General features: G+C 44.1%; 7 protein-coding genes across 8 annotated transcripts in view; 2 read left to right on the forward strand and 5 right to left on the reverse strand.

The window, feature by feature from the left end:
* Nucleotides 1-20,668: 20,668 nt before the first annotated feature.
* cd59b (CD59 molecule (CD59 blood group) b) lies at nt 20,669-26,791 on the forward strand. Its single transcript, XM_080001840.1, has 3 exons — nt 20,669-20,763; nt 22,220-22,321; nt 26,528-26,791. Exons 1-3 carry the CDS (start codon nt 20,715-20,717, stop codon nt 26,728-26,730), a joined length of 354 nt encoding a protein of 117 aa, XP_079857966.1. The 5' UTR covers nt 20,669-20,714; the 3' UTR covers nt 26,731-26,791.
* Nucleotides 26,792-26,977: 186 nt separating this feature from the next.
* On the reverse strand, nt 26,978-31,573 carry kcnj11l (potassium inwardly rectifying channel subfamily J member 11, like). The gene is made up of 6 exons (XM_080001839.1): nt 31,450-31,573; nt 30,346-30,511; nt 30,030-30,263; nt 29,617-29,886; nt 28,716-28,923; nt 26,978-27,557 (listed from the first exon to the last, which is right to left on the reverse strand). Exons 2-6 carry the CDS (start codon nt 30,502-30,504, stop codon nt 27,133-27,135), a joined length of 1,296 nt encoding a protein of 431 aa, XP_079857965.1. The 5' UTR covers nt 30,505-30,511; nt 31,450-31,573; the 3' UTR covers nt 26,978-27,132.
* Nucleotides 31,574-37,638: 6,065 nt separating this feature from the next.
* Nucleotides 37,639-65,460, reverse strand: prdm11 (PR domain containing 11). Of its 2 annotated transcripts, none has more exons than XM_080001837.1 (8): nt 63,209-65,460; nt 61,952-63,101; nt 48,066-48,148; nt 47,694-47,953; nt 45,750-45,817; nt 45,372-45,559; nt 42,783-43,217; nt 37,639-42,520 (listed from the first exon to the last, which is right to left on the reverse strand). In XM_080001837.1, exons 3-8 carry the CDS (start codon nt 48,139-48,141, stop codon nt 40,365-40,367), a joined length of 3,183 nt encoding a protein of 1,060 aa, XP_079857963.1. In that variant the 5' UTR covers nt 48,142-48,148; nt 61,952-63,101; nt 63,209-65,460; the 3' UTR covers nt 37,639-40,364. The 2 variants fall into 2 exon arrangements, with proteins under 2 accessions (XP_079857963.1, XP_079857964.1); XM_080001838.1 differs by having other exon boundaries at nt 61,952-63,384; nt 63,555-63,574.
* phf21ab (PHD finger protein 21Ab) lies at nt 49,057-114,757 on the reverse strand (the record flags this gene model as incomplete). Its single annotated transcript, XM_080002996.1, has 19 exons — nt 114,739-114,757; nt 111,463-111,561; nt 110,661-110,693; nt 110,429-110,494; nt 107,182-107,331; nt 105,221-105,433; nt 103,998-104,093; nt 88,480-88,800; nt 87,791-87,895; nt 82,787-82,838; nt 82,631-82,710; nt 82,157-82,217; nt 76,056-76,159; nt 75,497-75,652; nt 75,163-75,238; nt 67,416-67,519; nt 65,631-66,725; nt 61,798-62,023; nt 49,057-49,784 (listed from the first exon to the last, which is right to left on the reverse strand). The coding sequence occupies exons 2-19, from the start codon at nt 111,517-111,519 to the stop codon at nt 49,057-49,059; spliced, it is 3,723 nt and encodes a 1,240-aa protein (XP_079859122.1). The 5' UTR covers nt 111,520-111,561; nt 114,739-114,757.
* A 1,393-nt stretch (nt 114,758-116,150) lies between these two features.
* Nucleotides 116,151-201,277, forward strand: dgkzb (diacylglycerol kinase, zeta b; the record flags this gene model as incomplete). The annotated part of the gene is made up of 28 exons (XM_080002997.1): nt 116,151-116,156; nt 116,528-116,688; nt 138,354-138,444; nt 140,958-141,053; nt 141,427-141,504; nt 142,351-142,407; nt 146,507-146,575; nt 146,652-146,723; nt 147,533-147,649; nt 147,793-147,855; nt 148,336-148,437; nt 148,520-148,602; nt 155,662-155,722; nt 166,342-166,455; nt 166,526-166,666; nt 166,991-167,069; nt 168,484-168,539; nt 170,384-170,446; nt 188,929-189,002; nt 189,119-189,230; nt 189,472-189,671; nt 189,773-189,873; nt 190,358-190,449; nt 190,688-190,754; nt 190,893-190,933; nt 191,053-191,204; nt 192,962-193,031; nt 201,170-201,277. The coding sequence occupies 28 exons, from the start codon at nt 116,151-116,153 to the stop codon at nt 201,275-201,277; spliced, it is 2,526 nt and encodes an 841-aa protein (XP_079859123.1).
* A 9,995-nt stretch (nt 201,278-211,272) lies between these two features.
* Nucleotides 211,273-212,250, reverse strand: chrm4b (cholinergic receptor, muscarinic 4b; the record flags this gene model as incomplete). The annotated part of the gene is made up of 1 exon (XM_080002998.1): nt 211,273-212,250. One exon carries the CDS (start codon nt 212,248-212,250, stop codon nt 211,273-211,275), a length of 978 nt encoding a protein of 325 aa, XP_079859124.1.
* Nucleotides 212,251-215,417: 3,167 nt separating this feature from the next.
* ambra1b (autophagy/beclin-1 regulator 1b) overlaps nt 215,418-270,000 on the reverse strand; it is a 54,994-nt gene continuing 411 nt past the window's right edge. The window contains exons 2-19 of the mRNA XM_080001836.1: nt 267,963-268,141; nt 260,553-260,611; nt 260,135-260,318; nt 255,653-255,825; nt 255,162-255,228; nt 253,586-255,081; nt 247,927-248,013; nt 246,995-247,177; nt 245,307-245,387; nt 241,733-241,833; nt 241,453-241,563; nt 236,968-237,156; nt 236,154-236,308; nt 230,413-230,552; nt 219,484-219,585; nt 219,142-219,335; nt 216,454-216,645; nt 215,418-216,365 (exon numbers count right to left, since the gene is read on the reverse strand). Coding sequence (XP_079857962.1) covers nt 216,130-216,365; nt 216,454-216,645; nt 219,142-219,335; nt 219,484-219,585; nt 230,413-230,552; nt 236,154-236,308; nt 236,968-237,156; nt 241,453-241,563; nt 241,733-241,833; nt 245,307-245,387; nt 246,995-247,177; nt 247,927-248,013; nt 253,586-255,081; nt 255,162-255,228; nt 255,653-255,825; nt 260,135-260,318; nt 260,553-260,611; nt 267,963-268,094 — 3,882 coding nt within the window. The 5' untranslated portion in view covers nt 268,095-268,141 and the 3' untranslated portion in view covers nt 215,418-216,129. The remainder of the gene's footprint in view (nt 216,366-216,453; nt 216,646-219,141; nt 219,336-219,483; nt 219,586-230,412; nt 230,553-236,153; nt 236,309-236,967; nt 237,157-241,452; nt 241,564-241,732; nt 241,834-245,306; nt 245,388-246,994; nt 247,178-247,926; nt 248,014-253,585; nt 255,082-255,161; nt 255,229-255,652; nt 255,826-260,134; nt 260,319-260,552; nt 260,612-267,962; nt 268,142-270,000) is intronic.

Below are 270,000 nucleotides of genomic sequence, written 5' to 3' on the forward strand. Positions count from 1 at the left end.
TAAGAATAACATAACTATACTACCGCTGTACTTTACCTATACAACCACTAAAGTATAACTATCCGTAGTGTCTTGGCGTCGGCTCCCCATGTTGTACCAGCGAGTCGACAGATGAGCGCTGCCCGTGATGTTACCTTGGCCTTGACTTCTTCTAGGTGTTGTTTGAAGCCCAGCGTACTGTCCATTTTCACACCTAGGTACTTAAGAGCTTGCTGGAATGTTAGTCGCTTGTTGTCAGCAAACACGTCCGGTTCTCTTTATGACTCCTTTCTTTTAAGGTGGAAGGCTGTCGATACTGTCTTGCCTATACTGAGCTGAAGTCGTCACTTTCTCAGGTATGTGGCCAGGATGCCCATGTCTCGGTTGAGCCCGTCCTCAGTCATAGTCCATAACGGTGTTCGGAGCAAGATAGCCAGGTCGTCCGTGTAGCCGTACTTCCTTGACTCAGTCACTGGAAGGTCGTAGATGTAGATGTTAAATAGCATCGGTGCAAGGACTGACCCCTGCGGCATACCGTTGTTTAATCTTCGCAACCTGTTCTGCTGGCCATCGCTGGACTTGAGGATGAAGCTGCGATTCGCCAGAAGCTCCATGATGAAGCACACCATGTGCTTGTCAGGGATCATCTGCGGAAGCTTCAGGTGGAGACCATGAGGCCAAACTGTGTCGTAGGCGGCAGTTAGGTCTAGGAGCACCACTCTAGCTTTCTCGTTGGCTTGGAAGCTGTCCTCGATGTCTTGGGCGGGTAGTACTACCTGGTCTACCCCCTGATTTTCCTTGGCGGAAGCTGCTATGGCTCATCCATAGCAGGATCCACCACCAGGTTGATCCTGCTATGGATGAGCCTTTCCATGACCTTGAATGGTACGCAGAGGAGCGAGATTGGTCTGTATGACTTTGGGTCGTCAGCGAGCTGGTTCGGCTTTGGGAGGGCAATGATGTTAGCGTGACGCCAGGTCCTTGGGATCTTGCACCTGCAGAGGCATGAGGAGAAGAAGGAGCACAGCTACCTGGAAGATGACTGTACTATACCTATACTACCACTAAAGTATTACTATGACATAACTATACTACCACTGTACTATACCTATACTACCACTAAAGTATACATATAAAAAAACAATACTACCACAAAGTATGACTATCACATAACTATACAACCACTATAGTATAACTACGACATAACTATACAACCACCACAGTATGACTGTACTATACTACCACTATGCTATAACTATACTCCTAATATACTATAACTCTACAACCACTATAGTATAACTATACAATCACTATGGTATAATTATAACATTACTATTCAACCTCTATATTATAACTATACAATCACTAGAGTATGACTATAGCATAACTATACAACCACTATATTATAACAATACAACTACTGTAGTATAACTATAACATAACTATACTACCACTATATGATAACTATACAACCACTATAGTATAACTATACCATAACTATACTACAACGATATTATAACTATACAACCACTATAGTATAACTATAACATCACTGTACTACCACTATAACTATACAACCACTATAGTATAACTATAAAATAACTTTACAACAACTATAGTGCAACTATACTATAACTATACAACCATTATACTACCACTATACTATAACTACACTACCACAATACTATAACTATACAACCACTATGCTATAACTATAACATCACTATACTACCACTATGCTATAACTGAACTACCACTATAACTATACAACCACTATAGTATAACTATAAAACAACATTACAACAACTAGAGTGCAACTATACTATAATTATACTACAAATTATACTACCACTATACTAAATCTACACTACCACAATACTATAGCTATACTATATCACTATTGTACCACTATACTACCACTTAAGTATAACTATACTACCAGTATACTATAACCAAACTACCATTATAGTACTGCTATATAATAACTATAATACCGCAAAAGTACAACTATGCTATAACTATACTACTACTATACCATAACTAAACTACCACTATAGTACAACTATACTCTAACTATAGTATAGCTATACCACCACTATAGTACAACTAGACTAACACGATAGTACAATTAAACTATAAGTATACTATAACAATACTACCACTATAGTTTACCTATACTACCACTATAGTACAACTATACTATAACTATACTACCATTATACCACCACTATACTATAACTATATGACCACTAGAGTACAACTATATTATAACTATGCTATCACTAGAGTACTACTAAACTAAAAGTATACTACCACTATACTATAAGTATACCACCACTATACTATCACTATACCATAAGTATACTACCACTATACTATAGTAACTATACTATCACTATAGTAGCACTAACCCTACATCAATGTAGGGGTCAAGCAGCAGCAGGACTGGTACAGGGTTGTTTATAGCCCTGCCTCCACCCTCTGTGCGGTACAGTGTGCTGCTAGCGCCTCCTGGTGGAGACACCAGGCATTGAGGACAAACTGGACAAGAGACAAGTCCTCTGCGTGTTGTTATTATTATTATGGTGTGGAATATTGTACATTATTTTCTGTATTGATCTGTGGCCTCGTTCTGTCTCTTCCTCCTATGAATCCCTTTCACTTCACAGTGGTTTGAATCAGCGAACCAGGATCCAACATGTGGCTTTGCTGCCCTTTAGTGGGAAGAGCTGGGAATGGCATGAGATATAATGTATATTATATTATACAGTAGTACTACTATAGTACCACTATACTACCGCTACACTACCACTATACTACCACTATAGTACTACTATAGTGTCACTACACTATCACTATACTACCACTATACTACCACTATAGTACTACTATACTATCACTACACTATCACTATACTACCACTATACTATCACTATAGTCATACTTCACTACCACGATATTCCCACTATACAACCCCATACTACCACTATTCTACCACTAGAGTACTACTATACTACCACTATACTACTACTATAGTGCCACTATACTACCACTATACTACCACTATCCTACTACTATAGTGCTACTATAGTGCTACTATAGTACCACTATACTACCATGATACACTAACTAATAAAAACAGTAGAAGGTGGAGGAATAGAACACAGAAGAGTAAAAGGTGGAGGTATGGAATGCAGAAGAGAAGAAGGTGGAGGAAAAGAATGCAGAAGAGTAGAAGGTGGAGGCATGGAACGCAGAAGAGTAGAAGGTGGACATGGAATGTAGAAGAGTAGAAGGTGGAGGCATGAAACACAGAAGAGTAGAAGGTGGAGGCATGAAACACAGAAGAGTAGAAGGTGGAGGCCTGGAACACAGAAGAGTAGAAGATGGAGGCATGGAACGCCGAAGAGTTGAAGGTGGAGGCATGGAACGCAGAAGAGTGCAAGGTGGAGGCATGGAACGCAAAGGAGTAGAAGGTGGAGGCATGGAATATAGAATAGTAGAAGGTGGAGGCATGGAACACAGAAGAGTAGAAGGTGGAGGCCTGGAACATAGAAGAGTAGAAGGTGGAGGAATAGAACACAGAACAGTAGAAGGTGGAGGCATGGAAGGCAACAGAGTAGAAGGTGAGGAATAGAACGCACAAGAGTAGAAGGTGGAGGAATGGAACACGGAAAAGTAAAAGGTGGAGGCATGGAACACTGAAGAGTAGAGGGTGGAGGCATGGAACGCAGAAGAGTGGAAGGTGGAGGCATGGAACACAGAAGAGTAGAAGGTGGAGGCATGGAACACAAAAGAGTGAAAGGTGGTGGCATGGAATGCAGAAGAGAAGAAGGTGGAGGAAAAGAATGCAGAAGAGTAGAAGGTGGAGGCATGGAACACAAAAGAGTGAAAGGTGGCGGCATGGAATGTAGAAGTGTAGAAGGTGGAGGAATAGAACACACAACAGTAGAAGGTGGAGGTATGGAACGCAGAAGAGTAGAAGGTGGAGCCATGGAACACAGAAGAGTAGAAGGTGGAGGCATGGAATGTAGAAGAGAAGAAGATGGAGGCATGAAACACAGAAGAGTAGAAGGTGGAGGCATGGAATGTAGAAGAGTAGAAGGTGGAGGCATGAAACACAGAAGAGTAGAAGGTGGAGGCCTGGAACATAGAAGAGTAGAAGGTGGAGCAATAGAACGCAGAACAGTAGAAGGTGGAGGCATGGAACGCAGAAGAGTAGAAGGTGGAGGCATCGAACGCAGAAGAGTAGAAGGTAGAAGAATGGAACGCAGAAGAGTAGAAGGTGGAGGAATAGAACACAGAACAGTAGAAGGTGGAGGCACGGAATGCAGAAGAGTAGAAGGTGGAGGAATAGAACGCAGAAGAGTAGAAGGTGGAGGAATGGAACACGGAAGAGTAGAAGGTGGAGGCATGGAATGTAGAAGAGAAGAAGATGGAGGCATGAAACACAGAAGAGTAGAAGGTGGAAGCATGGAATACAGAAGAGGAGAAGGTGGAGGCATGGAACACAGAAGAGTGGAAGGTGGAGGAATAGAACGCAGAATAGTAGAAGGTGGAGGAATGGAAGGCAGAAGAGTAGAAGGTGGAAGCATGGAACACAGCTGAGTAGAAGGTGGAGGCATGGAATGCAGAAGAGTAGAAGGTGCATGAATAGAACACAGAAGAGTAGAAGGTGGAGACATTGAACACAGAAGTGTAGAAGGTGGCGGCATGGAAAGCAAAATAGTAGAAGGTGGAGAAATAGAACTAGGCAGAGGAGAAGGTGGAGAAATTTAATGCAGAAGAGTGGAAGGTGGAAGAATATAACATAGAACAGTAAAAGGTGGAGGAATAGAATGCAGAAGAGTAGAAGGTGGAAGTATGGAACACAGAAGAGTAAAAGGTGGAGGCAGTGAACACAGAATAGTAGAAGGTGGAGGAATAGAACGCAGGTTCACTGTTTGTGTGGACTGACTTGGCGTCTGAATTTTTGTGTCTTCATGGATGATACTTTAGGTCATTTTGCTATCACTCTAGGATTTTTGGATGATCCATTTTGATCAGTCAGTAAGTCAGTAAGTCAGCTCCATGTATTTCTGTGTATATATGATGTTTGTCCTGTGCGGCCCTGACCTAATGGAACTGAAGGGGCAAAGCAGTGTGGATGGACTCACTTTGTTACTACACAGACAACCCCCCCAACCTCAACATTAACTCTCAGTCAGTCAGCCACATCATCAGCTGAAGACTTAGCACTCACAAGAGCAAGTGGAGAGGCTTCAACGGCTTCAGAAACTGATGCTGTAAAAGGACTATTTCACCATCTCAGATGATTCGCTTCTGTAGTTTGTAGATTACAGAAATTCTGACACTTCATTGACTGGAAAACTAAAACTGCCATGTACAGTATGCTCATAGTTTTACTGACGCTGTCTGGAAATGTTCAGCCTAATCGAGGGCCTCCCACCTCAATGCATTGTTTCTCAACTCCATCAGATCTTAACAGTAAAGCAGGTCTTGGTTTTATACATTTAAATGTTAGAAGTCTTGTCCCCAAGATGGATATGATCAGAATTTTGGCAAATACAACAAATGCTGACATAATGGTTCTATCAGAAACTTGGCTTAAGAAATCTATAACTGATGACTCAATTTCTATTGATGGTTACAAAATGTAAAGAACTGACAGGGCAGGTAAAGGAGGAGGCGTCGCCATGTCTGTCAAATCAAAGATCATTAGCTCAGTTTCTTTGTCAGTTACTAAAACTAAGGAGTTTGAGATCCTGACTGTTATAGTGGGTGTGTCAAAGGACAGCAACAGCGTCAGCGTAGACAACAAGACTGGTATATGTTCATTGACTACTCGTAGACAGCAAGACTGGTATATGTTCATTAACTACTCGTAGACAGCAACACTGGTTTGGTAAGCCTGTCCTGAGCAGTACAGCTCCCAAACCAGGCAGTGATGTTGCCTGTCAGGATGCTCTCCACTGCTCCAGAGTAGAAGGACTTAAGGATCCTCACCGAGACCCGGAATTTCCTCAGCTGCCTGAGGTGGTAGAGACGCTGCCTCGCCTTTCTCACCCGAGTGTCTGTGTGAACAGTCCATGTTAAGTCCTCTGTGATGTGGACTCCCAGGTATTTGAAGCTGCTCACCCTGTCAACAGAAGTCCCATTAATCACCAAGGGCGCGCGTGTCCTCGATTGTGATTCTCGCCTAAAGTCCACAATCAGCTCCTTGGTTTTGCTGACGTTCAGGTGGAGGCTGTTGTCCTGGCACCAGAGTGACAGGTCAGCCACCTCCTCGCGGTAGGCCTTCTCGTTGCAGTCGGTGATCAGGCCCATGACAACGGTGTCGTCAGCAAACTTTATGATGGTGTTGGAGCTGGACCTGGCCACACAGTCATGTGTGTACAGGGAGTACAGTAGGGGGCTGAGGACGCAACCCTGGGGGGATCCTGTATTCAGGGTGAGGGAGCTTGACATGTGCTTCCCCACCCTGACCACCTGGGGGCGGGCTGTGAGGAAGTCCAGGATCCAGGCACACAGCGGAGCATTCAGTCCGAGCTCCTTCAGCTTGTAGACAGCGACACTGGTATATGTTCATTAACTACTCGTAGACAGCGACACTGGTATATGTTCATTAACTACTCGTAAACAGAGACACTGGTATATGTTCATTGACTACTCGTAGACGGCAATACTGGTATATGTTCATTAACTACTCGTAGACAGCAACACTGTTATATGTTTATTAACTACTCGTAGACAGCGACACTGGTATATGTTCATTAACTACTCGTAAACAGAGACACTGGTATATGTTCATTGACTACTCGTAGACGGCAATACTGGTATATGTTCATTAACTACTCGTAGACAGCAAGACTGGTATATGTCAGGAGAAGGTTAAGTGGAGGCCAGAAGAATGTCAGGTGGAGGTCAAGAGATGGTTAAGTGGCAGAGAGAAGGAGAGAGGAGGAGGAGAGAAGAGGAGGAGCAGCAGGCAGAGGAGCAGCTGGAGGAGGAGGATGGGAGAGGGGGAGGAGGAGAGAGGAGGAGCAGGAGGAGGAAGAGAGAAGAGGAGCAGGAGGAGGAACAGGCCGAGAATTAATAATCGGACACACACAAAATAAGTCCCCCGTATTGCATCGCATTTATTCATAGCGACTTACAATTATTCAAACAGCGGCAGATTCAGCCATCAGGAGCTAGGTGTCTTGCTCTAGGACACTACAGCATGCTAGCTAGAGGAGCCTGGGATCGAATCAGTAACCTTTAGATTACTAGACCACCAGCTCTACCTCCTGAGCTACCATCACCACACAACCCCCCTGTATGTTTAATGCCTGTCTCTGTCTGTCTGCCTGTCTGTGTGTGTCTGTCTCTCTCTCTGTCAGCCTGTCTGCCTGTCTCTCTGCCCATCTGCCTCGCTGCTTGTCTCTCGAAATAAATAAACATAAGATGAATTTTTGTTCATAATATGAACAATAAACTGATAAACAGTGACAAAATACAAATGTATAAAACACACACACAGTACATTCTGAATAGATCATTATGAAGACATTATTATGAATACATTGTTATGGATGCATTATTATGAATGGATTATTATATATATATATGGATTATTATTGCAGAACGATCTTCTACTGGCTCCTTTTATCACTTCACTTCTCCAATATTCTGCTATATTTCTATAATTCATTGTTTATTGGTCTATATCTAAATGTTTAATTATCAAATAAATGATCATGGATCATAGTAAATGGAGAGTAGAGTCATTAAATAAAAATAATTCATTTAATTCATAATGCGCGTTTTGTTGGGGGCCAATCTCAGGGTGCTACAGGAAAAAAAGATAAAAGAAGAAGAAAACAGAAGAAAAAACACAATAAATAAATAAAGGATAAAGGCAGAGCAGACAGCTACACAGAGCAGGTTTCATCCAGAAAGACCTCAGGAGGAGCTCAGGAGTTCCACTGAAGGTCACCAGCTCAGTCGGGGGGTGTGGAAGAGGAAGCTGGACACTGCTTCACTTGAGGTGATGGAGTGGTGGCCGGGTGTGAGCAGTTCTTTGAGGTCAGCGAGGGCGTTTAGGGAGTAGCATTTGAAGGTCATTAGAAGGACCCTGATTCTGATCCTGTAGGAGACAGGGAGCCGATGGTGGGATGTGCTGGTGCTTCATGTTCCTGAGGTGGTGGAGTGAGGTCTTGCACAGGTTCTCGTAGGCGAGGGAGGGGTGGAGCTTGCAGACTGAGGATGAGAGAGGGATTTCTTAACCAGCAATGGTGAGGTGGTTTATGGAGGAGTGCTGGATCTGGTGAGGGGGGCCAACCACAAGGCTCTCGGTCTTGCTGCTGTTGGTTAGCTGCTTATCGCCTCAAGACAGGTGGTGGTGCAGAGGTCAAATATAGCGATGAAAGAAGAGGGATGATAATAAATGGAGGGTAGGGTCACAGTAAACGGAGAGTCATGGAGGGTAGGGTCAGGGATAATTGAGAGTAAATAGAGAGTAGTCACACTGAAGGAGAGTAGAGTCATGGTAAATTGAGAGTAGGGTCATAGAAAATGGAGGGTAGAGTCATAATATATGGAGAGTAGAGTCATAGTAAATGAAGAGTCATGGAGAGTAGGGTCATAGTAAATGGAGAGAAGGGTCAGTAACCGGAGAGTAGGGTCATAGAAAATGGAGAGTAGTGCCCTAGTAAATGGAGAGTAGGGTCAGTAAATGGAGGTAGGGTCAAGGTAAATTGAGAGTAGAGTCATAGTCAATGGAGAGTAGAGTCATAATACATGGAGAGTAGAGTCATGGTAAATTGAGAGTAGTCACGGTGACGGGAGAGTAGAGTCATGGTTAACTGCGAGTAGAGTCAGAGTAGATGGAGAGTAGGGTCATAGTAAATGGAGAGTAGTCATAGTGAATGGAGAGTTGAGTCATAGTAAATGAAGAGTCATGGAGAGTAGGGTCATAGTAAATGGAGAGTAGGGTCATAGTAAACGGAGAGAAGGGTCAGTAAATGGAGAGTAGGGTCAATGTAAATTGAGAGTAGAGTCATAGTCAATGGAGAGTAGAGTCATAATAAATGGAGAGTTGGGACAGTAAATGGAGAGTAGAGTCATCGTAAATGGAGCGGAGAGTCATAGTAAATGGAGAGTAGGCTTAATGAATGGAGAGTAGAGTCATGGTAAATTGACAGAAGAGTCACAGGAAATGGAGAGTAGGGTCAGAGTAAATGGAGAGTAGAGTCATAGTAAATGGAGAGTAGACAGTAAATTCAGACTAGAGTCATGGTAAATTGAGAGTAGAGTCATAGTAACTGGAGAGTAGAGTCATAGGAAATGGAGAGTTGAGTCAGTAAATGGAGAGTAGGGTCATGCTAAATGGAGGTGAGAGTCATCGTAAATGGAGAGTAGGGTCATAGAAAATGGAGAGTAGGGTCATAGTAAACTGAGAGTCGAGTCATCGTAAATAGAGAGTTGGGTCAGAAAATGGAGAGTGGGGTCAAAGTAAATGGAGGGGAGAGTCATAGTAAATGGAGAGTAGTCAGTAAATGGAGAGTAGTCACCATGAATAGAGAGTAGAGTCGTGGTAAATTGAGAGAAGAGTCATAGTAAATGGAGAGTAGGGTCAAAATAAATGGAGGGTAGAGTCATGGTTTATGGAGAGTAGAGTCATGGTATATTGAGAGTAGAGTCATGGTAAATTAAGAGTAGGGTCATAGTAAATGGAGAGTAGGGTCATAGTAAATGGAGAGTAGTCATAGTGAATGGAGAGTCGAGTCAGTAAATTAAGAGTAGGGTCAGAGTAAATGGAGAGTAGAGTCATAGTAAATGGAGAGTAGGGTCATAGTGTATGGAGGGAAGGGTCATAGAAAATGGAGAGTAGGGTCAGTAAATGGAGAGTAGGGTCAAGGTAAATTGAGAGTAGAGTCATAGTAAATGGAGAGTAGAGTCATAGTAAATGAAGAGTTGGGTCAGTAAATGGAGCGTAGGGTCATAGAAAATTTAGAGTTCAGTCATAGTAAATGTCCCCATTTACTAGTAGGGTCATAGTAAATGGAGGGTAGGGTCATAGTAAATGGAGAGAAGTCATAATAAATTGAGAGTAGAGTCATGGTAAAAGCAGAGGGGAATCAGTAAATGGAGAGAAGGGTCAGTAATTGGAGAGTGGGGGCAGAGTAAATGGAGAATAGAGTCATAGTAAATTCAGAGTAGAGTCATAGTCAATGGAGAGTTGAGTCATAGTGAATGGAGAGTAGAGATAAGATAAACCTTTATTAGTCGCACAACGGGGAAATTTACAATATATAGATATATAGAGGAAGACTTTAAGTTTTTGGAAAATAACATAAACAACATATAGCAATTCAAGATGTTTATTTGTCACATACATATACATTCATAGATACAGAGAGAGTCAAAAGGATCTCCCTCCCGAGGTCTGAATGAATACTTGACCCATAATTTAGGGACGCTAATTAAAAGACCGTGACTGGATTAAGATGAGATGGTGCACACAGTTGAAATTTCCATTTCCGGTGAGAGCCACCACTTCCGGTTTCGGTGACGTCTTCGCTTGTGCGCTGTTGCTGCTGCTGTTGTTACTGCTGTGTTGCTGTTTTTTTGCTGCTGCTGTTGCTGTTGTTGCCACTGTGGTTGGAGCCGCTTTGATTGTTGTTTTTGTTGTCTTTGTTGTCGCTGTTGCTCTTGTTGTTGCTGTTGTTTCAGGGGCATTCTTTTGTAATGACCAGCTGACAACTAAGTTCTCTCTTTCTTTTTTGTATTCCTTTGTACAGCGCATTGTGTTGCCCTGGAATGAAATGTGCTTTATAAATAAAGTGTGACTTGACTTGAATTGACTAAAACGCAATTCCGTTTGAAAATAGAATGCAATATGAGGAAAAAAGGGTCATATACGAAGTCAGAATACAAAATAGAAATAAGTCGAATAGACTCAAAGTAGATATTCTTACTACCTTGCTAATAATTACCAGTGAAATTAGAACATTAAAAGATTTAAAATATTTAAATGATTTAAAAGATTACAAATATTGCAATGATTTAAAATATTTTAACATATTTAAATAATTTAAAAATTCAGGTGATTTCAATGATTCTCCAAACCTTTGCAAATGGGGAAGTGATAATAATTATTTGTGAATGAACGTCACCTCATTTCTAACGTTTCTAAAACTACATTTATATCATAAACTACTGTACAAAATGTCCTACAGACATATACACGTATATATGCATACATACGTGTATACAGTATATACAGTATATATATTTATATACATCACTCATCAGAAAAGTCATAGTTTTTCTGTGAACTTCTCCCACAGCAGCACGAGTCTCCACCTCCTCTCCACCTCCTCGTCCTCTGGGGACAGCGGCGCCCCCTGACAGCTCGCCATGGCTCCACCCTTCTCCATCCGCAGCTCCTCCTGCTCATCCGCCCTGCCGGCCCGGGCCCCGCTGCTCGTCTAGCAGGGACAGGACCCGCTCCGTCCCTGCCCGGCGGCCGCTCGCTGCCCGCTCCATCATCAGGAACCAGCGCCACGAGTTGGATCTGCAGCTCTGCTCCATCCCATACTGAGGGTTTTTCAGGATCTGCAAACCGGGCAGAGATACTGTTCCACATGTTCGATGCGGTTACTTTTAGAACCTTCCGCTATTTCAAATTATCTCAAGCGGCTTTATTCTATTTTCATTTAATTATTTATTATTTAAAAAGCTTCACCGCTTTATTTATATAAGCTTGATGTCAATAAAGTTTGTCCCTAGGATGATTAAGTTTCGTTATTTCTCCTTTTTTCTGTCACATTCGGTCGTACATGAGGACAAACGAAAAATAACTCAAATCTCAAATACAGTATATATCCTACCCTGGTTCTAAATACACCATATATGCCCTGATTAACCCTAACCCTAACCCTAACCCTGACATTACGCCCTGGTTCTTTATTTTGTACTTTTCTTTACAGTTCTCCCACTTCTTCTTTAACTGTCCAGTGGTGACTTTTCCCTGGAGTCCCAGCTCCTTCCAATTGGCTCTGAAGAATAATAACAATGAGAATCTAACAAACAAAGCAAGGAATCTTTACGCCAATCTCTCTCGCTCTCTCTCTCTCTCCATGTCTGTCTGTCTGTCTGTCTGTCTGTCTGTCTGTCTGTCTGTCCTTTCACTATCTCCACAACCGTTCATCTGATCGACTTCACACTTGGTGGGTGTATTGCAGGGAACCCAAACATGTGCAGTGTCCGATTTGGGATGCAATTAGGGCTGATCGATAAAATCTTGAAAATCTTCAATGATAAATTTATGAGATTTATTTTTAATAGTTTTTTGAGTCAGTTTTCCTCAACCTGCAAAGATATGACACCAACAGCCAATCATACATTACATTGCATTTACCAGACGCTTTTATCCAAAGCGACTTACAATTATTCAAACACTGACGGACGGAGCCATCAGGAGCAATGAGGGGTTAAGTGTCTTGCTCAAGGACAGTACAGCATGCTAGCAGGAGGAGCCTGGGATCAAACCAGCAACCTTTAGATGACTAGACCACCAGCTCCACCTCCTGAGCTACCATCCCATTTATCCCATTTATTCCATACAACAGAAAAACAACCATGTGACACCAAAAGCCAATCATTTGACCAGTGTTGGGGTCCAGGTGAGCCAATTTGGTCACGCAACACAACACAACAGAGAAACAACCATATGACACCAACAGCCAATCGTACAACAGAGAAACAACCATGTGACACCAACAGCCAATCGTACAACAGAGAAACAACCATGTGACACCAACAGCCAATCGCACAACAGAGAAACAACCATGTGACACCAACAGTCTAACTTGGCTATATTGTAATAATAATACATTTTGAATAAACAAGTGAACAGCGAGCCGCTCAGCTCTGTGCAGCAGCAGGGCGTGGCTTCCAGAACAATAATGTAATAACAATAATATTCATAATACAAATGATAATAATAACATAATAATAATAATAATAATAATAATAATAATAACAACAATAATAATCATAATAATAACATTATAACAATAATGGTAATAATAACAACGTAATGATAATAATAGTAGAAGAAGAAGAAGAAGAATCTTTATTCATCGCACGACACACCACACTACAACACATGCATATACAGTGGGGCACAAAAGTATTTAGTCAGCCACCAATTGTGCAAGTTCTCCCACTTAAAAAGATGAGAGAGGCCTGTTATTTTTATCATAGCTCAACTATGAGAGACAAAATGAGAAAAAAAAATCCAGAAAATCACATTGTCTGACTTTTAAAGAATTTATTTGCAAATTATGGTGGAAAATAAGTATTTGGTCAATAACAAAAGTTAATCTCAATACTTTGTTATATACCCTTTGTTTGCAATGACAGAGGTCAAACGTTTTCTGTAAGTCTTCACAAGGTTTTCACACACTGTTGCTGGTATTTTGGCCCATTCCTCCATGCAGATCTCCTCTAGAGCAGTGATGTTTTGGGGCTGTCGCTGGGCAACACGGACTTTCAACTCCCTCCAAAGATTTTCTATGGGGTTGAGATCTGGAGACTGGCTAGGCCACTCCAGGACCTTGAAATGCTTCTTACGAAGCCACTCCTTCGTTGCCTGGGCGGTGTATTTGGGATCATTGTCATGCTGAAAGACCCAGCCACGTTTCATCTTCAATGCCCTTGCTGATGGAAGGAGGTTTTCACTCAAAATCTCACGATACATGGCCCCATTCATTCTTTCCTTTACACGGATCAGTCGTCCTGGTCCCTTTGCAGAAAAACAGCCCCAAAGCATGATGTTTCCACCCCCATGCTTCACAGTAGGTATGGTGTTCTTTGGATGCAACTCAGCTTTCTTTCTCCTCCAAACACGACAAGTTGAGTTTTTACCAAAAGGTTCTATTTTGGTTTCATCTGACCATATGACATTCTCCCAATCCTCTTCTGGATCATCCAAATGCTCTCTAGCAAACTTCAGACGGGCCTGGACATGTACTGGCTTAAGCAGGGGGACACGTCTGGCACTGCAGGATTTGAGTCCCTGGCGGCGTAGTGTGTTACTGATGGTAGCCTTTGTTACTTTGGTCCCAGCTCTCTGCAGGATATTCACTAGGTCCCCCCGTGTGGTTCTGGGATGTTTGCTCACCCTTCTTGTGATCATTTTGACCCCACGGGGTGAGATCTTGCGTGGAGCCCCAGATCGAGGGCGATTATCAGTGGTCTTGTATGTCTTCCATTTTCTAATAATTGCTCCCACAGTTGATTTCTTCACAACAAGCTGCTTACCTATTGCAGATTCAGCCTTCCCAGCCTGGTGCAGGTCTACAATTTTGTTTCTGGTGTCCTTTGACAGCTCTTTGGTCTTGGCCACAGTGGAGTTTGGAGTGTGACTGTTTGAGGTTGTGTACAGGTGTCTTTTATACTGATACCGAGTTCAAACAGGTGCCATTAATACAGGTAACGAGTGGAGGACAGAGGAGCCTCTTAAAGAAAAAGTTACAGGTCTGTGAAAGCCAGAAATCTTGCTTGTTTGTAAGTGACCAAATACTTATTTTACCGAGGAATTTACCAATTAATTCATTAAAAATCCTACAATGTGATTTCCTGGATTCTTTCCCCCCATTCTGTCTCTCATAGTTGAAGTGTACCTATGATGAAAATTACAGGCCTCTCTCATCTTTTTAAGTGGGAGAACTTGCACAATTGGTGGCTGACTAAATACTTTTTTGCCCCACTGTATACACACACACACACGCACATGCTTTTTGGATGGTAGCCGGTGAAATGTTGCCTCTGCATTTCACCCATCCTGGCTTGTCCTATCTCCAGGGGGGGCATCCAGGAGCAGTGGGCGGCATTCGTCGACGCGCCAGACGATGGTGATGTGTGCATGTTTTTTTTTGGGGGTGGTCCTTACTGACAATAGATGGAGGAAACCCAACATGAGCACGGGGAGAACATGCAAACTCCACACAGAAAGGCTCCTGTTTGGGAGATAACCCGCCGGAGCACGGTGCCATCAGCGCTCCAGGCGGGAATCGAACCCAGGACCTTCTTGCTGTGAGGCAGCAGTGCAATGCTGCCTCACAGCGATAATAATAATAGTAATAATAACAACACTATAATGATGATAATAATAATAATAATAACATTATAATAACAATAATGGCAATAATAACAACGTTTTAATGATAATGAAGGTGTTGTGCTCACTCCCAAACTCTGGTGAACAGAGGCTCATTAGTGGCCCGGAGTCGAATCATCCTTCTCCGTTCGTCACCTGAACAAACACAATATATTCTTATGTGTTCCATTCAAAAGTATTTTTAAATATATATATATATACACACACACACACACATATACATATATGTATACATCAAGAATTAATTTATGTTTGATAAAACGTACTTTTAAAACTAGAAGTCCCCTCCATGTTTCAGACAGACAGACAGAGAGGCAGACAGACAGAGAGGCAGACAGACAGACAGTTTACTCCATTTGACGCAGAAGTTCAGTCATTTGAAACCGTTTGTTAATGTCCATGCACAGCGCACCGCCATGTCACGTGACCCGGAAGTTATTATGGTGTTTTGATGGCGTTTGGTAAATCACTGCCACCTGCTGCACTGGAGAGTGGGAAAACAAGTAGAATAAGCTATTAGTACTTCTACTGCTACTACTACTTCTACTACTATACTACGACTACTACTACTACTACTATACTACTACTATGCTACTATACTACTACTGCTACTAATACTAATATACTACCGCTACTACTACTGCAACTACTACCACCACCACTACTACTACTACTACTACTACCACTACTACTTCTACTACTACTACTACTAATAATAATAATAATAATAAATATAATAATAATAATAATAAAAACGATTAAAACCAATTTATGTAGTGGTATAAATACATATACACAAAAGCAAAAAAGAAATATAAATAAATGTATGTTCTGTCCTTTGTTACGGAAGAGTAAAGGGGCCACTCAAAAAACTAACCCTGTGTTTCAAGAATGATCTTGAAATTCAGATTTCTGTTTTTTGATCATTTCTGATAATAAAGTCGCAATCGATTAAAGTTAAAATACATTGGAGGCTGTGGCCCGCCTCCTGCATGAGTGGCGTTGTGGTGGTGTTCTTCAATGTGGAGCACTATGTGGCCCAACTGGTGGAGAGCGGCCTCTTGGTGGACGGGTTTTTCTATATTGATCAATAAAAGTATCCCATATCATAATAAAACCACAATATCAGACACAGAAGGGTGTTACATAATGATTAACGGAATTTAAGGAAACATCAAATGAACCATAGCTGATATGGTACAATAATACAATAATATTTATGGCCCAATGAAGACAACCTCAATTTCTTTGACAATATATTTTCCAAACTCTTCGAATTCTCTGACTCAATTATTATACTGGGAGGAGACTTCAACACAGTACTGGATCCAAGTTTAGAGCGTTGACAAACCAGAGATAATCACAAGCCCTGGCATTCGTCAGACACTATAAAACAATATATGAGTGATCTTGCCCTTGGCGATTGTTGGCGATCAAATAATCCACATAATAGAGAATAAACACCACCACACCAAAGTTTCTCTAGAATCAACCCGTTTTTTGGCAAGTAACTCTGTAATGTGCAAAATCACTAATCCTGAAATCCAACCTATTGAAATCTCAGATCACGGGCCGATTAGTTTCAACCTCATAAATGTAACCAACCCTAACCTCCCAGCAGGTGGTGGTTTAACACTTAAAATTCTTTTGACACTAATTATATATTCCATTCATAATTCACTCAGACCAAACAGGCTTCATCAAAGGCAGACACTCATCCAGAAACATGCACCGTCAGTCTGATCAGAATATCTCAAAGGATCACCTTAACTACTGTTATTATACTTCTGTCATCACCAATGGTTACACTTCACATCGTTTCACTCTCGATCTCTTTATGTACGTCGCTACATCCTTTACTATTGACCATCTTTATTGGATCCTTCGTGGTGGCCATCCATCAAAACAGTAATATCGTAGGCATACAAACAGGAAACTCTGTTCACAAAATCAGTTTGTATGCAGAGGATATTTCGTTGTTTTTATGGAACCCAATTTCATCCCTACCTGACGTGTTCCATCTTACATCTAAATTCTCAGCCATCTCAATCTATTTAATAAATTGGACTTAAACCACAGTCTTACCACTCAGTGGGGAGGACAGGAATGGTGTGACCCAGAAACTTCCCTTCACCATCACAACGGGCAATATTAGATAACTTGGTATTGATCTCTCCACCAATCTGTCACATTTGTTTACCCTTAACTTTACTCCATTGCTCAAATCCATTGAAGAAGACGATGGAACAACCTCCCTATCTCACTAATGGGTAGGAGAGCAGCAGTGAAAATTTATATACTTCCAAAAGTAAACTATATATTTCAATGACCCCAGTCCACGCAACAGTACATTGTTTTAATACTCTTGACTCAGTAATCAATAAATTCTATTCGAAATACAAGAAACAAAGAATTCAACTAGCAACACTACAGAAAAACAAGACTGTGGAGGCCTAGCAGCCCCAAACTTCAGATACTACTATTTATAGGGAGGATGGGGAGACATAAAACAAACAGAATGTCAGGAGTTATCAATATCTGATCTCCCATTTCCTACTGAATCAATAAGGAAACATAATTGCTTCAAAAACCCATTCATCCCAATCACTCTGTCAGCCTGGTGGAAATTCCTCAAACTCAGTGGTCACACTTTATCTCCAAAGAAATTCACCCCATTCTGGCACAACCCGGATTTTCAGGTTAAAAACAGACCAATAATCTTCAGGTCTTGGAATAGACAAGGTGTGGTGTGAGGATGGTCTGGTTGAGCAGCCACACCTGACCTAGATCTAGGTGATTGGGTCAGAGGGGCTGCATACCTGTTGCTCGTTGGTTGGTCTAACAAGCAGCAGGTAAAACCCCCATCCCGACACACACTCAGGAGAGGAGCAGTGTCATGACATGTCCATCTGCTCCAGGGCTTGTTCCATCAAGCCCCCTCTCCACAATAAACTTCTGTGTTTTCTACAACTCCATCTTTCGTGTCTCTGTGATGGAGGTCCCTGAGACGCCACCTAGGTGGCGCGTGGTAGGTGAAACTGCCACACTGGCATCTGAAAAGGGACTCTCCGACACAGGGAAGGGACACAGAAGGGCCGTCCGAAGACGTCCTGGAGCCACCGGCGGGTCAGTGGGCGGCCCTAGCACCAACCCTCTCCCAACTGGCAGCAGCAGCACCAAGTGTGTCCAGCGGAGGACCGGGGGAGAAGCAGCCGCAGCAACCACCATAGGTGTGGTGGTCTGCAGCTAGCTCCTCTGCCCAGCAGCCACCGCCGGGACCATCCAGCAGCCCAGCAGCCAGGCCATCCCTCCAAGCAGCCACCGCAACAGCCAACCAGTCTGGTCTACGCCTTTACCAGCCAGCGCAGCAGCCTGAGACCCCTCCACCACACCATGTTTATGTTTTTCCATGTACATGTTGTTGTTTGTTTCTGTTTCTGTTTTTCCAAGTACAGTGGGGCAAAAAAGTATTTAGTCAGCCACCAATTGTGCAAGTTCTCCCACTTAAAAGGATGAGAGAGGCCTGTAATTTTCATCATAGGTACACTTCGACTATGAGAGACAGAATGGGGGGAAAGAATCCAAGAAATCACATTGTAGGATTTTTAATGAATTAATTGGTAAATTCGTCGGTAAAATAAATATTTGGTCACCTACAAACAAGCAAGATTTCTGGCTTTCACAGACCTGTAACTTTTTCTTGAAGAGGCTCCTCTGTCCTCCACTCGTTACCTGTATTAATGGCACCTGTTTGAACTCGTTATCAATATAAAAGACACCTGTCCACAACCTCAAACAGTCACACTCCAAACTCCACTATGGCCAAGACCAAAGAGCTGTCAAAGGACACCAGAAACAAAATTGTGGACCTGCACCAGGCTGGGAAGACTGAATCTGCAATAGGTAAGCAGCTTGTTGTGAAGAAATCAACTGTGGAGCGAGTTGAAAGTCCGTGTTGCCCAGCGACAAAACATCACTGCTCTAGAGGAGATCTGCATGGAGGAATGGGCCAAAATACCAGCAACAGTGTGTGAAAACCTTGTGAAGACTTACAGAAAACGTTTGACCTCTGTCAATGCAAACAAAGGGTATATAACAAAGTATTGAGATGGACTTTTGTTATTGACCAAATACTTATTTTCCACCATAATTTGCAAATAAATTATTTAAAAATCAAACAATGCGATTTTCTGGATTTTTTTTTCTCATTTTGTCTCTCATAGTTGAGGTGAACCTATGATGAAAATAACAGGCCTCTCTCATCTTTTTAAGTGGGAGAACTTGCACAATTGGTGGCTGACTAAATACTTTTTTGCCCTACTGCACATGTTTGTTTCATTGTTCATGTTTTTCCGTGTAAATCTTGTTCCGTGTTCCATGTTGCTGCGTCTTCATCCATCGTCAATGCCATGAATGTGCAAAACCTGTGCGCAGGGATTAGTAATCTGTGTGTAAAGTTTAGTAATCCATGGTTACAGTTTAGTAATCTGTGCCTACGGTTTACTCTGTGTAGTAAAGTGATGGCGGGAACAAATTTATATATATTATGTAATAATAATGTAATGGTAATTGAATGTAGTGTAATCTATTGTAATAATAATGAAACAATGTAATGTAATGTAAAATATTATATTAAATTATATTGCTATGAATGACCCCAATGAAGAAAAACAATTATAAACCTTATTTTGATATCAGCAAAATGTAACCTCTTTCCTTCTTTCTTTTCTATTTTACACTCCTTATATTTGTCTTCCTTGACAATGCCATCTGTTGCTTTGCTTTGTCCTAAAATTATATTTAATAAATATATTGATTTAAAAGAAGAGAGAAAATTTTAGTTATTTTTTGGTTTTACTTTGAAAACACACACATACAATTTGTTATCATTAATAAACATAAATGACATGGAGAAAAACAACACATAATGGTTGTAATAAAACAGTAAATGGTTCATTCATTGAATTCATTGTTGATTTACTGAACAGAACAAGACGCTGCAGCTGCAGGACACAGAAACTCTGTGTCCTGCAGCTGCAGCCGCTCCAAGCACTGACAACCACTGACAACCACTGACCACCACGCTGCCAGCCAAACATACACTTCCTGGACTGTAGTTCGTTAATAATGTTCATATTAGGAATTTGAACATTATTCATTATTATATACATATTATTCACATGTATTAATATGAATATTATTAACATTATGAGCAGTGCAAGGTGCAGCAGAAGTCATGGTATGGTTTTCACACAAGTTAAAATGAGATGAGATGGTGATTAGGTGTTATAGTATAAACAGCACAGTGAAGACAGAGGGTCCTTGTGGTTCTGCTCCAGAGTTGGTTCCAGATGTTCCAGGGAGGGAGTCTGGCCTGGACAGGGAGGCTTTGTGGTCCCGGACAAAGATACTTTCTGTCCAACTGGGTGTGAAGATGCCAGGGCGTGTTGGTCCAGTCACAGATTCATCCAGCAAGGGACAGAGCGACGTTGGTGCACATCGCTCCTTCTCGAACCACAACGCTCAGTGTTTGGATTGAAAAAGAGCCTCAGAAGGAGACGACATGAAGGTTGGACTCTGCGCGTTGCTTTTCTTTGGGATGTTTGCGTTCGGTGAGTGGATAAACACACTGATGCCTTCACACTTCATGAAGACACTGCAGCAGATATGATCCTTTTGGAACACTCTGGGGTGCCATGCCATTGTTCCAACGGCACATAATTCCGAAACTTCAAAGCTCAGAAAAATGTATTGGACATGGATGACAACCTAACCCTAACCCTTACCCGAAAAATGTATTTGACATGGATGACACAATTACCCTAACCCGAAAAATATATTGGACATGGACAACATCCTAACCCTAACCCAAAAAATGTTTAGACATGGACGACACCCTAATCGAATCCATCTGTAACCCAATATTTTTTGGCTTATTCGGCCGTCTGAAGGGCGGGAAGTCCCCCCTCTGGAATGTTCCATATTGTCCCAGGACATCCTAGAATGTTCCAGGATGTTCCAGGACATTCATATTCCAGAATGTTCCAGGACATTCACATTCTAGAATGTTCCAGGACATTCCAGGACGTTCTAGGATGTTCCAGGACATTCCAGGACATTGCAGGGCATTCATATTCCAGAATGTTCCAGGACCTTCACAGTCCAGAATGTTCCAGAACATTCCAGGACGTGCCAGGATGTTTCAGGACATTCCAGGACATTCCAGGATATTCCAGGGCGTTCCAGCATGATCCAGAACAATCTTGGGCTTTCCAGGACGTTCCAGGATGCGCCAGGACGTTCCAGGACATTCCAGCAAGTTGCAGAAAGTTCCAGGACATTCTAGGATGTTCCAGGGCTTTCCAGGGAATTCTAAGATGTTCAACAACATTCAAGGACCTTCCAGGACATCCCAGGATGTTCCAGGATGTCCCAGAACGTTTCAGAATGTTCCAGGACATTTCAGGACATTCCAGAATGTTCCAGGATGTTCCAGAAGGTTAACGTTCCGGAAAAGTGAAAGTCCAGGAAGTTCCCGGACATTCCAGGATGTTCAGGTTCCATAATGTTCCAAGACATTCCAGGACATTCCAGGAATTTTGAGAATGTTCCAGGATGTTCCTGGACATTCCAGGAAGTTCAGGAACATTCCAGGATGTTCCAGGACGTTCACGTTCAAGGACGTTCCAGGAGATTCCAGGAAGATGCAGAATGTTCCAGGACATTCAAGGACGTTCCGGAACCTTCTAGGACATTCCGAGACATTCTAGGATTCTGTAGGACATTCCAGGATGTTCTGGGACGTTCCAGGACATTCCAGGATGTTGCAGAATGTTCCAGGACGTTCCAGGACATTCCAGGACGTTCCACAGTGTTCCAGGACATTCCAAGATGTTCAGGAACATGCTGGGACAATAAAATATTTTCCAGAACATTCCAGGACATTCAGGAACATTCCTGGACGTTCCGGGACGTTCCGGGACATTCAAGGATGTTCCAGGACGTTCTAAGACATTCCAGGACATTCCCGGACTTTCCAGTTCACTGAGAACCTCTTCCTTCTCCCAGGCTCCGGGCTGCGCTGCTACAAGTGCTCGGACTACACCGGACGCTGCCAAAACGTGCAGGAGTGCACCTTCGAGGACTCCTGCATCTCCCTGAGTGAACGAGGTGATGATAGATGGATTATGAATAGATTACGGATAGATTACGAATAAATTGCGGGTAGATTATAGATAAATTATGGATAGATTAAGACCTTCAAGGACTCCTGCACCTCCCTGGGTGAAAAAGGTGATGATAGATAGATTATGGATAGATCACGTATATATTACAAATAGATAACAGATAGATTATGAATAGATTATGGATAGATTAAGAACTTCAAGGACTCCTGCATCTCCCTGAGTGAACGAGGTGATGATACATGGATTATGAATAGAATATGGATAGATAATGGATAGATTATGGATGGATTACAGATAGATTATGAATAGATTAAGACCTTCGAGGACCCCTGCATCTCCCTGACTGAAGGAAGTGATGATAGATGTAGTATGAATAGCATATGTATAGATTATGGATAGATTATAGATAGATGAAGACCTTCTGCATCGCCTTGAGTGAACAAGATGATGATAGATGGATTATGGATAGATTATGAATAGATTACGGATAGTTAATGGATAGATTATGAATAGATTATGGATGGATTACGGATATATTACAGATAAATTATGGAAAGATTATGGATAGATTACAGATAGAATATGGATAGATTAAGACCTCCAAGGACTCCTGCGTGAACAAGGTGATGATAGATGGATAATGAATAGATTATGGATACATTTTGGATAGATTATGGACAGATTGAGAACTTGGAGGACTCCTGGGGTTATGGATAGATTAATTGTAGATTAATGATATGGTACGGATAGATTAAGAATGTTGAGGACTCCTTCATCTACCTGAGTGAACAAGGTGATGATAGATGGATTATGACTTGATTATGGATAGATTATGGATAGATTAAGACCTTCAAGGACTCCTGCATCTCCCTGAGTGAATGAGGTGATGATAGATGGATAATGAATAGATAATGGCTAGATAATGGATAGTTTATGGATAGATTAAGAAAATGGAAGGATTTTCAACAGATTATAATTATACTATGCACAGATCTTGCATGGAATGGATGTATTATGAACAGATTATGTGTAGATTATGGACAAATTATGGATAATGGCCAGATGTATTATGAAAATATTATGGATAAATTAAGGACAGATTGTTGATGGATTATGGACAGATTATGTTTAGATTATTGACAGATTACCAACAGATTATGATAGATTATGGACATATTATTGACAGATAGATTATGGATGGATTTCGGCCAGAATATGAACAGATTATGGATGAATTATTGACAAATTATAGATTTATTAAGGACGTATTAGGAACGGATTATGGATGGATTTTGGATCGATTCTGCACAGATTATGGACATATTATGGACAAATGATGAATGTATTATGGACAGATTGTGGACAGAATATGGACATATTATAGGCATATTATGGATTATTGACATAATATGGACAGATTATGGATGGATTAGGAACAGATTTTCGATGGATTATTTACAGATTATCGATAGTTTATTGACAGATTACCAACATATTATGATAGATTATGAACATATTATTGACAGATATATTATGGATGGATAAAGGACAGATTTTGGACATATGACGAATTATGGATGGATTATGGGCAGAATATGAACAGATTATGGATGGATTATTGACAAATTATAGATTTATTATGGACGTATTAGGAACGGATTATGGATTATAGATTCTGCACAGATTATGGACATATTATGGACAGATTATGAATGGATTATGGACAGATTGTGGTCAGAATATGGACATATTATAGGCATATTATGGATTATTGACATATTATGGACAGATTATGGATGGATTAAGAACAGATTTTCGATGGATTATTTACAGATTATGGATAGTTTATGGACATTATATGGACAAATTATTGAGAGATTATGGACAGATAGATTATGGACAGATTATGGATCGATTAGTGACAGATTATTGATATATTATGGATAGATTATGGACATACTATGGACAGATTATGGCTCGATTATAGACAAATAAATATTGGATTAAGTACAGATTATGGACGGATTATGGATTATGACAGATACATCATTGATGAATTATGGATGGATTATGGATATATTATGAACATAAAATTGACGGATAATGGATGGATTATGGACTGATTATTGATAGATTATGAACATATTAGTGACATATTATGGATGGGTTCTGGGCAGATTATGGATTGAATATGGACAGATTATGGACAAATTATGCATAGATTATAGACGGACCATGGACGGATTATGGATGGATTTTGGACAGATTATGGATGATAATGGACAGATAATGGATGGATTATGGATGATGAAAAGATTATGGAGTTTAGACAGATCAATTATGGACGGATTCTGGACCGATTATGAACGTATTATGGACAGATGGAAAAATTATGGACATTATGGACATATTATGGTTGGATTAAGGGCCGATTATGGACAGGTTATGGATGGATTATGGCCAGATCATGAACATATTATGGATGGATTATGAGCAGATTATGGACAGAATATGGACAGATGATGAATGGATTATGGACAGATTGTGGACAAAATATGGACAGATTATAGACATATTATGGATTATTGACATATTATGGACAGATTATGGATGGATTAGGAAAAGATTTTCGATGGATTATTTACAGATTATCGATAGTTTATTGACAGATTACCAACATATTATGATAGATTATGAACATATTATTGACGGATAGATTATGGATGGATAAAGGACAGATTTTGGATGGAATATGGATGGATTATGAATATGGTATATGGACATATGACAGATTATGGATGAATTATGGGCAGAATATGAACAGATTATGGATGGATTATGGACAGATTATGGACGGATTATTGACAAATTATAGATTTATTATGGACGTATTAGGAACAGATTATGGATGGATTTTGGATAGATTCTGCACAGATTATGGACATATTATGGACAGATGATGAATGGATTATGGACACGTTGTGGACAGAATATGGACAGATTATAGGCATATTATGGATTATTGACATATTTTGGACAGATTATGGATGGACTAAGAACAGATTTTCGATGGATTATTTACAGATTATGGATAGTTTATGGACATTATATGGACATATTATTGAGCGATTATGGACAGATAGATTGACAGATTATGATTGATTAGTGACAGTTTATTGATATATTATGGATGGATTATGGACATACTATGGGCAGATTATGGCTCGATTATGGACAGATAAATATTGGATTATGGACAGATTATGGGTGGATTATGGACAGATTATGGACGGATTATGGATTATGACAGATATATTATTGATGGATAATGGATGGATTATGGACTGATTATTGATAAATTATGAACATATTAGTGACAGATTATGGATGGGATCTGGGCATATTATGGACTGAATATGGACAAATTATGGATGATAATGGACAGATAATGGATGGATTATGGATGATGAAAACATTTACATTTAGTCATTTAGCAGACACTTTTATCCAAAGCGATTTACAAGGGAGAATAACATTCAAGCTACATTGCGACAGAGATTAGTGTAACAACATCACTGAAGAGCTGGGTCTTCAGGTGCTTCTTAAAGACAGAGGGAGGTCCCTGCTCTGGTCATTTTTGGCAGCTCGTTCCACCAACGTGGAACTACAAATGAGAATAGCCTGGATTGCCGTGGCTGTATGGCCGGCAGAGCCAGGCCACGCTCATTTGACGAGCGCAGCATCCGGGGGGCAACATGTGCTCTTACAAGAGCATTTAAGTAGGCGGGAGCATTCCCAGCAATCACTCTGTAGGCCAGCATAAGAGACTTGAACTTGATGCGGGCGGCTACAAGATTATGAAAAGATTATGGATTTTAGACAGATCAATTATGGACGGATTAAGGATGGATTATGGACCGATTATGGACGTATTATGGACAGATGGAAAAATTATGGACATTATGGATATATTATGGACAGATTATGGCTGGATTAAGGGCCAATTATGGGCAGATTATGGATGAATTATGGACAGATTATGGACAGATTATGGATGATTATGAACAGATTACAGATGGAATAAGAACAGATTTTGGATGGATTATGGACAGATTATGAATAGATTTTGGACAGATTATGCATGGATCACAGTTAGATTGAGATCCTAACTGGCACTCTCTGGTTGCAGGAGGGAAAACCATCCGTCAGTGCCTCAGGTACACAGACTGTGACAACTCCCGTCTGTCGCAGATGTTTCCCGCTCTGTCCGGCTTCACCTACCGCTGCTGCAGCAGCAACCTGTGCAACGCCGCCGTCAGCTGCACACCCATCGCCGGCCTGCTGGGCGCACTGCTGCTGACCACGCTGCAGCTCAGCCAAACACTACAATGAAGTCACTGTTTCCTGTTTGTTCAAGAGGTTCTCTCTGGTAAACGACTTGAAACATAGAACTATGAGTCCTGGAATAATTCACTTAATGTATATTTACATTTAAATACAATAAAAAGGGAAAATCTGAGTCACATGATGAAGCAAGTGTATACTGTAGTGTGTGTGTGTGTGTGTCAGTAGCGCCATAATGTTGTGAAAATGATGAATTATCTGAGAAACAGGAAGTGGAATAGGAGTACTTCTGCGTAGAAAAAATAGATTTAATAGACAGATATATGAAAACATCAGCTTCATTTAGAACCAGAATATTAATAATATATTCTGAATAAATGTGGAATAAATGTAGAATAAATAAAGAAAAAATAGACATAGAACACAGAATAGGTTAAAAACAGAAACTCCTCAGTGCCTCGTCTCTCTAAATTCTGCCTCCTCTGCCTGGCATCCAATCACCTCCAGCAGGACCTCCTTTTTCTGTCCTGTCTGCTCTGCCTCCTTCTCCAATTGGGCGTACCAGGGATGGGAGGCGGGGGCGTCACAAGCCCTGCCCCCTCTCCGGAAGCCTCCCCTCCCTGCCCGGACGAGCCCCCACCCCTGTGGCTGGCCCTCAGGCGGGTGCGGGTTCTGGATGCCCCGGGTCTGGTCCAAATCCTTAGCGCTGAGAGACGCCATGCGCACGGGGACCGTGTTCCCGAACTTGGAGTAGTCCACACAGTAGCGCCCGTCCTCCTCCGTCAGAATGGAGACGAAGCGCCGTCCCCACAGGATCTCCTCTGGGGTGTAGGAGCTGCGGGCCTGCATGGTGATCCCTGTGGTCTCCACCACACCTGGCAACCCAGCAACGACCAATCAGGAGAAAGAGAGAGTTAGTGAAGTTGTGGAGGTAAGAACCTGACCAAAAAGTTATATGGACCTGGACTAGAACAGCTTCCTGTAGGTCAGTGGTTAGGAACAGTACTTTGTTGGACACAGTTCTGCTAAGTACACCGATATTCTTGGAATTTCAGTATAAAGTGACTAAATCTGACAAAATAGTTGAAATTAATTAGCACTACGTAACTTTTGAGATTTGGGATTTGACAGTTTGAGTGTAATTGCACTTTCACACCACTGTCATAAAACATGGTCCGGTGTCCGAAAAATAATTTATTTTACCACACAAATTTGAAACTTATCGGCGGAGATAACGGAGATAAAATGTACACCGAGGTTAGAGGTGTGGGGAACAGTCCCCTGCTACCAGATGTAGGTACCAAATGAAGGTACCAGGTCCAGGTACCAGATGAAGGTACCAGATATTGTTACCAGGCCCAGGTACCGGATGTAGGTACCCGATATAGGTACCAGGTCCAGGTACCAGATGCAGGTACCAGATGTAGGTACTAGGTCCAGGTACCAGATGTAGGTACAAGGTCCAGGTACCAGATGTAGGTACCAGGTCCAGGTACCAGATGTAGGTACCAGGTCCAGGTACCAGATGTAGGTACCAGATGTAGGTACCAGGTGTAGGTACCAGGTTGTAGGCACTATATGTAGGTACCAGGTTGTAGGTACTATATGTAGGTACCAGGTTGTAGGTACTATATGTAGGTACCAGGTCAGGGTACCAGATGTAGGTACCTGGTCCAGGTACCAGATGTAGGTACCAGGTACAGGTATCAGATGTAGGTACCAGGTACAGTTACCAGATGTAGGTACTAGGTGTTTGTACCAGATGTAGGTACCAGATGTAGGTACCAGGTCCAGGTACCAGATGTAGGTACCAAATGCAGGTACCAGGTCTAGGTACCAAGTCTAGGTATGAGATGTAGGTAGCAGATGTAGGTACCAGGTGTAGGTACCAAGTGTAGGTACCAGGTGTAGGTACCAGGTGTAAACAGTCCGTCATGTATGCATCTAATATGTATCAGTCGATCTGATAACAGTCTGATAACTGACTGAGAACTGATATGGGTATTGATTGTATTGAAGTGTCCTTCCAGGACCTTCCAGGATGACGATTAGCTCCAGGTCCTCTCCAGGCAGTGAGTGAGCAGAGACTGTGTAGAGGGGGCTGGACCTGTCGATGGTGTGGCTGACTATGAGTGGAGACACCAGGAAGATGCCATTGCTCCTCAGGGGGTTTTCCACCTGGACGTCCAGCTGGGACACGGGGATCACCTCGCCCTCCGCCGTCACCGTCCTGCGGATCACCTGCACAGCCCAACACAACTAGCCTGGGTGAACCAGCCCGAGTTAACTAGCCCGAGTTAACCAGTCTGGGTTAACTTGTCTTAATTAACCAGCCTGGGTTAACTAGCTTGGGTTAGCTAGCCTGGGTTTACCAGCCTGGGTTGACTAACCCGGTCTAACTAATCCAGTCTACCTATCCTTGTTTAACCAACTGGAACTACTTATCCTGGTTTAACTAACCCAAACTAAATTAAACGGTCTAACTAACCTGGTCTAACTAGTCTGGTTGAACCAACCCGGTCTACCTATCCTGGTTTAACTAACCTAAACTAAATTGCCCGGTCTAACTAACCTGGTCTAATTGGTCTGGTTGAGCTAACCCGGTCTACCTATCCTGGTTTAACTAACCCAGTCTAAATAGCCGGGTCTAACTAACCTGGTCTAATTGGTCTGGTTGAACTAACCTGGTATACCAATCCTGGTTTAACTAACTGGGACTACCTATCCTGGTTTAACTAAGCCAGCCTAAGTAGCCTGGTCTCACTAACCTGGTCTAATTGGTCTGTTTGAACTAACCCGGTCAACCTATCCTGGTTTAACTAACTGGAACTACCTATCCTGGTTGAACTAACCCGGTCTATATGGTCGGTCTAACTAACCTGGTCTAATTGGTCTGGTTGAGGTAACCCAGTCTACCTATCCTGGTGAGATCACCTGCAGCTGCACGGTGGCAGAGATGATCATGCTCTTCCTTAGATCTCCGACTCTGAACATGACGGTCGGTCTCCCGTTGCGCGGTGCGATGACAGCGTTCCTGGAGAAGATCAGGGTCTCGGCGCGGCGGTTGGCCTGTGCCGTCTTCATGAAGACACAGCCGAGCATTACTGCATTGATGATCAGACCCAGGATGTTCTGCACGATCAGCACGGTAATGGCCAGAGGACACTCCTCCGTCACCATCCTGCCCCCGAAGCCGATGGTCACCTGAAGGCCAAAGCCAGAAGCTTATATGTGTGGAGCAGAACTGGAGCAGAACTGGAGCAGAACTGGAGCAGCACTGGAGCAGAACTGGAGCAGAACCGGAGAAGAACCAGAACAGAACCAGCGGCGGAACCCAGAACCCTCACCTGGACCTCGATGGAGAAGAGGAAGGCGGACGTGAAGGAGTGGATAGCCGTCACGCAGGGAACGCGGTCGCCGTCGGGGTCGCGGGGCTCCAGGTCTCCGTGAGCGAAAGCCAGGAGCCACCAGACCATCGCAAAGAGCATCCAGGAGCAGAGGAAGGCGGAGGTGAAGATCAGCAGGGAGTGCTGCCACTTGAGGTCGACCATTGTGGTGAAGACATCCTGCAGGAAGCGACCCTACGGAAACAAGAAGACATGCTTCAGAGCACCCGGATAAGCCATCACCATGCACCACGCCTCCTACACGCCATGTGCTTGCCTGTTCTCTGATGTTCTTGTGGGCCACGTTACAGGAACCGCTCTTGGTGATGAAGCGAGCCCGTTGCGATTTGGACCTGAAGCGGTTCGGCTGTTCAGCATTCTCCGCCAGCCGCGTGAGGAGGAAGCCATCGGGCAGGAGACCCTTCCTGGCCAACATGCTGGACCTACAAACAACTGCTCTTTCACATTAAAAGCCTTATGGATCCAAATAATAAGTCCATCGAGATGGCTTGATAACGATTGAGCTTATTTTACGTTGTTCTGATAAGATGATGAATGATAAAAGGTGATAAATGATTTAAAAAAAAGATAAATAATAAAAGATGCTAAACAATGGGAAATTAAACATAAAACCAACGAGCCAACGTTGTTTTCTGGGCAGAACAGGAAACATAACTTGAATTTGTCTTGTCACTGACGGTGAAATTACTTTAATTCCCCTAAGGATAAATAAAGTCTTATCTCTTGCTCTCATCCCTGCAACCTCCATCCCTGTACCCCTGCACCCCGAGTCCCTGCAGCCTCCATGCAACCTGACATCCTGCGTCCCTGCAGCCTCCATGCAACCTGACATCCTGCGTCCCTGCAGCCTCCATGCAACCTGACATCCTGCGTCCCTGCAGCCTCCATGCAACCTGACTTCCTGCGTCCCTGCAGCCTCCATGCAACCTGACATCCTGCGTCCCTGCAGCCTCCATGCAACCTGACATCCTGCGTCCCTGCAGCCTCCATGCAACCTGACTTCCTGCGTCCCTGCAGCCTCCATGCAACCTGACTTCCTGCGTCCCTGCAGCCTCCATGCAACCTGACATCCTGCGTCCCTGCAGCCCGACATGCAACCTGACATCCTGCGTCCCTGCACCCCGACATGCAACCTGACATCCTGCGTCCCTGCAGCCTCCATGCAACCTGACATCCTGCGTCCCTGCACCCCGACATGCAACCTGACTTCCTGCGTCCCTGCAGCCCGACATGCACCATCACATATTTATCAATATTAAAACTAACCGCCGGATTTTGCATATTGATCAAATAAACGTCAACGACACGACGCCGTCGGCTCGTGCTTTAGAAATACCGACAGAAGAACCATTTAACTTACTGCTCTGATCTGGATTCGTTCGCAGCGTCAACGTGTTGAACCAAATCAAATGAAATTCTCCAAAACGACGCAGAAAACCAGAAACAACCTTCAAAGCGGAGGAACAAGGAGGTTGCGGCTGCGGTTCCGGTTTGCACCATCGAGGGACTGCACAGCAACATCGAGCCGTAAACCACATTTATTCAACTTCAACTCACATATTTGCGTCCTTTTGGGAAATTTCTCAATTAAACCAAAAGAAGCGTTGCCATTTCAACGTGATTCCTGACATTTTAATTTCTGAAACACACGTAAAATTGTCAACAAAACTAAATATTGATATGTAGAAGGCATAAAGCTGTAAATCACAACTGATGTGGACTTTATTTCTATTACGTCACCATATTGTTACGTTATTATTTAATATGATTTTAGGATATATTATAATAATAACTATAATAAGGTTTAATGGTGTCTGCTGCCCCCTGTTGGTCTGACCGAACGTCGCAGCGCAATGGAAAGGCCGGAAGCGGAAATGTATTCTGGTCACGTGAACCCCTTGAAGTGGTGACAGACCGACTTTCAAAGTAAAGGTGCGATTATGTTGACGTCACAGATAAACGTGTTTTCACCAAAGACAGAAAATAAAATTCGCTTTATGATAAACAAGCTGTGTGTGTGTAACTGTTACATACAAGACAACTTGTATATAGTGTCTATCAGCTTTTGTTACACTAATGTTGTTGTTACACTAATCTCTGTCGCAATGTAGCTGAATGTTATTCTCCCTTGTAAGTCGCTTTGGATAAAAGCGTCTGATAAATGACTAAATGTAAATGTAAATGTAAATGTTGTATGTAGTGTCTAACAGAGCTGTTAGACACTACATTCAAAATATATAATACAGTTCAATACTATATAACTTGTATATAGTGTAACAATTCGAGACGATATAACTTGTATATACGGTCTAATAGTTAGATACTATCTAACTTGTATATAGTGTCAAACAGTTAGATACTATACAAGTTGTATATAGTGTCGAACAATTAGATACTATCTAACTTGTATATAGTGTCTAACAATTAGATACTATCTAACTTGTATATAGTGTCTAACAATTAGATACTATCTAACTTGTATATAGTGTCTAACAGTTAGATACTGTACAACTTGTATATAGTATTGACCTGTATTATACACAACTCACAAAAAGGTAGGGATATTTGGCTTTAGGGTGAAATTTATGGAAAATGTAAAAAGTTCACGCTTCAGTGATATTATATCATGAAAGTAGGGCATTTAAGTAGAAGATGCAATGGTGATTTCCTCATCTCAAACAATTTATTGAAACAAAAGCCAACAACAGCAGTGGGTTTACCACAACAAAAAATGTCAATGTCTCAATAACTTTTCATGTGGCCTTGAGCATCAATTGCAGCTTGACAACGACGTCTCATGCTGTTCACAAGTCGACTTATTGTCTGCTGAGGCCTGGCCCCCAACTCTTCTTGAAGGGGGCCCTCAGGTCATTGAGGTTGTGGGGTACAGAGTTAGGAGCCTCTACACGGCCACTCAGCTCATCCCATAGGTTTTCTATGGGATTCAGGTCTGGAGAAAGTGCAGGCCACTCCATTTGAGGTGCCCCAGTCTCCAGCAGCCGTTCCCTAATGATGCCACCTCCATGAGCTGGAGCGTTGTCATCCATGAAGATGAAATTAGGCCTGTGTTGTTCATGCAGGGGCACAATGACTGGATGAATGATGTCATTCAGGTAGAAAGAAGAAGAAGAAAGAAGAAACAGTCTTTATTAGTCACGCAACACACCACACTACAACACATGCACATGCTTTGATGGTGGCCGGTGAAATGGATTCTCTGCTTTTGACCCATCCTGGCTTGTCCTTCCTCCAGGGGCACAGCCAGGAGCAGTGGGCAGCATATTGTCCATTGCTGGTCAGACCATGATGGGTGCATGTTTTTGGTGGGGGTCCTTACTGACGTGAGGTGGAGGAAACCCCATGTGAGCACGGGGAGAACATGCAAACTCCACACAGAAAGGCTCCTGTTTGGGGAGACAACCCGCTGGAGCACGGCCAACAGCGCCCCAGGCGGGAATCGAACCCAGGACCTTCTTGCTGTGAGTCAGCAGTGCAATGCACTGCGCCACCGTGCCACCGTAGTAGTATGGGTAGTATGGGCTTGTCACTGAACCATTCACAAAGTTTAGGGCAGTTCTGTATTGACTAGACACACCTGCCCACACTGTAACACCACTACCAGCAAAGGCTTGTCTGGTGACAACAGTGGCTGATGCCTAGCGCTCTCCTTGACGTCTCCAACATTGTTGCTCAACGTGAATCGACTTTCATCAGAGAACAGCAGTGAGGCCCACTGGTCCCTCGTCCAGTGTAAATTCTCCCTGGCCCATGCAAGACGATGATGCCTGTGCCTGGTGGTGTGGTCAGGTACCCTTGCAGGTCGTCTAGCACGCAGACCATACTGATGTAAACGGTTTCGAATGGTCTGACGTGACACTTGGGTGCCTCTCACCTCCCTTAAATGTGCCTGGAGCTGAGTGGCATTTATCATCCGGTTCCGCAGGGCACTGTTCAAAATCAAGCGGTCATCAGTGTGGGATGTGGCCAAAGGACGTCCACTTCTATGCCTTTCTGTGACTCTTCCAGTGTCTCTGTAGCTCTGTTGCAACCTGCTGATGACACTCTGTGACACTCTAAGCTCAGTGGCCACTTCCCTCTGACAACATCCTGTTTGAAGCCTCGCAAGGCGAGGTGCTGTTGATCAGTTGTTAGGTGTTGTCTTAGTCTCATGATGTCAACATGTGAACAGCATGATGAAGAGGACTGTTTAAATACCAATTCTAATTGAACCAGGAAATGTATTGGTCGATTCATGGATCAAACAACTGTTGTTAATTTTTCCGTTCAGCTCCTTGTTAGAGAACAGCAAGTTGTGCAAAAAGTACTGAAACATTGAACAGTTGGACATGTGCATTGAAAAGTTTAGAGAAGGTCAAATTAAGTTCACCTGTAAAGGTTATAGTGCATTTTAGGTTCATCCTGAAATTTCACCTGAAAGCCGAATATCCCTAACTTTTTCTGAGTAGTATATATTTTGAATATAGTGTCTAACAGCTCTTGTGTATAGTATCTAACTGTTAGACACTATATACCTTGTATATAGTGTCTAACAGTACCTTGTATATAGTGTCTAACAGTTAAGATACTATATAACTTGTATATAGTGTCTAACAGTTAGAGACTAACTTGTATATAGTGTCTAACAGTTAGAGACTAACTTGTATATCGTGTCTAACAGATACTATATACCTTGCATATAGTGTCTAACCGTTAGATACTATATAACTTGTATATACTGTCTAACAAATAGATACTATATAACTTGTATATACTTTCTAACAGTTATATACTATATACCTTGCATATAGTGTCTAATAGTTAGATACGATATACCTTGCATATAGTGTCTAACCGTGAGATACTATATAACTTGTATATATTGTCTATCAGCTCTTGTATATGGTGTCTAACAATTAGATACTATATATCTTGTATATAGTGTCTAACGATTAGATACTATCTAACTTGTATATAGTATCTAACAGTTAGATACTATATAACTTGTATATAGTATTGAACTGTATTATTTATTTTGAATATAGTGTCTAACAGCTCTTGTTTATAGTATCTAACTGTTAGACACTATATACCTTGTATATAGTGTCTAACAGTACCTTGTATATAGTGTCTAACAGTTAAGATACGATAAAACTTTTCTATAGTGTCTAACAATTAGATACTATATAACTTTTATATATTGTCTAATAGTTAGATACTATATAACTTTTATATATTGTCTAATAGTTAGATACTATATACCTTGCATATAGTGTCTAATAGTTAGATACTACCTAACTTGTATATTGTGTCGAACAATTAGATACTATATAACTTGTATATACTGTCTAACAATTAGATACTATATAACTTGTATATACTGTCTTACAGTTAAGACAGTATACAACTTGTATATAGTGTCTATCAGCTCTTGTATATAGTGTCAAACAGTTATATACTATATACCTTGTATATAGTGTCTAACAGATACTATATAACTTGTATATAGTGTCTGTTAGATACTATATACCTTGTACAGTATATAGTGTCTAACAGTTAGATACTATATACCTTGTACATAGTGTCTAACAGTTAGATACTATAGAACTTGTATATAGTGTCTATCAGCTCTTGTATAGTGTCTAACAGTTAGATACAATATAACTTGTATATAGTGTCTAACAATTAGATACTATCTAACTTGTATATAGTGTCTAACAGTTAGATACTATAAAACTTGTATATAGTGCCTATCAGCTCTTGTATATAGAGTCTAACAGTTAGACACTATATTCAAAATATGTAATACAGTTCAATACTATATACAAGTTATATAGTTTCTAACAGCTCTTGTGTATAACTGTTAGACACTATATACCTTGTATATTGAGTCTAACAGTACCTTGTATATAGTGTCTAACAGTTAAGATACTATATAACTTGTCTATAGTGTCTAACAATTAGATACTATATAACTTTTATATAGTGTCTAATAGTTAGATACTATCTAACTTGCATATAGTGCCTAATAGTTAGATACTATATATCTTGTACATAGTGTCTTACAGTTAAGATACTATATAACTTGTATATAGTGTCTATAAGCTCTTGTATATAGTGTCTAACAGTTAGATACAATATAACTTGTATATAGTGTCTAACAGTTAGATACTATATACCTTGCATATAGTGTCTAATAGTTAGATATGATATACCTCATATATAGTGTCTAACAGTTAGATACTACTTAACGATCGAGTTCCATTTCTATAACCAGGTAGTTTAGCGAATTGGTCAATGAGCGAGGACCGCTGTTATTTCACAGTAAGGGGCCGTGGCTGGTATATAGTGTACAGTGTTATTTCACAGTAAGGGGCCGTGGCTGGTATATAGTGTACATAGCGTTATTCCATGGTAAGGGGCCATGGCTGGTATATAGTGTACAGTGTTATTTCACGGTAAGGGGGCGTGGGCCATTGCGAACGCTAGTGTAGTGAATACTGACAGACTGCGGGACCTAGACTGAGAACGGTGATGAGGTGAGTTGTATCTACTATATATAGTGTATATAGTTAGTGTATATAGTGTATATAATATTCTTCACTGTCTTGGCCCGCCTGGTCCAAATATCAAAACCACCACTAAGAACCTGGGTGTTATTTTCCATTCTCAATTGAAGTTTGACCAACACTTTACTGAAGTAGTTCAGACATGTTTCTTGCAACTGAGAAACATTGCAAAAATCAAATCCTTATTGTCTTCAAAAGATATGGAGGGCATTATTCATGCTTTTGTGGCATCACACCTTGATTGTTGTAATGTGCTGTTCTCGTGCCTCAGTAAATAGACAATGACTCCAAATGCAGATGCGAGGCTCCAGACTCAGACCAGACGCAGGGCCCACATAACTCCTATCTTGGCTTCCCTGCACTGGCTGCCGGTGCCCTATAGGATTGATTTTAAGATCCTTGTGACCGCATACACAAGGCACTGCATGGATTAGCACCATTGCTGAACTGTTGAGCCCAGTGAGACCTCTCAGGTCATCTAATAGAGATTTTTAACTGTTAACTTGCCTTGACGAGCAAGCAGAGGTGACCATGGTTTTGCGGTTCGGGCCCTGACACTATGGAACTCTCCCATTAATCATCAGACCGAAAACATCTGTTGAATGTTATTATAAGCTCACTTTTACAAGTTGGCTTTTCTATAATGTGTAGCTACAGTATGTATATGCATGTTTTGTATGTGCATCTTTTATATTTGTGTTCATTCATATTTGTTTGCATGTTTTTATATATGTGTGCTTTTATTTTTTATTATGTGAAGTACTTTGTAACTTCATGTTTTAACCGGTATATGTGCACATTCATACATATATCATATGATAATTAATACAAAAAACACTTTATATATCCTAACATAAAGTGAAGACTAGATTAACCTGTAAAGTAGATTGAATATAAAATATGACTTATGAACCTTGAATAAAATATAGCAGCAGCATTTGTATAGTAATAATTGCAATAGTTTAATTGTAAACCAACAGGGATGTGATGATGAAACATTTCAAACAGAAGCAACGTGTGGTTTGGTTCATTAGTGTAAATAACTGTCTGACCCTAAAAAGCAGCTAACTCTTCACCAAATAGGTTTGGTTGTCATTGCATCGCTAAAAATGTAAAAATTATATTATATTACACACACACACACACACACACACACACACACACACACACACACACACACACAAATTTGTTGGTACCCTTACAGCTCATTGAAACAATGCTTCATTCCTCCTGAAAAGTGATGAAACTAAAAGCAATTTTCTCATGTATACCTGCATGCCTTTGGTAAGTCAGAGAGTAAAGCAAAGAAACTGTGAAAAGAGATTAAGTTTTGCTTAAAGTTTAGTAGTAGTAAGAAAAATTATATTATAAAATGGCCTGGACAGATTTGTTGGTACCCCGTTAGAAAAGATTATAAATAATTGGATTATAGTGATATTTCCAACTAACTGTTTTCTTTAATTGGTATCACACATGTCTTCAATCTTATAATCAGTCATTCATTCTATTTAAATGGAGAAAAGTAGTCACTTTGCTGTTTGGTATCATGGTGTGCACCACACTGAACATGACCCAGAGGAAGCAAAGGAGAGAGTTGTCTGAGGAGATAGAAAGAAAATGATAGACAAGCATGTTAAAGGTAAAGGCTATAAGAGCATCTCCAAGCAGCTTGATGTTCCTGGAACTACAGTTGAAATATTAAGAAGTTTAAGGTCCATGGGACTGTAGCCAACCTCCCTGGACGCGTTCGCAAGAGGAAAATCGACCCCAGATTGAACAGAAGGATAGTGCGAATGGTAGAAAGAGAGCCAAGGATAATTCCAAAGTGGTACAAGTTGAACTCCAAGGTCAAGGTACATCAGTGTCTGATCGCACCATCCGTTGCTTTTTGGGTGACAGTGGGCTCCATGGAAGAAGACCCAGGAGGACTCCACTTTTGAAAGAAAAACATTAAATAGCCAGACTGGAATTTGCTAAAATGCATATTGACAAGCCACAATGCTTCTGGGAAAATGTCCTTTGGAAAGATGAGTCAAAACTGGAGCTTTTTGGCAAGTCACATCAGCTCTATGTTCACGGACGGAAAAAATTAATCTTTCAAAGAAACACCACACCTACTGTGAAACATGGAGGAGGCTCGGTTATGTTTTGGGGCTGCTTTGTTGTGTCTGGTACGGGATGCCTTGAATCTGTGCAGGGCACAATAAAATCTCAAAACTATCAAGGCATTCTGGAGCCAAACGTACTGCCCAGTGTCAGAAAGCTCTGTCTCAGTCGCAGGTCATGGGTCCTCCAACAGGATAATGACCCAAAACCCACAGCTAAAAGCACCAAGAATGGAGAAGAACAATATATTGCACAATTCTGAAGTGGCCTTCTACGAGCCCTGATCTGAATCCTATGGGACATCTATGGAAAGAGCTGAAACATGCAGTCTGGAGAAGGCACAATCCAAACCTGAGACGACAGCTGGAACAGTTTGCTCAGGAAGAATGGGCCAAACTACCTGTTGACAGGTGCACAAGTCTCATTGAGAGCTACACAAATCACTTAATTGCAGTGATGGCCTCTAAATGTCGTGCAACAAAATATTAGGTTAAGGGTTCCATCATTTTCATCCATGCCATTTTCATTTTTTTTTATGTAAAATATTCTGTTGAATCAAAAATAAAAGCAAAGTCTGATTTAAATTTAATATTGAATAAACAATGATGGATGCCAATTACATTTGTGAGTTTCAAGTTATTTCAGAGAAAATTGTGGTTTCTTTTTCATCGAAGGCTACCAACAAATTTGTCCACACACACACACACACACACACACACACACACACACACACACACACACACACACACACACACACACACACACACACACACACACACACACACACACACGTACGTAATGACAGTCGGCCGTCAACAAATATCAAGGTTACTTTTGTCATAAAGCAGTTTGGTCTTTCACCATCATCACATGCACATAACATGCACAATGAGCCTTCAGTTCCGTAAAATGAAGGCATTAATTCAGTAATTATTTTTACAACGCATTATTCCTTGCTATGATAAAAATGTAAAAAAAAAAAAGGTCCTTTGGTCGCCAAGGCAACCAGAGGAGAGAACGCTATCACCAAAAGCATTGATAGTATATTTGACAACAACCTTTTAATTCAAATGGGGAATGTTTCACTCAGTAGCAGGAATGCCTGGTTGCATTCTCAACATTTGAAGAGCTTAACATGTAATCATTATACATATTTATGATTTTTTAATTATATCCACGTTTGTAGGAAACCTGACCAGCTTAATGTTCATCACGAGGCCAAAGCATCGGCAGAAGGCAGCACAAATCTCCAGCCTTATTTGCAACAATCATCTAAAGAGGGAACATGGAACATTCCCCTAATCATTGAGCATGTTGGCAACATGATAAGATTGCACTGAGCTTTTTCAGCTTTTTGACATTTTGGCACAATCATCACATTCGAGATTCAGGATACAGTGCAGTATTCTACTGTAGATTTCTGACTGGAATACATGTGTCTTGTATTCTGTGCAACACACAGAGCTGAAATCCTATGACGTTAACACATGAATGTTTGTCAGAACACCAGGCTGAAGGTCTGCCATCACTGTCTTTGTTCAGGACCCGGATCAGGATCTGGGGCAATTTGACTGGTTGATACCTAGAGGCCCAGAGCAACTGGTCAGACATCCTGGAAGAGTTCTGTCGTGACGTCAACACTGTGCAGAACAGGTTTCTGCTCAGCTGATGACATCCTGTTCAACAGGTCAGCTGACAGTGAGTAGCTCCTCCCAGACTTCTCCTCAAACCAGCTGTCAAGTGCACGTTTGCCATCAAAGTTAGAGATGGGTGGCCCATTAACCGCCAATGTCAGTAGGTCATTCATCTGATCCACGGACAGCCTGGATCGGTTGTTCTTGCACATCTTGTGCAGTGAGCCTCTACCTTTGTCGCAGCAGGCGGTGGAACTGGGCAACACGCTGACAACCTGAAGAAGCCGATTGAGTAGTGGAAAGCGCTGCTTGTGCCTGCAGACATGAGCCAAGAGCTCTTTAAAGCCGTTCATGTTATAGTATTCCGCCTTCAGGTCCATCCACTCAGCCAGCAGGCAGGCCTGAGCTTCAGTCCTGCTTTGAACACCTTCACAACTAGCTGATGGAATAGACTGAAGATGCTCATGCATCAGTACAATCTCCTTCTCACCATAGGCCTGCAGCTCCTCTCGGTTCCTGGGCCAGGCAGAGAGATCCAGCACTCTGCAGGCTTTTGTCACAGAGCGACTCTGTGAATCTAGTCTCTGGGAAAGGATTCCCTGACTCTTGCGGCAGATTTTCTCTCGGATAGACTGAAACTTTGACTCTGCAACACGCAGGTTTTTAAGAGCAACACCATTGAAACTTTCACGGAAGTTTTCCTCAAACTCCTGCAGATACTCTCCAGGGCAGTCAACCAGCTGACCAATCTCCATTATGGCCTCCTCAATTCTGGCATCGACCTGAGAGACCAAGAGGTAGCCTCCCTGGAAAATAAAGGCCAAGCGTGAGAGAACAGCAATGATGTCCAGGAGAAAATAAATGAGCTTTACTGACTGATAGTCGAGGAGAAACTGCAGGAGCGTGAGTGCAATGGCTGCAGCATCAGCCCTCTGCATCTGGCTACTGATGTCTTTTAGATGCGTGACCACTTCCAGATAATCTTTGATAAGTGCATTAAGGACGTTTGGTTCCCCTATGATCCACCGCACTCCCCTGATATCTCCGAGGAACTCTGTCTCCTCGGAGAGTGTTGGGGCGGTAGACCGGAGCTCTGCCATCATGCGAGGAGAGTATCGGTAGAAGCTCAGAAGCTGCTTAAGGTTGTTCTCCAAATCCTCCAAGCAGGACAGCTCCTTCCCACTGATGGCATCCAGCACCTCCAGATGGGGCCGGTGGATCATGATAGGAAGGCAGAGGATCCAGGGCAAAGCCTTCTGCACGGTGATGAATAGGTTGTCTCTGACACCAGCGGTCATGTTAGTGCCATCTAACGCCAGACCGACAACCATCAGCTCCTGAAACCTGAGGCCCAACATACTAAAGGAACGATCGATTGCTTGGAGATAGCCATCCACACTGGCCTGGCTCAGTTTCTGCAGGGACAGGAACTCTGTATTGGGTGTCCCCTCGCTTGTGGTGAACTGGACGTAGAGAGTCACTGTGTCAGAGAACAGGTCTTCGTTCTGGGCATCAATGATGACACTAAGAAAAGGAGACAAACGGATCTTCTCAGCCAGGTCTTCTTTCAACGTGCGGGCAATATGGTGAATGATGATCTGACAGTCCCCTTCGTTCATGTACTGGTCAACCACTTTAAGCTCACACTTCTTCAGCAGTTCTGCCAGAGGACGCAGGTCAGAATATGGCCGCCCCTCCACTGCCAGGTGGTATGCTGCATTGAACAGCAGCATCATGTTCCTGCACATCTCCTCTGTCTTCTCCGGATGCATGCGGAGTTTGTACAGCTGCAGACACTTTTTGTGCAGGTTGCTTTGGCTGTGGAGCTTTATGGTGTGGATCTTAAACTGCTTGGAGCCCATGATGAAGGCTGAGGTACGAGATGACTGCACAGTGTACTGGCGGCAGACGTGGCACCACATTTCATTGAGGGTCGGCGAATAGCGAAGAAACCAGAATTTTTTCAGCCACTCCTGCTTGAAACGGCGAATTCGCCGGCCAGGACCAGGAGGAAGTTTAGTCGCATCATCGGCAGAAGTCATGAGGTCGGCGGCGATCGACTCGTCAGCAGAATCCAAATCCTGATCATCTTCCTCCATCTGGGGCGGGGTTAGGGGCTCCGTCCCTGGAGGAGGAAACCAGCTCTAAATATGGACTAACAACCAAAAACACCGAACACACCCAAAATACTTCAAATATTCTGGAAAAAAAGCCCTCTGCCCAACTATTTAATTTTATATAAGTATGGATTTGACGATTTTAAAAGCTCTAAAGATGGATGAAAGACTTTCAACATTCAAAATTGTCAGTTTACCATTTAATGAATGTTTAATTAATTTCATGTCATCATCCTCGTTGCTCCTGACACTGCTTTTCCAGGCTCCTACCTTGGAAATCTTCAATGGGCCCCTGTTCAGGGTGTGGGGGGGACAGTTCAGGGCACATCGGAGCCACAGTCTCCATTTTCTCTCCTTTAAAGACGATTAATTCTGCCTCCAGTTCCCGGATTCTTTGTTTCAGTTTGACACAGTTGGGACAGAAGGAGGTGGAGGCCCCATCAGCAGGCAGGTCCTCGTCAGACTCCTCCAACTTCACAGGTGGAGCACTACAGGGACCTGCAGCCCAAACTTTACACTCCTGAGGACTGAAGACTGGGGGCTTGCTAGAAGGTGCGCTGGTCGGACTGGAAGCCTCCAGAGAAGCTTCTACAACATTTTTGAAGAGGAGATCGATCTTCTTCTTCTTGGCAGGAGGTTGGCTGTCCGAATCTCCTCCCCTGGTCTTCCTGAGGCTCAGCTCCTTCTGCTCCTTCAGCTCCTTACCTGAAACGGCAGTAGTTCATCAGTTGTAACCTTCTTACTTTGTGCAGAAAAGCTGGATACGCAAAATCAGGACAGATTCGAGACGGGAACATAGCAGACATTTATTAAAGACCTTTATCACAGTTACAGTCTAAAGACCTTGGGTTCTAGGGCACCGGGGTCTGGGGTTTGGGTTCAAGGCCTCAGGGGCTGGGCCCAAGGTCTGGGCCTTGGGGTAATGCCATCGGGGTCTCAAGGCCAATTTATACTTTCTGCGTCCGTGTGATGTAAATGACATCACCTGTCCATGTCCTCACACCTCCCAGATTTTGTGGCCGTGCTGACTGCACATGTGCTCATGATGTGCTTTGACAGGACTGTTAAACAATATGTGACCTACCGCAGCAAAACCCGCATTGTCGCGCATTTCTAAAATCGCCGCGAGACACCAAATGAGTTGATAAACCTTTCTAGAAGGAAACTTCGATTTTTCCAGATTCGTGTTCCTTTGTATATTTTTTTTTATCTCAACGTATTTTCAAAATACGTTGAGAGATAAAGAGTTTGATTTATAAATACTAGAAAATGTTAAACCGTCAGGTTAAATATTCCCGTTAGATTACATGGGGAAACTCACTCACAGTTCACTTACCGAGATGCTGAACTACTCCTTTAAAGCAACTGGCCAGTTGAAGATCATTCCTTCATATTCCATGTGATGTGAAGTCACAATGTGAAATCGTATTGATAGCGTTCAACCTATAAATAGTGCTACTTTTACACACGGAGACATTACTGTGGAGGGGGCGTGTACCAACGAAGAAGTCACGCTGACGTCACTTCCGTAAACAAGCCGAGGATCTGGTTTCACTTGTCTGTGAAAACTTTAGTCTCTGTGTTGTTATGGATTACGAGACGGTGAAAAGTGGTCGTCTAGTGATCCAAAGGTTGCTGGTTCGATCCCAGGCTCCTCCTGCTAGCATGCTGTAGTGTCCTTGAGCAAGACACTTAACCCCCTGCTAGCATGCTGTAGTGTCCTTGAGCAAGACACTTAACCCCTAATTGCTCCTGATGGCTGCGTCCGTCGGTGTTTGAATAATTGTAAGTCGCTTCAGATAAAAGCGTCTGCTAAATGTAATGTAATGTAATTTTTTAAGAACCACCAGAGGAGACCAACGACATTTCAGTTGTTGTTACAACGAATGAAGTTGACAACTTGATGAAGTCCGTTGAAGTTGGTTATGCAGATTATGAACAAGAAGTAATGCACAAGATTCTCAAGTTTACCCGCAAATGCAGCCAGGGGCGAAAAGAAAATGAAAAGAGGCCCCAAACAGGCTCTCAGGGGGTAGCTGGGGTAGGGTTGGGGTTAGCCCACATAACTGCAACAACTTTGAAGATATTTGGCATACGCACATTTATATATTAAATGACACACCAAGGTTGATATACAGAGACTCATAATATTGACAGACTGTACATTTTGTTGTGTTGTCTGCACATTTAAACTCCTAAATAATTCCACTTTTATCACACATGTATATTCTTACTGTTGAATAAAAGTTTTCTTAAAAACAAAGATGTTGATGACGCTGTTCAACATTCCCTATAAACACAAGAACAATGCAGAGATTGCCCCAATCAGCAGGGTGTCAAGTGGCCATGTGGCAAGTAGCCATGTGGCTTTGTTGGTCCTCCAACCATTTGCATTCTGGGAGCTGGCTGAATGAAGCCAAGTGTTGAGAAAACTTTAAGGGTGATTATCTCAGAAACAGTTTGCCACACCCTCGTGATTAACAAGCCATAGCTTTAAAAATATTTGCTTGATTCGTACCAGTGACATCTTGTTTTGAAGCTCTGATTCTTCGCTTTCAAATGATGCAAAAAAGTGAGATGGCACCAAATGTACCTAAAATCTGCGGTGGATCACATATACAAACAGAACAGAAAAAAAAGAGTTGGCCAGAAAATAAGTTCACAACAGGACCCATACCTGTCAACATTGGAATATAAAATAAGGGAAATTTGAGGGGAGGCTGAGAAAGAGGTAAATAAATACATTTACAATAAAAACACACCGTTATTATTGGTCTTGTTTGGACTAAGGCGGGAGAGAAGGGTAAAATAAGGGAGGGTTGTCAGATACGGTAAGACCTTGGGGTCTGGGGATCTGACCTGTGTCCAGGTCCTGGTGGAGGCTCTCCTGGGAGAGGCTTTGCAGGCGACTAATGTAGTCGTCGCTGTACCAGACGCGCAGCTTCTCTCCAGGCAGCAGGGGGCGACACACTCTGAAATAAATGTGTTTCCCGTGCTGGAAGGCGCTCAGGTTCCTCTCGTTGGACTCTGACGAGGTCCGGACGTACCTGAGGGGACGGACTTTATCAGAAGGACTACGCTGCACTCCCTGCTTTATATCATATTGATTCCAACAAAGTAGAGCGACACATTTAGAATCAAAAGAATCAAATTAATTTCCTCTTCAGGTGTTTGCAGTTGATGCCAAGTGTCACCAAAAGGAAAAACTGAATTCTACAACTTTACAACATTTCAAACCTCATCCAGTTCGCTTTGCTCTCATCACTGCCATCGATGGATTGGAATGAGTTGTTGATGTCAACGATCTGGAGAGAGACACAGCAGAGAGACAATGCAATAACAATCATTTTAATCCACAGTGTTTAGTTTAGTTGAAGTTTGACTCTTGACGCAGTGTCTCCAGACCCATTTGACAGATTTGTGAGTCTTGTATCGCTACTAGTACCATAATAATAATAATAATAATAATAATAATAATAATAATAATAATAAGTATAGCTGGAGGCAGCAGTACACGGGGTCCAGTTTAGTTGTGTTGGGTGCCTTTTACAGTTTCTGGGTTCTCTGAAACGCAAAGAAAGTTTACTTGAACGCAGCATGGGCTACCCCCAGTCGTCGTCTCCTGGTTGCTCGTCTCGCAGAGCAACCACTATGCAGTCTATACAGTGGAATCCTCCTGTCTCTAAAACAACTGTCCATGTTTGCCTGTAAAGCAGAACTTCTCATTGTTAGAACTCACTGTGTTGTCTGTGGAAATAGAGCTGCACTCTCAGTGACGGGTGGTCGTTCGGTGCTGTGTCAGGCAATGATGACAGAATCATGTCATGACACGGTGACGACTTAATGTGATTACTTATTGTTTTCCGATGAGTCCATGAAACTCATCATGGGCTAGAATTGCGTCGATTTCCGGTCTTGCCAGTCCGGTCCTGTGTACTAGCCTAAACCGATTTGATTTCATGCAAAACGACTGATCTGGCATTTGACATTATGAGACGTTCTGGCAAATGAAAAAGTAGGGATGGGTGAGAGTAATCAATCAATCGATTACTCGCCGTGACATGCCTCCTCAATCTTTTTTTTTCGATCTATTTTTTCCCCTAACAAAGGCTATGCATGTCACAACTGTGTTGGCTCCATTTATTAAACGTATGTAAAGAAGCAAAATAAATACATATTTATATAGCCTACACATTGGATTTGATGTGTTTCCGTTAGAACAAATTGGTGCCGGTCCACGTGTCCTGGGAGACTTCAATGTCCGGGACAAATGGGAGAGATTCCGGTCAAATATTATCTGTGTTTATTGAGCTTAAAAACAATGGATGGGCAGGTTATATAAAGAATTAAATCATGAAGGCATATAGATATATATATTATATTTTATTGACTATTCAAAATAAAATAAGTCCCATCAGTAAACGCCGTTTATTACTAATATTACGAGTGCAGCTGCTTTACTTAACATTTCACTTCAATAAGATTTTGATAAAATCAAAAACAAAATAAATATGGCAAGTAGGTCTAAATAACTAATAGTTATTGGTGTTGATGTTTAGTTAACATATTTTAGACAATATTTACTGTTTGGGTCGGAACTAAAATATTCCAAAAAAGGCAAATTATGGATGTATGTGTCCCTGTTGTCAACAATACATCATCTTTCTGCTTCTCCAAGTTTGATGCTCCACTCAACATGTCCACGAGGGAGCGGGTGGGGCTCATGACTATATCAACAAAAGTGACTGGTTAGAGGTAAAAGGTCAGCTTTAGATCGTCTAAAATGATTGGCTTTCCATTGCCCCTTGACAAACGTGGAAAAAGCATTTTAACCAGTGGTGCCGCATGGCCAAGATCCGTTTTTTCGGTATTTCAGTTTGGTTCGGTGTTTGGCTTCCATATCAAACCCGGCGTGAACATTTTTACACCAGCCCAACCCTATCATGGACTCCTACAGTTTGTATGCCACGACTTCCTCAAATTCCGCAAAGTAAGTAAGTAACAACACATGGTTAGATGCAAAATAAAGACCTTCATTTACAAAAAGAGGTTAGGGTTAGCTAACCTCTTAGGGTTAGCTAAATACGAACAATTACTATAGGGTTTCAGCCCCCTAATAACAATGAGCACAGTTCTACATGTTTCTAGTGTTGAGTATGTCATGTAGTGTGTAGTACTTACTAGCCAGGAGAACACACTAGCTTGCTTGTCCTTGGTGACCAGCTCCCCCTCATAGGGTCCAAACAGCGCCCCCTTGGGGATTTTAATGTTATTACAGCGTACGTCCACTTCTTCCCCCTCTGTGAAAAGCTCCAGCCCTGCTGGGACAGACAGTGCCGCCCTGCAGGCAGTGCCTGAAACTACAGGCGTATCGGGAACAAAGAGGGGGGGTCCGTGCGCAGGGCACTCTGTTTGGAAGTACTGTGGGCACTGCGCACACACTGGGGCACAACCAGAAACTTCAATGTGTAGAAGATTCAAAAACAATGAATTCAATTCCAATAAGAATTTCCAGTTGAACCAGTTGAAATAAATGAATCAATTCACACTCACGCCACAGGTCTGCTGCCTCCTCGCTCATCATTGATCCATCTTGTTTAGGAGCTCCGTCCATCCAGGCTGCTAGCATCCACGCTCTAGGGGCCAGAGCACAACACTTAAGAATAATCTTTATTCGTCACATGGCACACACACCACAACACATGCACTCATGTAGTGACGGCGACCAACACACAAAACGCCACCTCAACAGTGTTCGTAGCTTATGCGTAAATATGTGGTCCAGATAGTTTTAGCCGGGTTGGACATATTTCAGCGTGAAATGCATTGGCTCATCTCTGGAATATCGATCAAATTTGGTCGGTTTTTTCACTAATATCTGCTCTGTATGCGGATCGATTAGAATGAAACTTCAACCACAAGGTGTTTGTGACAATACGGTTCAAACAAGATGTAAATCCTGTTTATGTGTCATCCTGAAGTTGGTTTTCCAGATAGTTTTAGACTTCAAAAAAGAGAATTTTCGCCGAACAATCACAATCAGGCTCCAGCTCTAGGGGCTGGACCCCTAATCATCATCATAGGAATAACAATCATAAATAGGCAGCAATACACGGGGTCCATTATTGACACCAATCACAAATTTTCGAGTTCCCATGGAACGTAGCATCAGTTTGTGCTGTCCTCTTTTCGCTCCGTCGCATTACGTCTAAAACGAGTTACAATTTTACGAGTTTCCATTGAACGCAGCATCGGCTGACGTAATGATCCGGTGATGCAAGTTTTCTGAGTTGTGGTGAATTATCAATACAGGGATACACTTGTGTGTTGTGACTTAATCCTAAAAATGAGAAGGTGTCTACTTCCTATAGTCCACAGAGTTCTCCATCACAGTGTCTCTCTCTCTCTCTCTCTCTCTCTCTCTCTCTCTCGGTCGTCCTCAGACAAGCTTCCAAGGGAGTCTCCAATCCTTCCGGTTCTCCATACACCCGGCCAGCTCCGAAGAGCTTTCAGCTCCCGGATCCTTCTACGTTAGCGCTGAACGTCATCGCGATTGATGGCCGTGCGTTGGTTCCCATAGGACCAGGCTGCTGGCCGGGAGCTCCCGATGTCTGTGGCAGTGGCCGGTCAGCCTCATCCTCCTAGATGCTACCTTCTTGCTGAGCCTTGGCAGTTGCCCGTACAGGTCCTTGTTGGTAATGTGGATGTTCTGGTCCACATTCAGAACAGCTCGTAGCATTCTGGTGTAGCACCCATCCAGGGACTTCTGCAGGGTGGGTGTCAGCGTCCAGCTTTCGCAGCCATACAGGAGGACAGACTCCACAGTGGCGTGGAATAGGCTAAGCTTTATGTGTCGAGGGAGATTCGAGCACCACACTCTTGACATACCGTTCAGGGCCCTCCACACTAGTGCCTTCCTGACCTTAAGGTCCTGTTCTGTGGAGTTCACCCAGGAACCCAAGTATTTGAAGTCATTGACCCCTCGCAGAGCGTTGCCATCTGATGTTGTAATCGGCGGATGGTCCATGTGGAAGTTATAGGTGATTACCTCAGTCTTCTTTGCATTCAGTCTGAGGCCAACCTTAGCACATTCCACCTCCACTCTGTTCAGGAGTTCCTGTGCCTGCTCTACGCGGTCAGACACCAGGCAGATGTCATCTGCGTAGTCTAGGTCTGCCGAGGCTACCGCAGAGCTTCTTCTAGACTTCCTTGGTGTAATTGTGAAGCCAAGCTCCTGCCCGCTGATGGCTTTCCTGAGGACGTAGTCCAGAGCTATGATAAAGAGGAAGGGGGCAAGAGTGTCTCCCTGCTAGGATTCAGACAGAGACAGAGTCCTGCGTCACAGTGTCTCAGGGGAAGGAAATCACTCCGTACGGAAGTTCCCAAGTCCAAGGTGAGACACACACACACACACACACACACACTAATTAGGGATGTAAAGGTATGAGATTTAAAAGTACAGTGCCTACCAAAATACCACGGTATACGGTATTTCCCGGTTTTAATGTTTCCCCTTTGTTTCCTGTACAGGTACTCCTGACTTAACGACCAAGTTCCGTTCCTAGGACCAGGTCATTAAGTGAATTGGTCAATAAGTGAGAGCCTGTGTTATTTCACGGTAAGGGGGTGTGGCTGGTATATATAATGAATATAGTATATATTTTATATATAATGTATATCTATATTGTGTAGTGTATATAGTGTATAAAGTGTATCTAGTATATATAGTGTATATCCTATAGTGTATATAATATATAGTGTATATAGTGTATATAGTATATATAGTATATAAAGTGTATAAAGTGTATAAAGTATATATATAGTGTATATAGTGTATAAAGGGAGATAATCTATCTAATCTAATACACTACTCACCACAAGGGAAGGGATTAGGGATATTTGCTTTCGGGTGAAATTTATGGAAAATTTAAAAAGTTCACGCTACAGTGATATTATATCATGAAAGTAGAGCATTTAAGTAGAAGCATGAAATGGTGATTTCCTCATCTCAAACAATTTATAGAAACAAAAGCCAAAACAGTGGTGCGTATACCACAACAAAAAATGTCAATGTCTCAATAACTTGTCATGTGCCCTTGAGCATCAATTACAGCTTGACAACGACATCTCATGCTGTTCACAAGTTGACTTAATGTCTGCTGAGGCATGGCACCCCACTCTTCTTGAAGGGGGCCCTCAGGTCATTGAGGTTGTGGGGTACAGAGTTACGAGCCTCTACACAGCGACTCAGCTGATCCCATAGGTTTTCTATGGGATTCAGGTCTGGAGAAAGTGCAGGCCACTCCATTTGAGGTGCCCCAGTCTCCAGCAGTCGTTCCCTAATGATGCGACCTCGTTGAGCTGGAGCATTGTCGTCCATGAAGATGAATTTAGGCCTGTGTTGTTCATGCAGGGGCACAATGACTGAATTAATTATGTTTTTCAGGTAGTATGGGCTTGTCACTGTACCATTCACAAAGTGTAGGGCAGTTCTGTATTGACTAGACACACCTGCCCACACTGTAACACCACCACCACCAAAGGCTCGTCTGGTGACAACAGTGGCTGATGCCTAGCGCTCTCCTTCATGTCTCCAACATCGTTGGCCGCCATCATTTCTGCTCAACGTGAATCAACTTTCATCAGAGAACAGCACTGAGCCCCACTGGTCCCTCGTCCAGCGTAAATGCTCCCTGGCCCATGCAAGACGATGATGCCTGTGCCTGGTGGTGTGGTCAGGTACACTTGCAGGTCGTCTAGTACGCAGACCACGCTGATGTAAACGGTTTCGAATGGTCTGACGTGACACTTGGGTGCCTCTCACCTCCCTTAAATGTGCCTGGAGTTGAGTGGCATTCATCACCCGGTTCCGCAAGGCACTGTTCACAATGAAGCGCTCATCAGTGTGGGATGTGGCCAAAGGACGTCCACTTCTATGCCTTTCTGTGACTCTTCCAGTCTCTCTGTATCTCTGTTGCAACCTGCTGATGACACTCTAAGCTCAGTGGCCACTTCCCTCTGACAACATCCTGTTTGAAGTCTCACAATGGCGAGGTACTGTTGATCAGTTGTTAGCCATCGTCTTGGTCTCATGATGTCAACATGTGAACAGCATGATGAAGAGGACTGTTTAAATACCAATTCTAATTGAACCAGGAAATGTATTGGTCGATTCATGGATCAAACACCTGTTGTGAATTTTGCCGTTCAGCTCCTTGTTGGAGAACAGCAAGTTGTGCAAAGAGTACTGAAACATTGAACAGTTGGACATGTGCATTGAAAAGTTTAGAGAAGGTCAAATTAAGTTCACCTGTAAAGGTTATGTTGCATTTTAGGGTTCATCCTGAAATTTCACCCGAAAGCCGAATATCCCTAACTTTTTCTGAGTAGTATATATTTTGAATATAGTGTCTAACAGCCCTTGTGTATAGTATCTAACTGTTAGACACTATGTACCTTGTATATAGTGTCTAACAGTTAAGATACTAATATATCCGAATATCCCTAACTTTTTGTGAGTAGTGTATCTTAATCTAGCCATTGGGGGTGCACAAACCAGTGTATCATCAGTGCCAGTCCCAAGCCCAGATGAATAGGGAGGGAAGGTGTCAGGAAGGGCATCCGGCGTAAAAACCTTGCCAAATCAAATATGCGGACAACAAATCTGATTTCCATACCGGATCGGTCGAGGCAGAAGGGGGGGGAAGGTGTGTCCAGAGACAGCAGGGGAGGAAGAAGGGTAGGAGAGTAGAGTTGAGAGTAGAAACTTTGAATGTTGGCACTATGAAGAGTAAAGAGAGAGAGCTGGCTGACATGATGGAGAGAAGGAATGTAGATGTACTATGTGTACAAGAGACCAGGTGGAAGGGGAGTAAGGCCAGGAGTATCGGAGCCGGGTACAAACTGTTCTACCATGGAGTGGATGGCAGGAGAAATTGGGTAGGGATAGTCTTGAAGGAAGAATATGTCTGTTGTGTGTGTTTGAGGTGACGAGTGTCGGACAGAGTGATGAGCATGAAGCTGGAAATTGATGGGGTGATAATGAATGTGGTCAGTGCATATGCTCCCCAAGTTGCGTGTGAGATGGAAGAGAAAGAAGAATTCTTTAGTGAGTTGGATGTACTGGTGGAGAGCGTTCCCGAGGGAGAGACAGTGGTCGTTGGAGCAGATCTCAATGGGCATGTTGGCCAAGGGATCAGAGACACAGGTGACGAGAAGGTGATGCGTAGGTATGGTGTCAAGGAGAGGAATGTGGAAGGACAGATGGTGGTGGATTTCGCCAAAAGGATGGAATTGGCTGTTGTGAATATGTATTTCAAGAGGAGGGAGGAACACAGGGTGACATACAAGAGTGGAGGAAGGTGCACACAGGTGGACTACATTTTATGCAAGAGGTGCAAGCTGAAAGAGATTAGTGACGGCAAAGTGGTGGTAGGGAAGTGTGTTGCGAGGCAGCATCGGATGGGGGTGTGTAGGATGACTCTTGAGGCCAAGAAGAGGAAGAGAGGGAAAGAAGAGCCAAAGATAAAATGATGGAAGTTGAAAAGGAAGGAGTGTTGCATGAAATTAAGGGAAGAGGTAAGGCAGGCGCAGCCCTTAATAGGTGGAAATGAATGGTTACCAGATGACTGGAAAACAACTGCAGGAGTGGTGAGGGAGACGGCCAAGAAGGTACTCGGTGTATCACGCGGGAAGAGGAAGTAAGGCAACGACTCTTGGTGGTGGAATGAGGATGTACAGGAGAGCAAAGAGTAGAAGAGGTTGGCGAAGAAGAAATGGGATGGGCAGAGAGATTAAGAAAGTAGACAGGAGTACAAGCTGATGCGGCGCAAGGCAAAGAGAGAAGTAACAAAGGCAAAGGAAAAGGCATACAATGAGTTGTATGAGAGGTTGGACAGTAAGGAAGGAGAAAAGGACTTGTACCAATTGGCAAGACAAAAGGACCAAGCTGGGAAGGATGTACAGCAGGTTAAGGTGATGAAGGATAATGATGGAAATGTGCTGACTAGAGAGGAGAGCGTGTTGAGAAGGTGGAACTATGAGGAGGTACTTTGAGGAGTTGATGAATGAAGAAAATGAGAGGGAGAGAAGAGTGGATGATATGGGGATAGTGGATCAAGAAGTGCAGCAAATGAGCAAGGAGGAGGTGAGAACAGCATTAAAGAAGATAAAGAGTGGAAAGGCAGTTGGCCCAGATGACATACCTGGGGAAGCATGGAAATGTTTAGATGAGATGGCAGTGGCGTTCCTAACAAGGCTGTTGTACTGGTACTCATCTTTAAGAATAAGGGAGACGTGCAAAGCTGTAGTAACTACAAGGGAATAAAGTTGATCAGCCACAGCATGAAGCTATGGGAAAGGCTAGTAGAGGCTAGGTTAAGAGGAGAGGTGGGGATCAGCGAGTAGCAGTATGGTTTCATGCCAGGAAAGAGTACTACTGATGCAATGTTTGCTTTAAGAATGCTGATGGAAAAGTAGAGGGAAGGCCAGAGGGAGTTGCACTGTGTCTTTAGATTTTGAGAAAGCATATGATGGGGTGCAGAGAGAGGAAGTGTGGTATTGCATGAGGAAGTCGGGGGTGGCAGAGAAGTATGTAAGAGTGGTACAGGATATGTATGAGGGCAGTCAGACAGTAGTTAGGTGTGCAGTAGGCGTGATGAAGGCATTCAAAGTAGAGGTGGGATTGCATCAAGGATCAGCTCTGAGCCCCTTCTTGTTTGCAATGGTGATGGACAAGTTAACAGATGAAATCAGGCAGGAGTCTGTGGACTATGATGTTTGCGGATGACATTGTGATCTGTAACGAAAGTAGGGAGCAGGTTGAGGAGAGCCTGGAGAAGTGGAGGCATGCATTAGAGAGAAGAGGAATGAAAGTCAGCAGGAGTAAGACACAATGAGACCTGAATGGGAGGGAGGGCGGCGAAAAGCTGAGAATGCAAGGAGTGGAGGTGGAGAATGCGGAGGAGTTCAAGTACTTGGGGTCAACCATCCAAAGCAGCAGAGATTGAGGGAGAGGGGTGAAGAAGAGAGTACAGGCAGGGTGTAGTGGGTGGAGAAGAGTGTCCGGAGTGATCTATGACAGAAGTGTTCCAGCAAGAGTGAAGGGGAAGGTGTACAGGACGGTAGTGAGACCAGCTATGTTGTACGGTTTAGAGGCAGTGGCACTGGCACTGACAAAAAGACAGGTGGCTAAACTGGAGGTGGCAGAGTTGAGGATGTTGAGATTTTCATTGGGAGTGACAAGGATGGACAGGATTAAGAATGAGTACATTGGAGGGACAGCTCAGGTTGAACCGTTTGGTGGAAAAGTCAGAGAGGCCAGATTGAGATGGTTTGGACACGAGCTGCCAGGCAAGAGGAAAAAAAGGAAGGCCAAAGAGAACGTTTATGGATATGGTGAGGGAGGACATGCAGGCGGTTGGTGTAAGGGAGGAAGATGCGCAGAACAGAAGGTATTGGAGGCAGATGATCCACTGTGGTGACCACTAACAGGAGCAGCCAAAAGAAGAAGTAGTGTATAAAGGGAGATGAGATGCTTGGTATTGTACACAGTGTATAATACAGACTGGTCAGGGAGCGGGTCCTGAGTCGAAACCCTGGTTAAACAGGTCGTTAAGTAAGGAATACCTGTATATTCAATTAGCAAATATTAAATATTTCAAAAGAACGACACAAGGTAAAGCCTCTGCGGCGCAGCACGGGACGGGGCTTGTCAAGGCTCTCAAGTAACAGGAGAGGCAAAACAAGGACATATTTCAAAATCCCACTTATTTGTAAGATTGAAGATGTAAACTTTAATCCACCTCATGTTGGAGCTGAGGGCTAACAGATGAATGCTGTAATAATCCATTCATTGAGTCATTTCCCCAAGCGCCACATTCCACCATCTTTGTTTACACTTGCTTCCATGTGCCGAAAGTAACCTAAGACCCATGTCCTAAAATATTGGCGTAAAACAGTTCTGCACCATCTAAACAAAGATAGCGGAATGCGGTGCTTAAGGAACACAGGGTTATATGGGAATACAATGTCTTCATTTTCAAAAAGAGCAAAGAGATAAAATATCAATGGAACATCCCACAGACATCAACCAGGTAAGAAGGTACATAACCATACACATGCCTCGTTTGTAACCTCTAAGCACTACAGAGCGATGGACTACACCACGCAGCGCACACGACGCCAATGGACTTTCAGAACCATAACCTACACATCTAAAGCCAACTGGGTAACGACAGATCCCATTTTATTCCCTGATTGAAAGTTTTCCATGTTTTTGTCGGATGAAACTTGAACCTCGAGATGTCTGAGACATCCCTGTTCTAACGACACCTGAACCGTGTCGGCAGCTTCAGGGGTCATTCTGTTCCGGACACTTTTAGCCTGAAAAATTCAAGAGAATAATAAAAATCATTAATAAATAAAGCTGCATTCAGCAACACATGGGGGTCCAGTTCAGTCATGTGAGCTGTGTATTACAGGTTTCATGACAGTGTATTACAGGTTTCATTACTGTGCGAGTGCGCGCTCATCCACAGCGGTGTAACTCCAATTAGCTGGCGAGCTAGCGGTGCTGTGGCCAGATTCAAACCGAGCATAAAGGAGTTCAGTTGGTTGGCAAGGGAGGCGTCCACACTCTTGTAGTTCATAATAGTCTGCAGCCCCTGCCACAAGCGTCTGGTGTCCAGTTGCTCCATCTGTAGCTCCACTCTGTCCCTGTACCTCCGTTTAGTGTCCTTCACAGCCCTCCGCAGATTGTACGACACTGCTTTGTAATTGTCCATATTTCAAGATACAAGACCGTTGTTGTAAGCGACCGTGCAAGCATTCAGAGCGCGGCGGATGGATTTATCGACCGTAGTTATGAAGCTCACAGATACTTCCGTAAACTCGTCAACGTCACTGGAACATGTCCCAGTTGACGTGAGTGTCCTGAAGCGCGGCCTCTGATTGGTCCATCCACCGCTTTACGTCCCTTGTCACTACTGGTTCATGCGCGATGCACAGCTTGTAAACAGGAACCAGCGAGATCACGTAGTTATATCATTTCCTGAAAGCAGGGAGCAAGACAGTCTTGTATTCGTTCTTGTACAGTGTGTTACAGTGGTCCAAAGTTCTATCTCCCCTGGTGGCACATGTGATGTTTTGATAGAAATTAGGCAGAACTATTTTAAGGCTCGCCCTGTTGAAGTCCCCAGCCACCACCACAGCGGCGTCGGGCTGTTCGGCTTGTGGTGAAATATATAAACAGCTGTGATGATGACCGTGCTGAATTCCCGGGGGAGATAGAATAGACGGCATGAGAGAGTCTTGGTGTTGTTCGGGTTATACCAGCAGCTGTTTATCAGGAGGCAGACGCCTCCACCCTTGGATATCTCCGACTCCTCCGATCTGTCGGCGCAGAACACGGAGAAGGACTCAGCTGGACGTATGGCTTGGTCCGGCATAAGCAGGTTCAACCATGTCTCCGTCAGGCAGAGGACGCAACAGTCTCATGTATCCTGTTGGAATTTTACCCTCACTCTTTAAACAGTCTTTAAAAAGTCTTTAATCTTTAATCGTCACACGACACTCCACAACACATGCTTGCACACACACACACACATGCTTTGATGGTGCCGGTGAAATGGATCCTCTGCATTGAACCATCCTGGCTTGTCCTTCCTCCGGGGGCACAGCCAGGAGCAGTGGGCAGCGTACGTGGACGCGCCCGGGGACCAGGTGATAAGTGTCCATCGCTGGTCAGACGATGATGGGTGCATGTTTTTGGTGGGGGTTCTTACTGACGTGAGGTGGAGGAAACCCCATGTGAACACGGGGAGAACATGCAAACTCCACACAGAAAGGCTCCTGTTTTTTGGAAGATAACCCGCCGGAGCACGGTGCCAACAGCGCCCCAGGCGGGAATCGAACCCAGGACCTTCTTGCTGTGAGGCAGCAGTGCAATGCACTGCGCCACCGTGCGCACTAAGGTCATCGAAGGTCATCCATCTTGTTCCCCAGGCACTGGACATAGGCAAGAAGGATGCTTGGCAGAGGTGGACGTAAGGTTGCATCCTCATTCAGACCCGCAGATGCCACCGCGTTTACCACAGTGTTTCCTCGGTGGACCCACCCGTGAAACAGGGGCTCCATTGTTGTTGTTGTTGTTGCTGTTGAGCGCGTTGGCACGTAAAATCTCCGGCGGCTAATCTGGATTCGCGGATCCCAAAGTTGTTATTTCAGGGAAATATTTATATCTTTGAGTGCATCCTGACCGTAGAAATCACTGCCGATGAGTTTTTGGCGGACATGATAAAAAAAATGGAAAAAAATACTGAAATGTCCGTAGTCAACACGTAGCGCCTGCGCCATGATCGCACAAACCTGTTCACAACCTGTGAAACCTGTGTCACAGGTTTCGTTACTGTGCGTAACAGGTTCCATTACTGTGCGTTACAGGTTCCATTACTGTGCGTTACAGGTTCCATTACTGTGTGTTACAGGTTCCATTACTGTGCGTTACAGGTTTCTGGGGTCCTGTTGCACTGCAGAAATCCTTCTCCGCCTTCATTCCATCTGAGTCTGCTGTGTCTATGTCGAGGGCGTGCGGAGGGACACAGATTTTTATTTTTTTTAATGTGGATTTAATGTTTTGGAAATGTGTATAAATAAAGGCGTGTTTACTTTAAATTAAGCATCTTACTTTTGATGGTTATTGTGTTGTTAACGTTCTAAACATATTTTTAAGTATGTCAGTTACCGGTCATTCATTGGTAAATTAAGTTAAATGGATTAAATAAAAACCGTGCATCGATATAAAAACTGTTTTTCTATGTATTCATTGCATGGAGGCTATTGTGGTCTCACTGTTGAAGTGCAGTATTTATTATTTACAAGTATTTACATAAAAACATCCAGTTTTTACAAAACGTCCCATAGCAACGGAACGCAACGGGAAGATGTGTTGTGGGGACACGGAACGGGACGGGACGGGAAGGGACGGGAAGGGACAGTCCCTCAACTCAGTTGTGTTTAAATATTTTGTTTCATACAAGTTGGAAACAAACAAAAATAAATACTGTAGATCAACCATATCTCTGCTTACTGTGGTTGTCGTGTTTCAGATACTTTTAACTCGGCAAACGCCAAGGAGATTAAAAATAATAAAATCCGAACAAATACAATAAGCTTCCAACCCGAAAATACATCATCAACCATCATCATGAGGTTATTATTATAATGAGTCCAGCCTGCCTAATAACCCCTAATAATAGCATTTTTCTATACTTGGAGCGGGAATTAGTGGAAAAAACGGAAGTAGCAGAACGCTACTTCGCGGGATGAGTTGGTGGAGCAGGGTGCTTTGTGACATCATCCAATTTGTTATATACGTATGTGCAGGATGTGGCGGTTGCTTTTGCGCAGGATTTGCGCCAGGTTGAGACTAACAGAAAACGTATTTGAACTGATGCTGCATTCCATGGTAACTCTGAAAATTGTGATTTGTGACCAATGCAACTAAACTGGGCCCTGTGTATTGCTGCCTACAGCTATTATCATCATTATCATGGTGCTAGTAGTGAGACTCGTAACCCATTCATTTATATCGAACAAAATCTGTAAAGTGAGACTGCGTCAAGAGTCAAACTCAACTAAACGAAACACTGGGGATTAAAATTGTTGTTATTGTTGTCTGTCTCTGGGCCGTCTGTCTGTCTCTGTGCCATCATTACTAACCTGGTTTCTAAAATGGTTACTAACCTGGTTAACCTTGTTATTGTTAGGATCTTAATTTATGTAATTCACCTTGGCATTTTTCAGGCTAAAAGTGTCTGGCCCACAACAACTGCTGGACCCACAAACACGGTTGAGGTCTCATTAGAACGAGGGTATTTCAGACATCTCGTGGTTCAAATTTGATCCATAATCGATCTACATTTGGAGCAGGAACAAGTGAAAATCTGATGAAAATTAACCGGAAGTAGCTGAACGTTTAAAAAAAACTTGCAGTCGGGTGGTGCAGCGAGATGAGTTTGTGAAGTAAGACACTTTCTGACATCATCATCCAAATCATTATAAATGTACAGGTTGTAGCTCTGGACGCCCATTCGCGTCACAAGGTGTGTGGTGTAGACTCCATCACTGTAGTGGTTACACACTGAGTGTGTGTTATCTTACCTGCTAGACATGGGCGGGGCTTTTCGTTTGATATTTTATCCCTTTTGCTCTTTTTGTAAATAAAGACATTTTGTTCGTTGTGTTCCTCCTTACTTTGAGGAAGTCATAAGATACAAACTGAAGGAGTCCATGATGCGTTTCAGGGAATCAGAACGTATCAGAAAACTAGGACCAGGAAAATTCTAAATAACCACAGAAAGTCATCACCGCGTCATTACGTCGTTGTCATGGCACCGAACACCACAGTCACAGAGAGCAGCTCTACTTCCACAGACAACACCATGAGTTCGAACAACGACAAGTTCAGCTTCACAGGCAAACATGGACTGTTGTTTTAGAGACAGGAGGGTTGCGCTGTGTAGACAGCGTAGTGGTTGCTCTGCGAGACAAGCAACCAGGAGACCACAGACTGGGGGGAGCGCATGCTGCGTTCAAGTAAACTCTGAAAACCGTGCCGCATAGCAGAGAACTCGGGAAAGTGTAAAATGCACCCAAGACGACTAAACTGGATTCCCGTGTACTGTTGCCTGCAGCAATATACATATTTTATTATGATTATTATTATTATTAATTCTCCTACTTCCGGCTGAGGTGGAAGTCTTAGGGGGCTGGCCCTACTACTAGTACCCCTTCTACCAGTACCACCACCACCACCGACCACTACTGCCACCAGTACCACCACTGCCCACTACTACTGCCACCAATACTACCACTGACCACTAGTACTTCTACTACCAGTAGCACCACTGACCACTACTAGTACTTCGACTGTACTGAGGGGACGGTAGCTCAGGAGGTAGAGCTGGTTGTCTCATAATCTGCTGGTTGGATCCCAGGCTCCTCCTGCTAGCATGTTGTAGTGTCCTTGAGCAAGACACTTAACCCCTAATTGCTCCTGATGGCGGCGTCCGTCGGTGTTTGAATAATTGTAAGTGGCTTTGGATAAAAGCGTCTGATCAATGACTAAATGTAAATGTAATGACTACCAGTTCCACCACTGACCACTACTAGTACTTCTACTACCACTACCACCACCGACCACTACTAATACCAGTACCACCACTGATCACTACTAGTACTTCTACTACCAGTAACACCCCTGACCACTACTAGTACTTCTATTACCAGTACCGCCTCTGACCACTACTAATACTTCTACTACCAGTACCACCATTGACCACTACCACTGACCCCTACTAGTACCACAACTGACCCCTACTAGTACTTCGACTACCAGTACCACCACTGACCCCTTCTAGTACTTCTACTACCAGTAGCACCACTGACTACTACCAATTAAGTGGCACGGTGGCACAAGAAGGTCCTGGGTTCGATTCCTGCCTGGGGCGCTGTTGGCACCGTGCTCCGGTGGGTTATCTCCCAAATAGGAGCCTTTCTGTGTGGAGTTTGCATGTTCTCCCCGTGCTCACATGGGGTTTCCTCCACCTCACGTCAGTAAGGACCTCCACCAAAAACATGCACCCATCATGGTCTGACCAGCGATGGACACTTATCACCTGGTCCCCGGGCGCGTCCACGTACGCTGCCCACTGCTCCTGGCTGTGCCCCTGGAGGAAGGACAAGCCAGGATGGTTCAAAAGCAGAGGATCCATTTCACCGGCACCATCAAAGCATGTGCATGTGTGTGTGACCACTGACCCCTACTAGTACTTCGACTACCAGTACCACCACTGACCACTAGCAGTACCACTACTACCAGTACCACCACTGACCACTACTTGTACTTCTACTACCAGTACCACCCCTGACCACTACAAGTACTTCTACTACCAGTACCACCACTGACCACTACTAGTACTTCTACTACCAGTATCACCACTGACCAATACTTCTACTACCAGTACCATCACTGACCACTACTACCAGTAGCACCATTGATCACTACCACTGACCCCTACTAGTACTTCTACTACCAGTACCACCACTGACCACTACTTGTACTTCTACTACCAGTACCTCTGACCACTACTAGTACTTCTACTACCAGTACCACCACTGACCAATTCCAGTAGCACTACACAGTGTTGCGCAGCAACTAACCGCTCCAAATCAAATAAAAACTTGCTTTGAAACAGTGAAACCAGAACCGAAACAGGATCAGAACCTGGATAGAACCAGAGACAGGTCCAGAAGCGGTCTGGTTGAATCCTGCTCTGGACCCCGATCTGCGCCACACGGAGCTGGCGTCCAGCCGCAGTCCTGCCGGAGTCCGGAGCTATTTGCCGCCTCACGGAGCCCGCGGAGCCGGGCAGACCCACCTGGAATCCCGCAGCAGAGACCTCCGGAGCTCCAGGATCCTCCGGGACCCCTCTCTGTTCCAGCTCCAGTCGCTGGAAAGTTCCCAAATCCGCAGCGAGGTCCCTCAGCGCGGAGCCGCGGCCGCCATGTTGACCAGGAAGTGACGACAGCGGAGGAAGTAGTTCCGCAAAATTAAAGTTCCTTTTGCTTTAACAGCGAGAAACAAATGGAAAGCAGCCGCAGAAAAGCTTTTCACAATTTATTAACAAAATGGTAAAATAAATAAATACAAATTGATCAAATGCTCCTAATATCAACTCGTCGTGTTCCTACAGTATTTCCCAAACACTGCATACAAAGAATTCATCACAGAAGAGGCTCAATACAGAGGTAAGAATCCCAGAAGACCAGTCACAATGTCAGGCCAACAGAAGACACATCTGGAACAGAAGAAAGTCAAAAAAATAAACACATTCCTTTCCAAAATTATTATGAAAAAAATACAAACAATTATACAAATATTCAGATTGTGTAATTAACAATTTACACATTATTCAGCACAGCAGGTGAACTGTATTCATATCGCTACAATGCATCTCACCAAATGGAAGATTAAAAAGAAAAACCAAAGAGACTTTTTTTTTTTTTTTTTTTTTTTTTGCACTGGACCAGCGATGGATGAGGTAAACACTTGGGTCGGGTTCCTTCGGGTTCGGGTTCTGTCATGTCTCAACAATAGTAGAAGGCCACCATCATGACTTGAATCGTTTCTGCTAAATGTGTAGACTGGTCAGTGAAGTACTGTACAAGATTTCTCCAACAATCCAAGGTGGAAGGAAGTGGAGATGAAGGTTTTTATGCATAAAAGACTTCCTCTATTCCAATAAAAAGACCATCTGCTCGGCTTGGGCTCGCTCAGCGCTTACAATGCACAGAAAACTCATTTTTTTCTTTCCAACCGATATGTATCGACTACATAAAGTCTCTAAACAGAAATGCATGTTTGCAGTATTCTTTGGATATATCAGATTTAATTCTTGTCAGTCGAAACTCGGACTTCCCTTCCAGAACAAACACAAGACGACTTGGAGCTTCTGCTGGAAAATGCTCGGTTCCTCTACATTTTCAGCGTTTCCTTCTGTTCTATCACTGTCACACAGAAAGTTGACACTGTTAAAAAAAAACGTGAGCTGAATTCCACATTAAAACTTGCAAACAAACACAAAGCAATGCATATTAAAAAGGTTTGATAAATGTATAAAACTTGCATAAGAGACCATGCTTTCTACCGGACAGATGTTCCAAATCCATCGTGCACAGGGTCAAGCCAACTCCATCCACCGAGCACAACCGTGCACTCGGAGAGTCAGTCATTTTAGAATCAGGGAAATAATACTGGGCATCGCACAACACTAATTACATCTGATCCATGTCCTCAGCATCAGACGAGTGGCTTCCGAAACAACATGTGCAGGAAATGGAGAAAAGTCAACGTCAGAACTGAAAAGACACGTAAGGCAACAGCAACACGATGTGGGGAGGGCGGGTCTACGAGTCACAGTGCAAGTCAAGAAAATATTAAATATTATCTGCTGTTTGAAGAAAGGCACTCGAGGTACCTACGTGGTTTACAGAGGGAAGCAGCCCAACATGGTACGGCTGATATTGTTGGAATGAGCTAAATGCGGCCAAATACATGGTCGTGGATCAAGCCGAGAAATACCTGGAATGTACAAACTGAAAGAACAAGACATGGAACAGAGACACCAGCAAGACATTTCAGAGGCCGTTTCTTTAAGAATCACATCCCTAATTTGTTCACTGTTGAAATGGCAAAAGTCTTAATTATGGACAAAACTAGTCAACTTAATGTACAATGGTCTGATATGTGGAATTGATAAAGGTTTCCTGTAATTGAACACTGAGGGAACTAATTGGAGGCAGTTTGGACATTTAAGGTCAGATATGTTGATCACATCCACGATATGAAGGAGAAAACATCACTTCTCTCCACATTTTGCAAGTGACCTGAACTACAATTTAATTTAAGTTGAATTCAAGTCGCAATGTCTATTCCAAGAAGCAGAAAATTACTCAAATCTATAATACTCAAATTATTGAAATGTCTTGTTTGTAAAACCCTCGTTATTTGTTAGAGTTTCTGTTGAAGAAATCCCCCTAAAAAGTGTTTCTAGTCATTTTGATCAAAACAGAAATGGTGAAGGTGATTAATACTTATTTATGTGCTGAAATGGGGCAAATGTGTCAAACTAGGATGAAAATAAAAGGTATTTCCCAGAGTGCAGTGCGACCGAAGGCACCTTAAACAGAACGCAATGCTCCGCCGCTCAGACCGCCAGCTTCATGCGACTCTGTTTCTGGACAGAAAGATGAAGAATATGAACCAGACAGATCTCATCCTACAAAAATATTGGCAATGTGTGGGGAAGTCACATCACAACAAAAAAAAAAATGCATATTAACATACAAAAGGCTCTTCAGCGCTTGTTATGCAGCAAGCTTGTGCTTTAATCTCAGGATTTGTGGTATTAATCTGTTTTACTACACATCCTCCCATTTTTAAGAAAAATGTTCCTTTCGTGTTATTGTTGAACAAGGTCTCCGGTGCTATCTAGGTTCTCGATATTCCACAATGTCAACAAGTTGATCTTTCTAAACATCAAGTCCACTTTTCCCTGCTAGATTTGGATATATAGGATTTTGGCAGTTCAGAATTTAACAAAAATCTACGCAAGGCCAAGAGGATTCCTTTGTCTTAACAACACCAGTCCATTGGGTTCAGGAACAAAAAGCACTTATTCTGAGACTAGGAAGACCTGAATATCTTTTCCCATAAAAAGAATGACAGCCCAGATATAGTTTTGTGTGTTGTCATTGCAATATTGCAATTTCACATTTAGTGCTCACAGTAGACACTTGACTCACAAATGAAACTCAATCACTACACTTGACCAACACCACTGAAAACATCAAAACTACCTCATCCTCCATTTCTTGAGCCTCTATCTCACTAAGCGCTTCATGACGGATCAGGAAATATTGGTCACATTATTCTAGGATGTGGAAAGATGTCTGGCATCTTCCAGGCAGACCAAACCTGCTCTACACCAAAGGCCTTGCAGAAGGTGAGACCATCTGCCCTCGACTCCACTGAGGAGAACCGGTTGAGCCTTCAGAAGCTCCATTCCTCATTGGACCATGACCTGCCACAGTTCGTCAGCAGTCGCTATAGCAGGCACACACTGGTGGGATGACAGACTCACTTTGACTCTTTCCACTGACTCCGACAGCTAATTGGCATGGCGACTCTGGTAGAACAAGTTACCTTTTGACTTTTAGACTGGAATCGCTCCATCTTCCCAGGGCTGTTTCACTACCATTGACACAGTCTGACAATACAATGCAAACAAACAACATTTATACAGATTGGCAACTTCAGGGCACCATAAGGTGCAAGCAAAAAGTCCTCTTTAATATATATGTCTAAATTCCCACAACTGAAGTTACAAAGCATTACTTTTTATTGTCCAGGTTACTAACGAGAGCTGGCAAAGAATGCTGGGAGGGCTGTGAGGTTTTGCTGTTGTTGGTGCCATCTTCTTTTCTCATTGCCTCTGTACTGTTAGTGGCAGCCATCTTGTTCTCTGAGTTGGTAGGGTGGACATGGCAGCTTCCTACTGAGCTGCCATCATGGGCAGCCTGCTCAGTAGTACCATTGGTGGTGGCTGCTACAGACAAACTCTCAACATTAGCCGTTGAAGCTGCTCCAGTCTCTACAACGCCCACTTCCTCTGCATGGAACCCAACATCAGCCCCAAGACCCTCTTCCCCGTCAGTCCCATGACCCTCCTTCCCATCAGCCCCATGACCCTCCTTCCCATCAGCCCCAAATCCCTCTTCCCTGTCAGCCCCAAGACCCTCCTTCCCGTCAGCCCCAAGACCCTCCTTCCCGTCAGCCCCAAGACCCTCCTCCCCACCAGGCACAGGACTTTTGTCCCCATTAGGTCCAAGGCTGTCCTCCCCCCCAGATCCAAGAGCCGTCTCCCCCTCGGTTCCAGGACCCGCCTCGCCCTCGGTTCCAGGACCCGCCTCGCCCTCGGTTCCAGGACCCGCCTCGCCCTCGGTTCCAGGACCCGCCTCGCCCTCGGTTCCAGGACCCGCCTCGCCCTCGGTTCCAGGACCCGCCTCGCCCTCGGGTCCCCGACCCGCCTCGCCCTCGGGTCCCCGACCCGCCTCGCCCTCGGGTCCCCGACCCGCCTCGCCCTCGGGTCCCCGACCCGCCTCGCCCTCGGGTCCCCGACCCGCCTCGCCCTTAGGCCCAGCACTCGCCTCCCGGCCAGCCCAAAAAGCCCGTCCCCCATTGGGTCCAGGAACAGCCTCCCCATCGGGCCGTGGACTCGCCTGCTTGTCAGACGCTAGCCCGGCTCCTACACCAGTCCCACGACCAGCTGGGTTGATAGCTGCCATCAGAGCAGGTTTGGTCTCTTGGCGTCCAGGTTCAACCTTGAGGCTACCTCCTGGTGACACCTGGCTTTCAGTAGCTTGCAGATCTTCACGTCTCCTGGTTGCTGCAGCATCAGGCTTTACCTTCACAACAGGAAGAGCCTCTCCTCTAGCTTCAGAGTTGGACAGACCTACAATACTGTCCTCAGAGGGAACTTCCTGGTTGAAGTTGAAGGCTTGGATTAAACGGATCAGGTGTTTGACCTTTTCCAGGGACAGATGCATCTCTTTCTGACGAGCCAAGATGCTGTTTTTGGTCTCCATGCATTTCTGTTGGAAGGAGAAAGGGGGTTTGGATGTTATCTATAATATTGTGAACAGTTTTTGTATATTCTTTTTAAATATAAATTACTGAAGAGATAACAGAGGTTGCATCAACAGTGTTACAGAATGGTTGAGATGTTTCTGTTTGGCTGAGAATGACTCACGTCAACATTTGCACTACAAAGAATTAGCATTTGCACTGAGGAAATGATGGTTAATCAATGCCACAAGAAGGCAATGCCAGAAGCATAGGGTTACGGATCCATCACAGAGCTCAAAATCAGTCATCAGTATCAGGAAAGTTTGAGCTTGAGCTTTGTAAAACTCTAGATATAAAAAAAAGTAATTCTGATCAGCAATCTGGATGTACTGCCTGTCTCCGTCAATATCAATTGTTGCATTTAAAATCCCTCACTGCTACCCTACATTTCCTCACCGTTCTCCAACGTATGGGAGTATAAACAATGGTAGCTTATCGTCATCAAGCCACCCAACTTCCTTTCAAGTCTTTGCAGGTTGATGATGACACAACAGAGTGTGTCAACTTTTCAGTGTCGTCTTGCCCTTAAAATGCATTGTGGGATACACGTTGACATTTGACGTATACTATGGTGTGGGTGGCTGTTGTCACATACTATTTTTTGACTATTTTTGGTTAAAAAATAAAAGTTGCTGAGCTGTTTGACTGTTTCTTACCGTTATAGAGTTGCTGAGCTGTTTGACTCTGAGCTCAAGCTGTTCTCGTTCCAGCTTCAGTTCAGAACTCCACTTCATCAGCTTCTGTTTCTCTTCTTCTTTAGCTGCAGGACCAAACATTTACCTGTATGAGCTTCAGTACTTTAGCACTTTACTCAAATTTAGCAAAGTTAAGCAGAGTTCCAACAGATTTAGGCCAAGTTTAGCAGTTTCACAAAGTTAAGCAGAGTTTAGTACAGTTAGGCAGAGTTTTGCAAAGTTAAGCAGAGTAGAGTTTAGCAGGGTTAAGGAAAGTTAAGCAGAGCTTAGCAAAGTTAAGCACTGTGTATCAAAACTAAGCAGGGTTTAATACAGTTAAGCAGAGTTTAGCAAAGTTAAGCAGAGTTTAGTACAAGCAAGCAGAGTTTAGCACAGTTAAGCAGAGCTCAACAGTGTTTAGTGCTGTTCAACAGCGTTTAGTGGCGTTGACCACAGTTTAGTAGCGTTGACCACAGTTTATAAGAGTTCAACAGCATTTAGTAGCGTTCAACACAGTTTTGTAGCGTTCAGCGGAATTTGTAGCATTCAACACAGTTTTGTAGCGTTCAACAGCGTTTAGTAGAGTTCAACACAGTTTAGTAGCATTCAACAGTTTTGTAGCGTTCAGCGGAATTTCGTAGCGTTCAACACAGTTTTTGAGCGTTAAACACCGTTTTGGAGCGTTAAACAGCATTTGGTTAAGTTCAAAAGCGTTTAGTAGTGTTCGACACAGTTTAGTAGCGTTCAACACAGTTTAGTAGCGTTCAACAGCGTTGAGTAGCGTTCAGCGGAATTTAGTAACGTTCAACACAGTTAAGTAGCGTTCAACAGCGTTTAGTAGCGTTCAACAGCATTTGGTTAAATTCAAAAGCGTTCAACAGTGTTCAACACAGTTTAGTAGCGTTCAACAGCGTTGAGTAGTGTTCAGTGGAGTTTAGTAGCGTTAAACAGAGTTCAACAGTGTTTTGTAGTGTTCAACAGCGTTTGGTAGCATTCAACACAGGTTAGTGGCGTTCAACACAGGTAAGTGGCGTTTAAGAATCAAGATGTTTATTTGTCACATACATATACATATTTTCATACATATATGCAGTGAAATGTCTTTGCAACGCACCCAGAGATTATGCACAATAGTTACTAAACCGAACATAATAGCTAACCTAAATCCTACCTAGCTAACTAACTGAAACAAACTGATCCTAAAATGTAATGCAGTTAGTGAACAGAATATACAGTAAACAAAATAAAACAAACATAAAATAAGACTCAGAAGATAATACAACGTGGGGGTACAAAATACAAGGGAATAGAGTGATATGTATGGGATAGGCTATTTGTATATACAGATGTGTAGTAAAGTGCATGTGAATAAAGTATGTAGATAACCAGTACAGTATACAACAGTACAACACAGCAATACAGTAACATCGAACAGAACAGCAATACAGTGCAGTATGCAGTAACCAGAACAATGATACAGTATGCAGTACAGTATGCTACATACAGTACAGTAAGGCAGTGGGGCCTGTGTGAGTGTCTCAGTGCTTTTTGTTGGACCCCTGGTGAGTTCAGCATTGACAATCCTTATGGCTTGCGGGAAAAAACTCCGCCTCAGTCTCTCTGTCCTCGCTGTGACTGTGGAGGCGCTTGCCCGACCGCAGCAGCTAGAACAGTCCGTTGTTGGGGTGATGAGGATCCTTCATGATCCTGTGGGCTCTGCTACTACACCTCCTAGGGTTAAAGTTCTGCATGGTGGGGAGGGTAGTTCCAGTGGTACGTTCGGCTGAACGCACCACCCTCTGCAGGGCCCGCTTGTCCTGAGCAGTACAGTTCCCAAACCAGGCAGTGGTGTTGCCTGTCAGGATGCTCTCCACCATTCCAGAGTAGAAGGACTTGAAGATCCTCATGAGAACCTGAATTTCTTTAGCGCCCTGAGGTGGTAAAGATGCTCCCTCGCCTCTCACCAGTGTCTGTATGTAAAGTCCATTTTAAATCCTTTGTGATGTGGACTCCCAGGTACTTGAAGCTGTGCACCCTGTCGACAGAAGTCCCATTAATCACCGATGGCGCGTGCGTCCTCAGTTGTAATCCCCTCCTGAAGTCCACAATCAGCCCCTTTGTTTACAGACATTCAGGGGTGGGCTGTTGTCCTGGCACAAGAGTGACAGGTCAGCCACCTCCTCACAGTAGATCTTCTCATCGTCGTCGGTGATCAGGCCCACCACAACAGTGTTGTCAGCAAACTTGATGATGGTGTTGGAGTTGGACGTGGCGACACAGTTGTGTGCACAGGGAGTACAGCAGGGGGCTGAGGACACAGCCCTGGGGGGATTCTGTGTTCAGGTTGAGGGAGCTGTGTCTCCCCACCCTAACCACCTGCTCAGTTCTAGCTCCTGCTGCTTGACAGCCAGTCTCGTGGGGACTATGGTATTGAAAGCTGAATTATAGTCTATGAACAGCAATCTCACATAGGCCCCCTTCCAGCCATCCAGGTGCGTGAGCGTGGTGTGCAGTACCTGGGAGACCGCGTCGTCCGTTTGTTATGCCGGTACGCAAACTGTTGCAGTGCGGCGAAGGGAGGCGCAGATGTAACCCTTAAGGGCCACCGGGAGTGATGGTGGACCTCTTGAAGCAGGATGGGACCACCGACTCGGCCAGTGAGGCATTGAATATCCTAGTGAACACCTGGGCTAACTGGTTAGCCCAGGTCTTCAGTACTCTCCCAGATATGCCATCTAGGGCCACAGCTTTCCTGGTGTTCACACGCATCAGAGCCCTCCTGGCGTCACGCGCGCTCATCCCCAGCGCAGTAACTCCAATTAGCTGGCAAGCTAGGGGTGTTGTTGCCAAACTCAAACCGCGCAAAAAAGGAGTTCAGTTCGTTGGCTAGGGAGGCGTCCACACTCGTGTAGAGGAGTTGCTGTTGTAGTTCTTAATAGTCTGCAGCCCCTGCCACAAGCATCTGATGTCCCCCACTCTGTCCCTATACATCCTTTTACCGTCCTTCACCGCCCTCAGCAGATTGTACGACGGCGCTTTGTAACTGTCCATATTTCGGCCGTGCAAGCATTCAGAGCACAGCGGATGGATTTATCGACCCACTGTTTCTGGTTCAGAAATATCCAAACTTTTACCGTGGGAACGATGCTATCCGCTAACTTAGCTATAAAGCAGGTAACTTCTTCCGTAAACTCGCTGATGTAATTTCACTGCATATATGTATGAAAGGATGTATACAGTGGGGCAAAAAAGTATTTAGTCAGCCACCAATTGTGCAAGTTCTCCCACTTAAAAAGATGAGAGAGGCTTGTAATTTTCATCATAGGTACACTTCGACTATGAGAGACAGAATGGGGGGAAAGAATCCAGGAAATCACATTGTAGGATTTTTAATGAATTAATTGGTAAATTCCTCAGTAAAATAAGTATTTGGTCACCTACAAACAAGCAAGATTTCTGGCTTTCACAGACCTGTAACTTTTTCTTTAAGAGGCTCCTCTGTCCTCCACTCGTTACCTGTATTAATGGCACCTGTTTGAACTCGTTATCAGTATAAAAGACACCTGTCCACAACCTCAAACAGTCACACTCCAAACTCCACTGTGGCCAAGACCAAAGATCTGTCAAAGGACACCAGAAACAAAATTGTAGACCTGCACCAGGCTGGGAAGACTGAATCTGCAATAGGTAAGCAGCTTGTTGTGAAGAAATCAACTGTGGGAGCAATTATTAGAAAATGGAAGACATACAGGACCACTGATAATCTCCCTCGATCTGGGGCTCCACGCAAGATCTCACCCGTGGGGTCAAAATGATCACAAGAACGGTGAGCAAACATCCCAGAACCACACGGGGGGACCTAGTGAATGACCTGCAGAGAGCTGGGACCAAAGTAACAAAGGCTACCATCAGTAACACACTACGCCGCCAGGGACTCAAATCCTGCAGTGCCAGACGTGTCCCCCTGCTTAAGCCTGTACATGTCCAGACCCGTCTGAAGTTTGCTAGAGAGCATTTGGATGATCCAGAAGAGGATTGGGAGAATGTCATATGGTCAGATGAAACCAAAATAGAACTTTTTGGTAAAAACTCAACTTGTCGTGTTTGGAGGAGAAAGAAAGCTGAGCTGCATCCAAAGAACACCATACCTACTGTGAAGCATGGGGGTGGAAACATGCTTTGGGGCTGTTTTTCTGCAAAGGGACCAGGACGACTGATGCGTGTAAAGGAAAGAATGAATGGGGCCATGTATCGTGAGATTTTGAGTGAAAACCTCCTTCCATCAGCAAGGGCATTGAAGATGAAACGTGGCTGGGTCTTTCAGCATGACAATGATCCCAAACACACCTCCCGGGCAACGAAGGAGTGACTTCGTAAGAAGCATTTCAAGGTCCTGGAGTGGCCTAGCCAGTCTGCAGATCTCAACCCCATAGAAAATCTTTGGAGGGAGTTGAAAGTCCGTGTTGCCCAGCGACAGCCCCAAAACATCACTGCTCTAGAGGAGATCTGCATGGAGGAATGGGCCAAAATACCAGCAACAGTGTGTGAAAACCTTGTGAAGACTTACAGAAAACGTTTGACATCTGTCATTGCAAACAAAGGGAATATAACAAAGTATTGAGATGAACTTTTGTTATTGACCAAATACTTATTTTCCACCATAATTTGCACATAAATTCTTAAAAAATCAGACAATGTGATTTTCTGGATTTTTTTTTCTCATTTTGTCTCTCATAGTTGAGGTATACCTATGATGAAAATAACAGGCCTCTCATCTTTTTAAGTGGGAGAACTTGCACAATTGGTGGCTGACTAAATACTTTTTTGCCCCACTGTATGTATGTGACGAATAAACCTCTTGAATCTTGAATTATTGGAACTTGATTGGAACATGTCCCAGTCTGTCAGTAAGAGCGCCCTGAAGCATGGCGTCTGACCACGGCTTTATGTCCATCATCACTACCGTTCCACGTGCGATGCACAGCTTGTAAACAGGAAGTAACGAAATAGCGTAATGATCTGACTTCCCGAAAGCAGGGAGTCAGACGATCTTGTATCTGTTCTTGTATGGTTTGTGGCAGTAGTCAAAAGTTCTATCTCCCTTGGTGGCACACATAATGTGTTGATGGAAATTAGGCCGAACTTTTTTAAGGTTCGCCTCGTTAAAGTCCCCAGTCACCACCACAGCCGCATCGGAATGATTGTTCTAAAGTCTGCACAACACATCATACAGGTCCAATAGTGTTGTGTCGGTGTCCGCTTGCGGTGGAATATAAACCGCTGTAATAATGACCATGCTGAATTCCCGGGGGAGGTAGAATAGACTGCATGAGAGGTCGAGCGACGAGCAGGAGCGGGAGAGAGTCTTAATGTTGTCTGAGTTACACCAGTGGCTGTTTAACATGGGGCAGACACCTCCACCCTTTGATTTCCCGACTCCTATGATCTGTCAGCACGGAACAGGGTTAGGGTTAGAGAAGGACTGAGCTGGACATATGGCTTTATATAGCACCAGTGGGTTCAGCCATGTCTCCATCAGGTAGAAGACGCAACAGTTTCTCGTATCCCATTGGAATGTAATCTTTGCTCGAAGGTCATCCATCTTGTTCTCCAGGGACTGGACATTAGCAAGAATTATGCTTGGCAGAGGTGGACAGTAAGGTTGCGCCCTCATTCTGACCCAAATGGCGCCACCTTTACCGCGGTTCCCTTGAACAGCGTCTCCATTGTTGTTGCTGTTATTGTTATTGTTGTTCAAAGAGTTGGGGCATAAAATCTCTGAGGGCCAGTCTGGATCCGCAGATAAAAGGTCCCAAAGTTGATCTTCCAGGGAAATTCTAATATCCATGAGTGCATCGCGGCTGTAGAAGATCACTGCCGATGAGTTTTTGGCAGACGTAGTGATAATAAATGGTATAAATACAAAAATGTAAATAAATAAATACATCTGTATGGGCTGCCGCTAACGGGCGGCGCCACGTCACAAATGTGAATAGCTTTGAACAGCATTTAGTAGCGTTCAACAGCGTTTAGTAGCGTTCAACAGCGTTTAGTAGCGTTCAACACAGTTTAGTAGAGTTTAGTAGTGTTCAACAGCGTTTGGTAGTGTTCAACACAGGTTAGTGGCGTTCAACACAGGTTAGTGGCGTTCAACACAGGTTAGTGGCGTTCAACAGCGTTGAGTAGCGTTCAACAGCGTTGAGTAGCATTCAACAGCGTTGAGTAGCATTCAACAGCGTTGAGTAGCATTCAACAGCGTTGAGTAGCATTCAACAGCGTCTGGTATTATTCAACAGCGTTTGGTAGCGTTCAACACAGTATAGCAGCATTCAACACAGTTAAGTAGAGTTTAATAGAGTTAAGTAGCGTTCAACAGAGTTTGGTAGCGTTCAGCAGCGTTTTGTGGCATTCAGAGTTTGGTAGCGCTCAATAGTGTTCAGCACAGTTTTGTAGTGTTCAACAGCGTTTGGTGACATTCAACAGCGTTTGGTGGCGTTCGGCACAGTTTAGTGGCGTTCAACAGCACTGAGTAGCATTCAACAGCACTGAGTAGCATTCAACAGCGTTTAGTAGCGTTCAACAGCGTTTAGTAGCATTTAACACAGTATAGTAGAGTTTAGTAGCGTTCAACAGAGTTTAGTAATGTTCAACAGCGTTGAGTAGCGTTCAACAGTGTTTTGTGGCGCTCAACAGAGTTTGGTAGCGCTCAATAGAGTTCAGCCCAGTTTGGTAGTGTTCAGCCCGGTTTAGTGGCGCTAAACAGCGCATAGTAGCGTTCAGTCGACTTTACTAGCGTTCAGTCGACTTTACTAGCGTTCAGTCGACTTTACTAGCGTTCAGACTTTACTAGCGTTCAGACTTTAGTAGCGTTCAGACGACTTTAGTAGCGTTCAGACGACTTTAGTAGCGTTCAGACGACTTTAGTAGCGTTCAGACGACTTTAGTAGCGTTCAGACGACTTTAGTAGCGTTCAGACTTTAGTAGCGTTCAGACTTTAGTAGCGTTCAGACGACTTTAGTAGCGTTCAGACGACTTTAGTAGCGTTCAGACGACTTTAGTAGCGTTCAGACGACTTTAGTAGCGTTCAGACGACTTTAGTAGCGTTCAGACGACTTTAGTAGCGTTCAGACTTTAGTAGCGTTCAGACTTTAGTAGCGTTCAGACTTTAGTAGCGTTCAGACTTTAGTAGCGTTCAGACGACTTTAGTAGCGTTCAGACGACTTTAGTAGCGTTCAGACGACTTTAGTAGCGTTCAGACGACTTTAGTAGCGTTCAGACGACTTTAGTAGCGTTCAGACTTTAGTAGCGTTCAGACTTTAGTAGCGTTCAGACTTTAGTAGCGTTCAGACGACTTTAGTAGCGTTCAGACGACTTTAGTAGCGTTCAGACGACTTTAGTAGCGTTCAGACGACTTTAGTAGCGTTCAGACGACTTTAGTAGCGTTCAGACTTTAGTAGCGTTCAGACTTTAGTAGCGTTCAGACTTTAGTAGCGTTCAGACTTTAGTAGCGTTCAGACTTTAGTAGCGTTCAGACTTTAGCAGAGTTAAGTACAGTTCAGAAGAGTTCAATTAAGCACAGTTAAGCAGAGTTAAGTAGAGTTCAGAGTTTAGCAGAGTAAAGCAAAGTTAAGTAGAGTTAAGTAGAATTCAGCAGAGTTAAGTACAGAGTATAGTAGAGTTCCGAGTTCTGTAGAGCTCTTGAGAGTTTGACATGAGGAAACAACGTTACCTTCTTTGTAAGCAATGTAGGAGTGAACTATGGCCAAGGTCCCAGGCCAGGGAATGGCTTCCTCTTTCTTGAGGATCTGCAGAGAGAAGATCTGGGACATGAGAGCTTGGAGACACTCCGCCACCCGGGGGCAACATCAGCAGACAGGAAATGGAGTAAATGGATGTGAAATGTCAATCATTACAGAATGAATGGGATAGATGCACAGAAAACAATACTGCATCATGTGTACGCTTACAAAGGATTGAACAGTCCTATAAGTCCTATTATCTTATCAGGTCACTCTGCTGGTCTCAAACTGAGGACAGGCAGGAAGGTGGACTGCAGCAGTTACCTGGTCTTGACATTTTGGACAGATCCACATGCCTTTAGGAATGGTTTTCAGAGGTGGATCCAGGCAGTCCAGGTGATAAACACGCGAACACGTATCACACATGAGCAACTGGCCACTGCGTCTGCACACAGTGCAGAAATCCTCATGGATGTCTCCCTGCGAGGAAGAATTGGACCAATCAGTTTCCCTGCCCTGGCTGACTCCACCAATCATCTGTAGAGAGGCAAGGCATGGGGAGGAACCTCGGATCGAGGACGACCATTTTTTGGAATCTGTTTTCATTCATACTCCAATCAATAAGCTGTCTTCTTCAACTATACATTTAGCTCAATATTACTGAGGAAACTGTTCACTTTGTAAGGTTGAACCAAGCTGTAAATCAAATGATGATTGATGAGGATCCAATGGAACAACAGATCAGATGGAAGTGGTTTGTGGAGGTCTTGGGTGCAACATGATTGAGTTACTGGGCCAATAGGGTGTGTCTTATTGGTGGTAGTAAGTAGAGAAAGGGACTTTTGGTCCAGTTTGTGGCCGTCCCCCCCCAGCTGTTACTTACATCCCCAGAGCTGGGGCTGGGCAGGGGGAAGCTGTGGGCTGGGGGGAGATTCGGACTGGAGGGGGAGATCAGCTCCGGGACGCTGCTGTATTTAGGTGGACGACCTGGGTGAAATGAGACAGACGACAAAGACGGAAAACAAAAGAAAAAAGACAGATGGAGAGGGGGGAAAAAACAGTCTATATGACATACCTTAGAAAGGGAGTCTTCGTTGGCTAGCGTGAGAGGGGGAGCGATAAGAGGAGTAGAGGTACAGAGGAGTGTTAGTGCAGCAGACATTAGCAGACCTCAGAGCGTTATACAAGAGGGATGGGAGGTAAAAACCACTCGCCCTTCTGATAAGTACTACCGATCAATACTTTTATTTACACGCAAGTCATTCCAGAGATGGATCAATCCCATTCAGACTACATTATATTGAACCGGATTAGATCACCTCTACTCATTTTAAAGGAAAACTCTGGTATTGTTTAATCTGGTTTAACCCGTTTTTTTGATCATTGCAAGTCAATCTGAATGATTGGCTTCAGAATATTTTCAACTGATCCAGTATTGAGTTTTGAACCTCAGTCGCTGGCCGCATATCGGATCAATGACACCGCATTCAGCTGAACCTGTTCCCTTAATATTGAATCAATTTAAAATATTTGGATGCTGATAACTTGGATTGACTCTCAACGATCAAGAAGGTTGTTCTCTATAATGTCACCCTATAATGATACAGTAGACTTAAACTGTAAACAGGAAACATATTGTTTGACATATAATCAATGTTTCTCCATTAGAGGGAGAGTGAATTTAGTAGTAGTACTCACAATGTGTGTATTAACTAAACAGTTGTGCTCATGATTTGTGGAACAACTGTTTTCCATATTCTAACAACATTTTAAATTAATTTGCTAAAGAATCTCGATGAATCTGCATCCTAAGATGATGGTCTTATCGAATTAGTTCCCATGGATCCCGCCTCAATTATATAACGGAACGAGTCACAGCTGGTTTAGTGAGTCAGTACGCAAACCTCTAGAAGAAGGGAGCAGCTTCAGCACATGCAGGCTAGTAGGTTCTAGTAGATCTACACCTGTACCAGTTAGAGATGGGATCGATCTGATCCAATATCAGTATCAGGTGCCGATAAGGAGGTATTTCACTCATCAGATATCGGACTGACGTAGCCGATCCACGTGCCGATCTGAATTCCATTGCATATCTTGCGCTGAACCATGAACCTGCTGTTTTATTTTGCTAATTTAAATGGTCTGCCTCCTCAAGATTTCTACTCAGCAAAATATGAAGCGCAATGCGCAAATTGGAACTGGCAGTTGGAGTTAGGGTTAGGGTTAATTAATCGTCACCGATTGAAGCAGCCATTCAGCTATGTTGGTCCTCAAAATAAGACGTCATGACTCCAACGTAGATAATTTGCACCGGCGCTGCCATAGAGCCACTGGGAGTTGGATTTCTATTCGTGAAGCAGTGAAACCAATCACCGGATGAGGATTAAAAACTACACAGTTACGTCCTTTGGCTTGCCGGTTGCATTCGGTTTAAAACCAAAATAATCCTATGTCAATGTCGCCGCCATGGGGTAATGGGTAAGACTAGTCTGTAAACAAATACAAATAAACGGGGGAGCTGTTTTTTTTTTTTGGATGAAAAGTACCACATTGTTTACATTTCTCAACCGATTTCAATGACTTGTTTTATATTCAAGGGTTTATGATCTACACAGTGTAGAAAAAAGGTTTTTGAGGGGGAAAAAAAAAAAAAAAAAAAAAGTCATACTCCACGACCGTTCCAATATGGCGGCGAAGTTGACGTAAGATCCAAAGGTCGAGGTCCAGATCCAGTTTTTGATGTTCTTCGTTTTTTTTTTCAAATATTCATTTTGAAAACCTACACCTGTTTGTATGTGAAGGTAATGTGAAGTATGGGAAGCTTAATTAACATACAGTTCAAAAAAATTGCTTTGGAATACATTTAAATCCAAGTGATTTTTGTATATTTTTTTGCTCTTACAACAAGAAGTGCTGTGTAGTTTACTACAGCGTGATGTAACCTTACACATAATACGAACAACAACAATAATAATAAATATAGCTGCAGGCAGCACTGCACCAGTTTAGTTGTGTTTGGTAGGTAATACAGTTTTCCGGGTTCTCTGAAACGCGGCACGATTTTCCAAGTTTAAATGGAACGCAGCATAGGCTCCCCCCGATCTGTCGTCTCCTGGTTGCTCGTCTCTTGGAACAACTAGTATGCGGTCTACACAGCACAACCTTCCTGTCTTTAAAACAACTGTCCATGTTAGCCAGAACTTGTCATTGTTAGAACTCACCCTGTTGTCTGTGGAAATAGAGCTGCACTCTCAATGACGGACAGGTGACTGTAACCGTGCCAGGCAATGATGACGTTGTGACTGAAGCGTTACCATTTGATGCCATGTGAGGCCTCAAATGATGACGGAGTGCAAAATGACGCAGTGACGCCTTTCTGTGATACTTTATACTTTTCTGGGTCCCATTTTTTCCGATACGTTTCGAGCCCATGAAACGCATCATGGACTCCTACAACTTGTATTGTACAACTTCCTTGAATCCCACAATGTAAGGAGGGACACATCTAACATGAGGTTAGATGCGAACAGAATGTATTCATTTACAAAAGGAGCAAACTAGATAACATTTCAATTGAACAGCCCTGCAGACATCAAGCAGTTAAGACGGTACACAGACACCTACAATAGCGCAGTTTGTAACCTATAGAATGATGGAGTCTACACTACGCAGCCACAACCTGTACACATATAAGGAATTGGATGGTAATGTCACAAAGCGTCTTACTCAACAAACTCATCTCGCTCCACCACCCAACCACAAGTTTTAGAACCTTGGCGCATGGGCGATGCATGTTCTGCTAAATCCGGTCAAATTAAATCAGATTTTCACAATTTCTTCTCCGAATGTAGATCCAAACTTGATCAAACAAACTAGAACCACGAGATGTCTGAGGCGTCCCCTTTCCAACGACACCTCAACCCTGTCCGTGGGTTCAGCGGTTGTTGTGTTGCTGACACTTTTGGCCCCAAAAAATGGCAAGGAGAATATTAATAATAAAAATATGAACAATAACAAATACTTCTGGTATCGGCACTTGTGTATCTGAATCAGATTGGAACTGATAAACAGTGGATCAGTCCATCTCTAGTACCAGTCTACTGTATCTAGTGGGTCTAAACCTGTATCATTCTACTGTATCGAATAGGTCTAAACTTGTACCAGTCTACTGTATCTAGTAGGTCTAAACCTGTACCAGTCTACTGTATCTAGTAGGTCTAAATCTACTGTATTTTGTACATTACATTAGGCAGACGTTTTATCCAAAGCAACTTACAATTGTTCAAACACCGACGGACGCAGCCATCAGGAGCAATTAGGGGTTAAGTGTCTTGCTCAAGGACACTCAGCATGCTAGCAGGAGGAGCCTGGCAACCTTTAGATTACTAGACTACCAGCTCTACCTCCTGAGCTACCATCCCTTAATAGGTCTAAACATGTACCATTCCACTGTATCTAGTTAGTTCTAGTCGGTCTACACCTGTAACAGTCTGCTGTACCTAGTAGGTTCTAGTCGGTCTACACCTGTAACAGTCTGCTGTACCTAGTAGGTTCTAGTCGGTCTACACCTGTATCAGCCTACTCTATTTAGTAGTTTTACACATTTTCCAGTCTACTGCATCTAGTAGGTCTACACCTGTACCAGTCTGCTGTACATAGTAAGTTCTAGCTGGTCTACACATGTACCAGGCCACTATATCTAGTAGGTCTATACCTGTACCAGTCTACTGTATCTAGTAGGTCTACCCCAGTATCAGTCGACTGTATCTAGTAGGTCTAAACCTGTATCATTCTACTGTGTCTAATAGGTTCTAGTAGGTCTAAACCTGTACCAGCCTACTGTATCTAGTAGGTCTAAACCTTTACCAGTATACTGTATCTAGTCATTCTAAACCTGTACCAGTCTACTGTATCTAGTAGATCTAAACCTGTAGCATTCTACTGTATCGAATAGGTTCTAGTAGGTCTAAACCTGTACCAATCTACTGTGTCTAATAGGTCTAAACCTGTACCAGTCTACTGTGTCTAATAGGTCTAAACCTGTACCAGTCTACTGTGTCTAATAGGTCTAACCTTTACCAGTCTACTGTGTCTAATAGGTCTAAACGTGTACCAGTCTACTGTATCTAGTAGATCTAAACCTGTATCATTCTACTGTATCGAAAAGTTTCTAGTAGGTCTAAACCTGTACCAATCTACTGTATCTAGTAGGTCTAAACCTGTACCAGTCTACTGTATCTAATAGGTTCTAGTAGGTCTAAACCTGTACCAGTCTACTGTATCTTGTAGGTCTAAACCTTTACCAGTATACTGTATCTAGTCGTTCTAAACCTGTACCAGTCTACTGTGTCTAATAGGTCTAAACCTTTACCAGTCTACTGTGTCTAATAGGTCTAACCTTGTACCATTCTACTGTATCTAGTAGGTATAAATCTGTACCAGTCTACTGTATCTAGTAGGTCCAAACATGTACTCGTCTGCTGTATCTAACAGGTTCAAGTAAAACTATACCTTTACCAGTCTACTCCATCCAACCGGTTCTAGTAGGTCTAAACATGTACCATTCCACTGTATCTAGTTAGTTCTAGTCGGTCTACACCTGTACCAGTCTGCTGTACCTAGTAGGTTCTAGTCGCTCTACACCTGTATCAGTCTACTGTATTTAGTAGTTTTACACCCGTACCAGTCTACTGCATCTAGTAGGTCTACACCTGTACCAGTCTGCTGTACCAAGTCGGTTCTAGTCGGTCTACACCTGTACCAGGCCACTATATGTAGTAGGTCTCTACCTGTACCAGTCAACTATATCTAGTAGGCCAATGCCTGTACCAGTTTACTATGGTATGTAGGTTCTAGTAAGTCTACACCTCTACCAGTCTACTGTATCTAGGAGTTATACTAGGTCTACACCTGAACAAGTCAACTGTAACTGGTAGGTTCAAGTAGGTCTAAACCTGTACCAATGTACTGTACCTAGTAAGTGCTAGTGGTTTAAGTGATTTAGTAGAAGAAGTAGTCTAGTGGTAGTGGTCTAGTGGCATGATGGCTAGCAGGTTTAACTACATCTAGCAGAGGCTCTAGTACTCCAGTAGTAGTCTATTAGTAGTTTGTATGCAAGTAGACTAGTAGGTTTAGCAGGGATTAATACATCCTGCAGTGGCTCTAGTACTCTAGTAGTAGTAGCAGTTCCTGAGCATGCAGGCTTGCGAGTTTAGCAGGTTGTAGTACACCTAGCAGTGGCTCTAGTAGTAGTACTCTAGTAGCAGTTCCTGAGCATGCAGACTAGTAGGCTGAGTAGATTGTAAAATATTTAGCAGTGGCTCTAGTACTCAAGTAGTAGTAGTAGTAGTAGTACTTCATGAGCAAGGAGTATTGTATGTTTAGCAGGTTGCAGTACATCTAGCTGTCGCTCTAACCCTAACCCTCTATGAAATTTCACAGAATTGTATGGTATCTACAAAAATACCATGGCACACGGTATTTCACTGTATTAACCCCCCTTTGATTTCTGTTTATTCAATAAAGACTTTATATTAAAAAAGAAAGACACATGGTAAAGCCTCTGACGCGGCACAGCGTGGAAAGGCACTTTTCAATTTACCTCACCTTATGTTGCCGTTACGCGGTAGCAGATGGCGAAATGTTGAAATAATCCATCCGTAAAAACGTTCTGCCGCTGATCTGTGACATAGCGACACTGCTTAACACCAATATTTTATGACATGGTGCACTTCAATACTTGCCCACAACATGGGAGTGAGTGCAAACAAAGATGCATAACGCAGCGCTTGGGGAAATTACTCATTGGATGGATTATTACAACAAGTACTCTATTGTTGTATTTATATTAGTTATATGTATGTATATTATATGTATATTAGTAATGTTGTAGTAGTAGTAGTCCCTGGGCATGCAGGCTACTAGGTTTAGTAGGTTGTAGTACTGCTCGCAGATTGTAGTAGTACATGCAGTATTTGTACTGACCTCTCTTTCTGGTTCCTTGATGAAGAGGGCTGTTCAGGTAACTCACTGCACTCTTCTTCCTCTGAAACACAAAGTGCAAAACTGTGATCCACTAGTGCATGCTAGGTAAAACCCACAACCACTCAACCTTCCTGGGGATTGCGTTTAGCTTTCTTTCTTCCTTCTGGACCACCATCTCCACTTTCTACTTTTTAGAAAGTTTTTTTGATTTAGTGACTTGTTAATTATCTGGTGTCTGATTGGCTGTTAGGGTTAAACAGCACAGAATGCTATCTGGTCTCCGATTGCCTGTAAAGCTTAAACAGCATAGATTGTCATCTGTTCTCTGATTGGCTGTTAGGGTGAAACAGCACAAAATGTTATCTGGCCATTGATTGGCTGCAAGTGTTAAACGGCACATAAGGTTATCAGGTCTCTGATTAGCTGTTAGGGGTAAACAGCACAGAATGGTATCTGGTCTCTGATTGGCTGTACCTCAGGCTCAAACACAGCTCCACTGTACACCGGGTTCGCTGTTGTTCTTCGTTTGCGCTCTTGTCTTTTGTTCTGGATTTCTGAAATCAGATAAACAGCGTCAAAATCAGAATGGAGGACGGGCCGTGGGAGGAGCAGCTTCAGAGAGCATCTTACCCTCCAGGTGGTCGTGGGTAACCAGGCCTAACGACACCATGAAGGCAAGTTTCTGAAGGAGAATAACAGATTTCATTAAACAACTTCCAGATCAAACATTTAGCTGGACACACACACACACACACACACACACACACACACACACACACACACACACACACACACACACACACACACACACACACACACACACACACACACACACAACTTAATTAAGAACACTATACTATTATATAATATTTGACATTGTACTCTATGTTGACATGATTGCATCACACAGTTCCTACAGATTTGTCAACTGCACATTGATGCTGTGGATCTCCCGTTCTATCACATCCCAGAGGTGTTCAGATCCGGTGACTGGGAAGGAAACTGAAAAACATTGAACTCATGTTCATGTTACCAGTTTGAGACAAATGTATCCTGCTGAAAGTAGCAGGGCTCGACAGTGCGAGCATTTCACTTGCAGTTGAGACTAAAAATAGATGTGTGCAAACTGAAAATGTATTTAGGAGCACGTGTGCGAATAAAAAGTAAAATTCAGCCAAAGTGGCCTTTTTAACAAAAAAGTGTACGATACAACTTTATTGGTCAGTAGGGCACTGAAATTCATTTTGCGTCCCTGGGAAATGCCCTAACAACATTTACGCCGTACAGGTAAACAATCACTGGAGTGACAGGAAAGGACACATGTGTCATAGGCACAAAGTACAAATTGCACCTGGCATGACAGCACAACGATACACAAGCAACACAGATGACAGATTAGACAAGCACAGGTGTTGACAGGATAAACACAAGTACAGACACATGACATGGCACAGCCCACAGATACACAAAAAACAGCACAAATGACAGGTAAGACAATTTACAAAGACATAAGAAGACTAATACCCATGAAATCATAAAAGGCTCTAGAATCATTTGTTTGTTTAGTAGTAGAATGGACTGATGTACAAAGGAGTTTTCAAGCCTATTTCGATTGATGGAAGGGACTCTGAAGCGCCTATTTGAAGGCAGGGGCTGATATTCATTGTGCAAAACATGTGTGGAGTCAGAGGAAATCTTTATGGGCAGCCTAACCAAGCTATTGCTATGGGCCTCTTGAAAGGCTTGAGCTACAGGGAGTCCAATGATTTTGGAGCAAAGTTTTAACTGATATTGAAGTTTACTTTTATTTTACACTGTGAGGTTGCTCCACCAGGTACCGTAGAGCATGATGCTCTGAATTACAGAAGTAACAAATAAATATATAATTTAGCTGCTGGCCCTAAATTATTTTAATCTACGAAGAAAATAAATGCGCTGCGGCAGCAAGCGCAGCCTTGCCACTCGGTGGCACATACACCGCGCACAACAGTACTGATCCGAATTCTCGCGGAAGATAGAAAGGTCTTAAAGTCAGACAGAGCAGCTCTACATTGGAATCGCAGACAGTCTCTTTAACGGTGAACTGACGGCACCAGAGGTCACTGATATAAATACAGATTCCTCGGCCCTTACATTTCTCCGAGTTCTCATCTCTGTCCAGCCGGGTCAGGGTGAACCTGTTTATCCCGAACAGAGAGTCTGGCATGTTGGATTGAAGCCATCTCGGTAAAATATAGAATCGATGCTTCACGAAATTCGGCACAGTACCTTGTGTAGGTTCGGACTTCATCAATCCTATTGTTCAAGGAGCGAAGATTGGAGAGAATGATGGAGGGTAACGGCGGTCTAGTAGATCTACGCCGCAGCCTGTTACGAACTCCACCTCTCCTTCCTCGTTTCCGCCTAGTAGGCCTTCGTAGCTCCGGGGGAATAAAATCCAAGATCTTCGGGAGCAGAGGCGATGGTTTATGGCGCAAGGCAATCAGAACATCCCGACTGTAGTGCAAGCTGTGTCGAGGTACTATCCCGGTTACTATTCGCTCCTTCGTGTCCATGATTCGGCCGTGTTGTACAATGCCCTCCTTGGCCGTGGCAACAAGCCACAGAGACAGTATAATCCACAGGTGGCTTGTCTTCCCATTTACACCCATCCACAAACGACGATCGACATGATTAGACGGACACGGTAGACTCGGACCCGATTAACACATATTACACACAAAGTTAAAAACTTTAACGGGCTCAAAGCCAGGACGCGGTTCGCAGCCCTGCAGCGCACCTGAAGTAGGTGTCGTGTATTGAGAGATGCAGACTTCTCTACAAAATTAACTGTAACTCGCTTAATCCGAATGTGAATTTTTCATGAAATTTGGTTTGCTATAAACATGAGAAATTGAACATGATAATGGTTACTTATTGGAATTAAATTCAGTTACTGGGGGTGAATCTAATCACCTCTATGCCAACACATTAACACGAGACAACAAGTCTCAATTATTTAGAATTTCATCTTTTGTAAGGTTCCCCAAAAATGTAGATTTCTTTATCTATTATATTGTTATAAAGCCACCGGGTTGTTTGATATTGTATTAAGAATTAAATTAAATCATTGATAAAATATAAAATACTATTTTTGTGAAATTCTTTGTGTCTAAACAGATTGAGAATTTTTTTTTGGTGTTTAGACCTAAGAACTACTTTATCATAGAGGTGTTTATACAGTTTAAAGTATAAATATTACATAATTATTAAATAAAGTTTGAAGCAGAGATTATTTAAAACCTAGTGTTTTGTATTGAAATACATAGTGAATGTCCCCTTGTGTCCCTTCATCAAGGAAAAACATTATTATTACAATAAACATTATTAACATTTTTTCTTTTGATTTTTCCTTGTTCATCTCCTGCTTGTGTACAAACCTCTCGTGCTCAGGCAACCAGTTGTAACCCGCACAGTGAAAAGGTGGTCTAAAGAAACTGAAGACGGTCTCACTGACCCTATAACAGATTACATCAACTTCTGTGTGGAAAACACTGTACCCACCAGGACTGTACAGTGTTTTCCCAACAGCAAACCCTGGATTACTCCGGATATAAAGGCTCTCATCAAGGAGAAGAAAAGGGCCTTTAAATGAGGTGACAAGGAGGAGCTGAAGGTGATACAGAAGCAGCTGAGGAGGAAGATCAGAGAGGGGAAGGACAATTACAGAAGAAAGATGGAGGAACAGTTGCAGCAAAAGAACACCAGAGGGGGGCCTCAAAACCATCTCGGGCCACGATGAACCTGACTCCCAGGCTGTGGGGGATCAGAGGTGGGTGAATGATCTTAACTTGTTTTTCTATAGATTTGATCAGTCATCTAGCCCTCCCCCGGCCTATTCACCTCTGCTGCATTACATTTCACTGCATATATGTATGAAAGTATGTATATGTATGTGACAAATAAACCTCTTGAATCTTGCTACCTCCGTCGTCTGCACCCCAGGTGTTCTGCCCCACCCCCCTTCCTTTAACACTCAGCTTACAGCCACCCCCTACTGCTTCTCCTACCAGAGACAACCCCCCCCTCCCCCCATTCACACCCTCCACTCAGCCCCCCTGCTACAATCTGTCCCTCACTACCATCCAGGTGAGGAACGAGCTCAAGAAGATGAAGGAGAGAAAGGCTGCAGGTCCGGACGGCATCAGCGCCAGGCTCCTGAGGACATGGGCAGACCAGCTCTGTGGGATAGTGGAGCACATGTTCAACATGAGCCTGAAGCTGGGGAGAGTGCCACAGCAGGAAGACATCCTGCGTGGTGCTGGTGCCGAAAATCCCGCACTCCAAGGACGCCAGCAGCTACAGGTCGGTGGCACTGACGTCTCACCACATGAAGACCCTGGAGAGGCTGGTCCTTGGGCATCTCCACCCCCTGGTGAGATCATCAATGGACCCGCTCCAGTTTGCCAACCAGCCTGGCATCAAGGCGGACGACGCTGTCATCTTCCTGCTACATCGAGCTCTCTCTCACCTGGAGAAGCCTGAGAGCACTGTGAGGATCATATTCTTTGATTTCTCAAGTGCTTTCAACACCATTCAGCCTTTGCTTCTGAGGGACAAGCTGCAGCACACAGGAGTGGACCATCACCTGCCTTCCTGGATCCTGGACTACCTCACGGACTGGCCACCGTACATGAGGTCTCAGAACTGCGAGTCTAACATGGTCAGCTGCAGCATGGGGGCCCCGCAAAGAACGGTCTTGGCAGCTTTCCTCTTCATCCTCTACACTGCAAACTTCATGTACAACTCAACCAGCTGTCACCTGCAGACGTTCTCTGACGACTCTGCAATCGTTGGCCTCATCACAGATGAGGACGACAGGAAATACAGAGAACTCACCATGGACTTTGTGAACTGGTGCCAGCGGAACCGCCTTCAGATCAACGCAGGGAAAACCAAAGAGCTGGCGGTGGATTTCTGCAGGCGCAGACACCCCCCCCCCGAAATCGGTGAAGATCCAGGGAATGGATATTGACATAGTGGGATCTTACAAGTACCTAGGTGTTCACCTGAACAATAAACTGGACTGGACTAATCACATACATGCACTTTATAAGAAGGGTCAGAGCAGACTCTATCTGCTTAGAAGACTTAGGTCCTTTGGAGTGCAGGGGGCTCTTCTGAGGACCTTCTGCGACACCATGGTGGCATCAGCCATCTTTTATGGAGTGGTCTGCTGGGGCAACAGCCTCACCACAGCTGACAGGAAGAGACTTGATAAACTGATCAAGAAGGCCAGCTCTGTCCTGTGGGGCCCCCTTGGACACAGTGCAGGTGTTCGGAGAAAGGAGGATGATGGCTAAGCTGTCATCCATGATGGAGAACGAACCCCACTCCATGCATAAGACTCTGATCGCACCGGAGATCTCCTTCAGCGATAGGCTGCTTCACCCAAAGTGTGTGAGACGACTGTCAGACTGTATAACCAACAGCCCAGCCAGTAGGCCGCCACACACACACACACACACACACACACACACACACACACACACACACACACACACACACACACACACACACACACACACACACACACACACACACACACACACACACACACACACACACACACACACACACACACACACTCCTTACCTGGGGATTGTCCTCCTTCCTGGCTCTGGGAGCGGGGGAGATGGGAGGGGAGGGAGAAAGGGGGAGGCTGGCCTTCTGTTCTCCTCCCCCCACAGCTTTAATAATCTGTTAAGATGAAAGGACTGATTAAAATTCAATTCAAAAGTCCCCAACTGAAAGCAAACCCTCCACCTGAAGTTTCATAAAGCTGAGATTAGAATTTCATTTCATTCAAACAATATGACAAAGTAATGTAAGTGTTTGGCTTTCCCTCTTTCCCCTTTTAAAGACAAGAAGATGGAATATGATGCAGGATGTTTGCACATTCAGACAAGATCCTTCCACCCTTACGCTAAACTCCAGCTTTAGTGAGAAGCTCACGCAGCTTCTAAGATTCTTTCTAAAGAACTCATCTGAGATCTTAGTTCAGTGGTTCATGGATCAGGATGGTGATCGGCCTCCACCTCACCTCCACCTAACTGATTCTTTAGCATTCTATTTAAATGCTTTACATTCACCTGGTAAATGAATAACATCCTCTTGTCAACTAAAACCATATCATATACTACAGATCTGTCAGTGTTTTCATGCTCATGTCATGTCAACTGCATGACCAAATCCTGAATATTAATTATGGGTATATAATGTTAATCAACTGTTATAATGCCTGTGTTGCTGCATTGGTTTCCCATTGTCCCCGGTGTACTCACCTTGGCTTCAGGGGCCAAGCTGCTGATCTGGATGGTTTGGTTGGAGCTGAGTGCTGCGCTGGGGGCATGGGCAGGGCTGGCGAGGCGGCTGGCCGCGATGGGTGTGGTGATGACAATGCCGGTCAGGGATGCTTGCGTCTTGGCGCAGGGCTGACCGTTAACGATGCGGACTTGGTGAATCGGGGCTCCAGAGGCCAGAGAGGACGCCGCTAGCTTCGCAGTCACCATGACCGGCCTCTGGAGCAGCTGGGGGGCAGCCATCATGGGAGGAGGGGCAGGAGCAATGGGTACGTTGGAGGAAGTGGCTGGTTTGGGTCTGACCTGATGGTGACAGCAGACACCACATATCAGAAAACAGGATGTAGAAAAAAGATGAACACCAAGAAACCAGAGTGCTGTAGGGCACATCAACAGTCTAGATGAACAGAGCCAGTCATGTTTGGGGATGAGAATCAGTAATAATGTGAACTTCATTCACCAAATTAACACTGGCAGTTTATCAGTGAAGGCAGAAAAACAAAATTACTTAAATCACAGTCAGGAGTTCTGACTGGATAGTTTATATGTTTAGTCAGTCATTGAATTTCCGTAAAAAGAATGAATGAAAAGCAAAACTGATTAATTAAACTCCTTGTAGCCAGCTGGTCTTGGGGAAGAAAAAAATTAAATGCACTTTGACATGATTTACCACAGCATTTTTATTGATAGTGGTATTGGGTGGGTGTCGCCGGTAAGAATTGAATTTGTTTTCAATTTAGAAGGTTTTGTGTCTCGGTCATGAAGCATGTCTCATCACCACAAGGGTCAATTCTAGGTGCAATATTAATATGCATGATTTCCCTCGGCCACATCAGACATGGCATCTCTTTTCATGACACCCAGCTGTACCTTCCTGCTAATTCCACTGACCTGGGTATGCTGTATTCACTACAGGACTGCCTGTCTGAGGTAAAACTAGACGAAGAGCTTAACTCTGATAAAACAAAGTCCTTGTCATTGGGTCTTATCAAACCACTATTCAAATATGCCATTTATTGGCATTATCTCACAAAAGAGAACACCACGTTAAGTGCTCGACTTAAAACTCTATGCATCATAGGCCCATTTTGTTCTCATCATGCTAGATCTACTTCAAAAGAATAGTTTGAATAAAAGACCGGTTCTGAAGGCAGAGATAGACGTGCTTTTATCTCACCTAGACTGCAAAAGCCTTATAAGGCAGTTTCACCGCAAAATGTTTCATGGGGACTTTATCGGAAAATGAGTTGTACAGCTATACTAATTTGAAAATAAAGTACATTTTACCCCTACCACCATCATCACGGACATAAATGCCTGCTATGTCATGGCCACCGGCATACTCTATCAGAAGACAGTCTTTTTAGCATCTGTTTATGCCCCCAACTGGGATGACCATAGCTGTATGAAATTGCTGCTGTCCTCTATTCCAAACTTGGATTCACACCAATTATACTGGGAGGATATATGCATTGTGTTATAGACCCAACACTTGAAAGATTTAGCCCAAGACATCACACCCTCCATAACGTCTGACTCCCTCTGCCTTTATGGAGCATTACGGTTACGTTGACGTGTGGAGATTCCTAAACCCCTCTAATAGAAATACAGATTAAGGGAGAGAGGAACAAAAACAAAACAAAGGAATATCCAAACAAAACTAATTAATGGGGAAAGGCCATGGTGAAAAGGTGGGTCTTGAGGTTTGTTTTGAAAGTGTCCAGGGTCGGGGCGTTACGGATTATGGGAGGGAGAGAGTTCCAGAGATTGGGGGCGGCCACGCTGAAAGCTCTGTCCCAGAAAGTTCGTAATCTGGTACGGGGGATGGACATCAGACCCATGTTTGAGGACCGCAAGTTCCGGGATATAGTGTGCTGGTGGAGGAGGTCGGACAGGTATTGGGGGTCGAGTGCGTGAAGGGATTTGTATGTGAGGAGGAGGAGTTTGTAGGAGATGCGGAACTTGACCGTGAGCCAGTGGAGGTGGATGAGGGTGATGTGCTGCCAGGGCTTGGTGTGGGTGAACCCTGGCAGCGGAGTTCTGCACATCCTGGAGTCTGTCCAGGGCTTTGTTGTAAACCCTGGACAGGACTCTGTTACAGTAGTCCAACCGGGAGGTGATGAAAGCGTGGATGAGGATTTCATCCACGGAGTCTTGAGAGTGAGGGATGGAGACGGGAGATGTTTTTGAGGTGATAGAAGGCGGACTTGGTGATGGATCTGATGTGTGACTGAAAGGAGAGGGTGGAGTCCAGGGTAACACCCAGGTTGCAGACCTTGGGAGATGTTTTGATGGAACAGCCGCCAGATCTCCAACCTTCCGGAGGAGTGGCTTTGGGGCCACAACCATGAGCTCTGACCTTTTGCTGTTGAGTTGGAGAAGATTAGTTGTCATCCAGATTTTTAATGGCATGAAGGCAGTTGACCAGAGACTGTGGGGGGAGCAGAGTGGATGATGAGGTGCTGAGATAAAGCTGTGTATCATCAACGTAGGAGTGGAAGTTGAGAGTAGGTAGATGGTGAAATGTGTTGGAACAAGCACAGAGCCTTGAGGGACACCATTGATGACTGGGCATGGGGGGAGGAGGAGCCATTGATTATGACAAATTTAGTTCTGTTTTATAGATATGAGTGAAACCATGACAGAGCTGTTCCAGTGATGCCAAGGAGGTCGGAAAGGCGTTTGAGGAGGATTGTGTGGGAAACCGTGTCGAAAGCAGCAGAAAGGTCCAGGAGGATGAGGATACTGAGGTTAGTGGAGTCTGCAGCGAGGATGAGGTCGTTGGTGATTTTGATTAGGGCTGTCTCTGTGCTGTGGTGTGCTCTGTAGGCTGACTGCAGGGGTTCGTAGAGCTCATGGTTGGACAGATGTTGGGCTGGGCGGCCACTGCTCTCTCCAGGACCTTACTGAGGAATGGAAGGTTGGAGATCGGCCGATAGTTGTTAAGATCGTCAGGGTCCAGACCAGGCTTCTTGAGGATGGGAGGAATGGAAGCGATTTTGAGACTGGGGGGAACTGTACCAGATGCTAGGGGGAGTTTATTATGTCTGTGATGGAGGGGCAGAGGGTAGGAAGGCAGGCTTTCACCAAGCAGGTGGAGGCTTTGGTCACCAACCTCGAGACTAGTGAAACATCCACTAGGGAGAAGGAAGAAAGAGAGGATTGGGGGCGGAGGGGGGCAGCTGAGGGCACACTACCCAGTGTCTGGGACACATTGGGAGGAGTTGTTGGTGAATGGTGTCCACTTTAGCCTGGAAAAAGTCCAGGTACTTGGTGCAGAGGTCAGGGGCATCGCCAGTGTGGGAGGGAGCAAGGGGGCGGAGCAGACAGTTTATGGTGGTGAACAGTGTTCTGGGGTGGATTTGCTGAGAGCCAATAAGGGTGGAGTAGTAATTGATCTTGGTCTTCAAAGGCCAGAGGGTGGACGGTGAGGCCAGTTCGCTTGTAGAGCCGCTCCAACCGGTGACTGGTGGCCTTCATGATGCGGAGGTCGGCGGTGAACTAAGTGGCGGGGCGGGTATAGCAGGTCAGATAGAGCTGGTGCACCAACTGACCTAATATTCCTGGAGGTGATCGACCAGGGCGCTGCATGGGCAGGGGGACAGGGACGGTGAAGAGGATGGCGTGATGGTTCGATACTGCCAGGTCCAGGCACTGCAGATGGGGGGGGGGGGGGGGGGTGCTGGTAGAGCGGACTAGGTCCAAAGTGTGATCTTTAACGTGGGTGGGGCCTTGGACATGCATGATGTTAAAACAGTCCAACAGTGACAGGAATTCAGCAGCAAAGCTGCAACTGGAGGAGTCGACATGGATATTGAAGTCTCCCAGCAGGAGGGTAGATGGACACTTGGAGCAGACAGAGGACAATAGCTTTGTGGTGGAGGCCTTGGGGGGGGCGGTATATGAGGACAATCTGGAGTTGAGGAGACCCAGAGAGTGAAAATCGAAAACATTCAAAAGATGGTAGATTCGGTGTGGGGATTTCCTTGACCCGGATGTCAGCTTGGTGGATGACAGCCAGCCCACCGCCACGGCCTATGGAGCGGGGTTTCTGAAGATACACACATCCTGGGGGAGTGGCTTGGTTGAGTGTTATAAAGTCCTGCTGATTTTGCCATGTCTCAGTTAGACATAGCAAATCAAGTTCTCTGTCAGGGATAATGTCATGGATAAGTAGTGCTTTATCATTTAAGGAGCGGGTGATGAGCAGCATGAAGGAAGCAGTAGAAGAGTCAGTCAGGATGGGAGGAGTGATACTGTCAGCACAGAGCAAGGTGCGCATGTGATGTTTGTTGTGATGACGTCAACGTACAACAGGGAAGTGTTCAGAGGATATTTCAGGAATAGCGCAAGAGCCAGTGGAATCCGAGCGAATAAACTTGTGTCGGTATAAAACTGCATATAACGGGGGCGTTATAGTCCGAGTGATTTAATAACGTCCAGACAGATGGGCGCAGCTGAACATGAAAATGTCAGAAGATCGAGAGAGGAGTATTTGAGCACCATTGAGCAGCAGATAGCCAGCAAGCTACGAGCCGAAAACGAGAAGCCGAGCCTTGGACAGCCGCAGCCTGCCGTGTAATGACAGGAGTAGGAGAGAAATCACAGACAGTCCAGGTAGCGTAACAAAAAATCAATCCAGTGGGGGATAATCCAAGTATAGAGGAAGGAGGAAATCCGAGCTGAAGACCCAGGAGATGAAGGAATCCTGCTAGCTAGCATGGACAGCTGGCTGCGGATGCTAACAGCTAATCGGCAGCTAACATTACGTCCTGACAGCTTATCGGCAGAGAGGGTAAGTACCAAAAGTAAAAACAGAAATCCACAATCTTCAAGCTGATGTAAGAGGATGTAGTAGTGAACTTGGGTAAGCAAAGAAAGAACTTTGGGAAAGCAGCAAAAAAACAAATTAAGCTTAAATGACCGTCTGAGAAGCGGCGACATAAACGCCAGTGTCCTCTCAGACCGGAGGCAAACTTCTGCAAATATGTCTGAGTCAATTACATTCTTTTGTGAGACTTACTTGAAACGTTTAATCAGTCTCATCTCCAGGGTTCGCTGCAGCCCAGTTGTACGCAAGCCTCTACCTCTTTGATCTTCAAGAAGGGCAAGGATTGGTTGGACTGCGCGCCGTATGGTCCAATCTTACTTTTATCTGTATACGTGACAATAAGAGCAAAGGTCTTTGCTCGCCACATGGAATTGGTTAAGCCCTCAATCATATCAGAGGATCAGACGGGACTCAAAAGGGGGGCACTATTTCACCAACGTATTCCCACCCTCTCCCCCCTACGGAACCAGAGATGATCATATCTCTTGACACTGAGAAAGCCTTCGACAGGGTGGAGTGAACCAATTTGTTCTCTTCGCTGTGACAGTTGGGCTTTAGTGAAGGCCTTGTTTTGTGGATTCAGTTACTTCAATCTTCTCCTCACAGTTAGGGGGTACAGAGCATAAAGTCTCGCTATATGCAGACAACCTGCTTTCTATACATACAGTATACATCCAAAAAAGCTTATTTTTCCTATCAACCGATTGGCCGCAGACTTACCAATGTCATCGATACCTTTCAAACTATCTTACTCAGGATTTAAGTACTTTGGCATCGCTGTCACTAGATCCACCCATGAATATAGACAGCCTTTTTCCAGCTTCGGTCAACTGCGCACAGCTTTCAATGTCGGCAACTGATATCTATATATATATATATCTATACACACACACACACACACACACACACACACACACACACACACACACACACACACAGGCCACTTTATTAGGTACACCTGTTGCTTGTTAACACAATCAGCCAATCATATGGCAGCAACTCATTGCATTTAGGCACGTAGACATGGTGGGGATAACTTCATGGGATGAAGTTCAAACCGAGCATCAGAATGGGTAAGGGGATTTAAGTGACTTTGTATGTGGCATGGTTGTTGGGCTGGTCTGAGTATTTCAGAAACTGCTGACCTACTGGGATTTTCACGGACAACCATCTCTAGGGTTTACAGAGAATGGTCCGAAAAAGAGAAAAAGGCAACAGTAACTCAAATAACCCCTCGTTACAACCAAGGTATGCAGAATACCATCTCTGGATGCACAACACGTCGAACCTACAGCCGCAGAAGACCACACCAGGTGCCACTCCTGTCAGCTAAGAACAGGAAACTGAGGCTACAATTCACACAGGCTCACCAAACATGAACATAAGAAGATTGGAAAAACGTTGCCTGGTCTGATGAGTCTCGATTTCAGCTGCGACATTCAGATGGCAGGCTCAGAATTTGGCGTAAACAACATCAAAGCATGGATCCATCCTGCCTTGTGTCAACGGTTCAGGCTGGTGGTGGTATAATGGTGTGGAGGATATTTCCTGGCACACTTTGGGCCCCTTAGTACCAACTGAGCATGGTTTAAACACCACAGAATACCTGAGTATTGTTGCTGAGCATGTCCATCCTTTATGAGCACAGTGTACCCAGCTTCTGATGGCTACTTCCAGCAGGATAATGCACCATGTCACAAAGCTCAAATAATCTCAAACTGGTTTCTTGAACATGACAATGAGTTCACTGTACTCCAATGGCCTCCATAGTCACCAGATCTCAATCCAATAAAGCACCTTTGGGATGTGGTGGAACGGGAGATTCGCATCATGGATGTGCAGCCAACAAATCTGCAGCAACTGCGTGATGCTGTCATGTCAATATGGACCAAAATCTCTGAGGAATGTTTCCAACACGTTGTTGAATCTATGCCACGAAGAATTAAGGCAATTCGGAAGGATATATATATATATATATATAGTCCATCATTAACAAGAGGTGTTTTTGCACGACAGTTCTTGGGACTCCCTGAGGGGAACTAGGAACTCGGGAGGTCCTCCAAGATGTACCTTTAAGGGCTTTTTTTCTGGTTGCATTCACACTGCACTGACACTCTGAAGTGATGCTGAAGTGACGTCCGCCAATGAGGATTCAGCACGAGTTCCACTTTACCTGTTGTAATAACTCCGTCACTTTAACTGATTTCACCTTATCAGTCCAATAAAATCTGTTTCTGAACAAAATTTAAGCGAAAAATAAAGCAATCCAGTTTCAGAATCTTCACTCATATTAGATCTACATCTGCTGAGTGTACGTGCGCTGGTCCAGACCCAGAGGGATGTGACTCCACCGGGTAAGAATGTCCTTAGTACGATGGAGGCGAGGGACCGCGGACTTACGTCCGGACCAATCACTGTGCACTTACGTCACTGAAAGTTCCTCTTGTGCCAGTTAATCCCTGTCCTGGAGTAGGAGCTAAAAATGTTCCTCAAAACTGAGTTCTAAGAACATTCCTAGTTCCTGCAGTCTGGACACACAATAAAGGGATGGTTCCTCCAAAAGTTCTTAGAACGATGAAAAGGTTCCTGCAGTGCGAAAACACCTAATATCAGACTTCTATTCAACTCCTTGATTGCCCGTAGGAAAATTCTCCTTCTATGGAAGTCCACCCTGTGAGGTGTGAATTATCTCACACTTATAGGAGCCTGGGCTTGAGGGAAAGTGGCTCTGGGATTGTGTTAAAAAAAATTATTGTGTATTAAAGGTATTAAGGAAATACCCGTGATTCTCAAATTATTCAATTACCCATTATTATGTAGCTTATTAGGTTATCAATTCATTCATTTGTCTTAATTACTCAGATTGTAGGTATCTACAGTATTTGAATAAATACATAAATTGGTGAATTAGTTGATGTCATTATTACCTTCACGGTTTTGCCACTTCAATTCTTCTTGTACCATCCTTACATATTAGTAGTCTGGTGTTCAGGGCTCGACATAAAAGTTTTTACGCTTGGACAAGTTAGAAGACATAAATAAACCAAAAAAATACTGTGTATTAAGTGCTGGGCGATAAAAATGAAAATGATCAGGATACTGTTACGAGGTTGAAATAAAATAAGCTTGATCGTTTCGATAAAGTCTTCCACAGATTTGTTCATTTTTAGACATGTTAGGAAAGTGTCTGCGAAAAGCCAAACAATTTGGACGATATGGAGCTGATCTTTAACTTCTAGCCAACCACGTTTGTCACACGTAAGAAGTTGGGTAGTTTGCACTTGCGAACACGCCACAGTGGAGACAGACCGGACAACCTCTCTAGTGTCAGTGTTTGGTTTGTCCATTCTGGGCTACTGTAGAAGAAACATGGCGGTGCAACATGGCAACTGTGAAGGTTTGGCTATTTACAAATGGCAGGTTTGTGCAGGATGTCCCGTGTCACGCAATGATGACAGTGATGCAATGACGATTCTCTGTGACCAATCAGTAGTCTGCAGTGTTTTCACATAACCTTTTGGAATTGCCTCAGCTCGCTTGGAACCTCATTGGAGGTGACACCAAAAATTTACCAGTTACTATCCACAACTTTTGCAAGATGGAAAACCATAAAAAGGCGAGTAGAGTCGTGTCGAGCCGGTACCATGCGGTGGAAAAGCACCTTAAGGTAATGCCAACACAAGGATTCTTATTTTCATGGGATTAAACACACGGGGTAAGTCAGCACCCAGTCCGGTCCTCCAGGTTGGGGGTTGGGCGTGGGGTTAACAACCTCAACCTGGAAAAAAAAGCATGTTACGGAAACGACGAGAAGAAGCCATTCTGATAAGGAGCAAATAGTGGGGGCTCGTCGGCCAATGTTCCAGAAGGAACGGGAGGAACTAACTAACTAACTAACTAACTAAACACAAATTAAAACACACTTATGAGTACTCAGTTCATACACCACACAATAGACCGAGGGCTTACGGGATGGGCAGGGTGCAAGCTATGTGGGTGGGGATGTGGCGGGCAGCTGCCATCTTGCCTGTCACGCTCCTACCCAAGCGTGCTTCTTGTCCGTCCCGAAATTGAATTGTTGTCCATTTTATCTCCCCCGGGAATTCAGCACGGTCATCATTACAGCCGTTTATATCCCACCACAAGCGGACACGACACAGCACTGTCGGACCTGTATGATGTGTTGTGCGGATTTCAAAACAAACATCCCGACGCGGCTGTGGTGGTGACTTTAACAGGGACAACCTTAAAAAAGTTCTGCCTAATTTCCACCAACACATCACATGTGCCACCAGGTGAGCTAGAACTTTGGACCACTGCTACACACCTTACAAGAACGGATACAAGCTCATCTCGCTCCCTGCTTTCGGGAAATCTGACCAGGCCACGATCTCGCTGGTTCCCGTTTACAGGCGTCTGATCGTGCGAGAACTGGTGGTGACGAGGGAAGTGAAGTGGTGGACGGACCAATCAGAGGCTGCGCTTCAGGACACACTCGCTGATGTAGACTGGGACATGTTCCAATCAAGTTCAATTGACGTCAGCGAGTTTGGAGGTAGCAGTGAGTTTTGTGGCTATGTTAGCAGATAGCATCATTCCCACTGTGAAAGTTCGGATATTTCCAAACCAGAAACCGTGGGTTGCTAAATCCATCCGCTGCGCTTTAAATGCTCGCACGGCCGCTTACAACGAGTCTTGTATCTTGAAATATGGACAATTACAAAGCATCATCATCATCAGGTCTCTTGCTTGGCGACAGGGCGACACCATGCGTAGAGCCAATCAGTTTCACCAATCTTCTCCATTTGGGTCGGTCCAGTGCTAGGGACTCGGCTTCAACAAGCGACAGGTCCATTTGGTGTAGGTCCCTAGTGACGGCATCAAACCATCGGGTGCGGGGGGCACCGCGGGGGCGTTTCCAGCCAGCAGCTTTAGGTTGGAAGTGGAGGATAGTGTGAGTAGGGTGATCCGAGGGGAGCCTTTTGACATGGCTATGCCAGCGCATCCGACGCTGTGCTGCCAGGTGGGTCGCAGGGGGCTGTTGGGTGCGTTCCCGCAGCATGTTGGAAACCCTATCTTGCCATTTAAATCCCTCTATTAAGCGCAGTGCTCTGGTGTCAAAGCCATCGATTCTGGCAGCCAGGGTCTTGTTGAGAGGCCAGGTTTCTGCTCCGTAGAGGAGGATGGAGAGGACTGAGGTTTTATAAATGCTTAGTTTGGTCGCTCTTGATATGGAGTGGTGTCTCCACAGCGGCTTCCAAAGTGCTTTCATGGCACTGGCTGCCAGGGCACGTCTCCGGTTTATTTCTGGTGAAATGTTGCCATCGTTGGTGATGATGGACCCGAGGTAGGGACACCTCTCCACTGATATGCAGCGGAGGGGGGGGCAGCACCTCCAATGTGCATTAATTTTGTTTTGGGCCAGCTGACCTTCAGACCCAGTTTGTTGGCTTCCTTTTGGTAGGTTTCCAGGGCTTCTTTTAGCTGGTCAAGAGTGGAGCAGAATAGTGTGGTGTTGTCCGCGTATTCCAGATCTGTGAGGGTGTAACTGCCTAGTTTAACCCCAGGAATACGTGCACATATCCGTTCCATCAGGTGGTCGATGATGCAGTTAAAAAGGTCTGGTGCAGCTATGCATCCCTGCCTCACTCCGCTGTTGATTGGGAACCAGGTAGTTTGTGCCATTGACACGCACACAGCTTTCAGCATCGCTGTAGAGCTTTTGGAAGAGAGAGGTAATCTTTCTTGGAGCTCCAAGGATGGTGAGGATCTTCCAGAGGGAGGAGTGGTCCACGGTGTCAAAAGCTGCCTTAAGATCAAGAAAGGCAATGTAGAGGTGTCTGTTTTGGTGTACCTTCTCAATGATGAGGTGGAGGGCAGAGATCTGGTCCATTGTGGAGCGGTTTGGCATGAAGCCCGCCTGTTGGGGGCGTCTTTCGCTTCTAATGGCCGGAAGGGCCCGGGTGAGAAGTATACGGGTGAAGTTCTTGCCTGGGATAGACAGGAGTGTGATGCCTCTAGGGTTGCTGCAGACCATTTTATCACCCTTATGCTATAACGCTCAGAGGCGGGTGAACACCAGGAAAACTGCGGGCCCAGACGGCATATCTGGGCGAGTACTGAAAACCTGTGCTAACCAGCTAGCTCCGGTGTTCACTACAATATTCAACATCTCCCTGGCTGAATCAGTGGTCCAGTCCTGCTTCAAGAGGTCCACCGTCGTTCCTGTCCCGAAGATCGCCTCTCCTGCCTGCGTGAATGATTACCGTCCGGTGGCCCTCACCTCAGTGGTCATGAAGTGTTTCGAGAGGCTGATTAAGGATTATATCTGTGCCTCCCTCCCCCGCACCTTGGACCCGTTGCAGTTCGCGTACTGGCAGAACAGATCCACGGAAGACGCGGTCTCCCAGGTACTGCACGCTCACACACCTGGATGGCCAGAAGGGGGCCTATGTGAGATTGCTGTTCATCGATTACAGTTCAGCTTTCAACACCATAGTCCCGACCAGATTGGCTGTCAAGCTGAAGGAGCTCGGACTGAATACTCCACTGTGTGCCTGGATCCTGGACTTCCTCACAGCCCGGCCCCAGGTGGTTAGGGTGATGAAGCACATGTCCAGCTCCCTCACCCTGAATACAGGATCCCCCCAGGGTTGAGTCCTCGGCCCCCTACTGTACTCCCTGTACACACATGAATGTGTGGCCAGGTCCTGCTCAGGTCCATCATCAAGTTTGCTGACAACACTGTTGTCGTGGGCCTGATCACTGACTGGACGAGAAGGCCTACCGCGAGGAGGTGGCTGACCTGTCACTCTGGTGCCAGGACAACAGTCTACACCTGAACGTCAGCAAAACTAAGGAGCTGATTGTGGACTTTAGGCGTGGATCACAATCGAGGACGCACACGCCCTTGGTGATTAATGGGACTTCTGTTGATAGGGTGAGCAGCTTCAAGTACCTGGGAGTCCACATCACAGAGGACTTAACATGGACTGTACAAACAGACACTCTAGTGAGAAAGGCGAGGCAGCCTCTCTACCACCTCAGGCAGCTGAGGAAATTCCGGGTCTCGGTGAGGATCCTCAAGTCCTTCTACTGTAGAGCGGTGGAGATCCTGGAGCATCCTGACAGGCAACATCACTGCCTGGTTTGGGAATTGTATTGCTCAGGACAGGCGGGCCCTGCAGAGGGTGGTGCGTTCAGCTGAACGTACCACTGGAACTACCCTCCCCTCCCTGCAGGACTCATAGCAGAGCCCGCAGGATAGCAGAGCCCGCAGGATCATGAAGGATCCTTATCACCCCAACAACGGATTGTTCCAGCTGCTGCGGTCAGGCAAGAGCCTCCGCAGTCACACAGCAAGAACAGAGAGACTGAGGCAGAGTTTTTTCCCGCACGCCATAAGAACTGTCAATGCTGACGTCACCAGGGGTCCTCACTGAGCCACACACTACCTTACTGTACTGTATGTAGCATACTGTACCACATACTGTGTCACTGTTCAGGGTTGTTCAGTGATGCCGTATTGCTGCGCCTTACTGTTGTATACTGTGCTGTATTATCCCACAAACACTACCTCACCTCATTCACATGCCACTTTAATGCACATATCTGTATATACATAATTGCCTATTCCATATACATAAGCATATTCCCTTCATCTATTCCATTTTATGTCATTTTATCGTATTTTATTCTATATATTTTTATTTTATTCTATAAGTATTCGACTTACTGTATTACGTTTTAGGAATCAGTTAGTTGGTCTATTAGAAATAAATTTTTCCCTAGGACATATTGTGTGTTATCACCGGGTGCGTTGCATTACATTTCACTGCATATATGTATGAAAGTATGTATATGTATGTGACGAATAAACCTCTTGAACCTTGAAATTTTAATCTCACTCATATTAGCACACCAATCTTACTCCGAACATCACTCCACCGGACCAGGGTCTGCAGGGCAGGGGGGTGCGAGTGATTCGGGTTCGACTTGCCTGAAGGACTCGCAACCCCTACCCCACAATTTAAACTGCAATAGCCAACAGAACACATTGAGCACTGGGGTTTTCCGGGGTGCCCGGTCGCTGGCGGGTCGGTGTGGGGGCGTGGTTGGCCGGGGGCGGTCTGGTAGGCCCCCCTGCCGGCTGGGCTGGAGTCCTGACGGCTTGGGCCTGGTGGCTTAGGATGTGCTGCGACCTGGTGGGGCTACAGAGAATGCCGCTGGGTGCCTTCTGGGGCCCCTGGGGGGACTTTTAGCCGTTGTGGGTGTGGGGTAGGGTGTGGGTTGGGGTCTGGGGGGCGGCTGTTGGCCTTTTGCTGCGCAGCTTCTCGGCGGCGGGCGCCCCGGGTGCTGGGGGGCCTGTATATCTGCCGGCCTGCGGTAACATCAAGGTGCCCTGCGCTGAGCATATGCTGCTATGTGTATGGGCACTTGGCGCTCATGCTGGGTGGGGTGTTTGGTCGGCTGCACTGAGGGGGCCTCCCGCTTGTGTGGGCCGTGGGTGGGCATGGGAGTCCTGCCGGCTTGCCCGCGGGCAGGCGGCTTGGACAGGGTGTCGGTCTGTTGCCGTGGGGCCGGATTTGGGCCTGCGGTCCGTGCCTTGTGCCCGCGACCCAGGCTCTGTGCCTGCGGCTGTGTCTTGGGCTGGCACCTGGGGGATAGGTATATGTGTGTGCCCCTGGGGTGCAGGTCTCCTCGTGCTCCCTGGGACTGGGTTATGCTCCTTGGGGCTGGGCGTGGGGGTTGCTCCACGGCCCGAGAGTCTTCTGTGGCCACAGGGCGGGGTACTTGGGTCTTTCCTGCAGCCATAGGGTGTCTACAAGGCTGCAGAGTTTGGGGGGCTTCAGGGCCCTTTCCGCTGCTTGAAGGCGCCGTGACATAATACCGACCTAATACGACCTACCGACCAGTCATACCCACCTTGCACTCCAAGAGATGACCAACAAACTCCATAAGCACGGGGAAAAGGTCGGCCTACAGATAAGCCAAGAAAAGACCAAGGCCATGACCGTCGGACATGACCAACACCCTCCACCTCTCACTGTAGGGGAACATGACGTAGAGTACGTTGAGAACTTCACATACCTTGGAAGTAACATCTCAAATACAGGAGATGTGGAGAAAGATGTACGAACTAGAATCGGCAAAGCTGTAGGAGTATTCCAACGGCTCTGCAACATCTGGTCGTCCAAAGCCATCAATATGGACACCAAGCTACGCCTCTACATGTCAGTGGTCATCCCAACAGCGACCTACGCCTGTGAGACGTGGATGAAGACAGCCAGCATCACCAACAAGTTGGATGTCTTCCATTGACGATGCCTCAGATCCATCTTGAGGATCTCATGGAGAGATCACCTCACCAACGAGGAGGTGATGAAAAGGGCAGGGGTGGCAGCCCTGTCCGATACTGTCTCTGCCAGGAGAAAGAGAATGGCTGGGCTCATACTCCGACTGCCAAGAGAGAGACCAGCAAGTGTGGCAATGGACTGGATGCTAGAGGGTGGAAAGAGGAAGAGAGGGAGGCCAAAGAAGACATGGAGACAGACAGCCAAGGAAGACCTAAATGAAATGGGTGTCAGCCGACATGGAGCAAGAAGGGTCGCCAGGGACCAGAGCAAATGGAGAGAACTCGTCGCCCAATGTTCCAGAAGGAACGGGAGGAACTAAGTCTAAGTAAGCAAGTGTCGTCCAATGTTGTTGTATGTTTTTGTGTAAATGTTGTTTGGTTCCATGATTAATTGTCCCACCCGTGGTGAATCTCCCTCTTGGAGTAGTGATCAGTTGTTTATAGACCCAAACATGATAAATAGTTCTCCAAAGAGGGGGGTTGGTGGTGGTTCTCTATAACCAAAACTGTGCTCTTGTCATTCTACAGTTCGTCCACAGCAGTTCTTGATGATTTAAGAATTATTAAAGAGTTGCATTGCAGGTTGAGAAATTGAACTCCACTTGCAGACTAACTCTGTCCTAACATCACAAACTATATTATTTATTAATATTTAGGTTGCCTTGCCAATTTTTTTATTTTTCATTTATTTTTTACTTTCAACTGTTTTTTCCTCTGAATTCTGCATGAGCAAAATTAATGAAAAAAATGGTTAAGTATTATCATTTATACCCAGAAGAGTCACTTTCGTGCCTGGACAAGTGAAAGGTAAATGTAGCTCAAAAAGCCAATGTTGAACGGTTGTGTGTGTGTGTGTGTGTGTGTGTGTGTGTGTGAAATCAGAAACTCTCGTCAGGCCATCAGCACTCACTGACTAGATTACAGAACTAAACACTAAATTCATCATCCCCAAAGGCTGGACGGCTTTTACATGTAGATCTGGAAGATTAGCACAAATTAATTGGTACACAAATCGAAACAAAAGACTGTTAAGGACTCTGAGCTGTGGATTGACTCTGATGTGCCCACTGACTGTGAGTTAGAGGGATTAAAACACCAACAGCCAACAGAAAACAGCCAAAAAGCTGCAGGAAAACACAGACACCAGGAAAGTCAAACAAAAACCAATAAGCAAAAACGGGAAAAGAGATGAGCAGAGGCAGCGCATATGCAGAAGCATTTGTCTTAGTGGAGTGCGGCCCTCTACTGGCCAGCATTTTGCCTCACACCGATTGGTGGGATTGAGGTTTGGGGGCGGGGCTTACAGTGACGCACCTGTGGCTGAGCGGTGTGCCGAGGCATCAATCTAGGAGGAGGGACAAACTGAGGAACTTTGATTGGCTGGGCAGAGGAGGTGGAGGTGGCCTGAACCTGAGACAGAACCACAGCAGATAGTATATCTGACTGCTGGTAGGGCGACATGTTTACTGGACTTCTACTGGGCCAAGTTAAACACGTCTTCTGGCCGAGTTAAACACGTCTTCTGGCCGAGTTAAACACATCTTCTGGCCGAGTTAAACACATCTTCTGGCCGAGTAAAACATCTACTGGTCCGAGTTAAACACATCTACTGGACAGAGTTAAATGTCTACTGGGCCAAGTTAAACAAGTCTACTGGAATGAGTTAAACATGTCTACTGGGCCATGTTGAACAAGTCTACTGGGCTGTCTATTGGTCAAAACTAAACATGTCTACTGGGCCGAGTTTAACATGGCTACTGAACCGAGTAAAACATGGCTACTGAACCGAGTAAAACATGGCTACTGAACCGAGTAAAACATGGCTACTGAACCGAGTAAAACATGTCAACTGGGCCGAGCTAAAAATGTCAACTTGGCCGAGCTACACACCTCTACTGGAATGAGTTGAACACGGCTACCGGACCCAGTTGAACACGGCTACCGGACCCAGTTGAACACGGCTACCGGACCTAGTTGAACACGGCTACCGGACCCAGTTGAACACGGCTACCGGACCCAGTTGAACACGGCTACCGGACCCAGTTGAACACGGCTACCGGACCCAGTTGAACACGGCTACCGGACCCAGTTGAACACGGCTACCGGACCCAGTTGAACACGGCTACCGGACCCAGTTGAACACGGCTACCGGACCCAGTTGAACACGGCTACCGGACCCAGTTGAACACGGCTACTGGACTGAGCCAATAGATGTTTAACTCCATCCCAATGGAGATGTTTAACTGAAGCTAACCAGTGTACTCTACTGTGTACACTATACAGTACAGTGTATAGTACACTGTAACACTACTAGGCCACCACTCCCACCACTGCCATCTAGTACTTTCTATAGAAACAGTTAAAGAGTAGTTTGAGTATGGACAAAAGTTTAATTCTTGAAATACACTTTTACATCATGATGTACATCGTTTTTAAACTAACTACGATGCAAAACGTTTCCAAAGGGCTCAATAATGTTCACCAATTCAGGTTGGTTGATTGACTTGAAGTTATTGAGGAATGGAACAGCTTCTTACCACCATGGCATTCTTGGACACCAGCCGCACCGGTTCTGAGCTTTGATTGGTTACTTTGCAAGCCATTTGCAGGTTAATTGGTGCATTCTGGGAGTCTTGTTTTGTAATGGCGGTGGTAACCATTGTGAGGGTAGGGGCTCGTTCTGGTATGGCTGCAGCTTTCAACACCAGGGGTAAAGACTTAGTGGCGAGGACAGGAGCTACTGCAATAGTCTGCTGGGACAGAGACAGAGAGAGAGAGAGAGAGAGAGAGAGAGAGAGAGAGAGAGAGAGAGAGAGAGAGAGAGAGAGAGAGAGAGAGAGAGAGAGAGAGAGAGAGAGAGAGAGAGAGAGAGAGAGAGAGAGAGAGAGAGAGTTACTAGTGCATTGGGATTGCAGGTTCAAGGTAAGGTTCTTAAGTTAGACTTTTTAGGGACCCACAAATGCCTTGCTTTAAGAGGACACCCTGCTCTGAAGGCCATTGATGGCCGCACATCAAAACATTTAACGTCTGCTTGGCTTGGGCAGATATTCATTAACATTGAATATGGCAATATTTGCCACCACATGCAATATTTTCACAGTATCTAAATATCCATGCTGGGTGGGACTGCATTGCAATTTCAAATTTTGAATATTGTCCAAGCCTAGTGGCCAGTCGTATGTGCCAGATCAAAGAAGACATGAACTTGCAGATCATCTGGTTCCCAGGCTGGGGCGACACAGCACCATAAGGGCTCTTGCTTTGGGCCCCGTACATAGTTCCGCCACATAAATGTAAGAGTAGCAACAAACTCTTAGAAGAAGCTTCATGTTCAGAGGGTTAAATAAAGTCAAATTGAGAAACTCTTTTAACCGAGTGGGTGGACAAGAACCAGGTCTAAGAAAAGAGCCGAACCTTTCATACCTAGTGGAAAAGGTGGTGGAAAGTTTATATATTTTTTTGTTCGTTTTAACAAAAACTCCCCTTTACCCCAAACGCGTGCAGTGGATTTCTGTTCGTCCCAAATACATGTTTTGTTACCCACCAAGGACGACAGGATGCTGTCTGTCTAGAGCAATCGCAGCAACACAGCGTCAAACTGACAATATTTGATGTTTTTGTTTTGTTATTTCATCACAAGACTGATGATAATTTTGTCAATAACACATGATTTCAGTGACCAACCCTCGTGTTGTCAATTCCTGTCATAGTTGTAATTCTACATTGTGTGAGTGTTCCAGGCCAGGTGTGTGCCTAAAGTTATATTCAAAATGCTCTATGTACAACTCATGGCCCTCTAATGGCTATGGAATTGAATTATTGACATCAATACAGATAAGGGGTCCTGTGTCCGGATAGCCCAAGGCATTGTCTTGATATAAATCTGTGGAATTCCAGGCTCTCCAGAGCTTTATGGAGACACCCTGCTATCTTTGGGCAATTGGACGACTATATAGGCAACCCACGATTGGCCATCTGGGTTTTTTATTTGTTGTTGTTTTGGTCGATATTTATCCTTTTATTTTGCTAATTGAATGACCTGTAAAGCGCAATTCAAAGTGTGCGCAAATATGAACTGGTATTCCGCGTCGATACTTTAACCGTGCCTGGTGCTTTTCTCCCCATCTGAAGAAACAGACAAAAAGAGGAAATAAATCACCTTAAAACCCATTTCCAGGTCATTCTGAAACGGGCTCTCTCTTTCTTTCTTCCTTCCTATGGTTTGGTTCAGTTTAGTTCAGATATTGGAGGAACAACGCACCGAGCGCACTCAGACACACACCTCTTACCAGGGAGTGGGCAGCCAGTCCCAGGGGAGCTGCAGCCGCCGCCACCTTCTCCTCCGGGGAGTAGAGACGGAGATGGGCTTTCTCCGGGATAATTACACAATTTCATCCTTTTATTCTTCTATCCTATTGGTGTATCGGGGGCCCGCGAGGAATCTGATCTAGTAACATCATCACACTGAATGATTCTGTGGTTGTGTGTGTGTTGTGACCTGTTGCAGTACTGCGCCCAGCTGGCCGGTGGGGCTGTTCAACAGGTTGGCCTGCTTATCGCCTCCTGCTGGTGGACTCTGTAGCTGCAGCTTGTTCTCTGGTTCCTGTTTGACTAGTAGCTCTTTTCTCAGCTGTTCCACAACCTTTTTCTGTAACAGGAGAAAGAAAGGTTGATCTACTGTTCACTATTCATTTGAGTGTTCACGATTCACCCTACTATTCACTATTCACCCTACTGTTTACTATTCATCCCATTGTTCACGCAGCTGTTTACTATTCACCCTACTGTTTACTATTCACCCTACTGTTTACTATTCACCCGACTGGTCACTATTTACCCTACTGTTTACAATTCACCCCATTGTTCACTCGCTGTTTTCGATTCATCCTACTGTTTACTGTTCATCCCATTGTTCACTCAGCTGTTTACTATTCACCCTACTGTTTACTATTCACCCTACTGGTCACCCTACTGTTTACTATTCACCCTACTGTTTACTATTCACCCTACTGGTCACCCTACTGTTCACTATTCACCCTACTGTTTACTATTCACCCTACTGGTCACCCTACTGTTTACTATTCACCCTACTGTTTACTATTCACCCTACTGGTCACCCTACTGTTCACTATTCACCCTACTGTTTACAATTCACCCCATTGTTCACTCGCTGTTTTTGATTCATCCGACTGTTTTCGATTCATCCTTCTGTTTACTATTCATCCTTCTGTCCACTATTCATCCTTCTGTCCACTATTCATCCTTCTGTCCACTATTCATCCTTCTGTCCACTATTCAACCTTCTGTTAACTCTGCTGGTCACTATTCAACCTACTATTCACTCTGAACAGTAGGAGGTGTTTGACTGTAGGGGGCTGAGACTTGTTTTGGACCACCTCACACTTCCTTCACACACCATTTTCTGGATATTAATTCACAAGAGTTAATGGGTCGGTTGAAAGTAAATTGACATGAACAAGTTGGAACAGGATGAAGGAGCGAACAATTTCCAAACTCAAAGAAGTGGATTGGTAAATAAACTACGATACTGTAGTAATTTTGGCTTAAGAAATGGTGAAGGATATTTTCCCCCCAAAAAAGTTTTGAATTTGTGATGTTGAGAGCCACCAAAATTACCAACACTAGTACTACAACTAATCTCAGTCAGCATTCTCTGTGCACACTGGATTTCAACCAGTAGATTGTAGTCAGCCACACTTACCATCTGTAATGGCGATGTGATCACATTTGTAAACAAAGGTTAATATGATCACCAGGATGAATGTGTCATTAGTGTTAACAGTCATATTTCAATTAACAGATAACTCTTCATGACACTTCCTGTTTGTATAGCAGCTAGCGTGGTGCTAGCGCGCTTCAGCCTCCATCTTGAGACTTTTACAGACATTGTCTGCAATTTGTTATTTGTCCTCATCATTGAAGACCTCTAATTCAGAGTGGCTGCAGTCGTGTCAATTCTAAAGATGTGAGTGGATTATGATGTGTTACAGTTAAAGTTCAATCTTTACAGCATGATGCTTGGCTGTGTGACATTTATCCATACGTGAAGATAAGACTTCAGGACAGTTTAAATGCAGGGTTGTCAACAATTTACAAGTTTTATGCAAGGAAAATAAACTGGTGCATTCCCCTTAATAAAGTCTGCAGAATCATTCTGAAATGTTTTTTTCTGAGGGGAAAAAAGAGATAGTATTACATCTGACACACAACTTAAGTTGCTACTAAATTACTCTTTAGGCTACTTGTCAGAAGGACGTTATTTTTATGATATTATGTATGTTTATAGTATGCATTGTTACATTATGTTTTATAATAACTAATTTCACTCATATTTAAAGTTATTATTGCATTATTATATTAAACTTGTTTGATTTAAAGTTATATTACACATATTTGATAATAGAGATGGGACTGATCCAATATCGGTATCGGGTGGTTAGGGTTAGATCGTCATCACTCAACGGATATCAGACTCAAGTCACAGATCCACGTGCCGATCTGAATTCCATTCCATGGCTTGTGCCGGACCATGAACTCCTGTTTTATTTCGCTAATTTAATGGTCCTCGAGAATAACAGTGAAACACAGTAAAACAAATCACCGGATGAAGATTAAAAATGACACAGTTTGCCGGTTGCATCCGGTTTAAAACCAAAATCATCGCCATATTGCATATACAGTGGCCGCTAAATCGGCCACTGTATATGCTAAATCAACAACAGAAAAAGCGAGCACCTAATTCACAAAGCACCAGCAAATGCTGAAATGCACCACTAACTGCACTGTCACGCAAATAGCGTCTCGATGTGCCGGGGCTATTTGCGCGTATTTAAATTATGCATGCATTTGGTGCAAAATTGGCCCCTTTCTATGCAAATGAGCCTCGTTGCAAATAGTGTCCAATTCACAAACACCAGCGCTAATAGACAACACGCAGTTAGAGTGAAGCTATTATCGTCTGCAGAGACCAAAGAAAAGAAGGCAAAAAAGGCAGTGCTGCGTGATCGTCTTCAGAGAGCTGGTGCAACTGAAGTGCGTTTATAAGGGGTGTCATGCCCAGTTTTTCCAGTGATCTGTAAATTATATTTTGACATTATTATTACTGTCACGGCATCTGTCGATAGGGGAATGTGCAGCAGTCTGTGGTTTTCAAAAGGCACTCCAAAAGCAACTTGAATAATTTATTGTACAAAAAAGACAAACACTGACAAAAACAGTTCTATAATTCCTATTAACCTCAAAAGATAGCGAAAAAAAAACAACTAAAAGTTATAGGGAATAGCGATAAACCTCAGAACCATGGACAGCTCCGCAGGTCGTTCCCTTTTACATACAATGACCCAGATCTTTGTAGACCAAAATATATAAAAAAATCAATCATCATCAATAAGTCATCATTTATACATTGTAATATTAAGATTCAGTGAGAACTAGAATTTCTTAAATAATGTGTGTATAGATAGATTAGATAAATATAATCATACTAGTTAAATGTTTTATAGTCACTGCACATGAAGCTAAAAATGCTAAGTAAAACCCAGGGTCCCCACCCCGCTGCACATCTCCACATAACAGGGTCTTTCCCCGGGGGTGTGGGGGATACCAGGGTTAACAGGTGACCCCGTCAAATAAATACATAAACCAAAAATGTATATTTAGGGTTAGGGTTTTTATTATATATATATATATATATAACGATGAAAAATCATATTAAAAGGTGGTACCTGCTTCTCGCTGAGTGCTGTAATTTTGGCCTGAAGCTCATGGAGCTGCTTCTTCAACTCAGCGTTCTGCAAGAAAAAAAACATTCCACTGGCTGAGCAGACAGACAGGAAGAGAAAGAGCAGCAAACAGACAGAGATACAGCGAAGCAGACAGACAGGCAGGAAGACAGACAAACAGGGACAGACAGAGTCAAACAGACAGGCAAAGAGAATGCCAGGCAGAGTGACAGACCTGTGGGTCCTGTTTCATCTGAGCAACCAATTTCTGTGGACAGAGATCAGAGATGGGATGTCAGAGAATGTGTGAAAAGGTGTCTATGGTCAGGTCAGTGGGTGTAGTCAGTAGGTCAGGTCAGTGGGTATGGTCAGTGGGTGTAGTCAGTGTGGTCAGTGTGTGTGGTCAGGAGGTCAGGTCAGTGGGCATCGTCAGTGTGTGTTGTCAAGCTCCCGAGAGACTAAACACCAAAACACACAAAATAAAAATCAATGTAGGAAGGAAAAGGGAGAAAACAAAGTGAGAATCTTCTATCAACAGGAGCAGGTGAAGATGAAGACAACCTCCAAACATTCCTACGCTGTGGGAGGAGTTAGGCTCGCAGCGCGCACATATTTGTAAAAGTGTGTAGACCACCGAGCCCTGGGACGCTCAGGATACTTTTTATGATAAAACCTTTGTCGTTGGTATCAATCGTTTTACAAAAACCATGGTTGTGGAGCAGAAAGATACCTCGTAGCATTTTAACCAGAACCAATCTGTTTCTGTGGACGACAAGTTCAAACAAACAATATTAAAGTGGATCATGACATTTGTGGACCTTCCATGCGGTGATGATGATGTCATGATGACTTGCTTCTACACCAGAGAGAAGGCTCAACTTGAAGAAACTTCTTCAGCTCCTTCATTCTCAACTATTTCAGTAAACGATGCATCTAATGCACAGGAGCTCAGGTTTGGATCTAGCGACATGGTGTAAAGATAAAATCATTTCATAATATTTATGCTATCAAAGCGTCAAGAGGTGGGCTAGACTCACCTGGTGGATCTGGATCTCAACCTTCAGGGCCTCTTGTAAAGTCTGCAACTCCATCATGGATCCAGTCAGTCTGACTGCTGCACCAGGGCAACTCTCAGCCTACACACACACACAAATTCTTTGGATACGTTGAAACCTTTAAATATCTGTGTCCTGCTGACAACTACTACTAACCTATTTTTTTTTATAAAAGGTACTTCATTTTACAGAACAGAGCTCTGTATCAGCTAGTACTTAAAAGTTGATGATATGCCCCGATACTAATGTGTATACTGGGTTAGCATCCAGACTGTCATAGTAAACACAGAGACTACATTGCATTCAGTTTTCTAATTATTTGAGGAAAATTAGGTTTATATGGAGTGGCTGTTTAAGGGTTAAGCAGAGTTTATGCTTCTGCAAAGGTAAATGGAAACAGAAAATAAAATGTGACAGATAGACGAGGGACTTGCGGATGAGGTTTCAAAAACTGATTTCTATTTACATATCCATATTATTTAGCTGTGAAGTTTTATGTATATGTATGTGACAAATAATCTCTTGAACTTGAACTTGAAATAAAGTTAGGAAAAAACAAATACAACTGATTTCTACTGTTTTCTGTACATTATGGGTTACTAAATGCGACACTGCCCCCCAGAGGACATGTAACGTTCTACACAAAAATCTGTACCAATTTAAAAGCAAATAGCCACGACAACGTCTCCAAACGACACCGTTGCGTTCACGACATGCAGACAGTGAAGCAGGATCCAGCCTTCACACCTCCTTGAAAGCTGCACATCTGTCTGACGTTAAAGTCCCTGTAAAATGATTTGTTTCTCAACACATAATATATGTTGGAAGGTAATTGCTTAAAACATGTGAAAAAACTGGACGGTGTGGAACTGAATTGTGGAGTTGTTTTCGTTGTTTCTCACCATTTTTTGTGGTCCGGATCTTTAGGGCGGGCCAAAATCATAGGCTTCGTTCACACTGCAAGCCTTAGAGCTCAACTCCCATTTATTGTTCAGATCTCATTTTTTTGTTTGTTTTTGTGTTTTTTGGGGGGTTTTTTTATGTGGTCAATATCAGCTTCCAGTGTGAACGGGTCACGGTCCTGAACTGACCGACAGGAGTAACAAAGACGTCACATGTAGCATGCTGTTGTACCAAAGTAAACATGACAGGCAAATGCCTTCCAGAGGCTGTCAGGTGGGAGAGTGCTTATTTGTTTTGTTCAATTAGGACATTTAGTCAAATAAAATACATCCAAAATAAAAACACAATGTGCGCCCTGATCGCTCCCTCAGAGGACACACACAGACACACACACACACACTTAGATCCGGTGCTATTGATAAAACCTGGTAAGCGTGGTCGGTCTATTGATCTATTCTTTTTTTATACGCTGCTAACAGTGGAGGTGCCACGCTGTGCCTCCCTCTGCTCACCAGTCCCTAAGTCGGAGGCGGAATTCCGAGTTTATTCTGAAAACACAGGAGTTTGGGGAATGCGTGACCTTAATACTCCTTTATCGTAGATATAGTTCATATATCTATCCAACCCCTCCCCGGGTCCGTGATAATAATTAACATCACATCCATCCATATTCAATATTTTCACAGTATCAAAATATCCCCATCACCCCCTTCCCCCCCGACCATACTTTGGACCACAGAGATGGTCCGACGGAGCTCATTCACTGCGTGCACAGAGGATCTACAGTATGTACACGTATGCGTGCAACAGCGAGAAGGCAGATGGAGGATTTGGACATGGTTGTGCGTTTGGCGTGGATGGTGATTAAGTTGCAACTTCAACGGTACCGACAATGCACACGGCTGTGATGGGTTACCCGCAATCGGGGCGCCAAAACAGTGTGTTTTTAATTCAGGTGTAGGTTATTAAAATGTACATCTGCTTATGGAAGGAAAGCATGCATAATAGGGACACTTTCTCCGGGACTATCTCCCAGATCAACCCCCTCTCCATGCTTTATGCACAGAAAATAATCTTAAAATAATCTTAAGGAGTCTACGAGTCGTGCCCCGTTCCTTCGTGCCCCGTCTCCACACTGATCCTAATTATTTTATTTGAAGGAACGGGGCACAGTGATCGGGGCGCACAGAGAGTCCATGTCCAGACGTGGACGATTCACACCTATAAAAAAAAGATTTCTCTTATTTATAATTCCTCATTGAAAAGTTATTCCTGTGCATTTTGTAAGCTTCTGTTTTATCCTGTTATTGTAATGCACAATAACTGACTGGTGAACGGGAGATCCTTTCCGCACGCATGTTTCGTTAACATCCACACGCAACTTGTGATCCGTTCTCTGTGATCCAGCATTAAAGGTTCACCTTTTCTCCAAAGAAAACAAATACAGAGTGCTTTTATTGTAGATGAATTCATTGTAATGAATGAAACCAAAAGAAACGCGGTGGGCAACTGTGCGCAATGGGAACACTTTCAATAACTGCATCATTGATATAAAATTTTGGATACCACTCCAGCCAACCTGTATCTGATTTAGGACCACATATGAAAGTGGCCCAAAGATTCCATGTGATTTGTGCTGTTCACACTGTCATGAACAAAAAAAATCAGAGTAACATATGAGCAAAATAAATAATCGAATTTGGGTCACTTTTTCCTGCAGTGTGAACATAGCCATTCTTGGCATTGCCCCACCTCTAATACTATACAAACACCAGGTCCGACCGTCAGAAACTGAGCATTAGTGGTGAAAAAGTCTAGGCTAACAACCCAGAGTTTGGGATAAAATTCTTTTTTATGAATAAACACCTGGAGTAAACCTGTCTTCAGGGAGACTGAACTCATGCCACGGACACCCAGAATAAAAGAGAACCGTCCCATTGGCTATGCAGCGTTTGGTTTCGTTAGAGTTAGCTGCATGCTAGGAGGCCGTAGCACCCCTACCTGGGGAGGAGCGAGTAGGGTGCACCAGAGAGCAGGGAGTCCTGCAGCCAGACAGCGGCGCTTAGAGGTGATCAACTACAGACACAGGACTGGGTTCATCAGGTCAGGTTCATGGAATTTACTTACTCCAATTTAAACATTTAACACGATTGGATGTGGTTTTACCATCTTCAGTGAACACGCCCCCAGTTTTAGAACAGAGGGAACTGCTTTTCTTCACAACTTTTGAAACATATTTTTAAATACTTGATTTTTTTTAATCATTAAAATTTGGCTGGCTGGTTAAAGACACATTCATTAGTGTGACAAACTCAAAACACATTTATTTTTGTTTTAAATGAAAGATGTGTTTACCTTTCCACCCTCTCCAGTTGGAAGACCATCCAACTGAAGCATTAAAGAGCCGCTGGAAGAAACACAGGACAACCATTAGGAACTTTAGATGGAAAGGGAGCTAAGAGTGAAGGTGCTTAAAGGGACATTCCACTGCAGACCTATAGTAAACTTCTGTAACAGAGGAAGGTGTAAATGTTTAAGTGTCACTTTGTGGCCAAAGAGAAGAAGAAACAGCAGGGGGCACTCTGCTTGGAAGAATTACAGCAGGCCAGAGAAATATCACTAGTTTAGGGCCTTTATACCATTGGACTGTCTCCTAGCTCCTAAACAGTCTTCCAAACTGTCCCCTAGGTCCTGGGCAATGTCCTAAACCATAACCTTACCCCCTAATCTGCCTCATAAATCCTAGACTGTCTGTGGACTCACTGCAAGCTAATTTAATGATGTAGAGCAGAAACCTTTCTAATGATAGAGAAGGGATGTAGAGTGGAATGTCCCTTTACTGGGAGTTCTGAGGGTTATGGGACTCACCACCTGACTGAGCAACGCGTCTCCAGCCCTTTGTACGTCCCTGCAATACAGACCAACACATACCATCAAAGACCCAACATGGATCCATCAAAGACCCAACATGGACCCACCGCGGACTCAGCACGGACACACCGCGGGCCCAGCACGGACCCACCGCGGGCCCAGCACGGACCCACCGCGGACCCACCGCAGACCCAACACGGACCCACCTCAGACCCAACACGGGCCCAACAGGGACCCACCGCGGGCCTAACAGGGACCCACCGCGGGCCTAACAGGGACCCACCGCGGGCCCAACATGGATCCACCGCGGGCCCAACATGGATCCACCGCGGGCCCAACATGGATCCACCGCGGGCCCAACATGGATCCATTACAGAACCAACATGGACAACATTACAGACCCAACATGGACAACATTACAGACCCAACATGGACAACATTACAGACCCAACATGGACAACATTACAGACCCAACATGGACAACATTACAGACCCAACATGGACAACATTACAGACCCAACATGGACAACATTACAGACCCAACATGGACAACATTACAGACAGGCGGATAAGGCGGGTCCATCAGTCAGAAAGGTCAGAGAAGGCCAGACCCAGACAGTCCCACATCAGTAGTTCTGTCCAGAGTTCTGAACAAGCTGGTAACAGACGAGAAGAAGGAACCACATCTCACATCACCAAATATCCAACTGGAACTAACTTTTCCTGCTGTAACAGTATTATTTGATGCATTAATCCCAGAAGCATTCTCCTGCTTTCGGAACAGACTGATGCTCTGAGAAGAAAGTCAACCCGTGGCCCGTGTCTTGATACTTCCAGGAGCGGTCCGCGGCTCTGTCACGTTCTATGGTTTTACACAAGGTTCATCAGAAAGCCCAATGGAGGTAAAATGGAGCTTCGTCCAAGTTTTATCGGATTAAACAGATGTTGTCCAGTCTTCATGCAGCTCCATTTTGAGCTGAGAAGCTTCACACAAACACAAAAAGTTTAGCTCAGAAATCCTGGAAATATCTGTTCCATCTCCGGGAAAAAGCAGCTAGTTAGCACCTAGCACCAGCACCTAGACTTAGCTCCAAGGCTACTGCTCCGTCCCGTTAGCCCGACAACATCACATTTAATAAGATGCTGTTTAATACGGTAACATTTAATAAGATGCTGTTGAATACGGCCATATGTATAAAGAGACCATTTAATACGGGCATATTAGATAATAGAGCGCTATCCCGCTGAGCTCACCCGGTCCCCACCGCGGCAGAAAGAAGCGGCGGAGGCCCCGCACGGAGCTGGATCCAAGTTAGAACGGGCCTCCCCGGTTCCTCCACCCAGAGAACAGAGCTACACCCTCCCTACACGCAGGCTACACCCAGAGCAGCCTTCAACGCCCTCCGTGTTGCTGGCCGCGGCTCGGTGCAGAAGGTGAAAGTTAAAACACTTTACTCACGGAGCTGTTTCGGTGTTAAACCCGGAGGGAGCAGCCCGAGCCCCGCTGCGCTGCCATGCAGAGCCCGGTCCGGAGCGGAGCGGAGCGGGACGGGACGGGTCGGGTCGGAGCCGCGGGACGGAGCCGCGGGACGGAGCCGCAGGACAGAGCCGCAGGACAGAGCCGCGGGACAGAGCCGCGAAGCGTCGATCAAACTGGCTCAATGTTTGATTTGATTAAACAGTTTGATCACAATTCTGCTAAAAGACAAACTGAGAAACAAGAACTCACAGCCGCAGCACCGCGGATCACTGCGCCGCACGGAGCGACGAGAAGGGGCCGGAACTGCCCTGAGACAGGCTCCAGAGCCGCTTTGGTGCTTTAATCTTTTGATTAAAGTTTTGATTCCGAGTAAAGTTACTTCGCTGCCGCTAATCGGCACTGGAAGTCCTGCGGAAACGGGTTCGAAAAACGGAACTACTTTCTGTGTCACTGCGGCGAATTAATTTCACTTTGCCTAAGGAACAGCGGTGCTGCGGCTCCATTGCCTAGGGAAAAAACCCGGATGGAGAGAAGCACTCCTCCATCCATCCGCCCGTCCATCCACTCCTCCATCCATCCACCCATCCACTCCCCCATCCATCCATTCACTCTTCCATCCATCCATTCACTCCTCCATCCCTCCATCCCTCCCTCCATCCATCCATCTATCCATCCATCCACCTCTCCATAATCCATCCACTCCTCCATCCATCCATTTCTCCATCCATCCACCTCCCCATAATCCATCCACTCCTCCATCACCCCATCCATCTCTTATCCATCCACTCTTCCATCTCTCCACCCATCCACTCCTCCATCCATCCATCCATCCATACCTCCAGCAGATTCTTTATCACAATTATATTATAGAGCCTTTCATTTCATCCATCCATCCACCTCTCCATCCATCCACTTCACCATCCATCCATACCTCCATCCCTCCCTCCATCCATCCATCCATCCATTCCTCCTTCCATCCATCCATCCATCCATCCATCTCTCCATCCATCCCTCCCTCCATCCATCCACTCCTCCATTTCATCCCTCCATCCAGCCACCTCTCCATCCATCCATCCCTCTCTCCTCCTGCTCCTCCTTTATCTTATCCTAGATTATTATTATTATTATTATTATTATTATTTTCTTCTTCTTCTTTCGGCTGCTCCCGTTAGTGGTCGACACAGCGGATCATCTCCTTCCAATACCTTCTGTTCTCTGCATCTTCCTCCCTGACACCACCCGCCTGCATATCCTCCCTCAGCACCTCCATCAAGCTTCTCTTTGGCTTCCTCTTTTCCTCTTGCCTGGCAGCTCCACCCTCAGCCTCCTTCTCCCAATGTAACTCTTATGTCTCCTCCACACGTGTCCAAACCATCTCAATCTGGCCTCTCTCACTTTTCCACCAAACTGTTCAACCTGAGCTGTCCCTCTAATGTCCCCATTCTTAATCCTGTCCATCCTTGTCCCTCCCAATGAAAACCTCCACATCCTCAACTCTGCCACCTCCACCTCATCCACCTGCCTTTTTGTCAGTGCCACCGCCTCTAAACCGTACAACATGGCTGCTCTCACTACCGTCCTGTACACCTTCCCCTTCTATAATAATAATAATAATAATAATATATATATTATTTTATTATTATTTTTTTTAATAACTCTGCACTCCAACATCTTAGAGCAGATTCTTTATCATGATTATATTATAGAGCGTTTCATTTCATCCATCCATCCACCTCTCCATCCATCCACCTGACCATCCATCCATTCCTCAATCCATCATCCATCCATCTCTCCATCATCCATCCATTCCTACATCCATCCTTTCCTCCATCCATCCATCTCTCCATCCACCCATTCCCCCTTTCATCCATCTCTCCATCCATCCATTCCTCCATCCATCTATCCATCCATCCATTCCTCCATCCATCTATCCATCCATCCTTTATTGCAGGCCCGTTGGCATTGCACTCCAATGCCTCCCCCCCCCACACACACACACACACACACACACACACACACCTGTAACCAATGCGTAACGGAGAGGGGGCAATCCAAGTAAAAAAAGTGTGTTTACACCACTGCTCTACACTTTCCTGATTTACGAGTCCTCAGTCTAAAATGAATATTACATTGAAAATAACTGTCGGAGAGTATTTATTTTGATTTAAAGTGTTTCATGTTTAACCCTGGGGGTTAAACATGAAACACCAGCGGAAGCTGCTATGCCGCAAGTCACCACCAGGGAAGCAGTCGAGCTGCAGCAGAGCTGAGGCCGGAAGTGTATGCGCGCTGTTTCCTGTGCTCGGTGGGCGGGGTCCAACGTCACATGACGTCAAATAGTTCCACTGACCCGTATTTGTTAACGTATTATTCACACTTTGTAAATGTATATGTGCATTTCTGTCAATTAAATCCTATTATTATTATTATTGTTACTACTATAATTATTGCTGTCTCTTGCATATTTTTGTTAAGGCTGGGGTTAAGTTATTTGTGAAATTTGTGAAATGAAATTTAATTGTTATCAATGTATTACATTATTGAAAGTAATTGAATGATTAATTAAAATTATATATATTCACCACACACACACACACACACACACACACACTACATAATTACATTTATTTAATTGATCAACGGTAACTGCCAATTCTTAGTCAAAGCTTTTCAATACCCCTGTTTTGCCAGTAGATGTCATGATGATCCTGAGTATTCTCAATTCTTCTCGAAGGATATTATAGAAGTCTTTTGGCCTCTTTATTTCAATGGAAATACATTTTGCATTTGGTAACTCAATGTGCAATGTGGCAACGCAATAATCTATTCCGTTTGAATTATTTTGATGAGTGGATCATGTCACTCCAGGTCTCACATCTTTAAACTGGCTTCCTGTTGTCAAAGTGTTGATTTCAAAATATTACTGTTGGTTTATAAAGGACTGAATGGTTTAGAGCCAAAATAGATTTCTGATCTTCTGCTGCGTTATGAACCATCCAGACCTCTCAGGTCGTTTCTGTCTAAACTAAACATGGAGAAGGTTCACTTTTTATACACCACATTTCTGGAACCAGGTCCCAGAAAACTGCAGCTCTACTGCAACTCTCACCTCTTTAAAATCAAGGCTGAAGACTGTTCTGTTTGTCGCCCTTCTTCTTATCCAAATCTGCAGCTTTTGATTCATTTCTTGCTCTGCACTGTAACTTTTAATTTATTTTATTTCTTAACTTTATAATGTGTTCTTCCTTTTACAACGTGTTTCTTTTGCACTGCGCATTCTATGTATTGTATTTTCGTTTTACTTTATGCATTCTATGTCCTCTAATAATGTTTTCCTTGGCACTTTGTCTTAATGCTTTTTATGTTTTATGTGAAGCACTTTGCATTGCCTTGTTGAAATGTGCATGACAAATAAACTTAGAAGAAGATTCGATTATTTTATTCATCACACACACACACACACACACACACACACACATACTTTCATACATACTGTATATGCAGTGAATGTCTTTACAACACGTCTCTTTATTCAAATGAAAACGCGTTTCGCTGCTGACGCTTCAACGTGCCAGCGAAGCAGCGCCGCCAGTCACGTGTCACAACCTGTCAGTCCTCTCATCAAGGCAGGTCCCCACGCGCATTCCGGAAAACCCGCCCCCTACTCTCCCTGTGATTGGCTAACTCTGACCCAAAGCGCGTCAACGGAAGTTCAAAATGCCTGATCGTCACGTGACTCCGACTTCATATTTCTAGGAATCGTTTTTCCAGCATCCCAGCAATTTGAACGCGTAAATAAAGAGAGGGAATTGCGATTATTTGTGTAATTAGTTGTCAATAAATGCATTGATTTACAATATTTTGAGTAATATTTATAGAGCACACCGACATGCCAATGTAGTTGCCTCAACATGTCAGTATATAAGTGTTACCTGCCTTGTTTTAATTGGTTAAAGAGCGTGTTACTCTTGTTTATTGTTTTGAATATTGTTTGAATAATATTCTTAAACTTAAGACATTCTGCGTTGGATCGGGACAGTGGATTGTGTAATGGACAGAGAGTGATCTCTGGTCCACTGTGCGTCCCGTAAACAAAACAATAACTGTCACTTATACTGCAGATATACTTATGTTATTTAGAGGGGCATGGCACCCAGGCGGCAGTTAGATTCAAATGTCAAATAGAGACTTTTGGTTTGGTTTTAGAAATAATAGCCTGGTTCTCTCTGCAGGTGTCATGATCCTTCCCCTGCCCTGTTCCTGTCTGTCTCCCTCTAGCGCCCCTATATATCCATAGGGCTCTCTGTCTCCCTCTAGCGCCCCCCTTTCTCTCTGTCCCTCTCTGGCTCCCCCTGTCTGTGTTTCATGTCACCTCAGTTCCCGGTCTCCACACACCTGTCCCCAGTCTGTATCACACCACCTGCCTCCACTTCCCTCGTCACTCCATTTGTACTTAACCTGGTGCTCTTCACTCTGTCTGTGTCAGTTGTGCTTGTTGCCTGTCTCTTCTGACTAGGTTGCTGCCTGCACGGTCCACGTTCCTGCCTGCAATGCGATAGTGGCGCCGCCCCTTGCGGTCGTCTGCGCAGGCGCTCCGGTCGACTTCGCACATTTTAGTATTTTTCGCTTTTTATCATAATGTCCGCAAACAAAGCATTGGCAGTTATCTCTTACGGCCGGGATGCACTCGTGGATATAAAAACCTCCCTAAAAGAACAACTTTGGGACTTTTTATCCGTGGAACTAGAGTGGCCGACTGAAATTTTACGCGTGAACACTCTCCTCAACAACAACAACAACAACAACAACAACAAAAATAGAGCGGCTGTTCCACGAGCGGGCCCACGGAGAAAGCACTGTGGTAAACGAGACAGCATTCAGGTCAGAATGAGGACACAACCTTACCGTCCACCTCTGCCAAGCATCCTTCTTGCCAACGTTCAGTCTCTGGAGAACAAGATGGATGAACTCGAGCGAGGATTAAATTCCAACAGGACACCAGAAGCTGTTGCGTCCTCTGCCTGACGGAGACATGGCTGAACCCACAGGTGCCGGATGAAGCCAATAGCCAAGCCGGGTCCTTCTCCGTGTTCTGCGGCAACAGATCGGGGGAGTCGGGGAAATCCAAAGGTGGAGGCGTCTGGCTCATGGTAAACAACCGCTGTTGTAACCCCAACAACACCAAGTCTCTCTCTCGCTACTGCTCGCCGAACCTGGAACAGCTGACAATCTTATGCCGTCCAGTTTATCTTCCCCAGGAATTCAGCAAAGTCATCATTACAGCCGTTTATATTCCACCGCAAGCGGACACCGACACAGCACTATCGGACCTGTATGATATGTTATGCAGATTTCAAAACAAACATCCCGACGCGCTTGTGCTGGCGAGTGGGGACTTTAATAGGGCAAACCTTCAAAAAGTTCTGCCTAATTTCCACCAACACATCTCGGGTGCCACCAGGGGAGATAGAACTTTGGACTTATGCTACACACCTTACAAGAACGGATGCTTTCGGGAAATGAGATCACACCACGATTTCGCTGGTTCCCATTTACAGGCCTCTGATCGTGTGAGAATTGGTGGTGACGAGGGAAGTGAAGCGGCGGACGGACCAATCAGAGGTTGCACTTCAGGATGCTCTGACTGACGTAGACTGGGACATGTTCCAATCAAGTTAACATTACATTTTTTTTTTACATTTAGTCATTTTAGCAGACGCTTTTATCCAAAGCGACTTACAATTGTTCAAACACCGACGGACGCAGCCATCAGGAGCAATTAGGGGTTAATTGTCTTGCTCAAGGACACTACAGCATGCTAGCAGGAGGAGCCTGGGATCCAACCAGCAACCTTTAGATCACTAGACCACCAGCTCTACCGCCTGAGCCACCATCCCAGTTAAAGTGATGTCAGTGAGTTTACGGACGTACCGGTGAGCTTCGTGGCTAGGTTAGCGGACAGCATCGTTCCCACGGTGAAAGTTCGGATATTTCCAAACCAGAAGCCATGGGTTGATAAATCCATCCGCTGCGCTCTGAATGCTCGCACGGCCGCTTACGACGATCCTGTATCCGGAAATATAGACAATTACAAAATCGCATCATACAGTCTGCGGAGGGCGGTGAAGGACGCAAAACAAAGACTGTGGAGCTACAGATGGAGCAATGGGACCCCAGACACTTGTGGCAGGGGCTGCTGACGATAACAAACAACAAGAGCAGCTCCTCCCCAGCCACAAGTGTGGACACCTCCCTCGCCAACGAACTGAACTCCTTTCATGCACGGTTTGAGTCTGGCAACAGCACCGCAAGCTCACCAGCTAATTGGAGTTACACCGCTTGGGATGAGCGCGCATTCTGTGTCAGAGCATGACGTCAGGAGGGCTCTGATGCGGGTGAACACCAGGAAGCTGCGGGCCCAGATGACATATCTGGATGAGTACTGAAGACCTGTGCTAACCAGCTAGCCCCGGTGTTCACTACAATATTCAACATCTTCCTGGCTGAATCACTGGTCCCGTCCTGCTTCAAGAGGTCCACTATCATTCCTGTCCCGAAGATCGCCTCTCCTGCCTGTGTGAATGACTACCGTCCGGTGGCCCTCGCCTCAGTGGTCATGAAGCGTTTTGAGAGGCTGATTTAAGGATTATATCTACACCTCCCTATCCCGCACCTTGGACCCATTGCAGTTCGCGTGCCAGCCGAACAGATCCACGGATGACGCGGTCTCCCAGGTACTGCACATCATGCTTACGCACCTGGATGGCCGGAAGGGGGCCTATGTGAGAATGCTGTTCATCGATTATAGTTCAGCTTTCAATGCCATAGTCCCCACCAGACTGGCTGTCAAGCTGAAGGAGCTCGGACTGAATGCTCCACTGTGTGCCTGGATCCTGGACTTCCTCTCAGCCAGGCCCCAGGTGGTTAGGGTGGGGAAGCACACGTCCAGCTCCCTCACTCTGAACAAAGGATCCCCCCAGGGCTGTGTCCTCAGCCCCCTACTGTACTCCCTGTACACACATGACTGTGTGGCCAGGTCCAACTCCAACACAATCATCAAGTTTGCTGACGACACTGTTGTCATGGGCCTGGTCACCGACGGCGATGAGAAGGCCTACCGTGAGGAGGTGACTGACCGACACTCTGGTGCCAGGACGACAGCCTCCACCTGAACGTCAGCAAATCTAAGAAGCTGATTGTGGACTTTAGGTGTGGAGTACAACCGAGGATGCACGCGCCCTTTGTGATTAATGGGACTTCTGGCGACAGGGTGAGCAGCTTCAAGTACCTGGGAGTCCACATCACAGAGGATTTAACATGGGCTTTACAAACAGACACTCTGGTGAGAAAGGCGAGGCAGCGTCTTTACCACCTCAGGCAGGTGAGGAAATTCCAGGTCTTGGTGAGGATCCTCAAGACCTTCTACTGTGGAGCAGTGGAGAGCATCCTGACAGGCAACATCACTGCCTGGTTTGGGAACTGTACTGCTCAGGACAGGCGGGCCCTGCAGAGGGTGGTACGTTCAGCTGAACAGGAACTACCCTCCCCTCCCTGCAGGACTTATACACGAGGAGGTGTAGTCGCAGAGTCCACAGGATCATGAAGGATCCTCACCACCCCAACAACGGACTGTTCCAGCTGCTACGGTCAGGCAAGCGCCTCCGCAGTCACACAGAGAGAAAAGAAACTGAGATGGAGTTTTTTCCCGCAAGCCATAAGAACTGTCAATGCTGACCTCACCAGGGGTCCTCACTGAGCCACACACATAGGCTCCACTACCTTACTGTACTGTATGTAGCATACTGTACCGCATACTGTGTCACTGTTCAGCGTTGTTCGGTGTTACCGTATTGCTGCGCCGTACTGTTGTATACTGTATATCTCATGAACACTACCTCACTTTATTCACATGCCACCTTAATGCACATATCTGTATATACATAATTAGCCTATCCTATATACATAAGTCTATCCCATATACATAAGCCTATTCCCTTTATCTATTCCATTTTATTTTGTTTTATTCTATATATTTTGATTTTATTCTATTGTATTCGACTTATGCATTCATTTTTAGGAATCAGTTAGTTGGTCAAGTAGAAATTCTTAGGTAGCTACTGTGTTCAGTCTAGGACATGTGTGTAATCACCGGGTGCGTTGCATTGACATTTCACTGCATATATGTATGAAAGTATGTATATGTATGTGATGAATAAACCTCTTGAATCTTGAGGATCAGCTCTGAGCCCTTTCTTGTTTGCAATGGAGATGGACAGGTTAACAGATGAAATCAGGCAGGAGTCTCAGTGGACTATGATGTTCGCGGATGACATTATGATCTGTAGCGAGAGTAGGGAGCAGGTTGAGGAGAGCCTGGAGAAGTGGAGGCATGCATTAGAGAGAAGAGGAATGAAAGTCAGCAGGAGTAAGACACAATACATGGGCCTGAATGGGAGGGAGGGCGGAGAAAAGCTGAGAATGCAGGGAGTGGAGGTGGAGAAGGCGGATGAGTTCAAGTACTTGGGGTCGACCATCCAAAGCAGTGGAGAGTGTGGGAGAGAGGTGAAGAAGAGAGTACAGGCAGGGTGGAGTGGGTGGAGAAGAGAGTACAGGCAGGGTGGAGTGGGTAGAGAAGAATGTCCGGAGTGATGTGTGACAATAGTTCCAGCAAGAGTGAAGGGGAAGGTGTACAGGACGGTCGTGAGAGCAGCCATGTTGTAGGGTTTAGAGGCGGTGGCACTGACAAAAAGGCAGGTGGATGAAGTGGAGGTGGCAGAGTTGAGGATGTGGAGGTTTTCATTGGGAGGGACAAGGATGGACAGGATTAAGAATGAGGACATTAGAGGGACAGCTCAGGTTGGACAGTTTGGTGGAAAAGTGAGAGAGGCCAGATTGAGATGGTTTGGACACGTGTGGAGGAGAGATGAGAGTTACATTGGGAGGAGGAGGCTGAGGGTGGAGCTGCCAGGCAAGAGGAAAAGAGGAAGCCAAAGAGAAGCTTGATGGAGGTGCTGAGGGAGGACATGCAGGCGGGTGGTGTCAGGGAGGAAGATGCGCAGAACAGAAGGAATTGGAGGCAGATGATCCGCTGTGGCCACCACTAACGGGGGCAGCTGAAAGCAAAAGAAGAAAAGGAAAAGAAGATCGATGTTGATAATTATCACGATATATATATCAAATAATAATAATAATTATAATTTCAATGCTCAATTTACAGTTAAGTGTATTCTCATGGATTTACCTTAAACACTGAATAAATGAAATAAAATATATGTAAACTAAAATAAATAAATAATAAATAATATATAAATATATCAGGGCTGCACTTATTCCTCTATTATCCCATTCGAAATTGTATGCTTTTAATTTTTAATATTCAAACTTTTAAAAATGTTTATGCTTAGATTTAGTGGGGAGGGGGCTTACACACGGTTCGGCAGCTCCGATCAGAGCAAACTTTTCTCTAAAAAAGGCAAATAAAAACTCTAGATGAATTTAATTGACTCCGTTTGGTGCTGATTGCAGATCGCTCCCGAAAAAACCCACCCGCCTTCTCACGGCCTGGTGGCAAATATCGTGCGGGTGAGGGCTTTCCGTCGGCGATGGTCGGGGTTATTTCCCACTTTCATCACCACATCGATGGAATTACTGGACATTGTGGGCAAAGGCACACTTTCCCTTGGACACTGAAACAGGAGGAGAGAGAGACGCTCGGTGCGTTGTGCGTCTCCGCCACATGGACTTTGCACAGTGACTGGATTATTTCTCTCTTCTGTGCGTTCACTGTGCAACAATCTGGATCAACTGACCGGTGAGTGGAGGAAGTACCGGCACACCTGCTGTACGATTGGCTGTTCGTGTCACATGGTTGTTTCTCTTCTTTACGATTGGCTGTTTGTGTCACGTGGTTGTTTCTCTTCTGTATGATTGGTTGTTGGTGTCGCATGGTTGTTTCTCTGCTGTAGGATTGGCTGTTTGTGTCACATAGTTGTTTCTCTTCTTTACGATTGGCTGTTCGTGTCACATGGTTGTTTCTCTTCTGTATGATTGGTTGTTGGTGTCGCATGATTGCTTCTCTGCTGTACGATTGGCTGTTTGTGTTGTGTCTTTGTAGGTAGATGAAAACAGACTCTGTATCGAAATGTATCAAAAAAGTCTCATAAGATTTTATCGTAAAAATAATCTAGGTCGTTTGATCAACCAGCCCTACCATGAAATACGAAGAATGTTGTGGTATTTCTGTGATTAATTACCATTTCACGGCTTCTATTTTTCAGACGCCTCGCTGGATCATGAACACATCAGTTACAAATTTCAAAACTCATGTCATGAGTTTTGGTGGATTAATGTTTTTTCATATTTTTCATGAATCCGGCAAAGTAATGGGGACTACGGAGATAAAAAAAATCAATCTAACAGAAAGTAAGAAAGTACATAAATACAGTATATACACAGACGCCGAGTTTGTCTCTAACCACTACAGAGCAACGGAGTCGACACCGCACACTGGACACGGTGCCAATGTACATTCTGAATCAGAACATTTACAGTAAATAATATAATAACGTCATAAAGCATCTTCCTGTGAATATAATTTATAGTAAACAATATGATGACATCATCAAGCGTCTTACTGTAAATACCATTTACAGTTAATAATATGATGACGTTGTAAAGCGTCTTACTCTGAATCTAATTTATAGTTAATAATGATGACGTCAAAGCATCTTACTGTAAATATTATTTATAGTAAATAATGATGACATCAAGCGTCTTACTGTAAATATCATTTATAGTAAATAATATGATGATGTCATAAAGCATCTTACTGTAAATCCCATCTTGTTTATTTTGTTTATGAACAGTGACATGTCAGTCAAGCAGGACTAGCTGAATATTTTGGGTCAAAGGTTTTTCTCTAATATCTGCTCCATTTCTGGATCGATTTGGATGAAATTTAAACCACAAGATCATTGTGACATACTGGTTTCTACGACACTTCAACTGTGTTCATAGTTTGTGTCGTTGTTGTGTTCCAGATTCCTTTAGCCTGGTTGGACATATTTTGGTGTGAAATACATTCGATGGTCTCTGTGATACTGATAAAAATGTTATTGGTTTTTCACTCATTTCTGCACCGTATGTGGATCGATTTAGATGAAACTTCAACCAAAAGGTGTTTGGACATACCAGTTCAAACAAGACAACCATGTTTGTAGCTTCTCTAGTTTGATATTTCAAAATTCAGAGAATATTCCCGGAATAATAACATCGGGATGGAGCCCTAATTAAGCAGGAAGCAGAGGAGTTTTCAGGTTCCTTGAGTTTAATAAATGATTAAAAAGCTCTCTTTGTCGACTGCAAGGTGGTGCTGCAGCCAACACAACACATCTGAAGGGTGGGAATTCAATATTATCAATATCAGTCATTAGACATCTTGGTTTTGGTGTCAAGTCCTGGTTCTAAGGTTCCTGCTTCACTATTCTATAATTTTGACTCTTTATCACCATATTTCATTATTACTCATTATTACTTTCTAATGAGTTTTGAAAGAGCATCAAAACCAATGTCGCCATGTTGGAACGCCTGCAGTAGGACGCAGTAGAGGTTTTCATTTCATTTATTTGACCTGTATTTTAGTGGGTGGAGCAGAAAGCAACACGTGACTGAAAAGATAAAAACAAACAGACTGTAAAACAAAATGACATTTAGAGGTCAAACTCTCTCTCTAAAACCATTCAGAGAGACGCGCTCCTGGAGTGTCAGGGTATTCTGCAGCTCATTCCAGAGGACTCAAACTATTTGTAACTTTCGACTTTTTTGTTTTTTGCACAGACACATGCGTCTCCATTCGAGGCTCATGGAGTGATCAGAACACGTTGCCGGTCAGGCTGCAGCAGAAGAGCACATCACTTCACTTCCTTTCTGATGAATCACATCCCTCTCTCAACCAATCAGAGCTCACATCCCTCTCTCAGCCAATCAGCGCTCAAATCCCCCTCTCAGCCATTCAGAGAGCTCAAATCCCTCTCTCAGCCAATCAGAAAGCTCACATCCCTTTCTCAGCCAAACATAGTTCGCGTCCCACTTTCAGCCAATCAGAGAGCTTGCATCACTCTCTCAGCCAATCAGCGCTCACATCCCTCTCTCAGCCATTCAGAGAGCTCAAATCCCTCTCTCAGCCAGTCAGAGAGCTCACATCCCTTTCTCAGCCAAACATAGTTCCCGTCCCACTTTCAGCCAATCAGAGAGCTTGTATCCCTCTCTCAGCCAACCAGAGCTTACATCCCTTTCTCAGCCAACCAGAGATCACATCCCTCTTTCAGCCAATCAAAGACCTCACATCCCTCTCTCAGCCAACCAGGAGTTAGGATATTTGATGGAGGGCTGGGCAGAGAAAAAGAAGGGAGAGCCACAGAGATGAGTGGAGACATAAAAGCGTGAGGAGAGAGAAATTAAAAGAAGAGTAAAGAAGCAGAGAAGAGGGAAGGAAGGAGAAGATCAGCACTTCCTGTTTGACTTCACCTGGTGGGGCGCCAGCTGCATGACAACCAACGAAGAAGAGAAGTTGTGCCATGCAGCGGAGCCACGATGAAGATAAGGCCTCCTCCTCTTCCTCGTCCACAAGGCGGTTCTCTGCTCTGAGGATGTTTTGCAGCAGGTCAGTTGGTTCTTCTTCTGCAGTATGTGTTCACCACTTCCTGAGGGCATGTGAGAATAACGTGAAGATGAACCCAGCGCTGGATGATGTCACAGCACACACATGACCTCACAGAAAGTTTCCATTTACTTCAATGTGATAATTGAGAAAACCTCAGCAGATGTGAAATATATTGTGTAAAATGATCTGATCATATTTTTTTAGGATTTATTATTTATTGTTATGAATTCTTCCTAAAAGTTCAAAGCATGTTGATCAGGTGACTCAGAGCGCTGGGTCGTCTCATTTTAGAAACTTGCAGCTGATCTGACGTTCATTTTTAGGCTCCGTCGGGGAAATGTCCCTCTAGAGAGGAACATGAATCTGCAGATTGAAACAGTGGAGGGAGGGTGGATGGAGGGAGAGAAGGAGAGGAGGAGCGAGGAGACAAGGAGAGAGGAGGAGGGAGGAGAGAGGTAGAAGGATGAGAGGAGTGAGGGAGGAGGGGGTGATGAGGGGAGGAGGAGAGAGGGAGGGGGGGGAGAAGGAGGTAAAGAGGAGAAGGGGAAAGGGAGGAGAGAGGGAGGGGGAGGAGAGGTGGAGGTGAAGAGGAGGAGGAGAAAGGGAGGAGAGGAGGAGAGAGGGAGGGGAGGAGAGGTGGAGGTAAAATAGAGAAGGATAAAGGGAGGAGAGAGGGAGGAGAGGATGAGAGAGGGAGGGGAGGAGAGGTGGAGGTGAAGGAAAAAGGAAGGAGAGGAGGAGAAAGGGAGGAGAGGACGAGAGAGGGAGAGGATGAGAGAGGGAGGGGGAGGAGAGGTGGAGGTGAAGAGGTGAAGGAAGAAGGGAGGAGAGGAGGAGAAAGGGAGGAGAGGAGGAGAGGGAGGGGAGGAGAGGTGGAGGTGAAGAGGTGAAGGAAGAAGGGAGGAGAGGAGGAGAAAGGGAGGAGAGGAGGAGAGGGAGGGGAGGAGAGGTGGAGGTGAAGAGGTGAAGGAAGAAGGGAGGAGAGGAGGAGAAAGGGAGGAGAGGAGGAGAGGGAGGGGAGGAGAGGTGGAGGTGAAGAGGTGAAGGAAGAAGGGAGGAGAGGAGGAGAGGGAGGGGAGGAGGAGAGGGAGGGGAGGAGAGAGTTATTCTTCCTCAACAAATTTCTATTGTGATGTTTGATACTGACCAAACCCAAACACAGATTGGATATGATGTACGACATATATGCTACATATTAAATACCAGAGAATATATACTATATACTACATATATACTACATATTAAGTACTATATAATACATACTACATACCATATACTATATATTTAATACCACATAATACATACTACATACATATTACATATTAAATACTATATAAGACATACTACATACTATATGCTACATATTAAATACTATATAATACATACTACATGCTACATACATACTACACATTAAATACTACATACAATATGTTACGTACATACTACATATTAAATACTACATAATACATACTACATACTATATACACTACATACATACTACATATTAAATACTACATAATACATACTACATACTACATATTAAATACTATATAATACATACTACATACTATATACTACTACATACTACATATCATACTACATACTAAATACTACATATATACTAGATATGAAATACAATATAATGCATACTACGTATATACTTCATATTAAATAACATAATACAGACTACATACAATGTACTACATATATACTACATATTAAATACTATATAATACATACTACATACGATGTACTGCATAATATACATACAAATTATATATATTTAATAGTAGTATATAATATATACGTATATGTAGTATGTATGTAGTACATATTATATAGTATGTAATATGTATGTATGTATGTATGTAGTATATAGTATGTAGTATGTATTATATAGTATGTATGTAGTATGTATTATATAGTATTAAATATGTAGTATATCGTATGTTATTTGTATTATATAGAGCCACAGTGATCCTGAGCCCAATTACCTAGACCCAGTGCTGAGTGTGAGCTGAGTGTCATAGTATGTGTTCTATAGCATTTTATATGTAGTATGTATGTCGTACATCGTATGTAGTATGTATTATTTACATTTACATTTTACATTTTGTCATTAAGCAGACGCTTTTATCCAAAGAAACTTACAAGGGAGAATAACATTCAAGCTACATTGCGACAGAGACATTAGTGTAACAATAAATACTGCTAAGTAGTGCTAAGTAATTGTAGGTTAGGACAGGAGGTACTCACTGAACAGCTGGGTCTTGAAGTGCTTCTTAAAGACAAAGAGGGAGGTCCCTTCTCTGCTCATTTTTGGCAGCTCGTTACACCAACGTGGAACTACAAATGAGAATAGCCTGGATTGCCGTGGCTGTATGGCCGGCAGAGCCAGGCGACGCACATTTGACGAGCGCAGCATCTTGGGGGCAACATGTGCTCTTACAAGAGCATTTAAGTAGGCGGGAGCATTCCCAGCCATCACTCTGTAGGCCAGCATAAGAGACTTGAACTTGATGCGAGCGGCTACAGGTAACCAGTGGAGCTCGATGAGCAGCGGAGTGACACGTCCCCTCTTTGGCTGGTTGAACACCAGTCGCGCCACCGCATTCTGTATCATCTGTAGTGGCTTCACCGCACAGGCCGGCAAGCCTGTTATGAGGGCGTTGCAGTAGTCGAGACGGGACATCACCAAGGTTTGTAACAGCAGTTGAGTGGCATGTTGGGTCAGGTACGGCCTGACTTTTCGGATGTTGAGTAGTGCGAAGCGGCAGGACCGGGAGATGGCGGCAACATGGTCCGAGAATGTCAGTTGGTCATCAATAATGACACCAAGATTCCTTGCAGCCTTGGAAGGAACAAGAGATAGAGAGTCTATTTTAATATCAATGTTGTGATAAATACCTTGTTTGGCCAGGAAGACCAGCAGTTCCCTTTTGCCAGATTTAGTTGAAGATGATAATCCTTCATCTATGTGGTTATGTCAGCGAGACAATCCGAGATCCGCGTCGAGACAGTAGGGTCGTCGGGCGGGAAGGACAGATAGAGTTGAGTATCATCCGCATAGCAGTGATATGAAAAGCCATGTGAGCGGATGATCGGGCCCAGTGAGGTGGTGTATATGGCAAAGAGGAGGGGTCCTAGCACCGAGCCTTGGGGCACCCCTGTGGTGAGGTTGTGAGGCACAGACAGCTGGCCTCGCCATGTCACACTGAACGAGCGCCCAGTAAGGTAAGATTCGAACCAGGAAAGTGCACTGCCCGTTATGCCCATACTTGAGGGTATGGACAGGAGTATGCTGTGATTGACAGTGTCAAAAGCAGCTGATAAGTCTAGCAGAATGAAAACCGAGGATTTGGCAGCAGCTCTAGCAGTTTTTAAGGCCTCTGTCACAGACAACAGGGCTGTTTCGGTGGAGTGACCACTTTTGAAGCCAGATTGAAGTGTATCGAGAAGGTTGTTTCTTGACAGGTATTCTGTAACCTGTCTAGAGACCGCCCTCTCTAAGGTTTTGGAAAGGAATGGGAGGAGAGAGACCGGCCGATAGTTTTCTACTTGATTGGGATCGAGTGAGGGTTTTTTGAGCAGTGGTGCGACCCGAGCCGCTTTGAAAGCAGAAGGGAAAGTGCCGGAAGTTAGGGAAGAATTAATCATATGTGTGATTGCCGGGGTGATAGTCGGTGATATGGCTTGAAGGAGGTTAGATGGGATCGGATCTAGCAGACAGGTAGTAGGACGGCTACATGTTAGTAGTTTAGATACGTCACTTTCAGCGAGGGGGGTGAAACCAGGGAACGATGAGCCTAGGGCTGGAGAAGACAGGTTGTGAGTAAGTTGTTTAGTGAATTGGCTGCTGATGGCTGCCACTTTGTTAGTAAAAAAGGAGGCAAGGCAGTCAGCAGTGAGGTTAGTAGCTGGGGGAGGTGGTGGAGGGTAAAGCAGAGACTCGAAGGTGGCAAATAACTTATGTGTGTCTCTGGCACCGTTGATCCTATCGTTGAAGAAGGCCTTCTTAGCAGCAGTGATGCTGGAAGGGGGACACATGGGGACAGTAGCGGTAGAGCTGGTGGTCTAGTGATCTAAAGGTTGCTGGTTCGATCCCAGGCTCCTCCTGCTAGCATGCTGTAGTGTCCTTGAGCAAGACACTTAACCCCTAATTGCTCCTGATGGCTGCGTCCGTCGGTGTTTGAATAATTGTAAGTCGCTTTGGATAAAAGCGTCTGCTAAATGACTAAATGTAATGTAATGTAATGGAAGAGAAGGAGGACAGCAGTGTCTGGTAGCTTGTAAGATCTTCAATTGTTTTGGATTTGTGCCATTTCCTCTCGGCTGCTCTGAGGTCAGTGCGCGTTGTCCGGAGGGTCTCACTCAGCCAAGGGTGCAACTGGGTTGATCGAGCAGGTCTGGTGGATAGTTGACACAGGCTATTCAGACATGAGCTCAAGGTGGAGCAGAGGGAGTCAGTGGCATCATTAACCTGCAGAGAGGAGAAAGTGCCGTGGGGCGGAAGAGAAGAGGAGAGAACAGAGGAGAAGTGGGTGGGAGACAGGTTGCGGAGATTGCGGCGGAAAGTAACCATGGGTGGGGAGGTGGAGGGTTGTTTTGGTAGCTGGACATTGAAGTGGATGAAGAAGTGGTCAGAGAGATGAAGAGGAGTGACCCATAGGTTGTCCGTGGTGCAGCTCCGAGCAAGAATGAGATCAAGCTCTTTGCCAGCCTTGTGAGTCGGTGGAGTCGGGACCTGTCTTAGGTCGAATGAGCGAACCAAAGACAGGAAGTCAGCCGAGCTCGCACCGTCCAAGTGGATGTTCATGTCTCCGAGGACGAGCATGGGACACTCATGCTCAGGAATTGAGGACAGCAGGGTGTCAAGAAGAAACAGAAAGAAACAGTCTTTAATCGTCACACGACACTCCACAACACATGCTTGCACACACACACGCTTGATGGTGGCCGGTGAAATGGCTCCTCGGCTTTTAACCATCCTGGCTTGTCCTTCCTCTGGGGGCACAGCCAGGAGCAGTGGGCAGCGTACGTGGACGCGCCCGGGGACCAGGTGATAAGTGTCCATCGCTGGTCAGACGATGATGGGTGCATGTTTTTGGTGGGGGTCCTTACTGACGTGAGGTGGAGGAAACCCCATGCGAACACGGGGAGAACATGCAAACTCCACACAGAAAGGCTCCTGTTTTTTGGAAGATAACCCGCCGGAGCACGGTGCCAACAGCGCCCCAGGCGGGAATCGAACCCAGGACCTTCACACGAGAGCGACTACAAATGGGCCAACGCTTGAAGCTAACGCTTCAAGGGCAGGACCATAAATAGGTGATAGAATACAGCTGCTCATGTGATTAGGTTGCACCTGGCTAAGAGCACGGCCACATAAGAGAGGACTTACCTGAATAGAGGGTGTGTCTGGAACACAAGCTTGTTGGCAGATCAGCAAATAGCAGTGAAATGTGCAGAGTCAAACCAGTAGTCCAAGTTGCAATACTACAATACTAGATAACATAAGCAGAGAAGTAATACACTACACGGCAACCTCAGCACTGTATATAGTACAACACATTATATAGTATTTAATATGTAGTATATATTATATACATATTAAATACAATATAATACATACTTAAATACTAATGTAGTATATATGTAATATATACTACATATTAGTATTTAATATGTAGTATATAATATATACTACATCTAGGTCTAGGTAATTGGGCTCAGGATCACTGTGGCTGTACGACTGTTGCTCTTCAGAGAAATCAATGAGCAACAGGAAAATCACCCATCCCCCCCCCCCCCCCCACACACACACACACACACACACACACTCACACACACACACACACACACACACACACACACACACACACACACACACACACAGGGAGAGCCTCTGTCATTACATGTGTCCACCTGCTTCCGGCCTGTTCCAGCTTGTCCACTCTCTACAATAAACTGGTGTGTTTGCAACATCTCTGCCTGTATCTCTGTGTTGGAGGGCCCTGAAAACACCACTCGGGTGAGGTGTGGCAGGTGAAACTACCACAAACATCTTTTGGACAATGATTTGCAGCTTGGAACTGATAATGATCAATAAATATGATGTCATGTCATGCCCGTCACACTCCTGCCCCGACGTGCTTCTCGTCTGTCTCGAACTCGCACACCAATCCTACTGCGAACAACACTCCACCAGACCAGGGTCTGCGGGCAGGAGGCGCACGAGTAATTTGGGCTCGACATGCTTGGAGGACTCACACCCCCACACCACGCAATTTTAACTGCAATTGCCAACAGCAAGCATTGAGCACTGGCGTTTTCCGGGGTGGTGGGTCACTGGTGTGTCGGTGTGGGGGCGTGGTTGGCCGGGAGGTGGCCGGATGGGCCCCATGCTGGCTGGGCCCCATGCTGGTGGGGCTGCGAAGAGCACCATCCGGAACCTAGACTGAACTAAACAACCTAGACTGAACAAAACAACTTAGACTCAACAAAACAACCGAGACTCAACAAAACATCCTAGACTCAACAAAACAACCTAGACTGGACTGAACAACCTAGACTGGACTGAACAACTTAGACTGAATAAAACAATCAAGACTGAACAAAACAACCTAGACTGGACTGAACAACTTAGACTGAACAAAACAACCTAGACTGAACAAAATAATCGAGACTGTGGGGGTGGTAGCTCAGGCGGTAGAGCTGGTGCTCTAGTGATCTAAAGGTTGCTGGTTCGATCCCAGGCTCCTCCTGCTAGCACGCTGTAGTGTCCTTGAGCAAGACACGCGGTGGCGCAGTGCATTGCACTGCTGCCTCACAGCAAGAAGGTCCTGGGTTCGATTCCCGCCTGGGGCGCTGTTGGCACCGTGCTCCGGCGGGTTATCTCCCGAATAGGAGCCTTTCTGTGTGGAGTTTGCATGTTCTCCCCGTGTTCACATGGGGTTTCCTCCACCTCACGTCAGTAAGGACCCCCACCAAGAACATGCACCCATCATGGTCTGACCAGCGATGGACACTTATCACCTGGTCCCCGGGCGCGTCCACGTACACTGCCCACTGCTCCTGGCTGTGCCCCCGGAGGAAGGACAAGCCAGGATGGGTCAAAAGCAGAGAATCCATTTCACCGGCCACCATCAAAAAGAATGTGTGTGCAAGCATGTGTTATAGTGTGGTGTGTTGCGTGATAAATAAAGACTGTTTCTTCTTCTGTTTTCTTTTTTAACCCCTAATGGCTCCTGATGGCTGCCTCCGTCGGTCTTTGAACAATTGTAAGTCGCTTTGGATAAAAGCGTCTGCTAAATGAAATGTAATGAGACTGAACAAAACAATCGAGACTAGACTGAACAACCTAGACTGAACAAAACAATCGAGACTTAACTACACAACCTAGACTGAACAAAACAGCCGAGACTCAACAAAACAACCTAGACTGGACTCAACCGAGACTGAACTAAACAATCTAGACTGAATTGAAGACCTAGACTGAAGTAAACACTCTAGACTGAACTAATCAATTTAGACTGAACTGAAGACCTAGTCCTTTAGACATTATATAAAGTCTGATTCGCCTTTTGTTACTGTGTAACAATGTCTCACACATGATGCATCAGGTCTTGTGGCACTGGACCTAGGGGATAAAAATTGGGTAGATACACTAATCACAAAAAGTTAGGGATATCCAGCTTTTGGGTGAAATTTCAGGATGAACCTAAAATGCACTATAACCTTTACAGGTGAACTTAATTTGACATTCTCTAAACTTTTGAAAGCACATGTCCAACTGTTCAATGTTTCAGCACTTTTTGCACAACTTGTTCTCTAACAAGGAGCTGAACGACAACATTCACAACAGGTGTTTGATCCATGGATCGACCAATACATTTCCTGGTTCAATTAGAATTGGTATTTAAACAGTCCTCTTCATCATGCTGTTCACATTTTGACATCATGAGACCAAGACAACACCTAACAATTGATCAACAGTACCTCGCCATTGTGAGGCTTCAAACAGGATGCTCTCAGAGGGAAGTGGCCACTGAGCTTAGAGTGTCACAGAGTATCATCAGCAGGTTGCAACAGAGATACAGAGAGACTGGAAGAGTCACAGAAAGGCATAGAAGTGGACCTCCTTTGGCCACATCCCACACTGATGAGCGCTTCATTGTGAACAGTGCCCTGCAGAACCGGATGATGATGCCACTCAACTCCAGACACCTTTAAGGGAGATGAGAGGCACGCAAGTGTCACGTCAGACCATTCAAAACCGTTTCCATCTGCGTGGTCTGCGTGCTAGACGACCTGCAAGGGTACCTGACCACACCACCAAGCACAGGCATCATCGTCTTGCATGGGCCAGGGAGCATTTACGCTGGACGAGGGACCAGTGGGCCTCACTGCTGTTCTCTGATGAAAGTCGATTCACGTTGAGCAGAAATGATGGCCGCCAATGATGTTGGAGAAGTCAAGGAGAGCGCTATGCATCAGCCACTGTTGTCACCAGACCCACACTTTGCAGGTTTCCTTTGACACAGAAGTTCACTCTTGAGTGGTGAATAAAACCTTAATATTAATAATGAAAAATATAAAAATAAAACCTTATTATTAATTGGCAGATACTCCCAGAGGTAAGGGTTTAGGGAGGGAGACGGATTCGTTCTGGCCATGGTGCGGCAACATGAAAAAGTTTTTACTGTCACCTTAAAAAATTAGGTACGCTGGCCACAAGTATCAATATCAAATAATAATGATGAATGATGATTATTGTAATGATTGATGATCATCATAATCTCTGGCGCAGGAGGAACATTAAGAAAACTCCCTGCCTCGGCAGCTTGGCTGCCGCGGGAAAGGGAACTGTGCTGTCGTCCGCAGCCGGTGCTTGACCACGCCCTTTGTCCGCCACAAGGTACTAAACTGAATATTTTCCATTGAATTGTTTGGTTCCAGGAAAGCCACCTCCAAGTCCAGCCTGCAGCCACCGTCGGCTCCAGCGAGGAACCCTGAGAGCCCAGAGCTCAGCAGCTCCGTTGACTGGAGTGTAAGTTCATCATCTCAGGAGCTGACTCAGATACTGTTCTGTAAAATGATGTCATATTTTGAAGAGAATCCAACTCTGGCAGAAAGCACTGAATTGATGTGACTGTGAAAGTCGATATGAAAAAGGGCTTTCATTGGGTGTTTTTTGAAACTGAATGTGTATTGTTTTTGTCGAGTTATTATTATTTTTTTTTTACTTTCAATGCCTGCCTAAACTCAACGCGGCACAGAAACGAACAGAGGATACTGGACAACTCCACACTTTGGTGTGTTAGGTTGATAAAAATAAAAGAAACAAAAGAGAACATTGTTTTCTGTCAGTAAGTCAACATGCAATGGTCACCATATTCTTTCCTTCCGTCACTTAAAATAATGTAAATTAAATCAGGTTGGAAGGGCATTATTTTGAATATATTCATCCTGTCACTGTAAATCTTCTCCAAATGTACTTTTATCATTGAATACTTATTATCACTACTATTTTTTAAATTATTAATATTAGATTATTTATTTTAAGAACATTTAAACTGTTTAGCATGTTCCTCTTTATGCGTCTTTTAAATACTATTTATCTAAACTTTAAACAACATGAACAATGTTTTAAATCGGAAAAAAAATTAACCTGACCTTTTGACCCCGTTAAACAAATAAAATCAAACAGTATTCAGTTAAACTGGTCACATGACTCCCATGGATCCAACATAAATCATAATATCTACTCACAGATCAAACGCATTATCAAATACAAACAAGTGTACATACCAATAGCGTCTCTGCGGTTGCCTAGGCATTGAGTAGCTCTTCAATGGGCTTGTTTCTCCCTTCAGGAGCACCCTACTGAGCAAACAAAAGGAATCCACAACTGCCCAGCCCTCCTAATCAAAGCTGCTGTTTCTCTCCCTACCTGCACGCCAGGAGCCTGAGCTGACAAGGTGTCTCCATGCCGCCCTCTTGCACTGCTTCAATATTATTATCATTATCATTAATATTATTAATTGATTACTTAGGTCTAGACTACCTAAATATGAGAGATAAGTGGGAGATAAATAATTAAACAAAACCAGTTATAACTTAACAGTTTAATTGGTCCAGGGACCACTAGAGTTAACCCTTACCACACCCTAATCCTGGCCCAAACTCGCCTAGAGCCAACTCTCTTTTCACAAGGTGCTTGTTTTCAAAACATCATAGCAAACGTAGCAGTGAAGCAGAAAAGAGTTACAACAACAGGATAAACAATGACACACAGAAAAGGTGGTGCAGCTTCACCCCAAGAGGAAACCTGCAGGTGGAGGTCCAACCAAGAAAGGGCGACAATGAGAGCAAAGGGTGCAGTAAATACAGCTTGTCAGATATGGGGGGATTTTCGGATGTCTTTAGATTTTACAAGTTGATCTAAGACACAGTGAGTGGACATCTACTAATAAACCAAAAGAGCTTTCAGGGCTAGGGCGGGAGAATATGGTCGAATCCAAGCTACAATTTCAGCTTTCTGCGATGATGGTGTATAAATGACGACCTATTATCTACCCATTATACCAAGATATTTGGAGGTGGATAGATTTTCAATTTGAAATTGTGATGAAAAGTTTGACCCTTTTTAGAGATTCGCCTGATGGCGAGTGACTCGATTTTCTGACTCTCAATTAGTTCAATTCAGTTGGTGTAACGCCTGGTGAATGAGAGACGGAAAAGTTGGAAATGGAATTCTCTCTCAGCAGATGCGGATGTGTGACTCCTGGCTCACGGATGTCGGCCAGGATCCGGTTGGGAGTCATTGTCTCTGCTTGGAGTGTGTGACTTGCAACTTGAGGCTCTCGGGTCGAGTCTCAGTTCATCCTGTGACTCACGACAGTTACAGAGTCACAAACAACTCTTTTGAGTGACTCACGACTCCTGGGTCATTTAAAGGATTTGTTCGGCCTCAAGAAATCCTTTGCGAGTCTTGCGTCAGTCATTTCAAACCCATCCTTTGGGTTAGGGTTAGTCCCAGTCGTTGTTTTAGACCAGTGCATGACATTGAGCAGGTTCACCTGGGGTGAAGGTTGATATTAAAGACAACTATCCCAGAGGTAAGCCCTGCCGACCCCCCTTAGGGTCACTTAGTCCTCTCCTGGGTGGGTTTTAACTATGGAATTTGAGGAATTTAATGTATAACATTTTCTGTTTTCCGAACCTTGGGATTTGTACCGGTTATATGTATGTCCTTCAGTAGGAAGGGGGAGAATATACGTATATATATATATATATATATATATATATATATATATATATATATATATATATATATAGTATATATACTGTGTATATATATTTATATATACACATACATACATATACATACATATATATTTACATCTATTTGTTTTATTAAGAGTCATTGCCCAGTATTATTATTGTCCTTAAATATTATTGTTTATTGGAAATATTATTATTTCATGAAGCCAGATTTGTAAATTATCTATAATTTTTATTTAAGTGATACCATTGATGGTGGAATCTTTTGTGTCTCAGGAAACTGCCCAGTTTGGAGAGCACATCTGGTTTGAAACCAGTGGATCTGGAGACTTGTGTTACGTTGGGGAGCAGAACTGCATCGCTAAGACCCAGGTTAGCCACAGTACAGTGTTCCAGCAGGCCAGCAGGCCCAGCTCTGCAGTCCTGGCTCTGCAGGCCCAGCTCTGCAGGCCTGCCCTGCAGGCCCAGCTTTGCAGGCTTGCCCTGCAGGCCCAGCTCTGCAGGCCCGGCTCTGCAGGCCCGGCCTGCATCGCGGTAAAACACATCCAAACTACACTGACTATTAAGAATTAGGAATTAAGAATCTTTATTTGTCACATGACACACAACACATATATACAAAAGAATTCCGAGCTAGCCAGGAGTTAAACCTAGAATTTTCTGATCCGTAGTCAAACACATTATCCATTGCGCCACTAGCCCTATAACAAATAAATAAATGACTATACAACCTTTCCTCCAAAAGCAAAAATCACTGGAGAGACGAAAATGTGCTGGATGCAACATCTCCATCCACACCATGTGCATGGAGCAGCTAGAGAGGGTAAGCTGCTCCACCATCACCTTGCCCTGCCTTTAAGCTGTTCCACCTTTACCCTGCTCCACCTTTAGGATGCTCCACCATCAACCTGCTCCACCTTCAAGCTGCTGCACCTTCACCCTGCTCCACCTTTATGTTGCTCCACCATCAACCTGCTCCACCTTCAAGCTTCTTTACCATAAACCTGCTCCATCATCAACCTGTTCCACCTTGAAGATGCTCCATCTTCATCCGGCTCCACCCTTAAGCTGCTCCACCATCAACCTGTTCCACCTTCCAACTTCTTCACCATCAACCTCCTCCACCTTGAAGATGCTCCATCTTCACCTGGCTCAACTCTAAAGCTGCTCCACCATCAACCTGCTCAACCTTCCAACTTCTTCACCATCAACCTCCACCACCTTGCCGATGCTCCATCTTTACCTGGCTCCACCCTAAAGCTGCTCCACCATCAACCTGCTCCAACTTCAAGCCTCTCCACCATCAACCTGCTCCGCCTTCAACTGCTGCACCTTCACTCTGCTCCCCGTTTAACCTGTTCCACCATCAACCTGCTTCACCTTCAAGCTTCTTCACCATCAACCTGCTCCAACATCAACCTGCTCCACCTTGAAGATGCTCCATCTTCATCTGGCTCCACCCTTAAGCTGCTCCACCATCAACCTGCTCCACCTTCCAACTTCTTCACCATCAACCTCCTCCACCTTGAAGATGCTGCATCTTCACCTGGCTCAACTCTAAAGCTGCTCCACCATCAACCTGCTCCACCTTCAAGCTTCTTCACCATCTACCAGTTCCACCTTGAAGGTGTTCCACCTTTAACCTGCTCCACCCTCCTTCTCTGTTCAGATTAATTTCAGATGTAAACCATCGTTCCGGGAGACAGGTTCTCGATCAGTGCGAGAGGTCAGTCTCTCTCTCTCTCTCTCTCTCTCCATGCTGGAGTTGTGTGCCTGAGTGAGTGCAGTTGGTAAGAGCGACTTTGGTCTTTGATAATTGGTCTTTGAAAAAGTGAATCTACTTTCATCCTTTCTTTGTGTATTTTGTTCTGTAGATTGTTGTTGTTTATTTATGTTTTAATTTGTAGTTCAATTGATTGTTTTATTTATTTATTTATTTATTGTGAGTTTTTGTTTGTTGTGTAGGGTTAGGGTTAGGGTTAGTTTCATGGCAGCTGTTCTCAGCCATGAACTAATTTCAGTGCAGGGACAGCAATCCTCTTTTCAAAAAGGGTCACACATCAGGGTTCTAACCAGCACTGAGATAGAAGCAGGTAAAGCTCAGATGGTCAGGGCGGGGCAGGAAGTTCTACCTTCTGTTTTATTTATGTATATGCTCCCAATCTAGGTTCAAAGAGGGTGGAGCTTTTTTAAAAAGCTAAAGGAAAAGTTTCAGTGGGGGGATCAGAGTGACTACATTGTGATGGGAGGGGACTGGAACTGTACATTGGACTAAAGTCTGGATAGGACCGGTAAGGAACCCCACAGCGTTTCTTCCACCTATCTGTCTGAACTTACAGCTCAGCATGACCTCAAGGACACATGGAGAACAGAACCTACGACAGACAGACAGTACACATGGGTGAAGGTTTTAGACAGTTGGGTCAGTGCAGCTCGACTGGACGGGCTTAACATATCACACGCACTCAGTTCCAGGTTACTAGACAGTTCCATTCACCCTGTAGGTTTCACAGATCATCACCTTGTCACTCTGGAGCTATGCACTTTACATAGCACCAAGCACTTTTCTTATTGGCATTTTAATGTAAAGTGGTTGCAAGACGGCACTTTTAGCAGTAGTTTTAAATGATTCTGGGAAACCTGGAGGAGCAGAAAGGGAGACTTTAGCTCCTTGAGTCAGTGGTGGGAGGTAGGTAAAGCACAAATCCTTGTCTTCTGCCAACGACACTGAGCTCACTCCACCAGCAGGGTTAAGGAAGCCATAAAAACACTGAAGCAGGAGATAAGAGATATTGAGGGAAGCCACCTCAGTGGAAACGCCCCTGCTGGTGGGAGGCTGCAGGAGAAGAGGCAGAAGGTGAACACTTTCCTCCAGGAGAGAGTAAAGTGTGCCATGGTCAGGTCTCGCTACCTCAGCACGCCCCCTGCTCCTACTTCTTCAACCTGGAGAAGGCTATTCAGCAGTCCAGACAGATGGCCTGTCTCCATCTTCCGGATGGCAGGGTGACCATCACCAGCCCGGCAGAGATGAGGAAGCATGCCTTCTACACCACCCTCTACAGGGCGGAGGACTGTGATGGAGAGTGTGCTGCCAAGCTTCTTCAGGGGCTGCCTCGGCTGGAGGTCAAGCAGCAGGATGCCTTGGACGCTGCCATCGGAATGGAGGAGCTCCCCTCTGCTGTGGGCCAGCTGGAGTCTGGGCGTGGTCTTGGAATAGAGGGTCCAGAGTTCTTTAAGCATTTCCAGACCCTAATAGGAGAAGATCTCCACCAGGTGCTACTGGAATCTGTGTTGACTGGTGTACTACCAGTCTCCTCCGGGCGAGGAGCCTTCTCTCTCATACCCAAGAAAGAGAGAGAGAGACCCATTGCACAGAATATAAACATTTATCTAAAGTCCTGGACAATAGGCTGAAGAGTTTTAGAGTCGTTGATTTTTAAAGACCAGTCTTATTACGCAATAAGACTGGTCTTTAAAAATCAACGACTCTAAAACTCTCTAAAACTCTCTCTAAAACCAGGCAGATCTATCAAAGACCAATTTGTTTTTAATGGGAGATTTGTTTGACCAGTGTAATATTAATAACATGGATGTTGGTATTTTATCCCTTGATCAGAAGAAAGCTTTTGACCGTGTGGACCATGGCTTTTTATTTTCAACCTTAAAGGCATTTGGATTTGGGAAAGTTTTTCTTAAATATGTGGAGCTCCTTTTCAAAGGAGCATCCTGCATGATCAAGGTGGGTGGGGGTTGAGTCGTCCACTCCCTGTACAGAGAGGGATCAGACATGGCTGTCCCATCTCTGGAAAACTCTGCTCCCTTGCTATAGAACCTTTTTTAAACATTTTAAGAGATGAGTCGACTCTCCCTACCGGAGCTCCCACAGAGCCCGCTTACGCAGATGATGTCAATGTTTTTCATTAACAACCAGGGTGATGTCCAGAGCTTAGAAGTTTGCTTAGGGTTGTAACAGAAGGCCTCATCTGCTAAGGTAAACTGGGAAAAAAGTGAGGCCTTGCAGATGGGAAAGCGGGAGGGGAAAACAACTCCCAGTTTACCAGGGGGCCTGAGGTGGGAAAAGAGAGGAATAATGTATTAGGGTTGTTTTTAGGCTTGGAGCAGTATCAGGTGATGAACTGGGAGGGTGTGGTGGAGAAGATGTGTGCCAAAATGTCCAGCTGGAAATGGCTGCTACCCCAGTTGTCATACAGGGGGAGGGTACTGGTTGCTAATAACTTGGTTGCCTCGACCTTATGGCACAGTGTATCAGTTCTACATCCACCCAGAGGCCTGCTAGAAGAGATCCAGAAGGCCATTGTGAACCTCTTCTAGTCTGGTCAGATCTGGATCAGAGCAGCAGCCCTGTATCTACCAGTCCAGGAGGCGGGGGGCAAGGCCTTATTGATATTACATCCAGGGTCACAGCATTCCTCCTCCAGACGGCGCAGAGGCTGCTGTACAGTTTTGGGTGTAATAGAGTTGGCTGATCACAGTGAAGGTGCTGCTGAGGCGGTCAAGGTGCCTTTCTTATGACAAGCAACTGTTTCTGCTGCGAACCGAGGAGATAGACTTATCAGGGCTGACTCCCTTCTATCAGTCAGTGCTGCAGTCATGGCAGGTTTTTAAGATCCACCGTGATATCACAATTACACCTGGGATGAGGGGCTGTGTGAGGGGCCTTTGTTTGGGAACCTTCTGCTGGATTCTGGGCTCCTCTCCTCCTCCAGCCTGCGCTCCAGCTTGCACAGGGCTGGGTATGTCAAGTTGGGTCATCTGCTGAAGAGATCGGTGGAGCAGCTCATGGAGACAACGGGCATTAGATCCTCCAGACGTTGGTGGATGAAGTCTGTGCTTCCCTGCCAGTGCCCTCTAGAGCATTTATGGAGACCTGTACTCTGTTTGACTCATGGGATGATGAGTGTGAGTATGTGTGTCCTTCATTAACGGTCTATCCTGCTGTGCAGTGGGAGGAGGAGCAGGACAGCCTCCTGTCTTTTGGACCCCCAAGCTGGGGAAGTTTGAGGCAGTGAGCAAGAAAGCTGCCTACTACACCTGCATCAAAGCGACACACCTAAGTTTAAACTCCTTATCTTCGGTCCTGTTTACACTGTGTCAAACAAATCTGTCCATGTCCTGGTGAACACTGTTTCAGGGGTTTGGAAAAGCAGGAAGAACGCTGTGAGGGGTCAGGGGTCAGTGGATCCAGCCCAGATGATAATTGGTCTACCCTCAGCCGACCTCAGGGTGGAGTTTGAGTTTTACAAACTGACTGGAAAATTGAACACTTTTAAATATGTTTGTGGTGTTGGGGAGGTGCTGTGCTCTGTCTAGTATGATCCCCTCATTATTAACTTGTGATTTTCCTGTGGTATGTCTCAATTTTTTTGTTTTTTGTTTCCTACATAATCAAGCTTCTGCTGTTGTGACATGACCTAGTGCAAATAAAGAAACCTTAAAAGTCAGTCTCTCCCTCTCTCCCTCTCCCTCCCTCTATCCCTTTCTTCTTCCTTCTTTCTCTCCCTCCCTCTCTCTTTCTCTCTCTCTCCCTCTATCCCTTTCTTCTTCCTTCACTCTCTCTCTCTCTATCCCTCCCTCTCTCCCTTTCTTCTTCCTTCTTTCTCTCCCTCCCTCTCTCTCTCTATCCCTCCCTCTCTCCCTTTCTTCTTTCTTCTCTCTCTTTCTCTCCTCCCTCTCTCCCTCCCTCTATCCCTTTCATCTTCCTTCTCTCCTCTCTCTCCACCTGCCTTTCTTCTTCCCTCTCTCCCTGCTCCAAACTCTATCAGCTGAGTCCAAGTAAAACACGTCATAACCCGGTTTGTCCTCAGGGGGGCAGGGTCCGACATCACTGGGTTCACCGCAGACGTCAAACTGGAAAATGTGGAGAATGTGGGAAGGTTGGTACCTGGTTTCACATGTTGTGCCCTGCTGCTGGACCACGCCTTCTACTCATTCATCTTCTCTGACCAACAGGGGTTTCAACACACGTTTTCATTCTATAGCAAAGAGATCGTGGCCATCAGCTGCTCATGGTGCAAACAGGCAGTAAGTCTCTCTGCTCTTCTCTGATGTTATCTCATACCATACTGCTCCCCCTCTGCTACTGGAGAAACCAATCCTTCCCTCCCACCCTACACCCTTGACCTCCGCTTCAACTCCGGAGAATTCCTCCTTGAGGAGTTCTCTGACGACTCCTCCAACATGGATTGCATCATAGAGGACAACGAGGAGGAGGACAGAGGTCCGATAGAGAGCATCATCAGATTGTGCAACAATAACCATCTGTAGCACAACATAGGGAAGACGAAGGGGCTGGTGGTGGACTTCTGACGGAGCAGGAAGCCCCTGACCCCTGTGTCCATTCAGAGGGAACAGGTAGAAATGGTGGGCTACTGCAGGTTCACGGGAGGAGGTAGAGAGGGTGGGCTCCTGCAGGTTCAGGGGAGAGGGAGAGATGGTGGGCTCCCGCAGGTTCAGGGGAAGAGGGAGAGATGGTGGGCTCCTGCAGGTTCAGGGGAGGTAGAGATGGCCTCCCCTCTGAGACCTGCAGCCTTCCATAAGAAAGAACACAGCAGGCTGTTCTTCCTCGGGAGGCTGAGGTGCAGATGCTCTGCAGGTGTTGATAGCTGACATCTGCAGGTGGTGGCCAGTGTACTCTTTTTTGACATTGTGTGCTTGGGACATGGCATCAAGGCTCATGAGGAAGGCCAGCTCTGCCAGCTTGAACTGAACCGTTGGTCGTGGCAGAGGAGGATGAGGATGAACATCAAGGCCATCCTGGAGATGGTTTGTGATTGTGTTGGAAAAAGCAGAACATCTCAATGTTTGAGTGTGAACGTCCCTCTGTGTTCCAGTACCACAACAAGGTGAGCTGCTTCCTGCTGCAGCACATCGAGGAGTGCTGCTTGCTGGGGGTCCATGCCACCGTGATTGTCCCCCCGACCTGGATAGTGAGGGTCCGCAGACCTCAGGTACACACTGTGTACTAATACAGTGATACACAGTAATACCCATGAATTCACACTAATACAAATTAATAGTGTTTAATTTTTAGTTAAAAATGTAAAGTTATTCCGATGTTGAGCTGCACATCTGTCTGTCCTTCCTTTTGCAGTCATCATTAAAGTCCAGTAAGAAGAAAAAAAGAACATCATTAAAAAGCAGCAAGAGAGCTGAGGTCAGAACTCCAAATTAATACATACTGATCAAACCCCCAAATCTCTTCACAACTCTCACTATGCTAAAATACAGACCAGTGGCAAAAAACAGTGTGGCAATTTGGCCACCACATGCCACCCAAGTGACGTGTTCAGGGCCCTCCGGCACAGACTACGATGGGTTGTTAACACCAGTTTATTGTAGAGATGAGGCTAGGTGGAATTAGCCAAGAGCAGATGGAATATGTCATGACAGGGCTGCTATCCTGAATGAGTGTGTGGATGGGGTTTTTAAACCTGATGATCGTTAGCCTAACCAACGAGCATCAGGTGTGGCTGCTCAAGCCATCCCATCCACCATATACCCCCAACACCAAACTGAGGCCAGGAACAATGGCTTGGGTTGAAGAATACCAAACATATACTTTGAATATGAGAATAGCTGTCTGGCCTTGAGTAGATTTGATTTATTTCTATTTCTGCTGTGTTTCTACTGTCAGCTTCAAGATGGCTGCTGGAAGACATTTCTGGTCAAGCCGCTGTCCTCCCAGATCATGAAGCCTGTCCTGGTGTTTGTTAACCCTAAAAGTGGTGGAAATCAGGTAGCTTGTACTACATCTCCACTCCGGAGCTTTCAGTGCTGCAGAATATAGAGGCATTAAATGGCTTTATGTCTTCTGGCAGGGGGCCAAGATGATCCAATCCTTTATGTGGTACCTCAACCCTCGGCAGGTGTTTGACCTAACCCAAGGTGGACCCAGAAATGGGTATGAACCAAACTCCTTCCCTACTGGGGAAGTTATCAATCTCATCCTTACCCAATCTAATCCAGAGAGAGGTACGAACCGAACGGGGGAAGTGTTGCTGTCCCATCTGACCAAATTCTAGAGCAGGGTTCCTGATGACAGTGTTCCTGATGACAGTGTCCCGAATGCAATATACTGACTTGCTGATCCTAACCTATACCATATCAATACCTAACCCATATCTAACTCTAACAGCTGCATAAAATATCAGAATATCTACAGAACTTAGTAGGGATTTTATATATATATATATATATATATATATATATATATATATATATATACACTGTATGTCTATATATATTACACTACTATTAGTACTACTGCTGGCACAACTATTAATATGTGTTCAGAACTTTTAATAAGACAGATTCCCCTAGGATGGAGTTGATGTGGTGGCCCTCGCACATACTGTGCTGTAGTAAGGCCTGCCTTCAAGAAGAATCGGTGCATGTGGAATATCTACTGTCTTTGGGAATTCTTTAACCAAAACGAAACGTTATCAAAATGGAGCTTCAAAATGTTTATTTCATGGATATGTGTTTCCTTGCGTATTACTATCAAATGACTGCGTTTGCTGTAACGTTACTGTGCGATACTCACATGAAGTTGCAGGACTGTTTTCCCTTCAGCCAATGATAATCCTGAATCTGTGATCAGCATTGCTTGCTTCATTTTTGACATCTACCATAACAATTAAAACATCTAATAATTGTTATAATTGTTGTGCTGACATTATCAGGTAAGTGCAAAGTTTCTCCTTTATATGCTTTTACTCACAAGTGTGTGAATTGTATGAAGCGTCCATAGTGCAACATAATATAACGTTCGTTTCTGAAGAGAAAAGACAGAGCCCTCTCCTTTCCTCCTCTCCTCAAAAAAAAAAAGCACTTATTAGCGTACCACCACTGACAGGTGCATATAGGGAAAACACTGCTATACTCTACACCAGGGCTATTCAATTCAAAGAGGTTCGGTGAGAGAAAATGTCCTCAAGCAAAGGTCCGGAACATGATAATGTCTAAGTTGCTTTATGATTCAGTGCCATATTGAAGTAGCCTGGTAGTTGTATCAACATCTGTATTTAGTGAACAACTGACTGTCAATCAAATAAACTACAATTCAATAATATTTCAACAATTTTTATTATCAGTTTTCAAATTGAACTGGAGGGATTATAAATAATAAGTACTCTAATAATAAATAAATATTCTTCTCAATTCAAATTAAATAAGGGCTGCATTTAAAAATAAAATACATAACAGAGCTTTTTAAAGATGTGCATCTTAAAATAAAGTGTTTCATTAAAAAGTGCAGCTTGAGTTTACCTTTCCCTTCTTTTTTGTATTCTCCATTTCACATCTTAACTAATGTAACTAACTTATCTAAATGTTTAAAATAAATAATCCTAACAATTGAACAGCTTTAAAACTTTTCTCTTTCTTTTCCTCATATATCACACTTTCTCTTGTTCAGTGAGAAAGGTGAGCTTAAGCTTGTTCTGCCAGGATTTTAAATCTGGGCTGGAATGGTATCAGGGCCGTTCTCATGCACATGTGTAGGTGCTCATTGAGCCTGAGCTTTAGCTTGTCCTGCCAGGATTTTAAATCTGGGCTGGAATAGTGTCAGAGACATTCTCATGTACATATGTAGGTGCTCATTGAGCACCTACATATGTACATGAAAATATGTTATGATATGTACATGAGAATATGTTATGATATTTGGTTTTAATAATGTTCATTGTGGAGAAAGCTGAACATGGTGGATATGTATAGGGCTGTTTTCCTCAGACCTGGGAAAGCTGTCTCTAGTCTCTAGTCTAACTATTTGGAGTCAAAAAGTGGCAGGGTCAGTTTCTCCATAATGCTCTTTCAGGTCCACATTTTATTGGAGATCCACCAGTTGCATTTGGAGAGGCCCATCATTTGCCCGCTTGAAGTGCTGCGTAAGTTCCTTTGAGAACCCCCTGAGGTTTTTGATAAGGAATGGCTTCTGAATGAACAGGGTGAGCCGCTGTCCAAGGCTGAAGCTGTCAAAATGTTTGCTGAAGTTTACAATCAGCTTGTCAACAAAGTCTACAAAAGAAGATCCAGCTCTCTCAGCCTGAACCCGTTTCTGCACTGTTGGGAAGTGTGCACAGTCTCCCTGCAGGTCTTCCTTCAACACCTCAAGTTTCCCCTGGAAGGAGCGAAGCACTGTCATCAGGTCACAAACTGAATTGTCCTTGCCGTGTAGCTTTAAATTCAGTTAATTCAGGTGTGAAGTGACATCAACCAAAAAAGCCACAATATCTATCTTCTTCTCATCTTCTAAGAATAGAGAAAATGGTGTTGACTTTTGGCTCTTCACCTGTGCTAAGAAAGCTGTGATTTCCCTACGGATGGACCGATGGATGAATAATGCAATGATAAGAGATCCTCTTCATCCTCTTCATGTCCTCTTTCATTCTTGCCACAGCTCCTTTCTCTCTCCCTACCACGGCAGGGGCTCCATCTGTGGTCATTGAAACCACCTGTTTGGGCTCTATCCCCCAGTTGGCTAGCATTTCCTTTATGGCCATGTAGCTCACCTCTCCTCTTGTACTGGTATGAAGGGGTGTAACACCTAACAGGTCTTTACAGATCTCCTTCTTCTCCTGGTTGAACATCCTTCCATGAACGAACAGCTGAGCATTGTCAGACACATAAGTGGACTCATCTACAGCCTAGCCTACACATGGAGCCTGATGAATCGTTTCATCCAGTTGTGCGAGCACATCCTGGGTTAAAATTTCAGCTTTCTTTGTAGCTGATGATGCAGACCTAGGTATTTGCTTTATTTGTTCACAAAATTCTTCTTTTTTTTCCCTCTCAAATATGGTTTCAGCTCCTGCACTCATGCATTCCTTGACAACCTCTCTGTCAGTAAATGCTTTTTTATGTTGACCCAAAATCCAAGCAACTTGAAGGGAACATTTGTGAGCATATTGTTGGGCAGTGAATGAATGTGTTAGGATTCTGGTGGATCCATCATATTGGGCTTTTACATCCTTTATTTTCTGTGCTCTCAGTTGAGATTTGAGCAGGTGTGTTTGTTCCAAAGATCTGTGCTTGGTCTCATAGTGACGCTTTACGTTGCTCCATGGTCTCAGAACACATGAGCCGTAGTGGTTTTGAACTGCCCGTGGGAAGAATGAACATGTAGGAATGTGTCTCTGTGCTCTCTCTTTTTAGTTAATGGCTGGTTGTAATTGCTAGACGACTGGGTCAAAGCATCTCCAAAACGTCAGGTCTTGTGGGCCATTCCCAGTATGCATTGGTTAGTACCTACCAAAAGTGGTCCAAGGAAGGATAACCGGTGAAACGGCGACAGGGACATGAGGCCCAAGGCTCATTGATGCACATGGGGAGCCAAGTCTAGCCCATCTGATCCCACAGAAGAACTACTGTAGCACAAATGGGTGAAAAAGTGAACGTCTTGGTGTCAGATACCACAGGACACCTTCAGAGGTTTTGTGGAGTTGTTTTGGTGGCCTGAGGGGGAGCGAGACAATATTCATGGATATTTGTCCTGCTTTTAATGTTATGGCTGATTGGTATACACACACACGCACGCACGCATGCACACACGCACACAGGCATACACGCATATATATATATATATACAGATATATATATGTTGTAACAAACCGAGTGACATGTTAGTGTTATGTTATGAGTGTGACTGTGTTAAGAGATAGGAGTTCAGCTAAGGTAAATAAAGGATTGTTTAATGTAGTAATCATATAGATTGTGAAGCCTATCAGTCATGCTCAGCTACGGTACCTATGACAGTGATTGGCGGAGAGCGAAGGAGAGGGTAAGTGGAGACACGGGGAGCGAAATGTGAGGAGAGACACTGTTAAACAGACAGGTGTTCTTGTTTTGGCATTGGCCTAACCCTGGCCTACAGTAACCTGTGTGCTGCATTAATAAAGTGTTCGTGAAATCAGCTCAAGTCTGGTAGCCCTCTAACTGAGGGATGCTACATTTGGTGTCAGAAGTAAAAAGCTATACCTACAGGGTTTTCTTGTGCCACTAGCCTACTCTCCACAAGGTGCTAACTTTGGACTGCTGTGACTATACCGTGGTGAAAGATGCTGCCGGGGGATGGTTCCAAGATCAAACCGGCCACGCTTGAGGACCTGCTGGGGATGTGGAGAGTCTGGCTACCTGGTCCGGCATTTCTCTCATACACCTGCGGTTAAGAGAAACGGGATGGGGACCACATAATCGGGACTACCCAGACCCCTGGCACTGTGTCCAGACCATGTCCAAGTGAGGAAGCAGCACAGTGCAGCCAAGGGGAGGCGTGGCGACCGGCAGGTGATCTAAACGGCCAGCTGGAGCAACATGTGGTTCTTGGCCGAATCTGTATAGGAGACGGCTGATACGCCACAGTGACTATTGAGGGGACATGCTGCTCTGCGCTGGTCAACACAGGTTCTTCAGCAACCCTGGTGAAACCTGACATGGTGAAAAATAGAACAATTGTTTTCCCCACCATGGTGAAACTTCAGACAGTCACCAGAGAGGGGGCTCCCATGGTGGGGGAGGCATTTGTGACTCTGGGGGTGGGAAAGTTGGTTTGCTGCCCAGTGTGGGTCGTGACCCTGCAGGACTATATACTGAGACTGGATGTTCTCGGGCATTGGACTGTGTCATTAACACAAAAAGAGAAACTCTCACTCTTCCAGATGTACAGGTCCTCCTGATGTCTAGGCATCCGCCCCAGCCGGGCTGCCCACCATTGCACTGCTGGCAGCTGATACAACAAAGAACATGGCTGCCTGCTGCATCTCCCCCAACAAGCTAACCTCACCTCCCCCCACCCTGCCTGCATGCCTGTGGTCTACACACACAATCGGTACCCGTCGCACCGTCTGACAGGGGGGAGAGAGTCTTGGTCGAGAGGGAGGTCTGGCAGAAAAACTGTGATGGACTATCTCCCAGTAAACAGGATCTACTGTGGTAGCTCCTGGTGGCGTTCAAGGACTGTTTTTCACTGTCAGAGGACGATGTGGGCTGGACAGAACTCATCCAGCAAAACATTGAAACTGGAGATACACAGCCCATTAGGCTGAGACCCTGACACCTTCCCCTCGCCAGGCAGACAGCGGTGGACAAAGCCCTGCGAGAGATGCAGTGGGCTGGACTCATTGAGCCTTCAACCAGCCCCTGGGCCTCCACGATCGTCATGGTTCCAAAAAAGCTGAAGGATGATTGATGGTTCTGCATGGACTTGAGACCCCTCAACAAAGTGACCAAAAATGATCCCTACCCCCTTCCATGTATTGATGAGGCCCTTGACACAGTGGCAGGGTCTCCCTGGTTCTCCTCTCTGGACCTGCCCAGTGGGTATTGGCAGGTCCCCCTGGCTCTTGAGCGGAGACCAAAAACTGCCTTCATCACCAGCGGGGTCATATGGCATTTTAAGGTCCTTCCATTCAGTCTCTGAAATGCCCCCGCCACGTTTGAGAGACCGGTACACAAGGTACTTAACATTGTCCCCCGCCACGAGTGTGTTGTATACCTGGACGACATTGTTGTTTATGGTGAGTCCTTCGAGTCAGCACTCAGGGCCCTCAGGTGTGAGCCGGAGAGGGTGGTGGTGGATTAAAACTGCACCCCCAGAGAGAGATGCTTGGAGGTGGCGTTGTCGGCACCATTGACGAAACGGTGCAAGATGGGAAGGACAGGCCTACCCCCAGCTCTGTGCAGGACCTGAAGAGCTTCCTGGGCCTGTCCCCTACTACAAATGGTTCAGAGAGGGGGTTCTCCTGCATAGTGGCTCCTATTCCGCCTGCTGCAAAAAGGGGTGGGATTCTTGTAGACAGAGGAGTGCCATGGGGCATTTGCTACACTACAGAGAGCCCTCCTGGAGGCCTCTATTCTTTCCCCGCCAAACCCCACCCTGCTTTTCGCCCTTGACACTGATGCCAGCAATGTCAGCCCAGGTGATGCCTTGAGGAGAGAGAGTGGTGGCATATCGCAGCAGGACATTCAACAAGACTGAACGTTGTTACTATGTCACCAGGCGGGAGCTGCTCACTGTGGTCGGCACCATCCAACATTTCAAATATTACTTCGGGGGCCTCCACTTTACAGTCAGGGCTGACCACTCGGCCTTGCAGTGGCTCATGTCTTTCAGAGAGCCGGAAGGATGGATTGGATGGATTGAGGAGCTACAGGCGTATGATTCCACTTTAGTCCACAGACCAGGTGCACAACATGGAAACGCTGATCCACTTTCCCGCCATCCCTGCAACATCGATGGCTGCCATTACTGAGAAAAATGAGGCACGGGAGAGAGAGCAGCTGCAAACCGAGGTGAAATGTGTAGCGGTGAGCCGAGAGAGTCCATCAGCCAGCCAGGGACTACCAACTGTGGATACGGCAGAGTGGGTGAAAAAACTGGAGGAGAATATTGACATCAGACCAGTGCTCACATGGGTGGCAACATATTGTAGACCCCCATGGGAGGAGGTTGCCATGTTTTCTGGAGTCACAAAGGGATTCTGGTCGATATTTGAAGCCCTGAGCATGTGTGATGGGGTGCTGCAGAGGGGGTGGAAAGAACCAGCTACATGAGAGAAGAAATGGGTAGTGTAATGCACTGGGTTACATGTTAGTGTTTTAGTGTGTTTTGTATTATGAGTGTCACTCCGTTAATATACAGGAGTTCAGCTAAGGTAAATAAAGGACTGTTTATTGTCGTTAACATATAGGCTGTGAAGCCTCTCAGTCATGTTCAGCTATGGCACCTATGACAGTGATTGGGTGAGATAGCGTATCTGTGATTGGCGGAGGGAGAGGGGAAGTAGAGACATGGGGATGTGAGGAGAGACACTGTAAAACACCGGTTGCTGCGTTAATAAAGTGTTAGTGAAGCTAAAGTCTCGTAGCCACACACACACACACACACACACACACATATATATATATATATATATATAACCCTAACCCTTTCAGCTGTGATGAAGCTTGTCTTTCTCGCCAGGTTGGAACTGTATGCCAAAGTTCCCAACCTAAGGATCCTGGCCTGCGGTGGTGATGGCACAGTAAGTTGTAGTTTTATGATAAAATATTTTATTGGTTGTGAAGGAGAGAACAGCTTCTCCTTCTCCTGAGGTGGAAAGCTCAGTGAAGGAGGAGTCCAGATGGAGGGGGAGGAGACCAGGTGGATAATTCAGTGGGGGACATCAGAGGAAGTGACCTCTGACTTAGGGATCTGGTGTAGAGGGTGTAGTGGGCCAAGGGGTCATGGCCAAGCCACCGCTGCAGACAGGTGATGCAGGCTCCGCTGCTGGGGATCAGGCGAATCAATAGAGGGGCTCTGCTGATTCGTCCGATCTCAGACCAGGAAGTGATTTAGGTTCTGTTTTTCCCCACAGTAAGAAAGGTGCGTGGGTTTTGGAGACGGGATCAGACCCGGCAACACAGGCGCTAACCACAAAGGATCGGCCAGGTTACGGCAGCAGCACGCACAAGTGCAGACGCGCTGGACTCTACCTCTGTTTGCCAGCGAGCATATAATTTTGCCTTTGGCCCACGAGCCACCTTTTTGTTTAAGTCTGTACTAATAATAAATACACACCAACCAGCCTTAAGGAACACCAGATCATGGTCTGGACCGAGATCTGGTGCAGGACAAGGAGAGTATAGATCCTAAAATGGGGACTTCAGAGAGGGGGGAGAGGAGGATTTGGTAGATAGTGTTGAATGCAGCAGACAAGTCAAGCAAAATTACAAGGACAGAGATCTCACAGAACATATTATAGGCATATTAGCAATTTTATATATGTCGTTGATGCATACTACACCGCGTTCTAAATTATTATGCAAATTGGATTTAAGTGTCATAAACATTACATTTTTTGTTTTTCAATTAAACTCATGGATGGTATTGTGTCTCAGGGCTCTTTGGATCTCTAAAATCAGACACCTGTGACAATTACTTTGCCAGGTGAGCCCAATTAAAGGAAAACTACTTAAGAAGGACGTTCCACATTATTAAGCAGGCCACAGGTTTCAAGCAATATGGGAAAGTAAAAGGATCTCTCTGCTGCCAAAAGCGTCAAATTGTGCAATGCCTTGGACAAGGTATGACAACATTAGATACTTCATGAAAACTTAAGCGTGATCATTGTACTGTGAAGAGATTTGTGGCTGATTCAGAGCACAGACGGGTTGGTGCAGATAACGGCATAATGAGGAAGGTTTCTGCCAGACAAATTCATCGGATTAAGAGAACAGCTGCTAAAATGCCATTACAAAGCAGCAAACAGGTAATTGAAGCTGCTGGTGCCTCTGGAGTCCCGCAATCCTCAAGGTGTAGGATCCTCCAGAGGCTTGCAGTTGTGCATAAACCTACTATTCAACCACCCCTAACCAATGCTCATGAGCAGAAACGGTTGCAGTGGGCACAGAAATTCATGAAGACAAATTTTCAAACACTCTTGTTTACTGATGAGTGCCGTGCAACCCTGGATGGTCCAGATGGATGGAGTAGTGGATGGTTGGTGGATGGCCACCATGGGTGGGAGGCAGTTGGCATCAAAACAGCAGCTCTGGGAGGCTGTTCTGACATCCTGCAAAGAAATTCAAGCAGAAACTCTCCAAAAACTCACAAGTTCAATGGTTGCAAGAATTGTGAAGATAGTATCAAAGAAGGGCTCCTATGTTAACATGTAACTTGGCCTGTAAAGATGTTTTTGATTGAAATAGCTTTTGATTTCTGTAAATATGACCTCCTAATGCTGCAAATTAAACAAATGACCATTTTCAGTTCTTTACAACCTATAAAATGTTTTGAAACTCTGTTGTGCATAATAATTTGGAACAGTGCATTTTGAGTTTTTTATTTTTGAAAAAAATACTGTTATCATTGGGAGGTTTGTTCAATGACATTTGAATTATACCCTAATGGTTGATGACTTCAAAATTATACTGACTGTCATTTGCATCGACTATTTAGGAAAATCAGAGAAAAAGGCTTGGTGATTAAATATTTTCACAAAATAAATCATTTGAATGGAATATAGGCTCCAGTTTACACTTTGCACCTGGAAAAATAGAGCTGAAGTGTAAAAAACTAACGGGTTTAGAAGCCTTGCGGCATGCCGCTTTAGTGATGCTGACGCTTCTGCTTGGTGTGACCTTTCGTATTTATTACCGTGGCAGGGTAGTGCTTTCGCGACACTGACACCTCTGGTGTGGCCCAGGGGTTCCTCTAAGGTCGACCATCTCTTCAAGGAACTGGAGTCGTAGAAGACTGATCCAGCTTCAAACTACTTTCAGTTCTAGGGTCTTCCCCACTTCCTTCCTAAATGGCCTTGGTACAAACACACTGGGGCCGCAATTACTAATGGTAGCTGTTCTCCTCGGTTTAATGACTGTTGGTTTGTTCATTTAAGGATCAAAAATCACATGAATAATGTGAATAATATCATTATTATGATAAAGCCAACTTAGCTTTTCCAAGACTAAGTTTAGGAGCGTCTGTAGGCGTGTTGAGGGAATAATTTGAAAGCTGGCAAGCGGACCCAGACTCCAGCCCTCCCATGTTAAAAGATGGGTGTGAGATTATCTAGTGGTTCTACATTATAAGGTTCAGGGTATAAGGTTTTCTCGAGGTTCTATGTCAGAAGGTCAAGGGAATAAGGTTATTGTGGGAGTCTCTGCCCACAGATAAGGGTTTAGGAAGGGAGACGGGGAGTCTTTCTGGTGGTGCGCCAACATGGTGATTGTTTTTATTGTAACCTTAAACAGTAACGTACGCTGGCCACAATTATCAATAACAAATGATAATGATGAATGATGATTATTGTAATAATGATGATGATAATGACCATCTTGGGCGCACGACGAATGCCATTCTGCTGCTGGGCTGCTGACGAGCCCATGCACCGACCCCCTCTGCAAGACAGACAAACATTTAGAAATCTCCCTGCCTCGAGGTCGACCAATCAGCACCATACGGGCGCTGATTGAGCTGATTCGAGGCAGCTTGGCAGCCGCAGGAAAGGGAACTGTGCCGTCATCTGCAGCCGGTGCTTGACCGCGCCCCTTTGTCCACCACATACCCCTCCGCCCGACTTAGACCAGAGAGCTGTCCGGCCGACAGCCAATCCCTCACCTCCTATTAGGGTTATGGTGAGCCGGCTGGAAGAGCATTTCCCAGCGTCTCCCTGTCTGAGTGTCACGGCTCACTCGATATAACCTGTCCCTAATCACTGAAAAATAGTGGTGAGTGAGCACAGCGTCTGGGCACATCAATACGCCATCGAGTTTAACTACCCCCTCAAAGGCCCCACGTAGGGTGTGGTCTCGCGACTGCTCATAAAAAATTGCGATAGGGAAGGTTAAAGGGACCGGGGGAGATCCTACTTGGGATCCCGCCGCCCCTGCACCCACCGACGACCCCTCCGCGTCACTGTGCACCACGCAACACTCACATTTCCCTACCGACCGTGAATGCACTCCCCCAGCCTCTCTCATCAATGTGTCAAATCCTGGCCAATCCGTGCCCAAAATCAGGGAGTGCGACAGGCGGGAACTAACCGCAGCCTGTACCCTATGATTTTTTCCCTTGTAACGATTTTCGAGCCGGAACATCGGATACATGTTAATATCCCCATGCACGCAACGAACCTCTACCTACCGACACCTCCACCTATGCCCCGGGTCGAAGACACTTTGCTGGACCATTATCTGCGACGAGCCCGAGTCCAACAAAGCCTGATGTCTACCCCCTTTTAGCCTGACCGGTACTTGGTCGGTTGGTTGGTAGGCCCCTTCCAGACCGGGGGAGGGGTCCAGCAGGCCAGCGACCCAGACCATCTGGCTGAGTTTCATCCGAGGGCAGTGCTGGCCGGGCTGCCCGCAGTGTCCGCACCCCCTAGGAGTAGCACTACCCTGGGAGCTGAGAGGAAACAGCACATGAAGGAGAGAGAGCGTCCCGCAGCACCACAGAACCCGGCTGATAGATCCACCCTCGCGCCGAGAAAAGGGGCATCTCCCGACGCCCATAGGTGCGGCCTAGCTCCGGTCTTTCTCCTCCGGGGCACTAGGACGGGCTGGGGACCCAGCGAATCCCGCGTGGGTCCTGGGGTCGGATGCACGCCCCTCCCGGACATTCTCCTCCGGGCCATCAGGATAGGCTGTGGACCTGGCAAATCCCATGTGGGTCCTGGGGATGGACGTAGCGCCACCCCCAGACATTCTCCTCAGGGGCACAGCGATGGGCTGCGGACCCGGCGAATCCCGTGTGGGTCCTGGGGTCAGACGTGGGTCTGGTCCTCTGGCTAGCTCCTGGTTGGCGGTGGCGGGCCGGTGGTTGGTCACTGCATGCTCCAGGGAGCTTGCTCGTCAACTTGGCGGCCGTGGGAAAGGGAACCGTGCTATCGTACGCAGCCAGCGCTTGACCACACCCCTTTGTCTGCCACAGTTATCTAGAGGTTCTATGTTATAAGGTTCAGGGTATGAGGTTTTCCAGAGGTTCTATATTATAAGGTTGAGAGTGCATGGTTTTCTAGAGGTTCTACATTACTAGGTTCAGGTGTAAGGTTATCTAGATGTTCTACGTTACAAGGTTCAGGCTGTAAGGTTATCTAGAGGTTCTACGTTATAAGTTTCGGGGTGTTATGTTATCTAGACGTTTTACATTATTAGGCAAAGGTGTCCGGTTATCTAGAGGTCCTTTGGTAAAAGGCTAATGTGTAGGGTTATCTTGAGGTGTACGTTATAAACTTCAGGATGTATGGTAATCTTGAGTCTCCATGTTATAAGGTTCAGGGTACATGCTTCACGTTCAGGGTGTAAGGTTATCTAGAGGTTCTACATTATGAGGCCAAGGTGTAAGGTTATCTTGAGGTTTTATGTTATAAGGCTAAGCCATAAGATTATCCAGAGGTTCTAGGTTATAAGGCCAAGGTGTAAGGTTATCTACAGGTTCTACGGTATAGGTTCAGGGTTCAGGGTATAAAGCTAGCTAGAGGTTCTACATTTTAAAGGTTAAGGTGTGTTGTAAGGTTATCTAGAGGTTCTAGGTTATAAGGCCAAGGTGTAAGGTTATCTAGAGCAGGGGTCTCAAACTCAATTTACATGAGGGCCACTGGAGGTAGAGTCTGGGTGAGGCTGGGCCGCATCAAGAATTCCACAAAAAAAAGGATTTCAAGTATTTAAAAAAAAAAGTACAACTGATCAAATCTTCTCAATCTTTACTCATAACAAGTCAGAACATGAGCAGTTCTTCAGAACATAGGCTTCTCTTACTTCCTCCTACACCTTGCTGCCAGAGACTTGGCAGCGCTTCCTCTCACACAGCTGAGCCACATTTGGCTTGAGGGATGAAGCAACTGAGACCCTCAGTATTGGTTTAAGATGCTCATCTTTAAGTTTGGACCTGAACTTTGACTTATAAAAGTTCATTGTGAAGAAGAGCTTTTCACACAGATAGGTGCTTTCAAAAATGCACATGATCTGCTTGAACATCCTGGAAAGCTCAGGGAAGGTACGGGGCAATTCTTTTAAAAATTGTCCAGGCTTGTCTGTTTTTCCACTCACCTTCCTGAACTTGGGTTTCAGTCCAGAAGTGCACTGCAGGTCAATGAGCTCCATCTGAAGCACTGGGGGGCATCTTCCACATCAAAGGAGAAGGGGTCAAAAAAGTTTTTGAAAAGTGGCTCTGTGTGTCTTGAAGTCTGCAAAGCTGTGATCAAATTCTTCCTGTAGCTTTTCAATGGTATCTGCATACTTCTCACCACTGAATGTTGTGCCTGAATCCATGAGTGCCTTGCATGCTGGAAAATGGCAGAGGTTTGTCTGGGAAAGCTAGGCTTTCCATAACACAAGTTTTGTGGAGAATGCTCTGACATTGTCATATGCAGCACTGACAAGTTGGCCCTGGCCTTGTAAATTTCTTGTTCAGTACATTCAGCTCTTGTGTGATGTCAACAAGAAAAGCTAAGTCCATTTGCCATTTGGGATCACTTAGTACAGGAACAGTCATCCCAAACTTCTCCATAAAGACTTTCACTTCTGCTCTTAACTCAAAAAACCTAATCAAGACCTTCCCCCTGCTAAGCCAACGTACCTTGGTGAAGTAGAGCACGTCCTCATATGCTGACTCTATTTCCTACAAAAAAGCACGGAACTGCCGGTGCTTTAAACCCCTGAATCGGATATGGTTAATGAATTTCACAACGTCAGACATCACATTGTCAAAATTCAGGCATTTGCTGCAGAGGGCCTGCTTATGGATAATGCAGTACAGAGCAATAGCCTCTTCTACACCTTCCTCTTCCAGTTTTCTTTGAACATGTGCCACAAGTCCATTTTTCCCCCCTGTCATTGATGGCGCTCCGTCAGTTGTTATTCCAGCAAAACACTTCCATAGTAAGCCAGCATCCACAATGGAATCACACAGCTGGCGGAATATCTCCTATTATCAACACCGCAGACATATATTGCGAGCTGCGCAGTGTCCGTGACGTCTGTGCTCTCATCAAGAGCGACTGAGTATGAATGGAAATGTTTAGCTTTCTCACGCAGTTGATCGTAAATGTTACCTGACATGTCAGAAATGCGCTCTGCCACTGCGTTAGCTGAAATGCTAATGTTGCCAAACTGACCCTTTTTTTCCTAGCAGACTATACTTGCAACATGCACTGTTTGATGAACTCGCCGTCTGTGAATGGCTTTTCTGCCTTGGCAATCATCTCACTCACCACGTAGCTAGCTTTGACAGCCGCATCACTCTCTTTGCTTGCTTTCTTGAAAAAATCTTGTTGCCTCAGTAGACATGTTTTAAGTTTGGCGACCAGGTCCTCTTGCTCTTCTCCCAGGTGTTTTGCATACTCCTCAGCATGTCTAGTTGAGTAATAACGTCTGATGTTATACTCCTTGTGCACCGCAACTTCATCCGTGCATATAGATACGTTGGGATGCCTCTGTGTTCAACAAAAAAATATTCCGTCTCCCACTTCTCCTGAAATTGTCTGTGCTCATCGCCAACCTTTCTCTTCACCGGAGGTTTTGAAAAAGACATGACTGGGGCTGGGTGACAAAAAACGTATTGCACTGGGTGACAGGATATATTTTCCCTCCACTTGGTAACAGTCCCGAAACATGTTAAATTGCTAATTTGTGTTGTTGTCACGTGCCTGAGATATGGTAGCCCATAAGTGTTAAAAAATATAAAACGCGCGTGAGGTAAAACGCGCGGGCCGCTCTAACACCAAGCTTTGATTTCAGGCAGGGGGCCACAAAATATCGTTCCGGGGGCTGCAATTGGCCCCCGGGCTGCGAGTCTGAGACCCCTGATCTAGAGGTTCTACATTATAAGGTTCAGGGTGTAAGCTTATCTAGAGGTTCTACGTTATAGGGTTCACTATATAAGGTTTTCTAGAGGTTCTATGTTATAAGGTGCAGGATGTAAGGTTATCTAGAGGTTCTATGTTAAAAGGTTCAGGTGTAAAGTTATCTAGAGCAGCGGTTCCCAACCTTTTCGGACTCACGGCCCACTTGAAAATCAAAAAAGTGTTTGGCCCACATCTGACCAGAAGTGATACAGGAGCTAAACAGTGCTTTCTCAGAGGACGTATATTTTAACAATCATATGCCTTCTCATACATACGGTGCAGTAGTGGTAAAACAAAAAAAGAGCTGGGTAAAAAATAATCTATATCTATGAAACTTTTGCATAACGTTCGTACCGTAAAACTAACAATAACAAGAGCACATCAATATTAACTCACCTCATGAGAAGGCTGATGTTGCATGGCAGTCTGGCTTAGGCGAAGGGGTTTTCCATCCAGCTGCACTGCACATCTGGGATGGGAAAGTATTCGCACAGCTTGGTCCTCAAACCATGCAGGTAATCTTTGACATGATTGATCATAGTGACGGGAAGACGCATTTCTTCCTTTGTCAAAAAAATTCTCAAACGAGTCTCAAAGTTTGACTGGTCAACTCGCCTGGCCCACATATCCATTTAACATAAAAACAACTTTCTTGTACACTCGTTATCAGCTGTTCTGACACATTCTCTGCCATCTTGTCAATCCTGCGTTTGACTGAGTTATCTGACAATGAGATGAGGTAGATTAGCTTGCACCCCTTCTTTCCCAACATCACCTCCACCATCTCTTTTGTGGCTGGAAGAAATAAATTCTCCCCGATTGTATGCGGCTTACCAGCCTTGTCTATGAGTTGGGCAACCTGATAGGACGCTTCTGCTGCCTTTGCATTCTCAGTGCCCACACATGACTTTCTTTTTGCCCTGATACTCCTTGAGTTTATTAACGAAAAATTCATCCTGTTGGTGTTATGGCTTCAGAGCTTTGTTTGATAAAATCTCGGAACACACCACGCACAGCGGTAATGGTTCGTCTTCCCTGCCTGTCCAAAAATATCCCAAAGATAAATATTCAGCCCTATACTTTCTCCAAACCTTTCTTTTTTGCTTGACAGTTGGGACTGTCTCACCTTCATTTTGATAATCACCGCAAGTTCAAAAATGTACAGGTGCACAGTCCAGCTTGGACATAATACACCCTAACATATGTTCGAAACAAAAATACCATGAAATTATAAAAAAAAAAAAATTCCATTTAAAAACGTTTTTGTAATAAATAATCTTTTTTTTATTTTCTTAAATAAAATCTGTGTTTTGCCCATGATTTGGCGGCCCACTTGCAATACCCTCATAGGTTGGGAATCGCCAATCTAGAGGTTCTACGTTATGAGTTTCAGGGTGTAATGTTATCTAGATGTTCTCAGTTATAAGGCTAACGTGTATGGTTATCTTGCAGTTGTACGTTATAAAGTTCAGGGTGTATGGTTATCTCGAGTGTCCACATGATAAGATTCAGGGTATACGGTTATCTAGATGTTCTATGTTATATGGCTAAGGTGAAAGGTTATCTAGAGGTTCTACATTATAAAGTTCAGGGTGTAAGCTTATCTAGAGGTTCTACGTTATAAGATTCAAGATTTAAGATTCAAGATTTTTATTCGTCACTTACATATACATACTTTCATACATATATGCAGTGAAATGTAATGCAACGCACCCGGTGATAACACACAATATGTCCTAGGAAAAATTTCTAATAGCCCAATTAACTGACTCCTAAAATGTAATACAGTCAGTCGAATACTTATAGAATAAAATAAAAATATATAGAATAAAATAAAATACAATAAAAATAAAATGAAATAAAATGGAATAGATAGAGGGAATATGCTTATGTATATGGAATAGGCAATTATGTATATACAGATATGTGCATTAAAGTGGCATGTGAATAAAGTGAGGTAGTGTTTGGGATAATACAGCACAGTATACAACAGTACGGCGCAGCAATACGGCATCACGAACAACCCTGAACAGTGACACAGTATGCGGTACAGTATGCTACATACAGTACAGTAGGTAGTGGAGCCTAGTGCATGGCTCAGTTAGGACCCCTGGTGACGTCAGCATTGACAGTTCTAATGGCTTGCGGGGAAAAAACTCAGTCTCAGTCTCTCTGGTCTTGCTGACTGACTGCGGAGGCGCTTGCCTGACCGCAGCAGCTGGAACAGTCCGTTGTTGGGGTGATGAGGATCCTTCATGATCCTGCGGGCTCTGCTACTACACCTCCTGGTGTATAACTCCTGCAAGGGGGGGAGGGTAGTTCCAGTGGTACGTTCAGCTGAACGCACCACCCTCTGCAGGGCCTGCCTGTCCTGAGCAGTACAGCTCCCAAACCAGGCAGTAATGTTGCCTGTCAGGATGCTCTCCACTGCTCCAGAGTAGAAGGACTTGAGGATCCTCACCGAGACCCGACATTTCCTCAGCTGCCTGAGGTGGTAAAGACACTGCCTCGCCTTTCTCACCAGAGTGTCTGTGTGTACAGTCCATGTTAAGTCCTCTGTGATGTGGACTCCCAGGTATTTGAAGCTGCTCACCCTGTCGACAGAAGTCCCATTAATCACCAAGGGCGTGTGCGTCCTCGATTGTGATCCTCACCTAAAGTCCACAATCAGCTCCTTAGTTTTGCTGACGTTCAGGTGGAGGCTGTTGTCCTGGCACCAGAGTGACAGGTCAGCCACCTCCTCGCGGTAGGCCTTCTCATCACAGTCGGTGATCAGGCCCACGATCACGGTGTCGTCAGCAAACTTAATGATGGTGTTGGAGCTGGACCTGGCCACACAGTCATGTGTGTACAGGGAGTACAGTAGGGGGCTGAGGACGCAGCCCTGGGGGGATCCTGTATTCAGGGTGAGGGAGCTTGACATGTGCTTCCCCACCCTGACCACCTGGGAGGTGTGAGATTATCTAGAGGTTCTCCATAATAAGGTTCAGGGCGTAAGGTTATCGAGAAGTTCTACGATATAAGGTTCAGGTTCTTATCTAGAGGTTATATGTTATAAGATTCAGGGTATACGGTTATCTTGAGATTCTACGTTATAAGGTTCAGGGTGTAAGGTTATCTAGAGGTTCTACATTATTAGGTTCAGGGTGTGATGTTATCTAGAGGTTCTATGTGATAAGGTTCGGAGTGTAAGGTTATCTAGAGGTTCTACACTATAGGGCTATGGTGTAAGGTTTTCTAGAGGTTCTACGTTACAGGGCTTACGTGTAAGGTTATCTAGAGGTTCCACGTTATAAAGCACTCTGCTTTTCTTACAGGTCGGTTGGGTTTTATCAGTGTTGGACCAGCTCCAGCTACGACCTCAACCTGCCGTGGCCATTCTTCCCCTGGGGACAGGCAACGACCTGGCCAGGACACTCAACTGGGGGGGGGTGAGGTATCATTTTCTACCGATATTGAAAAAACAAGTTTGGTGAATGACTAATTAACGTCATTCTTCAGGGCTACACAGATGAGCCGGTGTCTAAGATCCTGTCCCACGTTGAGGATGGGAACATCGTCCAGCTGGACCGCTGGAACCTGGAGGTGCAATCCAATGTGGATGCTCCGCCACAAGAGGATGATGAGCCTCCCACGGACAAGGTAAAACACCCGTTCAATGTTGCCATGGACAGTAAAAAGCTGAAACACCTCCTTCCTCATGTAGGATTTTATTCTTCGGCCTAACCAAGATTCAAGGCCATGCCCTCTTCCACCTTCTTTAAAGCTTGAATGGTCACCAACATTGCCAAAAATTCCGGGTATTGGGTAAAATATATATTCAGCCATGATATCTGCATCTTGTAATATTTCAAAACGTTTTGCCAGGCTGAAGAAAACACTGAAAAAACCTACACCGATCCTTTCCTGTTAAAGTAGAATTGTATTTTAAATACCTGTTCAAGTTTCAAGCCTTCCTGGTTTCAGCTTCCAATTGATGTTTTCAACAACTACTTCAGCCTGGGCTTCGATGCAAATGTGACTCTGGGCTTCCATGAATCCAGAGGTCGGTCAACACATGTTTTATAGTTTTATATTTATTAGTTATTCGATGAGTTAATCTTAGATTTCCATTGCATCGATTTACAAACCCCAATTCCAATGAAGTTGGGACGTTGTGTAAAATGTAAATAAAAACAGAATACAATTATTTTCAAATCCTTTTCAACCTATATTGAATTGAATATACTACAAAGACAAGATATTTATTGTTCAAACTGATCAACTTTATTGTTTTGTTTTTTTTGCAAATATTCACTCATTTTGAATTTGATGCCTGCAACACATTCCAAAAAAGCTGGGACAGGGGCATGTTTACCATGTTTTGTCACCTTTCCTTTTAACAACACTCAATAAGCGTTTGTGAACTGAGGACACTGATTGTTGAAGCTTTGTAGGTGGAATTCTTTGTCATTCTTGCTTGATGTATGACTTCAGTTGCTCAACAGTCCCGGGTCTCCGTTGTCGTATTTTGCACTTCATAATGCGCCACACATTTTCAATGGGAGACAGGTCTGGACTGCAGGCAGGCCAGTCGAGTACCTGCACTCTTTTACTACGAAGCCAGGCTGTTGTAACACATACATAATATGGTTTGGCATTGTCTTGCTGGATTAAGCAGGGACGTCCCTGAAAAAGACGTTGCTTGGATGGCAGCATATGTTGCTCCAAAACCTGTATGTACCTTTCAGCATTAATGGTGCCTTCACAGATCGGCACCAACACACCCTCCCCATACCATCACAGATTCTGGCTTTTGAACTTTGCGCTGATAACAATCTGGATGTTCCTTTTCGGCCCGGAGGATACGGCGTCCATGAGTTCCAAAAACAATTTGAAATGTGGACTCGTCAGACCACAGCACACATTTCCACTTTTTGTCAGTCCATCTCAGATGAGCTCGGGCCCAGAGAAGCCGGCGGCGTTTCTGGGTGTTATTGATTTATGGCTTTCGCTTTGCAAGGTCGAGTTTTAACTTGCACTTGTAGATGTAGCGATGAACTGTGTTAAATGACAATGGTTTTCCGAAGTGTTCCTGAGCCCACGTGGTAATATCCTTTACAGAATGATGTGGATTTTTAATGCAGTGCCGCCTGAGGGATCGAAGGTCAGGGGCATTCAATGTTGCTTTTCGGCCTTGCCGCAAACAGGTGTTTTTTGAGCATTCCTTTAACTTTCTTATGTCACCCCTGTCCCAGTTTTTTGGAACGTGTTGCAGGCATCAAGGCATTGCAAAAAATACAATCAATTTTATCAGTTTGAACATTAAATATCTTGTCTTTGTAGTGTATTCAATTGATTATATGTTGAAAAGGATTTGCAAATCATTGTATTCTGTTTTTATTTACGTTTTACACAACATCCCAACTTCATTGGAATTGGAGTTTGTACTATTTATTTGCTGCTCTACTTCCTTCTAGAAGCGAATCCAGAGAAGTTCAACAGTCGTTTTCGGAATAAAATGTTCTATGCAGGGGTAAGTATTCCATTGTGTGTTCCACCCACCAAGGCGTTAAACTGAGATTAGTAAGTAATTAACGATTGAATTAATCTCCATAATCTTGTTTCATCTCCATCTCTCTGCAATCTCTGTAGGATCCTATGATTCTATTATATTTTCCCCAAAATTATTTGTTGGATAAAGATTTATTAATGCTTTCATTCATAGTTTTCCAAGTGTTTTTGATTTGTCTAAAGGACTTGTGGTATACTAGTGATGTTTTTTGTGCTGTCAGCATGCTGGACATACAACACAGGGTATTTGTTCCATTGCATTCCATTGTGGGGATGGTAGCTCAGGCGGTAGAGCTGGTGGTCTAGTGGTTGCTGGTTCGATCCCAGGCTCCTCCTGCTAGCATGCTGTAGTGTCCTTGAGCAAGACACTTAACCCCTGATGGCTGCGTCCGTCGGTGATTGAACAATTGTAGGTCGCTTTGGATAAAAGCGTCTGCTAAATAAAATGTAATGTAATGCATCTAGAACAGAGTTAGTCTGCAATTAGAGTTCAAGTTCTCAACCTGAAATCCAACTCTTTATTAATTCTCAAATCATCAAGAACTGGTGCAATAATTCTGTCCTTTTGACGACCTGTGGGACGACCAGAGCACAGTTTTTGGTTACACAGAACTACCACCAATCCCCCTCTTTGGAGAACTATTTACCATGTTTGGGTCTATAAACAACTGATCAGTACTCCAAGAGGGGGAGATTCATCACGGGTGTGACTATTAAACATAGAACCAAACAATATTTACATGGAAATATAAACATTGGACAACAACATGTATTGAAAACAGAGTTAATCAGGTCAAGGAAAACTGGAACAACAATTGGTCACATGGCCTCATCCTGTCATAGTTATGGCAGTAAATGAGGGAGGAAAGGAGAGGGATGTAGCCAGGAGTGCTGTGGTGTGTTCAAAGCAAGTGCTGGTGGTGTAAGTGTGTGTGTGTGTGTGTGTGTGTTTGTGTGTGTAAGGCATCCACCGGTGAGTGTACATGACTTATCCCAGTTCGTTCTGGTGTATAAGTTCAGTATTATGTTGTGGCGCCTCCAAGCAGCGGAAGGGGCCCCGAAGCCCCCCCTGAGCTCTGCAGCTGCATAGACACCCCATGGCTGCAGGAAAGCCCCGAGCACCCTGCCCCGCAGCCACAGAAGACCCCTGGGCCCCTAGAGAAGCCGGAAGCCCGCAGAGAAAGCCCCACGCCGGGCACTGAGGAGCATAGCTCAGTCTCCGGGAGCATGAGGAGACCCCGCACTCCCGGGGCGCACACATACAACCCACCCCCACGTGCAGGCACAAGACGCAGTTGCAGGCGTAGAACCCGGGCCGTGGGCGCCAGTCACAAACCGCAGGCCCGAAACCAGGCCCCGCACCGACAGACCTACACCCCTGCCCGGCAAGCTGATGGGATCCCCATGGCCACCCACGTAACGCCATACCACAGCCGACCAGATGCCCCACCCGGACGGGAGCCCTGAGCACCCATCCACGTAGCAGAGGGTGCTCAGCACAGGGCACCCAGATGTTAGCCCCCCCCGGCCAACGCCAGCAGGCCGCCAGACATATGGGCCCTCTACCGCCTCCGGCACCCGGGGCACCCGCCACAGGGAGTCTGAGAGAGAGAATTTGTAATAGTTCTCTGTGAACTCACTTGTTTCTTCTTCATATAGAGCATATGCTTTAGCAAATAATTTCTAACATGTATATCACCATCTCCTTTTGAACTTAAGAGGCCGAGCTCTGTTTTGGTTTAACCCCTGTTCACACATTTCCATAGAAAATGTAAATAGGTTTGTGTGTGTTTTTATACATTTCAGACGGCTTTTTCAGACTTTTTAAGTGGCAGCTCCAAAGATCTGGCCAAGCACATTCAAGTTGTGGTGAGTAATATACAGTAAGATAAGATAACACTTTATTAATACCTGAGGGAAATTCAGGATATACTATCAGATAAATTACAACAAAAGTTAAAATTAAAATAGTTATATACGCTATTATTATATATGAGTAGCAGTTTAATTAATTAATTAATTAATTAATTTAATTAATTAATTAATTAATTAATTAATTAATTAATTAATTAATTAATTTCTACGTATATAATTATCTCCTTTTAGACAAAGAAATCCAGGCATGTGTACCTCCTTGCCACCTCGCATGTGCCTGTCTCTGGATTTGTGTTTTTTCTTTATTTATTTTGGGTCGCTACAATGTTACAATGTTAATTACATTCTTGTTAATTTGATTAAATACATTGTTTTTTCATTGTGCATTTTGAAATGGTGCGATACAAATATTTCTAATACATATCACTTGATTTGTGTTTGTTTTTCCACATAACCTATGTAGATGTTTGAGAAATAGGCCAGATATTTTTTGGGTCATACTTCAGGGGGTCTTAAGGGCTTTATTTTCTATCATATAAGGGGTCCATGTTCAAAAAAGGTTTGAGAACCCCGAGTTAAGATGTAGAGCTAGCTCAGTTAGGGTGTAGAGCTCTCATAGGTGTAGCGCTCTTGAAGGTGTAGAGCTCTGTTAGGTGTAGAGCTCAGTTAGGGTGTAGCTCTCTGTTAGGTGTACAGCTCTAGTTAGGTTTAGAGCTATGTTAGTTGAAGAGCTCACTTAACGTGTAGCGCTCTTTTAGGTGTAGAGTTCAGTTAAGGTGTAGCGCTCTGTTAGGTGTAGAGCTTAGTTATGCTCTGGTCACACCGCCGGTGACAGGGCTGCAGCATGAAGCCGAGCAGCTCTCGTCTCGTCGTTGTACAGTAACACCGCCAGCGACGGGGCTTCTGTGCACCTGGCTTTTGTGTGCATGTCGGCTTAAAATTGACTGGCTGTTGTGTCAAACATTTCAAAAATCTCTCTCTTTCCATGTTTAACATACATTATATAGATAGATGGTGCCGTGTCTGTTTTAAAATTATGTTAAATGGTGGAGCCGTTTATTTAGCAAAATAAAATACCTCTTGAAAAAAATGACGTAAATAATCTTGCCATCCGTCCCTTAAAATACAGAATGCTCCTTATTGGAGAAACATAAAATTATGTGCTCCTTATTTTATCAGTAGTTCAAGTTTTTCAAACGTTTTTTAAAAACAGCTTATTTATGAACAATTCACAGTTGTTAGAGCGTCCAAGGGTCAGCGCCATTGAAGGCGTATCTTCCCTGCGATTGGCTATCTCCTGGTGCACTGTGCTGCTCATTTGCATAAAGTTGAAACCTGCTCAACTTTGCTTGTCGTCGTGAAGCCGTGAGCTTGTTGCAGGTTGTTGCTCCACCCCTTGCAGCTGTATGAAGTTGAGCTCCGTTTGAAATGCATTGCAGCTTTGCAGCTCCCCCTAGCCAGCGGGGTGACCATACCATCAAGGTGTAAAAGTTAGGATGTTCACTTAAGATGTAGAGCTCTGTAAGGTGTAGGACTCAGTTAAGGTCTGGCGCTCTGTTAAGGTGAAGAGTTCTGTAAGGTGTTGGTCTCAGTTAAAGTGCGAAGCTCTGTTAAGGTGTCGGACTTTGGAGGGCGTTACTTTATGTCAGTGCGTTACTTCATGTCAGTGCGTTACTTCATGTCAGTGCGTTGAATCGCTCCAAACTTTACTTGATTTTGGATTACAGATTTTGGATTGCTCGCACTCCTTCCTATTTCCTGGCTTTGGCCCTCGCCTGAACTGTTTTACGGATTTTGGAACGTGGACTTTGGCTTGGCTAGCGCTTGACTAGTGCTAGTTAGCCTGTTAGCTTAGCATATTGCTAACTATGCTGGCATCAATGCCTACCTCCTTGGACTGTGAGAACTGTATGTGCCTGGTCGACAGACACAGTGCTCTAGAGAAGTGGGTCTTTAAAGACATCCACAGCATGTGTGAGGACGTGAAGAAGAAGGATGAACTGTTTGTGTATCTGACATCTATCGGCAGTGCTCAGGCTAAGCATATCTCCCGCTCCATGTCCTCCGCTGTGATCGGACGGACCTTGACTCTACTCTCCCTTGGCCCGGATCCATTCTTAGTGTGGGTAAACCGGGTCCATCTGATGCCCCGCCGGCTGTGATAGAGGAGACATGGCCCAAGTCCCGGACCTACTCCACCCTAGAGCCCTAGACCCTGGCGGTGAGCCATGGCTGGCGTTATGAGCGCTGAGTTACCGCTGTTCATGGTATCATCAACTGAGGATCCTGTAAACAACTTCAACTCAAAAATACAAAATATCATTGATAACATTGCACCTTACATTAAAACACCTTACATATTGCACCTTAAACATTAAGACTAAAACCATAGAAAAACAAAAAGCCCCCTGGAAAATGGAGTGGTTTTTAGGCAGCTTAAGAGAAAGTGCCAGGCAGAACGAAAGTAGAGAAAGACAAAACTTCAAGTTCATCTCAAATTTTGCAAGGATAGACTCAATCAATACAACATAGAAATTAAACAGGCCAGACAGCCTTTCTTCTCAAAACTCATTAATGAAAATGTGACCCACTGCAGCAAAACCCTACTTTTCAACCCCACATTTCTAAAATCGCCACGAGCCGCCAAATTACTTGAAAAAACCTTTTCTGGATGGGTTGAGCAGCTACACCTGACGCTCGTTGGTTGGGCTAATGTGCAGCAGGTTTAAAAATCCCATCCACACACTCACTCAGTATAGAAGCCTGAATCATGACATGTTCAATCTGCTCCTGGCTAAGCCCACCTAGCCTTCTCTCTACAATAAACTGGTGTTAACAACCCCAAGTCGTCTGTGTCTGTGCCAGAGGGCCCTGAAGACGCCACTTGGGTAGCATGTGGTGGCAAAAAGTGCCACACTGGCGCCTGAGCAGGGACTCATGGGCACGGAAAGGGACACAGAAGGGCTGCCCGAAGACGCCCTGGAGCCACCAGTGGTTCAACGGGTGGCCCCAGCACCAACCCTCTCCCGACTGGCAGCAGCATTACCTAGGGGGGCCGGCAGTACCGGGAAAGAGGCGTCGCAGCAGCCCCCACAGCTAGCCGCTGGCAGCTAGCCTTTCCACCCAGCAGGCATCGCCTGGACCATTTAGCAGCCCAGCAGCCAGACCAAACCTCTCCCGACTGGAAGCAGCAGTACCTGGGGGATCCGGCAGAGGACCAGGGGAGAAGCGGTGGGGCAACCACCACAGGAAATTGCTGTCAGCTAGCTTCTCCGCCCTGCATCCAGCAGCCCAGCAGCCAGGCTAGCCCTCCAAGCAGCCCCTGCAGCAGCCAAGTCCGGCCACACTGTCACCAGCCAGTGCAGCAGCCCGAGGCCCCATGCTCTGGAAGGGAGGAGGGGGCAGTCTGTTGTCACCCTGGTGGAAGGAGGCTATCCGATTGTGCTGCTCCAGGGTTCTTTTGGACAACGAGCAGCAGGTTTAAATACCCCATCCACACACTCACTCAGTATAGGACGTGTGTCATGGCATGTTCAATCTGCTCCTAGCTAATTCCACCTAGCCTTCTCTTTACAATAAACTAGTGTTAAAAACCCCCCGTTGCCTCTGTGCTGGAGGGCCCTGAAAACGACATGTTGTGGCGAAACTGCCACACCTTTCTTTTTAAAATGTTATCTATTTATTCATTTAAAACCGGGCTGTCAGCATGCTGGGCATACAACACAGAGTATTTGTATGCTATTGCATCTAGGACAGAGTTAGTCAGCAAGTGGAGTTGAACTTCTCAACCTGTAATGCAACTCATTATTCATTCTTTAATCATCAAGAACTGCTGCAATAACTCTGTCCCTGTGGATGACCTATAGCATGACAAGAGCACAGTTTTTGGTTATACAGAACCACCACCAATCCCCCTCTTTGGAGAACTATTTTACCATGTTGGGTCTATAAACAACTGATCAGTACTCCAACTGTCTCACTCCGAGATTCATCACGGGTGAGACAATTAAACACAGAACCAAACAACATCTACACCGAAACACTGTGTGTGTGTGTGTGTGTGTGTGTGTGTGTGTGTGTGTGTGTGTGTGTGTGTGTGTGTGTGTGTGTGTGTGTGTATAAGGTGTCCACCGGTGAGTGTACAGGACTTATCCCAATTGGCTCTGGCCAATAAGGTGGGTATAATGTTATGGAGCCTCCAAGCAGCGGAAAGGGCCCTGAAACCTCCCTGCCCGAGATCCGCAGCTGCGTAGACAGCCCACGACTGCAGGAAAGCCCCGAGCACCCTCCCCTGCCCTGCCAGAGGCCTGCGGAGCAACCCCCACGCCTGGCCCCGAGAAGCATAACCCAGTCCCAGGGAGCAGGAGGAGACCCCGCACCCCAGGGGCGCACACATACAACCCAGCCCCAAGTGCAGGCACAAGACGCACCTACAGGCACAGAACCCGGGCTGTGGACTCGAATCCAGGCCCCGTGCCGACAGACCAACAGACCGACACGCCGCCTGAACTGCCTGCCCTGCAGGCAAGCCGGCGGGACCCCCATGGCCACCCATGCAAGTACAAGGCCCGCCCCCCCACGAGACCAGGAGGACCCCCACATGCCCCAAAACACCACGACATTGCCCCGAGCAGGGGCAGGAAGACCAAAGTATTAAATGGTGGAGTTATGTCAGTGATAAAAGTAGCCCATATTTCATTAAATTAATCAACCTTGTTTTTGGATATTGCCAATAGTTCCACTTTCCATTGAGATGTATTCTATTAATAAATGTAACCATTGGGATGTGGTGAGAATATCTCTATTTTTCCAATTGAGTAATATTATTTTCTTGGCAGTTGTTAAGGCGATCAAAATGGGTTGGTGGATTTTAAGTGGTGGGTCAACTGAGGAGAGGTCACCGAGGAGACATAGTCAGGGAGACTGGAATGCTGTGACCCAGAAGGGTTCTTGGTGATGTTGGTCCAGAATGCTAAGATAGGTGGGCAGAGCCAAAGGCATGAAAGAAGTCATATCTGGTATTAAGGGAACAGTGAGAGCAAGCATCTTCATCCACAAAACCCATTTTGAACATGTTGCGTTCCTTGAGATGAGCTCTGTGCAGAATCTTATGTTGGATGAGTTGGATTTTGGAATTGTGGGTCAAAGAAAAGGTGCAAATAAGCTTCCACAGGTTTATATCGGTGGGAACAGCAAGGTCTCTTTCCCATTCCATTGTAGTTAAGAATGCTTACTAGGACTAGATGATACAATCCCAAATGATTTAGCACAACAGCCTTGAGTGGGGTTGGGGAAGTCCTCTTGGGTGGGGTTGAGTTTGGCGGTGAACACTTGGAGATGTTTCCACCTATACGACACATCTTCAGTAGTGGACCCCAGCTTCATCAGGTGTTTTGGCCTTTTATCACAAGACACCCTCAGCTGAGGCAGGCCCACCGCAGGCTGATCAGACCTGAGTGTGTGCCGCATAGTGTCTAGTTGGTCACTTGGCAGCTCACACTGTCTCCTTTCGTTTAAGCCACAGCCAGTGACTGCTCCTTTCAACGACAGTGGCAAGTTCTTTGATTGCCTTCCGCTGAGCCTACCCTCTGTTGCCTACCCGCTTCAGGAGCCTTGTGATGGACGTGGCTAAAAAGCCCCTGCAACCCACCTCCACTGGACACACCTTCATGTTCCATCCCCGCTCCTCTGCTTCAGCTGCCAAGTTGGCGTAATGCAGTTTTTCCTTACGGATGCCTCATCAATGGCCTCTTCCCAAGGGACTGTCGGCTCAACGATGACGACACGGTACGGGAGAAATGGAATGGGAGATCAGATAATGATAACTCCTGACATTCTGTTTGTTCAATGTCTCGCCATCCATGGCCCAATTGTTGCTCTGGTTGTAAGCATTTCATTATATATTGAAGATGGTTCCCTAGATAGTAGTGTCTGACGTTTGGGGCTGCTAGGCTTCCACAGTATTTGTTTTTCTGTAGTGTTGCTAGTTTAATTCTCGATTTCTTGTATTTCCATTAAAATTGATTGACCATTGAGTCTTGAGTAATAAACCAATGTACTATTGGTTGCACTGGGGTCATTGAAATTATATCGTTTATTTTTGGTAGTATATTCATTTTCACTGCTGCTATTATACCAATTAGTGAGGTGGATAGGTTGTTCCATCAAATAAGGTCTTCTTCAATGGATTTGTAAACAAATCTCACAGATTGGTGGCGATATCAATACCAAGGTAAGGTAATATTGCCCGTTGTGATGGTTAAGGGAGGTTTCTGGGTTACAGCATTGCAGTCCACCAAACTGAGCGGTAAGACCGTGCTTTTAGTCCAATTCATTGAATAGTCTGAGATAGCTGAGAATTTAGATATAGAGTAAGATTGAACACTTCCGGTAGGGAAGATATTGGGTTTGATACGTACAACAAGATATAGTTTGCCTGTGAACTGATTTTGTGAACAGTTTCCTGTTTGTATGCCAACGATATTACTGTTATGACGGATGGCCGCCGCGAGGGTTTCAATAAAGATGGCGAATAGTAAAGGGGAGAGCGGACATTCTTGTCTTGTGCCGCATTGAAGAGTAAAACACTGAAGTGTAACCATTGGTGATGACAGAAGCAGATGGGGTACTGTACAAGATTCTACTAAATGAGTGACTCTCGAAAGCCAAATTTGTTGAGGGTTGAAAAGGAATATGTCCAATTAACTCTGTCACATGGTTTTTTGGCATCTAAAGAAGCAATAACAGAATTTAAGTTGTTCCTTTGAGATATGCTGATCAGACTGAATAAACTACGCATATTGCTGGATGAGTGTCTGTCTTTGGTTCGGTCCTTATTGGGTTTAAGCAAATTGATCTAATTTCGGATTTGCTCAGTGGGTGAGAGGGCTTTTTGGGAGAGCAACTCCTTTAGTCGTTGTTTGAGTTTATTTTGGCATTGTCCTTTCTTTTTCTTGTGAGTGGAGAATGAAATTATACTACCTCTTAGAACTGCCTTAGCTGTTTCCCAGAGTAAGGATGGGGATATTTCTGGAGAGTCCTTCATTTCAATGAAGGAAGTCCATTCTCTGGAAAATAAATGGTTAAATTTTATATTTTATATACATTTTAAACTGTCAGAAGTGAGGTTGAAACTAATCAGCCCATGATCGGAGATTACAATAGGGTGGATTTCAGGATTACTGATTTTGGACATTTCAGAGTTATTTGTCAAGAAAAGGTATATTCTAGAGAAGCTTTGGTGGGGTGGTGAATAATATGTGTATTCTCTATTATGTGGATTATTTGATCGCCAACTTCTTCTTTCGTCTATCATCCTTAGATGGCCAACTCAGTGTCTTGCAGCCACGCCCTCATCTCTGGTCCCACTTGGAAGAGGCCGATCTCTGATGGTGGTTTGAACAGAGGACACATTCACATGCTGTGCTGTCTGCCAAGCCCCATTTCTTCAAAGATGACTTGAAGCGGCTGACTCCGGTTCGAAGGCGTTTCAGCAGGGTCCATTGCCAGCGTGGTAGATGTTCTCCTTCAACACCTTCTCCCGGGTCCTGAATGCATACGTGCATACATGATGGCCCAGCTGACTCCTGCTTCCAGGATGCCACCAGCCATGCACTAGTCGACAAGTCCTCAGTCGCCAACAATCGTCAAGAGCAAGTTCACTCATTGTTTTATAGTGTCCGATGAACGCCAGGATTCATAATTATTTCTGGCTTGAGAATGGTCTTAACTTGGATCCAGTACTGTGTTCAAGTCTCCTCCCAATATAATAATTGAATCCGAGAATTTGAAGAGTTTTAAAAATATTTTGTGAAAGAAATTTGGGTCGTCCTCATTGGGGCCATAAATATTAGCTATGGTTAATTTGATGTAACCTAAAATTCTGTTACTCATTAAGTAATGCCCTTCTGGGTCTGTTTTGTGGTTTTATTTTGATATGGGATGGGACTTTTATTGATCAGTATAGAAACACCTATTTTTTGAGTTGTATGATGCAGAAAACATCTGATTACCGCATTTAGCTTTGAGTTTGAGGTGCTTGGATGCAGTGAGGTGAGTTTCTTGCAGTAGACAGAAGCTGGGGTTCATCCTGGTGAGGTGACTTAGGATTTTGCTACGTTTAGCCATTGAGCCCAAGCCTCTCACATTCCAATTAACAAACTTAAAGGGTGTCATTGAAGTTATTAAGGGGGTGATGGAACAGTGCATCCAAGGCAAAAGCTTTACTACTGTGCCCATGCTTTCTCATAGATAACTGAGTTTTCCTCCTTTATATTCCTTTTTACTGTCTTAGTATTGCAGGAGGTTTGTAAGGATACATATCTACACAAACACATGACAAATAGACAAAGATAAACATAGAACATTGCAGGATTAGACATACATATAGTGAGAGACCGAATAGAGTGAGAGTGATGGGAGCAGTAGAGAGGGAGGGATTATGGAGGTGAGATGATGATAGAAGTAGGGGGGGGATTAGAAAGGTATTAGGATGGTGAGATGATGAGAGTGAGCAATTTCTTAAATTCTGACATAGATAGCATGGTAATTTTCTCACAGTATATAATGACCAGAATGACCAAAATACATACATAATTATCATAATAACCAGGGTGTGGTGGAGAAGACTCGGAATAACAGACAGTCTATATAAAGTTTATCAACAACCAGCGATACGCGTTTACCCTTCTGCCATTTCTCCTTCAGGATGGGGTACAGCACCTTCCGGCGGTCGTTGATCTCCCGAGGGAATTGGTTGTTCATGCCCAGGGTGGTTCCTTTCAGCTCCTGTCCTTTGACTTTAACTAGCTCCTTGTGCTTGAAGTGCTCAAACTTGGCAATGATGGAGCGGGGATGGTTCTCCACGCGGTGTCCCAATCGGTGACCCCGGTGCTTCACGGTGTCCATGGGGAGTTTCAGAGTGGTGTGGAGGAAGTCTTTCACTTTGTTTTCTGGGGACTCGTTGTTGTTCTCTGGGATCCCAAAAAAGATGAGGTTGTCCAACATACTTCCACCTCTGTTGTGAGATTCTTCGCAGAGGTTTTTAGATCTGTGCTGACTTTTCGCCGACGGTGCGGTGCAGGAAATCAAGGCTGGCTTTGATCTCGGAAATGTCTCAGAAAAGTGGGCCAAGCATATCCAGCTTCTTGTTAATCTCATCCAAGACACCAACCTCTCCAGCACTCAGGATTAGATCATCTGTCTGTTGCTGAGTCTTCCTTCCTTCTTTTCGCTGGATAATTGCAGCCCTGATCCTCTTCCGTGACATACTGTACTTGTGATAGAAATAAAATCGATATAATCCTCAATGTCCTCCACTTTGACGGTCTTGCGCAGTGTTCGTTTATATATATACATATTTATATATAGTATATATATATATACTATACTAACCTCACTGCTGACTGCCTTGCCTCCTTTTTTACTAACAAAGTGGCAGCCATCAGCAGCCAATTCACTAAACAACTTACTCACAACCTGTCTTCTCCAGCCCTAGGCTCATCGTTCCCTGGTTTCACCCCCCTCGCTGAAAGTGACGTATCTAAACTACTAACATGTAGCCGTCCTACTACCTGTCCGCTAGATCCGATCCCATCTAACCTCCTTCAAGCCATATCACCGACTATCACCCCGGCAATCACACATATGATTAATTCTTCCCTAACTTCCGGCACTTTCCCTTCCGCTTTCAAAGCGGCTCGGGTCGCACCACTGCTCAAAAAACCCTCACTCGATCCCAATCAAGTAGAAAACTATCGGCCGGTCTCTCTCCTCCTATTCCTTTCCAAAACCTTAGAGAGGGCGGTCTCGAGACAGGTTACAGAATACCTGTCAAGAAACAACCTTCTTGATGCACTTCAATCTGGCTTCAAAAGTGGTCACTCCACCGAAGCAGCCCTGTTGTCTGTGACAGAGGCCTTAAAAACTGCTAGAGCTGCTGCCAAATCCTCGGTTCTCATTCTGCTTGACTTATCAGCTGCTTTTGACACTGTCAATCATTGCATACTCCTGTCCATACTCTCAAGCATGGGCATAACGGGCAGTGCACTTTCCTGGTTCGAATCTTACCTTACTGGGCGCTCTTCAGTGTGACATGGCGGGGCCAGCTGTCTGTGCCTCACAACCTCACCACAGGGGTGCCCCAAGGCTCGGTGCTGGACCCCTCCTCTTTGCCATATACACCACCTCACTGGGCCCGATCATCCGCTCACATGGCTTTTCATATCACTGCTATGCGGATGATACTCAACTCTATCTGTCCTTCCCGCCCGACGACCCTACTGTCTCGATGCGGATCTCGGATTGTCTGGCTGACATATCCACATGGATGAAGGATTATCATCTTCAACTAAATCTGGCGAAAACGGAACTGCTGGTCTTCCCGGTCAAACAAGGTATTTATCACAACATTGATATTAAAATCGACTCTCTATCTCTTGTTCCTACCAAGGCTGCAAGGAATCTTGGTGTCATTATTGATGACCAACTGACATTCTCGGACCATGTTGCCGCCGTCTCCCGGTCCTGCCGCTTCGCACTACTCAATATCCGAAAAGTCAGGCCGTACCTGACCCAATATGCCACTCAACTGCTGCTACAAACCTTGGGGATGTCCCGTCTCGACTACTGCAACGCCCTCTTAACAGGCTCGCCGGCCTGTGCGGTGAAGCCACTACAGATGATACAGAATGCGGCGGCGCGACTGGTGTTCAACCAGCCAAAGAGGGCACATGTCACTCCGCTGCTCATCAAGCTCCACTGGTTACCTGTAGCCGCTCGCATCAAGTTCAAGTCTCTTATGCTGGCCTACAGAGTGATTGCTGGGAATGCTCCCGCCTACTTAAATGCTCTTGTAAGAGCACATGTTGCCCCCCGGATGCTGCGCTCGTCAAATGAGCGTCGCCTGGCTCTGCCGGCCATACAGCCACGGCAATCCAGGCTATTCTCATTTGTAGTTCCACGCTGGTGGAACGAGCTGCCAAAAATGACCAGAGGGGGACCTCCCTCTCTGTCTTTAAGAAGCACCTGAAGACCCAGCTCTTCAGTGAGTACCTCCTGTCCTAACCTACAATTACTTAGCACCACCTTGCAGTATTTATTGTTACACCAATGTTGTTGTTACACTAATCTCTGTCGCAATGTAGCTTGAATGCTATTCTCCCTTGTAAGTCGCTTTGGATAAAAGCGTCTGCCAAATGACTAAATGTAAATGTAAATATATATATATATATATATATATATATATATATATATATATTTTTTTTTGCAATTCGCTTTGTTATTTTTCTGAGTTGGTGCGGATTGTCGGCTTTTTAGTCAGTGCAGCAGGGCGCTGCCATATTTGATCTGTACTCACTTCCGTCTTCTCACGAGATCACAGCATGCCTCCATGAGCTCACAGCATCCTCCCTGAAAGAACCTTTCAAGAAGGAAAATTAGATTTTTTTTTCAATCAGAATGTTGTTCCTTTTTTTAAATCTCTCAACGTATTTTCGAAACTGTCTGATTTATAAATAGTTGATAAATGTTAAACCGTTAAGTTAAATATTCCCATTATATTACATGGCGAAACACAGTTCACTCACCGAGACGCTAAAGAACGCGAACGCCTATTGATCGTTTCCTTTATAGCAGGGGTCTCAAAGTCAACTTACCTGGGGGCCGCTGGAGGTAGAGTCTGGGTGAGGCTGGGCCACATCAAGTATTCCACAAAAAAAGGGTTTCAAGTCCAAGTTCAACTGATCCAATCTTCTCAATCTTTATTAATAACAGTTCAGAACATGAACGGTTCTTCAGAACATAGGCTTCTCTTACCTACTCCTTGCTGCCAGAGACCTGGCAGCGCTTCCTCTTACACAGCTGAGCCACATTTGGCTTGAGGGAGGAAGCAGTTGAGACCCTCAGTATGGCTTGAAGATGCTCATCAGTAAGTTTGGACCTGTACTTTGACTTATTAAAGTTCATGGTGGAGAAGAGCTTTTCACACAGATATGTCCATGTTACTCCACCTGTCTTAACATCAAGTGCTTTGTCTCATGTTTTATATCTTTTAATTTCTTGCTCTTTTTGATGAAATTGTTCTTGGTAAATTTGCTTTCTTTTGTGATCGCACATATCTGTCTTTTTTCCTTCTCTTTATTTCTCTTGTAATAATAATCTATAACGTCTCCTTTATGATATTCAGGTTCTAACCACCATTTGGCTTTTGTTCTTGCCGCCCATCTCATGCTATTTGCTATTCATGTAATTATTTTCCCTTTGCTATTGCAACACTCTGCTGTCTTTATTAGGTCACTGATTACTCTTGTTAAGTCCGCCCACTTCCTAAGTCCTCTGTACCTTGCATTGGGTGACAGGATATATTTTCCTTCCACTTAGTGTCACTCCTAAATCACGTTTCAACCAAGTGACTAACATTGTTAATTCGCATTGGCTAACTTGTCAACAAACACCACCGGAAGCTGTCACGAGCCTGAGCTATGGTAGCCCATAAGTGGTAAAAAAATAAAATAAAACGCCCAGGGCAACAAATCTCGCAACGACTCGGCAAAAAGGTGCGTGTGAGAAAAACGTGCGGGCCGCACTAACATTAAACTTTGATGTCTAGTAGGGGGCCACAAAATATCGTCCCACAGGCCTCAATTGGCCTGTGGGCTGTGAGTTTGAGACCCATGCTTTAAAGCGACTGTCCAGGTGGGGATCATTCCTCCATATTCTATTATTCTATATTATGTGATGTGAAGTCACAATGTGAAACCGTTTTGATAGAGTTCAACCTTTAAATCGTACTAGTTTTACACACTCCTGGATAAATTGTTGTGTAGGTGGGGTTTACCAAGAAAGAAAAGCTGATGTAACTTCCATAAACAAGACAAGAATCTTTCAGTTTCACTTGTCTTTTTGAAAACTTTTATCTCCGTGTTGTTATGGATTACGACAAGCGGGTGGCGGAAGATCTAAATCACATCACAGACCCTTCAAGATTCAAGATTCAAGATTTTTATTTGTCACATACATATACATACTTCCATATGTATGCATATATGCAGTGAAATGTAATGCAACGCACCCGGTGATAGCACACAATATGTCCTAGGAAAAGATAAAAAAATAAAATAAAATAAAAAGTAGAAAATTCCTTTCTAATAGACTAACTGACTCCTAAAACGTAATACAGTAAGTGGAATACTTATAGAATAAGATAAAAAATATATAGAATAAAATACAATAAAAAATAAATTGAAATAAAATGGAATAGGTAGAAGGAATATGCCTATGTATATACAGATATGTGCATTTAAAGTGGCATGTGAATTAAAGTGGCATGTGAATGTGAATAGAGTGAGGTAGTGTTTGGGATAATACAGCACAGTATACAACAGTACGGCGCAGCAATACGGCATCACGAACAACCCTGAACAGTGATACAGTATGCGGTACAGTATGCTACATACAGTACAGTAGGTAGTGGAGCCTAGTGCATGGCTCAGTTAGGACCCCTGGTGAGGTCAGCGTTGACAGTTCTAATGGCTTGAGGGAAGAAACTCCGTCTCAGTCTCTCTGTTCTCGCTGCGTGACTGCGGAGGCGCTTGCCTGACCGCAGCAGCTGAAACAGTCCGTTGTTGGGGTGATGAGTATCCTTCATGATCCTACGGGCTCTGCTACTACACCTCCTGGTGTATAACTCCTGCAAGGGGGGGAGGGTAGTTCCAGTGGTACGTTCAGCTGAACGCACCACCCTCTGCAGGGCCCGCCTGTCCTGGGCAGTACAGTTCCCAAACCAGGCAGTGATGTTGCCTGTCAGGATGCTCTCCACTGCTCCAGAGTAGAAGGACTTGAGGATCCTCACCGAGACCCGGAATTTCCTCAGCTGCCTGAGGTGGTAGAGACGCTGCCTCGCCTTTCTCACCAGAGTGTCTGTGTGAACAGTCCATGTTAAGTCCTCTGTGATGTGGACTCCCAGATATCTGAAGCTGCTCACCCTATCGACAGAAGTCCCATTAATCCACAAGGGCGCGTGCGTCCTCGATTGTGATCCACGCCTAAAGTTCACAATCAGCTCCTTGGTTTTGCTGACGTTCAGGTGTAGGCTGTTGTCCTGGCACCAGAGTGACAGGTCAGCCACCTCCTCGCGGTAGGCCTTCTCATCGCAGTCGGTGATCAGGCCCACGACCACGGTGTCGTCAGCAAACTTGATGATGGTGTTGGAGCTGGACCTGGCCACACAGTCATGTGTGTACAGGGAGTACAGTAGGGGGCTGAGGACGCAACCCTGGGGGGATCCTGTATTCAGGGTGAGGGAGCTTGACATGTACTTCCCCACCTTGACCACCTGGGGGCGGCCTGTGAGGAAGTCCAGGATCCAGGTGCACAGCGGAGCATTCAATCCTAGCTCCATCAGCTTGACAGCCAGTCTGGTGGGAACTATGGTGTTGAAAGCTGAACTATAATCAATGAACAGCATTCTCACATAGGCCCCCTTCTGGCCATCCAGGTGCGTGAGCGTGGTGTGCAGTACCTGGGAGACCGCGTCATCCGTGGATCTGTTCTGCCGGTACGCGAACTGCAACGGGTCCAAGGTGCGGGGGAGGGAGGCGCAGATGTAATCCTTAATCAGCCTCTCGAAACACTTCATGACCACCGAGGTGAGGGCCACCGGACGGTAGTCATTCAGGCAGGTTGGAGAGGCGATCTTCGGGACAGGAACGACGGTGGACCTCTTGAAGCAGGATGGGACCACTGATTCAGCCAGGGAGATGTTGAATATTGTGGTGAACACCGGAGCTAGCTGGTTAGCACAGGTCTTCAGTACTCGTCCAGATATGCCATCTGGACCCGCAGCTTTCCTGGTGTTCACCCGCATCAAAGCCCTCCTGACCTCGTGCACGGACACAGAGTGCGCACTCATCCCCAGCGGTGTAACTCCAATTAGCCGGCGAGCTAGCGGTGCTGCTGCCAGACTCGAACCGCGCATAAAAGGAGTTCAGTTGGTTGGCCAGGGAGGCGTCCACACTCGTGGCTGGGGAGGAGCTGCTCTTGTAGTTTGTTATTGTTCGCAGCCCCTCCCACAAGCGTCTTGTGTCCCCCCGCTCCATCTGCAGCTCCACGGTGTCTCTGTACGTCCGTTTAGCCCTAATCTGTCCGTTTAGCCCTAACCCTAATCTGACCAGTGAGATAGATCCAAGTCAGTGTAAGCAGCACGTACTGGACTTAATTTTCCGTGATCATAATCAGTTCTCCGACAGCAATGCTGATCTGATATCGGCGTTATTATTGGAAAACATTTCAAACAACGGATTTCAACCTGAATGTGACAATGAAATGGAATATTTTCAAGAACCACCGGAGGAGACCAACGATATCGCAAAATTATTGTTGTTACAACGGAAGAAGTTGATGACGTGATGAAGTCCGTTGAGGTTGGTGATGCAGATTATGAACAAATAGAAATGCACAAGATGAGCATTTGCATTCTGGGAGCTGGCTGAATGAAGCCAAGTGTTGGGAAAAACTTTGAGGGTGATTATCTCAGAAACACAGTTTGCCGCACCCTCATCATTAACAAGCCATAGCTTTAAAAATATTTGCTTGATTCGCACATGTGACACCTTGTTTTGAAGCTCTGATTCTTCACTTCCAAATGACATGAAAAATAAAAGTCAAACAGAACCAAAAGTACCTAAAATACCCGGTGGGTCACAAATATCAACAATAGTAAAGTTCTATTCTCCACTGTTCTTCTTCTCGTGTATCATCCTCAGATGTCCACCTCAGTGTCTTGCAGCCACGCCCTCATCTCTGGTCCCACTTGGAAGAAGCTGATCTCTGATGGTGGTTTGCACAGAGGACAGGTGGTAGTTATGTGTTCAGCAGTCTGCTCTAGCTCGCCACATTCACATGCTGTGCTGTCTGCCAAGCCCCATTTCTATAAAGATGACTTGAAGCGGCCAACTCCGGTTCGCAGGTGGTTCAGCCGGCATGGTAGGGTCCATTGCCGGCATGGTAGATGTTCTCCTTCAACACCATCTCCTGGGTCCTGAATGCATACGTGCATAAGTGATGGCCCAGCCGACTCCCACTCCTGCTTTCAGGATGCCACTAGCCATGCACTAGTTGACAAATGCTCCGGGATTGAACGGAGCATCTGTTGTGCCGCCTTGTTGTAGGGGTAGCGGGACTTGAGTCTGTGTGGTGGTGCTGATTTAAAGGTTGTGTTATGCAGGATATGCCAGCTGTGTGTCTGGGTTTCCTGCCAAGGTTGATGGTAGCAGCCTCTCGTCGAAGTCGAGAAGGTAGGACACAGGGGTGGGGTTCAGGCAGCCGGTTATTGTCCGGAGACAGTTGTTGATCACGGTGTCAACCTTTTTGACATGTGGGCTCCTACACAAGGCTGGGGCACAGTATTCAGACGCAGAGAAGACCAGGGCTTGTGTAGAAATGCGGAGTTCTCCACTGTTGATCAATTTATTAATCCACAGTCTACAACCACATCAGAGATGCTCTCCACTAAAAAATGTGAAGTTTGCTACATTTTTCAATAACAAAATTATATCTATCAGATAGAATGTAAGTGCCTCAGCATCCAGAAATGAACCTACCCTCCAGTTATCCAGTAATATGACTGCTGCCATGTCTCACTTCGTCCCCTTTGACATAAAAAAACTTGACAATATTCTTGGTCAGCTCAGGTCCTCTACCTGCTGCCTGGACCGTCTCCCTCCCACATTTCATAAAACTGTTTCAAACTGCCTAGCACATGAAGTATTCGACATTTTACACGGCTCTCTTCAATCAGGTATATTACCTGCAGCATTTAAAATAGCTGTCCTTAAACCACTCATGAAGAAGGGCAAACTTGATGCAACAGTTATTGCCAACTATAGGCCCATGCCCAACCTGCCATTCCTCAGCAAAATACTTGAAAAAACAGTTTCCCTTCAGCTTTACAACTATCTAACATCAAACAGCTTTTTAGACACTTATCAATCTGGTTTTCGACCTCACCATTGCACAGAAACAGCACCTATTGAAGTTGTGTATGATCTGCACATAAACACTGATTCTAAAAAATTATCTGTTTTTCTGCCACTGGATCTCAGTGCTGCCTTCCACACTGTTGACCATCAGATTTTTTAGGTGAGATAACAAAAATGGGTTGGCCTATCTGGCCCGGTTCTAAACTGGTTCAGAACCTACCTACAGGACAGGCAGTTCTTTTGTCCTTTGGAGATTTTGTCTTGAACAAAGAGGATATTATATGTGGAGTGCCCCAAGGTTAAACTCTGGGTCCATTATTGTTCAACCTCTATATGCTCCCACTTGCACATATTATAAAGAAACACAAATTAAATTACCATAATTGTTCAAATGATTCACAACTGTACATATCCCTATCTTCCTATATATATATATATATATGACCTACTCCCCATACACTCCCTCACTCAGTGTATTAATGATATTAATGCATGGATGTCACAGAACTTTTACATCTGAACAAAAATAAAACAGAAATACTCATCTTTGGTGCAAAGCCCCAAAGACAGAAAATTGCAGCTCATCTCAGTTCTCTGTCTCTGGAGAGCACGAATGAAGCCAAAAATCGGGGTGTAATTATGGACGGCGATCTTAATTTAAAGAGCCATATCAATCACATCACAAAATCAGCCTTCTAAAAACTAAAAAACATTTCAAAATGAAGAACTTCCCGTCAAAAGCAGACTCAGAAAAATTAATCCATGCATTCATAATGAGTAGATTGGACTACTGTAATGGCCTATTCACCGGCCTCCTGAAATCAGCTGTGCAGCGGCAGTTCATCCAAAATGCAGCTGCACGTGATCTCACTGGGACTAAAAAGTTTGGACACATCACATCTGTTATTAGATCTCTACATTGGCTCCCTGTTTAAACTAGGATTGTTTTTAAGATTCTGCTACTTGTGTATATAAAGCTATAAATGGCCTTGCACCTGAGTATATAAAATAAATGCTAATTTCTGTATACACAAACCAGAAAGAACTCTCAGGTCCACAGGCAGTGGTCTTTTAACTATCCCTCGTACCAACTCTAAAGCAGGGGAGGCTGTGGAAAACCCTGAGGACCTGAGAGGTGTGGGTGTGAGTGTGAGTGTGAGTGTGAGTGTGTGTGTGTGTGTGTGTGTGTGTGTGTGTGTGTGTGTGTGTGCTCTATGTTGTGAGATCTGTTTATTTTGCACTGACTTTTCCTATGATTGTACAGACATTTAATATATTTTCTTTGATTGTATTTCTCTGTAAAGCACATTGTGTTGCCCTGGTATAAAATGTGCTTTATAAATAAAGTGTGACTTGATTTGACTCAGTTCAAATGTGGAGATCTGTTGGGGGGGTAGAGCTCTCTTAGGTGTAGGGATCTTGAAAGTGTAGAGCTAAATGAAGGTATGGAGCTCGCTATACCGCAGTGCTAATGGTAACTTCTGGATCGTTGCTGTCCAGTGTGATGGAACGGACCTGACGGGCAAAGTCCAAGAACTCAAGTTACAGTGTCTGTTGTTTCTCAACATTCCAAGGTAAAGTACATTTACTGCAAACAAAATTAAAACTATAATAAAGAATATGTCATACAGTCGTGGAAATACTGCTGTCAACTCCCATGAACAGTAGTTTCACCTGCTGTTTCCTGCAGGTACTGTGCTGGTACAGTGCCGTGGGGAAACCCGAGTGAACATCTCGACTTTGAACCTCAGCGCCACGATGATGGCTGCATCGAGGTCATTGGCTTCACCTTGACCTCTCTGGTACACAACCCTTCATATTGATGAGTCTGACCCGAGACATTTCCAATTTGTGTAAAAAATGTTGACAACAAATGAAAACAATACGCCTGGTAGAGCAGCGTGTTGATTGGGTGTATATTAAGAGGTAAATATAGATTGGAGCATGTTTCTTATTCTTCCACATTCAGATGAACATGGGAACAAGGTTTGCTGTAATGAATTCCTAGTGAAGAGTGACGGCAGACATGATGTTTGTGTTCAGGCTACTCTTCAGGTTGGAGGCCACGGCGAGCGACTTATTCAGTGCAAGGAGGTCACTCTGAGGACCTCCAAGTCCATCCCTATGCAAGTGGATGGAGAACCCTGCAAGTTAGCACCTTCCATCATTCACATCAAGCTAAGGAACCAGGCCAACATGGTCCAAAAGGCCAAGAGAAGGCTCTCCGTGCCACATTTCAATAAGTGAGTCATTAATGAGTATAATATACTGTCCTCCTGTAGATGTTCCAGACCACTGTAATTCCCTAAAAAGCTGACTAGATATCTCTTTGCAACCTGGCTAGTCAGCAGTTGGTTCCTGACCAGTTGACGTTGCGTGTGAACAGGATTAGCATGGCGGTGTACCAGGCCTTGCATTACAACACAGAGCAGCTTAAGGAGACCGGTGAGTTCCTAAGCATCGATCTTATTATGTTATTATTATTATTATTATTTTGTATCATCTAACCCAATGCAATGGGTCAATGGTACCAGGTAGACTTGGGCTGTAATCACTGCCAAAGGTAACAAATTATACTTTTGCTTTTAATACATTTTACAAGAAATACATCAATAGATTTTATCAAGCCCATTATTTAGAAAACATAAAATAATGCAGTAGTAATATGATGAGAACAATGTAAAGGAATCCTTTAGCCAGACAAACATGGTGAAAATTGCTATGTTGATAATCTGCTTCGATATGATGAATTTAGCTTTCTTACCGATATATAATATTATATGTCCAGTTTCTAGTATGTCCATAAATGTAAAGAACATCTAACCCATTGCTTTTCAATAAGGTTTCTGCACACACACACACACACACACAAATAATTCAAAGTTATTAAAATAGTTTAATGAAATGAAAAACATCATTCTTCCTGCAGCAACGCCCCTGGGAGACATTGTTGTTCCTGGACGCAGTGACCTGGAGACCTGCCGCTACCACGTCCAGCAGCTGCAGGACGCCTGGGAGGAGGTACTGCAGGCACCTTTGGTGGTTCTTCAATTTTAGATTTCTGCTAATAAAAAGTATCAGAGATAATGATGTGAATGTGTAGCTGCTGATTGAAACAGGTCCATCCAATGCCAGTCTGAATTCTCTGGTTCCTCCTCTAATTTATAGAGATTGTGTTTGCTTTCATGAAGATTGAAAAACAGTTAACCCTATCAGTTGATCGATCAGATCAAACTGATCAGCTTTTCCTTTCTCTCAGGAAAGTGATCTGGAAGAGGAGGGTTGTTCCTCACACAAACTCTCCCTCAAATGGTGTTTTCTTGACTGTAAGTACAACGATAATACATAACTTCCCATTGACACCTTCCTCCATATTATTCAGTATTCAGCGATAATATATGTATATATATATGTTTTAATATTCCATATTGAAGACCAACTTAAGAATCTTTGTTAATCTTTAGGCACAACCGCTGATCGTTTTTACAGAATAGATCGCGCTCAGGTGAGGTTCGAAGCAACGATCATTATCATCAATATTGGACGGATTTCTTGAATGTGTCTATGAAATCGATTAATCTCCATATTTGTTTTTATTCTTTGCATTTCCTCTCTACCCCCTAGGAACACCTAAACTACGTCAGTGAAATGTCTCAAGACAACCTATATATCCTGGAACCAGAGCTCCTGGACACGGAGGCAGTGGGAGCTTCTCCTGATTTGGAGGACTTGGTGGTTTACACAGACCTCCCATTCTCCTCCTCTCCTACAGAAAGGTGGGAGGACCTGGTGGTCCATTCGATACTGGATATAGAGTATGTTTACCTCTGGAAGACTGCACTGTGATTAAGGGCTGTATAAATAATTTGACATGACTACTTAGGGAGGGTGTAGAGTGTATGGTATAAATTAAAGGTTAAATGGTATGGCATATAAGGTGGAGGATAGGCCCCACCTAGGCAGGGTGTAGGTGTATGGTGTGGAGGATAGGCCCTACCAAGGGAGGGTGTGTGGTGAAGAGTGTAGGGTATAGGGTAAAGGGTTTAGAGTGGAGGATAGGCCCTGCCTAGGGAGGGTGTAGGGTATAGGGTGGAGGATAGGCCCTACCTAGGGAGGGTGTAGAGTGGAGAAACCCTACCTAGGGAGGGTGTAGGGTATCTTGTTCTCTATCACTGAGTGGGGCATGAGCAAGCCTAGCGTCTCTCACGGTCGCGGTCTCTCAGGAGTGAATAACTTTTTTTCTGTCTTCTTTATGCTTTGTATTGTGTTTTTATAGTTGTGGTGCATAGATACAGCAGGCGGGGTGCTAGAGGTGGTGGTGGTAGATGTTAACATCTCCGCTGCTCTTTTGTGTTGTGAAAAAATGTCACGTCCCGTGTAGTCAAAAGGTGAACACGGTAATTGAATGGGTCATCACACTGAATGCGTTCATTTCCATGTCGCCTCTCTCTCTAATGAGGTGGTCGAGCCGAATGTTTTCTCCACAGGGTGCCCAGATGTAAGTTTCAGTTTGGACAGTGATGCACCGGAGGGATTGTGGGGCAGATTGATAACCAGGAAGTCGTCTAGAAGATGTATAACGAATGGCAAACCGACTTTGTTCAGCAGGATCCAGCAGAGTGCTTCTGACAGCATATTAAAAATAGATGGGCTGCTTTAACCAAACGTTAACTTCACTTAGAGGCAGATCCGGCACCAGAGTAAAGTAACTAGCCGGGCATTTAATTTCTATGGGGAGGCCCCAGGCCCGGCTCCAGCCATTTTTCCGCTCTAGGCACTCTGTTGGTGGGAGTGACTGAAAAAGTGTCCCCATTATGCACAGGGCTTTTTTGTTCGTTTTGATCAATAAGGAAACAGAGTAAAATAAATACATCTAAAATAAAAACAGACTGTTTTTACTTGGAGGAATGGGACACGGGGACAAGCAGTGCCTGTGATCTCCGCTCCACTCCTCCATTGTGCCCCGATCGCTCCCTCTCCAGAGAGGGCCAAATTCCTGGATGGGGGTCTACCCGTCTGCTACGAAGTACAGTTTTTTGTCCCATTTCAAGCAGAAAACCGCCACTGGGACGGATGGATTAGGAATATTTTGAAAGAGTCTACTATGTCTGCCTTGGATAACAATGCACCTTGACCGCCGAGTTTAATAAGTTTAATGGCGTTGTCGATACTGGTGTGATGAAGAGGGAATGGCTCGATGAGAATTTGACTTATTGCTTTGGAAGAGACCTGAATATGGGGCTGACAAATATCTGCCTTTTTTTCCGGAATACTTCCGTGTTGTGATCCTGATTGCAGCGGGAGAGAGTTGTTAGGATTTTACCACAAGCTTCGCAGGTGAGAGCCTGACAACCGCCGACCACTATGATGAGCAGTTCGTCCAGCCAAGTCTAGTTAACCCAAGAATTAAACTGAGAGATGAATAGGGCCATCTTGCTGGAAAATGCTTGGTGGTATTGATAGAACAACTTGCGTCCATATTTTAAATTAAGGGTCAACCAAAAGCCAGAGTCAAATTTGTGTCTCCTTTCAGGGTGAACTACACAGATGACTTCACAGTAAATGCCTCCAGCCACAGTAAATGCCTCCCCTGCAAGTTGGGGGTCGGTCGATTTTAGGACGGTCATAATGTTCTTGGTTTATGAGACTGCTTTTTTGCACTTGGGTTTACCGGCTGAGGGTAAAATGAGGGAAACCTGATTAACACCTTTACCTTGGAGGCTATGCGAGGGGAAATGTTTGCCCCGAAGGACATGTAGGCGGCGACACTTGCTGTTGCAGGAGTGGGTTCCAAGTTCTTCAGCTGAGCATTGGGGGACAGTTGGGTATAGTTGAGGTGAAATCAATGTTATCTGAGGTGGTGCCCAGAAGAATGGACCGGTACTTGTGGAGTTCAACAGGCGAGTGTATACTCATCTTGTGTGGAAGGTCGAAAACATGGAGTGCGAACGGGGAAGGTTGCCCAATTGCCAGAGGTGCCGCGTTCGGGCCGGGGGGCGGTGTGGGGACTCTGGAACGATGCTGGCTCTGATTGGTTGGCTGCATGTCAGAGCTGACCAATGCCACCTGCTATGAATTAGTAGCTAGTCTTCCTGACTGAACATATCAGAATCAGAATCAGAAATACTTTAATAATCCCAGGGGGAAATTACTTTTGTTACAGCTCCAAATCTACATACCACATTTTTACATACAACATATAATAATTACTAAGAAACATATTTATATATAAATATATTTATATGAACATATCTATATGTTATAAACATATCTAGAGTATAACATGTGCAGTTGAAAATGTGCAAAAAGAAGAAGGTGCAGTGGAAGTGGAAGTCCGTGTTTTGAGGTCAGATTACAGAGAGGGGGTGTCTGACTCTCTGAGGGAGGAGTTGTAGAGGTTGATGACCACAGGCAGGAATGATTTCCTGTGGCGCACTGTGGTGCATCTGGGTAAGAGGAGTCTTCTGCTGAAGGTGCTCCTCTGCTGGGCCAGTGTGTCGTAGAGAGGGTGTGAGACATTGTCCAAGATGGACTGAAGCCTGGACAGCATCCTCCTCTCTGCCACAGTCGTCAGGGTGTCCAGCTCCTCTCCTACGACATCACCGGCCTCCTGATTAGTTTGTTTAGTCTGTTGTTGTCTGCGACCCTCAGCCCACTGCCCCAGCATGTGACAGCGAAGAAGATCGTACTGGCCACAAGAGACTCATAGAACATCCTCAGCATCGTCCGGCAGATGTTAAAGGACCTCAGCCTCCGTAGGAAATAGAGTCGGCTTTGGCCATTTTTGTAGACTGCCTCGGTGTTTCTGGTCCAGTCCAACTTGTTATTGAAGTACACCCCCAGGTACTTGTACTCCTCCACAGTGTCCACAGGGACCCCCTGGATGGAAACAGGGGTCATGGGTGTTTTTGCCCTCCTCAGATCCACTATGAGCTCCTTTGTCTTACTCACATTGAGCTGCAGATGGTTCAGCTCACTCCAGGTGACAAAGTTGCCCACAACAGTCATATTGTTGTATTCACTCTCATCACCCTTTTTAATACAACCAACGATTGCTGAGTCATCAGAAAACTTCTGAAGGTGGCAGGACTCAGTGCAATAGTTGAAGTCTGAGGTGAAGAGGGTGAAGAGGAAGGGAGAGAGGACAGTCCCCTGTGGGGCCCCTGTGTTGCTGACTACCCTGTCAGACACACAGTTCTGTAGGCGTACATACTGTGGTCTGCCCGTCAGGTAATCAACAATCCAGGACATGATGGGGGCCTCCACCTGCATTGCAGCCATCTTCTCACCCAGAAGAGCTGGACGGATGGTGTTGAAAGCACTGGAGAAATCAAAGAACATGACTCTCACAGTACTCGCCGGCTTGTCCAGATGAGTGTAGACTCTGTTCAGCAGGTAGATGATGCTGTCCTCAATTCCCAGGCGGGGCTGGTAGGCTAACTGTGGTGGATCAGTGAAAGGCCTGACCATAGGCCTTAGCTGCTCCAATACGAGCCTCTCGAAGGTCTTCATGATGTGGGACGTCAGAGCCACCGGTCTGTAGTACTGAGGGTCGCTGGGATGCGGCGTCTTCGGCACAGGAATGAGGCAGCTGTCTTCTCACCAGGTCAGGCGTGAAGGATACTGTAGAGGTGACAGTTGGGGGAGGGGTGGGGTCCTCAGGTTGTGAAGGACATGGTGTAGAGCAGGGGGGGAGGGGTGGAGTAGGTGGGTGCGAATTGAGGCGGTGAGGAGCAGACAAGGGGTCTGTAAGGAGGAGGAGTAGGGGGAGATAGAGTGGCAGTACTTATTGAGCAGCCAGCAGCAGAGACTTGTGGGGGATGGGCCGCAGTATCAAACCTATTGAAAAATAGGTTCAGTTCATTGGCCCGGTCCGCACGGCCCTCCAACCCCATGCCACCAGTCTTCTGGAACCCAGTGATGGTTCTCATGCCACTCCACACATCCCTCATGTTGTTTAGCTGGAGTTTTTTCTCCAGCTTTCTCCTATAACTGTCTTTTGCCTCCTTGATTGTAAGTTTGAGTACCCCCTGCACTCTCCTCACCTCATCACGGTTGCCATCTCTGAACGCCCTCTTCTTTTCATTCAGGATGGCCTTAATGTCCTTAGTGATCCATGGTTTATTGTTGGCGTAACAGGTGACAGTCCGAGTTGGGACATTGCAGTCCACACAAAAGTTGATATAGTCCGTGATGCACTCCGTGAGCCCATCAATGTCCTCCCCATGGGGCTCACAGAGTGCAGGCCAGTCAGTCACTTCAAAGCAGTCCTGCAGTGCCTCATAAGCCTCCTCCGACCACCTCCTCACAGTCCTTGTGGTCGTAGGTTTCCTCTTCACCAGAGGCACATAGCGGGGTTTGAGGTGAACCAGGTTGTGATCTGACCTGCCCAGAGGTGGGAGAGAAGGGGAGATGTATGCATCCTTAATGTTAGCATACATCAGGTCCTGGGTCCTCTCCTCTCTGGTAGACAGTTCACGTACTGTTTGAAAGTCGGCAGAACTCTGTTCATGGTGACATGGTTAAAGTCTCCCGACATGATGATGAGGGCACTGGGGTGTTGAGTTTGAAGTTTGGAGATGGTGGTGTGTATGATGCTGCAGGCCGATGTTGGGTTTGCAGAGGGAGGGATGTACAGGACAACGATGATGACGTGCGGGATCTCTCTAGGCAGATAGTATGGACGGAGTCGCACGGCCAGCAGTTCAGCATCCAGGCTACAGAGCTGTTCTTTAATGGTGATGTGACCAGGATTACACCATCTGCTGTTCACTAGAACAACAAGCCCCCCCGCCTTTCCGCTTACCACTCTCGATACAATCCCGGTCCGCCCGAACGGTGTGGAAGCCATCGACAGAGATGTTCTGGGCCGTAATGTCCCTGTGCAGCCATGTCTCAGTGAAACACATCAGACTGCACTCCCAGTACTCTGCGTGGCTCCGCGTTAGCGCCGTTAGCTTGTCCATTTTGTTGCTAAGAGACCGTACGTTTCCCATAACAACAGAGGGGAGACACGGCTTAAATCTTCTCCTCTCCATAAGCCCGTCCCGTCTCGACCCTCCACTCATCCCCTGATGTTGCTTCCCTCCTCTACATCCCCGGTGTGTTTTCTTCCAGAGTTCAGATGGTATATCGGCTGGTCTGGCCACCATGCCGGCCGGCATTAGTGTGATCAGCTGTTCTCTGGAGTAAACAAAGGCAGCGTGTCCCGGTGGAAGCGGCATAATAAAAACACGGAAAAAAAAAACCCCAGAAAACTCTCAAAAAATACTTCGTTAGAGAGAGCAGGAATTCACAGAGTTAGAGTGGATAAAAACAAGAACGAACAAAAAGAGAATAAAAGTTAAGAAAGTAAAGAAGCAGACTCAAAAGTTGGAGCAACGTAACAGGCAGCATGCAGCTTTCGCGCACGCGCACTGAAACTATGAAACACACTGAAACTGAAATATGCTCAATCTCTATAAAATAACTTATTAGGGGTTCAGCCGGCAGGGCTATGGTGAATAGCCCATGCTGCGTTTAAGTAAACTCAGAAAATTGAAATTTCAGGGAACCTGGGAAACTGTAAAACGCACCAAGCATGACTAAACTGGACCCAATGAATTGTTGCCTGCAGCTGTATTTTATATATTACACTTACATTAGGTAGACATGCAGCCACCGGGCATCCACAACCATGATGGCGAGTCACCACCCAGGGGACCCGGAGAGAACCCAGCAGCAGTCTCTGCATTATTTTAGCATACCTGGAGTACAAGACAAAAACACGTTATTGTCTTGCTAAAAAGCTTGTGATTTGCAGAATACAGGCTCTGCATACAAAATAAAGTGAAATGCACTACATTTCCAAGGCGACAATATCACCAGGAATTAGAAAACGAATTAGCATGCAAACCGGGTCTGATGACCAATTAGCCCTAGTCATAGATTTATCGTCAATGAAAATTATACACCAAAATGCATGCTACAATAAATAACATACCTAACTTAAATTACGATTTCCTTCTTTAACAAATAAAAAAACAGAAGAACTTTTCTCTTTGCACGTAACTCTGAAGTCAAAGCAACTCTGCTCTGAAGGAGTACGATGACAAGACCAAGCACACGCAGACATCAGTAACCACCACGACTCCACAGCGGCTCCATTAGAACCAATGTGATCTTTGGCTGCTTAATTATGGTGAAACTCATGTGTAACAAAAATTTTATTTTCAACTCGGCTACAGAAGCAGAACTTCGCTACAGAACAGCAATTAACAACTTAGAAGCCTCTGTACTGTGTCACAGGTTAGCCTGTGTGGAGCCGCCTGCAGGCCTGATAAATAAAATCTCTAATGGTAAAGGGCGGGGCTGATGGTGCTGAGAAAGCATACATTGAGTGTTTACACAAATGGTCCGTTTACGATCAAGGAAAACAGAGATAACAACTACCACATTTGTGATAGTGATATACAGGAATGTATAGGATGTACAGGAATGTATTCTGTGAAAGAGTTGGGCGTCACCAACCAAACATATGCCTCAGCATTTAGACATCACTTGGTGGTAGAATTCTATCATTCATCAACATTGATCATAATTTTTCTCTCACACTCCCCCCTTTTGTTCCCAGTGGAACAATACAAAAGAAAAATGCAATAATGCTAAAATTTCATATAACTGAGGCAAAGGGATCAGAAAATGACATATACATTGAATACAATACAATTATTTACAGAGATATCCTATGAATTCTATCTTTTCAACTGTGGAAACACACATCCCATATAGTATCCCTGGACATCTCCACCTCAACTTGGCCAAACCTCACTTCTAAAATTTGGCTAGAGAAGATAAAAAGACCATTAAGGGTTAACTACACTACACTATGACAATGCACTAAGAAAAACCCAGGTCGTACAAAGGGAAAAATTCTGTGTGAGACCATTCTACAATTCTTACTAGAAAACAAAAAAATCATAAATCACATTCTGGAATAAATGAACATGAAGAGATTCCACAAAAACATAATGCTATGCAGATTAAGCATTGGTTATCACTTAATTATGGAAGAAAAATTCATTGTGTGAACATAATGACTAACACATCCTATAAGTAAGGGTAAATATAATTAGACAAACAACTTCACATTTCAACGACTCAGTGTCTCAACATCTCCGTGGTCATCATAAGGTGGTTTCGAATCATCTAGTGGTATGGAGACAATACTGACCCGTCATCATATTAGTAATCATCTTACGAAGGATAGGTATTATACACGCTAGACAGCAACAGAGCATTAAACACATTATCACTACAGGTATCAATATTTTTATGAGCGTAGAAATCCATGACCACAGTGCATTTCTTCGCCAAGTAAATGGGTATCTCTATCAATAGGATTATATATTAGTTTAGTCATATTTGTATAGGTTGCAAAATTTGTAGCCCATGCTAAACATCTAGATTCTATAGGTGAGAGAAGGAATGGTGCTTGCACTGAGTGAGGCATTGGGGATGGTAGCTCAGGAGGTAGAGCTGGTGGTCTAGTGATCCAAAGGTTGCTGGTTGGATCCCAGGCTCCTCCTGCTAGCATGCTGTAGTGTTCTTGAGCAAGACACTTAACCCCTAATTGCTCCTGATGGCTGCGTCCGTCGGTGTTTGAACAATTGTAAGTCGCTTTGGATAAAAGCGTCTGCTAAATGACTAAATGTAATGTAATTTTAGTACATACATAACATGAATGATCCGCACCATACTCTTCTTCTTCTGAATGATTCAAAAACCTCCACCATATATTTTGTTGAAATGAATCTCCAGTGGAGTCAACATTTAACCATGGGTGGAGGGAGCGGCTAGGGAGCCCTAGTGGCTAGGGAGGGCGGGGGAGCGGCTATTTTTCCAAGTCTCGTTGTGGAACTGTGGCAATGATGATGAGAAGGATGATCACACAGACGTGACCAATCTTTTCCTGTTGACAGGGCGTCATTCTTTTCAAGGTTACTAGCACATACTCCATTGGGATCGTGTTCTCAGTTCACGTCCGATGATTCTCCGTCGTTGTCGTTTATCTGGTCTTCTGGAAGGTTGCAGACTTACTTGCAATGAGATGTGTGTATCCAACATGGTCGTTCTGCCACCTTAACTGTTGCTACGATGGTGGAGTATCTGGAAAGGTCCCAGGAATCTGGCAGAGTTCCAACTTTTCCTCCAGAAGTCGCGGATCACCACCAGTCACCAGGTTGGAGGTGGTGTAGTGGTCCTTCGAGTGGGACGTGTAGTGTTGCTTTGAACTGGACACAGACTTAAACACTTGGGTGAGAAACACACATTATGACAGCTTTATTTGGTTTATGTCCACAAATGTTAAATGGGGTATGTGGAATAATTCTGTGATTTCCCAAACAGTTATGTTGAATAGGCGACTACAGACTCAGTACAAAAATACATGTATGCACAACAATAATATTATCACAATGTCTAATATGTAGGAGATAATATTCAAAGAATATTGATTAGGTTTCAAAATAACCAACAGTGTGTAAATCATGCAATGATAACCCTAACCCTAATTCTGCCACCAAGACATCAATTGGCCGTAGATCAAGGTCGTATATCATTCATTATTATTGATCATCATTTTTCTCTCACATGTTACATTACATTTACATTTACATTTAGTCATTTAGCAGACGCTTTTATCCAAAGCGACTTACAAGGGAGAATGACATTCAAGCTACAAGCTACTGCTACTGTGTTGGTGCAACTAATCAAGGTGCACCAACTTTCTTCTACTTCTACTTCTAATAAAATGACCACCGTTTTTCATCAATTTCTGCTCCAAATAAAGATCGATATTGATCAAACTCGAACAAAAAGACTTCTGAAACGTCTCAGTTCTAACGAGACCCCTACCATGTCTGTGCTTACTGCGGTTGTCGTGTTCCAGATACTTACAGAAACACAGAGAAGGATAAAAATAAAAAATCTGAGCAATAACAATAGGGTGCCAACCTTGTGGGCTGGACCTATAGTAACATGAAGATAAAATGACAATATTAGACAAGAAGAATTCAACAATGCAGACTAAATGATGGTCCCTAAAAAGTAAGAGACATTGATATGATGGTTTTGATGAGTCTAGCATCATCTGCTAGTTTGAGCCTTAAGTTTACATGAAACAACGAGACAGAAATGATCAGATACAGCAATGTGGTGAATACACAGTGAGATGGTTTGTAGGTGGAAATGACCCAGAAGATGACCCAGTAGATTGTGGAGTCTATGGATGTTAAAATACAGCGGTTATTCTTTTATGTTAAAACATGTTGAGATGATGGATAACAGCACTGGTGATTAGATCATGTATGTATGTATGTATGTGTTATTTATTTTATCTCATTTTAATTTGTACCTCGACTGCACTGGTTTTTGCTGCTGTGATGCTTGAATTTCCCTCCAGCATTAAGTTTTCATATTGTAGCTTAAGATAATTTAAGATCTACAAAGGTGTCAAAATAACCAGGTGGTTAGAATCCTCTCTCTACTACAATATATCCTGTCTGTCTTTACTGCACTCTATAATACAAAATATTATCAAGTAAGAGTTTAGTAGTGGTGGATGAGTCTGAATATAGAGCAGCCCTAATCTAGAACTAAATAGTTCCCAGAGGCTGTCACAGTGACATCTTTGAGGCTAGCCATGGTGCTGCTATCTCAATTCTCCAAGCAGGTCATCCTCTTGGAACTCACCGTCTCTTAGGAGTACGGTATTGAAGAAGCCAACGAAAGGAAGGGGGCGCAATACCAACAGCTGCTGGAGCAGAACAATGTGTGGGGAGCCAGGTGTGAGCCCATAGGAATTCTCTGATACATGATCTCCGAGATAGATCAAAAACCTCCCCCCGGTTCAGGACACATTTATTTTTTATTTTTTCCACCAAGGCATCTTGAGGGCTGGTTTGGAGCCGGTGCCTAATCTCGAACCAGTTCTTCATATTTCGACAGCCAATGAACTGGCTCTGGGCCAGGAAAACTGGTTCCAGAGTGGCACCACTTAGCCTGACATCCCAGACCAATTCGCAAATGCCTATTAGTCTGGAATTTCCAAGGGCCGTTATCAGAGCAAACCAAATGTCTCTGGACACAATTGGATAGACCTACATCCAAGCAGAGCGTTGGATAGACCTACATCCAATCAGAGCACTGGATAGACCTACAACCAATCAGAGTGCTGGACAGACCTACAACCAATCAGAGCGTTGGATAGACCTACAACCAATCAGAGCATTGGATAGACTTACAACCAATCAGTGCGTTGGATAGACCTACATCCAATCAGAGCATTGAATTGACCTACAACAAATCAGAGCACTGGATAGACCTACAACCAAAGAGAACAAGGAAACGTGTGACGTAGCACTGAGTGAGTGAGTTACTAAATTTAACTTTTACCAAATCCTGTCCGAAATACTACAAACATCTTTCTTATCAACAAAAGCTTTTTTGGAGAAAAGAAACTGTCCAGTTGGTTAAATACTGTCACCATAGAGGATTCAAAAGACTGTTCCACGTCAGCAACAGCCTTGCATCTTGGTAAGGTGCGTCAATCAACCCCGCCCCATGTTAGATAAAGGGTGTGATTGGATTGGCCCTGGCAAGGTGGGTGGAAACCTGTTTGAATGGGAGGGTGGCCAGATGTATTGTGCAGAGCTGATGGAAGATGAGCTGCAGGTTGCTCTGGTTCCAAGGCTGTATACTCTCAAACCGTCTGTTACCACTTGGCTGCTGGTCTAAAACCAAGAACTGCTTAGTTCAGGGGCTGGGGCGAGGACAGGGGTGGGGTCGGGACAACCAAGACCGACTAAAACTTTGTGGCTGCCATTTTTGTGACCGCAGTAATTTTTTGTGACCGCAGTGACTAACCCTTCAGCAGAGATGTAAAATCTCAACCATGGGTCTCAAACTCGCGGCCCGCGGGCCAATTGAGGCCTGCGGGGCGATATTTTGTGGCCCCCTACTTGACATCAAAATTCGGTGTTCGAAGTTCAAAAAGTTCAGAGTGTACTTTATTGTCAATCGTACCATGCAACACGTAATTACACAGAGGATCAAAATTGCGTTTCACCATACTCCAAATGTGCAAGAAATATTTGTAACACACAAAATATGGCATGAAAGTGCAAAAAGACAACCACAATAGACACAGCAACACAACAAGACTAAGGATAGTCTTAATAGACTCAAGAAGTCAAATGAGGTATGTTATTAAGGTAATAAGGTGCAGTACAAAGCTAGCAGCCAGAGGATACATATGTATACCAAGGGGATACAAATGTATTGTCAAAATGTAAATATTGTGCAGTCAGTTGGTCTTTGTGGATGTCATGTTCATGTCGTGTTTGGTGAGTTTAGTAGTCTGATGGCCTTTGGAAAAAAGCTAGTGCGGCACGCGTGTTTTTCTCACAAGCAACTTTTTGCCGTGTCGTTGCGCCAGTCGTTCCCGTGGGCGTTTTATATGTTTTTATCACTTATGGGCCACCATAGCTCAGGCTACGTTAGTCATTTGGTTTAAACTTGATTCCAGAGTGACACCAAGTGGAAGAAAAATATATCCTGTCACCCAATGCAAGGTACAGAGGACTTAAGAAGTGGGCGGACTCAACAAGAGTAATCAGTGACCTAATAAAGACAACAGAGTGTTGCAATAGCAAAGGGAAAATAATTACATGGATAGCAAATAGCATGAGATGGGCGGCAAGAACAAAAGCCAAATGGTGGTTAGAACCTGAATATTATAAAGAAGAAGTTATAGATTATTATTACAATAGAAAAAAAGAGAAGGAAAAAAGGACAGATATGTGCGATCGCAAAAGAAAGCAAATTTACCAAGAACAATTTAATCAAAAAGAGCAAGAAATTAAAAGATATAAAACATGAGACAATGCACTTGATGTTAAGAATTAAGACAGGTGGAGTAACATGGACATATCTGTGTGAAAAGCTCTTCTCCACCATGAACTTTAATAAGTCAAAGTACAGGTCCAAACTTACTGATGAGCATCTTCAAGCCATACTGAGGGTCTCAACTGCTTCCTCCCTCAAGTCAAATGTGGCTCAGCTGTTTAAGAGGAAGCGCTGCCAGGTCTCTGGCAGCAAGGAGTAGGTAAGAATGCCTATGTTCTGAAGAACCGTTCATGTCCTGAACTGTGATTAATAAAGATTGAGAAGATTGGATCAGTTGTACTTTTTTTTGGAATTCTTGAAACCCTTTTTTTGTGCAATACTTGATGCGGCCCACACTCACCCAAATTCTACCTCCAGCGGCCCCCAGGTAAGTTGAGTTTACGACCCCTGATCGAAACAGTGGTCCGTGGAGGAGACAAACTAGACCAGTGCTTGAATTATTTATACTTAAATTATTAGAACGCACAAGCTGCCAGTCTGTCAGTGCTGCAGAACCCACTTGAGCCCCAGTTTTCAATATTTACTACCAAATCTTCCCTGTTTTCACAATAATTAAAATAATACTAATAATATTATAGTTGTTTTCAGTGTTTTTCAGTTTTCAGCTTACATAGATGTTTATCATGTCCTGGCCCACTCTTTACCTACTCAACCCAATCAAAAAAACAAAAAACAATGCCGAACAAAACATAAGCGATACTAATAATCGTTATAGCTGCAGGCAGCAATACACAGGGTCCAGTTTATTTGTTTTAGGCACGTATTACAGTTTTCTGAGTTCTGTGAAATGCAGCTCAAGTTACAAACGTTACAAACACCGTGGACTTACATCTGGTCCAATCAACATGGACTTACCTTAAGGACTGGATTTTTGGACAATGGCTTCTTTATTGTCTTATTGTTAGACATCTGGAACAATAACAAAAAACAACTTTGTAATTGCTTTGCATGACAATAATAAAAATAAAAAATTCAGGGAATTTTTTCCAAACAATATTGATATTATCTTTAGGGGTCCATCCCAAACAATATTTATATTGTTTGGGATGGACTCGTGTCGAGTCGTGGCACCAGTTTGTGCTGTCGCTCCTCTTTACATCAGCATTACATCTAAAATGAGTTACAATTTTCTGAGTTTCCTTTGAAAGCAGCATCGGCTGACATAATGACACGTTGAGTCCTGGTGACACACAGAATTACTAATACAAGGATCAACTTGTTGTGTGTACTTTATTCTAAAAATGAGAAGGTAGCTGTCTACTTCCTGTTAGGTCCCTGTCTACTTTCTGTGGTCCACAGAGTCCTGCCTCACGGTGTCTCTGTGGAAGGAAATGACCCCGTGTGGAAGTTCCCAACAACACGCTGCCATTCCAACAGATTCAACACTGCATGTCCCTCACACACATTTCACTTTTTTAACTATTTAACTTTTTTTTTTTTTTACTTTTGGGACTAAAATAAAAGGGACACGATTTAGACCCGTTGCTCTGGAGCTGCAAGCCAACTCCATGTTTGAGGTGACAAACACGGAATATGTCCGCCATGCCACCATCAAGCAGGTCACACACACACACACACACACACAGTGATATTCATAGCCACATACTGCACATTCGTCTACTTCTGGCCAAATTTTAGCGTTTTTTCACTAATTCCTGCTCCAAATGTGGATCGATTGGATGAAACTTGAACACGAGATGTCTGAGACGTCCCTGTTCTAATGAGACCTCACCCGTGTCCGTAGCTGCAGCAGTTTTTGTGTTCCAGACAAGTTTAGCCTGAAAAGTGCCAAGGAGAATAATTACAATACTAATCAGAAGAATAACAATAGGTTTGGACACCTTATAATAATAATAATTATAATAATAATAATAATAGTAATAATAAATCTAGCTGGCGGCAACAATACACAGGGTCCCGGGTCGTCAGCCCTACGTTAAAGTTCAATGTTGGGGTGTGCTTGGTCTCACTGTGTTGTGTTCTGTGACTGCAGAAATTTGTTCCTTCCGCCTGGTTACAGTGTTATTCCATTATGGGATGGTGTTTGCGGATGTGGGTTAAAACATAATTATTTTATGGCACTTTGTAAATCAACAGAAAACTGCCTTCACAATAATAATAATAATGACTTCAGTTATAGAGGATTTATAATGTAATGAATTGTGTGTCGTGGGCTGCACCAAAAACAGAAAATAATTCAATTTAAAATATTTCAAAATAGACATAATAAATACATGTTCCTTGTATTATGTAATTGCTTATGGTTATTGTTACCAGTAATTCTAATTCAGGATGTTTGTATACATTGATATCTGTGGAATTCTGATGGAGACTTTATTGGGTTTATATTTTGTAGAACTTACTCTGGTGCATGTCAGTCATCAGAGGTGTTATATATTAATGATGTTTAATATGCTGCGTTTTGTTTCATCCAATTATCCTCTGGTTATATTTTAACGTCATTCTTTTGAAACAAAATAAAGTTCAATAGTAATAAAATAATACCTGTCACTGTGTAACTTTGTGTGGTTAAGAGTTGGTTATCTTTTTTCCTTAAGTTAGGGTTAGAGTCCCCCATCCTGAAGCAAACGTGACTCTCAGACACTATTTCGCTGTGGAAAAGCAAAACGGTTCTTAGAAGGTTCCAAAGTTGAACCAACTTTTAACCAGCTCCAGCACCAGGACTAGGTTGGCATTGGTGTAAAGGGTAGTAATTCCCACAGACCAACTTAGTTCTCCAGAACACCTATAGTAATGTTGTGGTTGATGAATTCTGAAAGAACCAGAAAACCTTGTTGGCATCAGTTCCAAGTCTTAAATCATTTAATATTTTGGTAAAACCTGACTGAAACCTCTCCAGAATGTTGTTTTCATGTAGTCATGTAGTAGATTTATTTAGAAAACACCAAAATATATTAGAAAAAAACAAATTATTGGATAATTCTATTAATGATTCATTAATTCATTCAGAGCAGTGTTTGAATCAATATGAAAACACTTTTTAATATACTGTATACTGTATGGGACACGGTCAAGAGGTGTGAAATACGTAGAAGATTTACAGCCTTTTACAAAGTTCTGTAACAGAAATTGAGAAATAGAATTGTCCTCATAGATGCTTGCCTTTCCTGAAAGGTTGAGCGTTGACAGTCCTCTGTGGTCATTTCCTAAAAGTGCTACTTACCCGGGAGGTTTCCTTGCTACCTACCTAAGAAGTATCCTTGCTAATAAGAACCTACAATTTTAAATGAAATATTTTTGACCAACTGCTTTGCTGTTTGTGTTGTTAGAGGTGAGACAACAGGCAGTTCCCGTCAGAGGAGTATTTGTCATCATCTGGTGAAAGCAGGAACTTCTCTCATCAAGAAAGACCTGCAGGTGACCTATGATCCCAATGAACTTCACCTCCACATGACCTTAACCCTCTGCTGGAAGTCATTATCACTCATCTTTATAATGCGTGCCTGCCATACTAAAGCACAGAATTCTTCGGGTTAGGGTTAGAGAAAGCTAGAAAGCAGAGCCACCAGTGCACTGGGACACAAACTCTCCACCGCGTTAAGATCACTATTCAAGGAGTTCATTCATTTTAAGCGTCATCTTCTATTATTTCAATGAGCCAGTCATCAATTTGAGTAACTGTTAACTTGCACCATGTTATCAGACTAGCGTAATTTGTTTGAAAAACAAATCACAACATGGAATCTTATTGTATGATATTCCTTTATGTAACTTCTTTAGATATAAAAACGCAATTTCAAAGATATTCTTAGGGTTTGGACTCAACAGGAATGACAAGAATTCACGTGGCGTACGAATTATAACAGCAGGTGAAATAAATCTTTCTGAAACAGAAATGGTGACGTTGTTTCAGGAACTTTCATGGGAATCCTAGTTGAACAAACATGGAACCATGATCCAAGATTTGAAGACACCATGTTTCATGTCTCTCCTGACAGGGGGAGACAGCCAGGCATCGAGCTACAGACCCACAACTGGCTGATTATCTGGACGGCAGACATATTCACCAGCTGCTTCAGAGAGAAGACCATGAGACAGTGGTGTGAAGACACCCGACTGTCTGCCCGTCTGTCTTTCAATGAAACCTTCTATTGCTGTTGGGGGGGTCTTCAGATTAACTATTGGTGTAAAGCGTATTTGAGTTCTGCGCCCAGCTCCATATTAAGAGGGGATGGTAGCTCAGGCGGTAGAGCTGTTGGTCTAGTGATCTAAAGGTTGCTGGTTCGATCCCAGGCTCCTCCTGCTAGCATGCTGTAGTGTCCTTGAGCAAGACACTTAACCCCTAATTGCTCCTGATGGCTGCGTCCGTCGGTGTTTGAACAATTGTAAGTCGCTTTGGATAAAAGCGTCTGATCAATGTAATGTAATGTAAAAAAAAAAAAATATTAAATGAAAACATAACATTTTTTTAGACCAGGTGGGTATAACTAAATCTTTAAGTCTCATTTCCATTTTAGACACGCCCAAAAATGTAATGTTTTTAAATGTATTAAATGTATGTAAATACATTAAGGAATCATTTGACACCGTCTGTCAGTTATTTACATGATAAATAGCTCTTCTAAGTATTTGTAGAAAGATCTTTTCTGTTGAATCTACCCTGTCTCTGATTTTTGATGCTTATTTTGTTTTAAATATTCATTCCAACTTGAAGACATTGTTGAAGACATGTTGATGACATGTTGAAGACAAGTTGTTGAGGACATGTTCTTGAGGGCATGTTGTTGATGACATGTTGATGACATGTTTATGACATGTTGAAGACGTGTTGTTAAAGACATGTTGATGACATGTTGAAGACATGTTGAAGACACGTTGAAGACATTTTGAAGACATGTTGTTGAAGACATGTTGAACACATGTTGAAGACATGTTGATGACATGTTGAACACATGTTGATGACATGTTGAAGACATTGTTGATGAAGACATGTTGAAGATATGTTGATGACATGTTGAAGACAAGTTGTTGATGACATGTTGTTGAGGGCATGTTGTTGAAGACATGTTATTGATGACATGTTGAAGACAGCTTGTTGAAGACGTGTTGTTAAAGATAAGTTGTTGAAGGCATGTTGGTGAGGACATGTTGAAGACAAGTTGTTGAAGACATGTTGAAGATGACATGTTGAAGACATGCTGAAGATAACATGTTGAAGACATGTTGATGCCATGTTGTTGCTGACATGTTGAAGACAAGTTGTTGAAGACATGTTGAAGATAAGGTGTTGAAGACATGTTGTTGATGACATGCTATTGAAGACATGTTGTTGAAGACATGTTGAAGACAAGCTGTTGAAGACATGTTGAAGACATGTTGAAGACAAGTTGTTGAAGACATGTTGAAAACATTAAGACATGTTGTTGAAGACATGTTGATGAGGACATGTTCTTGAGGGCATGTTGTTGAAGATATGTTGATGACATGTTGAAGACATCTTGTTGAAGACATGTTGAAGACAAGTTGTTGAAGGCATGTTGATGGCATGTTGTTGATGGCATGTTGTTGAAGACATGTTGTTGAAGACATGTTGAAGACAATTTGTTGAAGGCATGTTGTTGACATGTTGAAGACATGTTGAGGACATGTTGAAGACTGGGAATAGCATCATGGTCTGAATTCAGTTCAAAGTGCTTTGGAACACAATTAGATGGTCCAGGTGGTCTCTGTAACATTGTATGATGTTTGAATACATATTGACATGATATGTTTTAGAGAAGAGCAGTGATACAACTTGGCCAAACTGTCAACAGTTTATCACCAAACATCAAGCTTTGTCACCGCATGTGGCTTTTTTAGCGACCGTTTGATCAGTTTACACCGGCTCGTTTTGAATTAAACAATGTACATCCCTGAATGAAAAGACACTTGATGTGATTTAATGACAGCCTGTCTTTATCATAATAAAGCTTCAAACAGAAAGCTGGCATTGTTGACTTGTAGAATCTACTCAGAGATTTATTCTGCATCGTTTGGTGTCTGGGTTCGACTTCTCATCACTCTTGGCAAGGTTTGACATATTGAGTGATATCCCAAAAACAAATGGCTTCTCACACACACACACACACACACACACACACACACACACACACACACACACACACACACACACACACACACACACACACACACACACACACACACACACACACACACACACACACACACACACACACACACACACAAAAAGTTAGGGATATTCGGCTTTTGGGTGAAATTTCAGGATGAACCTAAAATGCACGATAATCGTTACAGGTGAACTTAATTTGACCTTATCTAAACTTTTCAATGCACATGTCCAACTGTTCAATGTTTCAGTACTTTTTGCACAACTTGCTGTTCTCTAACAAGGAGCTGAACGGAAAAATTAACAACAGTTGTTTGATCCATGAATCGACCAATACATGTCCTGGTTCAATTAGAGTTGGTATTTAAACAGTCCTCTTCATCATGCTGTTCACATGTTGACATCATGAGACCAAGACCACACCTAACAACTGATCAACAGTACCTCGGCTGGTGAGGCTTCAAACAGGATGTTCTCAGAGGGAAGTGGCCACTGAGCTTAGAGTGTCACAGAGTGTCATCAGCAGGTTCCAACAGAGATACAGAGAGACTGGAAGAGTCACAGAAAGGCATAGAAGTGGACGTCCTTTGGCCACATCCCACACTGATGAGCGCTTCATTGTGAACAGTGCCCTGCAGAACCGGATGATGAATGCCACTCAACTCCAGGCACATTCGAAACCATTTACTTTGGCATGGTCTGCATGCTACATGACCTGCAAGGGTACCTGACTACACGACCAGGCACAGGCATCATCGTCTTGCATGGGCCAGGGAGCATTTACACTGGACGAGGGACCAGTGGGCCCCAGTGCTGTTCTCTGATGAAAGTCGATTCACGTTGAGCAGAAATGATGGCCGCCAATGACGTTGGAGACATCAAGGAGAGCGCTATGCATCAGCCACTTTTGTCACCAAACAAGCCTTTGGTGGTGGTGGTGTTACAGTCTGGGCAGGTGTGTCTCGTCAATACAGAACTGCCCTACACTTTGTGAATGGTACAGTGACAAGCCCATACTACCTGAATGACATCATTAATCCAGTCATTGTGCCCCTGCATGAACAACACAGGCCTAATTTCATCTTCATGGACGACAATGCTCCAGCTCATCGAGGTCGCATCATTAGGGAACGGCTGCTGGAGACTGGGGTACCTCAATTGGAGTGGCCTGCACTTTCTCCAGACCTGAATCCCATAGAAAATCTATGGGATCAGCTGAGTGGCCGTGTAGAGGCTCGTAACTCTGCCCCAGAACCTCAATGACCTGAGGACCACCCTTCAAGAAGAGTGGGGTACCATGCCTCAACGATAAGTCGACTTGTGAACAGCATGAGACGTCGTTGTCAAGCTGTAATTGATGCTCAAGGGCACATGACAAGTTATTGAGACATTGACATTTTTTGTTGTGGTAAACCAACCACTGTTGTTGGCTTTTGTTTTCAATAAATTGTTTGAGATGAGGAAATCACCATTGCATGCTTCTACTTAAATGCCCTACTTTCATCATATCATATCACTGTGGCGTGAACTTTTTACATGTTCCATAAATTTCACCCGAAAGCCAAATATCCCTACCTTTTTGTGAGTAGTGTACATACATACATACACACATGCACATATAGAGTAGGGTTGAGCGAAATGTCAGTGGCGGCCACCGTCGCCTATGTCCGCACACGCACATATTAATTATCATATTTAAATTGCTTAAACAATGGTTACATGTGGGATATTGTATGTTTGCTGCTCAGCAGTTTGCAGACTAATAGAATACAATACAAGCGTTAAGTTGATGCAATACAAAAATTGCCTGATCAGAGCTTCCTGTTTTTGCAGTCTAGGAGACGGAGGAAGGTTTTCCTAAAGGTGATGTTGCACATAGCGTAGCAGCCGGGGTTGATGGCGCTGTTGACGTAGCACAGCCAGTAGCCGGTGGTCCACCAAACACGAGGGACGCAGAAGTGGCAGAAGGTGCCGACGATGGCCATGACGTTGTATGGAGTCCAGGTGAAGATGAAGGCCAGCAGGATTGCCAGGACGGTCTTGGTGACTTTCCTCTCCCTGTTACGACTCCTCTTTCGGTCTCTTTGGGTGGAGTTCTCTGATTGGTTCAGAGAGTCAGAGCTCGTCTTGGAGTCACACTCGCTTGCTATCCAGCTCTTCCTTTTCAGGATAAAGTCTTTAAGAAGAGAACTAGATGCTTTCTCTGACTGCAGCTTGTGAAGTGGACTTCGACTGGCGGCACTGACTCTGCTGTAGAGGCCGATCATGGCGAGAGCCGGCAGGAAAAAGGAGGGAAGCGTTGTCCCAAGGGTGACGGCAGGATTAGCAAGCATCTGGATGTAACATTCCCCCTCTGGAACCAGGCGGACCGCGGTGAGGGTTTGCCAGCAGAGTATGGCTGGAGCCCAGAGGAAGAAGGACAGCAGCCAGGCGGCTGCGATCATCAGGCCGGCCATCTTGGCCGTCCGTCTGGTCGGATAGCTCAGTGGACGCGTCACACAGAGGTAGCGGTCCAAGCTGATAATGAGGAGATTCATGACAGAGGCGTTCCCCACCACGTAGTCCACCAGCAGCCAGAGGTCACACAACGAGGCCCCCAGGGGCCAGTAGCCCTTCAGCAGGTACAGACCAAACAGGTTGATAGAGAAAAGACCTACGATGAGGTCCGCCACGGCCAGGCTCAACAGGAAGTAGTTATTTATGGTTCGTAGATGGCGGTTGACTTTGATCGCCAACATCACCAAAATGTTTCCCAGCACGGTGATGGCACTGAGAAAAGTGGTAACCATAACAATAAAAATCCTTTGGGATGTGCTGCTAAGGCTGTAACAGGACAATACAGAAGAGTTGGAATCACTTCCTGCTGCATCTTGCATATTTCCTGTCAGAAAAACAAAGAGCATTTAGACATTAGAACATTTTAGCCTTCTGCCTACAAGAAAAATACTTAAGAAATACTCTAAACTGTAAAAACACAGTACCTACAAGACAAATACTTTATGAATACATTAAACTGTACAAACAGCACGAAAGCCTAAAGCGCCACCTGGTGCAGCATGTTAAAATACAATATTTCACTCTTTCCAAACAGATTTGTATATTCTATGTTGACAGTAGGGGGTGCTAATGTGGGCACTGCACACTTTAAAATCAACAATAGATTGATCAAATTTATTTATTTGGCTCTTACCGCAGATCTGTGGGCGCGTCGTGCCGTTCATGTCGCTCTGCAGCTCGTTTAAGTGCAGCAGCTTTGTTTATAACAAGGACTTCGTCATTGATTCTAATTAGCAGAGGCTCCGCCCGGCTTCCTGTTATTTTAGATCATTAGTGGCTAATGAGCCTGGACAGTTCTCCGTCGATGTAGGAGGTAATATTATTAGTACTTAAACCTTAACTCTACCTTCTGTCACTATGGAAACCATATACGTTGTTCTGCATTTTAATTTGATAAATGTGGATTAATTGGGGGGTGGGAGGCGGGGAATAGATGCAAATTATGAAATGAACAAGTCTGATCCAGCGTCCCAGAACCTTGATGTCTTTGCTCCATGATCTCACTGTGGGTGTACTTTCCGAAGAGCAAGAGAACCCGTTGTAGGTGCTTTCAGGAGTGGACAGGGGTCAGCATTGGGCACTCTGACCGCTCCCATACCAGCAAGTTGCCCTGCACTGTGGGTTCTGACACCTTTCTATCATAGCGACATTCACTTTTTTACCACTTTGTGCTACTGTAGTTCTTCTGTGGGATCCAACCAGACGGACTAGACTCTGATCCACACGTGCATCAATGAACCTTGGTCCCCATGACCCTGTCGCCGGTTTACCGGCTGTCCTTCCCTGGAGCACTTTTGGTAAGTACTAACCACTGCGTAGCGGGAACACCCCACAAAACCTGTGGTTTTGGAGATGGTCTGACCCAGTCATCTAGCATCACAATGTGCTCCTTGTCAAAGTAGCTCAGATCCTTGCGCTGCTTCAACACATCAACTTCAACCACTCACTGTTCACTTGCTGACTAATATAATAGTATATAACAGTATATATAAGAATAATATATAACAGTAAATGTATAAGAACAATATATAACAGTATATATATATAATAATAATATATAACAGCAAACATATAACAATAATATATCCCACCCCTTGACAGGTGCCATCGGAACCAGATGATCCATGTTATTCACTTCACCTTCAGTGGTTTAATGTTGTGGCTAATCTGTGTATTTGTGGATAATAACTACGTCTGCCCTGGGGTTGGGTGTGATATGGTGGCATATTGTGGAAAGGAGGACGGTACATAATTTGTCTGAAAAGGGAAAACCTATCTTTTACTGAGCTCATGAGGGTTGCGATGTGAGATGTAATTTTATTAAGGTTTTCTGTGTTTTGCCTTTCTGCACTCTTAGTCATCTCCAGCACCATCTTTATTTGAAGCTCTTCTTGGTCATTTCATGGTCATTCTCTTCATGTCTATGGAAGCTTTCTTTTAAGTTTCTCCTGCCTGTGCCCTTTAAGCTTTGCCATGATAGAACAGAAAAAGAATAACATCATTTTCAAACGGCACATAAGTTGCAGTGACTTTAAAAACAAGCAATCGACAGCAATATAGGCTACAAAACGAGTAAATTGTAGCTCATAGTTCATCTTCACATACACTGCATAGCCTATGTGTACCATAATAGTAGTCAGAGTTCACCCTAACAATAATCTGAGAACACTTACCTGAAGTGGAACTGAACTGAATCGGACATATCGCGACCATCACCTTCTTGTTTGATCCAACATCTCCGCACCGGTAACATCAGATGCAGGGAAGCAGAATCCAGACCGACGCAGGAAGTGCTGTTGTCATCAATTTGTCATTTCTATACCTGATGATATAGTGGTTAACAGTGAACTACCCCGTATTTGCCCACACAATTCGAAGTAAAGTGTCCTGAGTTGGCAGCCTGTCTGTACTTTACCTGAATGGCCTTCAGCTTTGTGGTCAAAATGATGTCATTGCGTTTTTGGTGTGAGGAAAGTCCTTTCCCATTTCCTCCAGGGCTGTCTGGATATTGCTCTTGAAATGCAGCTACAATGTCTGAATAATTGCTTTGGCATGACTCCCAGTCGACAATCCCCTAGCTCTTGTTAACTTTATATTCCAGTGTAACCCCAAGCAACAACTCCATATTGTTGTCTGTCCGAACGTATGACTACCACTTTATTTAATGTACTTGTTCTCCGTGTTGCCACATTTAAGTCCTGGACCTGAGCCTTTGGGTCAGAATCGAACTTTAATACATCATTCACCCTGCACCATGTAGACCCATCAAGCTGCAGTACCAGCACCACGGGACTACACCAGCTATTGTTGGACTCCTATTGCCCCCATCTCCAGCATGTACAGTTTAGGCTCTTATTGTATCCCAGGTGATGGGGTACTTGTGAATCTCCCAGTATACACACCTGATCCCCACCAGTGCCCCAGGTACAACAAGGCCCTGGTGGATCAGGGTAGAGCCTGGTGTGTACCCCCATGTGTACATACTGAACCTCGCTTCTGGACCAGGAGAAAGGGGCTGGCTCATCAATGACCCCAACTGTTCCAACTCCACTTTTCCTGTCCCGGGGTCTGTAGGGGCCCCATGTGGGTCTGGAAGAGGAGACCCTGGGGAGTTCGTGGACTGGTCTGCGGTGAGTTGCTGCCATGTCAGGAACACGTGTATGTGTGTGTGTGTGTGTGTGTGTGTGTGTGTGTTTGTAGGGGCTTCTGGTGAAGGTTCCAAGTGTAGTTTCATTGTGTTACCTTAAATACTGTAAAATGTGAAATTTAAATACTGTACAAATACCACATTATTGAACATTATAATAGAAAACAAATAAAAAGTATTCAATAAAAGTAATAAAAAGCACTTTGAGCTGAAAAGTAGAACTTGGTCAAAACTTCAAGTTTATTTCTGCTTAGGACTCAGATTCCAGAACACACACACACACACACGCACACACACGCACACACGCACACACACGCGCACACACGCGCACACACGCGCACACACGCGCACACACGCGCACACACGCGCACACACACACACGCACACACGCACACACGCACACACACGCACACACACACACACACCTAGTAGTACTAGTACCACCACTTCACATAATACTACACACACAGTTCCTGTTCAGTGCCGTTTAGTCAGTTTGTAGAAGCGTCTCTCTCTCCTTTCCATCTCCATGTCGTTCCATCCGGCTCTCTCCAGTCCGATCTGGATGTATGTGGTGTACCGTTCTATGTGTGTGTGTGTGTGTGTGTCTGTGTCTGTGTGTGTGTGTGTTGCACAGGTGATTGGCTTCTACTTTAACCAATCAGAGGCCAGAGTTCTGGGTCACATGATCAGAGTTCAAGACAAAAACAGGAAACGACTTCAATCTGTTTCACATCAAATTAACACTAAACAGAGAGAGAGAGAGAGAGAGAGAGATAGAGAGAGAGAGAGAGAAACCTTGTCTTCTCGGTATTTCTATTCCAGTAGAAACCGGTCGGTGGAATGATGCAGTCGAGTCAGGGGCGTGCACGTCTCTCTGAAGTGCACGTCAGTGTGTAGTAAAGCAGCATGTGGAATAAGGCTCTGATTGGCCGCCGACGTCCTACTCTGGGCCAATAGGAAACTACCTGGTGTTGCTGGGGGCAGGGCCTGGGGGCGGGGAGTTGGGCGTGGCCCGGCCAGCCGTCTGGGACCCCCGGTGGATCCGGTGGCTGACAATGATGTTGTTCCCGAAGCCGCCCATGGAGGCCATGGTGGTGCTGCGCTCCCTCTGCACCACAGCCGTCATCCCTCCTTCCGCAATGAGACGCCGGATCCGTGCAAGAGCATCCTCTCCCGATCCTGGGTCGGACGGGTCACCTGACAGGAAACAAGAAACAGGAAGTAGCATGCACTATGCTGAAGAACATTCACTTCCCAATAAAACACCATTTCCACAGTCGGTTACCGTTAGCTACAGTTATCAAGTTGCTGCTCTCCGCCGAGGTGCCAGGCTCTCCCAGGGGTCCTGGGGGTCCCAGAGGTCCCGGAGTTACTGAAGGTCCCTGGGGTCCGGCCACTTCCCTTTGGCTGCTCGTCGTCTCAGAATGTTCTGGACTTTCCTCCGCTTCATGGCTTCCAGACTCGTCATGATGTCGATCTGAAAAGCAGATCACATTCAGAGAGGTGGCCATCTTGTTTTATGAGAAACTACAAGCTAACTGAGCAACTCAAGCCGGCAACAGTCTAGTCTGAGTACAGTCGTAGAGTATAGTATAGACTGAGTCTCATCAGAGTATAGAGTAGGGTTGGGCAATATGTCAACGGCGGCAACCGTCGCCTCTGTCTGACACACACACACACACACACACACACACACACACACACACACACACACACACACACACACACACACACACACACACACACACACACACACACACACACACACAGGTCTCAGGTTGGGAATCACCTGAGACCTCACGATACAATATCATGTATATAGCATTTTGGAAATTAATCAATAAAACTATGATCAAAATTTTGTATTATAAAATCTAAAATAGTTATAGTATCGATATTTGGCACCACTGCAGTGATATTGTATTGCGAAAGAATTGATGATTCATTCACTCTGATCCACTTTGTTTTGTCGTCCTTTAATCCGTCTGGCTGTTGTAAAAAAGGGATATGAGAAGTATTGAGGTTCGTAGCCCATTAACAGCATAATGCAGGAAGAAAAATGTAACAGGCCCAACGGGAGAAAACATTTAGAGGCTTGATAAGCACAGGGAATAAAGATAACACAAACCTTTTCCCTTGCATCTATGTAAACAAATAATATTTATCAAAATCGCAGAAGTATATGTTGATTCTATTAGATGTACAGTAAATAGGGCTGCATGATTATGGCTAAAATGATAATCATGATTATTTATCATTATTACTTATATATACATGTGTGTGTATGTGACAATAAAAAAGTAAACAATGCCTTTTTACTGTTCTCCGTCTGGACTCCTTCTGGGGACTCCCTGAGGGGAACTAGGAACTGGGGAGGTTCTCAGAGAACTAAGTATCTTCAAGGGCTTTTTTTCTGCTTGCATTCGCACTGTACTGGAACTCTAAAGTGACGCTGAAGTAACGTCAGCCAATGCAGGTTCAGCATGAGTTCCGCTTTCCCTGTTGTATTTACTCCGTAACTTTCACTGATTTCACCTCATCAGTCCACTAAAATCGGTTTCTCAACAAATTTGAGGCAAAAAATAAGCAATCCAGTTCCTGAATCTTCGCTCATATTAGATCTACAAGGCCTTCGCACAGGAATCTTTTGTTTCATCCAATTAACGTTGGAAAATAAAATAAATAAAATAAATACATCTACAATAAAAATACTATTTTCATTGTTTGTTTTTTATATTACTGCCGAGTGTAACTGGGCTGGTCCGCACCCAGAGCGATGCGACTCCACCGGGGCAGAATGTCCTTAGTGCGATGGAGGCGAGGGACCGTGGACTTACTTCTAGACCAATCACCTTGCACTTACGCCACTGAAGGTTCCTATTGTGCCGGTTAGTCCCTGTCCTGGAGTAGGAGCTAAAAATGTTCCTCAAAACCGAGTTCTAAGAACATTCTTAGCTCCTGCATTGCAGACACACAATAAAGGGATGGTTCCTCCAAAAGTTCCGAGAACTATGAAAAGGTTCCTGCAGTGCAAAAATGCACGATATGGGGAGTTTTGCAATACATTAACTACTGCGATTATTTCTATCAAATAAAATTTGATAGAAAATATCTAATTTAAGGTGTGAGGTGCGGCTCCCCGGTCTATCTGAACGACTCTTTGAAATAAACATTAATTATCTGAGCTGCGCAGTGTCGCGGTTCTGTTCCAAATCAGATAGGATGGGATTGACAGATAAATAGATCCGCAGCGGAGTGCTCTTCGCCCAGGTGGAGGAGTGGGGTTTGGGCAGGGTGGTGCGCTGAGCCCATGCTTGTCAGCATTGGGATTTGAAAATAAGGGGGAGTAACTGACAAGGTGCCCCTGTCACACACAGTGTTTTCTTTGGTTTTATTCAATTAAATACATCTACAAAAAAAAAAAAAAAAAACCCCAATGACTCATTAATTCTTAAAAATCAGTCATCCTTTAAAATCCGAGATCTATATGTTAATTCAATTACATGTACAGGAAATTTGTTCCATTCCAAAACATGTTTATTTTTCATTAAACAAATGCAAGTTGCTTTCAGCTATGAACCGCTACTCCTTCCAGTGGACAGATAAACATTGCAACTGCTTTTCCACAAATTTTGCTTGGGGGCAGTCACAGACACCGATGCGGCCATTACATCATTGAGGGTGATGTCATTACAGGCAAGGTCCCAGTAGGGACCCGACAGGGACCCTACTACGGAAGTGATGCTGCTGCGTTCACGAGAATATCCGTGGAGGAAAACCAACCGTCGATAATCCCTTCGATTGTCGATATACAACCCTATCGCCAATCAGCACAAACATAGTATGAGTACACTCAGAGTACAGACAGAGTACACACTTAGTGCACTCTTTGTCAAGTCTTGGCACAGTCTAAGTTAGAGTGTACAGAGTTTGGAGCAGTCTAAGCATACTCTAAGTACAGTGTATATCCAACCTGTAGGTGGCGCTAGTGAACCAGCAGAAGCCTCTGATGTGTCCCTCTCAGTCTGGGTCTCTGCATTCTGCAGCTGGACCACCGGGGTCTGCGTTCCCTGTGATGTCACAGAGGGGGCAGGATTTCGAGGCTGGAGTCCAATGGCGTTCATCAAACCCAGGTCCCGGTCCAAGCGCCACCCGGGACGACTGGGCCTGGAGACATGTCAGCAGGGGGCAATGGTGGGTTAACAATCATGTAACTTCTGTTAACTAGCACTCCTAGTAAACCATTTACTAGTATTGCTAGTTAACAGTTTAGTAGTAGTGCTAGTCATACAAGAGGAAGGTTCAGAGTACTTACCCTGCTCTGTCAGAGCTTCGGTTCCGGGTGTTTCCTCCGTTGTTGACAGAAAATAGCGGTTCAGCGTTTGGTTCCGCAGAGTCAGCATCGCTGCGGTAGAACCTGGTGGGTTGGGTTTAGTGAGGGTTAGGTATCTAAAACCCTTGTGTGGTAATGGGGTCTGTGGAACCCATTATAAATGTTTACTAAACTAAAAATGCAATTTATTATTTTTTTAACCTGAGACTCATTGACCTTGGCTCCTTTTCTGTGAAGAACATGTAAAAAATGATTTTCTTTGGGTGACACTGCCCACCACCTACATATTTACATATGTGGTGTTCAGGTCTACTGGATCAAGGATAATCAAAGTGAAGGAATTGTAGATGAAAACAAGTAAACGTGGTAAAAATGAAAGACAACGGTTTGCTGTGTACCTTCACTCTGTCTTCCACCTATCTGGGCCTGCTGTTTGTGTGTGTGTGTGTGCGTGTGTGCGCGCTCTCCTCCTTCAAACTATCTTTGTGACGTCACAAAGATATCACATGATGATGAAACCGGGTTGCTGCCAAACTTTGTGGGGAATTCCCCCTAATAATGTGTTTATATACTGTCTATACTGTCTATAGCCTACTATGTGTTTCCATGAGAACTAGATTTATTTGCCACACTCTTATATTTTCCCTCGGGCCAGCCCCTATTGGAAAACCTTTGGTGCAAAAGGTTGTGAGGCATGCGAGTGGTCCTGGACATGACAAAAGGAACCTGTGGCCACAACATCAGATGAGAATTTTTCACTTTGCACAAGCTGGGACAGGAGCTCCTCAAAGGGAAGCTGACGATGGCAGGAACAGTATGAAAAAACAAGCCAGAGCTACCACCTCAGCTGTTGACTACACAGAATATCATCATAAATTACAAAGCCACAAAAGAAGGGGTGGACAATTTGGACAAGCTGTTGACTTGTGATATTTTTAAACGTCTTGGACATCTCAGCGTACAATGCTTTTGTCATCTGGATGACAAGAGGGGAGGAGAGAGCTCTTTCTCAGGAGCTGGGAAAGGCATTGGTTAGTAAGACCTCAAATCCAGAGGAGAAAACATAGCCCAGGAACCCCAGCCTCTGCAACCATTGTGAGGAGGTTCCTGGTGCCCCATCCGCTTGACCCATAGAACCACCAACTGCAGTACCTGAAGTACAGTAAGTGTGAGTGATGATGTTGCATATGTATGTGCCTGAATCTCCCACCTTGACCCGCTATAATTATACTCATGTGTGTGTCCGTGCATGTGTGAGAGATTGAGTGAGAGGGGCGTTAGAAAAATTCCTGAACTAAGTGTTTTCATCAATCAGGTTGCAGCCAGTAGCAACAAAAGGAATCGCTGCAATGTGTGTGGACCTAGGACAGGAAGACATAGTATACATGCATCAAGTGCAAGAAATACATGTGCAACACACATACGCTCTACCTAAAACTCTGTCCCTCATGTGCTGTGTAGACTTGCATGAATATGTGTTCAATGGGACTCAATTTATAATTTCCATAAAATACTAAATGTATCTTTCTTTCCAATTTGTTCAGTTCAAAGCAATAAACATCAATAGTAATGAAAAAATGTGTTTCATTTATATTTGTTCAAGATAAACATGAGGTATTCCACCCATGTCTTGATTAAAATTGATTTATTTTACAAAAATCAAATTTTATAAGAAAAAAAATCTGCATTTTTATTGATAAAAGTGATCTAACAGTCAACATCTAAGTATTTTTTATAAAAATGTTATTGGCTGTATTGTTTTAAAAAAGAAATATTGATGTGGATCCACCAGACCAACGAACATTGGGTGAGAAAAAAAACCACGAACACCACACAAGGGTTAACCTGCAGGGTTAGGGTTTATTTAACCTGTGGGGTTAGGGTTTATTCAACCTGTGGACAGGACCGGACTGGGAAAATCATTCAGGCCGGGAAATATAGCGCAAAATATAGTCCCAGTCAGGCCACTTTTACTGTACTGTTATGAACCTCAAATAAAACCAAAAGTACATATCATTAGGGAGGGAGATGACAAAAGGACAAATGTTTAACAAGTATTCATTAAATAATAACTACATAAAAAACTAATGTACTTACAAAATAGAAATTAGATGTGGGCATCAACGAGTACGTGTGAGATGCAAAAAAACAAAAGAAAATTAACATATATACAGCTTTTTTATTTGATTACCAAGGGTTAACCCTAATCCCTAACCAAAGGGAATCAAACCCGGGTCTATTGTGAAGGAGGGCAAAATGTTACTCCCTACACTATACGCAACACACATCAGTTTGTGTGTTCATACATATACACCAATCAGCAACAACATTAAAGGGTGAGGTTCATCACTTTGTGAACAACTACGTGAGCAAATAGTCCAACACTTTAAGAACAACATTTCTCAATCATCATCATCAAAAGATTCAGAGATTCTGGAGAAATCTCTGCATGTAAGTGGCAAGGCCGAAAAGCAACATTGAATGCCAGTGACCTTCGATCGCACAGCGGCACTGCATTAAAAACTGACATCATTCTGTAAAGGATATTACCATGTAGGCTCAGGAACACTTCGGAAAGCCATTGTCAGTTGACAAAGTTCATCGCTACATCTACAAGTGCAAGTTAAAACTCTACCTTGCAAAGTAAAGCCATATATCAACAACACGCAGAAACGCCGCCAGCTTCTCTGGCCCCGAGCTCATCTAAGATGGACTGACAAAAAGTGGAGACGTGTGCTGTGGTCTGATGAGTCCACATTTCAAATAGTTTTTGGAAATCATGGATGTTGTGTCCTCGAACATCCAGATTGTTATCAGCGCAAAGTTCAAACGCCAGCATCTGTGATGGTATGGGGGTGTGTTAGTGCCCATGGCATGGGTAACTTGCACATCTATGAAGGCACCTTTAATGCTGAAAGGTACATACAGGTTTTGAAGCAACATATGCTGCCATCCAAGCAACGTCTTCTTCAGGGACGTCCTGCTTATTTCAGCAAGACAATGCCAAACCATATTCTGTATGTGTTACAACAGTGTGGCTTCGTAGTGAAAAGAGTTTGGGTACTAGACTGGCCTGCCTGTACTCCAGACCTGTCTCCCATTGAAAATGTGTGGCGCATTATGAAGTGCAAAATACGACCACAGAGACCCCGGACTGTTGAGCAACTGAAGTCGTACATCAAGCAAGAATGAGAAAGAATTCCACCTACAAAGCTTCAACAATTAGTGTTCAAGTTCAAGAGATTATTTGTCACATACATATACATACGGTCATACATATATGCAGTGAAATGTCATGACACCCGGTAATGACGCACAATAAGCTCTATAAGCTCTAAAAATACAAAAATATGTCCTCAGTTCCCAAATGCTTATTGAGTGTTGTTAAAAGGAAAGATGATCTAACACAGTGGTAAACATGACCCTGTCCCAGCTTTTTTGGAACGTGTTGCAGGCATCAAATTTAAAATGAGTGAATATTTGCAAAAAAATGATAACGTTTATCAGTTTGAACATTAAATATATTGTCTTTGTAGTGCATTCAATTGAATATAGGTTGAAAAGGATTTGAAAATCATTATATTCTGTTTTTAATTACAATGTCCCAACTTCATTGGAATTGGGGTTTTTATATGTGTCCCACCACAGCAAAACTCGCCATCTCGTGCATTTCAAAAATCGCCAGGAGCAGCCAAATAAATTGAAAAAACAAAAAAAAAAAAAATGATTTTTCCAGATTCGTGTTCCTTTGTGTTTTTTTTATCTCTAAACGTATTTTCAAAATCGAGTTTGATTTATAAATAGTGGAAAAATGTTAAACCGTGGAGTTAAATATTCCTGTTCGATTACATGGGGAAGTGCAGTTCACTTACTGGGACGCGGAACAGTGCTGAATAATGCTGATCGTTTTTCCTTAAAAGCGAGAGTCCAGGTGAAGATCATTCATCCATATTCCATGTGATATGGAGTCACAATGTGAAACAATTTTGATAGAATTCAAACTGTAAATCGTTCTACTCTTACACACACTGTTAATGAAATGGCAAACAAGAAAATCCCTTCGTGTCACGCATCTACGTCAATTCCGTAAACAGACGTTTAAAGTACAGCACGGGGGTGTTTCGGTCCACTTGTCTGTGAAAACCTTCTCCGTATTGTTATGGATTACGCAAAGCAGGTGGGGGAAGCTCTGAATCATATTTCGGAGCTTAATCTGACCAGTGTGATAGATCCAAGTCAGTGTTAGCAGCACGTACTCTACTTCATTTTCCGCGATGATAGTTGGTTCTCCGACAGCGACACGGAGAACGACAGCGACGCTGAATCTGATATTACTCCGGACTCCGAACATTTCAAACAGCGGATTTCAAACTTAATGTGACGATGAAACGGAATATTTTCAAGAACCACGGGTAAAGACAGACGATACACCCGTTGTTGCTACACCGGAAGAAGTTGATGACGTGATGAAGTCCGTTGAGGTTGGTGACAGATTTTCAGATTTTCTAAGTCTCATTATTGATAGACTTTACATTTTGTTGTGTTGTCCTTACTTTTAAACTCCAAAATAACTCCACTTTTATAAAACATGTACATTCTTATTGTTAGATGAAATATTTTTTAAAAACAAAATGAGTTGAGTTGTTTAGCTGTTCTCGATTGGCCCATTCAGCAGTATGTTAAGTAGCCATGAGGCTTTGTTTGTCCACCAGCCCCATTTGCATCCTGGGAGCTGAATGAATGAACCTGGTGAAAGTGAAACTTTGGAGGTGATTATCTCAGAGTCACAGCTTAGTCATAGCTTTAAAAATATTTGCTTGATTTGCACAAGTGACACCTTGTTTGGAAGCTCCGATTCTTCACTGTCAAATGATGTGAAAAAAAAAAAATCTCGAAAGCCGCCAAATGACCCTAAAGTATGCGGTGGGTCACATGTACACATCTTGGAGGCTGCTGGCTCAGTAGTGACATCCAGGAAAGACTGGATGACACCCATGAACAGAATGGCGACAGCTGGAGAGACAGTGGACAGCATGGAAAGACGGCAAATGGGGCAACAAGGGCCAGTAATCCGAACTGTAGCTCCTGCGAAGGAGCACCCAAGCAAGCTACAGAGAACCCTTCTGAATCATACCCCCAGGGATTCCTGAGAGGGCGGAGGGGATGAGAATCACAATCGGACAGACCTACAGACAACGACCCAAACAAACAGACAATCGACAATAAACACAGTCTGCATATGTGGCAAGGTGAGCAAAAACCGGAGAGGTCTGATGATCCATCAGACATAAATGGCCTGCCTACAGGGTGGACGAGTGCAGCAACGCACAGATGCAGCAGCCAGTACTACAGGCTCTGGAGTGCTGTTCGCAGAACCTGGTCAGACAGAGGAGGAGCCAGGCCGAGAGTCACCCCACAGTGCCCGCAACCTCCAAGCAGCACAAGTTCCACAGAGTGGAAAGCCCGAACAGCGTCGGGTGAAGTGGCCTGCCGCCACACTGGCTTCAGCAGGACGAAGACGTGGATAAGATCCTGGAGTCCACATCAAAGGGAGATGCTGACCATAGACTCCACACTATGTGCACCATCATAATGTGCATCGGGGCAGAACAGTTTTGCGTCATGAAAAGGTGTGGCACAAGTACTCCAGGGAGGCAAAACCGGCAAGAGATTAAGATTAGCCAGCTGAGACAAGAACTGAAATCCCTGAAGCGTCAGTTTAAGGTGGCAAAGGAGGAGGAATAAACAGCCTTGTTTGAACTCAGAGAGATCGTAAGGAAGTGGCTAATCACACTCTGGCGGGCTGAGTGGCACCGAAGGAAAGGGCCCGGAAGCGCAGGGCATTCATTTCCAACTCCTTTGGCTTCACCAAGAAACTACTGGGGCAGAAGAAAAGCGGCAACCTCATGTGCTCTGTAGAGGAGGTCGACCACCACCTCAACATAACATTCAGGGACACAGCAAGAGAGCAAGACCTCGGCCCATGTGAGGCGCTCGTAAAACCTCCAGTGCCAGTGACCCAATTCAACAGTTTCTGCGGAGGTAGTTGGGGATCCCTCGGTCCCTAAGCAGCCTCACCCTGTATAGGAATTCCACCAAGCTGCAGCTTCCCTTTAGCGGTTTGACAGAGGAATTCAAGGTCACACACGCCAGGGAGGTGATGATCTACAGAGATTCCTCTGATGTTAAAGTTGCTGCAGGAATCTGTGTTAAGACTGGTAGGAAGTGGCAGGTACAGGAAGCAGTCGACAGAGCGGAGGCACGGCTGCGGCACAGCACTTTGGTCAGCAATGTGGCAGTGGGGTGGGCAGGACTGGGTAGTTTTCCCAAGCCACGCTACAACAAAGCCAGAGGGAGGGAGAAGCGTCAAATGGTTCAGGACGAGATATGAGCAGAGGTGGAGGAAGACCACCGAACCAAGATGGTGGGCATGTACCAACAAGGCGCCTGGACTAGGTGGGAACATGCAGAACAGCGTAAGATCACCTGGTCAGAGCTCTGGAGAGCCGAACCAATGCGCATAAAGTTCCTCATCCAATCAGTGTATAATGTTCTCCCAAGCCCAGCCAATCTGCATCGAGGGATGGTAGCTCAGGAGGTAGAGCTGGTGATCTAGTAATCTAAAGGTTGCTGGTTCGATCCCAGGCTCCTCCTGCTAGCATGCTGTAGTGGCCTTGAGCAAGACACTTAACCCCTAATTGCTCCTGATGGCTGCGTCCGTCGGTGTTTGAATAACTGTAAGTCGCTTTGGATAAAAGCGTCTGCTAAATGCGTCTGCTAAATGCAATGTAATGTAATGTAATCGTTGGGGCTTGGCTGACACGCCAGCATGCCAACTGTGCCAAAAAAGCGGCACCCTGGAGCATATCTTGAGCTGCTGTTCAAAGGCATTGGGGATGGGCGGTGGCCAGGTCCTTAGAGCATTGGCCGACAAAATAAGCGCAGAGGTTCAGAACAGCAAGAATAAGCACACCCCCAAGCAGTCCATCATCTTTGTCAGAGCTGGGGAGAAGGTCCAACATCAGCCACGCTCGTCATGTGGGCTTTTTGCCACTGCAGGGGACTGGCACCTCCAAGTCGATCTGGGAAAGCAGCTCAAGTTCCCAGAACACATCTCAACCACTTCGCTCTGCCCAGACATGGTGTTAACATCAAAGTCTACAAAGCAAGTGGTCATAGTGGAACTTACGGTCCTCTGGGAAGACCGAATTGAAGAAGCCAACGAGCGCGAAAGGTCGTAGTACGCAGAGTTGATGTCTGAGTGCAGAAGCAATGGCTGGAAAGCCCGTGGCGAACCAGTCGAAGTTGGATCCGGGGATTCGCTGGCCAGTCATTGCACCGAACCCTCAAACTTCTTGGAGTTAAAGGACAGCTGTGCAAAAGGGCCACCAAAAACATCTTGGAGGCTTCTGAAAAAGCCTCACGATGGCTGTGGATCCGGAAGGGAGATCCGTGGAGTAGCAGGTCACTGTTCCCGCTATGCAGTGGTTAGTACCTACCAAAAGCGCTCCAAGGAAGGACAACAGGTGAACCGGCGACAGGATCATGGAGCCCAAGGCTCATTGATGCACGTGGGGAGCAAATGGTAAAAAAGTGAATGGTGCTATGATAGAACGGTGTCAGAACACAGTGCATGGCAGCTTGCTGCGTATGGGAGCGGTCAGCGTGCCCATGCTGACCCCTGTCCACCCCTAAAAGCACCTACAATGGACACGTGAGCATCACAACAGGACCATGGAGCGATGGAAGAAGGTGGCCCGGTCTGATAAATCACCTTTTCTTCTACATCATGTGGATGGGCGGGTTTAGGGTCCGATCCGATGGAGCATCTGTGGGATGTAGTGGAACAACAAGCCGATCCATGGGGGCCCGACTTCCAACTTTCAGGACTTAAAAGTATCTGCCAGATACCACAGGACACCTTCAGAGTCTGGTGGAGTCCATGCCTCCACGGGTCACAGCTGTTTTGGTGGCAGGAGGGGGAGCTACACAATATGAGTGGTTATTAGTGGTTTTAATGTTGTGGCTTATTGGTGTATATACACACACTCGGTAGTCGTTAGGTTTGTTGCGTGACATTCATTTCACCAGCAAATGTTGATGTTCATTCACTCAAATGAAGCCCCAAGTATTGAACCCATTTTCATCACAGTGTGTTGGGTAAACCGTAATGCTTCAGCAAGCATAATTTCACCACCTCTACTTGACAGTTTACGTTATCGAACTATCGCACCACCGCAACTATAATCACTGGCCTGGCGTGCTTCTAAGTTCAGTGGCCTGACTGCGGTTATATAAGCTCTCTCGAAAAACAATGGTGATAACTGTGACCTTTTAAAAACGAATAGATCGGCTTCCTGTCTACAACAACATTAAGATAATTTAATTTGCAGCTTGTATGGAAAGGGCTAGCAGTGCTACGAGCTAAGTCCACATTGTTCTGATTAGGGATGTTAACAGCACAGTTTTTTTGCTAGTCGACGTGTCGGAGGCATTTACCGATTAGTAGTTTTTTGTGTGTTTGTTTTCTGATGTAGACCTATCAGCTTTTTCAACTTAATCACCCTGGCACTGTGTCTGTGCCTTGTCCTTTCAGCACCACAATTACGTGGAGCGGAGAAGGATGTTCAGAACTCTTTCTTTACTATTTTTTGGGCGAGGCCTATAGCCTACACCAACATTTATTCAACAATTTTGTAACCTTCAAACATTCTCCTCGGAATTCTTAGAAGGAATTCTGAGAAAGTTTTGCTGCTCCTGCAGTTCACACTGCTACGTGCAAACAGAGCTCGCTCTCCCATTTGGAAGATTATTTTAATGTATTTGAAATGTTTGAATAGGCTATGAAGAGTAAAGTATTTAGAATGTTCAAGGAATAATAGACAACTGTTTTGCTGTTACTTCTCATTATGAAGTTAATGTTGATTTCACAGTGTAATGTCTATATACTAATGACACCATCAGCATTTAGATTAGTTCCCTATCAGCCCCCATATCACTATGCATTGGGACTGCTACTGGGGAAGGACTCCTGGTAAAATGAAGGATTTATGGCAGTGCGTTACAGGAAGTGTGTCAACCAATGCGCAACCATTAGAGGAAATGGTGGAGCAATCTACTACAGGTAGATCATAAACCCACAAACATAAAAATGACTCATTAAAATGGGTTGAGAAATGTAAACGTTATGTGTTTTATCCATAAAAAACAAAGCTCCCCAGTTCACGTTGAAATATCACAGCAACGAGCCAAAACAGTGTCTATGTATATGTGACCCACCACAGCAAGACCCGACTTGTGCGCATTTCTAAAAACGCCACGAGCCGCCAAATAAGTTGGAAAAATCTTTCTAGAAGAAAAAATAGATTTTTACAGATTCGTGTTCCTTTGTGTTTTTTTTTTTTATCTCTTAATGTATTTTCAAAATCGAGTTTGATTTATAAATAGTAGAGAAATGTTAAACCGTCAAGTTAAATATTCCCGTTAGATTACATGGTGAAACGAGTTCACTTACGCTGAACAATGCAGATCGATCGTTTCCTTTAAAGGGACTATCCAGGGGAAGATCATTCCTCCATATTCCATGTGATGTGAGGTCACAATGTGAAACCGTTGTAATAGAGTTCAACCTTTGAATCAAGTGTTTTAGACACACACACACACACTTGGATTCATTGCTGTGTAGGGGGCGTATACCATCAGAGAAGTAAAGCTGACGTCCCTTCCGTAAACAAGACGAGGATCCGGTTTCACTTGTCTGTGAAAACTTTAATCTCTGTGTTGTTATGGATTACTAGAAGCAGGTGGAGGAAGATCCATATCATATCGCAGACCTTAATCTGACCAGTCCGATAGATCCAAGTCAGTGTAAGCAGCGCGTACTGGACTTCTCTGACTTGGAGTACATTTCAAACAGCGGATTTCAACCTGAATGTGACGATGAAACAGAATATTTTCAAGAATCACCGGAGGAGACAAACGACACACCAATGTTATTAAAACAGAAGAAGTTGATGACGTGATGAAGATTATGAACAAGTAGCAATGGACAAGATTCTCAAGTTTTCCTACAAATGCAGCTAGGGGCAAACAGGCTCTCAGGGTGTAGCTGGGGTAGGGTTGGGGTTAGCCCACATAATAACTCCAAGAATTTTGAAGATTTTTGGCATACGCACTTTTATATATTAAATGACACACCAAGGTTAATATACAAAGACAAATATTATTGACAGACTGTACATTTTGTTGTGTTGTCAGCCCCTTAAACACCTAAATAATTCCCATTTTATAAAACATGTATATTCTTACTGTTAACGAAAAGCATTTTTATAAACAAAGATGTTATGCGTCGATGACGCTGTTCAACATTACCTCAAAACACAAGAACATTCAGCAGAGTCTCAAGTCCCCATTCAGCAGGGTGTCAAGTGGCAATGTGGCAAGTAGCGATTTGGCTTTGTTGGTCCTCCATCTAATTTGCATTCTGGAAGCTGGCTGATTGAACCAAGTTTGGCGAAAACTTTTGAGGGTGATTATCTCAGAAACACAGTTTGCCATAGCTTTAAAAATATTTGCTTCATTTGCACAAGTGACCATGTGACCAAGTGTCCTTGTTTTGAAGCCCTGATTCTCCACTTTCAAATGACATGGAAAAAAAAAAGTCAGACGGCACCAAAAGTACCAAAAATCTGCGGTGGGCCACATATGTCTATGATTGCGTAACCAAACTAAATAAAATTAAACTACATTGTTTTGTGACAATTTCAATTTACTTCTTAAGTGAACGTGCCCGTTTAAGAAAAAAACAAAAAACATTTTAGATTCTTTTTACTGTCGACACAGAGAACCCGTTGACAGTCGGTCGATTAGTCAACACATTTTGACATCCCTAGTTCTGATAGTTCCACTTACACAGGCCGGCAGATCACCAGGTCTCCCTTGTTGGTTCCGTAGGCCAGGCCCAGTCCGGGGTCCGGGAGCCACCGAGCCGAGTTGATACTGACATGTCGGCGCTGGTCCGGTGCCATCGGGTAAACCACGTTGAACACCATCTGAAGCGGGCAGGAGAAAGAGGTTGAAGAGCAACTTGTAGATTGGCATACCCGGTGAATAATGCTGGGGTAAATTATGTAGCAATTCGATTAAAGAATTATTTTCCACTTTTATTCTATTTTTACTTCGAATTAGAGTTGGACTGATTTTTGTCATGCAATTAGCCACACCCACCTAAAAATTGACATTGCCTGCAAACTTGAATGTGACGTAACTTGGCAAGAGACGCTCAGAGTGTGTTTTCATGTTAGAGAGCGAGTGAGAGAGTGTCTCTCGCAGAGATCTAGCCGGAGAATCACACCTTGTTTAGATTTTATTTGTTTTCATTTGTTTCCTACTTGAACAAAACAAAACCTGTCATGCCCATTTTTTGCGTAAATACTCGCTACTAATGAAAATACTCTCACAAAAATAAATACTCTTTCTAATAATAAATCCTAAACACAGTACTTTAGAATCCTAGAATAACTGTCAAACTAAAGCCCTTTCACACATGCAGCTTATCCCTGAAATGTCCCGAAACATTCAGAAAAATGCAATCAGAATCGTGGCGCTCGGCTACAAAGATGAGAAACTGAAAGACGTTCAGTCTCTATGAAGACAGGTCTTTATATTGTTACATTTTACTCTTCTCACAAATGTCACTCACACCCAAGACATGTCTTTTACAATTAGGGGTGCGGTGCGGGGACATCGGGTACAAGCGCTTCACTTGCCCGCCGGCTGCACCAGAGGGGGCGAGCGGACAGGGAGAGGAAGAACAGATAGAGAACGTTCCTTCTCCGGAGGCAGAGTGTGTAGGACAGGTTGAAAATAATCACACTGATTTAATAACATTGGGTTGGGGTTATTGCGTCCAGGGACGGGGGCTCTGTCCCGGCTCCGTCAGTGGAGGGAACCAAGTCCGTAAGGGAGGGGTGGGGAGATTGGAAGCGAAACGCTGGTCTGAGCCGGGAAAAAAAACAACAACGATTCAGATTGTACGTCCATGGCGACAGATTGTTCAAACAATGGCATCTACACTGGAACGGACTTTCCCTTGCCCCATCTATTCCAGCATTGCCAAGGCATGTGTGAAAAGGCGCAACACAGAAATGTTCCTGATGTAGCTGCATGTGTGAATAGTGAAACTCAAGAGCGGTGCCAGAAAGGTTATCCCAGTAATTTACTGGGAACTACACCACGTTCCAAATTATTATGAAAATGATATTTTCCTCAGATTTTCCTAAATATTCGATGCAAATGACAGTCAGTATAATTTTCAACCATTGGGGTATAATTCATTCATCATCAGTCATTGAACAAACCTCCCAATGAAAACAGTATTTTTTTCAAAAATAAAAAACTCAAAATGCACTGTTCCAAATTATTATGTTCAACTGAGTTTCAAAACATTTTATAGGTTGTAAAGAACTGAAAATGGTAATTTGTTGAATTTGCAGCATTAGGAGGTCATATTTACTGAAATCAAAAGCTATTTCAATCAAAAACATCTTAACAGGCCAAGTTACATGTTAACATAGGACCCCTTCTTTGATATCACCTTCACAATTCTTGCATCCATTGAACTTGTGAGATTTTGGAGAGTTTTTGCTTGAATTTCTTTGCAGGATGTCAGAACAGCCTCTCAGAGCTGCTGTTTTGATGCGAAGTGCCTCCCACCCTCATAGATCTTTTGCTTGAGGATGCTCCAAATGTTCTCAATCGGGTTGAGGTCAGGGGAGGATGGGGGCCACACCATGAGTTTCTCTCCTTTTTTGCCCATAGCAGTCAATGACACAGAGGTATTCTTTGCAGCATGAGATGGTGCATTGTGTCATGCATGAAGATGATTTTGCTACGGAAGGCACGGTTATTCTTTTTGTACCATGGAAGAAAGTGGTCAGTCAGAAACTCTATATACTTTTTTGTTTTTTTGTTTGATTTTATCATAATGTCCGCCAAAAAAGCATCGGCAGTTACCTCTTACGACCGCGATGCACTCATGGATATAAAAACTTCCCTAAACGAACAACTTTGGGACTTTTTATCCGTGGAAGCAGAGTGGCCAGCGGAAATCCTACGCGGGAAGACGCTCAACAACAACAACAACAACAATGGAGCCGCAGTTCCACGAGCGGGCCCACAGAGGAAGCGCCGTGGTAAGCGAGGCGGTGAACTTCAAGGGAGGATTAAATTCCAACGAGACACAAGGAACTGTTGCGTCCTCTGTCTGACAGAAACATGGTTTAACCCACTGGTGCCGGATGAAGCCATCCGTCCAGCCGAGTCCTTCTCCATCTTCCGCGGCGACAGATCGGGGGAGTCGAGGAAATCCAAAGGTGTAGGCGTCTGCATAATGGTTAACAACCGCTGGTGTAACCTCAACAACACCAAGTTTCTCTCCCGCTCCTGCTCGCCGAACCTGGAACAGCTGACCATCTTATGCCGTCCATTTTATCTCCCCCGGGAATTCAGCACGGTCATCATTACAGCCGTTTATATCCCACCGCAAGCGGACACGACACAGCACTGTCGGACCTGTATGATGTGTTGTGCGGATTTCAAAACAAACATCCCGACGCGGCTGTGGTGGTGACTGGGGACTTTAACACGGCCAACCTTAAAAAAATTCTGCCTAATTTCCACCAACACATCACTTGTGCCACCAGGGGAGATAGAACTTTGGACCACTGCTACACAACTTACAAGAACGGATACAAGATCGTCTCGCTCCCTACTTTCGGGAAATCTGACCATGCCACGATCTCACTGGTTCCCGTTTACAGGCCTCTGATCGCGCGAGAGCTGGTGGTGACGAGGGAAGTGAAGCGGGGGACGGACCAATCAGAGGCTGCGCTTCAGGACGCACTCACTGACCACCTTGCAGTATTTATTGTTACACCAATGTTGTTATTACACTAATCTCTGTCGCAATGTAGCTGAATGTTATTCTCCCTTGTAAGTCGCTTTGGATAAAAGCGTCTGCTAAATGACTAAATGTAAATGTAAATGTAGACTGGGACATGTTCCAATCAAGTTCAAGTGACGTCAGCAAATTTACGGAGGTAGCAGTGAGTTTTGTGGCTACGTTAGCAGATAGCATCGTTCCCACGGTGAAAGTTAGGATATTTCCAAACCAGAAACCGCGGGGTGATAAATCCATCCGCTGCACTCTGAATACTCGCACGGCCGCTTACAACGACGGTCTTGTATCCGGAAATATGGACAATTACAAAGCGGCGTCGTGCAATCTGCGGAGGGCGGTGAAGGACGCTAAATGGGCGTACAGAGAGACTGTGGAGCTACAGAAAGAAAGAAGAAGAAAGAAAGAAAGAAACAGTCTTTATTAGTCACGCAACACACCACACTACAACACATGCTTGCACACACACACACGCACATGCTTTTTGATGGTGGCTGGTGAAATGGATTCTCTGCTTTTGACCCATCCTGGCTTGTCCTTCCTCCGGGGGCACAGCCAGGAGCAGTGGGCAGCATACGTGGACGCGCCCGGGGACCAGGTGATAAAGGTTTGGGAACTGCACTGCTCAGGACAGGTAGGCCCTGCAGAGGGTGGTGCGTTCAGCTGAACGTACCACTGTTACTACACCCCCCCCCCGCAGGATTTATATACCAGGAGGTGTAGTAGCAGAGCCCGCAAGATCATGAAGGATCCTCATCACCCCAACAACGGACTGTTCCAGCTGCTGCGGTCAGGCAAGCGCCTCCGCAGTCACACAGCGAGAACAGAGAGACTGAGATGGAGTTTTTTCCCGCAAGCCATAAGAACTGTCAATGCTGACCTCACCAGGGGTCCTCACTGAGCCACACACATAGGCTCCACTACCTTACTGTACTGTATGTAGCATACTGTACCGTATACTGTGTCACTGTTCAGGGTTGTTCGGTGATGCCGTATTGCTGCGCCGTACTGTTGTATAATGTGCTGTATTATCCCACAAACACTACCTCACTTCATTCATATTCCACTTAATGCACATATCTGCATATACATAAGCACATTCCCTTTATCTATTCCATTTTATTTGATTTTATTCGATATATTTTTATTTTATTCTATAAGTATTCGACTTACTGTATTACATTTTAGGAATCAGTTAGTTGGTCTATTAGAAAGAAATTTTTCCCTAGGACATATTGTGTGTTATCACCGGGTGCGTTTCATTACATTTCACTGCATATATGTATGAAAGTATGTATATGATGAATAAACCTCTTGAATCTTCTTTACCGAGGTCATTTTCACACCTTCAGGGACCCTAAAGGGGCCTATCAGCTCTCTCCCTATGATTCCAGCCCAAAACAGGACTCCACCACCTCCTTGCTGATGTTGCAGCCTTGTTGGGACATGGTGGCCATCCACCAACCATCCACTACTCCATCCATCTAGACCATCCAGGGTTGCACGGCACTCATCAGTAAACAAGACTGTTTGAAAATGAGCCTTCATGTATTTCTGGGCCCACTGCAACCGTTTCTGCTTATGAGCATTGGTTAGGGGTGGCCGAATAGTAGGTTTATGCACAACTGCAAGCCTCTGGAGGATCCTACACCTTGAGGTTTGCGGGACTCCAGAGGCACCAGCAGCTTCAAATATCTCTTTGCTGCTTTGTAATGGCATTTTAGCAGCTGCTCTCTTAATCCCATGAATTTGTCTGGCAGAAACCTTCCTCGTTATGCCTTTATCTGCACAAACCTGTCTGTGCTCTGAATCAGCAACAAATCTCTTCACAGTACGATGACCACGCTTACGTTTTTGTGAAATATCTAATGTTTTCATACCTTGTCCAAGGCATTGCACTATTTAACGCTTTTCGGCAGCAGAGAGATCTTTTTTCTTTCCCATATTGCTTGAAACCTGTGGCCTGCTTAATATTGTGGAACGTCCTTCTTAAGTAGTTTTCCTTTAATTGGGCTCACCTGGCAAACTAATTATCACAGGTGTCTGAGATTGATTTCAGTGATCCAAAGAGCCTTGAGACACAATACCAACAAAAAATTGAATGTTTATGACACTTGAAACCAATTTGCATAATAATTTGGAACACGGTGTATGTGTAAAAGGGGCTTAAGTGACTGACCTGCAACTGACTAGCACCATGCTACTGTGCTGTGGCAGAGAGAAGACCCCCCGTGACTTCACCACCCAGATGTAAAAAATAAAATTAAAAAAATAAAATGAAATTTAAAAAAAGCCTTTACCTACGAGTTTAAAACATCAAAAATGTTTCAGTATTTTTGCCCTTGTTGCCTGTAAAAAAAGGTTAGAATGTTTTTTTCGAAACCATCTTCCCCATAAGCCCAAGATTGTAAATTCTGTTATTTAACTACCTGGGTAGTACATAACTAGATAGAGATACTTTGATCCCTGGAAGGAACTAGCTGGGTATTAAAAAAACTAACCATAAAATGTTGAATAAACTTGCCTTACCCTGTTGTGAATGAATTGTTGTTTTAATTAAATTCTATCGAAGCCGCGAAAATAAGATTAATCAACAAATATTTTGAGTGTGATACATGTGATGAATATATATTTACATAGATGTAGAAGTAGATGAAGTACTAAGCAGTGTTGATCCATATGAAGTAGTACTCACTCTAACAGAGGTTTCTCCACCATGAGGTTGCTGCAGACGGAAAACTTGTGCCACCATATGATCGGTAGAAGGATGCAGCAGGATTCTGCGCGAAGCCAAGCCCACCATGACGTAGCAACCCATCGGAGACAAGCTAACAGAGATAGCATTGGGACCTGGTGACAGGAAACAAGGGCATGAAGCATGTGATGAGGCGATCTTCAACGCAAGCTACAGTTAGAAACTACCAAGTAAGTAATTGGTAAATTTAGCGGGTTGTTTTCTATATCCGGGGGGGGTGGGTGTTCTGAAAGGGTTCTTTCAGTTTCACTATGTTACCTGTCCCTAACGTCCTTCATCCCTATCCTCCCAATGTTCTGGGTTGGATTCCTGTTTTGAGCATCTGCTCCAAGTTGTGAGGAGCCACGGTTATTAAAATTAAACAGGACACATTTCACTCGCCTATATAGTCACAAACACACCACAACACACATAGATTTTGTTCAGCAACGGTCGACAATTCCCATCATGGGTCGTCCTTCACTCGGGGACCAACTTCTAAATCCACTGGTCAATCCACCATCACTGGTCAAACGATGTTTCTTGTGCATGGTTTTATTGCGGGTTCTTACAATGTTATATGGAGGAAACCCCATGTGAGACCGTATATCAGACGATACCGTCCGGAGCGCAGTGACAACAGCGCCCCAGGAGGGAATCGAACCCAGGATCTTCTTGCTGTGAGGCAGCACTGCAATGCACTGCGCCCCCGTCACACACATGATTTGTATGTTAAGTGTAGATGGGTTAGGGGTTACGGTTTTGGTGTCTTTACCAAATCTCTTGGTGTAGAGCATCTCCCCCAGGTTGTGTGGCGCCAGGGAGTAAACAGCGAGTATCCCTTCATCTGGGAAGCCTCTCTGGCTGCTGGGGATGAAGACGGCAAGCAGCTGCCCGTCAGCTGAAATGTCACAACTGGCGTCGTTGTAGATTTTACAGTTTGGCACTAGGACATTGATGGAGGCTGGAGGAGCAAGGACAGGAGGAAGGTCAGGAGTAGGCTTGGGCAGATTGACAATTAAATCGCCAATTGACATTCAATGACAGGCGATTTTTTTTTAATCTGCCAGGAAAAATCTGAGCATTGAAACGCTGTAATTGCAGTTTACTGCATTCTGAAATGTATCCCCCCCTCACCGCTCAGAGCTGTTTTTGATTTATTATTGATTATTTGTAATGTCACTGTGTAAAAGTGTTCTTGTATTGCATGTAAAAAAAATACTGTGAAATGTATTGTCTGAATCAACTATGACCACAGAAAAGGAATGTGACAAGTACGTCTGTTTACACCTGCACATGCGTCTTGAGTAACCACTTGTGATCGGACCACAATTGCCCACTCCATGTGCAAATCGAATATATTGAGATAATAATACAGAAATATATAATTTCAGAGAGAGATTTAGATTTATTTCCTTTCCATGGTTTTTTAATTATATGGAAAAGGAAAAATGTAACCTAACTCAGAGAATTGGAGTGTCATTTTATTTTTTTCTACTCTAGACAGCGGTACGCCCCACGCCGGTTCCTGACTATAGCGCCAGCTATCCTGTTAGAAGGTCGTTCTTATCTTAGAGGTGAAAGTCGTTCTTATCTTAGAGGTGAAAGTAGTTTGTAGTTCTTATCTTAGAGGTGAAAGTCGTTCTTATCTAAGAGGTGAAAGTAGGTTGTAGTTCTTATCTTAGAGGTGAAAGTCGTTCTTATCCTAGAGGTGAAAGTAGTTCTGATATTTGTGGTGAAAGAAGTTCTTATCTTAGAGGTGAAAGTAGTTCTTATCGGAGAGGAGAAAGTCGTTCTTATATTGGAGGTGAAAGTCGTTCTTATCTTAGAGGTGAAAGAAGTTCTTATCTTAAGGGTGAAAGCAGTTCTTATCGTAGGGGTGAAAGTCATTCTTATCTTAGAGGTGAAAGTAGTTCTTATCGTAGAGGTGAAAGTCGTTCTCATCTTAGAGTGAAAGTAGTTCTTATACTAGAGGTGGAAGTCGTTCTTATCTTGCAGGTGAAAGTAGTTCTTATCTAAGAGGTGAAATTCCATCTTATCTTAGAGGTGAAAGTAGTTCTTATCTTAGAGGTGAAAGTAGTTTGTAGTTCTTATCTTAGAGGTGAAAGTTGTTCTTATCTTAGAGGTGAAAGTAGTTTGTAGTTCTCATCTTAGAGGTGAAAGTTTTTCTTATATTAGAGGTGAAAGTCGCTCTTATCTGAGAGGTGAAAGTCGTTCTTATCTAAGAGGTGAAAGTAGGTTGTAATTCTTATCTTAGAGGTGAAAGTAGTTCTTATCTTAGAGGTGAAAAGAGTTCTTATCTTAGAGGTGAAAGTAGTTCTTATGGCAGAGGTGAAAGTCGTACTTATATTGGAGGTGAAAGTAGTTGTTATCTTAGAGGTGAAAGAAGTTCTTATCTTAGAGGTGAAAGTAGTTCTTATCCTAGAGGTGAAAGTTGTTCTTATCTTAGAGGTGAAAGTAGTTCTTATATTAAAGGTGAAAGTCACTCTTATCTTACAGGTGAAAGTAGTTCTTATCGTAGAGGTGAAAGTGGTTCTTATATTGGAGGGGAAAGTAGTCCTTATATTAGAGGTGAAAGTCGTTCTCATCTTCCAGGTGAAAGTAGTTGTTATCTGAGAGGTGAAAGTAGTTCTCATCATGGAGGTGAAAGTAGTTCTTATATTAAAGGAGAAAGTCGTTCTTATCGTAGAGGTGAAAGTCATCCTCATCTTCGAGGTGAAAGCAGTTCTTATCTTAGAGGTGAAAGTCGTTCTTATCCTACAGGTGAAAGTAGTTCTTATCAAAGAGGTGAAATTCCTTCTTATCTTAGAGGTGAAAGTCGTTCTTATATTGGAGGTGAAAGTCGTTCTTATCTTACAGGTGAAAGTAGTTCTTATCTTAGAGGTGAAAGTCGTTCTTACCCTAGAGGTGAGAGTAGTTCTTATCTTAGAGGTGAAAGTAGTTTGTAGTTCTTATCTTAGAGGTGAAAGTCGTTCTTATCTTACAGGTGAAAGTAGGTTGTAGTTCTTATCTTAGAGGTGAAAGTTGTTCTCATCTTGCAGATGAAAGTCGTTCTAATATTAGAGGTGAAAGTCATTCTTATCTTAGAGGTGAAAGAAGTTCTTATCTTAGAGGTGAAAGTCGTTCTTATCCTAAAGGTGAAAGTAGTTCTTAACTTACAGGTGAAAGTAGTTCTTATCTAAGAGGTGAAAGTCGTTCTTATATTGGAGGTGAAAGTCGTTCTTATCTTAGAGGTGAAAGTCGTTCTTATCTTAGAGGTGAAAGAAGTTCTTATCTTAGAGGTGAAAGAAGTTCTTATCTTAGAGGTGAAAGTTGTTCTTATATTAGAGGTGAAAGTCGTTCTCATCTTCGATGTGAAAGTAGTTCTTAGTTCTTAGTATCTAAGATGTGAAATTCCTTCTTATCTTAGAGGTGAAAGTAGTTCATATATTAAAGGTGAAAGTAGTTCTTATCTTAGAGGTGAAAGTAGTTCTGATATTAGAAGTGAAAGAAGTTCTTATCTTAGAGGTGAAAGTCGTTCTTATCTTAGAGGTGAAAGAAGTTCTTATCTTATAGGTGAAAGTAGTCCTTATCTTAGAGGTCAAAGTAGTTCTTATAATCGAGGTGAAAGTCGTTCTTATATTGGAGGTGAAAGTAGTTGTTATCTTAGAGGTGAAAGAAGTTCTATCTTAGAGGTGAAAGTAGTTGTTATCTTAGAGGTGAAAGTCCTTCTTATCTTAGAGGTGAAAGAAGTTCTATCTTAGAGGTGAAAGTAGTTGTTATCTTAGAGGTGAAAGTCCTTCTTATCTTAGAGGTGAAAGAAGTTCTTGTCTTCGAGGTGAAAGTAGTTCTTATCGTAGAGGTGAAAGTCGTTCTTATCTTAGAGGTGAAAGTAGTTCTTATATTAAAGGTGAAAGTCGTTATTATCTTACAGGTGAAAGTAGTTCTTATCGTAGAGGTGAAAGTCGTTCTCATCTTCCAGGTGAAAGTCATTCTTATATTAGAGGTGAAAATAGTTCTTATATTAGAGGTGAAAGTCGTTCTTATCTTAGAGGTGAAAGTCGTTCTTATCTTAGAGGTGAAAGTCGTTCTTATCTTAGAGGTGAAAGAAGTTCTTATCTTAGAGGTGAAAGTTGTTCTTATATTAGAGGTGAAAGTCGTTCTCATCTTCGATGTGAAAGTAGTTCTTAGTTCTTAGTATCTAAGATGTGAAATTCCTTCTTATCTTAGAGGTGAAAGTCGTTCTTATCTTAGAGGTGAAAGTCGTTCTTATCTTAGAGGTGAAAGAAGTTCTTATCTTAGAGGTGAAAGTTGTTCTTATATTAGAGGTGAAAGTCTTTCTCATCTTTGATGTGAAAGTAGTTCTTAGTTCTTAGTATCTAAGATGTGAAATTCCTTCTCATCTTAGAGGTGAAAGTAGTTCTTAGATTAAAGGTGAAAGTCGTTCTTATCTTAGAGGTGAAAATAGTTATTTTCTAAGAGGTGAAAGTCGCTATCAACTTCGAGGTGAACGTAGTTCTTATCTTGGAGGTGAAAGTAGTTCTTATCTTAGAGGTGAAACATTACATTACATTGCATTTAGCAGACGCTTTTATCCAAAGCGACTTACAATTATTCAAACACCGACGGATGCAGCCATCAGGAGCAATTAGGGGTTAAGTGTCTTGCTCAAGGACACTACAGCAGGAGGAGGACCCGCAACCTTTAGATTACTAGAGGACCAGCTCTACCTCCTGAGCTACCATCCCCATGAAAGTAGTTCTTATCGAAGAGGGGAAAGGTGTTCTCATCCTAGAGGTGAAAGTAGTTCTTATCTTAGAGGTGAAAGTTGTTCTTATATTAGAGGTGAAAGTCGTTCTCATCTTAGAGGTGAAAGTCGTTCTTATATTAGAGGTGAAAGTACTTCTTATCTTAGAGGTGAAAGTCGTTCTTATCTTAGAGGTGAAAGTACTTCTTATCTTAGAGGTGAAAGTCGTTATTATCTTACAGGTGAAAGTAGTTCTTATCGTAGAGGTGAAAGTCGTTCTCATCTTAGAGGTGAAAGTCGTTCTTATATTAGAGGTGAAAGTCGTTCTTATCTTAGAGGTGAAAGAAGTTCTTATCTTAGAGGTGAAAGAAGTTCTTATCTTAGAGGTGAAAGTCGTTCTTATCTTAGAGGTGAAAGAAGTTCTTATCTTAGAGGTGAAAGTAGTTCTTATATTAGAGGTGAAAGTCGTTCTCATCTTCGATGTGAAAGTAGTTCTTATCTTAGAGGTGAAGGTCGTTCTTATCAAAGTCGTACCGTTGCTGATCTCAGGGAGGTGAAACTTGGTGAAGTCCCACCACTGCAGACGGTAGGTGGTGTTGGCAATGTTGCTCGCTACCGCAGACTGGCCATCTCCGATGGAAGCTCCTGGAAAAATAAAGATGAGCCTGAACTGCTTTATATTCCGAGTTTGTGTGTGTCTGTGTGTGTGTGTGTGTGTATCTTTGTGTGTGTGTGTGTATCTTTGTGTGTGTGTGTGTGTGTGTGTGTGTGTGTGTGTGTGTGTGTGTGTGTGTGTGTGTGTGTGTGTGTGTACCAGCCAGCACTCTGTTCACTGAAGAGTGTGTTGCCAGACCCGGCTGTCCTCTCTCATGGAAAATTCCGGCGTATGGCAGATATTCAGGCAGCAGGAAACGCCTTCAATGTGAGAAGACAAAGATAAACCTTTTTACAAGTATATTTACTTTTTATAAGGTATTTATACAGTATAAATACTGTATAAATACCTCATAGTACAGATAACTTATAAACACAACATAAATACAGTAGCAACACTTTGTCAACACAGTATCGATATTGTGGTATCTGGTTTGATCCCAGGCTCCTCCTGCTAGCATGCTGTAGTGTCCTTGAGCAAGACACTTAACCCCTAATTGCTCCTGATGGCTGCGTCTGTCGGTGTTTGAACAATTGTAAGTCGCTTTGGATAAAAGCGTCTGCTAAATGTAATGTAATGTATATAGTATTTTTTTTATTTTATTTTAATTTTTTTTATTTCCTCCTTATCTTTGCCTTGTTATTTTATCTTTTTATGCCCACTACGTAGTTGTTGCCTGTCATGCCCTAAGAATTTCATTGTACCAAATGACCTTGTGTTGTACTGTACACTTGACTAAAAAAAAACACTTTGAACTTTGTATGAATACCTTCTATATATAGTGTAAATACTACAATTCATTGCCAACCTTAAAATGTATTCAAAGGTTCAGTCATGGGCCATATTGGGCCCGCCAGTTGAATAGGCCCATCTTATAGTTTATTCTACTAGAGTATGTTTCCTTATGATTTTTAATAAATAAAGAAATCTCAGCTTTTAAAAGCAGATGCTTAATCATTTTAAATTCCAGTTCTCTGTGTTCAAATGCCTGCAGTTGTTTTGTCTGTCTCATTTAACAACTTTTCATCGGATTCAGTCTCACTCTCTGAAACAATACACAAGGGATTAATTGACCGGCGATTCCAAAGTTTTAGGTCATCGCACTTTTGCATATACTTTTTTTGTTTCCCGGAGTGGACAGATTATCCTCTCTCATTGCATTTACATTTACATTTAGTCATTTAGCAGACGCTTTTATCCAAAGCGACTTACAAGGGAGAATGACATTCAAGCTACATTGCGACAGAGATTAGTGTAACAACAACATTTGTGTAACAATAAATACTGCAAGGTGGTGCTAAGTAGTTGTAGGTTAGGACAGGAGGTACTCATTGGTTGTGTAAAGGACGGTATTGATGGACAGTCATTCGCATAATTTTTCTTTTCCTCTGTTGTCGTTAAGGGCCCGGATGGTTCATTTGTGGGGAACCCCCGGTGTGTATAATCCTTCTGTCAAATTTGTATATTTGTTTGTTAATTGATAATCTAAAGTGATAACTATATGATTTGAATCTAATGGTGTATTGTGCCAGTGTAGTCGGTGTATCAAGTGTAGCATTCTAGGTGGAGGCACCGCGTGAATTAAATGTTGTTTATATTTCATTAGTACACACATACATATTTAGCTTTCACCAAGACATGTGTTAAACCTGCCATATGCCTATTAAAGGCCCAACCTAGCCAAAGCCAGTGAGAGTCAACGCTGCCTTACAACTGCAGAGGGTTACGCATGCACGCACCTTTGTTTTGTTATGGATTATGAGAAGAGGCTTGCAGAAGCTCTCATTTAAATTGTGGAAAGAGCCGCTGGCGGCGGGGTGCTCCCAGAAAACACCAATTCCCAGAATGCAAATGGCTGGGAGGACCCACCATTTGCATTGTGGGAAAGAAGAGAAGAAGAAGAAACAGTCTTTAATTGTCACACGACACTCCACAACACATGCTTGCACACACACACACATGCACATGCTTGATGGTGGCCGGTGAAATGGCTCCTCTGCTTTTGACCCATCCTGGCTTGTCCTTCCTCCGGGGGCACAGCAGGAGCAGTGGGCAGCGTACGTGGACGCGCCCGGGGACCAGGTGATAAGTGTCCATCGCTGGTCAGACGATGATGGGTGCATGTTTTTGGTGGGGGTCCTTACTGACGTGAGGTGGAGGAAACCCCATGTGAGCACGGGGAGAACATGCAAACTCCACACAGAAAGGCTCCTGTTTTTGGAAGATAACCCGCCGGAGCACGGTGCCAACAGCGCCCCAGGCGGGAATCGAACCCAGGACCTTCTTGCTGTGAGGCAGCAGTGCAATGCACTGCGCCACCGTTGTCTGGCGATAAGTTTGAAAAGTGAAAGATCTGAAAACTGCCAATTTCTTAACATTATCATTGTTATAAAATAATAAATGCAAAAAATTTGAATGTTTAGAAGTTACAGAATAATGGAGGAGTCATGCTACTATACTGAGAATAAACTTGAAAATAAATAACTTCACCTTAAATTTAAAGGATTAACTAGAATTTTGCATTTTTCAATATTTTTATGAATTTATGATTTAAATAAATATTAACCAAAAATAAATAACATACTTAGGGAGAGTTCCATATATTTCCATGTGTTATTTTTTCATACTCTACATTTTAACCCACTGAAAATGACAGGTACCTGCCTCTGAAGTGTGAAAAACTTCAGGATCTTTGAGGGGCATTTTCCCTGCTAGGAGTTTAGGTGCACCAACATTTAAATAAGCATATCTTTTTCAAATAAAAGACTGAAAAATGACCTTGGCCTACTTGAGACCCAAAACACCTGTCGCTGTCATATTATTATTATTAATTTAATTTATTTATCTTGTTTTAAAAAATATATATCTATTTGTTTTTCAGTTTAATTATATTTAAAGTTCAAAGAAAATCTACTGTTAAAAAATACATTTTTTTTTAAAGTTCCATAAACACATGTTGTTTTCAAAGTCAATGAATAATTATGTTTAAATATTGATGTCATTATTGACCAAAACAATCTTAATTATGATTTTTGCCATAATCAAGCAGCCCTACTGCCAGGAAACCTTGGGTCCTGGCATTCATGTGGATGTTACTTTGACATGTACTAGCGACCTAAACATTGCACACCAAGTTCACCCTCCATAGCGAAGCTGTTCCCTGATGGCAGTGGCAGCAGGATAATGTGCCCTGCCACACTGCAAAAAATGTTCAGGAATAGTTTGAGGAACGTGACAAAGAGTTCTACTTGCGATGGAGTGGTGATTCTGCCCTCTGGTGGTTAAAGTACATAAATGAAAAAATTGTACAGTTTTTATATCGATCCATTATTTGGCTCCATGGTGCAAATGGTCACGTTTTTGAATTACAAAATGTCGCCCCGTGATCCTCCTCTGTAAGCCTCATATCGGACCACAGCGCTACTCCAGTCCTTTGCTAATTTAATTCCTTTACACAGAGTGGCAATTAACAAAATACTTTCATCTTTGAAGATCTGTCGAGGCGTTACGGCTCAGATCAGGTTCTAAATTTGCTTTTGAAACTTCTGATGTACAGAGGAAAGCTGCATGTCTTTGCTTGAGACATTGTCAATTTGCATGATAATCACACTGTTGAGTTTGTGGTGCGATGTGCCTCTTCTTAATGCTTCCAGCCAAATGCATCATCGTAAAAACATGCACTGCATTTGGTTACATATTAAGAGAGTGAGACAGAATGACTTGGTGGACTCACCGTGGAACAAAGCGGCCTAGCGACGGCGCTGACATTCTGGCATTTCTTGGCGTCCTGTGCCGCGCTCGGTCGCCGTTATCACTGAAAAACAAATGGAGTGAAAGCTCATTTGAAATATGTCTGAAATGATAAGAGCAATGTGCGTACCTAATTTTGTGAAAATCGGTGCACTTATATTCCGGCTAAGTCCTCCCACTCATTAGGGGGCGCTTTGGAGCACACTCGAGCCCAGTAATTATTCAGGCAATTTCCACAGGTTCTGATGTGTGCACCAAGTTTTGTGAGTGTTCATGTATGGGAAGGGCGTCAAAAATGCTAAAAGTAATTAGGGGGTGCTATAGAGCCGACGTGTCACACCAAAGCCCAAATGCCATATTGAATCAATGTGGTTACTAGTTTGAATATAGTTGCAAAGTTTTGTGAAAAATGCCACATGAAATCCAAAATGGCTGACTTCCTGTTGGGCGAGAAAATAATTTAAAAATATATATTTTTTTAACTTTAAGATTAGATCTCTCTGAATTTTGTTATCATCAATGCAACTTTGTCAAAAAAATACCCTGCTTTAGGGGGCACTATGGAGCCCACTGGCCACGGCCGAGCCCAATCTCTGTGGAACTTTGGCATTCCCAACAGTTCTGATGTGTGTCAAATGTTCATGAGGTCCTCGCTTTTCGACCTGGTCCTAGTAACGGAACTCCTAAAGTGAGGAGTACCTGTATACACATTCATGTCATAATACTATATACATTTATGTAGTAATACTATATACAGTATACACATTCATGTAGAAATACTATATATACTATAAACATTCATGTAGTAATACTATATACACATATTCATGTTGAAATACTATATACAGTATACACATTCATGTAGTAATACTAAATACAGTAAACACATTCATGTAGGAATAATTTTGACACATTCATGTAATAATACGACATACAGTATACACATTCACATAGTATTAATATATACAGTATACATATTCATGTAGTAATACTATATACAGTATACACATTCACATAGTATTAATATATACAGTATACATATTCATGTAGGAATACTATATACAGTATACACATTTATGTAGTAATACTATATACACATTCACATTCACATGCTGCCTCACAGCAAGAAGGTCCTGGGTTCGATTCCCGCCTGGGGCGCTGTTGGCACCGTGCTCCGGCGGGTTATCTTCCAAAACAGGAGCCTTTCTGTGTGGATTTTGCATGTTCTCCCCGTGTTCACATGGGGTTTCCTCCACCTCACGTCAGTAAGGACCCCCACCAAAAACATGCACCCATCATGGTCTGACCAGCGATGGACACTTATCACCTGGTCCCCGGGCGCGTCCACGTATGCTGCCCACTGCTCCTGGCTGTGCCCCCGGAGGAAGGACAAGCCAGGATGGGTCAAAAGCAGAGGAGCCATTTCACCGGCCACCATCAAGCATGTGCATGTGTGTGTGTGTGCAAGCATGTGTTGTGGAGTGTCGTGTGACGATTAAAGACTGTTTCTTCTTTCTTCTTCTTCTTTCATGTAGTAATACTATATACAGTAATGATTGATGATTAATAATGCTGAATATTTAGTCAGAATATGTGACCCTAACCCTAACCCATCCATCCCTATACCTTGAATTACACTGTTCTTTAATGAGTTAAAAAGAAGGAGCTTACTCCAGTTCCTCAAAGTCCACGTCACTGGTTTCCATGGCACCGGTGGGCGGAGTTGCAGGGTTCTCGGAGGACGCCAGGTTCCGGAGCCGGTTCTGCTGGTAGCGTAGGGAGCGCTGGCGGATGCTGTCCCTCCTGGAGAGGTACTGGATCATCCGCTGGGCATAGTACGCTGCTGGGGACAGCCTGCAGAACACAAATAGCGGGAGATCAGGTTCCATCATGGTACTCAGGTGGTATCAGATATTTAGAAAATTACAATTATAGAAAGAATTAAGTCTCAACTCGTACCAATACAATACTAAAACATTTTGGTCAGATATCACGCTTTCCTCCATGTTGGACTGACCTTTATTTCCTAACAACAGAATGTTAAAATTCAAGTTCACTTCAACTTTTTTGCATCGTGAGCACTTGAACCTTTATTTTACAACCTGATAGAACTTGAGTGTTAATGGTTAATCATATTCTAAATAAGACAAATGAGAAAAAGCTCCTTGTTGTCTGACGTGGACAGTCAACTGTCTGCTCCAGGTCACATTTCTAGAAGACCAAGAAGATGATGTTCATCAAACGTGAGAGAGTTACATCGTGTTTAGGACTTTTCCCAAATGAAATCGTTTTTCCATTCAATCCGTTGGTGGATATAGAAATTAAGAAACAAAAGACCCTGAGTAAAAAGTCAAGAGTAAAATCGGCAAAAGCTGGGTTGCTATTGGCCGACTCCATGATGCTTGGATTTCCTTCATTACTGGAAGTGAATGTGTCATGTGTTCTTATTCTCTTTAGACATGAAGCCTCATTTTGTCAGGAACCACATTTTGCTCCTGATTAATTTTTTCTGTTGTGTGATGACGTCTGAAATGCAACCCTGAATAAATACAAATAAAAGGATGTAGCAAAGACACAAGGATTTAGTGTGGGTGGAGTAGTACCTGGCTGGATCGGGGTAGATGGGATGGTCCCTGGACCCCGTCACATCATAACGAGACAAAGATAACAAAGAAGATTCCAACAGTCTCCTATTTGAGAGAAAGTCACACACACACACACACACACACACACACACACACACACACACACACACACACACACACACACACACACACACACACACACACACACACACACACACACACACACACACACACACACACACAGAGATTAAAAGAGGAAGTCATGAGGGAACATCACACATGTTTGGGGCATGAAGTTAGCCCACGCCCACTGATTAAAGATTCAAAGATTAAGATTTTACACCAAACTAAACATATTCATGAAGGATTGGTACTGGCATCAGATTGTATTCATCCCCTAAAAACAACTATATCAAACTTGCATTTTTGAAGAAAATGATACATGCTTGAAGTTTAAAGACCAGGGCTCTGCAGCCTGGATGAGGACACAAGAGGAGCTGATCAAGGGTTGTTTAAATGGTGGAAATTCCATTCGAACCTACTTCTAGAAGGTACGACAGTTTGAGCTCCAACTCCATGAAAGGTTTTCTGGTAGGAGGAGGAAGCACTGCTGAGAGACAAGAAAGCCCAAACACACCTGAACAAGCCCAAGTCCTGTGAGAACGTTCCGTCGACAGATGAGACCAAAAACAAGCTTTTTGATTATTCACAGAAAGGAAAATCAAGCCTTAAAAAATGCCGCTGGCATCATGAAATGAGACATTCCTCCTGCACTTTAGAGCCCCAAGTGAGAAAGCTTTGTCTCCATCCAAGGTCATGGGTTCTACCGCAGCAGCAGCACCATGACCTGGAATTTAAAACAAAAAGGCAGAGTCCACCAATGAGTCATGGACAGAATAACTCCTGGAATCATACAAAGTTTCACTCGCAGTAAAAATAATCCAGAATATCATCAGAATAGGACACAAAATTACTGATGAAGGAGAGTGAAAAACGTCACAGTTTTACTATAGTCTGAGCTGCAAAATTATAATAATGAACAGACAGTAGCCTCTTTTTCTTTAATTACAATTTTTTTTTTTATGTATGTATCCTCATATCTGATTTATCATTGATCATAATATCCTCCCATCCATGGCATCAACAACTCCAGGGAAAACAGTGATTTGCATAAATGCATTTGTTTTTTTAAGCAGTGAATAAATACATACGCTACTCACAAAAAGTTAGGGATATTCGGCTTTCAGGTGAAATTTCAGGATGAACCTAAAATACACAATAACCTTTACACGGAACTAAATTTGACCTTCTCTAAACTTTTGAATGCACATGTCCAACTGTTCAATGTTTCAGTACTTTTTGCACAACTTTCTGTTCTCTAACAAGGAGCTGAACCACAAAATTCACAACAGGTGTTTGATCCATGAATCGACCAATACATTTCCTGGTTCAATTAGAATTGGTATTTAAACAGTCCTCTTCATCATGCTGTTCACATTTTGACATCATGAGACCAAGACGACACCTAACAACTGATCAACAGTACCTCGGCTGGTGAGGCTTCAAACAGGATGTTCTCAGAGGGAGGTGGCCACTGAGCTTAGAGTGTCACAGAGTGTCATCAGCAGGCTGCAACAGAGATACAGAGAGACTGGAAGAGTCACAGAAAGGCATAGAAGTGGACGTCCTTTGGCCACATCCCACACTGATGACTGCTTCATTGTGAACAGTGCCCTGCGCAACCGGATGATGAATGCCACTCAACTCCAGGCACATTTAAGGGAGGTGAGAGGCACCAAGTGTCACGTCAGACCATTCAAAACTGTTTACATCAGCGTGGTCTGCATGCTACATGACCTGCAAGGGTACCTGACCACACCACCAGGCACAGCCATCATCGTCTTACATGGGCCAGGGAGCATTTATGCTGGACGAGGGACCAGTGGGCCTCAGTGCTGTTCTCTGATGAAAGTAGATTCACGTTGAGCAGAAATAATGGCCGCCAACGATGTTGGAAACGTCAAGGAGAGCGCTACGCATCAGCCACCGTTGTCACCAGACGAGCCTTTGGTGGTGGTGGTGTTACAGTGTGAGCAGGTGTGTCTAGTCAATACAGAACTGCCCTACACTTTGTGAATGGTACAGTGACAAGCCCATACTACCTAAATAACATCATTAATCCAGTCATTGTGCCCCTGCATGAACAACACAGGCCTAATTTCATCTTCATGGATGACAATGCTCCAGCTCATGGAGGTGGCATCATTAGGGAACAGCTGCTGGAGACTAGGGTACCTCAAATGGAGTGGCCTGCACTTTCTCCAGACCTGAATCCCATAGAAAACCTATGGGATGAGCTGAGTGGCCGTGTAGAGGCTCCTAACTCTGTACCCCACAACCTCAATGACATGAGGGCCCCCTTCAAGAAGAGTGGGGGGCCAGGCCTCAGAAGACAATAAGTCGACTTGTGAACAGCATGAGACGTCGTTGTCAAGCTGCAATTGATGCTCAAGAGCACATGACAAGTTATTGAGACATTGACATTTTTTGTTGTGGTATACCCACTGCTGTTGTTGGCTTTTGTTTCAATAAATTGTTTGAGATGAGGAAATCACCATTGTATGCTTCGACTTAAATGCCCTACTTTCATGATATAATATCACTGAAGCGTGAACTTTTTACATTTTCCTACATTTTTTCATAAATTTCACCCGAAAGCCAAATATGCCTAACTTTTTGTGAGTAGTGTATATATGGGAATTATCCTCTGCACTGCAAGGAAAAGGAAAGTTGGATTGATGAAGCTGATCTGGGAGCTCCTAACAGGCTACCCTCCAACAAAGTTGATCAAATGCATTTTCTTTTATGTCTAAAGACTGTAAATTCCATCCAAAGCTCAGGTGAGAGATGTGAAAAGAGTAGGTGGGAGAACACCTCTTTACTAATAAATTTGACCTTTACTGTGAAATAACACCTGCATTTTGTAATCAACATCTTGAACGCAATATGTAATTATTTTTGGCAAATAGCAAATTTGCCAAAAGGCTATCACATAATGCCGTGTTTAATACATATTGTGGAGTTAGAACATTTAAGGATGAATATGAAATTTTATGCATTTTTTTTTTTTTAATCACACACAAATTGCACAAATTCTCAAAACTGTTCATAAAGGACTAACTCCTGAGGAAAAAAACAGAGGGATGAATCAAATATAAACAGTTCCTCCTTGTTGTGAAGATGCAGGTAGATGCACTGTTATCACAATAAAAGTCATGCAGACCTACATCCATACGCCACCTCCCAATGCTCCTACACAACATGACACCACATCAACATGAGCCATCATCATCATCAAGACATGAAGTCAATCAGTGGCTGTTTCACAAAGCTTGTTTACACTGTTCCACTAGCTGGGTGAACGTCTCAAAGGAAACTATTCCTGGAAGCCATTTAGGTTACCTTGGCAACTACTGCTTTCCTCCTAGTGTCAAAATTCAGTGGTTTGATACGTTGACTTAAGTTACACATGCTTATTTCCGCTTTGTATGTATATCAAATATATAATTACCTTGTATGACTGTGGGGCTATTGCTATAATTATCATTAAAATGGACAATATGCCAGTAAGCCATCAACATCAGGTTCATTGTATCCATTGTGTCCATCTGTCTAAATAAGTCGACCTCATTTCTAATATTGCTGGCATATTTGAATCATCGTTGATTGAGCACAGGTATCCTAGGTAAGAGGAATCATGGCGTACTTTGAGGTTCACAGAGGAACATCTACATGAAGGTATAGATTCACCAGAGAACTTAACCTATCTGTGACTGGACTGAGAGAGGTTAGAGGTTTGCATCAAGCTTTTACACTTTCCCATAGGCAAACTTTCAAGAAAAGGCGAGGGCGAGGCTATTAGCGACTATCACTCTCAATGTCACAGATGTTCTATTTATTACTGATATTATTTTTGGCAGGACAAAAATGTTCCTTGCCCATTCGGGCGGCTACAAGGCAGATTCCACTTGCCGAAGTATAAATTTTACTTGCCCCAGGCAAAGAGGCAACCGTAAACTGTAGTATGTAAAATGTGCCTTAAAAGTATTCTAAAAGCTTCAAAATGCATTGAGATTTTCAATCAACTGCAGATTATTAAAAAAAGAAAATAAGAAGAATTATAATCATTAAAATAAATAAAAATAGACCAATATATTATAATCCTATTTTCTGTCATTTTAGAATCAGGCCTCCAGCTTTAATATGTATTTGGTGCAGTAGACTTAGATACGAAGCAGACTGCATCAATGTACATAGATGCTCTTATATTTGTGGAATGAACACAGCAGCAACATTTTCACACACTATATGTGTAGATGCAATGCATTTATTTGGGTTAGGGTTTTGAACATTTTCTTTTTATTTCTGTCAAAGTAACAACAAAAAAAATATATGATAAGTTGAAATGGAAACGCAGTTATTGCAACATGCTAAATTTGGCATTAATGGTATTGTATTGTGTGGTATTATCAATAGCCTTAATATTGCCTTTTTTCATAATAATATGTTAAAATACGTCATGTTGTACCGTTAACAATTCCTGCTCCTTCGCTGTGAAAGAAACATTTTTATTGACCCTGCAGCAGTCTGCGTTCCACTGCTCGGCATTGGATTAAAAACGTGAGTGCACACATAATTAGTCACAATTAGTCTGAATTAACTGCAACAATACCGGAACCTTTTGAGCAACTTACCGCTCATGCAAACCAAGCTTTCTGGAATACTCTCAAGCATCGGATAAAAAATTTGCTAGGGGGAATAAGGGGAATTCCACCCGTTTTCAGCATTTAAATGGTAAATGGAACTTCTGAAGAAAAAGGGGGACCCTCTGAGGAACAAAGAGGAACGTCGAAAGAAGAAAGAGGACCCTCTGTAGAAGGAGGGGGAACCTCTAAAGTAAGAGGGTGGACCTCTGAAGCAAGAGGGGGAACCTCTGAAGGATGAGTGGGAACCTCTGAAGGATGAGTGGGAACCTCTGAAGGATGAGTGGGAACCTCTGAAGGATGAGTGGGAACCTCTGAAGGATTAGGGGGAACCTCTGAAGGATGAGGGGGAACCTCTGAAGGATGAGGGGGAACCTCTGAAGTAAGAGGGTGGACCTCTGAAGTAAGAGGGGGGAGCTCTGAAGTAAGAGGGGGGAGCTCTGAAGTAAGAGGGGGGAGCTCTGAAGTAAGAGGGGGGAGCTCTGAAGTAAGAGGGGGGAGCTCTGAAGGAAGGAGAGGAACCTCTGTTTGAAGGATGAGGGAGAACCTTTGAAGGAAGAGGGGGAACCTCTGAAGAAGGAGGGGAACCGCTGAAGAACAAGGGGGACCCTCCGAGGAACAAAGAGGAACCTCTAAAGGAGAAAGAGGGCCCTCTGAGGAGGAAGTGGACCCTCTGAAGGAGGAAATGGAACCTCTGAAGGAGGAAGTGGAACCTCTGAAGGAGGAAGTGGAACCTCTGAAGGATGAGAGGGAACCTCTGAAGGACGAGGGGGAACCTTTGAAGCCGCTTTTATTGACAATTATTCAGAAACTCTGCTACTAATGAGGTAGGTAGAAGGGCAGTAGAAATTCATAAAAGTGAAAAACACCCTCCGGTGTTCTTCCGGTTTCTACGCTACAGTAGGAGCTCTTACCTCCTCAGTGAGTCTTCATCCGGAGGATCCGCTGCCATGTCCTGGTTCAAGGCCTCCGGAGGTTCTGCTGTCCGGGTAGCTCCAGCCTGCCGGTAGACTCGCTCCCAGCGAGAAGACTCCTGGTTGTACACCAAACTGACTATCTGTTCTGGGGGCGTTGGGGGAGAGCTGACTGGGTAGTGGACTCTCATAGCTCCGCCCACCCCAGCAGAGAGCTGCTGGGGGGAGCTCTCCTGGCTCTGCTCCTCTGCTGGCCTGGGAGGGGGCTCGTCATGCTGCCAGGGGGGGGGGGATGAGGAGGTGGAGGAGGCTTGGCTTGTTCTCTCCCAGCGCTGGGAGTCCTGGTTGAAGGTTAGCAGGTTGTGGCAGGCCCTGCAGCGGTTCAGCTGGCCACGGGAAGGTGGGCCACTGCTGGAGGAGGGGGGGGGACTGGATTCTAAATGGGAGGGGTGAGGGGGCGGAGGGGGCTGGTAGTGAATGATGGGAGGGGAAGAAGAAGAAGAAGAAGGGGCAGGTCCATCTGGCTCCATGTTGTTGTTCAGCAGCTCTTGGCTTTGCTCCTGACTGCCACCCCCCAGTGGAGAGTCCAGATCCTGCACTCGCTCAAACTCCATGAAGTAGCGGCTCAGGTTGCACTGTAGAACATTGCGGAAAGTTGCTGGGTTGCTGCGATTTCCTTCCCAGAAGGGATGATGCCCACTGCTGGTAGCAGCACTGCTGCCACCCGGAGGCCTGGGGAGCTGTGCAGAGTGGGGAGGGAAAGCTCTTCCCTCGCTGGCGGAGGTATAAACAGGCGAAGTTGAGGTCGAGTCCTGTCGTAGCACAGACAGGAGGCTGACTGAGGAGGAGGAGCTGGTCCTGGGAGGAAGCATGCCTCCAGCTAGACCCCCTGCTCCACCCTCCCTCATGTTCAAGAAGCTGCGTGTCCAGTTGGATGCTGGGCTTCTGGCAGAGGGTCCGGGACCCCTGGCAGATGGTTCAGGGACCCTGGCAGAGGGTCCGGGGACCCTGGCAGAGGGTTGGAAGCCAACTGGCGGACTGGCCAGAGAGCTACTTGGTCCAGAGCTTTGAAGAGAACTTCCTGGACTGTAGTAGACCGAAGTAAACGCTGAAGCTCGCTCTGATGGCGGTCTAGGCTCAGTGCGAGCCGAGGAGAAGGAGGACGAGGGGGGAGGATGTGGAGGGTCAGAAGGACCCAAGGAGGAAGAAGAGCGATTAGCTGCACAGCGACTGCAGAGGCAGACCATGCCCAGATGCTGGGTGCAGCCAGGGAAAGTCTCTGAGCCCGGATACTGGACCAGAGGCATGTTGGGAGATTCACCATCGGTCCGTTGCTGCTCCCCTACCCCTGGGGGCCCAGAGGAGCGAGAGGAAAGGATGTGGAGGAAGTTATGGAGTATCGGGGTGCGACGCACTGGCTGGGAAGGCAAGAAGGAGCGCTGGCGGAAGTGAGGCATCTCCACGCTATCCATGGGAACCTCAGAGTCTTCGTCATTCTGAAAGAGAAGTATAAAGTAGCATCAAGGCGTTATTGAGAAACAACTAGAAATCAACTAGAAGAAAGAAGAGTTCTTACCTGCTGATTGGACGGATTAACTATGGCTGTCAATAAGTTGTGACCGAGTGGATCAAACCTCACCAACCTGAAATGGAAAATCAGTTAATCATTTTCAAAATAACACAAATTCTGTACTGTACTATAAATGCTTTACACAAAGCTTATCCAATTTGGACACGGTCTGACGGAGTGTGAAATGGTGGAAAACAAAATAATAGACACCTGTCTATTATTACTTTTATTCTTCAGATGTCTTACGATTTGCGCAACACAAAGTATACCATTTCAATTTCTGATGAATCTAGATAGTACATATGTGGTGGCCTTTATACTGATGATCTAGTCTTTCTTGTCATAAATAACAAAAAAGGTGTGAGGGGGCTTGGAGCTTTCAATCTTCTAGTATGAGCCTGATAAGCAGACTGAAAAGATATGAACAATGCTAACTCTGCTCACACACTATAATGGAACAGAGTAAAGAAATGTAATCGCAGCATCTAACAACCCACCGGACTCTCTCCGTGTCGCTGGCTGTCTTGACAACAGCAAAGGGCTCTGGGCGGCTCCAATCCCAGAAATGAAGCTCATTGTTAGTGGCGATAAGGAGAAGCTGAGCAGTAGGATGGAAGGCCAGTGAGGCAATGGCTACATTACTCTCTGTGAACCAGCTCTCACTTCCGCCCTGAAACACAAATAGACAAACTATTACTAGACTAGAATTATCAATAAAAACAATAGCAAAACAACAAGCTGCTCATGGACACCAGTGGTGAGGGAGGCTGTCAAGCTGAAGTCTTTCCGGTTCTGGTTAGCCCGAGGGCCTCCCAATTTGGCAGACAGGTACCAGTAGGATGGAAGGAAGTTCATTAACCCATCCTATCCGAATCTGTAACATTCCATCTGTACTGTTGCAATGTGCTGGCATTATATACTTATATACATACTGCATACATATATACACACACACACATATACATGTACATATACAGTATAAACATCCATACATATATACACACACATTTACATACAGTATATATACACATTATGTATACACACATGCTGTGTGCGCACACACACACACACACACACACACACACACCTACTTACGACTAATCCAAGATACGAGTAGCGATAGTCACAAAAAAATGTATCAACTTGCGACCGACTGCTCCAAGAAGCACCGTGGAAATTTACAGTTGGCATGTCGGCGGCCATGTCCGTTCTCAGTCAGCGAGCGACCTACATCGTGTGTGCACGTAGTTCGTGGCTTATCGATTTTTTTTTCATATTTACCGTGTTTGTGCTGTGTATTTTGTTTATTTTCACCCTTCATGATGAGTCCAAAGAAGAAGGATGATGGGAAAAAGAAAAAGGCAATGATTCCCATTGAACCTAAGAAGGACATCATAGAAAAATATGAGCGTTGTGTACACGTGACTGGAGAAAGAGGTTTCTTTGGGGGAGGAGGAAGAGGTAGAGGAAGTGATATCAAATGCCGATTTACGGTCGTTCTTTCAGGATTGAGAGAAATTTCAGGAGTTTGCTCTAAAACATCACCCAAATAAAGAAGTGGTAAATCATCAACTTAATTTGTGTACTGATAATGTTGCCTATTTTAAAGCCATTCAAAAGCGTAGGCAAAAGCAAGTGTTGGTTGAACGCTACCTCAAAAAAGTGAGGTTCAAAGTGGTGTAAAAAGGCCAAATGAAGATGTGATGGAAGAAAATAAGAAATCTAAAAGTGAAAAATCGCAAAATGTTAATGAGGGGGCTTCAGCCTCCTCCTCCTCCACACTCTTTGTCTTCAGTAAGCCATCGGTCGTCACAAAAAAAGGTAAGGTGCCTATTTAAATTACTGTACTCTGTTATTTATTATTTTTCGTAATCCTTACTTATTGTTTATAACTTCCAGTATGGTTTCATGTGAAAAAGGTTAAAATTTAGTGTAAATTTATTATGTTTCGGTGCACGGAACGAATTAGATGAGTTACCATTAATTTATATTGGAAAAATTGCTTTGATATCCGACTGTTTTGATAGATACAAGCGTTCTTATAGAACGAATTACAGTCGTAAGTCGAGGTACCACTGTAGTAGAAAAATGTTAAACCGTGGAGTTAAATATTCCCATTAAATTACATGGGGAAACATAGTTCACTTACCGAGACGCTGAACAGCGCCAAAATATTGTTTCCTTTAATGTGAGCGTCCAGGTGAAGATAATTCCTCCATATTCCATGTGATGTGAAGTCACAATGTTAAAACTGTTTTGATAGAATTCAACCTTTAAATCGTACGACTTTCAGACACACGGAGCCATTGTTGTGAAATGCGTTGAAGAAGAAACCTTCGTGTCACGCACCTACGTCACTTCCCTATACAGACAGTTAAAGCACCAGTTCAGCGACGCTGAGAACGACAGTGCTGCTGAATCTAATATTATCCTGGACTTGGAGAACATTTCAAACAGCGGATTTCAACCTTAATGTGACCAAGAAACACAATATTTTCAAGAACCACTGGAGGAGACCAACCATACGCCCGTTGTTGTTACAACGCAAGAAGTTGATGATGTGATAAAGTCTGTTGAGGTTGGTGACGGATTTTCAGATTTTCTGAGACTCATATTACTGATAGTCTACATTTTGTTGTGTTGTCCATACTTTTAAACTCCAAAATAATTGCACTTTTATAAAACATGTATATTCTTATTGTTAAATAAAAGTTAAAAAAAAAAAAATCAGTTGTGTGTTTTTGACGCTGTTCAACGCTGTTTGTGATTGGCCCATTCTGCAGTATGTTAATTATCCATGAGGCTTTGCTTGTCCGCCAACCCCATTTGCAATCTGGGAGCTGGCTGAATGAACCTGGTGTGGGTAAAACTTTGAAGGTGATCTTCTCAGAATCAGTTTGCCACACCCTTGTCATTAACAAGTCATTGCTTTCAAAATATTTGTGACACCTTGTTTGGAAGCGGATTCTCCACTTTCAAATGATGCGAAGAAAAAAAAAGTCGAAAGCCGCCAAATGACCGTAAAGTATGCGGTGAGTCTCGCACACACACACACACACACACACACAAATTTATGGAAAATGTAAAAAGTTCACTCTACAGTGATATTATATCATGAAAGTAGGGCATTTAAGTCGAAGCATGCAATGGAGATTTCCTCATCTCAAACAATTTATTGAAACAAAAGCCAACAACAGCAGTGGCTATACCACAACAAAAAATGTCAATGTCTCAATAACTTTTCATGTGCCCTTGAGCATCAATTGCAGCTTGACAACGACATCTCATGCTGTTCGCAAGTCGACTTATTGTCTTCTGAGGCCTGGCACCCCACTCTTCTTGAAGGGCGGCCCTCAGGTCATTGAGGTTCCGGGGTACAGAGTTACGAGCCTCTACACGGCGACTCAGCTGATCCCATAGGTTTTCTATGGGATTCAGGTCTGGAGAAAGTGCAGGCCACTCCATTTGAGGTACCCCACTCTCCAGCAGCCGTTCCCTAATGATGCAACCTCGATGAGCTGGAGCATTGTCGTCCATGAAGATGAAATTAAGCCTGTGTTGTTCATGCAGGGGCACAATGACTGGATGAATGAGGTAGTATCAGGTAGTATGGGCTTGTCACTGTACAATTCACAAAGTGTAGGGCAGTTCTGTATTGACTAGACACACCTGCCCACACTGTAACACCACCACCACCTTGTCTGCTGACAACAGTGGCTGATGCATAGTGCTCTCCTTGACGTTTCCAACATCATTGGCGGCCATCATTTCTGCTCAATGTGAATCAACTTTCATCAGAGAACAGCAGTGAGGCCCACTGGTCCCTCGTCCAGCATAAATGCTCCCTGGCCCATGCAAGACGATGATGCCTGTGCCTGGTGGTGTGGTCAGATACCATTGCAGGTCGTCGAGCACGCAGACCACGCTGATGTAAACGGTTTTGAATGGTCTGACGTGACACTTGGTGCCTCTCACCTCCCTTAAATGTGCCTGGAGTTGAGTGGCATTCATCATCCGGTTCCGCAGGGCACTGTTCACAATGAAGCGCTCATCAGTGTGGGATGTGGCCAAAGGACGTCCACTTCTATGCCTGCCTGTGACTCTTCCAGTCTCTGTATCTCTGTTGCAACCTGCTGATGACACTCTGTGACACTCTAAGCTCAGTGGCCACTTCCCTCTGAGAACATCCTGTTTAAAGCCTCACAATGGCGAGGTACTTTTGATCAATTGTTGGGTGTCGTCTTGGTCTCATGATGTCAAAATGTGAACAGCATGATGAAGAGGACTGTTTAAATACCAATTCTAATTGAACCAGGAAATGTATTGGTCGATTCATGGATCAAACACCTGTTGTGAATTTTGCCGTTCAGGAGTACTGAAAAAGTACTGAAACATTGAACAGTTGGACATGTGCAATCAAAAGTTTAGAGAAGGTCAAATTAAGTTCACCTGTAAAGGTTATACTGCATTTTAGGTTCATCCTGAAATTTCACCCAATAGCCGAATATCCCAAACTTTTGTGAGTAGTGTATGTGTGTGTGTGTGTGTGTATATATATATATATAATATATATATATATACACGTATATATACATATACACACACATATATATATATAAATATACACACACAAACATATATCACAGGCCGGGCGAGAGGACTGGTGACCCTTGCCTGTACCTAGCCTCGAATGGAAACTATGGATTGCTACACCCGAAACACAAAATTCCTATACTTCAAGGATGGAGTGGGGGGCGGCAATTCAGTTGTCCCAAGTTGGTGTCCGTATCCAGCACCCTAGCATCGCATATCTCACACACACACACACACACACACACACACACACACACACACACACACACACACACACACACACACACACACACACACACACACACACACACACACACACACACACACACACACACACACAACACACACACACACACACACACACACACACACACACACACACTTACATGCAGATCCCAGATGCGGACTTCGCCATCGAGGCAGCCAGAGGCAACCAGTCCAGTGATGGTGGGGTGAAAGGTCACACACCAGGGAGTTCTGCGGTGACCCACCAAGGAATGGAGGCATTTTCCAGTCTTCACCTCCGTTATATAAATGTTGTGATTAACATGTGTGGAAGCCATTAGAGTCCTAAGGAGGGTACAAGAGGTCAGCTAATACAACACATTAAATTGAATAGATATCAATGGACCTCTCAGAGCCCTACACCAAACAGTTGATATTCATATTCATTCATGATGGATGATTCATGTGCATTAAAACTTTACAACTAAGATAACGCCAAAAACAGTGAAAAAAATAAGAATTGGTTTGTTTTGAATAGAGTCAAGTATATAAATAAAGTTATTGCATGAGCCTCCTCACCGGTCAGGGCTGAAGGCCAGTAGGAACGTTGATCGAGGACTGTCAGGTAACTCCACTTTCTGTCACAGATAGAGAAGGATAAAGAGACGTGAAGCTGGTCAAAGGTTCAAAGACATTTTAATGTTCCATCCAAAAAGCTGTTTGATCTCTTTAAAGGTCTTTCTTTTGCTTCATGGTATTATGTATGAAACATTTACTCTCTGAAAATAAGAATATTTGAAATAACATGCAAATTGTGGGTGTGAGAATATTCGATTATTTGTTCATGACGGCAAAATCTGAGTGATTCGCGACTCAACAGTCGAAACATTTGTTTGCTGTTGCATCACTGCGAGGGAGACAGAAAAGGGGTGGGGGAGAGGAGGGGAGGGGGAGAGAAGGGAGAATGAGAGGAGGGGAGGCGGGAGGAAGAGAGGACCTGCATGAGGAGAGGTGGTGAGTAGGGGAGGAGAGGAAGAGAGGGGGGAGAAGGAAGGAGGAGAGGACTAGGAGAATGAGAGGGGTAAGGGAAGAGAGGGGGAGAGTAGAAGGAGAAGAGGTGGAGAGGAGAGAAGGGAGAAGGAAGGAAGAAGAGATGAGGGAGAAGGAGAGGAGTAGGGGAGGAGGAGATGAGGGGGGGGGTAGAAGGGGGGAAGGAAGGAAAGAAGATGAGGAGAGGAGGGAGAAGGAGAGGAGGAGGGAGAAAGTGCAGAGGATAAAATTGATTAGAATATATCCCCAAACATGAGACAACAACATAAAGACAGACAAGCAGGTAGTAATACAAACACATTAAAAACACTTCATGTTAATGCCTCTGGCTGAAATCTCATCTGTCACTTTGTAGAGTTAAGAATACTGATGGCACTTGAAATGAAGGACTTGTTAAAAACATGTTCAGTTGCCAGTGGGAGTCTATAGGGCCTCCCTCCCAGTGGGAGTCTATAGGGCCTTCCTCCCACTGGGAGTCTATAGGACCTCCCTTCCAGTGGGAGTCTATAGGACCTCCCTTCCAGTGGGAGTCTATAGGACCTCCCTCCTGGCGCTCAGAGGCTCAAGCTGGTTGAAGAGAGGATGGGAGCTATCTGCCAGCACACTCCTGGCCTCCTTGTTCATCCTTTCTGCTTGTTGAATCAAGGGCTTTTGGGGTTTGCCAGCTATTTTGCTTGACATCAACACAATCCTGAAAAGTTTATTCTTACATCTACAGTTTAGGTGACTCTCGACAAGAGTTTTGTAAATTAGTTCTAAAATCTGCTAACAAAGATGGAGGTCTCTGAGTCTTCTAATAAAGTTCTTACACCAAAATAACGGTGTATATGGTTTTTTGTTTTTTTTAATGCGGGTAAACTCGCAAAAAATATGCCATTGACTGCGTTCCCATTGCCGGTAGCTGAGTATGCCCTAACCCTACACCGCGTTCCAAATTATTATGCAAATTGGTTTTAAGCATAAACATGAAAAAAAATGTTTTTCAATTAAACTCCTGGATGGTATTGTGTCTCAGGGCTCTTTGGATCACTGAAATCAATCTCAGACACCTGTGATAATTAGTTTGCAAGGTGAGCCCAATTAAAGGAAAACTACTTAAGGATGCTCCATATTATTGAGCAGGCCACAGGTTTCAAGCAATATGGGAAAGAAAAAGGATCTCTCTGCTGCCGAAAAGCATCAAATAGTGCAATGCCTTGGACAAGGTATGAAAGCATTAGATATTTCACGAAAACTTAAGCGTGATAATTGTACTGTGAAGAGATTTGTGGCTGATTCAAAGATCAGACGGGTTGGTGCAGATAAAGGCATAATGAGGAAGGTTTCTGCCAGACGAATTAATCGGATTAAGAGAGAAGCTGTTAAAATGCCATTACAAAGCAGCAAACAGGTAATTGAAGCTGCTGGTGCCTCTGGAGTCCCGCGAACCTCAAGGTGTAGGATCCTCCAGAGGCTTGCAGTTGTGCATAAACCTACTATCCGGCCACCCCTAACCAATGCTCATAAGCAGAAACGGTTGCAGGGGGCCAAGAAATACACAGACTAATTTTCAAACAGTTTTGTTTACTGATGAGTGCCATGCAACCCTGGATGGTCCAGATGGATGGAGTAGTGGATGGTGGGTGGATGGCCACCATGTCCCAACAAGGCTGTGACATCAGCAAGGAGGTGGCGGAGTCATGTCTTGGGCCTGGGCATGTCAAAAAAAAAAAATGACCTCGGCAAGGCACTGTATATACTTTCTGACTGATCACTTTCTTACATGGTACAAAAAGAAGAACTGTGCCTTTGTAGAAAAATCATCTTCATGCATGACAATGCACCATCTCATGCTGCAAAGAATACCTCTGTGTCATTGGCTGCTATGTGCATAAAAGGAGAGAAACTCCTCCTCCCCTGACCTCAAAACAATTGAGAACCTTTGGAGCATCCTCAAGCAAAAGATCTATGAGGGTGGGAGGCAGTTGGCATCAAAACAGCAGCTCTGGGAGGCTATTCTGACATCCTGCAAAGAAATTCAAGCAGCAACTCTCCAAAAACTCACAAGTTCAATGGATGCAAGAATTTTGAGGGTGATATCAAAGAAGGCTCCTATGTTAACATGTAACTTGACCTGTAAAGATGTTTTTGATTGAAATAGCTTTTGATTTCAGTAAATATGACCTCCTAATGCTGCAAATTCAACAAATTACCATTTTCAGTTCTTTACAACCTATAAAATGTTTTGAAACTCTGTTGTGCATAATAATTTGAAACAGTGCATTTTGAGTTTTTTATTTTTGAAAAAAATACTGTTATCATTGGGAGGTTTGTTCAATAACATTTGAATTATACCATAACTGTTAATGACGTGAAAATTATACTGATTGTCAGTTGCATTGACTATTTAGGAAAATCAGAGAAAAATGTCATTTACATAATAATTTGGAACGAGGTGTAAAGCCTAAACCGGAAAAGTCATGTTGTCAAATGTCATGTTTCCAGTGTAATTTGGGGGGGGAGGCAAAACAAAACCAGTAGAAAGCAGCATGGAGTAGTGGCCTGATGTTCAGAGAGCTGGCCTGCTCAGCGCATCGGGGCCAGTCCTGCAGTGGCTCAGAGCCCGGTGGGGAGTCTGGGGGTTCTCGTACAAAGTGGTACCTCACACTCCCCTACAACATTTCATGGCCCCGCATGGACCAATAACTTCTGATTTTGGATTCTAAATTGGATATTAAATGATTGAATGATACATGGAAATTCCTGTCTATTTACATGCCAATATCTGTAAACGGGGCGTATCTACCATGTTATTATGTCATGTTTCCATCACTGAAGATCGTAGCTGGAATCAATAGATACCTTGACTACTGCACAATCATTTGTCCTGAGAATGAATGCCAATTGTAACCTTCCCCACTAAAGACCCTAAAGCAGTCACATTTTCTCACTAAACATGGCAACTGTATTTTCAGTTTTGGCAACCAAAAGCTGATGCCTGGTTGCCAGACTGGCAGCGCCTTTTAAAAGTTAATGTTGAGCCCTGATAAAATTCCAATTCATTGGCTGCAACAATAATGTTGCCTATTGACGAGTTAGGGTTATGTTAGACAGTAGGGGTGTCACAATTCTTCAAATCCCCTACTTTTGATTTTAAGGTCACGATTTGATTCTCAATTTAGACATATGTATTATTATTTTTTTTTTTAAATCACTGACTGACTATCAAGTTCAAGACTATCAAGTCTTGATTTGTAAATAAAAACTGTTGTTTCTCAATAAGTAACTTATATTTTAATGTTAAAAATGATAAAGAACAAAAATATGAGAATATTTAAGAGCAATCTTTTCTCCAAACAGAGCAAATTAAAAACTTTAGATGTATTTAGTTTACTCCGTTTCCTGCTGCTGCTCTGTTGTAGAGTAGGTCACAGATGGCTCCTGAAAAAATCCCGCCCGTACAGTCTGCGAGCCGGTGCTTGGCAATCTCTACACTAGAGGACATTCTGTCGGTGATGGTCGGGTTTATTTCCCCCTTTGATCGCCACATCGGTTGAATTACTGGACATTCTGGTGAAAGGTGCAATCTCACTCTTACACACAGTGAAATGCCGGAGGGGAGAAAAACACTCTGGTGCGTCTCTGCTGACTTGGCACGGTCACTGGGAATGTTTCTCTTTAATAAGTGTTCATTGTGCAACAAACTGGATCAACTTATATTGAACTTTGTTGTTTTTTTTTGTTTTTTTTTTTATATTTGAATTCTATTCGAATTTGTTGCTGCAGCCCTAGTGCCAGGTGGGTGTGGGGGGTGCGGTGGGCATTGAGGATGTGGTGCAGCGTACCCTCCAGAGCCGATCGCAGCTCTCCTGACTCGAGGTCGGTTCAGAGCCGGGAGCCGCACACGCACCCCCCAGTGCACACTGCATTTGTTTACTGGTGGATCTTGACCACCCCAATATAGCGACCATGTCGGCAATATTACCTACTAAATACGGGGAGAATCGCAAACCCACTTGTGATTCGGAAGTTCGAAATTGAACGCTCCTTTCGATCGATTTTATTTTTAATTTTTAATTGTGACACCCCTGTTAGCTCGGGTTTGTTGGTTAAATATAACAATAATAAAGTACAGCAGCATAAAACAGACATGTCACACTGTTTGTTTCAGCCCCCCCGCCCTATTTAAAGCGATATCCTAAGCTCCTCCCTCACCGGGAGGTGCCCTGCCTGGAAAGCCCACCCATGGTCACGTCAGGTTCACAACACGAAGGCATGCACTGGTCATTAGCACAACGGTTTAGGTGGTATTACTTTGATAACACTTTTATCTTCATATATTGAGACTGTCAAAACAAGATGGCCATCACAGGCCACTCAACATTCAGGAGTCTAAGTGCGGGATTCAATTTGTCCAATATTCATGTTATTTGGTGGATGTTAAGTCCAAGGCTTCAAGATGAACTAGGAACACCTTTTTTTACATTTCTGCCCACCGGGGGCGCAATTTGTCTAAATTCAACCAAACCAGGTTTATTGGATTCTTTTGATCTTTATTTTTCAAAGTTACCAAAACAACACAGAGAGTCCAAGAAAAATGGCCGCCACAGACAGAAACATTTTGGTGAAAAATGCTGCATAGTCAGGAAGTAAGCGTAGGTTGTAAATGCAAGGTCCTATGTAATAACCCCCTCTTATTAAAGCATGATTAGCCCGTACATGGAACCGTAACATCCGGCAAAGGGAGTCATTCACACAATGGCCTACGGAAAAGTACCGGATGGAACCTCGTCGAAACCAAACAGAGTATTTCCAGGTGGTGTAAACGCATCTGACACGGACAATCTCCATCTGTGCGCTGCATTTGTGAAAGGCCAATTCCAGGCAATGTCCAGAGCTGATTATCCGGGCATTGTCTGGAGTGTATGTGTGAAAGCAGCTTCACAATGGCATAGCCATCAGTGCTGCATTATTGTTTTTAATGAAAACCTTAAAATCAAAAGTCAAATCGAATCGTGACACCCCTAACTGTTACGGCTACACTATGTAATGCTCGCACGAGCTGCGTCTAATATCACATTAAATTAGGAAACAGAATGGTTTTTAGACCTTCGCTTCGCTTCCAATCTCCCCGTTCCTCCCGGACAGTCTTGGTCCCCTCCACTGACGGAGCGGGTACAGAGCCCTCGTCCCCAAACACAACCCCAACTCCATGTTATTAAATCAGTGTGATCATTGTCAACCTGTCCTACACTGTCTGCCTCCGGTGAAGGAATGTTATGCACCCGTTCTTCCTCTCCCTGGCCTCTCATTCCCTCCAGCTCTGCGCTACAGCCGGCGGGCAAGAAAACCACTTGAGCCCGATGCCAACACACGGTCGCACCGCACCCCTAACTGAAAAAGACACATATAGTGTCTGGGTTGCATTTTAAAGAAGATAAGTGATAAAATTTAAGAATATAAAGACCTGTCTAAGTAGAGACTGGACGTGTTTAAATCTCTCGTCTTCGCAGCCAAGCGCCACGTTTCAAGGTCGCCGAATTTAAAATGTTTTTTTTTGTACTAAATAAATATTCATAAAAACCCACAATTTTTGCTTTATTTGGATTCGGCTCTACCCCTAACTTACGGTAGGGTTACTGCTTCAATCCGCACACAGTTCCATTCACAGCCATACCCGGAATTTGCCGGAAATTATACTAGGTCGAGAGTGGGGAAATAGTTGGGGACATAGAGCATTCAAAAACTGATGTCTTAATAGCTTTCTCAGACTAATGGTCACATTCTCAAACAATAGCACCATTTGCACGATCTGCTCTCTGGTCTGACTTCTTGCATCACTGCTGCCTCGCTGGAGGTCCAGGCCTCGGGGTCGTGCTTGGCATGACACCCGCTCATTGCTGCCAGCAGCTATATTTTTGTTTACCCATTGAATATTTGACCATGAAAAATATACATTTTATGTGAAATGTGATTTTTTTTCCCCCCCATTAAGAATGAATACATTTTTCCCCACCCAGAAAGATATTACAGAACCGACTCAAAGGTAAGTCGGGTCGGGTATTTCCGGGATCCAAACAGACACCAAAAATAAATTTGCTTTTTTAATGCTGTTCAAAAAATGGTTGTAAGACACTCCTCTCCTCCACCTCCTCATCTACTTTCCTCCTTCACCTCCCCTCCTTCTACTCTTACTCCCCACTTTCCTCTTACTCCTCCTCCACCCTCCTTAGTTCATAGCCAACAAATCTCAGGAGATGTGAATCACTCTGCCAGCGACTGAATCTTCTTCTGACAGTTGTTCATCATTCACCACCTCTACCCTCACTCAGTGTTTTTAGAAACTCAATCAAACCAACGACTCTTTACTTAGTAACTCAAGTACCCAAAGTAAAGATTTTCACTGCTCCCTCAGCGTCCCCCTAGCTCTGAACCCACAAACTGCATAATGGGTTCTGCTCAGTGCCCCCCCCCTCCACATTTATGGCAAGTTGTTTCCCTAAAAAAATATGTTTGCAGAATAATGGAAAATCCATACCCATCACTACATCTGACCCATGTCATGTCCCAGGAGCCAATGTAATTAAACAAAGTTTGTCAAGTACTTTTTTAGCACTATTTTATCTTTTTCAGGGACTTCACACAAAACAAATACAACGCATTTTCAATGTTATCTTTATTAATGGAAATATAATATAAATCTCGTCTGTCTGTCTCTCTCACACACACACACACACACACACACACACACACACACACACACACACACACACACACACCTCATTGTCATCTACCAAGTTTCAAGTACTTCAGCACCAAAGGCTATTTTCAAGGTATTCCGGTACTTTCCAGTCATTTCTGAGGATGAAATTCAAGCACTTCAAGGACCTGATCAGAACCCTGGCATAAGAAGTTAGTTCAAGAAAATCTGTATAAGAACTTATATGATAATGAGATTACCTGGCTCTGCCATTTCATCCATCGAACCTTCTCCTCCACCAGCTGCTGCAGGAGCCTCTGAGAGCTGAAGGTGTAGGAGCCTCGCTCCCTGTTGGACAGAATCCCAACAGAGTTTGTGTGGCGAGACGGCATTCTGCTGTTCGGGAAGCTCACTGCTGCAGCTCCAAGCAAAGTGTCCACTGGGAAGACACGGGACACATGTTCAATGCACGTCCACCTCCATGTTTGTGGACACAGACGCAGACAGACTGTGTGAACAAACTTACATGAAGGAACGGGAGGTCAGTGGAAGTAACGACGCCAAGCAGAACAAGAGTGAAAACTGCTGATCACAGCTTGCATGAGGAGCACAACTACAAATTACAATTTAAAGTCCAAGTCTTAAAGATGGGTCTGAAACTTGAGACCGGAACATTGCAAATTGTGGCATGGTTGAATGTTAAGCTTCAACTAAATGCTTAGCGGGGCATCTTTCTTAACTTTGTAAGAGCGCTTTCTTTTTCCCAGGTTTGTTTGACTGTAATAATCTGAGTGGGTATTATAAATCACTGCAACTGGGCTTGGGCAGAATAAGAATTAAAATCAGCAATCGACGCCATGCATCACCGATTGACATTCATGACAGACGATGTATATATTTTTTTTAGATCAGAGAACTGGAATGGAGTTTATTTTTCGTCCAGACAGCGCTGCACGGGTGCACGCAACTCCCCTGCGTTTTAATTTAACATCTATTGATAATCGTTTGTATGAAACTTCATTTTAAAAAACAACTGAGTTAAGGGACAGTCCTGTCCCGTCCCCTTCCAAAAAACGTGTGTCCCCACTGTCCCATGCCGGGGCACGCACGTTGCTTTCCGTTGCTCTGGGACTTCATTTAGTAAAAACTGGATATTTGTGTGTCAATACTTTACTTGTAAATCATTAATCCTGCACTTCTGTATCTTGACAACATATTGGAAAAAAAATACAACTTCGGACTTAAGCAGTCTTAATATTGAGACTGTTAAAATAAATTCACTTTCAAATCCAAGACAAGAGTCTGAGCCAGTTTCCTGACTCCAGTCCTACAAGTCAAACACAGATACAGGGACAGAGCCATGATGAGAACCTGGAATTCAAAATGGACCAAACAGACAGTGTCAGAGACACTTAATGATTAGCTTCAAATTGACCGTACCAGGTTATGTTCACAGCCTGTAAGATGACTCGGCCTGAGTGGTATACCCAATATTGAGGAAAAGCTATGTTGTTGATGATAATAATAATAATTATTAAAATAATTACAATAACAATAATAATAATACTTTTGTTCAATGAACAAGCCTTTTTGTTTTCCTCAATGATTTTACATTACAACGGCAGAAAAGCTAGCCGAAAAAGAGAATGATGCCCAAAATGATGTCAGATTATCACACATAGTAATGGCTTGTTTTACCACAATTTGTGATTCTGAATGAAATTAACACAGCTACGATAAGCACATAAATGCATCAAAATAAGATAAACACATTCAGAAGTAGGTGAACAGTTTCAAAACATCCATATGTTGGATGGTACTTATCAGCCACATCACCCTAAGAGTGAACGCTTTAACTATCAACACCGGTTTGATAACAGCTTAACTAGATGGTGGTTAGATAATGTTGACTGAACAAAATCAAACTTCCCTTTGAAGCAGTGTTTGCGAAAAATGGGAAATGCAGGAATTAAATTACATCATATACTTGGATAACTGTTTTAATCCACAATTCTGTAGCTTTGCTTATACTGTACTAATAACCGCAATGTGGTTCTTTTATATTGTATAAATATTTTTTAAATGATAACAAATGATAATAATCACATCACAGCTGGTTAAAGACGCCAGATACAGAATGGTCACAAATCTAAAATTATTTTTTAAGTATTTGATGTCCTTTCTTATCCCTGCTAAACCCTAACCCAAGAAACTGAACCACAACTTGTGGTTACAGTTCAATAGTAAATAAAACGGAGAAAGCACGAGTTGAACAAGGTTAGAATTAGAGGAAAACTA

The sequence above is a fragment of the Zeus faber genome (genome assembly GCF_960531495.2).
Source record: "Zeus faber genome assembly, chromosome: 6".
NCBI classification, from domain to species: Eukaryota; Metazoa; Chordata; class Actinopteri; order Zeiformes; family Zeidae; genus Zeus; species Zeus faber.

Bases quoted from the DNA above. Each gene is read 5' to 3' on its own strand.
- prdm11 (XM_080001837.1), bottom strand. From the start codon at position 48,141: ATGCTAGCAGCCTGGATGGACGGAGCTCCTAAACAAGATGGATCAATG. The intron at 47,954-48,065 runs GTGAGTGTGAAT...GTTGTGCCCCAG, and splicing joins GGAGGCAGCAGACCTGTGGC to TGTGTGCGCAGTGCCCACAG. The intron at 42,521-42,782 runs GTAGGAGCCTGG...TTCCTCCTCCAG, and splicing joins GCCCATTGAAGATTTCCAAG to GGACGGAGCCCCTAACCCCG.
- cd59b (XM_080001840.1), top strand. From the start codon at position 20,715: ATGAAGGTTGGACTCTGCGCGTTGCTTTTCTTTGGGATGTTTGCGTTC. The intron at 20,764-22,219 runs GTGAGTGGATAA...TCCTTCTCCCAG, and splicing joins CTTTGGGATGTTTGCGTTCG to GCTCCGGGCTGCGCTGCTAC. The intron at 22,322-26,527 runs GTGATGATAGAT...CTCTGGTTGCAG, and splicing joins CATCTCCCTGAGTGAACGAG to GAGGGAAAACCATCCGTCAG.
- kcnj11l (XM_080001839.1), bottom strand. From the start codon at position 30,504: ATGTTGGCCAGGAAGGGTCTCCTGCCCGATGGCTTCCTCCTCACGCGG. The intron at 30,264-30,345 runs GCAAGCACATGG...TTGTTTCCGTAG, and splicing joins ACAAGAACATCAGAGAACAG to GGTCGCTTCCTGCAGGATGT. The intron at 28,924-29,616 runs GTGATCTCACCA...TGGGCTGTGCAG, and splicing joins CTGCCACCGTGCAGCTGCAG to GTGATCCGCAGGACGGTGAC.